The 269569-nt window shown below is 39.1% G+C and overlaps 3 protein-coding genes across 5 annotated transcripts; 2 read left to right on the forward strand and 1 right to left on the reverse strand.

Moving 5' to 3' along the window:
- The first annotated feature begins 2752 nt into the window (after positions 1–2752).
- kiaa1549la (KIAA1549-like a) lies at positions 2753–138361 on the forward strand. Of its 3 annotated transcripts, none has more exons than XM_041796567.1 (24): positions 2753–3212; positions 39743–40441; positions 45251–46072; positions 46435–46550; positions 49515–49737; positions 56116–56249; positions 56962–57130; positions 80464–80523; positions 85523–85683; positions 87086–87257; positions 89663–89823; positions 102519–102554; positions 116190–116383; positions 121167–121312; positions 123476–123600; positions 127244–127464; positions 130831–130963; positions 131848–132086; positions 132657–132825; positions 134543–134640; positions 136290–136435; positions 136529–136683; positions 136792–136866; positions 137391–138361. In XM_041796567.1, exons 1-23 carry the CDS (start codon positions 2966–2968, stop codon positions 136819–136821), a joined length of 4656 nt encoding a protein of 1551 aa, XP_041652501.1. In that variant the 5' UTR covers positions 2753–2965; the 3' UTR covers positions 136822–136866; positions 137391–138361. The 3 variants fall into 3 exon arrangements, with proteins under 3 accessions (XP_041652501.1, XP_041652502.1, XP_041652504.1); XM_041796568.1 differs by having other exon boundaries at positions 132660–132825; XM_041796570.1 differs by lacking the exon at positions 102519–102554.
- Positions 138362–151572: 13211 nt separating this feature from the next.
- spon1b (spondin 1b) lies at positions 151573–197364 on the forward strand. The gene is made up of 16 exons (XM_041795288.1): positions 151573–152396; positions 153818–153924; positions 157649–157782; positions 158140–158213; positions 161680–161802; positions 162171–162319; positions 181114–181178; positions 185503–185704; positions 186493–186633; positions 186738–186813; positions 188715–188897; positions 190237–190407; positions 191749–191916; positions 192117–192275; positions 195773–196030; positions 196117–197364. Exons 1-16 carry the CDS (start codon positions 152177–152179, stop codon positions 196278–196280), a joined length of 2394 nt encoding a protein of 797 aa, XP_041651222.1. The 5' UTR covers positions 151573–152176; the 3' UTR covers positions 196281–197364.
- A 21699-nt stretch (positions 197365–219063) lies between these two features.
- syt9b (synaptotagmin IXb) lies at positions 219064–260420 on the reverse strand. Its single transcript, XM_041795802.1, has 8 exons — positions 259831–260420; positions 240403–240578; positions 239024–239241; positions 238280–238820; positions 226969–227089; positions 226638–226809; positions 226417–226546; positions 219064–219627 (listed from the first exon to the last, which is right to left on the reverse strand). The coding sequence occupies exons 1-8, from the start codon at positions 259976–259978 to the stop codon at positions 219550–219552; spliced, it is 1584 nt and encodes a 527-aa protein (XP_041651736.1). The 5' UTR covers positions 259979–260420; the 3' UTR covers positions 219064–219549.
- Between the last annotated feature and the right edge of the window lie 9149 nt (positions 260421–269569).

Genomic DNA, 269569 nt, shown 5'->3' on the forward strand with positions numbered 1-269569 from the left:
AAATAGTAAAGAACATTATTATTTCTTGATTAATATGTCAAATTATAGTTACTTGCATTCCTGAACAGAAAAATGAGTTTTAGTGGTTGAATGTTATGCTTGATTAATTTCCGACTTCTCAGAGAAGCCCAGTGAGCCGGCTCAAATTTGGGTATAAAAGGTGATTTCAGTTTGAAATTCCTCATTCCTGTTCAAAATGGTAAAACGTGGAGAGCTCACTGAAAATGAAAGAGTCCGCATTAATGTACTTCATGATACTGGGTGGTCTCTGAGACAGGTGGTCTAATAAATTTACTAAGGACTTTAATATTGTAGGAATATTGTGCTTATTGAGACAAAAGGCAGAAGTTAATTTGTGAAATATAATGTTTTTCCAATAAGTTGCAACCGTCCCTGATCCATGTTGCAACTGTCCCCAGGTTTGGGGTCAGTTGCAACATCTGAATTCCTCTATTCCTCTTCTGAATACAGGGATCTTATAAGTGCCTTCAGTGACTGGAGACACAAAAACTGCCTCCTACTCAACACCACAAAGACAAAGGAAATGATCATAGATTTCCGGAGATCCAAACCCCCTCTTCAGCCAGTGAACACTTGTGGCGTGGACATCAAGGTGGTGACATCGTATAAATAAATCGTATAAATATTTAGGTGTACACCTGGATAATAAGTTGGACTGGTCTAAAAACGCAGACTTCATCTACAAAAAGGGGCAGAGCTGCCTTTTTTGCTCAGAAGACTCCGATCAATTGACATCTGCAGTAAGATGGTGCAGATGTTTTATCAGTCTGTGGTGGCAAGTGTTCTGTTTAATGCTACAGTCTACTGGGGAGGCAGTGTAAAACACAAGGATGCAAGGCGTCTGGACAAACTGGTGAAAAAAGCTGGCTCTGTGGTAGGAATCAAGTTGAACTCATTGGAGGATGAGGTGGAGAGATGCACAGTGAAGAAGGTGGAGGCCATCCTGAAGAACATGGATCATCCACTTCATATCTCTCTTAATGAGCAAAGAAACAACGGTGGTGGATGGCTCCTCTGTCTTCGCTGCAGGACAGAAAGATATAGAAGATCTTTCATACCATCACCAATAAGACTATAGACTCCAGACAAATGAATTTCCCTTCGGGGATAAATAAAGTTATTGTATTTAATGTATTATTGTATTATGTATGTAACTGAAACAAAATACACATGTATTTTGCTTTGCATGTTGCGCATGGTATGCAGCTAGCTTATGTGCATGCTATGTCATTCTAATGTTACGTACTGTATTTTTGTTGTTTGCATAGGATCTGGAGCGGGCTGGGCAATTTACAGGAATTTCTGTGTTTCATGTAATCTTGCCAGGTATGCATTATTATATTTGTAAATATACATTTGTTCGGCCCTTTTGAATGACTCCCTGTGGGAGAGGATCTGGAGCAGGCTGGGCAATGTACAGGAGTTTCTGTGTTTCATGTAATCTTGCCAGTCAATAAACGCGTCAGTGAGAGATCCAGTGTTGCAGTCTCCTTCCATCCATCAAAAACACAATGCAGAGATATTTCCACCGGTTACATATAGTCATCATTAAATGGTATTGGGTAATTAGCAGACACATGTAAGTTCAATAAGTAAACATTCGGTGTGCCTAGTCCAAATAGTGTCTGAGTAACTGAGAGTAATGTCAAAAGTGTTGCACCTGTCCCCAGTCTCCCCTTATTGTGCCATTTGAATAACCTACCCTCTCATAATTTTTGGTTTAGGCCTATTTTGATGCATATATCAGTGACACAGCCTAACACAATTTGTCGGATGTTCTATCCACAACAGGATTTCAGCACCAATGCATTACCGTAGCTATATCAGCAAAGTAGGACATGGACTTCAGACGGCTGTATTGAAAAGTGGCTTCCATCCTGTTCTGTAAATGTTTAAATGCAGTGTTTCCGTCCTCAGTTTCCACCAGGGGCCGACTGCGTCCTGCTGAACATTAATCTGCTCTACATCTTACAGCAGAGCAGCAGTGGCGTCACTGCCAGCCCTTATTTTTGTTGTGCAAATTATTATGCATAGTCGTCGTGAACAGCCTATCACTGAAGTTGGAAAACTCAAGTAGCCTACTGTCTCGCTTCCCTCTTTTTTTATGCCTCCCTGTCTTCAGTTATGATGTTATTTTGTAGGTTCCTATTAAAGTCAAATACCTGTTATCTTTAAGCGTTAAGACATTAAACCATGGAGGATCGTTTTACCTGTTCAGAGCTGCGTCGTGCACTACAGACATATAGAGATACCCGCACGAACTGTTGTCAAGTTAGAGACCGTAAGGCAACACTGTACCGGAAATAAGGCAAAGCCAAAGCCATATTGGCAAAAGTGCTTGAATAAACTGCATTTCATTTTAAGAATGTAGTCTGGGGTGGGGTCTAGGCACGTCATCCGAGCTCTCGTTCTCGCATTCCCTCTCTTTCCTGACATTTCAAATGAAGGGAAACGAAAAAAAGAAATTTAAGCTAAAAAAACAGACATATCTAAAATCTGTTCGACCCAAACACAATAGAGGCTATTAAGGCTATATAGTCATTCTAGCCTACTCGACCGGCTAATATGTCTAACCACTACACAACTCATACGTATCTTTAGATTAATTAGCTGATGAACGCAAAGTCAATGAATTGCAACTCCAGACGGTTTGAACTATTTTACTTTGAAAGGCACAGGCACATTTCCGCTATTCTGTTTTGGTATTGACGACATGGTGATCGCTCTGTGCTCACAATAGGGACATCACTTGAAACAGAAAAATACACGGTCAGATGTGGAAAGAAAAACATAAAATTATCTTCGTTTCCTCAACGATTTCCGGGCCCTCCAGCAGGCTCATGGAGAGCGGAGCCCTGCTTCTCCGTACCGGTGGCAAGATAATCGGATGCCTTTTACAGCAGCGCCGTTAGATGGTTTCTATTCGGGATTAATTAGTTAACCAATGGCTCCTCAACATGCGCTTTCCTCTAACAGCCGCAGCATTGGCCCCGAGGATAAAGGGTTGAGTAATAAAGGACAACCTCGCACTTTCCCTCCGACAGCATGGATCTTATCTCCCGTAATGGTGGCCTCCTGTCCTTCGAGAAACGTGAAAAAGATGGGCCCACTAGAATGGATGCTGTTTCGGTGGTGTGTGACCATCAGCGCTATGCTGATGCTGATGATGCAGGGCTCCACGGCGACTGAAGGTAAGAGGCGGATATTAGGCCTATCTCCAAATCAACGTAAGTGTTCATCCTTTATGATCACAGAGGTCTATAAACCATGAATTTAACAGCAGACGCTCATGTTTAATTTTTCACATTTCTAGTCTTAAGCTGATAACATAGTTATTACTGCAGTTGTTCATGTGGCAGTAAAGGAACAGCTCGCATTGTAGAGAAGGCTATGTTATGAAACAGTGTAACAGATTGGCTAGAGGCGACTTCAGGCGACAAATGAGCTAAAAATAACAGCTTGGACGAAAAAAAAACGGCTGTCATTTTTAATGCGTCTGGAGCAGCTGTCACGTTCTGTGAAGTCTTTGATTTGCGCATCGCAGTAACTGATTGAAATTTTAATTGTGATGTATGTCTTTTGTATTTTTTTCGTGCAGGCTATTTAAATCAACCGTGTGCTCGCTTACAGGCCCTAACTGATGTCACGTTCAGTAGCACGCAGCCTGAGACAGCATTGCGCCGCGCCGCTCAACCAAAACACACGCGACAGTCTCATTACAATAATGTGAAAACTTTTTCTTTTCATTCACGGATTTTGGGATTGTTAAAAAAGGGGACACACACATAGATTATTTCTATCTATCTATCTATCTATCTATCTATCTATCTATCTATCTATCTGTGTATGGATAGAAATGCATTTTGAATATGTAAACAGAGTGTAAAATGGCTATACAAAATTAATACTCTTATACAAAATGGAATATACAGTGAACACGTATTTAATCCCACCCGTTCTCCATAATTCCTTGTTCATTTATTTATTCATGTATTCATTTTAGAAAGTTAAACTTTCAAATATTCTAGATTCATCTCATAAATGAAACATTTCAAGACTTTTTTATTTGAATTTTGATGATAGCAGCTTACAGTTTACGAAAATAAAAAAATACACTATCTCAGAATATTATAATATTGTGGAAAAGTCCAATTCCTAACTTTTAATTTTAGAGCACTTCATGCTTCCTTCTGCAGAGAAATTTATGGAGATTCTGATTTACTTTCATCCTTTTCCAGCTGGACTTGGCAGCTTTCAACCCAGCATTAGCTGTTCGGCACAGCCATTCAAGAGTTCATTTAGCTTCATTCAGGGATTTTTTCAACACCGCATTAGCTGTTCGGCACAGCCGTTCAAGAATTCATTTAGCTTCTTTCAGGGTGTTTGTCAGCTCAGCATTAGCAGTTCGGCCGTTCAGCAAATCAGCATTCACAGTGCAGTTTCTTCAGAAATTGCATTCTCTAGTTTAGAATGAGATGCATTAGAATATGTTGTACTTCTACAGAGCTTTATTCCATTTTGTTATAAGATGATGTGCTGCAGTGACATTACTGTCTTATACTGTGAAACTCTTTTGTCTGCAATATTTCCTGTTTGACAGACAATGTTGACCAGTCATGGTTTACTTGATCTGAAGTTTCTTATCAGTTTGCTAAAAAGCTGAAATTTGAAATGAAAATGAAATAGGGATGTAACAATGCGCCAGTTTAACAATGGTACTGCGGGTATTGACCCTGTTGACAAACACTGGACCTCAGCAAATATTCTGGCATGAGCTGATATCAGTAGTAAAGTTTGTCTGTTGTGTTGTATCACTTTAATGCAAACATATGGAACTGCTAAATTAAAAAAGATTTTTTTTACCTGATCGTCAAACACAAAAAAGTGTTGGCATAGTAGGAGTCTTATACCAAGAAAAGTGATGAAAAAACTTTGGTATTGTATCTACATCATTTACATTGTTATTCTAAGCATTTGAACCAATAGATGTCCTTATTGTCACAATCAGCGCATAACTGAAATAATGTATAATTTCATTTGGGTGTGGGGTGATACCATGTCATGTAGAGGGAAGGGATTTGATTGATTGATTGATTGATTGATTGATTAAAGGGGGAACAATACATATTAATCAACATTTAAAAAAAATGTAAATATGCCAGATTGTAGCCCAAGGCTGATTTCCATCTGCAGACCCCCTGGCAGGTTGATGCAAGAAATGAAACATATACACATACTATTTACACACAGGACACAACCGTGAACAAGGACAAAACTGTGACTACAGGATCATGTTAGTACAAACAAACAACGATAACACATTTAATGAGCCAGACTTTATCTGTATTGCACATACCCTTGTATTCCACTGAGTCCAATTGGACCTACCCCTATATTGCACCAATTTATATTGCACAGATTCCTGTATTGCACCGATTAATATTGCACATATCCCTATATTGCACGGATCCATATTGCACATAGCCCTGTACTACAATGATTTATATTGCACATATCCCTGTATTGTACCGATTCATATTGCACTACGTCCAATTGATGTAGGTCACTCAGTTGGAGGCAAACCAAGTGAGCCCACTGGCCTTTTACTTCAAACAGAAGGCTATACAGCCTGGGGTCTAAATATAATCAACAGCCTATGCCAAGTCTCATCCGTTTTATTCCCATTTATCCCCAGCCCTTCACTGTGACTGTCATATGATCAGTTTCCATTGCAAACATTTTCTAAGCAGTATTTCTCCTATTGAACTTTGAATTTGTCCTTATCAAAAGTTGATTGTATGATTTTATTTTATGCTTGAGATAAATAAAAATGAAATCAAATCAATTTTCACATGCAAATATTATTTAATGTAGACATCAAACATTGAAAGGCCCACCTTTATCTATTTCTGAACTGTTTCAACAGCTTTCAATGCCTGATGTGTATTAATTTTGCAATAAGTAAGACCTCAACAACTGTGCCAGTGAAGCGCAAGAAAATGAAAAGGAATAAAACCCAAACATTATTCATACTCCTGCTGATTTACAAATTAATTCATATACACATACATAAGTATTTGTCCACGTTCATCCAGATCTCAGAAGATGAGAGAGTAAAAAAATATAAAATAAAATAAATAAAGTATTATTTTATCATTCATGGCTTGGAGTGTAGTTTGTGCAACCCTATTTGAACATATCCTTGCTTACACATACACACACATATTCATACCAGCACATGCTGATATATTCACAGGCGGATACCTAAACACAAACACATGTATACATAAACATATAAACATAAAGATACACACACATGTGTAACTACCTACCTACCTACACATATCTACATACATACATGCATTATATTTTTAAATTATATGACTATTTATTATTTTTTCCCATCTTGACTGAAAACATGGCTGAGGTTTCTGATGTTGTGAGATCTTTTCCATATTATAAATGTCTTTTAAGACCCTGTAAAGTGAAAATGAATCTGTATTTAGGTTTGTTATTTGACAGGGTACTGTGTTTTGAACTCCTAAACCAAATTTCAGTCAGATAACACATCTCTAAGTTTATAAAATTAAACTTCAAAATTATGAAAAATGAGGCAGTAAAATCTGCTCCAGGATGGTGCGGGTGTGTCTATTGATTGAGCTGAAGCCACGCCCACTCATGAGAAATACGACCCTCTCAAATTTAAAAAATGCTACAATCTGACTGTTGGCATTATGATCAGAGTGCAGCTGCCTGGTACTGTGCCAGAGAAGAGACAAAGTCTGTTTTCTGTCTGAAATCTCACTGTTATGATACTCTAAATGACCCGTAAGCCACTGTAGTTGATAGATTTGGCAAATTTACCTCATAAAGAACAAAAAAACAGCATTTAACTGCCTTAACTTTCAATAAAGGCAGTGGCATCAGCTAATAACAGACAGTAGTGAGATGAACTGCTCTGTGTTGTTTGTATTGTAATCTCGTGTTAAAGGGGTAAGGCCATTCCCTACTGTGGGCTTGTGACATCATGAGCCCACATATTAGACCTGCTCAAATTAAACCAAGACAGGAAAGAGTTGACAAACTTTCTAACAGTCTAACTCAAGAATCCAGTCACATGTAGATCTCAGTGTTGTCACATGTTCACAACAACCATATTCCAACATATCCAGTGTGTTAAGACAAAAACTTTGGATTTCACTTAACAGGGTCTTTAACTGATTCTTTCCATTTAGTTATTTGTGCAGTTGTTGATTTCAACCAGTTTCTAGTTATCTGTTTCATTGCTGTTATTCTTGGTATTCTATACAATGTGAAGTGCACTGATGCAGCTTGTGGTTGGTGTATGTTCTCTGTAAAATATTGCAGATAATTGTGATTATGTTTCAACTTTTTTGACTGAAAGCCAAAGTAATCACAAAAAATCTGCCAACCTACATGTTGTCGATGAAGAATTTTCTCAATATTTGTTTTTAAACATTTTTTATTAGAACATTAATATTAACAGGATGTCTCATTGCATTTATGTCTCAATCTTATGGAGAAAACAGCAGGACCACAACAACATGATGTTGTAAAAGACAAGATAAAATAGACTTACTTTGCTATCCGCTGTAGTGAGGAACACAACAGACAGGAAAGGCATACTAGTTTAGAACAGTATGTTTCATCTTGTATCTGTGTTAATTGTTACCCTGGTGACAGCATCCCTGCAGTTGCTGTGGCAACACAGCAGTAGAAGTAGTCCTGCCTTCAAGCTAAATAGAGCTGGTGAATTATTGTTACCTCAAAGAGATTGAGTTTCTGCCTCCATTTCTTCCATCTGGCTGGACTTGAATTTTGATTATGCTTTGATACGTTGACATTGAAAAATTTTTGTGGTTGATTGATGGAGGTATAAATAAGAGTGCTCTGGGGACTAGCATTTGATAGTTTCTGTGTAAATTCAAAGACATCAGGTTGTCAAATGTTGTATTTTGTACTTGCTTAAAGTATAAACTTCTGCCCTTCCAAAAAAAACTAAGGCCCTTTGTTTTAAACAGAGACTTTTTCAAACACAGAGGTGGGAAAATAAATTTATCAAGACTTTCTACACTGTGAAGACATTTAAACACATATACACATGCACACATACATGCACTTCTTTATGTTTGCATCAGGCCATATTAGTGGGAATGTTTATTATTTAAGTCAAGAAATTTGCTTTCTTTTTTTGTTTGTTTGTTTTTTGATGAGGAACAAAAAACTGTCTCTCCTGGAGGTGGGAATCCCAGCATGCATGGCTACAGCCAGTTAGGATCAGTTCCTCAGACATTAAAGTTATGAGGTGTCAATTTGCTGAACCAAGCTCTTTAGGTGTTAACAAGCAGATTCATTAAATTGCAACATCTCAAATGATATGATAGTTAATGTTGAAGCATTGTCGGCAGAAATAGTCTGAATCTTTTTCATCTTATCACCTATTGCTCTTTATCTTCAGGTGTTTGTAATCAGGTCAATGATGGAAACAAGCAGTGTTGAGAGGAACAGGCTTTAGATTTATCTGTTAGAGTACTCAGATTACATTTTTATTATAGAAAGTGGAAGCCAGAGTTTTGCTATTCAAGTAATCCATTATTAGAATAGAATAGAATAGAATAGAACAGATGTTTTGCCACTGTACAAGTATAGGACAGTACCAGTATTCTAGGTTTTTTGTGCTTTGCTCTTATAGTCAGTTCTTCGAACACTATAAAAGCATAAATAGTATTAAAATCTGTAAGTACAGTGGTGTGAAAAAGTACTTTCCCCCTTTCTGATTCCTGAGTTTTTTGCTGATTTATCACACTTAAATGTTTCGGATCATCAAACCAATTTTTATATTTCACAAAGACAACCCAAATAAACAGAGAATGCAGTGTTTGAATGATTATCTAATTTTTTAAGGGGGGGGGGGGGGGTCCATACCTATCTGGCCCTGTGTGAAAAGGTAATTGCCCCCTGAACCTAATAACTTGTTGTACCACCCTTGGCAGCAATAACTGAAATCAAGCATTTGCGATAACAGGTAATGAGTGTTTCTCATCACTGTGGAGGAATTTTGACCAACTTTTCTTCACAGAATTGCTTTATCTTAGCCATATTTGAGCGTTTTCCAGCATGAACTGCCATTTAAGGTCACACCACAGCATCCCAGCTGGATTTAAGTCCGGACCTTGACTTGGCCACTCCAAAACCTTAATTTAGTTTTTCTTGAGCCATTGAGAGGTGGACTTGCAGGTGTATTTCAGGTTGTTGTTCTGCTGTATAACCCAAGAGCACTTGAGCTTGAGGACACATACTGATGGCCGGACGTACCCCTTCAGGATTTTCTGGTAGACAGCAGAATTCATTGTTCCATCAATCACAGCAAGTGGTCCAGGTCCTGAAGTAGCAAAGCAGCCCCAGACCACCACACTGACACCACCATGTTTGACTGTTGGCATGATGTTCTTTTTATCAAATGCTGTGTTATTTTTACGCCAGATGTAACGGGACTCAAACCTTCCAAAAATGTCAACTTTTGTCTCGTCAGTCCACAGAATATTTCTCCAAAAGTCTTGGGGATCATCAAGATGTTTCTTGGAAAATGTGAGACAAGCCTTTGTGCTCTTTTTGGTCAGCAGTGGTTTTGGCCTTGAACTCTCCCATGGGTGCCATTTTTGCCCAGTGTCTTTCTTATGGTTGAGTCATGAACCCTGACCTTAACTGAGGCCAGTGAGGCCTACAGGTCTTCGGATGCCGTTCTAGGTTCTTTTGTGACCTACTGGATGAGTCGTGGTTGCACTCTCAAAGTGATTTTGGTTGGCTGACCACTCCTGGGAAGGTTCATCACTGTTCCTTGTTTTCTCCATTTGTGGATAATGGCTCTGACTGTGGTTTGCTGGAGTCCCAAAGCCTTGGAAATGGCTTTTCCAGACTGATAGATTCCAATCACTTTGTTTTTTTCATTTGTTCTTGAATTTCTTTGGCTCGTGGCATGATGCATTTCTTTTTGAGATCTTGTAGCCTACTTCATTTTGTCTGACAGTGTCTATTTAACAGATTTTTTTAATTCAACAAATCTGGCGGTAATCAGGCCTGGGTGTGGCCAGTGAAATTGAACTCAGCTTTCCAAAAACTGTGGTTATTCACAGTTAACTCATGATTTAACAAGGGGGGCAATTTCTTTTTACACAGGGCCAGAGAGGTTTGGATCTTTCAAACTGCATATTCCATTTACTTGGGTCTTTGTGAAATATAAAAATTGGTTTGATGGTCTGAAATATTTAAGTGTGATAAATCAGCAAAATACTCAGGCGTCAGAAAGGGGGCAAATACTTTTTCACACCACTGTTAAAAATGTAAAAAACACAGGAGAACAGTTTAATAGAAAAAGCTCCAAAATAGTTATATTCCAAAATACACATGAAGTGTTAACTATACAAAAAACTACTTCTAAATTTATGACGTGAAAAATGTGAATGAATTTTTTTTGTACTTGCTATTGCACAAGATGTATTATTCTGCCAGTCTGAGATTTTTTAACATTCATTATATCAGAAGATTTCTGCATTATTGCACAAGGAAAAAAGTTTTACTTTTTTCATCCCTTACTGAAAGAAAACTGCGCTATTGACTATTTCACTTTATCTTCACAAAAAGAAAAATCCCTGAAGCATCTGCGATTTCTGTTTCTCTACTCATTGGAACCCATCTGCATACCAGCAGAAGTTAAATTCATCTGTGTCTGAATGCATGTATTACTAGGTGATTGAACTAGTGAAATGGCCGAGAGGATGGCATTACACTGTGGAATTAGTGATTTTTTTTTTTTTGGGATGAAAGGTACAACATCATAAATGAAGGTTCAAAACCTTTTGTATTAAGTATAATTCTGTATAGCTTTGCAGTGTTTCTTGTCTGATTGTGAACATATTTAAGAACTGTTAGAGGTTATTATGTATGTTATTTGTTATAGGTCTGCAAAGTTATGATTAATGGGCCCTAAACTTGGCTCTGGAATGGTAGTTGTTTTGAAACACACAAAAGCAGATGTTATGCTGGTTGTATGCCATTTTTACAACCATTATGCAGAATAAGTGGTTAAGGGGTTTAAATTAGGGTTATGCAAAAGTCCTGTAATATGTCTCTTTTCACACAGACACTGCATGAACATTGTTCAATTTTCTGATTACTCATGGTGATATCAGATCGACTTTTAGTGTAGAAAAAATTAAACTCATAGATTGTTGTTTGCGTATAATAGCACACAGGTGGTAAAATAACATACTTCATGCCACATGACTAAGATCTTATTACCTGTGATATGACCATTGTGCATGCATAATCAGGATTAAAAAATGCTAAACTGTTCAGCTGTAGCATGAGCCCAGTTACAAGGGAGTGAGTTTCTATCCACTGAATTACAAACTAAAACATGGATTGTCAAATGTAAAGCAAGTGGCAGAAACAACATGTGCCTCAATGCCATATGCAACTTATATATAACAATCACAGAGAAAAATAGTTGCTAGTGTTACCTTATTTTTAACTTGACGACATATTCTCTTCTTTCCCTTAAAGACAGGCAGACACGCTGAGCCCTGCCCATCTGTTGCTTTTTATATTTCCCTTTAAAGTTTAATTGTCTTGAATTTTTGTGGATCCTGGGGTAATCAAATATCATTTTTAGATGTCTGTTGCATTTTGCAAAGCACATGAAATGAAATGTGCAGAAGTTGTAAGATTTTTTACTTTTACGTTAAAGAGGGGGTATTATACTTTTCCGATTTTTAAAACATAAATATAGTCACAATGTTGGGTGTCCATACTCCACTTATGCAAATTTTCAAACCGCAAGATAAACATATGTGGCAGTCAAGTGGCAACCTCTGGTCCTGAAAAATGAAGCCAATGCAAAAGTGCAAAAGATTGCTATACTGCGAGTGTCCACTTGAGGCTGGCTGCAGAAACACCGGAAGTCCCATCTGCACACATGTTAAACAGCCGGTTTTGTCTTTCTCTCTGACATGAGAGAAAGACAAGATGGCACTGTTGTGTGTGGCTGGCTGTCTACTGCTCTTTGTTGTTTTAGTGCTTTTGTTGTTTCTGTCAATTGTCACTAATAATGCCAACTCTGCTAGTCTATGATCGCCAGGCTCTCTTAAATATCCGCCTCACTAGTGAGAAAATATTAAAGTTTAACCTGGAGGGACGTGAATCCTCCCCACCCCCCTCCTTTCGGGAATACCTGCTGACCTCCTCCGCGCTCCAGTTCCTTATGTTCGGAGGAGATGCAGGGGGAAGCGCGGTGGGCTGTTGTTGAAAATTAAGGCATGTCACGCCGTTTCTCCTGCTTTTATCCTCCACTCTCCTGTGGATTACAGCACCAATCCTTGGCGTTCTGCCCATGGACAGCATCCAGCTGTTGCATACACCTGGCTGGTACCTGTCGCAGGGTCAAAGGAGGAGATCCGGACGCCTCGCCTGGTCTTCCAGCGCTCCCAGAGAAGCGGAGCGAATCACCGCAACCTGCGGCTGCTGGGTCAGGCATCCCAGACGGCTAACAACACGGCTCCTACCAGGATTGCCCTGGTGAATGCCAGATCGCTGGTGAACAAGACATTTATTCTAAAAGAATTCTTCTCTTCTTGTAAATTGGATTTTATGTGCGTGACGAAAACCTGGCTCGGTGTTGGTGAGTCAAGAGCTTTTACCGAACTTTTAATGGATGACTGCTCTTATTTTAACTCTCCAAGGGCGACTGGACATAGAGGAGGAGTAGCGACTGTTTATAAAAACAGTTTTTATTGCCGGCAGCTATCTCCAGGCTCTTACTCCAGCTTCAAAGTGAACATGTTTGAAATGGGTTGATCTAACCCAGTCCTGTGTGCCGTGATTTACCGACCACCTAAATATAACAAGGATTTTATTTGTGACTTTTCTGACTTCTTAGCTGGAATCATGACAAACTATGACAGGGTTTTAATCATTGGTGATTTTAATATTCACGTCTGTTGTCTGACCAAGCCCCTGGCTAGAGACTTCCTTGATCTTATTTACTCTTTTAATTTTGAGCAGTATGTGTCTGGTCCCACGCAGCAACATGGACACACCTTGGACCTAGTTTTGTCTTGTGGTCTACCTGTCTTTAATATTGAAGTGTGTGATGCAGTTTTCTCTGATCACTGTCCTGTGGTTTTTGAAATTTCCGCCTTCCGTGAAAAGCCTGAGTTATGTGCTCCTGCGCGTAAGCGCCGCATTATTAACCCTTCCACTGCTGTTCATTTTGCTACTGCTTTTAATGATGCTGGTGTTTCTTACACTGAAAACCTTTTGTGTCTTCAAACTGTGGAGCTGACCTCCCTTTTTAACTCTTCCTGTCAAAGCATTTTAGATTCTGTTGCTCCACTTAAAATGAGGAGGTTTAAACCTAAAAACGAACCCTGGCTTAATGACAGAACTCGTGCTGCCAGACAAGAGTGCAGGAGAGCTGAGAGAAGGTGGAAAAAAAGACAAACTCCAAGTATCTTATGAAATGTTTCAGGAGAACCTAAAAAGATATCAGAAAATTGTAAGTCAAGAGCGGACACAGTACTTCTCTGGTGTGATTTTAAATAGCTGCCACAACCCCTGTGTACTTTTTAACACCATTAGTTTGGTTTTAAATGCCCCACAACCCCTGTATCTTGATGTCTCCTCGGAAAAATGTGACAGATTTCTCAACTTTTTCCTAGATAAAATTTACTCCATTAGGACACAAATCTGTCTCCCTCTGCTTGACCCTTCTGTCTCTGTCATCTGCTCTGATGTTTTTGACCAGTTTGAGCCAGTGTCACTCTTTTCACTTAAAAGGATAATTGACCACCTTAAACCCGCAGCCTGCCCCATAGATATTGTCCCTCCTCGCCTTTTAAAAGAGGTTTTTGGAACCATTGGTCCCAACATTCAGGCAATTATTAACAGTAGCCTTTTATCTGGTGTTGTTCCCTCTCATTTTAAACATGCTGTGGTGTACCCTCCCTTAAAAAAGCCAAACTTGGACACTTCAGTCTTGTCTAATTTTAGACCTATTTCTAAACTTCCCTTCCTCTCTAAAATATTTGAGAAAGTTGTTTTTAGTGAACTGCAAACATTTTTAGACAGAAACAACATCCTTGAGGTTTTTCAATCTGGTTTTAAAGCACTGAAACAGCACTGAAACAGCACTTTTAAAGGTTTTTAATGACATTTTATTGATTACTGATTCTGGTAATTCAGCTCTTCTTATGCTTTTAGATCTCTCTGCGGCTTTTGACACTGTGGATCATAGCATTTTAATTTCACGTCTTGAGCACTGGGTGGGGATCAAAGGTATTGCCCTAGAGTGGTTTAGGTCCTACCTGGCTGACAGGAGCTTCTCTGTCAGCCTTGGTGATGCCACCTCCTCCTCAGCTCCTCTTCCATGTGGTGTGCCCCAAGGCTCCATACTTGGCCCAGTTCTATTTTCTTTATATATGCTCCCCTTGGGGTCTATTTAAAAAAAATATGACATTTCATTTCATTTCTACGCTGATTATACGCAGCTTTATTTACCCTTGAAAACCAGAGCTTCCAACGCCTTGGGCCCACTACTGGACTGTCTCAGAGACATTAAAGCCTAGATGGCTCTCAATTTTCTTAAACTAAATGAAGACAAGACTGAAGTCATTGGGCCAGATCCACAAAGAATGGATTGCTCCTGCTAATAGCGCCGTTATTTGCGCAGAATTAGCTCACGCAATCTGCCCTGTTTTAGCGCCTTAAAAGAATTTGCTCTAATCATATGCAGGTGCTAACACGCCCACACAGTTTGGCAGCTGAGCACTATTTGCGCCTCTGATTGCAATAAGCCGCATGGCATCTAGTAGCACAAGGTTCATGCGGCCTGGCAACCGGTATCTGCAGATGATTTCATTGTCACTTAGATCAAAAAGTGATACTCTCCTCCGATAAATCCTTTCTTGTGCGCGCCTGCCATCTCCCTGCCACGGTGCCTTCGCCTGGCTACAATCACTGCTGCCATGATTACCGCAGAGTCCTGGCATGACAGCCCTTATATAGGCTATGCTCCACAGTTACCACCAATTGAGAGCAATTTGCAATCATTTTGAGCAAGAGAGAGAGTGAGAGAGGGAGAAAGAGATATTGCGCAGATTTAATACACGGGTCTCACTGGCGGTAAATAGCACCACATTACTGTCTGTGGCAATTAGCGCTGGTCTTTGAGGATTAGGTGGTATTTGCAATGAGGCTCATTTGCAGAGGAAGGGGGCAATTTTGCGCTGAATTTATGATTATTCCCTAGTTTACATGCATGCAAATTGGACCGGCGCAGTGAGGAGTGGCAGTGCAGTTTGGGTTCAGTTTGTGTGCATTTCACCCTTTGCGTATGCTTTGAGGATTGCACGCTATTTTTTTTCTGTCATTTGCACAGGTTTAGTGGTCAAGTCCTTTTTATCTTTTAATGATTTTGAGAAGGTTATGCATGCTTTTATCACAACTCGTCTAGATTATTGTAATGCACTTTATTTTGGTGCCAGTCAAACCTCTCTTAATTGTTAACAGCTTGTTCAAAATGCTGCAGCTCGTGTTTTAACTGGTCCACGCAAATTTGACCACATTTCCCCCATTTTAGCATCTCTTCACTGGCTTCCTGTGCTTTTTAGGATTGATTTTAAAATTTTAAGTCTCTTAACGGGCTGGCTCCTCCCTATCATTCTGACCTTTTAAAACCCCATATTTTATCTCGGACTCCCAGATCCTCTGATCAGTGTCTTCTGACCGTCCCAAGGTCAAGGTTGAAGCTCAGGGGTGACCGAGCCTTCTCAGTAGCTGCACCAAAGCTCTGGAACGCTCTTCCTCTTCATGTTCAGCTGTCCCCCTCTCTGCCTATCTTTAAATCAAACTTAAAAACGCACTTTTACTCCCTGGCTTTCGCCTCTACTTAAGATTGTGGCTTTTAATCCCTTCTGTTTTAATTGATCCATTTATGTCCTCCAGTTTTTACTTCTGTCCTGTGTCTGTGTTTTATTGTTTGTTTTATTGTTTTTAATTTTTACTGTACAGCACTTTGGTCAGCATTTTGTTGTTTTTAAATGTGCTTTATAAATAAATTTGGATTTGGATTTGGACTAGAAATAAACTGTTTTACAGCCTGGTTCAAAACACGAAACGTGTGTCATTAGCAAGTGTCTTATTGTGCTCCCACTGTATGGGGGGTGAATTTTTTTGTACCACGATTGTTTGGATTATATTTAGGATAAAAGCTGATTGGTGTGTCTAATTTGATTGAAAGATAGCTTTGGCAGGCAGAGGCTCTGTTTCTGTCAACTTAGTGGGTGGGCCATTAGGTTGATCCAAAGAGAAGAGACAGCAGCGAAAACAAAGCATTTCAGACGGAGGTTAAAATAAGGGTTTTTCAGGATGCCAGTGTGAGAAACATATGGAGTTTTTTGAGCTGTAAACCATGTAAAGCTATTACGTGGGTACCAGAAAAATGGTGTAAAGCCTTGAAAAAAGGCATAATACCCCCTCTTTAACAACATTTATTATTTCTTTTTAATCCACAGCATTTGTTCTTTGATGCACAAATGATTGATTTCTCTATTACTTAACTCTACAGTATGGTTCTGTAAGTAAAAACCATGTTCAGTTCTTCACAGCTGATTTCTTTACGTGTCATAGTATTTTTTCCTGTAAGGCAGGATAAGATAAGATAAGCTCTACTTAAAGTCCCTGAAGGGAAATTTTTTTGGACGCCATCCCTCAGTTACAAATGAATAAATCCACAGACATCATGTGAAACGCATAACAGACATCCTGTAACAGCAGCAATACAGTTTAACAGTTTTCGACAGCTTTCCTGTAGAGCACACAAGTTCGAAACCACCCTGATTCTGTGGACAGTATGGTTTGTTAGAGATCTTTGACAACACACCACCACCAGAACTACTCACTGTCCAGAGCCCACAGTGTCAAAGCAATGTCCTTGAATGTTGGAGCCAGATGCTGCTATAGAAAGAGTAGGTGCCAAGAAAATGTTGTGCTAAAGGGGAAAAGCAAAGCAAACATGAACCCTTTCATGATATTTTATTTTTTGAGATGCCTCTGTATGTAACTTTATGTTCACCTTATCAAAAAGGCTGTTTTATTGTTTCACGAATGCTGGATTAACATATAATTGTAAGTTTAATTCATCATATCAACAGCAAATATGGCTTTATCTGTTATTAGGTGATTCTACCAGGTACAACAGTAAAGTGACACTAATTGGATCTATGAAATGTTCATTCAGCTTTTGATGATGAAATTTATGCCTCTTGTACTATACACTGTCAGAAACACTATGTATGCACAAACTACAATATGTTACAACATTATCATTACAACAATATAAGCACTACAATAAAGATAAAGGTAGATGGAAGATACTTATCTGTTTTAAAAGTAATCATTTGCAAGGAATTTATGGAATTTCAGTGGATTGTGGAATGCATGCCCTCTTCATTCCCCTGGAAAACAATAAAGTACACAGTATTGGACTTTACCTTCCTCTCAATTTTCCATGGTCTTTGGTGGCTAAGGTTTTATTGTCACTAGTTTACTGGTAGCTGGTTGGCTTGGTTTCTTGAATGATCATGTTGATGTTAGTACATTTTGTACAATGCCAGTAGAGGATTTAAAGGGAGAGATTTAAATTTTGGAATAAGCACTGCCAAAATAGTTGGTGGTCACTGGTGAATTGTGCCACTTGTCTTTGAGCCTGGTAACTTCATCGTTAAGCACAACATTCAGCTCCTTCAAGGCATATTTCGACAACTGTTCTAGTTTTTATTCGACAACTGTTCTAGTTTTATTAAAAATTTCAGAAATAGGTAACTTAGACATAGAATGTTAAAAAAATGCACATTTAGCCTTTTCAAGAATTAATTCAAATCTTTATAACCCATTTGTACATTTACTTTGAAACCTAATTGACCTTTTAAAGATTGCCTATGCTCTGGATTTTTTTCAGGATGATGCACCTTATACATGTAATTCACACTTTTGACAGTGACCTTCAGGGGTGGAGCTAGGTGTTGCCAACATAAGGGGCTTAGCCCAAGACTAGGATGGTCTGAAGGCATTCTCCCGGTCAGATTTTTCCTACTTTACAGACACTATTTTAATTTATTTTAAGCCTTTTATATTCATGGAATGCACATATTTTGTTTTGGAGAACTTAATATGCCTATTAACAACAATTTATATGATATTAAAATGTTTAGGAAATATCTTATCTCATAATAAACACATAAGTCTTGAGTATACATCTGTAACCTTATTAGGATTTTTTTTTTTTTTTAATTTCCAAAGGCAAACAGCAAACAGAATTTAAAATGGACTATCTGATTTATTTCTTTCTGGCTCACTATGCTCTCTCTTCCACCTCTAATCTTTAATTCTCTTCCTTTCTCTCTCAGCTCCTCTTTTTTCCTCCTGGATGGAAGTTTTCTCCAATAAAAGAAGAAAATATAAAAACAAGTAATTTTTAGATTTATGACCATTATATTACCATAAAAAGAACAACTTCAAATAGGCTTTAGCTTGGTACGAATGGGGTACAGTATGGATGGCCTAGTGTGAGTGCGCCCTGGGTCATATCGACTCTTGGCACCCGTGCTATCTTTTCTCTATCAATGCTCTTCACTTTTATCTGATCAACAGTTTCATCTTCTGCCTCTCTTTGTCTTCAACTGATTTTAAAACCATTAGTGACTTCACTTCCTCTTTTTCCTTTCCTCTCTCTTTCTCTTTTCACTTTGAGTTTTGCTTCATGTTTTCTTGATTCCTCAAATCTGAATTCAACCTCAGCCTTTTCTGTAATCATTTTCCTCTTCTTCTCTTTTGGCTTGTCACACATTTCCTCCCATTTTCTTTTCCAAACTTCTGTTGTTTCTCTCCTTCCTGGAGAATCTTCTTCTGTGAGAGTTTTTTCCTGTCCTTCCCTCATCTTTTCTTTATAACTTTCCTTCACCTAACACATTTATTTATTTTCATCCTTTCCTTAACTCTGAAATTTAAAACTACAAAAAAGTAAACTACATTGTAGCTGTAGTTAGCTGAGCACAGCTTTTTCGCTAGACTTTTTTGTCCCCAGTCAAAATGACCAACAGTCCTCAAGAATTCTGGCCATTTAGAGCAACTGCCGGACATTTGCTTTAACATTATTTTGCTGCATTAACAGCAGCAAAATGCATAAATCTGATATTCTGTGATACATTGATACATACAAGTCTGCGCTAAATGGGAGAGAGGACACATTTTTATTTCCAGACCTGACCCAAAACCGAGACAGTAGAAACCAAGCCAACAGTAAACCTGAGAAATTATTACCCTGTTATTACAGACTGGTAGACATGAACACATGATTAGACCCTAGAAATGACTGCACAAAGACTTTTTCTTATTTTTTTTTGTGTAAGTGTTTTAAAGTATCAAAATGAAAGCTGCACGCTTTTCCTTACACACGCAGTCAGTTACACAATATACGCCCACGTTAAACTCATAAACAACAACCGTTAGCTTCACATTAGCACCATTAGCCTGTTAGCCCATTCTCAGCTACCATAACTCAGCAGCCTACAACAGCCAAATACCATCCTCCACCAACTCTGCTTACTCTGCTCAACCAGCTCTGTTAACTGGACACCGTGTTAGAACTCTACATTTCTTATGAAAAATGAGTCTTACCGTCAGTTGTCCAATATCAGTCCTCATGATGATATAACTGTAACCTCTGCTAAAGCAGTAAATCCAACCATCCTGGTTTATTTGGACTAGTACCAAAAAGACAAAAGCTCCACAGCAGATAGTCCGGTCCAGTCCTCCTATCATTGATGGCTTATCAAAGACTACTTCTGCTAATTAGCCAGGACATCCCGAGCATTAACAATCGGCTACGGGGAAGAGAGACAGAGCCTTCGTTATCAAGTGGTCCATGCCGTTCTGCAGGATGTGATTCTGTGTTGACTACAATCCAACTTTATCTGAGGATTGGTCGTATGTAGTTTATTGAAGTCCACTACAACTCTGCTCGGCATAGGCCTCTCTCTCTCTGCTGCTGCATCTGTGTTTATGATTCTCAGCTATACAGTTCCCTTTGTTTCAGCCTCTTCATTACTTGCAGCGGTGACTAACTCAAAATCCCTCCATACCGCTGATGATACTAAGCCTTTGGTTAACCAGGAAAACCTCACTTAGATTAAAATTCTGCTTTGTGAGAAAGTTCTGGTCAAACTTTCCCTGCATAGTCTCCAGAGTACTTAGCACGCTCAGAGAGTTAGACTTGGTTTGACCTCATTGCGCATACATAATTAGCCATGTGCTTGCCGTATGAGGAGACAAACAACCCCAGCAGGACAATAGGTGTAGTAAGATTAGTCTACTTTTAGTTTATATTAAAGCATTCTCACAACATATCTTCTAGGTTACACAAAATAAAACATGCAAGTATTTAGTATTTACTTATCTGGTCATTGGCATGTTTTCTGCCGGACATTTTGACCGGTTATATTTTTATCTGCCGGACTTCCGCCCTTTTTACCAGCCAATGACAGGCAAATGCTGGCTAACAGAAACTCAGGCGTGGCTGGTAGATTTACTTCAGATGTGTGTGGGTGTTGGGGGTCTCCCCCAAAAGTCTTTTAGCTTCAAAAGTTTGATAACCTATAGTGAGGTGTGTCTTGCACTAGTTTTTACTAAAGAGGAGTGGCTAAATTAACTGTGAATTGAGAAAAAATTCTTAAGTTAACTGTTTCCCCATGATTGGAGTCAATAAGGTCAGACTAAATCACCCTAACACAAAATCAAACCATCTTCTGAAGTCTAAAAGCCATATAATATTTTTCTGTATAAGATCCCAGATAAGTTAGAAACCAAATCCACTCAGACTTTCATAATAGCCAATATTTTAAAGAGTAAAAAAGGTATTGTTTCCTATCTGATTTTAACCAGCCTACAGTCAGCTCACACTTCAACGGAAACATAGTAAAGGGTCTAGGCTAAACCATGAGTAGAAGTGTAGTCCTTTCTCATTTAGATCTTCTTTTATTCTACATGATTCATCTGACTTAAGTGTTTTAAACAGCTTAATCAAATGTTAAAGTAGGGTATATGCTAAGAATTTTGTTCAAAATGACAATTGAGTTGCCCAAGGTGAGCAGCATCACTGAGCAGACTCACAGGATCAAATCACTGTTTATCATAAATGTTCATAACTTAGAAGGAAACTTTAAGAAAGGAGTGTTGTCAGAAACGTGGAGGATGTATATTTATTTTCTCAGTTATAGCTCCATAATATAAGTGAATCATGTGATGGACGTGTCTGTGTTTTTAGCTTTAATCTGAGTGGTGCGTCTGTGACTGAAATGGCAAAGACACAAGCAGACACACAACAATAATGAGCCAAGCTAAGGCTAAATAAATGCATGTATGTTGGCTGTCTACCAAATCAAACTGTCCTGTATTTTTTTACCATCTGTTTGTTTCTTTTAATTTTGATGATTATGGCTCACAGCTAATGAAAATCCAAAAATTGGTACCTCAGAAAATTAGAATATTACTTAAAACCAATTTAAAAACATAATAATTTTTAACACCCAAATATTAGACTCCTGAAAAGTCTGAACATGTACAGCACTCAATACCTGGTAGGGCTCCTTTTGCATAAACTACTATAGCAATGTGGCGTGGCATTTAATGTCATTCTGTGACAACTAAATTTATAAATAAGACCTTATTGACAGGATTGGCACACTCAAATGACAAAATGTTTCATTTTCTAGCAAAGTAGTTTGTTTTGCTCTGCAGGTTAGCATAATTTGACTAAAATTTGTTATGAAACAAGCTAAAGCCTTTGTTTTTAAAAACCATTAACAGATTCCAACTAAATTTAAAGAGCCTACTTTTAATGAATCTGTATATTCTTACAGTAAAATTTATCAGTATAATCAAGTAAGTACTTATTGTGTCCCCAAGAAAAATAACACTTCTATGAAGAATTAGTTATTTTGTACACAAAATAAAGAAAGGAGAGATGAAAAACAAAAATGATGTATAGATAAATAAATAAATGGTAGAATGGATTGAAGGAATAACATAGGCCTTACTGTTAGAATTTCTGAGTGTTTTCACCTCCACTGGCTAGCCACCTGTTCTGGCTGAGAGCAGCATATGCGACTCTGCCACAAGACCTATTTCAGCCACTAGGAAAGATGAACCTCTGCTGAGAACAAATATGGACAGGATATATGGTTACAGGGTGGACTGAAGAGGGTTAACACTCAATCAGATAGGAATTAGCTGTGCTGACCATTTTCACTGTTTTGCTACCCATATTTTGTGTCTTCTTTGTAGTTCTTCCCTTGTTTTAGTTTGTGCATTTTGGTTTGATTTTGGCGAGATGTCACATTGCGGCCATATTTGTGGGAGGTGTGGGGTTCAAATGCCCATTGAGGATAGACATGATAAATGTGTCCTGTGTCTGGGGGAAAATCACGACTCTATGGCAAGAGAAACCCTTCCTCTTGCATGAACTGTTTTATATTGCCAGCACACTCACTCGAGGCTCAGTGCTGTGTCTTTGGGGTGAAGTAGAAAGAGGTGGCTCCACCCACTGGGCCCCAGCTTGAAAAACACCTCAGGGGGGCGGAGCCTGGGTGTGGTTCCAGGAACCCCCTTCCTGTTTCCCCCACTCAGATCGATTTTGCCTGATATAGACATTGAGGCTGAGAGGGAGGAGGAAGATGAGGAGGCAGATGTGGATGTGCTGGGACACTTTGTGGATGACCTCCAGACATGGCAGGAGGAGGCTGCCCAAGCTGAACGTGAAAAGGCAGAGAGGAGCAGCGAACATCGCCTCTTCAGAGAGCTGATTGGAAGGGCTGCCCGGGCATTGGGGGTAGAGACTACAATGGACAAGGCACCAGCACTGTCATGCTTTGATGAGGGGGAGGCACAGCTGGCACAGTTTCTAGTGCTTCTCCTCTCAGATGTGGAGGGGCTAATGCAGGCTGAGTTCTCAAAACCTGCGGACCCGCTAAAATTCTCCACCTCAAGTAGACTGTTGTCTGCTATGCAGGATCGAGAGAAGGTTGGCTGTGCAGCCCTACCACAACTGGACCAGCCGATGGCAGCCCTGTTTTTTCCTTCAAGCTCGGTGCTAGGGAAACCAACAGTGATGTGCAAGTTCACAATTAAAATGAACTAGTTCAAACTTCAGTTCACATTGTGTATTTGAACTAGTTTAAAGCTCAGTTCACACACCTTAAATTGAACTAGTTCTAAGTTCATTTCACATGACTTAAATTTGACTAGTTCAAGTTCATTTCCCATTTTCTTTTGTTTTCTGGCTGCAATATATTAGTCTTATACAGTAGTCTATATCTACAAGTGATTGGAGTCTACAATTCTACCATCACTAGCCCCAGTATTAACATTTCCCAGACTGAGTTACAGTATGCTACAAGAGATTCATACACAGATGTTTAGGACTGAACTTATTTATGGTATTTTAGAAAGTTCTCTAATTCACCCGCAACTTCACATAACACCGACAGGCTTCAGGATTCAAGTCCTGTTTTGATGCTTTCTCTCTCCCTCTCTATTCCAAGTGTGCACGTTATACATTTAATTCTGTTATTAAAAATACAGCGCACTGATGTCTTGATTGCAGCATATTTTTCAAAATGTGTCAGCATCCTGAATAATTTAATAAGACTTATGTTAAATTTATGATATTGAGCCCAATAAAATAGAAACACACTATTGCCACAGACAGTGACTGAGACTAAATAGGTCAAAGTTCATCGTTATACAGTAAGAATTCAACAGGTCACAAAAGCAGCTTTATCCCTTAAAATGTGTTCTTCAGGTCAGTGGATGGTCTTTAAAGGTCAGATTTTTATGGTGGATGAACTCACAAACAAAAATATGGTTGAAAAAATTAAAAGTGAACACCCTCTGAAAAACTGATCCTATTCCTATAATGTAAAAGTCCAGCTTTCAGACATCATCGGATCTTTATGTGAATAATGTATTATTGGGGAGCTGGTGGCCTAGTGGTTAAAGGCGCTCCCCATGTACCGAGGTGGCCCGGGTTCGAATTTGGCCTGAGGCCCTCTACCGCATGTCTCTCCCCTACTCTTGACCCTGTTTCCAACTTTATCCACTGTCCTCCTCTATCTAATAAAGGCACAAAAATAAATCTTAAAAAAAGAAAATGTATTATTCTTGCTAGAATGTGAATTATTACATTTATTCATAAAGTAGAGGATGTTAAAATGATTAAGTCTTCCTTTTACTTTAATGCCAAATCGGGAAATAAAAATAAATTTCAATTTAAGAAATAAAGTGTTAAAACCCCAAATATGGCATAATCTAATGTAATTATTTAACTTCCTTTCCGTTTAACTTTAATAAATTTAAATATCCATCATAACTCTATTGCCCTTTGTAAATATATTTTCTTTAGAGAATCTGTTAATATCTATTTTTAACATACAAGTAGTTAATTTAAAGGACCCATGTTCTTTCCTCATTTCTTTACTACTTAGGCTCTCACAAAAAGCGAAATTGATCAAAAAATGCAATATTTCTTATTAGAGTACTTGATTAATTGACAGATGAATCGATAGAGTACTCGATCACAAAAAGAATCTATTACTGCAGCCCTACATGTTAAACTTGAAAGCTAAAAAGAACTAAAAAACTTGAAACTTAATATACAATAATAAACAGGCCAACTCAAAACAGATTTTTTCAAACACAGATTATTTATTGTAAATATTTATCATGAAATATTTACTAATTTGCTAATAATGTAACATATGAAAAGACTGCATAGTTTAACATCTTCGATGAAAACAAACACTATATGTTTGTTTTCCTCAGTAATATCTTACTAAGTTTGTCTCTGCATTTTGCTGACTTTTATTGCCCAAAGGCAAAGAAGTTTCTTGAATACTTAAATAACAATACATGCATCTTTATAGCAGACATAATACCTTAGACATATCAAACTCTTTTTTTAAAATATTTTTTTAATTAAACAAAAGGCAGTCTGAAGCTTTAGCAAAACCTCTCTGAGATGCTTATACTAAACATTAAAGTGCACATTATATTAGGAAAATTATTAACATCAAGTTCAACTTTGTTTTCTCCTAACAGAAATAAAACCCACAACACTTAAAACTAAGTGGTAGTCTAACTAAAGATACATGACATTTTCACATTACTCATGTTAAACTTAAGCTGCCATCTCTCAAGATTTTGAGACCATAGAATTTACTTTACATCATTCTAAAAAATATATACGTCCCTTTGTATTTTGGAAACAAAAGGTGCAAAAGTGTTGGGTAGTAATTAGTCAATCAAATTAAAATTAAGTTTCTCCCTCACCTTGCTACTATTTAGATAAACATTTCCAAAATAAATAAATAAATTAATAAATTAAAAAACACAGGAGAAATATTCTTCCTAAGCTATTTTTAGATGTTTAATATCCATTAAAATTAGAAATAGCAATTAAAAACTGAAGGAAAAAACAAGCAAATCACTCTCCAATCTCATAAAACTACACCTCTGTCAACCAGAGTACAGACATTTAGTTTCTTACAGCCCTGCAAGAAGTCACAGCACTTGATACTGCTAGCCAAAAAAAATTATATATTTTTGCTGGCATTCAAAATCAGTTGTTTCTCAAAATTATCATCACCGAGTCTGTTTCTCCTAGGTCTAAATATTTGACCCCCAATGCTGAAAAGTCTCTCCACTGGAGCACTTGATGGGAGGGCAGTGTTGTACTTAATGAAAAGTTTTTTTAGCTTAGGCAGCAGCATGAACTCAGCAAACCCAGCTGTGGTAGGTGCATCCAAATAAGTGTCAACTTCAGTTTTTCTGATATTTCAGGGGTTATGGTGAAACCTGAAAAAAGAAGCTGCAGGGTCTTTCTTATGAGTGTTATCTCTGGGCTGGTACTGATCTGAGGTTTTTGCTTCTGAGTCCTCAGAATTAACAGTATGATATTCCCATTTCAACATCATTCTGTACTGAAGGTGTTTCTCCTCATCTTCCACCCAGTCCAGCTTGAACATGAGCAGCAGCATAGCTGACAATAAATGTTCTTTTTCTCAAGGAAGCCTCCCAGTCTTGTTTTTTGTGAATGCATGATGCTCTGTATGAGGGGTTGGCAAGCCTTCAAGCCTTGTGTAGCAGTGGGCTTTGTGGAGTCATGCAACAGGCTGTCCATATCATTTTGCAACTGCACAATTGTTGGAGCCAGGGACCCAAGAAAGATGTTCTTGTCCCCCTGGAGGATGTTTAATGCAGATGCCAAAGGTCTCATGACATCCACAAACTTGTGTATGAAGTCAATTTCTTCCAGGGAGAATCGACGAAAGCCAAATTCATCACAGACAGTGTGCGGGATAAGTCTGTCATATGCAGGAACAGCAGAATCATCAGGCTCATCATTTTCTGCTCTAGGAGTTAAAGTTGCTATGCGAGACAGCCTTTGCATTGCAAAGAACACAGAGTTCCAGCATGTGTCATTTGGTAACACAAAGCTGATACCAAGCTTTTCCATCACAAAACCAGATGCTTTTGGGCTCCATTTAACTCTGTTCCACGGAGCAGATGCTTTAGCAAAAACTGCTCTTAACAGTGTTTTGCATTTTCTTTCTGTTACCTTTTGTGTGTCCTTTGCCACTAGATTTAGAGTATGAGCCATGCACCTCCTGTGAGGAGGAAGGCAAGGATCCTCCAAAGCTGAAAGAGTATGCAGCTCCATTACATCCTTTTCCTCTGAACTCTACCCTGCAGCAGCATCATCATCATCAGGAGCAGTGGATCCTGATGCATGTGCTTCCTCAGCTGCTTCATACTTAGCAGCTGGTTCTGGGTCATGCTGCAACAGCCTCTCCAAAACAGTTGAAAGCTTTAACAAAGTTTGCAGCGTTGTCTGTCACAGTGCACACAATCTTGTTTTGAATTTTGAATTCATTATACACAGCTGACAAGGCTTTTGCTAAAACAGCATGTGTGCGAGCTCCTCTCATGCGTCTGCAGGCAAGAACTGCAGAGCTTCTCTGTGACACATCCTCCTTGTTTAGCCAGTGAATTGTGATGCCGCTATACGTCTTGTTTACAGCAGACCAACAGTCTGCTGTTGTGCATACAGCTCAACTTCGGAAAGTTTAGCTTTAAGTTGGCAAATACTGTCACTGAATGCCTTGTTCAACAGAGTTTGTACCAGCTTTCTTGAAGGCACACGCGCGAGTGGCTGCAAGCCTGTGATTAGCCAGACAAACGCTGGCTTCTCTACCTTGTTTAAAGGCTGCAGCTCCTTAACAATGTAGTCCAGTACAAGCTTCAACAGCTGGTCCTTTACAGAATGAAGTTGTGGTCTGTGCGGAGCACTGCAGCTGAAGATTCATGCAGGCATATTGCTTTTGGACAACTTTTTCATAAAGTCATTAATACACTGCAGATAATTACCCAAAGCAGCCGCGTGTTTCAGTTTGATGTGCCGTTTCAAATTTGAAGTTGAAGTCACTGACGCTCAGACTTGTTTCTTTAAGGCCGGTGGGCATAACTTGCACAAGAATGTTATGTTTTTTCCATTAGGATCTGAGTTGGTTTGATCGTAGAATTCTTTTAGATGTTCATAATTACTGGCTCCTGTCATACTGGAGGCTCGACTGCCGATGTCACATGCTACTGCGTTAGTCACATTAGCCATATCTGGCGCTGCATGCCGTAAATCGGACTTGGCTGCTGTAAATAACTTCGGCTACCGGAAATCACACTAATGCCTTTGTAAAACAAAGACCTCGGCAATTCCCGGTACCATTTGGAATATGAGCGCTCTCTTTGCTTACCGAGTGAACTGTGCTCACGTCTTAGTTCATGAATTGAAAATTGAACTGTACAGCTTACCGTTCAACAAGAAAATGAGCGCTTTCATTGAACACAGTCACTTAAACACGTTTGGACAAAACTCGTTCAGGCACAACGCTGGAAACCAAGTCACCCAATTAAAAGCTGTAGGATGTTGGCTGCATCTCTGGCAAAGGTGCACAGGGCGATGGCAGTTTAGACACAGCTGACAAACACTGGGTCGATATTGGCACTGTATCAGCGGCAGCTGACACGGGAGCTGGGAGCTGGTTATGACATGCACACTGTCTCAGCACTACAGCTTGTTTCATCAGTTTTAGTACAACTGATGAAGGAGCAGGCGGCAGCGGCAGGGAAGGGCATAACGTCTCGGTGGGAGATGCAAGCTTCGGTTGTCCCAGTCTGCGTTGCAGCCTGAGGACCAAAGTTACCTTTTAAGCTGCCTGTTGATCCCACTGCCATGTTCAGCCCTGGAGCCCAGGTGATGTTGCAGCATGCCCAGGAGGCACGTCGTTGTGCCCATGAAGTTTCCGGTGCACTGGTTAGGTGTCACAGGTGGTGTGGCGCTGGACAGCTAGCCCCCCTAGTGGCACAGGGGCCAAACTGGGGACCTGAGGGCCACCTTGGATGCACAACATGGCAACGGCTGAGGCAAGGGCAAGCTGAACGAGGGGACCCAGGTCAGAAATCGACCTAAGCCCCCACCCCAGTCCTGACGCCAGTCAGGCTGGAGCACGCCTGGCAGCTTGGACAGCACTGGGTGAGAGCCCCTTGGTAGTTTTGACTATGACCCAGGGGTATCGTATTCAGTTTGCTCGTTGCCCAGTGACCTCGAAAACACCAATGGTCTTCACGGTGGTGGATCCACAACACAAGGCCATCCCAAAAAGGGATGGGAATCTTCATCCCATTTTAGATCTGAGAGGACTGAACAAATTTCTCAGACATCTGCTATGCAGGATGCTGACAGTCCCAAGGGTGAGACAGTCCGTCTGCAGAGGAGATTGGTTTGTCAACATCAATCTGAAGGATGCCTACTTCCAGATTCCGATCTGGGAAGGGCATTGGCAGTTCCTCAGGTTCACCTTCAATGGCAGAATGAATTCAAAGTCCTGCCTTTTGGGATATCCCTTGCTCCACACACCTTTACCAGGTGCATGGAAGCAGCTCTGTCGCCAATGCGAATGAATTACCTGGACGACTGGCTTCTATGTGTGCATTCAGAGGAGCAGTGTCCGGCTCCCCTGTCCCTGCTCCTGGATCATTTACAGTGCCTAGGCCTGCATCTCAACTGGGACAAGAGCAGGCTGGTACCATCACAGAGGATGCAGTTCCTGGGCCTAACATTGGACTCCCAGGCTGCGTTGTTGACCCTGATTACGGAGATACAGGTTTCTCTAATGAGCTGTCTGTCCCAGTTCAAGCTTGGGGCCAGAGTCAAATGGAGGCTGTGTCTCCACCTTCTTGGGCTCATGGCCTCACCAGTCCAGGCTGTGCCATTAGCCCTCTTGCATGTGTGCCCAGAACAGAGATATCTCCTGGGGTTAGGGTTGAGCCCCAGGAGCAATGTACATGCCACCATGCTCGTCACCAAACAGTTAAGGCTGGCCTTACATTGGTGGGAGAGCAGGGCAAATATCTGCAAGGGCAGCATGCTGGGGCCAGTGACACATTGCTACCTGTTGGAAACGGATGCTTCACTGACAGGTTGGGGGGCAGTGCACAGGAGGCGTGGTGTCAGTGGTCGCTGGAACCATCTCGGCCCAGGCCCGCATATCAACCTCCTGGAGTTAAAGGCGGTCCATCTGGCCATTCGCCATTTCCTCCCAGACCTTCAAGGGCAACACATGCTAATAAGAACAGACAGTGTGACTGTGACTGAAGCTGTACACTTTTCCTCCTTCATACTCCTCCCAGCCCTCCTGCAGAGAGTGTGGATGGAGGAGATGAGAGTCATCCTGGCCCCACATTGGCCTTACATGACTTGGTCTGCTGACATCCGTCACTGTTGGACGGGACTCAATGGGCGCTTCCAGTGCAGCAGGACTTGCTGTCACAGGCTCAGGGGACTGTGTTCCATCCCTTTCCCCAGGGCCTGAGATTTTGGGCCTGGCCCCTGAGAGGATCAAGCTGTTAGCGTTGGAGCTGTCTCAGGAGGTGGTCCATACACTCCAGGGAGCTCGTGCCTCATCAACAAGGATGCTGTATGGGCACAGGTGTAGGGTATTTATGGCATGGTGTAGGGAACATCAAACTGACCCTCTAGCATTCTCTGCCCCTGAGATCCTACAGTTCTTGCAGGGGCTCTAGGAGGCAGGAAAGTCGCCCTCCACCTCAGGGGGATGTTTACAGCTATCAAGGCGGCTCATGTGGCACCAGTTATCTGATGAAGTGGGCCGTCTTGTGTCCCAATTCCTAAAAGGGGCCAGAAGACAGGTTGGACATCCTTGTAGGCCTTCTCTCCCTCCCTGGGACTTAGAGCTGGTCCTACAGGCCCTGGGACGGAGACCATTCAAGCCATTGGACTCCGTGGACTTGAAGTGGCTGTCCCTTAGGACTGCCCTACTGCTGGCACTGGTGACTGCCAGAAGGGTTGGAAAGCTACAGGCTCCCTCTGTTCATGGAGATCTGTGCAGATTTCTGCCTGAAGGGGCAGTGGTGGTCTTGCAGCCAAATCCAGCATTCCGACCCAAGGTCCTCACAGACACTCACATGAACAACAGGTGGAACTCTGGTCTCTCTGCTCAGGGCAGGATGAGAATGGTGAGTGCACACTGCTATGCCCGGTCAGGGCACTGAAGGTGTATGTGCACTGGACACAGGCTCACAGGAAAACAGATCAGTTGTTTGTCTGTTATAAACCAGAGCATCTTGGTCAACCGCTGTCGAAAGCCCGTCTTTCCCACTGGATTGTAGAGGCTATTCAGCAGGCATATGTGGACACAGGAACACCTGGTCCCACAGGGGTGTGAGCTCACTCCACCCGGGGCATGGCTGTGTCTTGGGCGTTGTTGTGTGGTGCATCTCTGAGTGAGATCTGTGCTGCTGCCACGTGGTCTGTCCCCTCTACATTTGCCCGGTTCTATCAAATTAATGTGGCCACAACCACATCCTTCAGTGAACGGGTGCTTGGTGGAGCCCAGAAACAGCGACATTGGCCATTTTTATGTTCCTTGTCCATCAGCCTGGCATGGCTGATTGGAGTGGCCCTTCACCCCTTTAGCCTAACCCTAGCGTTTTGCTGGGTGGGCTAGCCCTGGTAGCGTCTGGCGTCTTGGCTGTACATAGCAGTAATTTCTTCTAGATGTCCTGCTAATTTAGGGGTGTGTACATAGTGTATATAGTGGTTGGTTGTATATAGTTCACTGTCATACACGTTGGTGATTCCTTTGAGAGCACATCCATATGGATTTTGTGTATTTTTCTTTAGAGCACTCCTGGTGGCGGCAACGTGTCATTTGAAGGATACACAGTTCACCTCATGTAATGAGGCTGGGGCTGCTCTATCCCCTTGCGGGGTGTCTTACAGAGGCATACATATAGAATATCTAATGGAGTGGAGCGATAACCTCGATACAATAGAGAACATTCGGTTACAGAATGTAACCATGGTTCCCTGACTGAAGAGACTTTCTCTCCAGCTTGAGGCGGCTCAGGGATTCCTTCCATCAAAATTTTAATCAATGACAGCGAGGAGCACAGATGCTTTTATGCTGTCATTAGCCACCATAGGTGGATTGTCTTAAAGCTAATTATCCACCTGACCAGTGGGTCATATGGAATATGTTACATATGGAATATGTAACAGAGTGGAGAGATAGTCTCTTCACTCAGAGAACCATGGTTACATTCTGTAACCGAAGGTTCTTTGTCCATGTCAGTAGTCCTTCCTGAGTTGTTTCTGTGCTTCCCAGTGTTTTCTAGAGTTTTCATTGTGCCCTTTGTTTGGCCATTTTTGAGCGCTTTTTTACAGTGGCCCTGAAGGCAAACAGGATTAATATTTCAAAAATGCAAAATAAATTTCACAAAACACAAATACATTTCACAAAACACGAATATATTTCACAAAACACAAATACATTTCACAAAACACGAATATATTTTACAAAACACAAAAATATTTCACAAAACACAAATACATTTCAATATATTTCACAAAACACAAATATATTTCACAAAACAAAAATACATTTCACAAAACACAAATACATTTCAATATATTTCACAAAACACAAATATATTTCACAAAACAAAAATACATTTCACAGAACACAAATACATTTCAATATATGATATGATATGATGACACTGTTTATCATAACATAATTTAGTAGCCCATCATAATACTACCAGCCACCCTGGTTAGCTCATATCTACATATCTACATACCTGTTGTGTTTTTGCACTCCTTGGACAAGTCTGTGTGTTTGTGACTGAGGATGTTGGAGACACCTGCCCTCTTAAAGGGGTGGCCAGGGTGGCTGGTGCAACCCCTAAAATGTGATTGTGGCCACCCCTGACACCACTCCATAATTTTTGCAACGTCACTGGCTTAGATGCCTTGAAGCTTCTGGCATCCGTGTTGTTGTATTAGATATGAAATAGCCAATCAGCCAATGAAATGAATGTGTTAAGCCAATCCACGGGGGGCTTCCATATTGAACTTTGGATCCTAACAGCCTGCTTACTAAGCTTGACTTCCTGTCAGCTTGCTAGCTAGCATTCTGGTCGACAGAAACGTAGCCTTTGCCTGCCGAGCTTTCTGTCAATCAAATGAGACATGCCAATCAGTCCGCAGTGAGGTTTTTCCAAAATATTATCTAAACCATTGGGGTACAAAAAAATTCACATCCTGTACAGTGAAGACATTAGCTAATGAGACAGGTGTTTTTTGTTTTTTTTTTGATCCAGGCTGTAACCCAATTTATTTCGAGTGTGAAAACTGGCTTTTTAACAGAAGATCAGACGGGACTTCTGGTGTTCCTGCAGCCAGCCTCAAGTGGACACTCGCTGTACTGCAGTTTTTTGCATTTCCACATTGGCTTCATTTTTCAGGACCAGAGGTTGCCACTTGATGCGGACACAGGAGCTAGGGGGTGGCTACATGGGCTTAAGCCGCAGATGTTTTCATAAAAGCCCCTTCTGTTAAGTTGTTGATTGTGTGTGAACTGGGGATGAAGTGAATGGTCTTGTCAACAAATTGAAATCTTTGGTAGATGAGGAGGCTGCAGTAGCTTAACCAGCTGTTGAAGTTACACATTTATTTAGCCTAAGCCCACTGCTTGTTGTTGTTGTGTCTGCTTGTGTCTTTGCTGTTTCAGTCACACATGCACCACTCTGATTAAAGCTAAAAACACAAACAAGTCTGTCACATGATTTAGTTAGTTTATGGAGCTATAACTGAGAAATATGCATCCTTCACATTTCTGACAACACTCCTTTTTTTAAAGTGGGGGAAACAAAACAGCCTGCCCCCCAAAACAAAAAAAAACAGAAAAAGATAACTTAATTGTCATTTTGAACAAAATTTTGGGTTAAAGCTGTGTTTAAAACACTTTAGTCAGATAAATCATGTAGAATAAAAAAAGATCTAAAAGAGAGAAGATTAAACTTCTACTCAAAATTTAGCCTGGGTAGACCCTTTACTATAGCCCTGTGCACAAAAAGATAAATTCAGGAGTATCAGCGTTTCATCCACACGGAAACGGCATTTGGGAGGCTGTAAACACTACTTTCCGCAACCGGGTCCCAGAGTGGACAGATCTGTAAATGTTCACAGTTTCGTCTCTGTCTGGACAGCCAACTGCATCTTTCTTGAAATGATTACGTCATACATAGCATAACCCACTTAAGCTGTATGCACGGGTCAACCAAAACAACAGTGACAGATTACAGGGTTGTGTTCATGCTGCAGAAGCTACTGAGCTTGTTATGGCTTTTACAATAAAGTCTGAGGCTCCTTTACCACCACCACGAACAAAAAATGGTCAAGGAGAACGATATAATAAGGCAGGGTAAACTGTAAACTGAATTGCCCTTCGGGGATTAATAAAGTCGTCTGAATCTGAATCTGAATCTGATACACCAGATGTTCTTAGATCCATCGTTGAGAACAACCAGAAAGGCAACCAGGAGAAAGTTTTGGGGTTGTTTTCTGTAATCTTCTTCTGGTTTTGGTGCATTTTCGTGGCAGCGTTACAGCGCCACAGCGTTTTCAGTCATTTTCTGTGGTTCTTTAACCTGGTGAACCTCTCATACCCAGCGTTTGGGAAAGGGCAGAGGCATAGAAAAAAAAAAACTCGGAGGGTGATTGGATGAACTGTCGGTCTGACACATCTTTACGGGCCAATCAGAGCGGCGAAACATGACGTAGCCGCTACCGAGGAGTAAACTCCATAGAGAACTGCATAACGCGAACCATGGCAACTGTAGACATGTCAGTACATGACTTTTGTCATTTTTGAAAAGAAAACAACTCAGTGTTGTTTTTTGTTCTTATTTGAACGAAGAAATGCTGTCAAGTTCTGACAAAACTGAGCATCATCCACGCTAATGTCTTCTGCCATATCTGCACCAGCCTCTTGTTGCTGCTTGTTTACGTCACGACTCCGCCACGCCTGAAAGTATTGCCCCTCATTGCTGATTGGTCCTGTCACTTTCTAACCGGGCCCAAATGGTTCAGATGGGAGCTTTGCAAGATGGATTCGCACTTAGAAACATGGATACGGGGGTATCCATCTGCTTTGTAAGGTTAGTGGTTCTGTGCTTACGTGGGCATTCCCTGAAATGATCCCTTGTAATAAAACTTTTTAAAGACTAAACGGAAATCTATCGTTTTCGTCTCCATGTGGACAAGGCCTATATATCTGTTGAAGTATGAGCTGACTAGACTAGAGTGGTTAAAATCAGATAGGACACACTACCTTTTTTACTCTTTAAAATTTTTGGTATTATGAAAGTCTGAGTAGATTTGGTTTCTAATTTATTCAAGAGTACCTGGGTGCCGCTGAGGACCTCCGCTGAGGACCTCCACTTCACACCAGAAGTTAGAAAAAATTGCCGCCATATCACGTCTTCCATTAGTCACTTGAACTTCAAGTGTTCTTCATTGTTTTCTCCGTGTATCGCCATATTAATAGAGGCAAGTCTGTCACATAAGGAAATACTATGTCTATTGGCAATAAATCTTATAACCCTACCATTGGAAAGCCTGTTTATTAACCTTTTAAATGGTGCCAGAGTTGTGATGGACATGTACTTGCAGGATGAGCTGCAGACTCAGTATGTTGGTTGGGCTCATAAAAAATTTAACCAATCCTCTCTGTCAATGTCAAACAACATATTTTGCTGTTACTATTAACTCTTGTTTTGAGCACTGGGTACCCCCAGGTGCTGACAGTCAGGTGCCTGATTGGCACCTGTCAGCACCGGTGAGCAGTGGCCCTGCTACAGTGGTCAGTCTGCATCTGTTCCAAGAATTGGCATGACTCATTTGACTGATCTGGCCCGTGCGATAGAAAACTACAAGCTGGTGTCTTACAAAACCAAGGCAACCATGTGGCATTTTTTGGAGTAAACCCTAGTACCATCTCCAAACTGAAGGTCAAGTTCCATATAACAGGGGATGTCAGAGACAGGCTGAGAAGTGGGTGTCCCAAGAAGATGACACCCCAAGAAGACTGTTTCTTCCCCCTGTCAGCTCTCTACCAGGTCTCATAGGGCTACCAGCACAAATGGGTCTACCATTACTGCCCTTTACTGTCAGGCTCATTAGCGGTGTCAGCAACACATACACTGGAACCTCAGCATGTGGAGGAACATTGTGTTCAAGTCCAGATTCTGCCTACAGCAGTCTGATCATAGGGTCAAAGTGTGAAGAAGAGGTGGAGAACACTATGCTAATTGCAGTATTGATAGAGTAACATCTTTTGGTGGGGGCAGTGTGATGGTGCAGGGCAACATTGCCCTCACTGGAAAATCAAGGCTTCTCATTATTGAGGTGATGAAATAATCTACACAGGTGTTTTTTACCTTGAAGTGAGTAACCATTGTTGTGTTGCCTGTATTAGGAGCACTCGTACAAAGACATTACTGTAATTTTTAAAAGAAGTTTTTAAACTTCAATGAAAAAGCATTTTAACTGATTTGTTTTATAGTGATATTTATCTTACATCTCATATTCCAGACACTGAGTTGCCCTTAGATCATCAAACAAACAGAAAAACAATTAAACCCATGGTTAACCAGTGATCAATCAGATTTATTAATAGAAAGAAACAAAGCTTAGTCCTTGGACAGACAGTCTGGGGATAATTCACATTGATCCACATTCAGACAGCAGAGAAATGTCAAAATGGATGGGACATTATTGGTAAGGAAAGCCAGATCAGATGTTTTCTAAACTTAGTTCTTTAACTCACTTTTCTTCAAAATTCTTGAAAATAACAACTTTGTCAAAAAAAAAGTGTATTTTCACAGTAATAAATGAAACTTCCCTATGTTCTGTGAGAAGAGAGTTATGTAACATGGAACAAATTGCAGCAGCTGAGTTTACTGAAAATACTGAAGTTTAATGGGCTTTTTAAAGAAACTTTTGTGTTTTTCAACTTTAACTTTCATTTAGAAGAGTGGGGTATTACACCCAGAAATACACAGTGATCATCATCATCCTTGTACAATTTATAAATAAAAGTAATTTGGTACAAGAAAATACAATAGCATTAATTAAACAGAGAAATATAGAAAAATGCTCATTAGATAATCATAAATGGATATTGCCAGGAGTATATACACTGCATGGCCAAAAAAAAGTCGCCTCCTGGATTTAACTAAGCAAATGGGTATGAGCCTCCTATTGGATAATTACTGCATGGGTGATTATCTTTCAGCTGGCAACAAGTTATTTAACCCCAGCTGATGCAATGAGTAACTTCTTATTTCTTAAATGATGGATTTTTTCTTCCCTAATGGCACGGGCATATTCCAAGGTGACAATGCCAGGATTCATCGGGCTCAAATTGTGAAAGAGTGGTTCAGGGAGCATGAGACATCATTTTCACACATGGATTGGCCACCACAGAGTCCAGACCTTAACCCCATTGAGAATCTTTGGGATGTGCTGGCGAAGGCTTTGCGCAGTGGTCAGACTCTCCCATCAACAATATTAAAATTAATGCAACACTGGATGGAAATAAATCTTGTGACATTGCAGAAGCTTATCGAAACAATGCCACAGCGAATGCGTGCTGTAATCAAAGCTAAAGGCGGTCCAATGAAATATTAGAGTGTGTGACCTTTTTTTTTGGTGGCAACTTTTTTTTTTGGCCAGGCAGTGAATATTTATAATTAATATTTCAATATTGTAAATTCAACATCAGTGGGTCCTAAAAACTTTAAAATCTGTAAAAATCGTCTTGTTATAAGGACAGTATATTGTTGCCTGACCTGTTTAGATTACCTGCAGTTAAATTCTCTTTATAAAGTAACCCTTTAGTGTGCAAACATGCAGCACTCATTAAATGGTACCTGCATCTTATATTGGATCATTAAATTTATAAACATTACAGCAGCCTATATATCAGTCATTGGTCGTATAGATGTTGCTAAAAAAAAATGTCTGGCCCACAGGACGTCTCATTGGAGCAAATCCAGCCCCCCCAGCTTAACACCCCTGTTTTGCTGCAGTTCAGTATGATTCGGATGAAAAAAATACTGAAAATAGAGCCAATTGTATTTTTATCTTAATAACAAAATAAAAAACCCATGTAATACAACTGATTTGATGCAGAAATACAAATTAACTGCTTAAATTCTTGATGGGACCTTGGGCCAAATACATTTGCTATGATATTGTACCTGAAAACATGAAACCCTAAGAACAGGAGAATACATGAACTTCAGAAAATGATAAAGAAAAGCAATTCGATTGCGCAAAAAAAAAAAAAAAAAAAAAATTAAAAACAGAGAGTCTTTATTGTCATATCTTTCGGAGGAGACGTCAGAATTACATTTGTTTTTTTATTCTCTGTCTAAGGTCGATGCAGTTTGTCCAGCTTGCTGTAACAAACTATTCACTAATACTTAACCTAAAAGATGCTGGTTATAATGCAGATGATCTTACACTGAATGGAGTTAAGTTTGTTATTAGTGGTGCACTGCACACTGTGCTGCTTTTGTTAAATCACATTCATATTGTGGTCATCAAAGAAGTTGAGGTGAGCGATATTAGGGGTGGGGCCTCACATTGCTCTTTGCCTGGGGCGTCCAAGTCACTAAAACTGCCCCTGCACACACTCACACACACACTTCCCAAAACCCACCAACACGTTTACCACCCCACCCAAACTTAACCACCCCACAAACCTATAGTCTCCCTTACCCAGCAGTGAGGCCTGCTGTGTGTATCCTGATCCTGCTGTATTCTCTTACTCACCGCAGAATACAGTCAGAGTAGTAATGAAGTCATGCTATGGCTGTGGCTCCTTGTCCAAGCTGAGATCTTCTTTAAGTAATACCGCGACAAAGATGGCAGAGTTGTTACCTATTTCCTCGGGAATCCCCACAATTCTGATGTTGTTACGGCGTGATCTAGCCTCCAAATACTCGCATTTAATTAAATTTTAATTTCTTGCTTGCAGCTCCGATTGTAGATAAATCCTCACCGAGAGCAACATGTAGTTCAGTCTTGAAAAAAATCCACTATTTTCTTACGTATCTCAGAGAGGAGCTCAAGTTTCAGGGCTGAGGTATTAGCTTGAGGCGGGGCAGAAGAGCACTCTAAATAGGGAGGGGGGTAACATGGGGGCGAGCGCAACCGGAGGACAAGGCCAGAGCACAGTTTGAGTAGCCTGAAGCCACCTCTGCCTCTATTTGACATTTTTAAGTTTCACTAAGAAATACAATTGTTACAATATGCGATCAAAGAACACAGTTTGACGCACACATCTTGCTCCATAGCTAGCTCAATAAGAAGTCCAGAAACATAATTTTAAACCTCCAAACCCTTTGTCTATAAATGTTTCATTAAGTCTACCTTTTATTTTCATTTTTACCATTTTCATTTTTTTCCTCTTTTGTAACTAATCTATTTAATTTTTTGTTTTATTTTATTAATTGCTTTTTATTACATTAATTGTTTGGACCTTATGCTCAGTATAAATCCCTTGTTTGATCATTTTAATACCCTTTTATCAAGAAGTCATCTGTTTTTTATTGCTTTGTATTTTCTAAATGTCTTCTGTAGTTGACTCGACATCATTGTAAATGCAGGTTGCAACCTCTTGAGATATCTTGAGCATAGACAGAGGTCAATTGATTGAAGGCAATCTCAATGCAGAGAGTTACTGAGATGAGATTCTGCAACTATTGGCAGTCCCATATCTCCACAGTCTGGGACGAACTCTATCCTCTATGAGGACAATGCTCCTGCAAGACCTGAGGAGGGCAGCGCCTGGGCACTAAACACTAACTGTGTTCTGTTAGTGGAATAAATGTTAATAAGATTACAGATGTGAGTTGTCTGAATGAACTGTAATAATGATGTTGGACTATGTTGCTTTTGCCACCTTCATTGGTTTCTTTAGTGCCTATTTTACATTATGTCTTTCCTCTTGAGCTGGTGGATGTGTGTTTGCATTTATTTGTCTAAAAGCAAATATCAAAAGGATGATTTTTAACTGTTTTTCTGCCCCAAAATCCTAAATCTTAAATGTTTTTCTTTCTTTTTCATCTACCTGTCCCTCCATCCTTCTCCTGTTTCTTACAGTTGGGGGAGGTCACCATGACTTGATGAGACATGCTCCTTCTCCCTCTAACCTCTCAGCCAGCCTGCAGAATGAAGAGAGAACTAGGAATAAAGACAAAGACGTGATAAATGGAACTGATGGTGATCCTGCAGCCGTGCCATCTTGGCCTGTAGGTAAAATGCTTGCTAAGGACAAAACAGTGGTTATTGCAGAAACAGAGGCAATAGTACAGGCTAAAGCAGGTAGGAACAGCTCTACAAGGTCTGAAATTATTACAGGCACTGGCATCTTGGCTGAAGTCAAAGCTGGAAATAGACTTTTGGAAAGGGGGGGATCTGACCTGAAAACCATGTCCAGTGACCCAGCTCCCTGGTTGGGGCTGAAGAGGCTACAAACACACAGAGAGGGTCAAGAAGAGCTGGCACCTTTCTCATCAGTCCCCACTATTCGGCCAGAGACAGTGGTGCTCCAGAAACCAGCATTAAGAAAACCTTTTGGACTGCTGTCTAAAGCTGCTTGGACAAAAAGCTCCTCCTCATCATTATCCAGGGCCTCCTCCTCACTCTCCTCTACAACCAAAGCTCCCTCTCTGCAATCCTCCTTCACTGCTCCATCCTCTTCAGCCAGTGACAGAGAAAGTCAAACAGTAGGACCAGTTGGTGGGTCTCTGGATTTAGCCAACAGCAACTCCTCCAACAGCAACATCAGCACCAGTTATGGTATGTGTCAGGAATGATCTTTGTTGTCATTTATGATCATAGTTTTTACCTTCAACAGTTGACATCAGTAGAATGTTTTAAAAGCAACAACTGGCAAGTGCTATGCACATGCCTGGTAGTCTTTTTTTCTCTTTCAATGTGGAATCTGTTTCATTTAAGGATCATATTTTAACAAACATCCTGAATAAAACAAAAACAAAGAAAACAAAAGAAAGCAAAGGAAAACATTAGGACACGAATACAGCAATGCAATTTCTCTTTAAGATCAGTTCTACCATCTTGCCATCATTGTCATCATCACAGTGTTATTTTGACAGACACTTTTAATTTAAGTCTTGTCCTAGTTTTAAGATTAAAATGTTCATTAGTTTTAGTCACATTATTTTTGACTATCTATACCTTTTACGGTTTTAGTTTAGTTTTAGTTGAGGAAAACTCAAACATTTTTATCCAGTTGTAGTTTATAGAAAGTGATTACATTTTAGTCTTTACCTTTAGTCAAAACGTGTTCCCAGATGCCCCTTCAACTGTATTGGGTACCATACCATGCTAGTGTGTCTACTATGCACTGCCAAACCTGGGACCCATGCTTTCTACCAATGAGAGGCAGAAGAGCTACGTACATATGCATCGTGTTTAGATAGATTTACCCACAGTGGGAAAACATGGATTTTGAATGTTCAATGAAAACTTTATACATTAAGTCTTTTTTTAGTCTCCCTGATAAAAACTAAACTAATTATAGTCTCTCATGGAAGAAAAGTGGTGGACTAAAATTGTAGTCATAGTCAACGAGATTGACATTGCCTCATCATCAATGTAATCTTCCTCCCCTTCATCTTTATTTTGGTCATTTTAGAGTTGTGCATCTTCTCTTGTCCCCAGTCACATTTATCATGTCAATGATTTGATTTGATTTGAATTAATTTGGCACAACAATGCATCAATGCATGCGTCAAGATAGGTTGTTTCATCACTTTTTCATATTACTGCTCATGGTTACCTTTTCATGAAAAGGGAACAAAGGAAGATTTACACTGTGTGTTTTCCAACCAAAACAATAGTAGAGATGTACGATACTGGATTTTTGTTGCTATCCAATATAGCAGTATTTACAAAACGATTTTAACTAATATCGGCACTGATACTAAAATGAAGTCTAGATCTAAGACATCACTCCTTAAAACACACAATTTAAAGCTTGTGGATGAAAAAATTAGCATATTTTTAGCCAAATTCCCTTTGTAAGCCAGTATCTGCTGATATTAATATCATGCTGATAATATTGTGCATCACTTGCTTACAATTTCAGAAAACAGGGGGAAGCATTAATAAATAATTCACATAATAATTTACTGAGTTAACAGGAACTGTGTAGTATAAACTCTGTGTTCATTTGCAGTATAGATCTAAGGACTCAAAATCCTAAACTTATATTAAATGTATCAGTGATCAAAATGCCCTTCAATATGGTCAAGCCAATATTAATTTGCCTACAGTTATGTAGAGCTCTATGAACGGGTTATGACGGAGATGCAAACAAGCCACTTGATATTTCTCAAAGCCAAGGAAAGATCCTCGAACTACCGTTTATATCATTGACTGTCATCTGTTAGAAGACTGTTCCAGTGTAAAGGATCCTCAAGATATTTCTCAGGACTGAGCCCTTTAAACAGAGAATTTCCAAGGATGCACATATGTATCATCTGCTCACATGAATTATGTGTGTGTGTCTAAAAAAATGGTTCAAAGATCATTTCAGGCCCAAAGCTACTACCTGTTAGTGACGTCATCCTCTTTTCCATGCCATAAGGAAAACCATGGCCTGCAATAAATGTATTTAAAAAGACATTTCTGTTAAATATTGTAACAGCAGCAATAAACAGTACATGCATGCAAGTAAATTACATCTTGAATTTCTTTTTTTTTTTTTTAAGGTTTATTTTGGGCATTTTTGTGCCTTTATTTGATAGAGGAGGATAGCGGATAGAGTCGGAAACAGGGACGAGAGCGAGGGAGAGACATGCAGTGAAGGGCCTCAGGCTGGTTTCAAACCAAGGCTGTCCGCATACATGGGGCACGCCTTAACTACTCAGCCACCTGCGCCCCCATTCTTCAACTTCTAAACAAATTTCTAAAATATCACTGCACCCATATTTTCAATGGTTCTAAGGAGTAAGTGCTGTTAGTCACACAAAGGTAATGGGATATGACATTTTTCACAGTTATCACACTGACGTCAAATTAACACATCGATTTTGATTGATTAATAAGACAACCTATTGCAGGGGTGTCAAACTCAGAGATAAATCTTGAAATCATGAGTTTAGAAGGTCAAAAGATGGGATTTAAAAGCCAGCTAGGAGCTACAAAGGTCAAAATATGAGATAAAATTCTGTATAATTAGTTGAAAAGGTCCAAATATGACTGAAAATTTTAAATAGTGAATCTGAAAGGTCAAAGCATAAGAAGTCAAATTTATGAGTTGAAAATGTCAAAGTATGACATAAAAAACCAAATCACAAGTTAAAGTCGTAATTGTGGTGTGCAAGGTTGAAAATATGGAAAGAAAGCACTCATTTCTTTTCCCACTTTTCTAACTTTTTCAATTTAGTTTTACCTTTTTCTTTTTTATATTTTTATAACTTAACAAGGATATTTTAAATCACCAACAGACACAGACAAGCAAAGTTACCTTTATACAGTGAGGAGCTGCACAGCCTTCATCCAAAAACGCTGATCTAATCTGCATACTTCCCTGTTTAAAAGTTTAATACTGTGTTTCTACTTTAAAACATTGTGAAAAGGGCTGATGCCCCTCAAAAGCATGTTCTTTTATTACAAACTTTCTTGATGTCACTAACAGAAACATCTGTGTGCACTCGCGTGCTATGTAAACGTATCTGTGAAGAATCGCAGCGTAACTTTGGAGACTACAAACAGAGAGACAGAAAGAGGAGGCTGACAGACAGCACAGTCAGACTGAGGGCTGAGGTAGGCCTACAGCTTACAGAATGTCTGTGGGGGGATAAGGGGGGTGCCAGGTGTCAGTAGAGTAACAGATCAGGTACAATACATTATGAATTCACTCTCAATGTGGAAAACAGAGTAAAATATATATAAAAATATACACCACAAAGTATCATTTATATATAGATTTAAATACATAACCAATTACTGTACACACATGGTTATACAGTAAATCTACTGATATTGCAGTCCTGCTCATATTATTTATGTGATTAATTGTGAATAAGTAATCACAAATCCGTAATGAATTCGATTTTTTTTTGTAATTGCTCGACAGGGCTAGTGGGAATAGTTGATGCCTTTAGGGGCATACAATGTCACTTTAAAAAAAAAAACCAACTTCTCCATTTTGGTTGAAATACGGATAATAGTTTATGCATTGTTCAAGGCATGGCTAACATTACCCCAAGCCTGCGCTATGTGGCTGTAGTTTGTCAGGGGACTTAAGTCCCAACTCACCTTTTAAGGTCAGCAGCAGGAATGGCTAGGCCTCTGGAATGGACATACACAGTCCAGCATACAAGTTTAACTGGCCTCTGCACAATGTTAACATTATTTAAAAAAGAAATAAAGGGTTTACATTTTGAAATAGTCAGCATTTTACTTAAATAGTCTAATGTTGCCTTAATGTTGAGAATTTAGGTTGGAAATTGGTTCAAAAATACTGTTTATTCAGCATAAATTTACTTTCTTTACATTACTTTAGGATGGACAATTGCTTTATTCTCAATGTGCCCCCAGTGACACTGGGATCCAGAGAGCTTTTCCCATTCCCCCATGGGTAGCCTTACTATGGCACCTCTTTGTCACAAATACACAAAACCAACAAAATTAATCTATAGACATGGTGCTAAATGCAAAAACAATTCTATAAAACATAATATATCATAATTTGGCTTATGGTAGGTCCTGCCTTTGATTAAATCTACAGGCAATGTAGGTATGCACTGATTATGAACTGTCACTGCATCAATACAGAATTGTACACGTCCATGTCATGATGCATTGTGGGAAAGATTATTTTCAATACCTCAAATTTCTGCCCTCATTCTCCTCTATTTCATGACATCAATGTTTTCCCACCTTGTGTCATTTTATCTGTCACAGTAAAGGGTGACCTCATTAACAAGTTCTCTTTGTATTAAATATTAATTTTTTGCTTCCAACTCAGTAATGAACTAAGTTACTATTGCATTGCTGTTTCAACTGTATCACATCAGACCAGTACATATTAAAGTCACTCTACAAAATGTTTCTGTGTACTTATGTGATGGGAGAATCAGAGGCCATCTTGTTATGTGGATGTCTTTTAGCCTAGGCAAACGAGTTACTATCCGCCTTATTTTGAAGTAAAATCACTTTTCTTTTTATGCAGGTCACTTCATTTGAAATCAAGTGAAATAAGGAAGAAGGGCTTTACATTTTGTGGTTAGAACACTCCATATTTTTTGACACTACTCCAGTTTATATTGCTCAACTCCACTGTCAAAATTCAAGATATATAGTTGCATTTACAGTTATTTCTTAAAGAGTAACAATTTTCTGAAAAATGGACACTGCTGGCTTGGCATAACTAAAACAAGAATAAATTATACTTGGTAGTTATTACAGCTGTTCATTGGTCAACATTCTAGTGTGTGTGTTTAAACTCAAGAGAAAGGGCCATCTTGTAAAAGGGTGTGGATATGATATATAAGTATTTTATTATGTGACCCCCCCCCCCCCAAAAAAAAAAAAAACTTAAATTATTCTTTTGTTTTTTGTTTTCCTCCCTTACAGAGGAGTCAGTGAGCAGCCTGCCAGCCTGGGATCTCCCCACTGTTCCAGAGTCGCTTCTGTCGACTGTGGGTGACCATGATGTAACCCTTCCTGCCAATGTTACCAGCCCTTTTTCCACCCACAAATGGAACACCACTTTGCCCATGCGCACAAGAAACACCTCACGGCTCATGACCACATCAACCAAAACCATAAACACATCTGTATTACCCAGCACCACCTCAACTTTACAGTTATCAACCACTGCAAAAGTGCAAACAACATCAGGATCTGCCACAGTTTCACACCTGAACACTGTGCTCAATGATGGTCTTCAGCCAACAACAGTTACCACAGTGACACCCTCAATGACCACTCTTACTGTGACCACCACTGAGATGATAAAGCAAGCAGTGACCACTGAAAGTGCTGTAACAAAACCACCATATACCACTGCTGCTACTGTAAGACAGCAAACGACAAGCTTAAAAAATGTCACAAAAGTCACTACACTGCCTACAACGCCTTCAACCACAACTGCAACCATGGCTGCAACCACAACTGCTACAACTACCACCACGACCCCAGTACCCCCCACCACCACCACCACAACAACCATGGCTTCTACAACCCCTACTACAACCACTACAACTACTTCACCCACAACTACTGCCACCACTACTACCACCACCACAACGACAACAAAAGCACCTGCCACCACTGAGGTCATCCTGATCCAAACAACCCTACCTTCAACTACGAAAACAGAAACTCCATTCGGAACCAGCTCAGAAGAAAGTCCTCTTCCATGCAACTTAACTAAGAAGTACTGGGTCAAAACAGGTTTGAGCTTTACTCACTTTGAAAGAAAGAAGAATCGGATAAATCAGATAACAATGCAAAAATACTGGAAACTGTAGTTTTTTTTTAACTAGATTCATCAGCTATAGTTTGATTTAAGAATAGGCTTTAAGGCTCAGCGTTAGCTTTGAAAAGTAGCCAAGTAGAACTGCAAACAGATGTCATTGTCCAGGTTTCTGTGTCCTCTGGCAAGTTATTGAATGCCTGACCTCTGTTGGGTTGTAACTAATCAGTATGTCAGGATTTAAGGCAATATTTTTGTCAAAGAATGGTGAAAAATGTCTTGGGCTCTTTTGGAGCATATTGCTCATAGTCACTGCACTCAAATCTTTAATCTTTCACAGTTCTGTCAATCGAGCGACCAGAGAACCGCCTGGACCCTATCCTGAAACAGAACCTTTTTAAGGGACTCAGCCATGCTCTACAGAGGGCTCTGAATGACTCCACTGCCTATGCACAGGTCAGTATCAGTGTTACCCATGGGTTCAGGTTGTAGCAACAGGTAGGCTATTTGGCTTAAAAAGTAACTAGCTAAACTAGATTGTAAACAGGGGTGACAGAAGGTGGAGTCAGTCATCTCATAACCAGAGTGTTGCAGGGTTGATCCCCATCTTCTACAGCCACGTAACAAAATGTCCATGGGAAAGATGATTATTCCCAAATTCCTCCTCCTGCTTTGTCCTTTCGGTGTAAATGTGTATGGATGTTTACGAATGGGATAAGCTTATTCTGATGGCCATACTATGTGCCAGCCCTCGCCATCAGTCCATGAATGTAGAGAGAATGATCAACTGTAACGTGTGGTGTAAAAAGGGTTTTGAATAGATAGACAAAGGAGAGCGCTATAGTGTTAGACAAGCTCAAGTCCATTAAACATTTTATCAAAAATGGACTTTCACTTTTTCAGTCATCTGATTACTCAAAGGGTCACTTACCCAAAAACATCCATTCACTCCGGTACACTGATGGGGACGACTGCTATTTGTAGAGAAGCCATTAGTATTATTTCAAAATTTAGAAAAAAAAAAAAAAGAAAGAAACAAACGCGGAGGAGGTGCCGATCCTTGTCAGCTAAACCACAATCAGGGAGCCATTATTACCTCAAGGAGGATATATCAGCTGAGTAAGTCCAGCACTGTCAAGCAGAATGCTATTTGAAAAATTTTAAGAAAATCTACTTTTCATGAATGAAATGTCTAAGTGCTTCAAAAAAGGAACTTTTCAGGAGAGCGGCACATTTAACTTAACTACAGCTTATTTATTGTGCAGTACGTCTGATCAGTATGCCAGTTCATAAATCTTTACTTTCTGCACTTATCTTGCAGTCATGAACAAGCTACTCAGTTTTACTATTGGAATACTTTGTCTAGGCATTAAGCAACAGCTTCCATCAATTCACAACATGTTGATGCCACAGTGGCTGTGTGATGGTGTGGGTTAACTTATAGCGTTAAGCAAAGGTAGCCCTTCAATCAAAGGAGTGTGATACATGATGTATATAATCACGGTAAAATGCTAAAATCTGATTATTTTGTTTTAATTATTTGTATTTTTTTTATTTGCCAGACCAGACTTTTACCTGCATTTTACACCCTTATGAAAACAAGTTTCTATCTTGTCTGCCATTAAACTGACCGCCAAGTGCTTTCCATCTTATGCTAACAGAATCTGAATGCTACATTGTAAAATTTGTGCCATTCTACATAGCAGCTGTGGCTCAGCTGTTGGGTTGGTCATTTTCTAATCAGTTGTTTGATGGTTGATGCCCCTCTGCTCCCGACTTGTTTTTTCTTCTCAATTTCTACAGAAGGACTCGTCAAAAAGATTTACGAAACAAAAGAGAGAAATTATAGTATACATCATAGTTATTCATAACAGTTGTGTCTAAATGTAGATAAGCAATTGAATAGTTTCCCAAGCTTGCACAGAAGATAATGTTCAAACTTATTCTCAAACCTGTAGATGAAAATACATTTTTAATTAATTTTTCATTTTCTTAGCAGTACACTCAAGTTATCATTCTGCTGTTCTGCCCTGTCTGAACTGGTTTTGTCTCTGCACCACTTTTCCAATCTCTATTTTGTTTTCTTCTTCTGACAAACTGGATCTTCTTCTGTCTGTCAGTATCTTTTTTCACTGTGAGGATATTTTTTTAACCTAATGTTTATCTCACAATTTTGGCTTCCTTTACTCAATTTCCCCTATCTGATTGCCTCTCTGGTCAGTAGATTTCTGGCAACCTGCTTGTCACATCTGTTGGTCTGCACACCATGTCTACCTGCCTCTCTGTCTCTCCACCTGCACTCTTTTAATCCCTCTGTCTGTTTACTGTCCTCATCTGCTTTGTCTATTTTTATCCACTTTTTTGTGAGCTTACAGAGGAAGTGACTCAGGGTCTCTAAGCTTCTATCCACTTTCATCAATGTGCTGCCAGACACACAGACAGATACAATCACAACAAAAAAAGCTAACTTCCCAGATCATGTTGATCTACCAGAGATGTAGACACAGATTTTAGTGTATTTTAGATTAAAGGGCATTCACCATAGTTAGGTGTCTAAGAAATATGGAATAACAGCCAAATATATAGCTATCAAGACAAAAAAAAAATTGGTACTTTATAACATTGCTGCCTTTCTTGGCCAGGACACTCTTGTAAATGAGATTGTAAATGAGGTTTTCCTGGTTAAATAAAATTAAATAAATAAATACAATTTCTTATATGCCTTTGGTCTTCTTCAAAAAGATATTAGTTAGAAACAAACAACCAAAGAAAATTAATAATTATTAACAAAAATAAATTTTAAATTTTAAATATATTATTTTGATATATTTTATAGACAAATGTAAATGACGTGTAAGATCATTAAAGTTTGCATGTATATATATTCACACACACAGTTTGTATAACAGCACTTACCATGCTCATTTTTGCTGCCTCTTTTAAGCCTGCATGCGTTAAACTCCGCTCATCAATGTCTTTTTTTCCCTCCTTCTCGTCACCAATAATAAAACCTGAGCTAAACAAACCAGACCAAGCTGGAGGTTCAGGGAAGAAAAAGCCTTTGATTGTCAGGTCACCGAGGGAGGACGCTGTCATCGAGGTCCAGACCTTGGTGTCAGTTAAGCACAGCTGTCTCTTTAATCGCCTCTGGTTTACCTTCTAGCTCCTTGTTTGGCGTCTCCTTTGTTTTTCTTTAACTTGGAACATAAACAACATCTCCAGGATTTTGGGTTGTCTAAAGTGGTACCATAACAGTACTGGGGTATATCTGTTGGTTAAAAGACTTAGGAAAAGGCTGCTTCTGTGTATCTTGGCTTTCTTTTTTTTTAATCTAATAATGGTATTGCCTTATTTTGGATATGTGTAAACAACCATAGAAACAGGCTTCATTTTTTTCTTTTCTCTGTGTCTCTATCACAGGTGGAACATGATGACTCTAGTCCCCACAATGTGACATTGGGTTACTTTGTGACCAGCGGTAAAACTGTCTACATTTCCTCCTTGGTGGTTGAGGCACTGAATATGTATGGTTTCGACAAGCTACTGATAGACATCAGGCAGCACTGCCCATTGGTAAAGGCAGTTCTGGTTCCTGTTGCAACCTGGGTGCCTTCTCCAAGTACTCATTTGCAGCTGAAAACAGGTAATGAAACCTGATGGAAAATTACATAGGCCATTTAGTTACATTACAGAAGCCAACAAAAACAGGTCAGATGATGTTCAGTGTTGAGCTGTAATGTGTAAGGGTAGAGATGTTTGAAATGTGCCAAGAGGATAGAGAGCAATCGAGAGCAGAAGGAGAGCAGAGATTGAAAAAGATGGAAAATGCAATTAGGAAACAGAGACACAGGGGAAGCATAGAGCAGAGACAAAATTAGAACATTTTGATTACATGTCTGCTCTCCTTTACTCTTCCCTGATACCTTAATTGCACACAAATTTGCAAAAGGCAAATTGATACTCATTAAAAAGAAATCACCTAGTTTATGTGTGAGTGCAAACATACACACACACAGACACAAATACAATGCAGGGGGATGTACTGTTCTCCTGTATTTCACTGGTGCAATTGATAGTGATCAAAAATTAGTTTTTCACTTGTATTTATTTTAGATAAAGGTCATAATCCTGGTTGCCTGTCTCACAGCTAATGTTTTTTTTACATCTATGTATGAATATAGCTTATAGCAACATCTAGCTAAAAATATTTATTTTGTTATTTATTTTGTTTTATTTTATTGTACATACAAAAATATAGGAAGAAAAAAGAAAGAATAAATCAAGGAACACAATACATGCAGTGCATGATAATTTGTAAATAAACTACAGAAATGTGTGGGAGAAGCCAAAGAATCCCAAATGCTCTTGCTTATTGGCCTTCCTAATAAAGCTAAAATTGGAATAAGCTACAAATACCAATAATAAACCAAAACCCATAAAGGTTATGTTACATTTATATACATGCTCCTCCAGAAGTATTGGGACAGTGAGGCCAGTTCCTTTATTTTTGCTGTAGACTGAAAAAAAATAAGGTTGGACGTCAAGAGATGAATATTAGACAAGAGCTCAACAGTTCAGCTCTTATTTCCAGGTATTTACATCTGAATTTGACACACAACTTAGAAGGTAGCATCTTTTTTATTATTCCTCACGTGTTTCATGTGAGAAAAAGTACAGGGACATGTGACTAACAGGCAGTGTTGGGCACATTGCTTTAAAAAAGTAATTAGTTATAGTTACTAGTTACTTCTCCCAAAAAGTAACTGAGTTAGTTAACTGAATTACTCCACTGTAAAAGTAACTATTTATCAGGGAAAGTAGCTATTGTGTTACTTTTTTTTTTTTTTTTAGTTTAAATATGCCTAAGAATTTGTTTTGTTTTTCTAAGCATGTTTCACAAGCCAGTTGCATAGAGCAGGGGTTCTCAAGTGAGACACTGAGAGAGGGTCTCCAGATGCCTTAAAAAACCAAAAACATTTTTTAAATGACACTGTTGCCACTTACATCAATTTTGTCATATTTTAACCCATTTTCATAATTTTTCCCCACCAATTTTAACACATTTTTGCAAGCTAAAATCCATTTTGTATCAATTTTAAACCCTTTCCACCATTATTTCTGCCTGTTTTTGCCACTTCTAAACCAAATCTTGCCACTCTCTGCCTATTGCGGGTTCTGTTCCAGAGTTTAAATCTTGCAGTGCTCTAAAAATGTATTTCTTTTTACCTGGCCAGGAAACATATAGGACTTGATAATTTGCTTTAATTTGTGATCAAAATGAAATATTCATTTCAGTCCATTACAGTTCACACTAAACAGTCATTTTGATAGATTGATTATTTGCTCTGACATCACACTGATAGTTCTGTCAGCTGCCCTTAAAATAGAAAATCGCTCTGCAGTCCCATGAGCGAAGGAATCCCAACATAAAAGTGTAATCGATAGCTAAAGTTCTGCTGTGGCTACCAGAAAAACTCTGAAATTAGAGACCTCAGAGTCACCTGGCTCTGCCCAATGTGGTGCTGATCCTGCACCTGCAGCACAAACAGCGCCAGCGTGATGACTCTTTATCCACTGGTGAAGACTCCCTCTACCTGTCATCTACTCCCGCCCGCGCATGCGCGGATTCTGGCTGGATGCTGATTCACTGAAAGCATCCAGCATAACAAACACTGCGTATATTTCCTGGCCTGAGTGATTGAATTCATGATCAGTGCATAAAAGTTACCAGCAAAAAACAAAAAACAAAAAAACAGGTAAAAAGAAATATAATTTTAGAACATTGCAAGGCTTGAACCCAGGATTACATGAATGAAAGTCTGTGATACTGCCACTCAGCCACTTGATCAACACAACCACCAATGGCGGAATAATGTGATTTAGATGTCAACATTGGTCCGTGCCATTTAGCTTCGTGTAAGACCGACAAACTTTCTCTTCCCCTGTTACTTATATAAATAGAAATGTTACAGACCACTCTGTGGATCTTATTGCTAAGATCACCCAGCTCATACAGCGTCATAATGGGGATTTCTGTTAAATACAACACAATGAACCCCTGTCTTGAGGTGATGGTAATTCAACCCCTGCTGTGATATAATTTTGGAGATAAGATAGTCATTATTTTCTTCACTCTTTCAGTGAAAATATGAATAATAACAATAACAGTATAATATGATAACATTTCTCCTTTCACGCTGACGTTATATAGAGCCGTTACTGCCTCCTGTGTGATGTCGATGTGATGAGAAAGACAGCCTTGCCTGTGAGCCTGCGCTGAGGGCAACAGACCCAGCCTTTACACTTACAGATCTAAGTACATGCTTACAGATCTGAATTCAAATCGTGCGCGGTACATGTGTTTCAAAAGTCACGTGTGTATTACAGCCAGTTAAGGGGCAGATTCTGAACCAAAATGAACTCAGTCCAAAATTACAAATTGGTCTACATATTTTTCCAGATTAGTGCACACATCTGTGGATCTTTGTACAAATTTTAGGGTTGTCCTGATCAGATTTTTGGCCTCCGATCCCGATCCGATTTTTTAATATTGAATATCGGCTGATTCCGAGTCCCGAACCCATACTCATAATTACCATACAGATTCAAAACAATAATCCTTATTAAAATGTAGCAGCTTATTCTGAGATGTAAACCAAAACATTAACACTGGAATAAAACCCAAATACAAGGCACTCTTGTTATTTCAGTGCAGTTTCTAAAGTGCGACTACACTTTGTCCCCCTCACTTTAATTTCTCAGAGATTCAGCAGTGACATGGGGCAAACATCAGAGCTCTAAATGTCTGTAGTGAAGTTAATGGCAGTGAAGTTGCCTTTCTCTAGTATGCTATTACATTGTTGTACAACTCTGGTAAAGCAGTGTCAGTATTGTAATGTCGAGACGGCAGGGCATTGCGTGGGTCCAAATTCTCCACCAAGGAGTCAGGCTGGTTGTCCAACACAATGAATTCGACCGCCTTTTCTGTTATCTTTTTTACCTTATCCATCTCTTGAGGGTACTTGTCTGTTCTCAGAGAGATTGTTGCTTCAGTGAAGATGCCTGTTGCTCTTGTAAAGTCCCTGTATTCCGCTGCATGTTTTAAATGGAGATGATGGATCAAATTTGTAGTGTTAAACGCAGCTCTGCTGCTACTACCTCGTGATACGGTCGTGTTACAGATGCTGCAAGTGGTCGTTGGACTGTTTTCGATCTCAAGTTTGAAGTTTTTCCACACCGCTGACATTTTTAACACATGAAAGCTAACCTCTGCTTTGTTGTTACTGGTGCATTTAAGGCCTGTTGTAAATTATGCTCCATTTATGGCAACTGACGTAAATGATCGGCTGGGCTGATTTGATCAAACTGCCGATTGCCAATCAATTAAAAATGCTTAGTATCGGCCCCGATCAGATACATGTGATCGGGATCGGGACATCTCTGACAAATTTGCAAAAATTAGCACACATTTGCAAATCTTTACACAGATTTGCAGATCTGTACACGCATTTGTGGATTTGTGCACACATTTGCAGATCTGTACACGCATTTGTGGATTTGTGCACAGATCTTTGTACACATTTGCAAATACTTTTGCAACAATAATAGCTCCATCAGCTTACTGCTCCACCAGCAGGCCTTGTATACAAGCATTTACACAAGAAACCCTTTCCCCCCTAATTATCACATAGTCATGCTAAAGTGGGTTGGCAGAGGAGGGAAAACATCTTTCCCAACATGAAATCATACAAGGTTGTTTTATTCTTTATTTCATACAGAAATGTGGCCCAGCTCGGGTAAAACAATGCAATGCTAAAGCTATATCTGAGGTATTCGGAGCAGTGGATGCAATCATTAAAAGGGGTTTCAGTACAACTAAACCCCACCCATAGTGTAACTGAATGTATGGCTCTAGTTACCACAGTGAAGGCAGCCATTACCGCCAGCATTCAGTCCAAGCAAACCCAACTCAGTATGGTATGGCTCTGAAAGTAGCGTCACTCAGTCAGTCAGTCAGTTACTCAGTCAGTCAGACATAGATGTAGCCATATGGCTGAGCTCAGCGGTCAGCCAAAAAGGGAAGAGTGATGCCACTTTCTGCACTTGAAACATATGTACTCAACAGCATGAGTGGTGTTCTTTTTTAAAGAAATGTTACTTTTCTGTCTCTGATAGTTGTGTCTCCACAGATAGCTGAGGATAGTTAAGGCTTTTTAGAAACTTTTCTAGCTTTCACTTAGGAGATCAATTCCATGGGACCAATTACCAAAGTCTTACAGACTTCATCTGACACATGGTGGTAACATGATCATGTCATCATTGTAAGGCCTCCATGTTTACCTGCCTCCTTCAGAGCTACACCCATCTCTCTCTGATGACATCACTATCACATCCACCTCTTGACTGTTTTGAAATAGTTAAATAACTAAAGAAGCTATATAAAAGACTTGGTGTCTTTTAGTATGTAAAAAATGCACATACACAGTAATAAATAATAGTTTTGAGGCATTTATGTGGGGGGGGGGGGGGGTGTTCTCATAATGACATTTGAATGCATGGGTGTAGCACAGTTGGAATACACCACAAAATCACCACGACACTATGGCTCTCTTTGGATCTCTTTCACTGAATGAGTCTGCAATGATACAACATGTGACAGGGACTGCATCAGTTCACATCCTTCTGTCCTCTCAGAACACTGTCTCTCTCGGCTCCAAATGCAGACTGAGTACAACAAAACATTTATACAATTTATATTGAACATGAATAAGATGAACAGCATGGTCAACATGATCAAGCATGAATTGAAATGATCATATAGTGGTTATATATATTTTTTCCCAATCATACCTGCAATGATACAACATGTAATGGGGACTGCATCAGTTCACATCTGTCTCTCCTCTCAGAATACTGTAAAGGATGCATAAATAACAAAGTTGAACAAATGACAAAAATAAAAAAAAATGCCGTCTCACATGTCTAATTCATCACAGAGTAAGCACATTAACCTTGTGTGCACTCAAACACACACATACACAACATTAGACAAGTGAAAATACACTTTACATTCATTTTATACAAATCACAGAGAAAAACTACATTTCCCATAATACCTTGCGGCCCAGTGCGAATACAGTTGAAAACAATGCAGCACTAACTTCTGAGGTAATGTAAAAACGCTTTAGTACAGACTTGTGCTTTTATGCATTTTACATAACTCTTCAAAATATCATTACAATGCTGCGTTTTAAATGCTAGGACAACTTTTAGAAGCTAATTCACTCCATCAACGTACCTGTCTCTCTCAGCTCCAAATGCAGACTGAGAGAGAACCTCTAATGCGCATGTACCACAACACAGCAGGGGTTGTTCACTGTCCAAAACACTCAACATGTTCTCATGAAAATAAAAGTAAATAAAATATTACTCCTTTGTTAATACTGGAAACAGTCTCACAACAACGTTATGATTGACCTAATATAATCATTGAGTTTTAACTAAAATTTTAAAAGTTTGATAAGTCTGTATACCCCTCTCCTCACTGTCAGCAACTGGAACATACCAACTCACTTTTTGAACAGGGGCTTAAAGCTAGCTGGAATACCAAAACACACTATTACATTCTCCCCTCCTCAATTACAGCAAACTTTAAGACCAAGTGAGAACTCCTTACTTTATAGGGGGAACCTTGACCGAAGTCGTCCAGTAGGGCAGCCAAAACACTTAACAGGTAGAAATATGCCCTTATACATATATAATACCAAAACATACTATTATATAGGCATGATGCTCTTGGTTGACAGCAATTTTCCATACATTACATTGATTACAAATGAAAAGCAACACAGGTCACACAATAACTAAAAACTGAAGTGAAATCTAAAAATATGTGCTCAGGTAACTCACACCTCAGCTTTCTCTAATATGGGCTCAGCCCCCAGGCTTTGTTGATTTACAGTATTTGATAGTCAATACTTTTTTCTTTTTAACAATTGTTAATCCTTCTCCATCTCTTTAGTTTTAAGGTTCGTTGGCCCAACGGACAACATCTTCTCCTGCAGTTTTGTCCAAACTTTGGAGCAGAGACTGGAAAATGCCTTTGAAGAAGCTCAAGATAAAGTGCTGGAGACCTACAACAAGCTCACTGTGGAGGTACTAAATAGAAAGAGGCAGTGAAAGTGCAAACCCAGATGGCCAAATAAGTCATTTTTATATTTCTGTTTATCAGACTTATGTGAATAACATAGCTCTAATGAAGAATCTGTCAATTTATTGCATCAAAAAAATGTGCCAACTACAGTGAGGCCACACTTTTGCTCTTTGAAAGACCAAGGGCTTTTCTCCTTATTAACACTAGAAACACAGACAATTGCATTTCATTTAGAATGGATATTGTGTGGTGGTGTAGATGATGGATAGAGGTTTGATAACCATGATTCTCCTTTGCATGTTGTATCTCTACTGAGGTTGAAATAATCTTTTATGAATGCAGGATGAACCTGTACACTTCACCTAATTATCAAAGCAGGGGTCAGCAAGCAGAGAGTGATACTGCATCCAGATACTTCATAATGTAAATAATTATGATAAACTTTCACTAAGAAATATGATGTCTTCAATCAGTATCCTCCAAAAGATGTTCGAAAGTGTCGTGATATCTCGGTTATCCATTCCTTAGGGGCCTCAGACAGTTAGCATGACACTACCACAAACATTGTCTTTATATGTGAATTATTAAAGTGCTCCCAGTGCCTGTTTGTTTCTCTTATAAAACAATTAGTGAAAAAAACATATTCAAATAGTGGGCCTGTGATTTAGCCCATTGACATAAAAATGAAAAGAATGTTTTTATGTCTGTCCCCAGATTCAGAATGTGTTCCAAGAACCAGGATCTCCATCAGTCTCTCTTGTCTATGTGGTGAAGAACCAGGATACAGTCCTTAATGGGACAATATCCAGTGGCCTCCTTAAGCAACTGACGGCAGAGCTGGTGGGATACTTTCTTTTCTACCCACCGCTGGTCATCGCTGAACGTAAGTTGAACCAAATTGCACCTTGGGTTCCTAAGAGAAAAGTTTTGATATGACATTAATGATAACAAAGTGGCTGGAAGTACATACCCATGTCAAAGGGGTATTTGGATTGTTTTGAAGTTGGATTTTTTTAAGGTTACTTTACCTAAGTTATCACAGTAGCTTCCAGAAATGTCACTCTGCATTTTCCCTCTAAGAATAACGAAAAAACAGTTTTGGTGCAAAAGTAGGCTATGTTGATAGACTTCAAAGCGTTTTACCTCCCTCTATTGTGTGATCCAACTTTCAGTTATGTATTCTTCTGCCTTAAAGGTCAGATATTTTACCCCTGTAAGACAAGTTTATATTGGTCTCAGAGGTCCCCAAAACATGTCTGTGAAGTTTGTTTCTGAAAAAAAACAAAACAAAAAAAAAACACTCCAGTATTTGATTTTTGCATGTCTAAAAAAACCCCTCTGTTTCAGCCCTGCTCAGAATGAGCTGTTTCTGTGTCTGTGGAGTTAAATGTTTATAAGCTGTCTGACACTGCCCCTGACTACGCCCCTCTCATGAAATGGATGTTGCTCTCCTGATCCTTCTTTCAGCAGCCAGCTGAGTTGAGGATCAGGAGAGGAGGGCAGAACTTTCTTCTTAGCGATCCTGGGGGCGCTGCTAACTCCCATGACATCATGAGGGGAAAATCTGAGAACGGCTTGTTTCAGCACACATTTTCTGGGGGGGGGGGGGGCAGGCCAGGGCTACATATTTTTTTTCAGGAAAGCCTGAAAAAGTGTATTTTGCATAATATGTCCCCTTTAAAGTCAATATGACCGCTTGAAATGGCGAAGAATGCTCACGTTTTGGAAGACTTTATCAAAAAAGGGAATAGGCCCAAGAGGCTTTTTTTGTATAGCACCTTAAGCTAAATATACTCACATACATAAAAATGATTTTGGTTTTACCAATTTTTACCAGTGCTGTTAATTTAGGGCAGCTGTGGCATAAAACTTACTTTGGGTGGTAGTCTAATAAATGTGTTAAGCACTGTATATATAATTCATTAGACCACCCTAACCCTAACCAAAGTAAGGTTTATGCCAAAGCTTCCCTAAATTAACAGCATTGGTATTACCAAAATCATTTTTTTATGTTTCTGCAATGTTAATACACCAATACGTAAAAGCTCTTTAACCAAAATGATATTTTCAATGCTAAAATATAATTATTATTGATTATTATTGATTATTATTATTTACTGAAAAAAAAAATAGTAAAGCACATTATTATTTCTTGATTAATATGTCAAATTATAGTTATTTACTTGCATTCCTGAACAGAAAAATGAGTTTTAGTGGTTGAATGTTATGCTTGATTAATTTCTGACTTCTCAGAGAAGCCCAGTGAGCCGGCTCAAATTTGGGTGAATTCAGTTTGAAATTCCTCATTCCTGTTCCAAATGGTAAAACATGGAGAGCTCACTGAAAATGAAAGAGTCCGCATTAAAGCACTTCATGATGCTGGATGGTCTTTAGGACAAATATGACAGGTGGTCTAATAAATTTGTTAAGCACTATATCAGGGATGTCCCAATCCTGATCACATGTATCGGATCGGGGCCGGTACTAAGCATTTTTAATTGATCGGTGATCTGCAATTTGATCTGATCAGCCCAGCCGATCAATTCACGTCAGTTGCCGTAAATGGAGCATAATTTACAACAGGCCTTAAATGCACCAGTAACAACAAAGCAGCTCTAGCAACATTAGCTTTCATGTGTTAACATGACTATTGACGATTGTTAGTAGTTTACCTGGTGAGACTAGTGATGTCACTTCCGCTTGCACTCTTATTGCTGGGCAACTGTCCCAGTCTTCAACTTTTCAATGCTCCATTTCTCCTCCTCTGATTGGTGCCCCGTTAGCAGCCATTATTAGCTGGACCAGTATGGATTGTGATTTTATACACCTGATTACGGCGCAACACTGGGATCTGAGTTGTTTTGTTTTGTTTTTTAACAATTATGGTTTATGTCAAAATAGCAGTGGCCATGACACCTGTGGAGACCGTTATTACCTGCCTGTGGATCTCCTGTGTTTTCCTTGGGGCCTTTCATGACCACCCTCAGTTGTTGTGACCACAGTGGATGTGTTTGATCCTCATACCAGCTCTACTTCATGTTGTCACATACTGCTTTTAAACACCGCTCTCTGATGCTGCAGACTCTGTGTTGGTACACATGAATAGCCACGCTATTCATAGCCTTCAACGTCAATTAGTACTTTTCTCTCCGAACTCATAACTTATCAACCCCACACTGCTGTGTTATGCTCTGACAGCATAGGATCATCTGATTATGCCCTCTAAATGCTGTTTTTGGCAACAGTTGCTGTTGTTGTCTCAAGAACCTTTGAAAAGAAGGCAGTTGTAGACTATTTGTTATATATTTGAAAAAAGACCCTCTGCAATAAGCACAATATGAAGTAACATTAAGCAAAGTTACAGTATCAAGGAAAAACAAGTTTGCCAGGCAGAAACCTCTAATGGGGGGTGTAAGGTTATGGAAGGAGATGCAGCCGTAAAAAAATGAAGCAGTAAGATAAATTGATGGCTGTCCTAGCCACAAGTCCATCTTAGTCTTGATCCATTCTATATTGATAAAAAAAACAGTGAAAAGTTTGAAGTACTAATTATGTATAATAAAAGACTAATCATTCAAATTTTAGCATTAACAGCTTAAGGCAGCCTTACACCTAACGACTTTTTCTCCGATTTGAGAGTCCCAGACAAAATTCCAAAGTCGGAGTAAAATCATGGGAGTCTTGCTAAAGTCACAGCTCGTTCTCATTGTCTCAGTCGTTTGGTGAAAGGTGGTCATAAGACTCAATTTTAGCAGTTTTAAGGCAGTCTTTCTTCACTCTTGCTGTTACAGTAATATCAAACATGCTTGATATTGTCGTAAGTCTTAAGTCTGGTTGTATGCAAATTCTGTTTCTCAGTGACACGACCATCGTCCACGACCAATGGGAGCACATTTATTCACTTCATGCTTCAAAATATGAAGATGGGCGTAGATCATTCTAGAGCCACTGAATGACTGCTCATAACTCAAGTAATTGAAAAACTTTTGTGCTCAGACCTCTGCACCTGTGTGTTTGTGTGCCTTTGTCTGTCAGTTCATTCCAGGCTTACATGACAGGTACGGTAAACCTCCACTGGGGTTTTCAAAGTAAAAGCCTGATCAGTTGTTTTCTGTGGTGAGACGACTCATTTTAATTTTATTCTGAAGTGTTTCTGGGGTAGTTCCTTAGTTGGAGTATAGGGGATGATAACTCAAATGAGATCTACATCTCCTTCTACATCTTGTTCTCTGTTCAAAAACTATTGTTGTGAATTTCCAACAGCTGCATGATGGGAAATAATCTCAAAAGAAATCCTATTCTAGTCTTGTAGTTTGTGACCACCAGACTTTGCAAAATCTCAGTCTGAGACTGAAAACTCAATGGTTTGCTGACAAATTGTCTTTAAATGGAGAGGGTCTCAGATGTTACTCTTTTTAGAGTCTTTTAAGAGTTTTTGCAAATTCCTCTGGTGTAAGGCTGGCATTAGATGCTAATGTAATGGAGAGGACATTTAATATTAAAATACATTAAATATTAAAATACATGAGGACATTTAATATTAAAATACATGAGGTCCAGCTCTGTTTTATTTGTATTTATATTTCTGATGTTTTGTGAATCAAATGTGTCGTGAGGTCTGCTGAATTTCTAATTGCCTTCAGAATACAAGTTAAATTTGAAAAAGGAACATAACTTTTTCAGCTCAGACAGACATATTCACCAATTGAAAACTTAAGTCCATGGACTTCATATACAGTATGACTTGCTTGAGCTGTGTTTTGTATTTTTCTGCTGCAAAGGCTTTTAAGGCCCTTAGAGAGATTTTTAAAGGACAAACAGCTGTGAAGATCTTCTAAACCATGCCTTATGCAATCTGTTGTCCATGCCTGAATGTGTGAATTTTAGTTTAATGAGAAAGGATCAGTATCTATTTTTAGGGTCTTTGGAACAGTCCTTAAAATGGCGGCTCAGATCTGGGATCTGGCTCCAGGCTGGAGACACTCATACAATACCAAACATCACATGATGTCATGGGCATCACACCTGCTAAAGATAGAAAATGAGGATGAATATTCTCCCTAAATTTCTAGTTTTGTTTACATGTGTTCCTGTTTTAAATAAATCATTTTTTAAAATTTGAACCATCAGCCTTTCTTCCTCAAGAAGGAATGAAAATAACTTAAAATCAATAAAATCATGCTACAGAGGTCTCATGCACAGTGTGTTATGGTACTTCTGAATTTTATGTACAACTAGCTTGGCAACTAGTATTCAGAACGTTGTTGTATTGGATGAGAACAAGCACTAGCACTAGAGGCCTGAAAACCACCTCTGGCAACCAGGAGCCAAACTCCCAGGCAGCTGGGATCAAAAGTGGGCAGATGAACTTAACACCTACTTTTGTAGGTTTGAGGAGATATCTGCCCCTCCCTCAGCTGTGTCAGCCCTGCAACAGCCCCCCTCTTTGATCTCCCATCACTCTGCCCAAGTCCCCGCCACACCTCCCCCCCCACAGTATTCAGTTCACTACCACCACCTTCACCCCCCACTATTCCTTCTAGCCCCCCATCTGCACCCCAAGACACACAGCCCCCCTTCTCCAACTTGTCCCTCACACCTCTCCAGGTGAGGAACCAGCTGAGGAGGATAAAGACCAGGGAGGCTGCAGGACCGGACGGCCTCAGTTCCAAGTTCCTCAGGTCCTGCTCAGACCAGCTGAGTGGGATCATTGGACATCTGTTCAACCTAAGCCTGAAACTGGGAAGGGTGCCACGCCTCTGGAAGATGTCCTGCGTGGTACCAGTGCAAAAGACCCTGCATCCCACAGACCCTAGCTGCTACAGGCCGGTGGCCTTAAAATCCCACCTCATGAAGGCCCTGGAGCAGCTGGTCCTTGACCACCTGCGCCCCCTGGTGAGCTCGTCCATAGACCCACTGTAGTTTGCGTACCAGCCTTGCATCGGAGTGGACAACGCCATCATCTTCCTCCTCCATCGAGCTCTGTCTCACCTGGAGTCACCTGGGAGCTCTGTTCGGGTCTTCTTCCTGGACCTCAGCAGTGCATTCAACACTATCAGGCCGGACATCCTGAGGGACGAGCTGGAGCTTTCTGGAGTGGACCAACACCTCACATGCTGGATTGTGGACTACCTCACCAACCGCCCACAGTATGTGAGGACCTGGGACTGTGTGTCAGAGACTGTCCTCTGCAGTGTAGGGTCCCCCAGGGAACAGTGCTGGTGCTGTTCCTCTTCACCCTCTATACTGCTGACTTTTTCCACCTGCCACCTGCAGAAGTTCTCTGAAGACTCTGCCATTGTCGGCCTCATCACAGATGGGGACAACTGGTCGTACAGAGGACTCATCCAGGACTTTGTGGACTAGTGCCAGCGAAACCATCTCCAGATTAGGGAGCTGGTTGTGGACTTTTGTCGGTGCCCCCCACCCCCAAAAAAAAACAAACAAACAAACAAAAAAAACCATGCGATCGCTAATTAGTGGTATACCAGGTAAAAAATACAAAACCAAGACGATCTCACCTAAATCCAGGATGCATAATCCTACAGGGAAAACTCTTTTTCTTCTCCCCGACTCCCTGAGGGCATCTTTGCTGCAGCTCATTTAAGTGTTTATTGGCTTCATCCATCAACTCCTCTAATTCTGTAAGGTTGAATTTCATTTTGAGTGTTTGGCTCTCATGCTGCAAACCCTGAAACGCAAAAAACCCTCATTTAAATAGGCGTGTCTCCAACCTACGCAGACCAACCCCAAACGCAAAATTCTAGATTGCGCACACAAATCAGTACAAGCAAATTAGGATCTTAGTAGATCTGGCCCTTAATGTGTAGTAAGAGGACTTAACCATCTTTTCATTCTTCAGATCATAGAAGAGCAACAGATTTAATCTCAAACATTTTTTTTCTTCATAAATAAAGGGGACCCACAGTCTAATAATGCTTGTAGCTTATATTATGATACTCTACAGAGCTTCTTCTCTCACAGTCTCATCTGTCTGCCCCTCTGCTCCCCTGTCACACATCAGCCTCTGCTGCTCTGTCCCCTCCTCCTCCTCCTCTGAATGATGTAGCTGTACATTCACCATGCATCAGACCATCTCCTATAGGGACTGCAGTCTTTGACACTTTTGCAGCATCTTGATTGACTTTTTTTTTAAATTTGGCATTCCAGTCGATGTTTTTAGTAAGTTTCATTTTCTTCGAATACTTTCACTTTCAAGCTGGAGCTGAGTGGGGGTGGGAGAGGGGGTAAACGGACCTTTAGGAGATGTGATCAGACCAGTCAACAGTCAATATAAAGGGTCGGCGCAGCTGTAGTGCCGGTTCATAGCAGATTAACCGGCCCACCGGGAAATGCCTGATATGCCAGATAGCAAGTCCATCCCTGCTTGCAGAGTTTGAGCGTCTCCGTTGTAAACAATCCAGCATGGTTAGGGGGCGGCTCTCTGCATTAGCGGTGTGCTTGGCCAGTGAGTGGTATGGACTATTTAAGACTCTACGAACTCCTGGTAACTCAGTTTGTGTTGACAGTAAGAGCAAATAACTTCAGTTTTATCTGGCATGATCTGAAAGCTGAACCCACCATTCAAAAGTCTCTGTCCTGTATCCATTAATGCTCGCTTGCTCTGCATCACAACAACGCCGCTTTCTGATCTGGCAAACTATGGGATGGGTAGAGGGTCACACACAGTGCACATGCGTCAATTGTGCAACAAAAAAAGTAATTTGAAAAAAAGTAATTTGAGTTAACATGATATTAGCGCGTTAACTTTGACAGCCCTAGTATGTACATATGTGTATATTGGTATACATGTGTGTCTCCCTATTTCCCGTTCGTAATACATTCAACATGTACACAACAGCTGTAAATAGTATTTATAATTATTTTGATTTGTAAGTTACATTTCTATATTTCCTATTTTGTATTTATTCATTTGTGTACTTTGTTTACTCCACTCTTGCTACTGTAATTTGGAATTTCCCCTTGCGGGACTAATAAAGGAATATCCTATCTTATCTTATCTGTCATGTGTGAGGTGGAATTGAACCTAGTTGCGGAGACGGGAAGGTTTTAAAAGGTTTATTTTTAACACAGGAGGGGGGGGATCTTCGTGGGTGAAAGTGCTGGTAACGAGCTGCTGGTGAGCGGTGAGTGAGGCACTGGAAAAAGGAGGAGAGGTCAGGGACGTCATTAGGCCGTTTTTTGGGGGGGGCTGAAGCCCCCCTGAAAACGTTCCTCAGCCCCCCTAAAAATAATTACAGTAAAAACAGAGACAAAATTAATTTAGGAATGCACCACAGCGCTATGTTACTCACTGCTTAATGTTTAGAGGAGAGATACTCAGCCCATGACTCCCCAGTCGCCAGTGGCTCTTTAGTGCCAAATCTAAATGAAAACTTTAATTTTCTTTTAGTCCATGTATTATTATCGTCTGGTGTGCACGATGGAGGAACGTGCATAAGAGAGAGCAGAGGAAGTCCACTGGTGCTGCGTATCTCAGTATGATCATTCATTCAGGTGTGCTGTACTGTGTTCAGACTGCAGCTTCGTCTGCTCTTGTTTTAACAAGTTTCTTTAGTTGCTTTCTGCCCATGCTCTCCCACACTGGTATTTTATGATGATCATTGTGATATGTGTCAACAGTGACCCACAAACAAACACAGATCACATGCTGAGATAACATAATATCATGTGAAACCTGTCCAAATGTGGGTGTTTTACTTGATCTTTAATGTATTGCTGATAATAGGCCTAAATACTGTCAAAAGAGCAGAAACAGGACACCAAAGCTACAGAATGAGGTGAGATGCAACAATGTGTCTAAAAAAAAATAGAAAACATGTCTTTAAAGTTAAACAGAGCAACAGAACTGCACTTAATGTCCCAAATGGCCAACCATAATTCATCAGCTGAAAAACATCTCAGAGCTCAAACTAATATTTTAACAAGTCCTTATACCAGGTGGAACTTGCATGAATAAAAAATATATGCTCATTATCAGTAACATAGCCTATCCTTTCCTCTAAAACTATAAAAGAATTTTTATGTGACCTATTGCATCCTATTAATAACAGAATAATCCAAAAGTTTGCTGTTTCATTTTATTTCAGCTATGGATCATCTGATCTATGGATCTTCTTACATCCCCTGTTTTGGAATGTGGCTCTGGCTAAAGTATTTTAAGACATTATGGCTCTTGGGTAGAATAAGGTTGAGTTCCCCTGGTATAGACTGTCTTCAGACACAGAGAAATATCAGTGGCAGGCAGAAATAAGCTAGTTTTATTTGGAAAGCATGACCAGCCTGAAAGAAGAAAGAGAGGATTTATATAACCAAAAATTTATAAATATTATACACCACAATTATATTTTACTAAATGCATTAATGGATATGTTTTCCAACATCTTTCCATGAACTCACTCCAGCATATAGACCTTTAAATACCAACTCATAAACTCACTCAGGCTGTTATTAGAAAAAAGGAAGACCTCCTCAAGGTTCAGGAAAGGACAGACTTCCAAGGAAAAGAGAGTGAGCCTGATTATAGGTCCTGATAAATGCTCTACAACTAAAAATTTATGAATTAATTAAGCATTTTAGGGTGTGGGGAAAAAAAATTGGTGCACCCCATATGCCAAGCATTACCTAAAATCCTAGGGGCTAAGCCCCCCCACCCCCCAACGTTTTTCAATCCTAGTGACGGCCCTGTTTGAGGTCCAGTGTTTTCAGTTTTCACAGTCAGTGATGGCATATGGCATAAGGTTAAACCAAGGATTTATTCCTCCTCCATACAGTCGCTAGAAAAAGTATGTGAACCCTTTGAGATTTCTTGGATTTCTGCATAAATTGGCCATCAAATGTGTTCCAATCTTCATCTAATTCACAACAATAGACAAACACAGTCTGCTTAAACTAATACTGCGCAAAAAATGATATGTTTTCATGTTTTTATTGAACAAAACATGTAAACATTCACACGTTTCCTGTAGTTGCGGATCAGACCTGCACAACTGTCAGGAGGAATTTTGGACCATTCCTCATTACAAAACTGTTTCAGTTCAGCAATATTATTTGGATGTCTGGTGTGCATCGCTCTCTTGAGGTCATGCCACAGCATCTCAATTGAGTTGAGGTCAGGACTCTGACTGGGCCACTCCAGAAGGCGTATTTTCTTCTGTTGAAGCCATTCTGTTGTTGATTTACTTCTATGCTTTGGGTCATCGTCCTGTTGCATCACCCATCCTCTGTTGAGCTTCAATTGGTGGACAAATGGTCTTAAGTTTAAAATGTATTGATAAAATTTGGAATTAATTTTTCCGTTAGCGACAGCAGTCCGTCCAGGCCCTGAGGCAGCAAAGCAGCCCCAAACCATGATGACCCCTCCACCATATTTCACAGCTGGGATGAGGTTTTGATGTTGGTATGCTGTGCCTTTTTTTCTCCACACATAGCGTTGTGTGTTCCTTCCAAACAACTCAATTTTGGTTTCATATATGGACAAGAATATTTTGCCAGTAGTGCTGTGGAACATCCAGGTGCTCTTTTGCAAACTTCAAATGTGCAACAATGTGTTTTTTGGACAGCAGTGGCTTCCTCCGTGGTGTCCTCCCATGAACTCCATTCTTGTTTAATGTTTTACTTAGTGTAGATTTGTCAACACAAATGTAAGCATGTACCAGAGATTTCTGTAAGTCTTTAGCTGACACTCTAGGAGTCTTCTTCACCTCATTGAGCATTCTGCGCTGTGCTCTTGCAGTCATCTTTACAGGACGACCATGCCTGGGGAGAGTAGCAACAGTGCTGAATCTTCTCCATTTGTAGACAGTCTGTCTTACTGTGGACACATGAACATCAAGGCTTTTAGAGATACTTTTGTAACCCTTTCCAGCTTCATGCAAGTCAACAATTCTCGTAGGTCTTCTGAGAGCTTTTTTGTGCCAGGCATAGTTCACATCAGGCAATGCTTCTTGAGAACAGCAAATTCAACACTGGTGTGTGTTTTTTATAGGGCAGGACAACTTTAACCAACACATCCAATCTCATCACATTGATTGGACTCCAGGTTGGCTGACTTCTGGCTCCAATTAGCTCTTGGAGGAGTCATTAGCCTAGGGGTTCACATACTTTTTCTACCCTGCACTGTGAATGTTTACATGTTTTGTTCAATAAAAACATGAAAACATATCATTTTTTGTGCGGTATAAGTTTAAGCAGACTGTGTTTGTCTATTGTTGTGAATTAGATGAAGATCGGAACACATTTGATGACCAATTTATGCAGAAATCCAAGAAATCTCTACTTTTTCTAGCGACTATATGTCTTTGACAAACTGTCATTCATACTGTGGCTGAAACGGGCACACAGTTGGCAGTGACCAAAATGACGTTCATTAAGACAAACGCTAAGCATATTTAGAAACCTCGAAATTAAATGACACACAAGAATTTCCAAACTAAATGCAATGACCAAAACACACAGGAAATTGCACAAACACACTGAAAATAGAAAAATACAGTGCAAAAAGCTGAATCAACTGAATTAACATCTAGTGTGCCACAAATGCAGAAACAATACAACACCCACACAACTCAGTGCAACTTCAGAAGAAAGACACTGCAGTAGGCTTCCATGTCTATCAGGGTTTTATGTGGAACAAGAGGAAAAGTGTATGCTATTTGACTTTGTATTGTTTACTGTAGTGTTTCTTAATATGCCTTGTGTTTGGCGTAATGGATGTTATTTCGGTCATAAGGCACATATACTAATATAAAAGGGCTCTCTCCTTCAACATATGGCCAATGGACAAAGTAGGTTATGTGTCTTGTTCACCATAAAAAAAACAGATACACTCTCAGAGGTTATATCAGGCAATTCTGTTCAATCAGCAACTATTTAAATCCGTGGTAGAAGACATGTCAGCTGACAGCATAACTGCTTTTATCTCAATTTTCCTCAGTATATTTGATATCCATTTATTTGAGTTATTGATGAGTTATTTTCTTGTTTGCCATACATGAAAAAATAAACAATTAAATTGTCCACAGATACTCCTTTTTAGTTATCTTGCTGTAAGCTTACTAATTATTCAGAGGGAATAAAGGATTGGATAGGATTTGTTACCCTTTGTACTCTTTTTGTTGCTTTTACTTTTTTGTGACATATTTAGAAGAAAAACTTGATTAAAGTGAAGTCACCAATTACCATAAAACCTCAACACTTGCTGTTTGTGTTAAGAATTGAAACATGAAATAGTCTCATGTAATGTGAATGTGCTTGTATAAAGAGGAAACAAGAGGACAGGCAAACAGTGTGCAGAGTATCTCACTGATATTAACAGATACTGCTCTAATGCCATGGACTTGAGCTTAACACAACTCTTGGCAGACAGCCAGCTTGTAGGAGTTAGGTGAGGACAGATTACGAAATGGGCAGATGGAATATAAGGAAAATAGGTTGATGCATGGAATCAACACGTAAAGAGGCCAAAATACTTGGGTAGCATTCAAATTGCAGGCCAAAGGGACCTGATTCTCATATTTTTGTCACTATGTGACTCAGACATCATATATTCAGTTTGATTAGCTCAAATCACAAGGAATCTGAGCTTTTCAAATTAGATTTGGGCAATTTTCATGTGTAGATCCACTCAAGTGAATGGAGGAATGGCATCTGATATGTTTTTTTTAATATGAATCATCTAAAAAAAAAACTATATTTGCACAAAAAAATGGAAATGGAGCATTAAAGCCTGTCATGTGAATGCAGCTGTAAAAAGTAATAATGGGCATATAGAGGCAGCAGCAGTCGTTTCAATGTGTTCTTTCTGTCTATGGTTCAGTTAGAAAATACCAGGTTATTAGGGAAATAATGACTGCAGTGCAGAGTTTCTAAATCTGTCTTTACATGTTTACAGAACCACAAGTTCCATGTTTTAACAAACTAGTCCGAGGGTTTTCATCTGATTGACTCCAGAATGTTTTGGCACATGCTAGACAACCTGGAGATCTAAAGTTGTGCAAACTGTGAGATTTTACCATAGGTCAGGGCCGTGACAGGAACCCAAACTTAAACTCAGAGGTGGAGAGTAACTAATTACATTTACTTAAGTTACTGTAGTTGAGTAGCTTTTTTGTGTACTTCTTTTTTGAGTACTTTTCAAAATCACAACTTTTACTTTTACTTAAGTACATTTTGAGGGAAGTATTGTACTTCACGACATTTTAAAAAGTATTGAGTAAAAAATTTAACAGCTAAAACGAGGATGTTCTACCTTTCTGCCAACAAGAAAATGGCCAGAAGTTTGACTTTCACAGCACATGATGGTCAGTAGCGAGTAGTGATATGTTGGTCGTGAATGGCTCTATTATACCCCTTTCCCACTGGCTGAAAAACCCGTTTAAACACGTTAACTGTCGGCAGTGGGAAAGGCTCTAATCTGCATTCAGACCCGGGCTGACTGACCCCGCAATGGACACGGGTTTTTATCGGCTCGCCTCCGATCGGCTACAGTGGGAACATCACACCCAGGTGAACACGGGATGACTTTAGCATCGCGTGCCTACGTTTATATTAATAAAAGTAATACGTTTAGATTTCTTGCCTGTTGTGATCTCATAGATCCTCTTTGTCGTTGTTGCACAGAAACTTTATTCTGTCTGCTGCGCGTTTAAGCCTGATGTGCTGGAGGAGGCAGGAGTTTAAAGGCAGAAGTTTAATAGCACAGCAGCACAGTTTAGTGGCACATATAAAAACAAAAATGCCCATGTCATAATGAACATATCCGCAGAGAATTTTTTTCCCCAAGGACAGATGAAGCTCATTCAGTCTGATAAAATCTCATGGATTATCTCATAAAGCGCCTGCATCCTGTCCGTGCGCAGCTGGAAAGAGAGATCCTTTTCAAACGATATAATCTATTAACATTTCATTAATTTATTTATTGCATTATTTGCCTCTTAGAAATCTGATCTAGACATCACATCAATCCTCTCTTTTTGTTTGTTGTTACACAGAAACTTCCGCCTGTCAGCTGCGTGCTGCTGCTGAAGGAGAGTGGTGTTAAGGCAGAGGTTTCGCAGCACAGCAGCGCAGTTTAATGGCACAAAGTAAACACAAAAATGCTTTTCTGGCTCACTCTTGTCATAATCTGCTGAAAGCTATTATTTTTTCGTGAACCAGTCAGGCTTCTACAGCCTAGGATTTCTCATGGTTTATCACATGAAGTGCAGCGCTTCCCAGCTGGAACGCAGCTGGAGAATGGGAGAGTTTTCTAAATGGTTGTTTCTATTTCCCTTCATCATATGTCTGCTCCTTGGAAATGACTATATATTCATTTTTAGTTTTCACCCTTAAATCTCAGTCTGAAAACTCTGCCGTCTCCTCCATCAGCTGTTAAGCCAGATGACTGCTGATGGAGGAGACAGGAGTTTGGCAGGCTAAAGTTTCTGTTTTAAATCATTAAAAAGATTGATGTTTGTCTAATATTTCCAAGAAGCAGATAGATGTGAAAATTTGAAATAGAAACATTGTTAGGAAAAGGTTCTCCTTAACTTTATTTGACTGCGCTCATAAGTAGGAAGCGGTGCGCTTTACTGGATAATCCATGAGAAATTCAAGGCTGTAGGAGCTGAATATGTCAGTGGAACATTAATCATTCTCAGCAGATATCTTTGTTATAGAAAGACTGAGCTAGAAAAGCAATGTGATGACATCAGCTTGACGCCCCAGAGGTAAAAAAAACAGCCACGCAGCTCGTCTGCTGGCGATCAGACCCAGGTCTGCTGGCAATGGGAAAGGAGTCACTTGACGATTGTTAGCAGGTTTACCTGCGTTTAAAAAACCCGCTTTTACATGCTAATTTTAGTGGGAAAGCAGTATTACAGTGGGGTGAAGTATTTGCCCCCTTTCTGATGCCTGACATGTTTATCACACTTAAATGTTTGGGATCATGACACCAATTTTTATATTTCACAAAGACAAGCCAAGTAAATAGAAAATGCAGTGTCTGAATGATTATTTAATTTTTTAAGGGGGGGGGTTCCAAACTTATCTGGCCCTGTGTGAAAATGTAATTGCCCCCTGAACCTAATAACTGGTTGTGCCACCCTTGGCAGCAATAACTGAAATCAGGCATTTGCGCTAACTGCTGATGAGTCTTCCACATCACTGTGGAGGAATTTTGACCCACGCTTCTTTGCAGAATTGTTTTAATTCAGCCATATGTGTCGGCTTTTTAGTGTGAGCAACGGGAGCCTGCACACCTTTGAAAGCTCCACCCATCCCCCTCCTCTGCCCCTCCCTCCCACACAAAAAAAGCACAGAATAAAGGGAGGATATTTCCTCCTCACCGTTCTGCCACAGCCAACACCTTGAAGACACTTCCACATTACCATGAGCACTGTGGTTGACTCCATATGTATGGGTAGCTGCATGTGTTTGTGTGTATGACTTTAATCAATCAGATGCAATAACAGAAAAGCTGGTGGGGAGGGGATGATGTTGCTCAGTGCTCCGTGACCATTCAGTCTCCATTCACAGAGAGAAATAGAGGAATAAATGTAGCTATGTACATTTCAGCAACCAGTAACATTAAATTCCTTATAAATAAGGGCATGTTCTAGGTTGTGTAACAGCTTTTTTTTTAACAAAAAATTTCACAAAATTTAGTCAGTCTTTGAGTTTTATGGTTTATTTTTTGTCCCCATGCTCCATTTAGAGTTTGGTTTATTTGGGAAATATTCTGACAAAGCAGTAGCCTAAATATATTTTTCTGGTATTGTTATTGGTTATATTTTAATGGAAATCACAGAAGACTACTTGCACCGTTTTTTATGTTTAATGTAAAACATAATGACTGACAGCTTTCATTATATCAAAAATATATAGAACTGGTGCTTGATTATCTAAAAAATATAGTTTTAAATCAAGCATTATGCAATAAGACTAGGTAAAAACCTAGTATATGGCTGACCGCTACTATCTGGGATGCCTGTTGAAATGCCTGACTGGCAGAGTGATTTTGTCATTATTGTTATTTTTTGAGCCAATTTTTTGTGGCTTCTTGAATATACATAGCTACATGCTGTCCTCTCTCTCTCTGCCTTGCCTCTTAATAAAGCTCTTCTCTGTGTATGTATGAAACTCTACAGAGACATGTAAGACTTCACTGATAGAGACAGTGTCACTTGAGATTAAATGTTTGTTTTTTTTGTCAGATATGAAGTCTTTCATGGTAGTAAGTTTATAATAAAAATTAAATCACTAACTGTTATTGAAGTGTTTATTCTAAAATAAAATAAAAACTGCAGCAGGTTTCATGAACATTAGCAATGTTGTATCTTTAATTCATTGATACAGTGATTTATGTTGTTTACTTTTAGTTAAAAGGCTAAAATGGGTTTTCTCAGTTAAAAGCATTTAAGTTAACCTGTTTCAACTATTGGACAGTTACTTCTACTGACCACTAGGTGGCGGTACGCATCTGTTAATCTTTTGAAACTACAGTTCTATCTGCCGTAAAGCAGTGTCGAAAGGTGACGTAAATATCTCTGAGAATGTAACAGAAATGAATGAGGGACAACAAGAAAAATACGCCACGCAGTGCTGCTGTAATGCTTCATTGTTCAGAAGTAAAGTAAAGAAAAAGACAAGAGCGATGTCCGGTCATCCTTTTTAGAAGTTACAGCTAAGTTCCCACATTTTTAGTGCCGAAACCCGGGAACAGCGGCTTTGGAAAAGACGTACCGATAGCTGTAACTAGCTTAGCTGCAACGAAGGAACCGAAGGAAATGGCGGAGAATCTGCAAAGACTGAAACAAAGACGCAGAGTCATACGAGCCTCTACTACGAAGCTGCTGCGGACTATTGAGGAGGAAATAAGTAAGGAAAATACTAACTGTGATCGTCTGTGTGAGCTACTGGCCGTGCGGTCTGTCAAGGAAGAGAATCTCCGAGAATTAGAGAAGGAAATTGAACCGGAGATACATATGGACGAGCTGGAAGAGGACATTGTTAAAACAGTGGATTATCAGGACACAGTTAACCTCTGGAAGAGCCGCGCAAAACGGATTATTGAAAGAGAGGAGGCAAATGCTGGAGGTCGAAGCTCGCCTCGTCAAAGTGATGTGAGTACACACTCAAACGGAGTGATGAACAGAACCTCAGTAAAGTTACCCAAGCTGTATATCAACAAATATGACGGCGAAATAACAAAATGGCAAGAGTTTTGGGATCAGTTTGAGACAGCAATTCATGAAAACAGAGAGCTGAACAAAACGGAAAAGTTTACATATCTTAAGTCATATCTTGTGGGTCCTGCAGCAAGAGCCCTCAGTGGGCTGAAGATTACAGACAGTAACTATGATGCAGCTATCCATATGTTGCAGGAAAGGTTTGGAAGAAAAGACCTTGTTGTAAATGCACACATGTCTAAACTGCTCAGCCTAACTCCAGTCAAAAGGTCTACAGACATTGTTGCTTTGAGACAGCTGTATGATGAGTGTGAGGTCCAGATCAGAGGTTTGGAGTCCCTGGGGGTGGTATCGGACACATATGGAGGGCTGTTGTGCCCAATATTACTCCAGATGATCCCAGACGAACTAGCTCTTGCATACACACGTGAAAGAAGTTCAGAACACGAGCTAAATGTTCCCGATCTCATCTCTTTCTTACAAAGAGAGGTTGAAAGCAGAGAACGTGCTATGCACTTAACCAAAGCAGTAAACCTTAATAAAGACCCCCAGCCCACTCATCAGCCCAGATATAAGTCCAACTCAGGCAGTGATAAATACAGAAAGCCAAACTTACCATCAGCTGCAGCGCTTCACACAAGCAGTTCAAATGCTTCATCAGCCTGTGTACTCTGTGATAGCACAAGTCACAAATCAGAACTGTGCACAAACAACACCCTCAACGTAAGAAAAGAAAAACTGATGAAAATGGGAAGATGTTTTGTGTGCTTTGGGCAAAGGCATATTGCTAAATTCTGCAGTACGAAGGAATTTCATGCAGCACATGTGGACGGAGACACCATCCCTCTATGTGTGACAAAGACGAACAAACCGAACCATCAAGCAGTGGTCCTGAGACTACCGACGCCCTCATCTCATCAGTGGCTCCTCAACCCATAAAGAAAGACTCAGCAAAGCAGCAGACAGTTCTCCTACAAACTGTTACAGCATGGGCTGAGGGAACAAAGGGGAGGAGGAAGGTGCGCTGTCTGATGGATGGAGGAAGCCAGCGGAGCTTCGTACTGGAGAGACAGGTAAAGGCACTAGGACTACCAACACTGAAAAGAGAAACTCTTAAGCTCCACACCTTTGGTAGTGACACTGCAGTGGCAACTGAACGTAATGTTGTGAAGCTAATGCTACAAAATCTGAACAACAAAATGCAAGGCCTTGAAATCGAAGCTATTGAAACGCCACAAGTGAGCTCAGCCATCATGCAAGTCCCTGGAGAACAGATCCAGCAGCAGTTGGAGAGAAAAGGGCTGTCTTCGGCTGATGTCACAGGCAACAGTGATGAAGAGCTGGAGCTGTCTGTGCTGATAGGTGCCGACTTCTACTGGAAAATCGTGTCTGGCAAGGTAGAAAGACTATCAGATTCTCGTTGCTGTAGAAACACTGTTTGGCTGGACAGTTCAAGGACCAGTGTCTATGTCGAGCATGAGTGAAGCTTCGTGCATGAAGGTCTGCATCGAGGAAAGTACACAAGTTTCAGACCAGCTACGTGCATTCTGGGAAATAGAGTCACTTGGCATCTCCAGCACTGCAAGCCAAGACAACGTAAGTGACATTGAAGCACAACAGAACTTCGACAGGTCAGTCAAGTACAAAGGCGGGCGATATGAAGTGGAGTTACCGTGGAGACAAGATGCACCAGAACTCCCAAACAATTTCAGAATCGCTCAAAAAAGATTTGAAGGACTAAAAAGAAAACTAAGGGCTGACGTGACACTGTTCAAGAGATACAATGATGTGATTGAAGACTATCTTCAGCATGGAATATGTGAAGGCATCCCAGAGTCGAGGCAAACAGAAAGGGGTGAGGGCAGTAATGCAGAGTACTATTTACCTCATCATGCTGTTATAAGAGAAGACAAAGCAACGACCAAGCTGCGAATTGTTTTCGACGCTTCTTCTCATGAGGACAGCTGTCCATCTCTTAATGATTGTCTGCTTACGGGACCCAATCTCAACCAAGACCTCTTGAACATTTTAGTAAGATTCAGGGTGCATCCCATTGCTTTCATGGCAGATATTACCAAGGCCTTTCTGCAAATTTCTATTGCAGAGAAAGACAGAGATGCACTGAGGTTCATGTGGCTGACAGGACCTCCTGATGCTGAGGACACCCAACCACGCATACTGAGAATGACTCGTGTGGTTTTCGGGGTGTCATCAAGTCCTTTCCTGCTGGCAGCCACAATCAGGAACCACCTGGAAAAATACCAAGTAAGTCATCCACAAGCAGTTAACCTGTTAAAGGACTCCCTGTATGTTGATGATTTTATTGCCAGCTCAGACAATGTTGATGAAGCTTATGCTTTAACCAAAGCTGCAAGGGAGATTTTATCTGCTGCCAGCATGAATTTCTGTAAGTGGACCACAAACTCCTCCGAACTGAAAGCCAGGTGGCTACAGGAGAACTTTGACGTCACTCTGGAACCGGAGGCACATGGCTGTGTGTTAAAGGTGCTTGGTCTGGTATGGAGACCAGACTCTGATGACTTCGTTTTCGACCACAGACATCTGATGGCCATCTTCAGATCAAAGGAGAACACAAAGAGAAGTGTTCTGCGTCAGCTAAGATATTTGACCCCATGGGTTTCCTGACACCCTTTACTATCAGAGTCAAGTGTCTGTTTCAGGATATGTGGCAGAGGGGCATCAGCTGGGACGAGGAACTGCCAGACGACCTCTCCAAAAGGTGGCGGAATTGGTGCATGGAGCTGCTGCAGCTGCATCAGATCGTCATTCCCAGATGGTATGGAACTGACAAAGAGTTTAAGGCACAAATTCTTCATGTGTTCAGCGATGCAAGTGAGAGAGCTTATGGTGCAGTAGCATACCTCCAAGGACAGACTACAGGAGGTGAGACTGTGACAAGATTGGTAATGTCCAAGGCGAGAGTAGCACCCATTAAGAAGCTCACACTACCCAGACTTGAGTTAATGGGGGCTTTGGTTGCAGCAAGACTAGCCAACAACTTGCTAAAGGCAATGGACATGCAGCCAAACCAGGTCAGAATGTGGTCAGATTCCATGATAGTCATCCAGTGGATTCGCAGCCCACCACAGAAATGGAAGCAATTTGTTGCTAACCGAGTTATGGAGATACAGTCCCTGACCATGCCAGAAACCTGGTCGCACTGTAGTGGCAAGCTTAACCCAGCTGATCTCACCACTAGAGGTCAGTCAGCATCAAGCCTGAAAGAAGAGGAGCTCTGGTGGTCAGGACCACTCCTTTTGACCTTAGAAGGGCAGCCAGAGTCACTCACTGACAAGCCTCCTGAAGAAGAAATAAAGGCTGAACTGAGAGCAAGCCAAGTGACAGTCCAATTAAATAACACAGAAACAACAGATCCAGACCCATTACTAACCCTGGACAACTACAGCAATCTTAAGACTGTATTCAGAGTTACAGCCTGGGTCAAACGATTTCTCCACAACACAAGCTCTAGTGAGAAAAGAAAAGGAGAGCTGACGACTAATGAGCTGGATGAGGCAGAAAGATATTGGATTTGGAAGATACAAGGTCAAGGGTTCCAGAAGGAGATACTTGCACTCAAGGCAGGTAAAGAGATTCAAAGGGACTCAAAAATCGCAGACTTGAAGCCATTCCTTGATGAAAAGGGACTTGTCTGTGTCGGAGGAAGGCTGCAACATTCAGACTTGAGCTTCAGTGAGCAGCATCCATGGATTTTGCCGACAAATCACAGACTCTCAGACATGCTGATCATACAGACACACAAGCAAGTGATGCACTCAGGAATGAGAGACACCTTGGTGCAACTCAGAGAAAAATATTGGATTCCTCGTGCCCGACAAATGGTGAAAAGAATCCTCAACGCTTGTAATATCTGCAAGAGGTTCAGAGTAAAGGCTGTGCAGCAGACTACAGCACCCTTACCAAGAGACCGGATCACAGAATCACCTCCCTTTGAAACAGTTGGAGTTGACTTTGCAGGTCCTCTTTATGTCAAGAACAAGAGTGCAGTGGACAAGGCCTACATTGCATTGTTCACCTGTGCTGTGACTCGTGCAGTGCACCTAGAATTGGTGTCGGACATGTCAACAGAGAAATTTCTCCTGGCCTTCAAAAGGTTTACATCTAGACGGGGCCTCTGCAGAGTTATCTACTCAGATAATGCAAGGACTTTCAAGCGAGCTGATCAAGACCTCAGAGCACTTTGGGAGGCTATCAAGGAGCCTGAGCTTCTCAAGTACTTCTCAGAGAAAGGCATCACATGGAAGTACATCGCAGAACGAGCAGCCTGGTGGGGGGGGTTTTGGGAGAGGCTTGTACGATCAGTTAAAACCTGTTTGAAAAGGGTGATGGGAAAGGCTTCACTGAGCTTTGAAGAGCTAGCATCTCTGCTAGCAGAAGTGGAAGCAACAATCAATTCTAGACCTCTCACCTTTGTTTACAATGAGCTTGAAGAGCCGCAGCCTCTCACACCAGCTCACTTCCTAATCGGCAAACGACTCTCATCTTTGCCACCCAAGACCTTTCAGACTGCCAGCCAACTTGCCAGCTCAAGCCGTGAGGAACTAAACCGGAGGTGGAAGTATCGCCAGCGCCTTCTCGACAACTACTGGACTCGCTGGAAAAGGGAGTACCTGTTGGAGCTTAAATCTGCTCACACCCGAAGGTCTTCACATTCCACACCTCTAAAGACTGGTGATCTGGTGCTTATTGGAGATGACAAGATGCCGCACCAGATTTGGAGAACTGGTGTGATCACGGAACTGTTCCTGGGTCGAGATGGACTTGTGAGGTCTTGTGCTGTGCGCACATCAGACAGGACAATCTTGAGAAGACCAGTTCAACTGCTATATCCTTTAGAGATTTTATGAACAGAGTTCATGGGGGGGAGGATGTTGTATCTTTAATTCATTGATACAATGATTTATGTTGTTTACTTTTAGTTAAAAGGCTAAAATGGGTTTTCTCAGTTAAAAGCATTTAAGTTAATCTGTTTCAACTATTGGACAGTTACTTCTACTGACCACTAGGTGGCGGTACGCATCTGTTAATCTTTTGAAACTACAGTTCTATCTGCCGTAAAGCAGTGTCGAAAGGTGACGTAAATATCTCTGAGAATGTAACAGAAATGAATGAGGGACAACAAGAAAAATACGCCACGCAGTGCTGCTGTAATGCTTCATTGTTCAGAAGTAAAGTAAAGAAAAAGACAAGAGCGATGTCCGGTCATCCTTTTTAGAAGTTACAGCTAAGTTCCCACAAGCAATTCTCCTCAGACAGGTGTGTAAGGGTCTTTAGGTGTGTAAAATTAAGCTGAATTTCTACTTTAGTGTTTCTATCCTTTTTTATACCTGTTAATTATCATTAAACAGCACATTTATCATATTCCCTTTTTGTTCCCCAGAAACATATAGTATTAAAGGAATATTTACCAAATATTTTTTTTCAACATACCACACATCCCTGGCTCATGCGGGCAACACACACACACACAGCTGGAGCACACACACACAGCGCTGATGAGCTGATCCTCCATGGTCAGAGAGGAGCTTTAAGAGGAGAAAGTTCTGCTGTTTACCATCCAGTATTCTGAAACTTTTTCCCTAAACAGATAGAAGCCTGAAGTCTACACTACCAACATGTCAGCGTGCGTTTCCGTGTAGGTGTGTGCGTGAGCGTCACATTTGTGTGTGTCACTCATGCAGCATGAAAACAGGCGAGAATGGGAGAAGAGCAGCTGATGCTACTGCTGTGCTCTGGATACAACAACAACAGCGGTCCAGGTTGGAGTAAACAGCAGTTGTCTTACAGCAACATCCAAGCTAACAGCTAATAGCTGAGAACATAGACAAGCCCACCGCCATGATCGGAAAGCCATGCCTTAACAGACCGGGAGTAGAGAGAGAACATTTTTTCTGTCACAGAAAGCTTTTAGTATTACTCTCTGCGCTTGTTTGGATGAGACATGACGTCTGGTTCAGACAAAAGCTCTGCTACAGCTCAGTCCCAGCCTGGGGACACAACACGACAAGAGCAAGTCAAAAAAGCTCTCCTCTGCATGAGACAAGCTGTCAGTGTGGTTCTGTTCTCAGGATTTAACAACAGCGGTCCAGGTTGGAGTAAACAGCAGCAGTCCTACTGCGACATCCAAGCTAACAGTTAACGGTGGAGTAAATGGGACAAGCCCACTGTCATGATTGGAAAGCCATTCTGAAACAGACCAGGAGTGGAGAGAGAACAATTTTTCTTTCACAGAAAGCTTTCAGTGTTGCTCTCTGCCCTTGTTTGGATTTAGACACATTGTCTGGTTCACACAAAAGCGCTGCTGCGGCTCAGTCCCAGCTAATGGTTAGCACATATGTGTGAAACACATATGTTTCATTGAAGGATGTCTCACTGGTGATGGCAAGCATTTCAGTATCTTGCCAATTTGACAAGAAGTATGTGCAACTCTTATACCAAACATCTGATTGCCTTGAATTTTCACATGTTGGATCAAGATCTGCCCCTCTATATATTCAAAGGTTTATTTTATTGTTTTGATACAACACCGCTACTAGCAACTGGAAGTGACACAACTGGGCCATTTCTTTATTGGCGAACAACTTGTTGTTATGGCATTTGACAGGAAGTCACTGTAACTCACTGTAAGAAAGCTGAGGCATCTCTAACATAAAATATCCTGCTTTTTCTGATATTATATGCTAGGTATAACAAATTGATCAAGTTAAGAGGGCTGTAAGCTAGAGTAAGTTGAAGGGTGCTGTTATAAAGGGAGCAAGCTTGATTACACCCTGGATGAAGCCAATAGCGTCAAATAGGGACATAAAAGCAACATTTAAGCTATACTTTTTAATGTCTACATGGATTAAAGAGTTGGTTACAATATTTGTTTTATGTATACTACTTACTAATACTATCTAATAAAAAGTCAGAATTGGTTATGCTTGGTTGGTTAACTTTGAAGTGTTTGGAATTGTAACATTATCTACTTCTTTCTTTTTTTCAGCTCTTGAATACCAAAATCTTAACACATCAATGGCTACCAGAAACTATTGGGTGAAAACAGGTAATTTTTCTTTTACATGTACACACACACACACCCACCCCCCCCCCACGCACACACGCACACATACACACACTAAGCTGGAGGGGAGGGGTGCAAACAGACCTTTAGGAGACATGATTGGGCCAGTTAAATATTATAAAAGAAACAACCAATGGGCCACTGCTCCTGCTCTATGGGCCAGTGCCGAAAAAAAGGTTAATCTTTCTGCTCATCGAAAAAACGCCTGGTATGCCAGATTACCAGTCCAGGTTTTCACACTGATAAACCCTGCAATGTGGAGTGGGAATCTTTATTAATTTATCCCATTCAGACGCACCCACACACTAACCTTACACACCAGATAGACTGTTTCATACAGGCCCAGAGTGGCTAATCTGGAGAACCGGGAAAATTCATGGTGCTCTGGGCTGCTTTCAGGGCCAGTTGGGCTGTTGTACTAGCTAGGATGCACACAGGCAGGAGCAATTATTGTTTGAGTTATGTTTCCCCTGACAACTGCCCCGCGCCTAGGTTGGAGTTGGCAAAAAATTTGGGCCAACAAAGTAAAAATTTAAGAAGCTCCCATGTCTTAATATGCACATTTATTTTGTTATTATTAACTCAAAGCTCGATGTAAAAGTGCCAGGTGGAGATGACACATTTAAGCTTGCAGAACCAGGTGTTCAACACATAACGCAGCATAAACTGTGCAAACCAGGTTTATGAATCAAATCAATGAATTGTATGACCTATTAAACGATGTATATAGAAGTGCATAACACAAAAGCTCTGTGCAAATAGTAACTGTGTTACAAGAACTAAGTGTTAAACATCACTGCTTCAGCCTCGAAACCAGTTTACTGCTGAGAAAAGAAGAGCCATCACCACTAACAAGCACAAGCCATGACAGTGGACAGGTAGGATCAGGTAGGATCAGTCACTGTAAAAAAGAGAACAGCACTGACCAGTTCAAAGTAAAAGGTGCCTAGAAAAACACCCTAATGATTCAGTGACATGTAAGCAAAACTGACTTTACTAACATATGATTGGAAAAAAGTGTTTTTTTAAATGAAGGTAAGACTTTTAAAATAACAAAAGACTTGTACAGCTATAAAACCTGTTATTGGAAATGAATGAGTAGCATACAAGCATACAGTTTTTAAACTTGTTTTTCATATCAGTTGCAGTGCCAGGCCTCAGTATAGAACTCAGTGTAATTGTTGCTGTCAGTAACACACAAGGCCCAAGCTAGCTGTTGCCCTACAGTGTGTGAACAATTTCTCATGATAAAATTGCTAAAGGTACCCTTTAATGCTTTAAAAAATGATTAATAGCCTAATTGAACATTAATATAATTGATATTCTCAATCTGGAACTAAATAACTGGTGAAAAGCTGTGAACCTAAGTGGGCTGGTCTGAGCCATAAAACTCCAGGGCTGGTTTCATATATCTATTGCATGCGATATATTTCACATTTCTCCAGGAAACCTCCCATACAAACCATTTGGGAAGGGCAGGACTTTTCGAAAATGAAGGTGATGGGATGAACTTTCTGTCTGTCACATTCATTGTGGGCCAAGACAAAATAAGGTAGTTAGTAGCCTGCTGAGCTTTGGTTGTAACTGAAGCTTGGCAGACAGGCGGTGTCACAATTACAATTGATGGAGCTTATTGATAGATAATACTCATGCCGAGGCTGGTCAGGAGAAGTGCAAAAACATCTTGTCTGCTTTTGGTGTGGTTTTGGTGTTTGTGGTGTTGCACTTGTTTCTACAAAGAAATGCAGCCTAGTTCTGAAAAATAACTGCTATTATACTGTTGCTACTTCCAGCTTATTGCAACATAGGCAGTCATTGCTATCGGCTTTCAGTGCAATAAAACTACGCCTTGTAAAGAAACATTGTAAAGCTACCGCCTTGTTCTCCTTAAATGAAGCTGATGGGTTTGGCCTATTTTCAGACCTGGACCAGTCTTTAAAGATTCAAGCTTTGCAAGATAGTTTTGCCTAATGACATGAGGAATCTGTCCGATCCTTCTGCTTTGCAAGGTTACCCATACACATTCACATGCCACTGATGCCACAGTGGGAGAAGTTTGTGGTCAAGTGTCATGCCCAAGGGCACATCAACATGACAAGAGCTGGGGAGTTAATTCTCAGCCTTATGATAAAGAGACAACTGACTCTACCTTCTGAGTCACAGCTACCCCGATAGTGTAGATTTAGCCAAACAGATTCTGTTAGATAGTGCTCTTAAAACTGAGAATGAAGTCCCTAGGCACACACTCCTTGTTAATTGTTTGTCCTATTCGTAATATTCGTAATACTCCACCTTGTCCCTGGCTCACTGAGGTCATCAGAACCCAAAGGGCAGGGCTCAGAGTGGCAGAGAGAAAATGGCGTAAATCCAAACAAACCACTGACTTGAGTGCTTATCAGCAAAAACTGTCCTGTTTTACCTCTGCTCTAAAATCTGCTAAGAAGGCGTTCTATCAATCAAAGATCTGTGCTGCCACTGATGCACGCAAACTCTTCTCTGCTTTTAACTCGCTCTTCTCTCCTTCAAACCCACAACCCTCCAGTATGTTGACTCCAGACATGTTCGCCTCCTACTTCACTGACAAGGTTTCTGCCATCAGCAACCAATTCTCTGAGCCTGTCCAACTCAGTTTTCTGCCACCAGCTAGTGATGCATCACTTAGCTCATTCTCTCCACTAAGTGAGAGCGAGGTCACCAGGCTTCTGCTTGACTCTAAGCCCACAACCTGTCCCCTCGATCCGATACCATCACATCTCTTGCAGGCGATTGAGCCCACAATCAGCCCTGCTGTGAGTTGTATCATTAACTCCTCTCTGTCCACAGGTGTTTTCCCAGCTGCTTTCAAGCAAGCGCGGTTACACCACTGCTCAAAAACCCACTCTCAACCCAGCCCTGGTTGAAAATTACAGGCCGGTCTCACTTCTCCCATTCCTATCAAAAAGACTGGAGCGCACAGTCTTCAACCAGCTCTCAGAACACTTGCAGAACAATGATCTACTTGATCAGAATCAGTCTGGCTTTAGGCGGGGCCACTCTACTGAAACTGCACTTTTGTCGGTAACGGAATCACTTCGCTTGGCCAGAGCAGCTGGTCAGTCCTCAGTTCTCTTACTGCTGGATCTGTCTGCTGCCTTTGACACAGTAAACCACCAAATCCTCCTCTCCACACTCTCTTCACTTGGTATCTCAGGATCTGCCCTACAGTGGTTTAAGTCCTACCTCACAGGAGATCTTTTAGAGTATCATGGAAGGGAGGAGTGTCTAAACTGCATGGCTTATCAACAGGGGTGCCTCAAGGGTCTGTGCTTGGTCCCCTACTTTTCTCAATATACACCACCTCACTTGGTGCAATCATCCGCTCCCATGGCTTTTCTTATCACTGCTATGCAGGCGACACACAGCTATTCCTGTCCTTTCCACCAGATGACACAACTGTCTCAGCTCGGATCTCATCCTGCCTTGCTGATATTTCTAAATGGATGAGGGAACGTCACCTTCAGCTCAACCTGCCCAAAACTGAGCTCATTATCATCCCAGCCAGTCCCACTATGGAACCGCAGATCAGTATCCAGCTTGGATCAAATAATCTCTTGCCCACTAAGTCAGCCCGGAATCTGGGTGTCATGATTGATGACCAGCTAACCTTCAAGCTCCATGTGGCCTCGATTGCTCGGTCCTGCCGTTTCGCCCTCTACAACATCAAGAGGATCAGACCCTACTTGACAGAGCATGCTACACAACTCCTAGTACAGGCTCTTATAATATCACGTATTGACTACTGTAACTCATTACTGGCAGGCCTACCTGCATGCACAGTTATACCTCTGCAGTTGATCCAGAACGCAGCCCAGAATCCCAGTAACATCACCCAAAAAGATGTGTTCATGACACAAAATACAAACTTGGCAGAAAAGGAAAGGAATTTGTGTTTGGTAGATTATTTCTGTGTTATAACGATGGTTCTCGACAATAAATCTCATACCGTTGGAAAACCTTTTCATTTCCCTTTATATGGTGCCACATTTGTAAGGAAGTTTTTTTTTTTGTTTTTTTTTTTTTTTTTTTTTTTGGATGAGCAGCAGAGCTGAGTATGTGGTCTGTGCCCATGAAAAATTTACCATATCTCTGCTAGTGTCAAACAGCTTATTTTGCTGTTGCATTTGCCTCTCGTTTTGGGCTTCTGGTACTCCAGGTGCTGAGGCCTGATTGGCACTAGTTATGTTCAGTGATAAGTCCAGATTTTGCCTATGGCAGTTGAATCATAGGGTGAGAGTGTAAAGGAGATGCAGAGAATGCTATGCTGGTTGTAGCACCAATAGAGTAACAGCTTCTGGTGAAGGCAGTGTGATGGTGTGGGGCGGCGTGTCCCTCACTGGTAAGATGAGGCTTGTCATCATTGAAGGTAATCTCAATGTAGAGAGATAATGAGATGATTCTGCAACCAGAGACAATCCCTTATCTCCACAGTCTGGGGCCGAACTCTATCGTCCAAGGTGGCATCACTTGCCCCCACAGAACGGGGTTTATCAGAAAAGACTACCTCCAGAATTTAGAAGTGGAGAGGATGGAATGGCCTGCTAGCAGTCCTGACCTCAACCACACTGAACACTTGTGGGGTGTGCTGTTGTTTGTACCAGAGTGACCAAAACAACCACATTAGCTGACATGTGACAAATGCTGGTTGAAGAATGGGATACCATCCTGCAGCAGTGTGTGACCAGGCTGGTGACCAATAGGAGGAGGTGCCAGGCTGTTGTGGCTGTGTGGTTCTTCAAAGGCTAATGAGGGTCCTGTTTGTTAAATTAATCCATTATTAAATTGCCAGTATATCTTATTTCTTCAAATATTAATGATCTAATCTACCAAACAATTCCAAACAAGCTTCAATGGTAGAATAAGCCATATGCCCTTCCTTACCTGACTGGCTATCCCTTTACATATCATTATTTACCCTAAGTTTTAATCTTTTCTCTCCTTACAGTTATTCAGGATGTGGATAGCTCCTCCTTGGAAGCCAACTATCAGAATTTTGCTAGTCTGATGGAGCAGCGACTGGCTGAGCTCTTTCTGTTGGCTGGCAGACAGGGTTCCCAAACCGTCCGATCTCGGCGAGCCACCACTGTAGGGGCTTATACGGTGCAGGTGGGTGGTACTTTGAATTTTGTGACTAGTTACTTTTATTATCTGTGGTGTTGATGGCATATCCTTTAGAATTACCATTATGCAATTTCAAGGGGTATCTCTTACTTTATCATTTTTCAGTTTATGGCCAATTAATGCCTGCTTTGTTTACATAAACAATTCTTTGAAATAAGGTTTGTGTTTGCATGCACAAAATGATGATCACAATACCAAAATGCTGTCTCTTTTCTCTGTTATGATCATATTGCAAGTGATAATCAGTCAGGCCAGATTTTTTTTCTGATACTATTGAGTGTACAATTTGGAGCCTAATGATGAATATGCCATATGTTTTGCAGATAACTTTCCTTTCAAATCCTCTCATGATATGAATATGTGCAACAGTTTTTTTCCCAAGTAAATAATCTTCATAATAATGACATCTTTAAACCTGTTGCTGTGCAGTTAAAAGTGAGTTCTTCACCAGTTCTTAAACAATGTGTAGGAGTTGTACTAAAGTGTATTTACCCATTAAAACAGGGGATTGCATTTACACAAAACTGAATATACTGAATATACCATTGTTATGTAGACCATTAAGATCTGCCTGATCTATGCACATTCAGTCCTTAATGGTTAATTCATTAGTTGACATGTCACAGTCATGTCATCTGTTTCTTTACTAAATAGGCCCCAAAGGGTCACTGTTATTTCTTAGAGTGCATATTTTGTCTACATTGTATTATTTCTTTCATTGTTGGACAATATTATTGTCATCACTGGAGAAGCCTACTACTGTTATGCTCTCAGTGAGTATGCTGTAACCCTTATATATTATGGCAAAATTTTGCCCTTTTTGGACATCCAGAATTTTCGAATTTAAGTATCTTGATACTTGTGAACAGGGAAAAGTTAAAGAAATTATTTTGTTGGAATGTTGATAAAAGCCTCAAATGTTTTAAAGAATTCCAAGTAAATTCTTACAGAGAACTCCTCCTGAGCTCTTTAAAACATTACATCTAGAGGGGATTCAACAAACAAGGGAATTTAAAAGTGAGGCAATTTTAATTTGTGAAAAATAATCAAATTGTTCCAATTAGAACTTAATGTGAAAATTTATTCTACTTGGTGGTAAGATTAACATGTTTAAGAAAACAACTGTTCATTGAGTAGAATATTCCGATATTACAAGTAGAGACTTCAATATAGAATGAAAGAAAATTAAGATATTTATAAAAATATCTTTTCCATGTGTCAATAACTTTCATCAAATGTTTTTTGCTCAAAGAGGTTGAGCTTATGCAGAATTTGAAGAGGTCTTGTACTTTAAGTAGTACATATATTGTCAATATATGGCTGTAGGGAAATTAGTTATTTGTATCGAATCTGATTCTAGATTAAAAGTATTCATTTACAATTCCAGATGGTGAGCATACGTAGAACGCCTGGTCCCAAGAACCCAGCTGAGATGACATACTATGCCCAGCTACATGGGGCACCTATTGCTGGAACAACTGCTGCTAAGACCCTAACCAGTCTGGACTCTCAGACCATGGCTCTGACGCTGGGATACTTTGTGCAAGTGCAGGCTGAACGTAAGCTTGTTAACTTGCTGACATTGTTTGTGTGCATGAGAAATTCTAGAACAGTTAATAGTTAATATTTTCACCAGGAAAATAAGGTAGCTGTTCATTTCATCCCTCTGACTAATCCCTTGTTCATACTGCATTTTCAAGGTGAGCTATTCAAGCCCAGTGATGTTTGGCCTTCAGTATAAATGTCATTGTTTCACAGTGTCACAGAATGTCACTTTTTCCTTACATTTATATAACAATATTATGATAAATCTGGAATATATGGAAGGTTCACTCCTTGAATTCAGTCACAGGAAAAAAGACCTTTTGTGTTAGTCCACTGTGCTTCATCAAGTCCAGAGTCAACACTATCAGCCATTTACCAGATTTTAGAGACTTTATATTTCCATCTGTGCAGAAGCTATATGGAGATACGGATTTCCTTTTCCAGCAAGACGTGGCACCTGCCCACAGTGAAACCAAAACTACCAGATACTGTATACAAAAAAGGGGAGCAATGACTTGCCTGTATACTTGTCAGTAAAAGTCTATAATAGGGAAGGAGGTGGCCCCTAGTGTGTAAATCCTAAAGGACCTTTTGGATTTACACACAAGTTTGCCACCTCCTTCCCGGGCCTCAATGAGGAGATTGACTTCTCCCCCTTTCTGTAACATTTTTTAAGACTTTGTGTATCTGGTAATGTTTAATGTTTAGTGTTGCATTGAGTCTCTTACCTTCACTGTTTTTTCATATGTCTCTTATGTGAAGTGATCGGGTATACTGACATGATGCTCTATCTATGGTCAGTCAGTCATGTCGGACCCTATTGTTGCTTTTTGGTTGTTTTTTGATGATGCAATGTTATGATGGTAATCCCTACAGTATTTTGAACTGTTATTGACTTTTATTCCAGTTCTATTCAGTTTTTCAAAAATAATTATAGTGTGCTAAACTTTAGTGACCTTGTTGTCATGTTTTCTTTAGCCCATACTTAAAATGTTTTGAGGTGACCTTCCTTACTTATGAATATAGCCCTTCTTGCTGTATTTATTATGAGCTATTTATAGTACTACAGAAATGCAAGTTCCAGGCTTCATGACGACTGTTGCCATTTGACTTATGTTTTTATATTGTGTTGACCTCGGTCACGTGATTGTGTCACATGATGCTCCTGTTGCACTTAAACATGTGTTTTTTATCTGCTCATTATGACCTGATGAAGACTCATTGGGGTCGAAACGCGTAGACATCCCTGTTTAATAAAAGATTTTTACATCAGAGTACCTCGGATCTTCAGTTTTGACTGCCATCCATATTATGGCCCTTTATTGAAAGGTATACAGGCAAATCATTGCTCCCCTTTTTTGCATACGTTTTCTCGTCCATTTCCTGAAGAGCACCTGATTCTTACGACACAGCGTTGGATACTTTGACCCCATGTAGCACTCACCCACCCCCCTTTTTTCTACTACCAGATGCTGGTTTGCTGACGATGGTACTACTGTGTTTGATTGGCCGTCCCATTTACCTGACCTGAACCTCAAAAAGAATCTCTGGGAAATTTCCAGAGGAAGATGACACATCAGACTTGATATCCATACAGATGAGCTGAAGGCTGCTATCAAAACAGCCTGGGCATCATAAAACCCCAGCAGTGCCACATACTGACTGGCTCCATGTCATGTTGCATAGATGCAGTAATTTCTGTAAAAGGAGCTCCAACCAAGTACTAAGTGCATGAATGAGCATAATTTTCCAGAAAGTTGACATTTCTGTATTATAAATCTTTTTTTTTGGATGGATACTTTGTGACTTTTTTTACATTTTTGAAATTATTTTCACTTTGTTTGAGATGAATCTAGAATATATGGAAGTTCACTTCCATCAAAGAAATAAACAACTTTTTCATGGTATTATAATAGTTTTTGAGATGCACCTGTACTTTTAGTGTCTGGCAGTTGTTTACCTTGTGAAGAGAAATAACACAGGTGGTAGTTTTACACAGCTTTTCCAAACATCTTAGTATATCTTGGATGCTTTCATTATTTTACTTTGCACACAGAAACAAAATGATTTCACAAAACAAAAACTACCAGGGTCAAAATTATAACTCCCTTTAGAAATGATCTTTTTGTTGAGCCATAGCACAAACCACTGATGTGCAATTATGTGCTTATTTAGAAAATCATCAAACTTCTATCAAATGTGATTAAGTAATCTCCACAATTAGTGCTGACCCACTGACCTCTTCTATTGTAACTGTTTACTTCAGTGAATCAACACATACAAATTTTCTGAAATTTTTCAAAATCTGTGTTAAATTCAAATGGTCACCTGTTGATTTTTTACTAAACTAACAATGCAAATTTCTGGTTAATGTTTCTTTTATTTCCATTATTTTTATGTATCTTTCTATTTATTACAGCTGTGGTAAAGATTCCCCCTAGCAACTTGTGGATCATGGCTGTTCTGACACCCCTCTTCTTGTTTGTGGTGGTCATCGGCATGGTGGTCTTTATATTATGCAAGAGGAATAGAGTCATCTTTAAAACTGGAGCCTTCAGGACCTTCAAAACCCGCTCCAAGGTTTGACTGTCATTTATTATTGGCTATTCTTCCCCTGCATTTGTTCACTGCATGTTAGTTCCCTTTATTATTCATCTTCTAATGATTTGCGGTACAGGCTTGGAATGGTTTATCATAAGACATTATTGTAAAGACAAAAAGTCCCTTGTAAGATGTAGTCATAAGAGTATGTTTTAAAAATGACACAACTAAAATGCTAATTATTTTATTAAAAGACATTGATATGATTTAAGAGCAATTTCATAACTGTAAACAAACTCCTTGTGACCATTTATAGATATTTAAGTTTGCTTTAACATTTGATGTACAGTATATGTAAGAATGGACCGCATACAGACCAAAAGTGCCTTTTAATAACGAGAGACAAAATTCAGAGTGAGCAATATGGTTTATTACAGTCAGTGTGGCGTTTAGGACACTTTTTTTTTTTTTTAAGATTTATTTTGGGCATTTTTGTGCCTTTAATTGATAGAGGAGGACAGTGAATAGATTTGGAAACTGGGACGAGAGCGGGGGAGAGACATGCGGTAAAGGGCCTCAGGCCAGATTCGAACTTGGGCTTCCGCGTACATGGGGTGCACCTTAAACCACTAGGCCACCAGCGCCCCAGGACACTTTTTACTCAGTTTGAGACCACTATTTATTTATGAACATTGTGTAAATACAGCTCAAGACATAGTATTGTGTTTGTACACCAAAACTGATACTGAAATCAAAGTTTGTTACATTTACTTTACGTTTTGGTATACTAGCCAGGTTGGCAACCAATTGCATTTTCTCTAGCATCATACATTAGACTGTAACAGCCATCTCTAATCAGCCTAAAATAATTTTTTTCACAGCTTCATTTCAGTTTTTAATGCCTGATTGAGTGGCATTTCCATCACAGGAAACAAGTTATATCTTATGGTACTAGATATCAAAATTAAGTTAAATGTTCACCTTTGTTGTTCACCTTACAAACTACATAACCTTTTAACAAATAAGCTATGGGAACAATCATCTCAGAAATAGTCTTCTTAACCTAATTGTAAGGTAAGATTTTTGTAAGCATTAAATCATATGCATAAATGCACATATCCCAACATCATTATTATAGAATTTACAGCCCAGTTTCTTTAGGAACTGTATTCACTTGTTCTCCTTTATCTTAAACTTATTTTGAGGTTTATTTACAAACAACTTTGATCTGCTCAACTTCAGGTATATTGCCTCCTGTTGCACCAGCACCACCTCCACCACTCACTGACACACACACACACACACACACACACACACATCTACCTCCACCCATAATGCCTCTTCTCCTCCCTTCTCTCTTCACCTGCATGTGTAATCTCTTACCATTCTAAAGCAGTTTGTTTGATAAGTTACTTTATTAACAGCTCACAGGGGTGTGCCAAGATCTCTTACCACAAGATTTCCTGTCGAGGTGATAACTGAACTCGCGAGATCAACATTGCACAGACATCAGGAGCAGCAGCTGTCACGACATAAAATTTCATCAAACTAGAAATATTAAAGTTTACATAGATGCCCTTGACACTTTAAAATTATTGGTGTGGCAGCTAGTGAAGACACCAAGCTGCTCGATGACCCACTTCAATCACCTCTCCCCATGGTTAGTGGGTGCATAAGGCTTGGGAAGGCTAAGCTTTTTCTACATTTCTGCTGTCAAGTCTGTGAAATCATAAAATTGCTTGGTAATTTTCCTGATTTCCAGGAAAGTACTGACTGTGTGTGACTGTTAGTCTGCTGAAGCTTATAGTTAGGCAGGTTCATTAAACACTAATCATATCCACATAGCCTTTCACAACCTGACTTGTGCGCAAAGCATCATAAATGTAAACATCTCACCAATCACAGAGAATCAAGTGCTATTTATAAGGTTACAGCTAGCAGCAAGTTTTAATTTCAGCTAACAAAATTGACTAACATATTTAAGGCAAAATATAAAAACAGGCATGACCAAGAAATCCCCAGCAGCAGACGTGGCACTAACAACTGTTGATATACCTGCAATGAATTACTGCACAACTGCACAGTGAGCTTAGAGCTGAGATGAGGAGTAAACATCAGTGAGCAGGATACTATAACTGGTAATACTAGTCCTGAAGGGACAGACATGAGAGGAAAAGACAGTGGTCTATTTCATGTCAAAGTGTTGCATATAGCTAAGCCAAAATGATGTTTTAATTATTAATTTTGCCACAGCACCTGGACATGGACTCCTCATTTCCCCTGCCTTTCATTAATTTTTTGATTAATTTACCATTTTATTAAGAGAGAAAAACAACCTTTCAGCAGATCATTTAGTGATGCCTGCAGTGCAAGAATTTTGCCATGTGAGCTGTGCAGGCCTGTGGTTTTACACTTTCTGCAGTCTGATTTGGCACAGTTATGATTGATGTAAGTCCCACAGCTACTAATGTGGACATTTGTGCTGTGAATTGTGTAAGGAGTCAGAATCATTTAAATGTGTTTTTTTGGGCCCATATGTGTCTTGGTTGGTCAGTAGTATTGAATCAGAACAGAGAAGATGGGATAAAGCCGAGCACACCAGCTGATTTCATGTCTGACCATGGGTGTAGCACAGGGTACTGATTATCTGGGCCCACAGTAGGGAGGGAACCTTGAGAAGCCTGCGATGAAAAGTGTGGGGTTTTTTTTAATTTTTCTTAGTAATAAGTATCGTTATTGAATCAAAAACAACTTAATGAATTGGTCAGCAGCCTGAAATTTATATCAAATAGAGTGAAATGAAATACTGGGGGGCCCTTGCTCCTCCCTTAAAAATGTCCAAATAGTATAGTCCAGCACTGCGAAATAATGCAAGTAAATTAAATATAACCATAGTAAAAATATTCCTCATATATCAGGAAGTTATGGTTTAGAAATAAATGTAAATGCATAGATATTTGTAAAAATTATCCAACATTTATTGCTTGGCTTGCCGGTAAAGGGGGCCTTCTGAAATATTCTTTCTGGGGGCCCAAAATCCCTAGCTACGCCACTGTATCTGACTTAATGACTGACTTAAAGTTGTACCCTGTGCACCAGTCAGACTCAAGCTGTTCCTATACGTTGTGCAAGGATGTATCTTTCATGCAAGGATGAGTAAGTGCAAGTTTAAAACATCAGACTAAACCAATACAGTAGGAGCGGAAACACACTAATAGTCATAAAATGTAGGCTACATGTAGCATACAGTGACAGCATGGCTAGTTAACAAATTTATAAATGAAAAGGCATGAAGATGAAGGAGACAGAGTCATCTGTGATCAGACCATAGACCTGGAAGTTGACTCTCAGCCAGCTGATAGAAAAGCTTCATTATAGCAGACAAGCTTCGAGTGAATAACAGAAAAATATCTCCTAAATATGCTACAGGATATATCAGGTTGCAAACATGGAGCTGTCCATGCCCTGCAGGTACTGATTTTCTCAGTGTGTTTCAACTTTTCTCCCTCAGTAGGCTGTTTCATAATCATCCATTTAAAGCAAACAATGATCAATGTTACAATGTTACAATGTCATTTAGCAGACGCTTTTCTCCAAAGCGACGTACATTTGAGAGCAAGAACAATGTGATCAAAATATATTAATTAAACATGGGTTGGTATTTTGATTAAAAAGACTCCATAATTGAAGACAGTGGAACAGGGCAGGCACAAGGGGCATTTTGAACCCCTCACGCCCTGGTTTATGGGAAGGATTTGTTTTTTTTGTCTTTACAAAAAACTATGACTTCTTTTTTTTGGTTTGAGTTTTTTCAAATCTTCTAAACTTCAAGTTAAAATAGGAGGAAAGTGTGTCACTTGGCAGCTCCCGTCTCTTAGCAAAGGTTCAACTGAATGCACATGATAAGACCAGGTGTGTGCTTGTTTTTAAAACAGGTATGGTCACTGATCAGACATTAGCCTTCCCAAGTCCCAGCCCCATCCACCACCTATGCAGCTCCCATTCATCATAACAGTGTGAAATGATTAAATGCTCCCACTAAAAACCTGTGGAATCTCTGTGGAGAGTACAGTGATTATGTAGCTCACTTACAGTTGAAACCAGAAGTTTACATACACTATATAAAAAGGCACATAAACTTTTTTTTCTCACTGTCTAACATTAAATCAGATTAAACTTCTCCTGTTTTTGGTCAATTAGGATTACCAAAATTATTTCTATTTGCTAAATGCCAGAATAATGAGAGAGATCATTTTTTAGACAATTTTTTATTATTTTCTTGAGAGTCAGAAGTTTACATACACTAAGATTACTATGCCTTTAAACAATCTGGGAAAGCCCAGATAATGATGTCATGTCTTTGGAAGCCTCTGATAGGTTTATTGACAACATTTGAGTTAATTAGAGGCACACCTGTGGATGTATTTTAAGGCACACCTGAAACACACTGCTTCTTTGTGTAACATCATGGGAAAATCAAAAGAAATCAGCCAAGATATCAGGAAGAGAATTGTGGACTTGCACAAGTCTGGTTCATCCTTGGGTGCAATTTCCAGATGCCTGAAGGTGCCACGTTCATCTGTTTAAACAATTATATGCAAGTATAAACACCATGGGAATGTCCAGCCATCATACCACTCAGGAAGGAGACGGGTTCTGTGTCTCAGAGATGAACGTGCTTTGGTCCGAAAAGTGCATCTCAACCCAAGAACAAAAGCAAAAGACCTTGTGAAGATGCTGGCTGAAGCTGGTAAGAGTGTGTCATTATCAACAGTCAAACGAGTCCTGTACCGACATGGGCTGAAAGGCCATTCTCCCAGGAAGAAGCCATTACTCCAAAAGAAACATAAAAAAGCCAGATTACCGTTTGCAAATGCACACAGGGACAAAGACCTTAATTTCTGGAGACATGTTCTGTGGTCTGACGAAACTAAAATTGAACTTTTTGGCCATAATGACCATCATTACATTTGGAGAAAAAAGGGGGAAGCTTGCAATTCTGAGAACACCATCCCAACTGTGAAACATGGTGGTGGCAGCATCATGTTGTGGGGTTGTTTTGCTGCAGGAGGGACTGGTGAACTTCATAAAATAAATGTTATCATGAGAAAAGAACATTATGTGGAAATACTGAAGCAACATCTCAAGACATCAGCCAGGAAGTTAAAGCTTGGGCGCAAATGGGTTTTCCAAATGGACAATGACCCTAAGCATACTGCCAAACTGGTTACAAAGTGGCTTAAGGATAACAAAGTCAATGTTTTGGAGTGGCCATAACAAAGCCCTGATCTCAATCCCATTGAAAATTTATGGGCAGAGCTGAAAAGGCATGTGTGAGCAAGGTGGCCTACAAACTTGGCTCAGTTACACCAGTTCTGCCAGGAGGAATGGGCCAAAATTCCTGAAAACTATTGTGAGAAGCTTGTGGAAGCATATCCAAAACATTTGACCCAAGTCATACAGTTTAAAGGCAATGCTACCAAATACTAATGAAATGTATGTAAACTTCTGACTCTCAAGAAAATAATAAAAAATTTTATAAAAAAATGATCTCTCTCATTATTCTGGCCTTTAGCAAATAGAAATAATTTTGGTAATCCTAATTGACCAAAAACAGGAAAAGTTTAATCTGATTTAATGTTAAACGATGAGAAAAAAAGTTTATGTGCCTTTTTATATAGTGTATGTAAACGTCTGGTTTCAACTGTATGCTCGCAGACTCGCTCATCTGTTACTTTGTAACTTTGATTTAAAGGCTGCTTTAATGTGTCTCTTTCCCATCTCACAGTGTTTGTCAGACATTCATATATCAGCTGTTGACTGCATGTAATATCAGTCAGACACTTCTCAAACATTGAACTGCTTGCTGCTGTATAGGCTACTTTAGTAGTGCACTGTAGAGCGCATTGCAAACCTAATATATGTGCCCTACTTGCTGTCTGACAGCAGTCAGAGCAGAGACACACACTTACTCATTAAAAATCCAAACTATGTGTCTTAGCACACTAGATATAGAATAAGGTGTCTGTAAATATATGAAAAAACTGAGATCTATGTGTTTCTGAGGTTTTTATTTAGACCAGTAGAAAGTTGTCCCTTTCCTGGCTCGGCTTTATTTGAGCAGGGCAAATATAGAAGCCCATGACATCACCGTTCTTGATGGGGAATGACCCCGCCCCTGATAACACTACAATGATATAAAATCACTGAGCAGTTTATCTCAGTACAGTCTGTCATTAGCTGCTGTCTTCATTAAAAGTTAACAGCCAGTTACGTGCTGTGTTTTTGTTCATTGTGAGTAAAATTTCCCAAATCTATCAGCCATGGTGGCTAATAGATTTTGAGGTCAATAAAAGTATCATAATTTGTACCCGCTGCGCTTTTCTTCCTCTCCTCATCTTTAAGCTGTTTTTAAAAGCCTCCGGATGCAAAAGCAGAGAGGGTCGATGACATTACAGATGCCAATGCATTATAAAGACTATTCACAAACCTGTAGAAGTATAACACAAAACTACAAATGTGTTTTTAGGCACTCTGCTGTGACTCTGTTGTAACATCCAATCCTGTTTTTACATGAGCTAGTCGTTGGTTACTCCTCTGGCACACACGAGTCAGGATTTTACACAAATAACACTGCACTGGCTTTTTTTAAGAACTAATGTCACAGCACTATTCATAAATCATAATAATGATATATTGTTCTAATAAACAGGAGATTCTTGCCTGTTTTTTTGGTTTTGCTTTTCATTTTGCATTTTTTCCCTCTTTTTTGTGTTATGTTTAATATATCACAGGTTGGTACAACTATCATTGATGGTTTTTACACTTGATTTAACAAAGCATTGACTGATTGATTCAAATGTATGTTTCGAACATGTAAATGAGGTATTAGCTGCACTAAAATTAGTAAAAGAAAAATAATAAGTGAGGGACATCTAGAATTATAATTGTGGCGCTTTTCTTAATTTATTGATGATCTGAACCCGTACCAAACCGTGACCCCAAAACCTAACCAAATCGTGACCTCTGTGAACCATTACACCCCTACTTTACAGGGACTTTAATATACATGGTCATCTGTGCATCATGGTGAACACTGTCTAACATCAAATGAGAGAAAAAGACTGCAAAACATCAAATAATCAATTTCTATAAATTACAGTTAATGTGTTACTTGTTGAAATCTCTTATAAATGTTTTGAATATGGATGTTCTTAAAGAGGCTGAAAAATAGCTTAATTTAACTGATCCAGCTTCTTATATTTGAGTCTGTTTTAAACAGTTTTTAAAGTACTTTCAAAATACTCTGAATGTTTTTATTATAATTGTAGCAATGAGTGAATAGTGTGGTAAATTAGAGATGTGGCACACTATTAAAATGCATGGAGATTTGATTTGTAGAGCTGTTAAAATGCACAGTTTGGGTCAGTTAGACAAGATAAACTGTATCTAAGCACTGATAGCCTATTCAGTACAAGAGGATTTATTTAAATATTTCTGAATAAACCTGAATTTGTGACCTCTAGCTGTATTTAAGACATTTTTTTCCACCAATGTATTTTGTGCCAAAATGAAAAAAAAAAAACAAAAAAAAAAAACAAAACGGTGTCAAATCTCATATCTCCTGTCTCATATCATGGACTCATCTCGACTTGTCTTGCAGACTCTTGTCGCACCAGATGCTTGTTGCGGGCTTGTCATGACCCAGGACAGTGTTCAGTTTTCTGACTACTGATGTTGATATCATTCGGATTTTAATGTAGGTAAATCATGAAAAAAGAAGACTTTTTGTGGTTTTGGTTTTCATCCAATGACTGAAGTGGCTGCATGACATGCTTCAAGGCATGTCACTAACGTTGCAGGTCCTGAGATGTGACGATTGTGCATGCTCACATTACCGTTGCAGTTGCTTTACAATATATAGTTCAGCTCTGATATGTACTACCAAAAATAAATTTAAGTATATCAGCAAAAATATAGGGTTTTCATCCATTGCAATTTTACTGGTTTAACACAAATGTAGTTTGTCTATACTTGGTTCACACAAATAAATAACCTAAAAATTTTGACAGTTTAATTGAGGAACCAATACAGGAATGAAACATTTTGGTCAGAAAAAGAAAACAAAGTAATATTATTGGTATAAGAAGGGATTTTGACGACATTGGCAAATATTTTTGAATAATTGTCTGTGTTCTTTTGTCATCTCAAACAGCAATTCAAGTATGTTGTTTTTTAGAGAATTACAATACAATACAATACAATACAATACATGAACTTTATTTATCCCCGAAAGGAAATTCACTCATCTGGGATTCTCATCTGTTTACTGTAGAATTATAAAGTCTAATAGCTGATGTATGAAAGATTTCCTAAATCTTTCTGTACTGCAGCACAGGGATAGGAGCCGTCCACCACCGTTGTTTCTTTGCTCACTGAGGGAGATATGAAGTGAATGATCCATGTTTCTCAGAATGGCCTCCACCTTGCTCAGTGCACGTCTCTCCACCTCATCCTCCAATGAGTTCAATTTGATTCCAACCACGGAGCCAGCTTTTTTAACCAATTTGTTCAGACGCCTAGCATCCTTGTATTTTACACTGCCTCCCCAGCAGACTGCAGCATAAAACAGAACACTTGCCACCACAGACTGATAAAACATCTGCAGCATCTTATTGCAGATGTCTATTGATCGGAGTCTTCTCAGGCAAAAGAGGCGGCTCTGCCCCTTTTTGTAGATGAAGTCTATGTTTTTAGACCAGTCCAACTTACTATCCAGGTGTACACCTAAATATTTGTAGGATGTCACCGCCTCGATGTCCTCGCCACAAGTGTTCACTGGCAGAAGAGCGGGTTTGGATCTGCAGAAATCTATGATCATTTCCTTTGTCTTTGAGGTCTTTGTCTTTGAATTGGCCTCTTCTTTACCAAATTTTTAACTGACACACACTAGACTCAACGTAAACTTTTTTATAAAATGTGTCTCACCTCCAAGAAAACACTGCCACTTTGTTTCCTGTGTTCTGATGTATTTCTAGGCAATTATTCATAATGAGTCTCATAGTTTTGCATAAGCATACTGTATTTAACTAAATAGAATTTAGCCACAGTTGAGCAATGGTAAGCAACTTTAAAAGCCTGGTCAATAGTCCATGTTGCTATGCAATACTTCTTGGGAGCTGAGAAACACTGAGCAGCAGCTGATTATTCTGCAATTATGCAAAGATGAAAAAGAGAGCACTGGGGAAGATGGAATACAAGGTTGCTGAGTTCAGGCAGAGGACTCAGGAATTTTTTGCAGTCTTTCAACCTCTAAGAAAGGCATGAATGAGTAAATGCATGTCTGATATTTTTGGATGCGGACAAGTAGATTTTATCACTGTCTGCAGCCATCCATCCCACTCTAAAGTACACATAAAATGCCTTTAGACATTACTTAGAGACCGGTTGTCCAGCAGATAGAGTGTGTGGTTTCGATGTGTAGATACATTTTTTAGCAGGCGCACATGTGCAACACATATAGGCCTCTGCATGGGGTTCCGGGCTATGTGGACCTATAGGGTTTTCAAAGTAGTAGTAAAAGTCAGGCTGGATCTGTTAACATGTTTGTGCAAATGCACACATTTTTGGGTCAGCAAAGCATTTGTGCATGTGTGTACAAACTACTTAGGCATTTGTGAGTCTGTTAATTTATTTACAAATCTATGTATGCCTTTGTAGATCTTTTTACACATTTGAAAATCTTTTGCAACAATAATATCTCCACATACAACAGATCTGATTCAAGTTTTGCAGGCTTCACCTTTTAGTTTTCTTATAGCCAAAAGGCCTGTAGTCCCTGTTAATTATGTATGCTTCTGGATTAATAGGTTAAAAAGCAACAGATGGGGCAAAGTTTACTACTTGCAATTAACATTTTGGTCCTTACACTATTGTTTATGGTTGATTCTAACACAAATGCATGTAACATTTGGAAAAGTATATGGAAATTCTTTCCTAAAGCCCCATTCCTACATTTGACCATGTAATCCCAAGGACAAACAAGGGACTGGGAGTGTTAATGTCTTCTGCTGAAACTAGGTAAACAGCTCAGCCAACAACTCGTGACAGTCAGTATCATTAGTATGCTATAAATCCACAAGGGCTTATAGTTCGAGTACTTCCACCATTTAGTATAGAAATGAAGAAGGAGGAGAGGTGAAATCTCCACAAGATCTTCAACCAACCACAGTTGATTTTGCATCAAACCTCGAAAATCACAACCTGAATAACTTGGAGCCTATACCAGGACATTCAACCACTTAGTGGTTTAATAGGGCCAGAAAGCCGTCTTAAACACAGGTCTGCATAGGAATTGGCGGTACTAAAGTAATACTGTATCCTGGGGTATCAAAAAATAGCAACAGTGTTGTTTTAATTATCATCATGAAGACAGTGCTGCGTAATGAGCACACTTTTGTGATGAAAGCCTTGAGAGTATGTGTTCATTTCCATCTACAGCACCACTCCCTGTGTGTGAAGATGCTTTAAAAGTGATGACAGAACTCCTGTTAATGATGACAGACAAACAGCAAATGCGCACAAAAATGTTGAAACATATCTCAACCAGCTTTTGTTTTATAGGTGTTTGATGTTTACTTTAGGTGCTGAAGAAGTCTGTAACGTTTGTATACTTCCTCTAATGTGAAACCACAGCTGCTGAGCTCACCGTTGAAGCAAAACACAGAAATAAATAACAATAAAGGCCTATTCTCATCTGTTTCACAGCATAGGTATCATAACTGCATATTCCTAGAACCTCTATGATAACAGCTGATTTTCATTTCTCATATCATAGTAAGGAGGAAGAGGGGAGGGAAGAGGGTTGGAAGGAGCGCATGTACTGTATGTGTCATAGACGCAGTAATAGAATTTAGGGATTGTATGACGACACTAAAGAACAAATATCACCCAATCCTAGTTCTGCACATGACACAGATGTTTGTTTCACAACACTCACAAGTGGTATTCTCATAATCTGATATTGAGCCATAAAATATTATACACCTGTGTGTTAAAGAAGTTTTTGAACTTACATTTCACCAGTGGTTCCCAAACTTTTTCTGTCGGGCTCCCCTTTAGTGGATGAAAATATTTTCAGCCCCCCTCCCTTCCCCTCACAGTAAGTGTGACATGTAAAAACAACAACATGTAAAAATATCTAAACCCACAACAAACACTCTGTCAGGCATGATTTTTTTTTTTTTTAGAATTTACCACAACTTCTACCATAAAAATTTGGAGAAATAACAACAACCATTTCCTTGAACAGAGTTTTAAAAATCTTATTCTCTGGAGATGAACATTTCCCTGAAAATAAAAACTTAGTGAACATCATTTAAGATTTACACTTCAGTCCTGCAGTCATTTCAGTGACTACTGTGGGCTTATTTGGTGCTACACATCTGCTACAGTCTTGGGGACAGCTGTGAGACTGCCACTTTCAGGTTATTTTCAATGTCCAGCTTTGATTTGGTTTTGTCTTGATTGAGGGGACAGCAGAAAAACCCAGCTCACACAAGTAGGATGTTGTAAAAGGGAGGAGTGTGGCAAGGGTTCTTCTGTCAAACAGTGGGTGCTTCTTTTCCACTCCAATCCCAAATGCAGACATTGTCTTGGACTTGAACTGCAACCACATTGTTGAATCTGAGGTGACATCAAAGAACTGTGTCTCCTCAACAGTGCTGAAGTCATCAGTTGATGTTGCTTAGCTTTTCCCTGCTGTGCTCCCCCCTGTCATGACAACATGCCCCCTGGGGGGCCCACAGCCCATGGCCCACTGTGGGAACCACTGCATTTCATTAGGATGTTTTTCTTTTCGGTTTTGTTAAAAAATCAACACAGCATTGTAATGCCATCCTTTTCATCTTAATCTGGTGGCTACACTCGTGCACTGACACCTTACCTTTACCAAATGCTGGCACGCAGATATATGCCAACATAACAGATAGGAGTACAACAAACAGTACCGTACAATACAGATGGGATTTCCTTTCTTTATATCTTTTTTCATTGTGACAAACTTTAAAGGGATATAGGGCAGTTTTGTTGGTAACAGATTACTTTTAGGAAAAAAAGGAATTTAATAGATTACTTGAATTGCAACACTAACATCTCATATTTCTGGTTAAAACAAAGGTAATCTTAGTACTCTTATGGGCTACATTGTAACGTGTTAGTCCCATCTCATCTGTGTTAGTCCCAGCACTGACAATGATAGCATTAAAAATAAATCACTGTTTGAATTTAACAACTTGTTATAATTAACTTTGTACATGTTTGTTTCCCTGTGCATCTGTGTTTTTACATACATTACATACATTTCATACATTTACACCATGGAAGTATACAAACAAAGCCATGTAGGTTTATTAATGTCAAGTATGCATATGCACTGCATGTTTTCATACAAGCCACACTCAGATAACAGGTATATATATATATTTTTACCAACCCTTTTACTCTTAATGTACATTTATCATGTCTGTAGGCAAAACAGACTTGTTGATTATTGGTCCTGGTCAATTAAATGTTCAGCTTCATCCTTTAAAACATTTTCTGGTCAATGTGCTGTTTCTTCACTTTTTTAAGCAATTTCATCCTTTTTTCAGATTTTCACCCTGGTCTCAGCTTAGTACAGATCTGTGTTATTATCTGAACCCCTGCTTTAATCCTTTCTTTCTTTCCCTGTTTAGACCTCATATCGAAGGGAGGGCAGTTACCACCACCAGGTATCCACTTAGATTATTGATTAATCAAGACAATTTATAATTGAAAACATTAGTAAGTGCTGCTTTGTGTGCTGCTTCTTACTGACTGTGTAGATTAATTTATGTACCACTCTCTTGTTGGCTGCATCTATCTGTTTCGGCTGCCTGTTGCTGTTCTTTGATAATTATTTTGCTTTTGGCTGATGTGTTGACATGAATCATTCTACCATTCTCATTGGCTTTGGGAAAGAATAAAAAGGATGGGAAAAAGGAGTGAGGAAACACTTCATAGAGGAGTTTCTATGCTTGTGTGAATAACAGACTTTAATCTGTTGATCTACTCCCTGTGTTTTTATGTGTGTATATGAGTATTGGTGCATGATCAGCTCCAAACTTACTAAGCTATCAATCATGTTTCAAGACAGGCTAATTCTGGTGATAGTTTTTTTATTTACACAAGATGTCTATGTTTTCCCAAGAATTACAGAGTGATTCTGTTGACTTGCTCAGATGCTGCAAGTCTGCTGTGCTGCTAAATATTATTAAAATGGCTGTCATTCCCCCCTCGGCCTTCTTGTACAGACACAAACATCTTTGATACAGTAGCTGTGCTCACTGTTGAGAACAAAAAAAGGAAAAGGAAACCAAATGTTCAACTGTAGGTGTTAGGCAGTAGTAAAATGCAGTCATTGCTATTTTTAAGGACTGAAGCTGTTTTCTTCTATTTTGCTGTGCACTGCCTCAAACCGAACTGCCCCGAGAGTTTTTTTTCTTTTAAACTGGTGTAGAGTTATCTTACTAAGCACCTCTGTCTTTTGTGCAATGCTGTATGTCTACTGTAAAAATCTGTTGTGTAATATTGTTCTCTAATATACCCACTCTTTGGAATTATCATTTGTGTCAACTCTTCCACTATCCACCCCACTAAAGCTCGATTTTATCAGTAAAGCGACAGAAAGAATTTTTTTTCACCATATGTGCCTCATCAAGCACACATGGTGCTTGATGAGGTGTGTTACATCAGACTAAATTCTAACAAGGGGAATCTTCTACCCAAAATCAAGGAAAAAATAAGTTTGGAGAATTTATTAATAGAGCAGTTTTGTGCTTGCAGTCATGTGGAGACATGGTATCTATAAGGGAAAGAAATAGTTGGACCCTATGTCACATCTTTCTTTCTCTTCTCATCTGCTCTCTCTATCTGTCACCATTAAAAATGAATGTGTAAAAGACTTAAGGTTAAAACTTAAGGTTTGAGGCATACCACTTGTCTGACTACAACCAAAGTCTGCATTTGAGCTGTTGGCACAAAATAAATGGCATTTTGTTAAGTCATCTTGCTGTCACTGGACAGGTGATTTAAGAGGGTCAGGAAGAAATGAATAAGAGAGATGAATATGTGATAGTATGCAAGTGGCAAAAGAACAGACATTCAACAGCTGCAGTGAACTTAAATATGATAAAGGTCAGTCAGTCTGACTTTTCAAGGTTGAAGCCAATGACACAGCCATCTGGAAAATCCATGCAATTTTAATGCATGACAACCATTACCCACAAGCCACTGGATGACCCATCTTTTGCAGTCAATGTGTAATGGTTGTCTGGTTGTCCTTTTAGTTCAGCAACCCAAATACCATGCACATGCAGGAGGTGGGGCAAAGCATGCTTAAGCATCTGCTCTTTTGCCCCAACCTCCAAATAGCCCCTTATTGCATTTTTTTTTCATGTAATTTTAATTTAATTCTTTATTTCATTCCTTTCTTGTGTTCATTTATTATTATTTTTATTATTATTGTTGTTAAATAATATTTGCACCTGCAGTGTGTCCAATCCAAAGCAAAACTCTAAAAGTCTTGTGCCTTCTTGCCTTTCAAAACTAAAATTGAAAATAATTTTTTCAAAACAATTGTTTTTTGAACAAACTTTCCTCATTTGATGCTCCAAAGTCAAAATCAGGTCTGAGTACAGGCGGGTCTGTTTGAAGTACAATTATTCATTTAAATTCTCAAACATCTACCTAACACCTCGCTTACGGTCATGGAGGTTAGTAAATAGAAAGTCCATTAATTCCTGTTGAAGTCTCTGGTGTCAATGGCACCTGCGAAACTCCTCCCCTCTGTAATATTTTCTTCTGGAATGTGCTTCGAGTACATTGAAAAAAAAATGAACTTTTGCAGGAGATTTTGAAGAGACGTTATGACAGTGTGCTAGCTGATCAAGCTGCTAACTATATAACAGGCTATAACGACTCATATTTACTAGTTTGGTTTGGAATAAGGTCGGATGGACCACTTTGATATAAAATACATCATGATATATCAGTCAGTATGGAGTACAACAAGATTGTTACAGATATATTTCAACGTTGAAGTGAACAGGAAGGGATGATTAGATATCAAACAGGGGTAATTAACTTAGATACAAACATTTGAATGACATGTTAGCTAAACATGTTAGCTAAGCTTAGCTGGTTTGGCTGTTAACATTTCTGCTGCTTCCTGTTTCCTGAAACAGACTTTATCCTTTCCCCAATGGCTATAGGTAGTAATCAGCTTTTTATCCATTCATAAAAAGTGCACTTTCCCGCACTGGACACTGGGAGGCATCGTCTATCATACAGGCATCGGTCACATATGTATGTGGCAGAGGTGTGGACTCGAGTCACGCGACTTGGACTCAAGTCACAATTTTGATGACTTTGGACTCGACTTGACAATATCATCAAAGACTTGCAACTCAACTTGGACTTTGACATCAGTGACTTGGGACTTGACTCAGACTTTAGTCCGATGACTTGAAAATGCTTGATATTTTCAGTGAGTGTGTTGAGTAAAATGCGCCCCCATTCAAAGTATTCAACTAACCCGCGGCTCTCGAGCTGCATGTGGCTCTTTAGTGACCAGTTGTGGCTCTTTTAAGGCTTCCTATAAAAAACCCTCCCAAAATCCTCTATAAATATAAGTCCACACAAAGAAGACAGACTTTAACTGCCAAATTCAAATGAAAACTTGCTTACCGTTGGATGCGTGCTGGACAGAGGAATGTGCATAAAAGAGCACAGAGGAAGTCCGCTGATGGCATGTCTCTTCATTAAGTTAATTCTTGGAAGTGTGCTGTCTTATGTTCAAGGTGAAGCTTCTAATGCCCTTGTTTTAACACATTTCTTCAGTTACTCCCTGCCGATGCTCTCCCATATTCATATTTGATGATGACTTTTGCCATGCGCATCATCATCAACGAGCCAAACACACATGGATCACATTTTGAAATAATGTAAAATTGAGTAAAACTTGTCCAAACGTGGGTGTTTTATTTGATCTTAAATGTACTAATGATAAATACTGTCAAAAGGGCCGAAACAGAAAAATGAAAGCAACAAACTGGCAGGACAGAACGATTTGTGAGGGGGAGCAGCAGGTGTGAGGCAGGGCCCTCCCCCTTTAGCTAAAAGCAATAATAATGAGAGGAAAAAAATAGAAAGCATAACTTTAAGTTAACAGAGTCACAGAACTACAATAAATGTCAAAATATTAAATATAAATACCCAAACAGACACCCATGATTCATCAGCTCTTTTTTTTTTTTTGTTTATTCACTAGGAGGCAGACATTGTGTTCACATAACTTGAGGTCTTGTAACTTAACACATAACACATAACTTGAGGTTAAGAACTGGTTATAAGACCTTAAACCTAATGCTGACCAGTCAAACATGTTCACTTACAAACACATACAAACTCTATATATCCACCTACACACCTATACATATACACACACTCAATGCACAGACACACACACACACGCTCACATTAGATGAGTTAAAATGACTGTACAACGTCTTCAGAAGTTCATTTGTTGGTGGACCGCTTAGCACCGATTATATCCTGAATGCTATGTCAGCACTCTTTTTCTGTGTCATGAAGTTCTGTCACACTGGTCTTATTTTATTTAAGAAAATGAAACATTTCAAAATGTATTCATTGTATTTGTCAAATTTAATAACTTGTTACATTGTTAAAATGGCATTTTATTTGGTAAACAGTGCTTATGACTTGTAAGGACTCGAAAATGCCTATGACTTCGGACTTGACTTGACTTGTCTTGTCTTTACTTGAGACTTGACTTCGAATAGCACATCTTTACTTGAGACTTGACTCGAGACTTGAGATTAAAGACTTGAGACTTACTTAAGACTTGCAAAACAATGACTTTCACCTCTGGTATGTGGAAATGAGGGTTGTGGTTATGTATCAGACTGCCTTGACGCATTAAAGCTGACCTTGTTTAGATTTGGAGCGTCAAATGGAGAAGAAAAAAAGAGGAACCCACTTACCACAGCAGCTTTCTTCCCTGCTTTCCTCCCATTTGGTGACAAAGGAAAGATGGGAACATAATGCATAATGTTAAGTTACCTGGGCACAGAGATGCAGGGAAAAACAAAAAAGCAAGGCTGGGCAGAGGATGGACCATTCCTTCCACAGTCCATGGGATGGACAGGCGACAAATGAGTTGTGTAGCTCCACGACAGATGGCGACCTCTAGTGGACTCATTTTTAAATGTCCACTCCAACTTAACAGATGCATGTACAGAGCAGTGATGGTTATAAAACACACAGATCCATTTGGAACATACATAGAGCATAAATGAGCCTTAATGGAAAACGAGTGAAGGACATCGAGGGATCCCAGCAGAGATTCTCCACTGTACCCTCCACATTCATCATCAGTGATGATCAAACCAGGAGTGGAAAGTAATTAAAGAGGTAGTGAACACTGAGGTAATTTACTGAACTATAATAAAACACATCAATGTTGGTGTTATAGCTGAAATTTGCACCAAACTGATAAAAAAAATCTGGATTTTACAGCTTTTAATTAGCTCAAAAGGACATCTGCCTTGAAAAATCTTTTCTGAAAAGGTGGGGCTTATGTGACATAGAAACCGACCATCGGTTTCTACATCACAAACTCTAAATAAAAGGTAGAACTTTACCGCCTCTAACTGACTTTACCATTCAGAGACCACTCCCATCCTCTCCTGCACTGCTTCGGCTCTGAGCGCTCCAGCTATAGTAACATCGCTGCTGGAGCAAACGACCCGAACAGGTCAGAACCACCATGGTCCGCCACCACACTTTAGCCTGTGTCAGGGGAGTCTGGAGGGAAAAACTCCTCCACTTTAAAAGATCGCTATGAGGCAGCAGTGCTGTGGGACTCTGTCTGTGTCTCTCTCTGACAAGTGGACATCACTGTCATTCCCGCCTCATCTGGAAAACCCTGTCCCTTACCCCTCCCTCCTGAAAATGAAAGAGTCCACATTAAAACACTTCATGATGCTGGAGGGTCTCTGAGACAGGTAGTCTAATAAATTTGTTAAGCACTGTATATATATATACATTTGAGTATATTTGTGTATGTGTGTATATATATATATACAGTTGAAACCAGAAGTTTACATACACTATATAAAAAGGCACATAAACTTTTTTTTTCTCACCGTTTAACATTAAATCAGATTAAACTTTTCCCGTTTTTGGTCTATTAGGATTACCAAAATTATTTCTATTTTTCTAAATGCCAGAATAATGAGAAAAGAATTTTTTTAGACATTTTTTAGTACTTTCTTCAAAGTCAGAAGTTTACATACACTAAGATTACTATGCCTTTAAACAATTTGGGAAAGCCCAGATGATGATGTCATTTCTTTGGAAGACTCTGATAGGTTTATTGACAACATTTGAGTTAATTAGAATGAATGGGAATGTCCAGCCATCATACCGCTCAGGAAGGAGACGGGTTCTGTGTCTCAGAGATGAACGTGCTTTGGTCCGAAAAGTGCATCTCAACCCAAGAACAAAAGCAAAAGACCTTGTGAAGATGCTGGCTGAAGCTGGTAAGAGTGTGTCATTATCAACAGTCAAACGAGTCCTGTACCGACATGAGCTGAAAGGCCATTCTCCCAGGAAGAAGCCATTACTCCAAAAGAAACATAAAAAAGCCAGATTACCGTTTGCAAATGCACACAGGGACAAAGACCTTAATTTCTGGAGACATGTTCTGTGGTCTGATGAGACTAAAATTGAACTTTTTGGCCATAATGACCATCATTACATTTGGAGAAAAAAGGGGGAAGCTTGCAATTCTGAGAACACCATCCCAACTGTGAAACATGGGGGTGGCAGCATCATGTTGTGGGGTTGTTTTGCTGCAGGAGGGACTGGTGAACTTCACAAAATAGATGGCATCATGAGGAAAGAACATTATGTGGAAATACTGAAGCAACATCTCAAGACATCAGCCAGGAAGTTAAAGCTTGGGTGCAAATGGGTTTTCCAAATGGACAATGACCCTAAGCATACTGCCAAACTGGTTACAAAGTGGCTTAAGGATAACAAAGTCAATGTTTTGGAGTGGCCATAACAAAGCCCTGATCTCAATCCCATTGAAAATTTATGGGCAGAGCTGAAAAGGCATGTGTGAGCAAGGCAGCCTACAAACTTGGCTCAGTTATACCAGTTCTGCCAGAAGGAATGGGCCAAAATTCCTGAAAACTATTGTGATAAGCTTGTGAAAGCATATCCAAAATGTTTGACCCAAGTCATACAGTTTAAAGGCAATGCTACCAAATACTAATGAAATGTATGTAAACTTCTGACTCTCAAGAAAATAATAAAAAATTTTATAAAAAAAATGATCTCTCTCATTATTCTGGCATTTAGCAAATAGAAATAATTTTGGTAATCCTAATTGACCAAAAACAGGAAAAGTTTAATCTGATTTAATGTTAAACGGTGAGAAAAAAAAAGTATATGTGCCTTTTTATATAGTGTATGTAAACTTCTGGTTTCAACTGTACATTCCAATAATAATAATATCCATGTCCATGGATGCACTGGTGGGTGAGGAGGAAAACTTTGTATTCAATCTGGAGTGGGACAGGGAGCCAGTGGAGTGATTTGAGGATGGGGGTGATGTGATTGTGCTTTTGCACCCTCATCAGGATCCTGGCCGCGCTGTTCTGAATGTATTGAAGCCTATTTAGGCTCTGGCCAGGGATCCCGATGAGGAGTGCGTTGCAGTAATCCAGCCTGGAGGAGACAAAAGCGTGGATGAGCTTTTCTGCATCGGAGAGAGTGAGAGTGGGTCGGAGTTTGGCAATGTTCCGGAGGTCGAAGAAGGATGTCTTGCAGAGGTGGTTGATGTGCATCTCGAAAGAGAGATGGGTATCCATTCTGACACCGAAGTTGGTGACTGTTTTGGAGAGGGGTATGTTTTGTCCGGAGAAGGAGATGCTGGTTATGGAGGATGAGCAGACCTGGTGTGGAGTACCAATCAGGATGGCTTCAGTCTTTGAGCAGTTTAACTGGAGGAAGTTAAGCTTCATCCATGCTTCTATCTCCTCCAGGCAGGTGGTCAGGGTGGATAGTGGCAGAGGTGCAGAAGGGGTGGGGTTAGTTTTTAGGTAAAGCTGTGTGTCATCAGCATAGCAGTGGAATGAGATTCTGTGCCTGCTGATGACATGGCCAAGGGGAAGCATATAGAGGGTGAAGAGAGTGGGGCCCAACACTGACCCTTGAGGGACACTGCAGGTGACGCTGTGGGTGTGGGATTTGGCCTGTCCTAGAGCAACATATTCAGTTCTGTCAGTGAGGTATGATGTGAACCAGTTGAGGGCTATGTCTGTGAGACCAATGGTGGAGTGCAGACGGTGAAGGAGGATGTTGTGGTCCACAGTGTCAAATGCCGCTGTAAGGTCCAGGAGAATGAGGAGGGATGGGGAACCAGTGTCAGCTGTCATCAGGAAGTCGTTGGTGACCCTGACTAGAGCCGTTTCTGTGCTGTGTTCAGGGCGGAAACCAGACTGAAATTTTTCAAACAGACTATTGTTTTTTAGGTGATGATGGAGTTGAATGGAAACTGCCTTTCTAAAATCTCACCTGCCCCCTGGGTGAGCATACCCTTATTTGAGCACTACTGATCTATGTCATATTTTAACCCACCTCCCTGTGGATCTTTAATTTTGTGATAAGTTCTCTCTGTTTGCTCTTTTTTTAATCTATGAGCTAACAGTTTGGATGATTTGCTGCAGGTTTCAAGTGCTGGAGGTATTCCGTGTCCCCCTTCAGGGTGTGTCATTCGTGCATGTTTTTAGTGATTGCATTTTTATTTTATGGCAGCAAAAAAAAAAAAAAAAAACTTTAAAACAGGAATATGACTACATATCCAAGAACACAAAGTGATGCCTCCAGGCCTATTTTATTGTATAGATAAAAGTCCAAGTCCCCCAAAGCTATGTATACTATAATACACGAGGAAAAAACAGCAAATCCTTATATTTTAAAAATCAGAAACAGCAAACATTTAAAGTTTTGTTTTGAAAATGACTGAATGTTTCATCTATTCCATGACTTTTATCATTCCCTTATTCCTGTTCCAAATGGTAAAACGTGGAGAGCTCACTGAAAATGAAAGAGTCTGCATTAAAGCACTTCATGATGCTGGATGGTCTCTGAGACAAATATGACAGGTGGTCTAATAAATTTGTTAAGCTTTGAACTTCTTCTTGAGGCCAAAGACCAAATTAACGCTTAATTTAACAGATTTTACAGAGTACAATCTGTGCATATTCAATCAGCATATTCATGACAGGGTTAAAGAACAGATCCCTATCCATTCTGTCTTTTGTGTGTGCATTTGTAGTCCGTGTATTACTTTCACAGCACTCATCCACAGCCTCAGCCACGTGTGATGGAACTAGATGATGGCACAGCTGTGTGTAGTACTCATAAATTATTCACAACACCATCAGCTGAATGCCCATGCTGCATAACCTCACATGCACTCAGAATTTAGCATGCATCAACAAATACATTAGGCAGCCTATTTTAGAGCTGCCCAAAATAGAAAAGGGAAGGCAAAATTCAGGGTTTCTTCTCTTTTGTTGTGTAACCTAAAACGGCGTTCCTCCATTTCTTTCTCTGTTCTGCAGATTAAAAGTATTTTATAAAGAACTGGATGCTTAAATAGAAACCCATCTTCTGCTTTCTTTTTGTTTCTTTACATCATAACCCTTGAATTTAATATGCTATTTTTTATGGCACTTTGTGTTGCATTTACTGTGCGGGTGGTGTGTAGGTTGCAGAGCCTATGATTTTTTTTTAATATTTCCAGTGTGCATGTTAAATGATTAGTACAGCCACACATCCTATGTGTGCCTTGCAGCTTGGGCATGGCTCATAAGCTAAAGCATAACCAACAAACTAAATAATAAGGAAGATCTCTCTTTTTTTACTTTGAGCTGAGAAAATTTTAACTCAACAGTTTAAGGATTTTCTCAATTGACATTGACATTAGGTCAGTCAGGCACAAAAATAACAAAACCCTTTCCTCCTAATGGTTTGAAGGCTACATTGTAAGTCTGCCTACTCCATCTCTCTGAGCCTTTATAGCCAGCAATGCATGTCACCAGGTTGCTTAATGTAGATGTAATTAATATATCATAAAACTCTATGGATCAACTATATTCAATCTCTGTGCATTTGGCTGCTGTTGTGTGTTTGATCCTCAAATACAATAGCCACACTTTACAATGTTTTTATTGTAACTAGGCATTGCCTTTAAATTCAAGACAATTGATAGTTTTAAGATAAGATAGTTCTTTGATCATTACTGTAGGCTGTAAGTGACAATGAACTGTTGTGTCATACTTTTTTCTTAATAGTTTATTTTTGAGTTTTCAAATATTACATACATAGAACAGTAAAGAACAGAGAACACCCCACCCCTCACCCCAGGCTCCAAAATAAATGAATAAGATAGGTAAACAGATATAACAGGGATTTCTCATACTTATTCTTGGAATATCAATACATAATTCAAATCAAAACACTGGAAGGTAGCACCTTCTACAAAATCTATAAAAGGGCTCCAGGTCAGAGCAAAGTTCTTGTGTTTCCTACCTATTTTATATCTGAGCCTTTCTAGAGGTAAAAAGGAAAACACCTCTCACACCCACTGCACAAACGATGGAGATTTTGTTGGACTTCCAATTGACAAGAATATGTCTACGAGTAATCAATGATGCGAACGCCACTGCATTCGCCTGCAAATTTGTGAGGTTACAATTTGGGGGCGTTGTCCCAAAAATGGCTATATGAAAATCAGGTGTTATCTTCTGCTTACACATATGAGAGAATACCTTAAAAATATGTTCCCAATAGCTGTTAAGAGAAGGACAGCTCCAAAACATATGTCCAAGTGAGGCTGGTCTAAAGTTACATCTTGGACACCCAGGGTCAGCTGTGGAGAATATTCTAGCTATTTTTTCTGCTGAGTAGTGCAAGCGGTGGAGCACCTTAAATTGAATCAGCCCATGCCATACACACAGCAAAGAAGTAGGTATACGGATTAGACATTTTTCCCATGCCTCCTGAAAAAGCTCCACTCCCAAATCCCTTTCCCATGCAGTCTTTGTCTTATCCCAGGATATCTGCCTCAGTCCCTGTATCAACGCATAAATTATGGATATACGTTTCTTGCCAAAGGGTTCTAGCTCTAGAATCACATCTAATTGACTGAGGTGGTGGGTTTGGGAATGATAGAAACAATTTCTTTGTGAGACTACGTATCTGAAGATACCTAAAGATATGTGATCTGGGTATGTCATGGGGCTCTATTTTCGTGGCGCAGGGTGGCGCAGGGTGCACCCCCCAAAGTGGTAATTTCGTCCGGCGCACCACCGTGCGCAGGCAATTTGGCAATTTGGTAGACCGGGCTGCGCCGAGATGGGTGTGGTGGTGCACCAGGGGGAGGTGTCGACAGATTCAGCTTGGCGCTGTGACAATTTCGTGCCAAAACACTGCGCGGAAGGTGCGCTGAAAGCCCGCCAGCTCAAACCTGGTCTATTCTCAGCACAGGCGAAGCGCGCCCGGTGTAGTGGTAATTTGGCTGACAGGCGTGCAGTGCACACACGTCACCAAAACCTCACAGGCAGGTTTCCAGAGTGTCAGGCACATTTCAATGCAATAAACAATCACAGCAACCACTATTTAATGTAACCGCCTGAACCAGCATATACATTTGTATCTATATTAATTGTCCCGTCACATCTGATGTCAGATCAAAGATGTTTGTCACGCATAATTGAAACTCAACCTGATGGCAGCTGGGAGTGATAAAAACTAACGAGTTCACATCTCTCAGCCAACCACAAACAGCCACGGCATCTGATACAGAGTATATATTCAGCTTCTCTAATCTCATGAAATTCAAAAGAAAAGAAAAAAGAGAGAGACGCTCGCTGAATAAATGTAAGTCAGTCGGTGTCTGAAGGATTTACCTGTGATTGCCCATATTTCTCTGTTTTAATCTTTATTCTTAACGTGATCTAAAAAGATGGAGTACATTATTGCAAGGAGGACGAGGAGGAGATACCGGGAGAGAATATATCACCAAAGGTTCTCCTATTTGGCGATGACAGAGCAGGAATGCAGGTGGATCACAAGCATGATGCCTGGATTAGCCTGCTGCTGTGTTTGATGTAATTGTCACTTAATTTTGTACTCCTATTCATGACACAGGAACAGATTACATCTGTCCCGCGAGATGGTCCACACGGTGACGCGCATCGTGGCTTCTGATGTGCAGCCCGATGGCCACTGTGTGCCTTCTTTGCTCTGACAGCTTTTTTTTGGCCCTTGTCCTTACATCATTGAACCGTTTTTTTACATTGGGCAGCGGTTCTCAGAATATCTGGGCAAACTTGATTAACAATATTAGTAACTTCCTCCCAGGCAGTTGTTGCATCATCAGCCTGTGGAGGTCTGTTAGCATTACAATATATTCTGGTACTGCGAGCTTGGACCTCCCGGACCAGCACATCAGTTTCCTCCTGGGAGAAGTTTGGCCGTCTGGAGCTGCTGCTGCTGCTGTCTTCGTCCATGGTGGTGGCGAGGTGAAATTGGCACTGCGCCTTGCCCGCAACGCATTTAAAGGCAAGGAGAGGAGTTCATTTGATTGGTGAAGATAACACTCGGCTGTGTTAAACCCACTCATGCCTTCTCTCCTCCCTCTTTGCCACTTGCGCTGGTGGGAGGGACGGAGGCGTGGGTGTGCCGCGTTGCGCCAGACTGTGCCTTGCACGAAAAATGCCCTAGACACACCCTGTTGGCGCGACGCAGGGCAGGTGCGCCGCACCTGGTCTACGAAAATAGAGCCCATGATCTTCTGTAAAGGTTTCAAATGAAGAAAATGTGTCATTCGTGAAAAGACCACAAAAAAAAAAAAAAAAAAAACAGACCATTTCTATGCCAAAGTTGAAATGCATTATCCATCACGGAGGATGCGACAAAAGGGTTTTTTGCCACCGGAAAAAATCCACTGGTCTGTTTCAACCCAAAGTGCCTCCGGAACTGCAGCCATATTTTCAGTGAAGCTTTAACCACTTGGTTTGTCACATTTATATTTTGAGTACATGGTAAAGGTGAGGTAAGAATTGGCATCGGTTTGGACAAAAGTTCCATTTGCACCCAGTCTAAACCCTCTTTGTTTTCGTAGGTAAATTTCCAATACAAAAATTTTACAATATTTGCGGCCCAATAGTTAAATATAAAGTTAAGCAAGCCCAACCCCCCTGCCTCCTTGGGAACCTCCAGATACATTTTCTTCGTTCTGGGATTTGAACTATTCCAAATAAATGAAGAGATTAGTTCATCTAATTGTTTCAAAGTTGACTTGGGTATAAATATGGGGACCATTTGAAATAAGTAGAGGAACCTGGGCAGAACTGTCATCTTACCTATATTAATGCGGTCTACCAGCGAGATTGGTAGTGCCGACCATTTTCTAAAACCTTGTATCGTTTGCTCCAGAAGGGTCTTAAAGTTATGATCATACAACTTATCCATAGAATGCGTACCCGGATATGCGACCAAAATCGTCCAAGATTGTTAATAGTTTTGGTTTAGATTCCTTTGAGCGGGATATATATAGCAACAGGTCATCAGCATATAGCGACACCTTGTGGAGCCTACCCCCCTGAGATGCCGCTAACATTATTATTTGCATGTAGAGCAATTGCAAGTGGTTCTATTGCCAAATCGAATAAATAGGGAGAGAGGCTACAGCCTTGCTGGCAGCCTCTGTGAAGCTGGAAATAGTCAGAGGTCTTATTAGTCCTTACTGTAGCTGTTGGTGAATCATATAATATTCTGATCCACGACAGAAAAGACGGGCGGGACGGTATAAAATCAGTTTGATCTGGATCCACCACCTCAGAAATTACAGTTTCAACATGTGTAGCTAGAATTTTTGTGAGGATTTTATAATCACAATTCAACAAGCTCACTGGACAGTGTCATACTTTTTTAAGAACTGAAGGTACTTTGCGTCTAAAAAGTGATGCTTGTTTTTATTCCTCATTATTTTTTAAATACCTCAATCCAATAGTAAAATTTAACATAACAAAAAATACATAAATTACATTTCCATTAGTTCATTTTGGGAAATAATTTCTTAGTGACCTTCTCAAATGGTCAGATGAAAGTTTTAGCTCCAGACTTCAGCTCCAGAATGGGGTAATGTACAAGTTGCCATAGCTTGACCTTGTAAACACTAAGGATCTAATGACTCTTGGCATGTGTTATTATTTTCCTACCAGCCGGTCCAGGGCTTTGACTACGCCAAGAAGCACATGTGTCGAACAGGTGATGAGTCCATTTCTGTTAACAAGGACACTCTAGTGCTCGGGCTGCCTGTGCGAGATGCTCCATTGTCACTTTCCTTGGATAAGAAGGTTCATCAGGATGGGACTGCTAATAAGAGGCCTCCATCTGCTGACATACACAAAGGAGGGTAAGCGACAGTCACTTGTCAGTTTGGGGGTTTGTTGAAATGCACTTTTACTTTTGTTTTTTATTTATTTTTTGATTGATAATGTAGCTTGATAAAAAAATAGAGAGAGACATTGCCCTTATGTCATTATGTGAAATCCAAACGATTATTAACAAACCATACAAACCATTTCTTTTCAAGCATTCTGAAAAGAATAGTACAAAAGAGACAAAGAGGTGCATACAGTGGCAAGAAAAGTATGTAGGGGAGAGTGGGGGGATTTGTGCTGGGGGAAGTAGTGCCACTCCTTGTTTATAGAAAACCATAGAAGAAATTGGTCATGTGACCACACATTTTATAAGAGCCATCCATTTTACTCATCCTGCATAAAAGGGAGACACATGGCATGAAAGATAAGCACATTTTAGCTCAAAAAAATGTTTTTGCCTTTCAAAGTAAAATTTCTATGATCAAGGTTTTTTGATTGTCGTGTCTGAACAATTATAGACAAGTTTGAAAACATTTCACACATGTTTTAGTGCTTTATTAGGCTACACAATGAGTCTATACAGTTATCATGATGTTAGCTCTAAACTGCTGGATCATGCTAGTTTTTCCAAAATAGTGGGGCTGGGGTGATTTGTGCCAAAGGGCCTGGGTTAAGTTGTGCCAGAGGCACACCCATAAACCCAGACCCAAAGACACATCCAAACCCTGACACCCACACAACTAGACCCAAATACCCACAAATCCAGACCCACACATGCAGACCCACACACCCAGAGACAGAAATCCCAGACCAACAGACCTAGACCCTAACCCACATACCCTCTCACCCAGACCCACACACCTACACACCCACCCTAACAAATCCACACAACCACACACCAAGACCTATACACCTAGAACCCAGCGAAGAATGCCCAGAACAGCTGGAGAAGTTAGAAGATGGCATGCCTCATCAGTGTTTGATTAACCTGCCATTTGTTTAATTTAGCTAACACTGATTTCAGTTTTGAGTTTGCACTGATATGAAAGAGCAGTTTTATTCAGTTTTTAAGTGGCTTAAGTCACAATGTGATGTTCAGAAATTGGCCTAAGTCACTTTATTGAATGATTCACAAATATCATATATTGTGTATTTAAGTTTTTTGTGTTTTCCCAAAAACTAGAAAATATGACTTATGCCATTAGTTAATAGGTGATGATATCTAAATAAAACTTAAATGAGTAATTTTGTATTGAATTTGTCTTGCTTTTATATAGCGTTACAGTTTTTGAAATTAAAATGTTCTGTTTTACTGCAATAATCTTCAATAACCACTGGCACAATTTACCCCATCATATTCTCCCCAAAGGCACAACTTACCCTGCACCGGGGACAAGTTGTGCCAAGAGACCACTTTTTTCTGAAAGCTATATTTCTTAAACAGTTTATTTCAGATCCAAAGTTATTGTTCCCAGGGATGCACCACATCCTGAAATACATGTACGTACTTAAGTAGGAGGCATTACTGTCATGGTCTCACTTTAAAGTCACTTTGAGTAAAAACTGGCACAGCTCACCCCACTCTCCCCTAAACCCTTTGAAATTTTTTAGTTTTCTGCATTAAACAGTCATCAAATGTGATCTGATCTGCATATAAGTAAGAAGTTTAGACAAGCACAATGTGCCTAACCAAATTCTACACACATTATTATACTGTATAATATTTTAACACAGCCATTAAACATTTACAGTGCTTCTTGAAAAAGTAAGTGAACACTGGATTTAATAACTGATTAAACCTCCTTTGGCAGTAATAACCTTGACCAAGCATTTCTGGTAGCTGCTAATCAGACCTGCACAGTGTTCAGGAGGAATTTTGGACCATTCTTCCTGACAGAACTTCTTCAGCTCACCCATATTCTTAGGATGTCTGGTGTGAGTGGCTCTCTTGAGGTCATTACACAGCATCTCTATTTGATTCAGGTCTGATGGGCCTCTCCAAAAGGTGGATAGTCTTTTTTTAAACCATGCTGTAGTAGATTTACCTCAGTGTTTAGGGTCATTGTCCTGCTGCATCACCAAACTTCTTCTTATCTTTAGCTGGCAGACAGCCATCCTGACATTATCCTGTAGGGAAACCTTGATAAATTTGGAATTCATTGTCCTCTCAATGATGGTTAGCAGCCTAGGCCCTGAGGCAGCAAAGCAGCCCCAAACCATGATACTTCTTCCACCGTAGTTCTCTTTGAGGATGATGTTCTCATGTTGGTATGCACTAGCCTTTTTATGCCATAGATAGGAGATTTTACCATTAGGCAAAGGTAGGCAATTGCCCAAGGGCCTCGTCCATATGGGGGGGGGGGCCTCAAGAATTTTCCTTGTTTTGTTTTTTTGGTTTGTTTTTTTGTTTGTTTTTTTTTTACAATTATAGCTCTCTTGTGTTTTTGACACTCCCCAGGACAAATAAAATTATTCATAGTTTACCATTTAGAGATTTAGAGCAGGAAAAGAGAGAGAGCGAGAGAGAGAGAGAGAGACATAGCTTCCATATCAGCTGTGGCACAGTGCCTTGTGCGCGTGAAATTGTATTTTAGCAATGTTTTGAAGTGAAACTTGCTGTGTTATTAACTGGCAAACATATGCATAGCTAGAATAGAATCAGTTATGAATGAAAATTTGTGCCCCCCCCCAGAGTTGTCTTAATGCTCCCCCATTGAATTTAGTCTGGCACCTACTCTGAATCTTACACTATAATAAATCTGTAATGCCAAACTAATTTCGACTTATTCTGTTTACATATGATTTAATTTTATGTCATCAAGAAGTGAAATTATGGTTTTGATCACTTAAGTTTGAACAGGACGTGGTTTAAAAATCCTGTGGCATATTTAACTCCAGCTCTCATTAAATGGTAAATATTCTTCTCTTCACGGTTAAATGACTTAATAACTGAACATTCAATCCTAATCTGGACACAGGCTGTCCTATGACATGAGAAGTCGGCATGTTTGTTCTTGGCATGCTAAAATGCATCCAAAATACGCACACAGATGCCCCAGTTCATCACGCATGCAGGGATGTCGGGGGGTTCAGATAGAGTGAAGAAGAACGACTCTAGGGGCTCAGACATGCATTAAAAGTCAAGTTTTCATTCAACAGGTGAGGGTTTGCAGCTCTGTAAACAGTAAAAGCGAGACAGTGCGATAAATTTCTGCAGGATCCTCGTCTCCGTCTCTCTCTCTTTCACTCCTTTCTCTCACTCGTCTCCTCTCCAGTCTCTGCACTGATCCCAGGTCAGGTGAATAATCTCAGGGTCAGATCAAATAATGTGGACGACAGGTTGCTGTTTTAAATCCATAAACAATCACACTGAATGTATATTTATAATGAATATTTCAATATTGTAAATTCAACATCAGTGGGTCCTAAAAACGTTAAAATCTGTAAAAATTGTCATGTTACAAGGACAGTATATTGTTGCCTGACCTGTTTAGATTATCTGCAGTTAAATTCTCTTTCTAAAGTAGCTAATTAACCCTTTAGTGTGCAAACATGCAGCACTCATTAAATGGTACCTGCATCTAATATTGGATCATTAAATTTATAAACATTACAGCAGCCTATATCAGTCGTGGTAATAGATGTTGGTATAGATGTTGCTAAAAAAAAAAAAACGTCTGGCCCCCAAGACGTCTCATTGGAGCAAATCTGGCAAATCCGGCCCCCTGAGCTTGACACCCCTGTTTTGCTGCAGTTCAGTATGATTCAGATGAAAAAAATACTGAAAATAGAGCCAATTGTATTTTTACCTTAACAACAAAATAAAAACCTATGTAATACAACTGTTTTGATGCAAAAATACAAATTAACTGCATTAAGTTCTTGATGGGACCTTGGGCCAGATACATTTACTATGACATTGTACCTGAAAACATGAAACCCTAAAAACAGGAGAATACATGAACTCCAGAAAATGATAAAGAAAAGCAATTAGTTTGTGAAAAAAACATTTAAGAACAGAGAGTCTTTATTGTCATATCTTTTTGGAGAAGACGTTAGAATTACGTTTGTTTTTTTATTCTCTGTCTAAGGTCGATGCAGTTTGTCCAGCTTGCTGTAACAAACTATTCACTAATACTTAACTTAACAGATGTTGGTTATAATGCAGATGATCTTACACTGAATGGAGTTAAGTTTGCTATTAGTGGTGCACTGCACACTGTGCTGCTTTTGTTAAATCACATTCATATGGTGGTCATCAAAGAAGTTGAGGTGAGCGATATTAGGGGTGGGGCCTCACATTGATCTAAACATTGTCACTAAAACTGCCCCTGTCCCTGTGACCACAGTATGCCAGCATCTGCCTGCACTCCAACTTTTATTTTTCAGTGGAGATAACACTGCAATCATGGAGGTTATTTATCTCTTTGTATCTCTGGTCACTTGCAGCGTATACAGACGCTATCTGTGACTTGTAGCCTGGGGGAATGGTACAGAGGGAGTGGATATTGTTCACTTCTTGATTTAAACAGAAATATCTTTACCATAGTTCGGTAGAAAACAATAAACAACTGCAGATGGGTTGCTGACTCAGTTAAGAACCCTTCCTTAAGCACTGAGAGTGTGCCTGCAAAAACTTCTTATAAAATGAATATGAATTATTTATTTTCTAAATTCATACAGAGTGTAAATGTATAGCATTTTGCCTCGTAGAACTGTAAGATGATACACTCTGTATGAACTGAGACTAACTTGTCCTTTCCTCTCCCTCCTTTACTTCCTTGTCTCTTGATATTGTTGCCATGGATACAAAAGGCGGTTGCCAAGCGATGACAATGGTTCCATGTCAAGCAATGGTTCTGGGAAGCTGAACACCAGTAAGAGCTCATCAGCCCGAAGACCACCAACCAGCAACAGCATCAAGAATGCCAAGGAGGAGCTTCTCAAGAGGAGCACAAATGGTGAGGAGATGCTGACAAGGAGGGGCCAAGGAGGAATTATACAGGGGCGTAGATAAAATGTAGAGGACAGAGAGAATGAAGGAGTGACGAGGGAAAGGACTAAATATGGAAAGATGCTTAAAAGAAAAAATGGTTTATTTTTGCACCAGAGGGAAAAACATTCTCTCCATACATATGTGCCCTCTAAGAATTATGATAAGGAAAAAAAGCACAAATAAACAACAACACTAAGATGGGAAAATAAATTTAAAATTCTAACACACCCTACACCCGTAAGGAATTACATACCCCCATTCTTCTTGCAGACTTCTTGATCAGTCAGTCTCAATTACTCTCAATATGCTGCATTTTTTGTTAGTTTTCATGAGAAGCATTGCATCACTTGTGGACTTCCTTTGTCTGAAAAACCCTATATGCGGTTTTTATATTCAGGAATGGTGCAGCCAGGACCCACTGATTGTGCTCAACTCTATCACAACTCAAGGCTGAGATCACACAGATTAAAGGTCACATATTTTACCCTTTTAAGACAAGTTTATATTGGTCTCAGAGGTCCCGCAAACATGCCTGTGAAGTTTGTTGCAGAGAAAACACTCCACTATGGTATTTTTGCTTGCCTCTCTTTCAGCCCTGCTCAGAACAAGTTGTTTCTGTGTCTGTGGCTTTAAATGTCAATGAGCTGTGTGACTCTGCCCCTGACCCAGCTACTCTCAGGAAATGGATGTGGCTTAAAGGATATGGCTCTCCTGAACCTCCGCTCAGCAGCCAGCTGAGCGGAGGTTCAGGAGAGGAGGGCAGAACTTTCTTCCAAGCGGGAAGAACAAACAGAACCTGGGGGCGGTGCTAAATCCCCACATGGCATCATGAAGGGAAAATCTGAAAACGGCTAGTTTCAGTATACATTTTCTGAAAGGTGGTGGTGGTGGTGGTGGGGGGGTGTTGTTCTAATTCGTGGGTGGATTGTGGACAGGCCAGGGAGGCCAGGGGTACATACTTAAGTAGGAAAAGCCTGAAAAGTGCATTTTGCACATTTTGTGACCTTTAGAATGAACTTGTTCACATAATGTTTTAGAATTCTAAATTGTGAACAAGTTCTTTTACATGTATGACAGTTTTAACAGGAACACTCGAGAGCATCTAGCAAACAGTTTTTTTCTCTTTACAGGGCCATCTGTGCTGGACAAAACTTTGGCATAAAAACAAAACTATATCAGACTTAGGCAAACAGTGCATGGCAACTCCAGGTCCACCCTGAATCAAAGTAGTCGTTTACTGTTGCCATAGTGAAGAACAATTTCATTGTTGTTCACGACAAGTTTAATTTACTTTATGAGCAAAATATGATAATGTCCAAGTACAGCTCTCCCAGCTAATCACTCTTGCACACGCTTGTACATAGCCATTATGTACAAGCACTCACAACAACTAACTCTTTCCCCATAACTCCCACAAAGTCATGCTGAAGCAGATTTGGCAGATGATCAAAAACACATTTTCTGTCACAGAAAGCTCAGTGTTGCCATCTCTGCTTTTTTTAATAAAGAAATGTTGTCCAGTTCTCACAAAAATGCTGCTGTTGCTAATTCTGAGCTAATCACTCTACTAGCAGCCACTGTGTACAAGCATTCACTCAACAAGTAACCCCTTCCCACCTAACTGTCACACTCATGGTAAAGAAGTTCGGCAGAAGACCAAAAAAAAAAAGTTTTACTTTTAGGGTTGTTTTTATTCCTCATTTCATACAGAAACATGCTCCAGTTCTAGTAAAACAGAAGCAGTGCAAAAGCAACATCAGACGTATTTACTGCACTGGAGGGAGCACTGACGGCTTTCAGTACAACTAAACCCTGCCCGTAGCACAACTCTGTATACATGGAAAGTATTGTCATTCAGTCATTCAGTCAGTCAGTCAGTCAGTCAGTCAGTCAGTCAGTCAGCCCTACACAAACCATGTGTAGGGCTGACCACCAAGGTCAGCCAAAAGCATGAAACACAATCTTAATGTAAATTAATGGAGAGAGAAGCTATGAACTGTGAATAAAATTGGTGAAGAGATTTGAAACAGTAAGAATTTGTGATGGGCTGTGTGAGAGGTATTACAGCTTACTAAATTGACTTTATATGTTATTTTTGCTGATCTGTTTGCCTTCCTTTGCTTTCCAGATCCATACGAGGACCATTCAGGCTCTTTGCGTCTTATCACAATTAAACCAATGACAGCCCAGCCAACCTACTCTTACCCATCCTCCTCATCCCACAGTCAAGACTCTGTTGCTCTCAATGGGGAGGTAAAACTGCACACAACTATTTAAGTCAACTCTATGGACTCAGTGAAGTTGCAATTTGAAAAGACAGATGGGGAGATTCAGTCGAGGCTTGAACCAGAGCAGAAGTGGTTGAGAAGGGTAGAAAAGTTTAATTTAACTTGAGAGTTCAATTTTAAAGGAATTCTACCATGAATCAGGCTAACAGATGATGATGATGATCGATGATGATGATGATGATGATGATTATTATTATTATTATTATTATTAAATTAGATGGGTATGGATAGACATTTAAAACATAACTTAACTGTGTTCAGATATATTGGTGCAATATAAGTTGGGGAGTGGAATCTGCACTTTCCTACCTGGAGCTTGCTTAAACAGAGCCTGGGCCTGTGTTTGAACTGCCAGCATTACTGTCAACAATGCAATTACTGTCACACTGTCATAACTGTATGCACACAGTTTCTTTGAAATTCACTCTTGTCCACTTAATCATTTATACTGCACTTTATGTTTGTATTTCACTAATGTTAGATGCTCTTTGGTTGTACTGTAATGATGAAGCAACCTAGCGCCATATTTGTAACATCTGAAATTTTGTGGGCTAGTTATATACATTTGCAGTAGTAACAATTGTACCTAGAAAAAGACAAAAAAGACTTAATTAATGTACAAGTTTTTCACTCTGCTTTTCGAAATGCTTCATAAACACAGGTCAGGAATACACAAAAATGCATGCACAAACACTGTCCTGTAGTAATGCACTGAAACAGATTGCTTTGGTGTTTTAACTGCACACCCTGTGTAAGTCTCTTATAGCATTGTCGCCCAAAGTTTGAGGCCCAGGCTTTAGCTTTCCCTGTAGCTTTTTACTGTCTGACATGCTATCAGTCCTTACCCTGCCGTTGAGGATGGATGGTCTGAAGGAGGTCCAGGGTCTTTCATCAGTGGAGAATATCTGTTCGTTTGTTGGTTTGGTTTGTTGCTGTTCCTCCCTTTTGCAGCTTTCCACGGCTGTGTCCTTCCAGTTCCAGGGGTTGAGGAGGCACTTTGCCTGGGAGGGAGTGCAGGCCAGCCAGTCTTATCACATATCTTAGCTCGCTGTTTTCTACCTGTTAAATGTCCTCCCATTACCCAGGGACATGATTTGTTCTTTGGCTTTGCTTCAAGGTGGTTCCAGGGAGGACTACTACTTGTAGACCTATTACTAGGGGTGTGAATCTCTCCTTCTCAAGACGATTCGATTTGAATATCAATTCACAGACTACGATTCGATTTACTGACGATTCGTTAAAATACAGAACGATTAAGTCCTATGCAGTACAATCTGATTATAGAATGAAAATAACTTTTTCTTTAACAAAGAATTGCAAAAATTAAGATAATTTCATAATAATCTAAGTGTATTTGATCTTATTTATAAAACAGACTAAATGCCAGGTCTCCTGTGCTAACATTCTGAAATTATGTTTAAGAAAGTTTTCATCACACCCAGGTGCCCAGGTGTCTTTGAAATTAAATTGGGAGATAGATTTAATATAAATATTAAATTATATAAAATGAGTTTTTACTGGTACATGCTCGCCCCTCTGTACTTGTAACTTCCTCGGCATTAGCATCCCAATAACTGTACAAACTAAATATCAAATTTTCACAAGAAGCACAAATTAAAATGAATTTAAAGTCACAAGGAGATTTGGATAGACAGAGCTCTGTGTGTCTGCTAGTACAGGAGAACAAGGGGTTGAAATAATGTTGAAAACAGTCAAATTAAAACAGCTTTGCATACATTTTTTCCTTTCATAATTCCTCTTAATGTGAGTATTCAGTCTACGTGTCGCAGAACAATTGTTATTTCCTTTCTCTGTATATCTGACCGTTCTTGATTGTTTTCATTCTTGAATTAATTCACTGGAGAACAGCTGATCTCCAGCTCAGTGAAGTCCTCTCTGTTTAATATCGTATCAGTGGGCTCAGATGTATTGATTATGTCACCAAACCAATCACTACCAACAACACGTTATGGTTGTAAACCCTGTGAATAAAGGGACTGTTGTTACAGTGTTGACTGAAGACTTCTCAGAGTTTTAACTCAGGAGAGTGTTTATGTTCCGGTCTGTTTGTGCTACGTTTAGCGTTAGCATTTTAGCTAAACTTTAGCTCCGCAGTCTCAACAGGTGAGAGTAATGAGCTGCTGTAGTTCTTAATCACTTTTCTCCAAAGCGTACAGACGGGTAGACATTTCAAAAGTTATCCTTCCTTCATATAAAGTCCATGACTTTTTCCTGAGGTGCAGAACTGTAACTGAAAGACGTTTAGGCAACGACCAGTGAAACACATCCAGCTACCTAGTGAGCACCAATGGCGAACAGAACTATCATTTAGAGGTAAAAGGTCACCACAGGTCATGCAAGATTACAGACGCTAAGCCAGAGCATGGCAGAACAGGCTATGAGAACAAACAGGAGAGCCTCAGGGAACCGATCACTGGCATTAAAATTGGTCCAAAGACCGTTTCTTGCTGCATTTTTCCAGGGCTTTGTGGACCGATCTACTCAGACCGCTGACGTCAAAATCGGTTAACCAATCCATACTGGATTATCTTTACACCACTACTTAATACACAGAACAGAGCCTACCTGTTTCATGGTAGCTTTGTCTGTGCTTGTTAGCCGTGTGTTAGCCAGCTTCTGTCCACTGATTTCAGCCAATGTAAAGTGGTTTCATTCTCACTTCGTCCATTTACATCCACATTAACTTCTAGGCAGTGAATTTTAGTCTCTAGCGTGGTAGTTTTCTGTAGAAGTTTGTGTTTTGACAGGCCACAGTCAAGTAGCACAGAGGAGGTCATCAAACATTGAAAAATCGCTAAACCTCCTTTGTCTTTCAATGAGTAAATCTCCTGTGATGAAAAATGTCAAAGACCCCCTGTCTGCAACTTATGTCCAAAATAAAAAAAGATATCATCAAAAGAATGTGAGCAAGGCATCTGAAAGTGCTTCAACTTGTCACATTCACCTATGGGATACTTTGCCAACACTGGCATCAGTTTTAATTAAATACCATTGTACAAATGAGTACACAAGTGATCGTTGCCATTCTGGAGCCATTTGAGGTTCAGTTTAATGACAAAGAACACCTAGACATGGACTCCAAAGAGATCGGACCACCAACCCTTCAACTGAAAGATAATCTGCTCTACCACTCATCAGCTTAGTCTTATTTTGTTAGCTTATGGTTTATCAGATGCTCAGTTTAAAATAATTACAAAAACAGAAAAAAAAAATCATACAGCCTAATTTTTACCTACATGAAAATAGCTAGTAGTCCAAAAAATGTCGCGCTTTCTATAGTCAAATTTTCTCCCTTTATCACTTTCCTGTAATCTAGGCACCTCTTATTCTTACAATTATTACCCTAGGGCTAACACAGTACACAGGGTGATTGTAAATTCTTCATAAATCTTTAACACATATCTGAAAAAATCCCTGGGGTCCTTCTATTTTTCAAGGTAATCTTTAATGCACTTGTAAAAACTTGTATCTGTCTGAGCACTAAACTTTAAAGAAAAGCCCCATAATTAAAATCATACAAGCTTGGCAGTGTCAAAGGAGCTAGGAAAATATAAAAATTTTAATAAAACTTCTTGAAATGTTTGCAGGCAAATCATGGTGGGTTGAAACAGAAATCAGACATCGAAAACTACAGGAACAAACTGCGTCAGAAAGCTCGAAGGAAGGGGTACGGTGAGTTCTCCCTGTCTGAGAGTGGCAGTCATGGTTACAGCCATCGTGATACTCGACAGAGTCGGCATGATAATGGGATCAAGGAGCCAATGACTGCAGAAGAGAAGAGGGCCTCCTTTGCGGGATGTCACAAGAGGTATGATCTTTGAGGAGGTTACAGAGATAGAAACCATCTCATTTTCAAGTTTTTATCCGTCTGTTCCTAAGTTCATGAGCCGTACAATATGGAATTTTTTTAAACTGTTGACTATGGAGTTATATTTGTTCTTCAATTCTGAGTGAGGATTGGGAAACTTTGAGCGCAGAAAAATGTATTGTGCAAGTGTGCTAATCATATTTTGAGGGAAAATTCCAATTGAGCAAAGAACTTCAGGTTCTTTCAGGGGGCAGTGCACTCACTCAAAATCTGCCCATTATGTCCACACTCACCTTCCCCTGTATGCTTGCTCAAGTTGTGCACAGTGTTACAAATGTGTCAAAAAGTCAAACAATCAGGAAACTCAGGGGAGGGGCATTAAACTCTGATTGGCTGCTAACTAAAGCATTTTTTCTGAGCACTTCCAAGGCGCAGACTACTTACATGTGGCTGTGGTGTAACATGGACTGTAGAAAGAATTAAACAACGCCTGTGTGACGTCAGCTGTCTTTTTACAATAGGCAGACTCAAACAGCTTTTGAAGTCAATCCGCGATGGCTTTCATATTTGAATCGCAAACCGAACTTAGATCAACCTAACAGCCCACCCACTAAGCTCGACCTCCTGTCTGCTAGCTAGCTAGCTTTCTGGTTGATAAAAAACGTAGCTTCTGCCAGTGAGGCTATCTGTCAATCAAATGAGATGCACCAATCAGTACGCAGTGAGGTTTTTCCTCAATCAAACCAATTGTGGTACAAAAAATTCACCACCCTGTACAGTGAGAGCACACAAAGACATTAGCTAAACAGACATGTTTGGTTTTTTAAACCAGGCTGTAAACCAGTTTATTTCTTGTGTAGAATTTTTTGCACTTTTGCACAAAAACATCCACCCCTTGCCCCATAGTTGGTTTGATCCAAAGACACTGCATGAGATCCTCTCAGCAGGTTACACAGACATGTAGGTAGCTGTGTTTCACTTGTTGCTGAAGAGTTTATTAGAGCATCGGCTCTTTTTTAAGAAACGTGTTAACATGATATGTGATGAGTTATACTGGCTATTTAAAGAGTTTATTCATCCTGTGGTTTAGCCCTGTTCTCGCCATCTAACACAAGTTCTGACGTGCTTTAACGTAGCATCCTCTAATATTGAAAAGGAGAGTTTAGAGCTGCACGAATCTTAAAAGTAAAGAGGCTGACTTCACTATCACGACTGACTTTCATAAAAGGCGTCTTGACTACAATCATCTACTCCGGACCATCTACATAAACTCCAAATCAGTAAATACTTTTCTAAATACCGCAAATCAGTAAAAACTCAACTCCGGCTCCAACTCAGCCAATGGAATGGCATTGAGCTCTGCCCCCCTGCTGACGTTGAGCTCCAACTCAGCCAATGGAATGGCATTGAGCTCCGCCCCCCTGCTGACGTTGAGCTCCAACTCAGCCAATGGAATGGTGTTGAGCTCCGCCCCCCAAGCTCAACTCAGCCAATGAAATGCCGACATCAAGCGGCATTGAGCTCCACCCCGATCTGCACACTGCAGTCAGGGCTAACTGAGTATACAGGGGAAGCTGAGCATGGACATAATGGGCAGATTTTGAGAGAGAGACAGTTTGAGCAAGCTATGGTCTGTGAGCACACAAAGAGTTTGTGAGAGAGCATAGTTTCTTTTCTCAATTTGAGGTTTTCCTTAAAATACTATTAGTGTAACTTTGCAAAGCAGATGGATTTGCCCGTTTCTGTGTTTCTCACTGGCAACCCATCTTGCAAAGCCCCCATCTAAACAGACTGGGCCCGGTAAGAGAGTGACTGCATCAACTATTTTCAGGCGTGGCAGAGTTGTGACGTAAACAAGCAGCAACAAGAGGCTGGTGCAATTATGGCGGAAGAGATTAGCGTGGATGCGTCAGTTTTATCAGAACTTGATGACATTTCTTCGTTAAAAGAACAAAGAACAGCACTGGGCTCTTTTCTTTTTTAAAACGACAAAAGTCGAGTATTGACATGTCTACAGTGGCCATGGTTTGTGTAGTGTTGTAGTATTTGAGACCCAGTCTTGGTCTTGAGACCACATTTTGAAGGTCTTGGTCTTGTCTCGGACTTGAGAGCATTTTTACTCGGTCTTGTCTCGGTCTCAGACTGGGATTTTGCATCAAGACCAGCACTAATCTGCTATTCTTCGACTTCATTAATGTGATAATAAAGAGAAGCACTTGCTAAAACAACAAATAGCTTCAATTCATGTGTAACTTTCAGTTGAAGTATTACTGATTATTTAATGTTGTAATTTGACTTAGAACAGCTGCTGTGGGGAGCTGGTGGCCTATTGGTTAAAGGCGCTCCCCATGTATGCAGGCAGCCCAGGGTTCAAATCCAGCCTGAGGCCCTTTACCACATGTCTCTACCCCACTCTTGACCCTGTTTCTGACTCTATCCACTGTCCTCCTCTATCTAATAAAGGCACAAAAATGCCCAAAAAATGAATCTTAAAAAAAAAAAGAACAGCTGCCATTAGCTCCCTGATTGTTCTACCTTCTTGGAAATCTTTTCAAGTGCCTTATGTGTCAGACACCTGCAAAAACTCAGACATCAGTCCATCTTATTTCTGGTCAGAAATACCTCTGAACACTTATTTTAGGCCTCATTCACCTGACAAAGATTCTTCAAATAATTCTGGACTTTTCAGTGGCTTTTAAATACATACAAGGATTTAATTTTAACAAGAAGTTAAAAGAAATTAAGATTTGAGATTCATGCTGTGCATGTTGTGCTTTGGCAGACACCTTGTTCTTATCTGTCAGTTTTATTAACAAGAAAACTTAAATTAATGGGAGAACTCTCTTTAACCATTCAGCCTTGGCATGCTTTTTAAAAATTGATTTTCATGGTCTTGTTCTTGGTCTTGTCTCGGTCTCGGCTCGTCTTGGTCTCAGTCTTGACTTGGTCTCGATTCCCAAAAGTCTTGGTCTTGTCTTGGTCTCGATGCACTCTGGTCTTGGATAGTGTGGTCTTGAGTACAACAGTAGGTTTGTGTTACGCAGTTCTCTATGGAGTTTACTCCTCTGTAGCAGCGCACACCTACGACGTCACGTGTTTTGTTGCTCTGATTGGCCGGTAAAGTAAATGTGACTGACAGACCGTTCATCCAGTCACTCTCTGAGTTTTTTTTTTCCCATCTGGCATTTCAGGTTATGATTAGTGTGCTTGCACAAAATATTCTTCTGCGCTCAAAGTTTCCCATTGCTCGCTCAGAATTGAGGCACAAATATAACTCCTGACCTAAGAGGGGTCAGTTGCTGTTTAGCACTGAGCTTGCAGTGTAGTGAAATTTGTTTTTGTTTTGTTTTTTCACATATCCATCAGATACTCCCAACCCCGGGAACCCACCTATTGGAGCAGGCAGTCTTTGAGCAGCCCAAGCCCAGTGGAGACTGAAATGGACCTGCTTGTGTTGAGAGAAAGATCAAGGAGGGGCATCCGTAACAATGGTTACGATGTGAGTCACTGGACATGTCATAAACTATCTGAAGAAGGCTAAGTCTAATTTCTCTCTTTCTTCCTTTTTTTTTTTTTTTTTTTTTTTTTTTTTTGTTATCTTTTAATTTGGCCCTTACTTAGGGAAGTGGAACAGTGAAAAATGTGCCAGAATCAAGAAAAGTAAATCAACATACCTTAGTAATAAGAACAAATACCACTATAACTTTGAAGTTTAAATTGAAACTGAATTGCAAAGAGAAAGAGAGGGAGATTGATTATTGAAGATAGTCAGAAAATTTAATTTTTAAGAATTTTTAATCCTGTAATTTATCTGGCACTCATATTCAATAATGACTGGATAATGAAATGAGTGGATACTTTTTCTAATGAAAGTGCAACCCTAGCTGAATGACTGCATCAGCAACCACTTGAAACCACTTCCTTCAATATTTCCTCCTTTTTTTCAAGGTCAAGTTAAATATATGTAATCAGCCTTTTATTTTGTTTTGAATGTTTTTTTTAATTTAGGGGTACAGTTTGTTGTGTATCTGGATTCCATTTTAGTGAATTGGTGGGTGTGTTGTCTTCTAGATAATATCAATGCTTATAGACTGAATAACTGAGCTCGATACCAAATTTAAACTACAAAACATACTATTACATACTACATAACATTTCATGACTGATGTAGTCACACTTCAGAAAAGTCTGCCTATGACTAGAATGGTAAAGTGTAGACTCAACTACTTAAAAAGAAGGTTTTTTTCTACACATTCTCTCATGCATGTGAACATAAATTTGACATTTTTACAGTGGGTGTGAAGAAGTGTGATTTGAACTGACAGCAATATGTGATTTAGTGTCCATGCTTTATATCATTGTAAATTGTGCATAATTTTGCAGGGTGAACCTGAACAGTTTGAGGAGACCAACGTGGACCACCTTATGAGCTCTCTGGGTTACGGAGGTGGATCTACTGGCACTGGAACAGGAAGTTTAGGGGTAAAAGCTCACCGTGGATCTGACTCCTCCACACTCAGCTCTCAACCATCCATTGATGAGGTCCGCACACAGATGCATATGTTACTAGGCAACACCTTCAGCCTGGCATCTCAGGACCATGACCCTCCTTCTCATACCAAGTACGATTTCTGCTGATATTTTTAACACAAACCTGAAATATAAGAATTGTATTAGGAAGACCAAAGTGAGGTGCCTCATGCATTATTTGAAATACCAGTGTATGAGTGCACACACCACATTCCAAGCAATGTGTCACAAAGTATGATACACATTTCTTAATATGTGTACTTTATATACAGTGCACTGGAGACAACAAGGAAACTGAAAAGTGTAGGTACAGTGCTGTGAAAAAGTATTTGCCCCCTCTCTGATTCCTGATGTTTTTTGCATATTAATCACACTTACATGTTGCGGATCATCAAACCATTTTTTATATCTCACAAAGACAGCCCAAGTAAATACAAAATGCAGATTCAAAATTATGATTTTATTTATTAAGGGGAAAAACACCAAACCTATCCATCCCTGTATGAAAAAGTAACACCCTCCTTGTTAAATCGTGAGTTAACTGAGATTCACCACAGTTCTTGGAAAGCTGAGTTCAATTTCACTGGCCAAAACCTAGGTTTCACAGCACTGCATCTTTATGTTGACTCTTAGACCTTCTGTAACATTATTCTTTCCATCAGCAGCCATCACCATCACCACCACCATGCCCACAGAGCCTACAATCCCTCCCACACCAGCCACTACAGTGATGGTGTGACCAGTGCCCCGGGGACAATGAACCATCCCTGTGGGGGAAGGCAGAGAAGCGCAGGCTATGAGGATATGCACCAATGTAGCCTACCTAAACCAGTAAGCATTTTGAAATAAGTTTGTTGATTCACCCTTATTTGAAAAACATGTTTCTACCTGCTTCTTAGGCCTCTGCTTCATCCCAATATTGTGTAATAATGTCAAATTTCATGAGGTTCTCATGGCACTGAAAAACTATTTTAGAATAGAATTTGATCCTACACCAAGTTGGAATAATAAATCATAAATCAAATTTATTTGATTGGATAGAAATGCCTCTTCTTTTAGTAGGTGGCATTAGTATTTTTTTTAAATCCAAAAGCCAAGATGGGAATAAGTGGTAACTTGCATTCCAATGTAGTGCTGAAAACAAGCAGATTTAGAAACAATATTTGAATCCTCCACTGAAGTCAATACCACAGTACAATTGTAAATTTAATTTGGAAATGTATTAGATATATTTACAGGAAAGCTCAGAAATGCATACCAGTCGAAATAAAGCAAGCAGTAGTATTTATTCATCTTTGTTTTTGACTGAATAGTTAAAATGAATGTAAACTAATTAAATTATATTCAGGTACCAGCCAATTTATGTTAGAAAGTTCAGTTACACCTAAAAAATCAATAACAATGTTTTTTCTAATTTATGAACCTTGAAAAATTGTATTATATTTTAAATATTGTATATTGTACATCTTTGAAAATAAAAAAAACTTACCTTGAGGAAGCGAAAAACCAAGGTAATAATTGTTTGTGATTTTTCATTTTTTTCTATTTTTTACTTTTGTGTTTTAGATTTCAGTATAGTTTTAATTAGATTTTATTGTGAGTTTGTTATTTTAGTTTTTATTTTGCAAAAATGGTTTGTTTTAGTTCAGTTTCTATTAGTTTTAGTGTTAGTTTTAGTTATTGGGATGGGATTCTTGTCAGGGCAAGACCCAAAAGGACCTGAAAGGTACATAATCATACAATGAAATAATCTAACTTTTCATTTTATTTATTTATTTAATATTTAAATATAATTCAAGATCTAAAATGAACCATTGTGTATGCGCTTCTTAATTGAATCAGGCCATTTTACACTCCCAGGGCTTGATTGTGCATGTTAGTTAGTCTGCTGCTGTCAAAGACTAAAACTAAGCAGACTGATTCCCTACCTTTATTATATTTCATTGCAGTTAGTTTGCTAAGTGAGGCTTTCAGTTTTTTTTATTTTAAAAGCCTATTTTAGTTTTTATTTAGTTACAGTGACTATTTGAATCAAAAAATCACTCCCATAACTTTTAGTGGGGAAAAGATAAACGGATCTGAATCAATAACTGATCCTGACATTAAAAACCTGAATTCATGGGTATGTGGAGCCTAGTGTAACACATCCAGTTTTTGGCCAACCTTAACATTAGGATTTGCTTTACTGAGGCTATTATAACTCTTTCTGTGCTAGCTCAGCATCTTCAGTCTCATGAGACCAATACCTTTCCACGAGCATTACGTTAGTGGTAGGTACATAGGAGCATCGCCAAAAGATCTTATAGTTTTACTCCTCAGAGTACAAGCCTTGTGGACAAAATATGACAGAAGGAAAACATTCAGAATGCCTGCTCCTGTGCTTCACACTGTTTGACTGACTTACAGCAAGGGAACAGTTGTCTGAGGTCAGTGATAAGCATAGAAGGGGGGCACTGGTGATTAGAATAAGCTGTTCACTTGAACTTGGAGTCAAGGGTAATGAAGGGAAATAGATTATATTTGTAATTTACATTTTTTCTTTGTGCAGGGTTTCCGTTTCACACAGCTTCCTGATATGGGCATTGGGTCACCGCCACCACTGATCCCCTCAAGACCGGGACCACCAGCTGGGACCTCACTAAGACGGTACCACAACCACACTCAGGCACTTATTCAGACAACTGACAACACTTAAATTTAAAAATCTGTAAAAAAAAAAAAAAAAAAAAAAAACCTGCAAAAACAGGAATATACAAATGATTAAACAAGAGACTATCTCCAAATACTGAAAAAATAATGTATTGGATGGAATGGGAGAGTAACTTGGGGGTGGCAGTAGCTCAGTCGATAAAGACTTAGGCTGAGATTTGGAGGGTTGTTGGTACAAGTCCTGGTCAGACCATATCTGGACTTTGGCCTGGTAGCCTTAACTCATGTGATGAGCACAAAACTCCTGCTTCAGGTGTCATTTGTGACAAGACCTTTGTTTCCAAGACAGGAAATTGCCAATATGTGCTGCGCCATAGAGGCCCGATATGACGCATATTTAAGTTGATACAGTTTTGAAAAAATAAAGTAAAATAAGTGAATGCAAAAAGAGCTACATGTTTTACGGATAAAATATACAAAACTATCTCAATGTAGCATCTGAAAAAAAATTAGTCTAATGATAAAAAAGTGTCCTTTATTTCAAATTTCTGGCACAGCTGCAGAGAGCCACTTGGGAAGGGCAAAAGAGCCGGGTTCCCAACCCCAAATGGTAAACTTTTTTTTACAATATTCTAAATATAAATTTTGTTTTTTATTAGCTGTAAGCCATGATGATCAAAATTAAAAGAAATAAACACTTAGAATATGTAAGTCTGTGTGTAATGGATATGTATAATATTAGTTTCCCTCTTTTCATTGAATTTTTTAAAATAAATTCGACTTTTTAATGATATTCTAATTTATGTTATTATGTGTTTGATTTACATTTTACACAGTGTACCATGGTTTTTAGAATTGGGGTTGAATTCATTTAAATACAAACAGGACTGTACAATAAATCTACATGTAATGCAAGCCTACCACAGATTATTAAGATATGCAATTAATCAGGATTACTTAATCAAAAAGCCTGTTATTTATTATTTTTTTACATACTCAAATAAAATGAAGTACTTTTACAGTGAGAGTTGAAGTTATGTACTGTAAAAGTCTCTTGTACAAAGAATAATTTAGGGAAATACAGTGACAAATTCAGCTCTAAAAATAGGGTGTAAATAGATAACTATTACATGGTTAAGTCACTGACATTACAAGGGTTACATCAAATGTTGAATTTGATCAGTATGAGCTCCAAAAAAACATCAATTTGAAAGTTTTAGCAGGGGTTTCCCACTCTATCATCTCTCCTATACAAAAGAAGGTCACAAAAAACTCAGCAGATGTTCTGTGGCACTACAAAGAAATCGTAATAAAATTGGAAAGAAATTTTTTAGAGCTGGAAGCTGTACATTTGAAAAAAGGATGTCTGGGTGCATCGGATAAACCAATTGTTGTTCACAAAGCTGATATTGGGAGTCTCACTTCTTCTTGATTATAATTGGTCAGTGAGAAGACGTGACACTGATGTGCACATGATCAACTTAGATTATAAGTACAGCAACAACTGTACTTAGGACGGACAAAATGTGTACTTTTAACTACTTTGATTTTTGTATGAAATAAATGCTGCCAACTCTAAAAAATGTTGTTATTCAATACATGCCCTTGCTGTATGTTAATCACTCTTGTATGTTAATTGTCTCCAGCTCCACTCCTGATGTCAGTCTTAAGCCTAGAGTATCAGAGGCCACAGACATGCAGGCCCAGCAGCTCAATGCTGCCCCATTCCTGCCACTGTCCAGGACCCCATTCCCAGCTGTGACTGTTGACCAGTCGATCACAAACTACTCAGGTATGACAGGGATGGGATTTGTTAAAAGCAGAAGCTATTACCATGTGATCACTTAATGTATTTAACAAATCAATTTTCACATCTTGTTGACAGGAAACCCAATAACAGCAGTCTATGCTATATCAGCCAACCGCTCGGGTTACTCAGACTACTTTGTCATGTCACCACCATCCTCGTACCGTAGTCCATCCTGGATGTCCTATCCACCTGAGCCTGACGATCTGCCTAGGCAGTGGAATGAAACACCAGTGAGTGACACAGCTCCTGTATAATTTATTATAAAACATTATAGGCTGCAGAAACATGTAACAGTATTTTTTCCAAACTGTAAAGAAGTCCCTGTCTTCTATTTTCAGAACTCACGTCATCTTGAAACCATTTGTTGAAGTCGTCTGCCTGACAATAAGCGGACACTGAGAAGCCATAGCTTGGTAGGCCAAATAACCATGCTTATTTAGTGAGCAGAAAATTTGTAAGCGTTTCATCTTTTTGCAGGTTTGTTGTTCTATTTATAGTCACTTTTCATTCCTCTTGGCTACATGTGTTATATACTTCAAGAGAAAAATATTGTAACACAACTAGACTAACATAAAACTATTTTGATGACATTTCAAAGATTGGATTTTAACAAATGAAATGTGCATTATCAGCCTTTATTGGGATACAAAAGTAAAGACTGCTTACATTAAGTAATTGACATATTACCTGATTAGGCTCAATATCTATAAAACTAATTTCAGTCTTGGTGTTGCATTTTAAGAAAACTCAGCAGGGCAAATGTACTTGTTTAAAACTAAATAAGCTGTTAATATTACTTAAAACCAGCCTGTAGGCGTTTGTTTGAATTAGTTTTTTATGCTTAGTATGTATGCTTTGTTTTTGTGAAAGAAAACTGACCATAATACTGCATAATCATTACAGAAAAGTCATATTTATCTACTTTTTCACTCTTCAGGTGTCGCTTTTGATGAGCAGGAGACCTTTCCTCACCAAAATGCTCTGGACCGTATTCCTATGTATCCCACCATTCCTATCCATTTTTGTTTCATCCCCAACTCTTATTTCCTCTGCCCTGAACTACAGTATTTTTACCCCCTCTACCCTTTTGAGTTGCAGGTCTAAGCAGTCCTTACCAACCAGAGACCATCTGCCCCAAAGCCCCTTTTCTCTTATTTTATTTTATTTATTTATTTTTTATTTTTTTTTACCTGTGCAAGTGCTCAGCCATCTTTTTCTTCTCAATTTTTGTGAACTTTTCAGCTCCTGGAGTCCCTTGCTTCACTGGCTTCTACTGCCATTCTTTCACTATTCCATGTACGCAGCGACAACTTTTACAGCCAGAGGCTCCTCACACTGCTGAATCGAACTAGTCTTCTGATCATCAAACTGGGCTGTGCCTCCCTAAGTAATAACAGTGTGCAGTATAGATGAAAAAAGTGAGAACAGTGCAGCTTAACATGCAATGGGACAAGACAGGCTTTTCTACAAGTTCTCAGCAATTGTTGTGAAATAACAGCCATCTGCACAGCACACAATGGCACACAGGGCTGTGTTACCAGTACAACATTGCCCCAGCAATGGCCAGTATTCTACTTCTTCTCTGAAACTGACTGGACCATCCTGGACTTTCCACTGAGGTCCATCATAAAGCCAGGAATGCTGGAATGACTAAAAACTGTGCTTTTTTGATGATTCCCCAATTCCTATGTAAACCTTCTGCAGTTGGTTATTATGTATTTTAAAATTGAGTAAGAAAAAAAACAAACAAACAAAAAAAAAAAGATGGGGAAAAAGCATTAAACTTGCACAGTTTTACTTTTGGATATTTGTGTAATTTTGTCTTTTACTTTTGTGCATTATTAATGGTTTTCTTGTATTAAAAAGATTGTGAGTGTTTACCAGTCACTCACTTAATGTCAAGGCAAAAATGGCCATATATATATATATATATATATATATATACATATATATATATATATATATAATTATATATATATTGAAATCAGCAGCTTAGTTGTGTGTGATTATGATAGCATTTCTGTTACTTTTAAAATAATAACTTTAATATTTTTTCTTCATCACATTCAGCAATGGTAATGAAAATGTTTCACTTTGTTCTGTCAATCATCTGATTATGAACTTAACCATTGTGCAGACCAATGTCAAAGATACATTTTATTGAAATCCTTCTGAAGGACAGTTTTGTTTAGAGTGTTATTTTTTTTTAAACACAAGATTTAAAAAGTATCTGTACAAACTTGGATTTGAAATTATTTCTGTTATAATTTGACTTCGGTCTGTGGCAATTTTGTGAACCTGTATCCTTAAAAAACAGTTCTTACTTTAAAGTTGTCTACTGTGTTCTTCTGTATAAGGAGGTTTACTCTGGTTTAATTTGATCTTGACAGAGAGGCATAGTTATTTGGGCACAATCCAAATTTCACCCCCTTTACCAAATGATGTTTTAGAGATGTTGTTTGATTGCGCATCCCCTTGCAGATGCCAAAATTACCTGAATGCTTTGAAAACAGAAGGAGCTTAACAAAAAACTGCCCTCATATTTCAGGGGAATATCTCAAACTATGAAAGTACTCATGCAAATAATATAAAATCCAAAAGTAGTGGATGGGGGTGGATTTGGATTAAACCACAGTCTCCAAGCTATAGGATTGTTGCAATCAAGAAACTTGCCAGGCTCAGTGAGCCAAAACATGACAATTATATGTAAAATTGTATATAAATATCAAATGATTTAATGAAAAGAATTATGCAAGCACTGTGGGTGGGAAACTTCACTTGACATTTTCATAGCCTTTGTTCTTCCCTTTTCTTTTACTGTCTTTTTAATGGATGACATTTTTTAATCTCAGTGATTCTCTTAAAGATGGACACATTTTGATCTCATTTATATATGTGACATCATTATTCATAACAGCCCATAACAGAAAAACAACATATTAATATGATAAAAGGTCATGTCTCAATGCAGAAAAAGCACTAAACGCACTTGTTGAGCAGAGACTAAAATTATATATATATATATCTATATCTATATAGATATATATAGGTATAGATATATCTATACCTATATATATCTATATAAATATACACACACTGCCTGGACAAAAAAAAAGTTGCCACCAAAAAAAACAGGTCACACACTCTAATACTTCGTTGAACCGCCTTTAGCTTTGATTACAGCACCCATTAGCTGTGGCATTGTGTCGATAAGCTTCTGCAATGTCACAAGATTTATTTCCATCCAGTGTTGCATTAATCTTTCACCAAGATCTTGTATTGATGATGAGAGAGTCTGACCACTGCGCAAAGCCTTCTCCAGTACATCCCAAAGATTCTAAATGGGGTTAAGTTCTGGACTCTGTGGTGGCCAATCCATTTGTGAAAATGATGTCTCATGCTCCCTGAACCCCTCTTTCACAATTTGAGCCCGATGAATCCTGGCATTGTCATCTTGGAATATGCCCGTGCCATTAGGGAAGAAAAAAATCCATTGATGGAATAATCTGGTCATTCTGTATATTCAGGTAGTCAGCTGACCTCATTCTTTGGGCACATAATGTTGCTGAACCTAGACCTGACCAACTGCAGCAACCCCAGATCATAGTACTGCCCCCACAGGCTTGTACAGTAGGCACTAGGCATGATGGGTGCATCACTTCACCTGCCTCTCTTCTTACCCTGATGTGCCCATCACTCTGGAACAGGGTAGATCTGGACTCATCAGACCACATGACCTTCTTCCATTCCTCCAGAGTCCAATCTTTATGCTCCCTAGCAAACTGAAGCAGTTTTTTTCCGGTTAGCCTTACTGATTAGTGGTTTTCTTGAGGCTACACAGCTGTTCAGTCCCAATCCCTTGTGTTCCCTTTGCATTGTGCATGTGGAAATGCTCTTACTTTCACCATTAAACATACCCCTGAGTTCTCCTGTTGTTTTTCTTCAATTTGATTTGGCCAAACGTTTAAGTGATCGCTGATCACAATCATTCAGAATTGTTTTCCGACCACATTTCTTCCTGGAAGACGATGGTTCCCCACTATCCTTCCAGTTTTTAGTAATGCGTTGGACAGTTCTAAACCCAATTTTAGTAGTTTCTGCAATCTCCTTAGATGTTTTCTCTGCTTGATGCATGCCAATGATTTGACCCTTCTTATACAGACTAACATCTTTTCCACAACCACAGGATGTGTCTTTCGACATGGTTGTTTGAGAAATGAGAAGTTACTCATTGCATCAGCTGGAGTTAAATAACTTGTTGCCAGTTGAAAGATAATCGCCCATGCAGTAATTATCCAATGGAAGGCTCGTACCTATTTGCTTAGTTAAATCCAGGTGGCAACATTTTTTTTTGGCCAGGCAGTGTGTATATATATATATATATATATATATATATATATATATATATATATATATATATATATATATATATATATATGAGTGTGTGTGTGTTTTTAATTATGCTATGTATTTATTTAACTATAATATAAATGAGAAAAGATGATCTCTGGTGAGGAACTTCTAAAACATGATGCATCGGGTGCCAAGGCTCATCAAGAAGTACAGTATGAAACCTTTGAAATATTTCTTTGTAAAAAGCCCAGCTGTATGCAAGAAAGCCAGAGTTGCTGTTCAGTCCACAAGCTCATCCGACAGTCAAAGCTTTGCCTTTGTCAGCTAAAAATTGCATTAGGGTAACCCTAATATTTGCTTGGACAACAAAGACACACAGGACATCTTTACAGATGTATAAAATGTTTAATTTTAACAAGCTTACTATTGGAAATCACAGTGACACGCTGATTTCTTACAGTTTTGTCATTACTTGAAGTGTTTCCACTTTTTGAATCATAAGTATTTGCAAAAGAAATTGGAGATATGGGATGAGCGCTTTGGATCATTCTAAGAGCACTTTAGGCTATTGTGTTTTATTAACAACACCATCAGTTTCAACAAAGAGCTACAGAAATCATGACATTTTCAAATTCTAGCCAGTGAATGAACCCAGATGAAGAAAATGCAGCTCCACTTTTGTTAATCATTTCATTTGACTACATTTTTAATAGATGGGAGGGTGGGATTTGTTTTAAATTCTTGGGAGACTTGATGCTATGCTTCATGTTAATGTACAATGTCTTTGCTTTACACGGGTAGTGGCGAGACGCGCCTTTATTGACAATGGACACTGAGATGGACTGGCTATCAGTAGATTTTTTTCTGCTGTTTGAGCAATGCTATGATGTTTCATTATAGCAATGTTAATGATGTCACACTACTGTCACTAGGGTGTTGTGAAATTGAAGTTATGAAAACAATGAATGCTGTTGGATATAGTTATACTGAGAACTTTCTGGTGAATTTAAACAATAAAGAATAATGACTTACTATTGGCTTGCATGTTTTTGTGAGGTGTCCAAACTTATTTAATATATATTTTTGATACACTGAATGCTGGATTGATATATTAACTTTATTTTTACTTACAGTGCTGTGGAAAGTAATTTCTCCCTGAACCTAATAACTGAACCTAAAGACAACTGAACAACTAAACCTAAAATATAAGAATTGTATTAGGAAGATCAAAGTGAGGTGCCTCATGCATTATTTGAAATACCAGTGTATGAGTGCACACACCACATTCCAATCAATGTGTCACAAAGTATGGCACACATTTCTTAAGATGTGTACTTTATATACAGTGCACTGGAGACAACAAGGAAACTGAAAGGTGCAGGTATAGTGCTGTGAAAAAGTATTTGCCCCTCTCTGATTCCTGTTTTTTTTTTTTTTTTTTTTTGCATATTAATCACACATGTTTCGGATCATCACAAAGATCACAAATATCTCACAAAGACAACCCAAGTAAATACAAAATGCAGATTTAAATGATGATTGAATTTATTAAGGGGAAAAAAAAATCCAAACCTATCTGGCACTGTGGGAAAAAGTAATTGCCCCCTGAACCTGGTTGTGCCACCCTTGGCAGCAATAACTGAAATCAAGCAAAAAGGGGAGAGATGTACCGTGTGCTCTCATTGTGTGGTAAACTCCAGATTAAAGCCAGGTGCTCTTGAAGAGTGACGCGTTTGGTCCAAAAAAGGGAGAAGCCACCAGGGCTATCTTCAGGCACACTTGCTAGAGTCAAGGATTTGGGTAAAAAGCCTTTAATGTTTCAGGGCATATCTAATAAAAACAATAAAACCACAAGATGAAGACCGGACAGGATCTTCATCAGGGCGTGAACCTGAAATCAAGCAATTGTGATAACTGTCTTTCTCATCACTGTGGAGGAGTTTTGGCCCACTTTTCTTCACAGAAATGTTTTAACTCAGCCATATTGGAGGGTTTTCCAGCATGAACTGCCTATTTAAGGTCACATCACAGCATCCCAACTGGATTTAAGTCTGGACTTTGACTTTGCCACTCCAGAACCTTAATTTTTTGTTTGTTTTGAGCCATTCAGAGGTGGACTTGCTGGTATGTTTCAGGTCGTTGTCCTGCCACAGAACCCAAGAGCGCTTGAGCTTGAGGGCACAAACTGATGGCCGGACGTTGGCCTTCAGGATTTTCTGGTAGACAGCAGAATTCATTGTTCCATCAAGCACAGCAAGTGGTCCAGGTCCTGAAGCAGCAAAGCAGCCCCAGACCATCACACTGCCACCACCATGTTTGACAGTTAGCATGATGTTGTTGTTTTTATCAAATGCTGTGTTATTTTTACACCCGATGTAACAGGCCACTCACCTTCCCAACTTTTGTCTCGTCAGTCCACAGAATATTCATCAAAAGTCTTGAGGATCATCAAGATGTTTCTTGGCAAATGTGAGACGAGCCTTTGTGTTCTTTTTTGTCAGCAGTGGTTTTGGCCTTGGAACTCTCCCATGGATGCCATTTTTTTCCAGCATCTTTCTTATGGTTGAGTCATGAACACTGACCTTAACTGAGGCCAGTAAGGCCTGCAGTTCTTGGGATGATGTTCTGGGTTCTTTTGGATACGTTCACACTGCAGTTAAAAGTGCCCTGAATCAGATTGTTTTGGCTAACATGTGACTCGTATCTGATTTTTTTCTAACATTGTAAACAGCGCAAGTTACATTATATCTGACCTTTTCAAATCAGAATCAGGCCACTTTCGTATGTGGTTCTGAAACAGATCTGTATCTGATCTTTTGGAAGTTGACTGCAGTGTGAACAGGCAAACAAAAAAATCAGATCTGAGAAAAGATCAGAATTGAGCATTAAAGCTGCAGTAAGGGGCGCAGGTGGCCTAGTGGTTTAAGGCGCGCCCCATGTACACTGACGAATCTGTTCAAATCTGGCCTCTGGCCCTATACCGCATGTTTCTCCACCACTCTGATCCCTGTTTCTGACTCTATCCATTGTCCTCATCTATCAAATAAAGGCACTAAAATATCCAAAAATAAATCTTAGAAAAAAAAGCTGCAGTAAGCAGTTTATTTTTAGTGCCATATGCTCACAAAAACAACACAAACCACCAGGGTCTTGTTATTAAAATCATCTGACAGAATAACACACTTCTGCAACACCTCTTCGTGCTGTACTTTCACTTGAGGAATACCAGCAAGGGATGATGCTCCAGCCAATAAGGAGGCTAGCACCAGCCAGTCATGGCACAGGTTAGAGGGAGTGCTCCTACTGGCCACTGTAGTAGGTGCGCTTCTGCCTCACAGCTCAGTGAGAAGTTGATACAATGGTGGAGTTACCAGCGGTGTTAGGTCCTATGTAGAATTTGTTCATGCTGAGATTAAGTGTTTTCTTGTCTGTGATCTGGCCATTGATTTCAGTGAAAAAGAGGAACAAAATCACTCCATGAGTGCTTTGCCACCGTCAGTATTCAATTCAGCGGACATGCACATTCACAAGGAGGTTTGTGAGAAGAGGGGCGGAGCTACGGAGCTCAAACACGGAGGAGCGCGGGGGGGGGGGGGTAGAGTTGGTTCTACACGGTCCTCATAGAATGTTACATACTTGAGCTTTAAGGCCTGCAGTGTGAACGTAGCCTTAGTGACCTCCTGGATGAGCCATCGTTGCACTCCTGGAGTCATTTTGGTTGGCCGACCACTCCTGTGAAAGTTCACCACTGTTCCCAGTTTTCTCCATTTGTGGATAATGGCTCTGACCATGGTTCGTTGTAGTCCCAAAGCCTTGGAAATGGCTTTGTCACCTTTTCCAGACTGATGGATTTCGATCACTTTGTTTCTCATTTGTTCTTGAATTTCTTTGGATCGTGGCATGATGCGTTTCTTTTTGAGATCTTGTAGCCTACTTCACTTAGCCTGATAGCTTCAGCTTAGTGAATCAAGAAATCACTTCAATAGTGATTTCTTGATTCAACAAATCTGGTGGTAATCAGGCCAGGGTGTGGCCAGTGAAACTGAACTCAGCTGTGGTTAATCACAGCTAATTCATGATTTAACAAGGAGGGGCTATTACTTTTTCACCTAGGCCCAGATAGGTTTGGATTTTTTTCCCCCTTAATAAATAAAATGATCATTATGAAACTGCATTTTGTTTCTACTTGGGTTGTCTTTGTGAGATATTAAAATTGGTTTGATGATCTGAAACAGTGTAATAAATATGCAAAAAAAAAAAAAATCAAAAATCATCCATCCATTTTCTATACCTACAGCCAATTTAGAGTGATCAATTAACCCTAATAAACATGTTTTTGGTGGTGGGAGGAAGCCAGAGTGCCTGGAGAGAGCCCATGTGAGCACAGGAGAACATGCCAACTCTGCACAGAGGGGCCCTGTTTGGGTGAACCAGTAATGAACCACAGCAACCTTCTTGCTGTGAGGCAACAGTGCTAACCAATGTGCCGCCATGCTGCCCCAAAATCAGGAATCAGAAAGGGGCAAATACCTTTTCACAGCACTGTGAGTGCTTTACATGTAAAATGTTCTTGTCTTAAAACCACCAGAGGGAGGCAGTTAACAATGTTACAGCAATTTTAACAAGGCTGTTTTCAATTTGAAAGGTTGCTGAGTTGTTTTTGTCTATATCTCAGTCAAGGGTGAGATCTAGATGTCAACCAAATTACAGTGCAGAGTATTTCCAGATGTGATCTGTCATCCTGAACCAAGGCAGTTAATTAAACCACCTCTAGCTCTGAAAGCTGCTTTCTGTTAGGAAGTAGACATATGGACAAAAAGCCAGATAGAGGGGAGCAAATACATTTGGTGCAAGTTTGTTTGGTAAAGCCTTTAAATGGATGGATGGATAGCTCAGTGTTTCGCATGTATCATGGGATTGTTTTGTTTCTTGTTTAATAATTGACATCAATTGCCTGCATGATATCAGTGTTTGTGCACTGTTGTCAAACAGCGTCTTGTATGCCTGCCACACTTTGGTAAGCCGTTGCATGCACATCTTACTGACATCTGTTTTATGTCTTTTACAGTTTTTCTCAGTCACTTTGGTACATTTCTCAGATCAGAATTGAAATTCTCAAAACTACTTGTTCAATCTTCACATCATTGTGTCACTTGTGCACATCAAAAAAAAAGCAGTTTCTCATTTCTTTGAAAAAGTTGCAAATGCTTTGGTACATCCATGCAAATGATTATGTACAATTCTCTGCTGTTTCCAACATTATCAACTGCTTATGTCACATTGATCAAAATGTATTATAATGGGTCTCTGTTGAATAGTCTCACCCCCCACAACATTTAGGCATTAGTTCATCGGATAAGTCTTTACATGCAAAATGGTTGAACAAGTTGTGATAATATGTCAAACATATTTCTATACATTTCCATTAGACTTTTTTTTTCTAAATCTGTCCTGAATTGGTAAATTGCTCCCAGGTGAATCTTGACTTTCTCTAACAAAGGGAAATATGTGAAGCAGAAGCTTGATAAGACACTCTAAAAGATTCTTTCCATGCTGCATTGAAAGCGAAGATATTCGTTGTGATGTGGATGACAATTTGTGGCACAACAGACAGGAACATCAGGAGGTGTGGTAGGAAGACTGCACTGTAATTCCTACAGCACTGCATGTACAGTTTTCCCTAATGAGAATGTCCTATGTTCACATTTCTACTTTTGTTTTTGTTTTGTTTTGTTTTTTTCTTTGTGCTATGCAGTGCTGTCTTTTCCTTTCTGTATCGCAATGACATGGTCTATCAACAAATTACAGTAAAAACAGTAAAAGTGTAAATGTGAATCTTGTCCAGTCTTTTACTATCAATTTCCCACATACACTAAGGCACTGATCATCAACTGGTGGCCTGGGGGCCAAATCAGGCCCCCCAAAGCTTCCTGTCTGGCCCCTAGAAGATCATTAAATTCAGAAAAGGAGGAAAAGAAAATCTTTTGGCTTTAAATGTTGGCAGCTGTTAAATCCACCCCAAAAGCAATTAATATTCAAATAGTTTTAGAATGAATCATTTGTGAGCCATTATTAGTAAATATTTAAAAGGCAATGAGATAAAACTGGCAAAATGGCCAGATAAAGTGGTGAAAAGGGGTTGAAGAGTAGCAAAAATGGATGATAAGTGTCAAACTAAGTTGTGGAGAGGCACAAAGGGACAAAAAATTGCTGGAAAAGTGGTGAAAAGAGGTTGAAATGTGGCAAACCATTAGTATAACAGGAAAAAAGGGGCATAAAAGCTTATTAAAATGTGGCAAAATGGTGAAAAAAGTAATGAAAAGTGGCAAAAATAGACAAAAAGTGGCAAAAATGGATAAAGGAGGGACAAAGCAGGCAATAAAAATGGTTTAAAGGAGTTAAAGAATGGCAAACAATTGGGTTAAAGAGTGATAAAATAGCAAAAAGTGGCAAAAATTAGTTTAAAGTGGCACAAAGTGTTGCGGAAATGGTAGAATTAAGCAGTGAAGTGGTGAAAAGTGTGAAACATACTCATGTTTGGTCCTTACTGTTAAGGGCCCATTCTTTCCAGCCAATTTTGTGGGCATGCTTGTCTCCTTGTGGTCTACAGCATTATAGATTGGGATAGATCTCACTGGTAATGCCTAAAATGTCCTGTGATTTGAAAGAAAATACAAATACTACTAAAACAAAATGTTAATCAGAACAAAATATTGATTTACAGTTTTTCTCTATCACTTTGGTGCATTTCTCACATCACTAATAACATTTGCACAACAGTTAGTTCAACCTCCACACCATTTAGTCATTTGTGCACATCATAGTAGCAGTTTCTCATTTCTTCCAACAAATTGCAAATGCTTTTGGACATGCATCAACTGCTTTCATACAACTTTCTGCTGTTTTATAACATTATAATTTGCTTATGTCATGTCAGTCAAAATGAACTATACTTGTGAATGCTGAATACTCATTCCTATAAAACTAATAGTCCTCATTTCGTTGCTTGAGTCATTACATACAAAAATGTTGAAACAGTTGTCAAAACCTGTCAAGCAAATTTAATTTTTTTTTTTTATCTTTTTTTTCCTGAAAATGACTCCTAGATTGAACAACTGCTCTCAGGTGAACTTCAGCTTTCACTGATGAGAAGGGATGTGTCAAGCATTAGTTGCAACCAAGGATAAGCCACTTCTCCACGGTCACTCAGAGCTGAATCCCATGAACACCAACTTTACATGCACCACAAAAAATTAGAATATCATGAAAAAGTTCAAAATTTTTTGTCACTCTTTTCTGAAGGTGAAACCCATATATTATATAGACTTGTTACACATAGAGTGAAATATTTCAAGCCCTTATTTCTTGAAATGTTGATGATTATGGCTTACAGATAAGAAAACCCAAAATTCAGTGTCTCAAAAAATTAGAATATTGCATAAGATCAATAAAAAAAAGGATATTTTAAACAGAAATGTCAGGTTTCTGAAAAGTATGTCCATTTCTATGCCTTCAACACTCAGTTGGACCTCCTTTTGCATGAATTACTGCATCAATGCGGCGTGGCATGGAGGCGATCAGCCTGTGGCACTGCTCAGTTGTAATGGAAGCCCAGGTTGCTTTAATAGCGGCCTTCAGGTCATCTGCATTGTTGGGTCTGGTGTCTCTCATCTTCCTCTTGACAATACCTCATAGATTCTCTATGGGGTTCAGGTCAGGCCAGTTTGCTTGCAAATCAAGCACAGTAACACCATAGTCATTGAACCAGCTTTTGGTACCTTTGACAGTGTGGGCAGGTGCCAAGTCCTGCTGGAAAATGAAATCAGCATCTACGTACAGCTTGTCAGCAGAAGGAAGCATGAAGTGCTCTAAAATGTCCTGGTAGATGGCTGCGTTGACTGTGGACTTCAGAAAACACAGTGGAGCAACACCAGCAGATGCCATGGCAGCCCAAATCATCACTGACCATGGAAACTTCACACTGGACTTCAAGCAATGTGGATTCAAGGTCCCAGAGTCTGGAGGAAGAGTGGAGAGGCACAGAATCCACATTCTGTTTCTGTTTCACGGGTTTCACTTTCATAAAAGTGACAAAAAATATTGAACTTTTTCATGATATTCTAATTTTTTGAGATGCACTAGTATATGAACCAAGCAGGACATAGCGTGTACCATTTCTACAATACTGTGACACAGAAATGGAAGGTCGGCCTCGTGGAGGAGGGGTGAGGATGCGGGGAGGAAGGGGAAGGGGACAAAACTGGGGAAGAGGAAGAAGAGGCCAAGTACACAGGCGGATTCCTGATGAAATCAGGGCTTCAATTGTGGATCATGTTGTCAATCATGGCCCCACAGTTGCTAAGGGTGGTTGAAGGGTGCAGCCAAATGTTGGGAGAACCACTGTAAATTCAATTATTCAAACATTTTGTCGGGAGAACAGGTGTGTATAATGGACAGTAATTCAGCACTAAACAATCTGCACTGCACTGCACTACTGTCATTGTGCCATACATGAAGCTTGTAGTGGGACAAGAACTTGTCACTTTTTACAGTTTACATTTAGACTTACAGCCTTACTGCAGCACAGATTTAGTGTATTGTAGTGTACCGTAGTGTTACAGTAAAGATTTGCCATATTTACTGTAATTTCACTTTGCACCACATAGGATTGCAAGACAACCTTGCAGAGGTGGAAAAGGGCCCCTTTTTACTCCACAACAGGAGGAAGCCATTTGTGCAATGGTGATTGCAAACAATGCCATAAGGTTGAGAGGGATACAAAGGGCTGTTATAAAGGATGAAAACATCTTCGGGAATATTGAATCCGTTTCAATCACGACAATTGACAGAGTGCTCAGCAGAAATAAAATGCGCATAAAACAATCTTACAAAGGGCCATTTGAACGGAACAGCGACAGAGTGAAGGAGATCCGTCACCAGTATGTAAAGGTAAAACATGTATGTGTTCTATGCATACTGTAATGTTCAGTGCTAAATAAGGGTGTGTTTTTTCTTTTGTACAATGCTGTGAACAAATTAGAATTGCAAAGAGCATATGCAGTAAAAATGTGAAACATACATATTCAGTGTCTTGTACTCAGTTACCTCACTAAATACAGTAATGTATAACTTTACTGTAGTTTTCACATGGCTGTGTAAATAGTATATAGTGCTGTTTTGTGCATTTTCAGATACTGTCACCAAGATCCTACTTTTTTGCACTGGAAAACACTTACAGAGTAAACTGTCATAATGAAAACATGTCAAAGCCATTTGACTATCTTGTTCGTAAACAATGGTGTCAGGACTTTTCATCTTGATGACATTGACACTTTCATCGACATGAACACTTGCTTTTGAGGAATGAACTATCCATTTTGAGCAAGTGACACGCTTTTGCAGGTTATCAACTTGGTTTTGCAGTTTGTACTAATTGTTTTGAGAAATGCATTAACTGTTGTGCAAATGTAAATAGTGATGTGAGAAATGCACCAAAGTGACTGAGAAAAACTGTAATTTTTCTTTATTTGGAAGTTTGGCCCCCTGCGCTAAGGTGTAACTTACAATTTACAATAATTGTCATCTAAACTTTATCCATAGTTTACATCAGAACATCTCTCCAGAGTACACTGTTATATTGACAACATGACCAAGCAATTTGACTGTCTTATCTGTACACAATGACTTGTCATTCTGATGGCACTGACATGTTCATTAGTAAGAAAAAAGTCTAAACCTGGATTTGGATTAAAAATCCAAACCTGGGCAGGTGCTGAGCCGAAAAAGAGACCGACAGAAAACAGACAGACGTCTCGCACACTGCAGGGGCTCCAAAAATATAATTATTTATTGCACCAACGTGACGTTTTGAGCAGAGTAGCTCTTCATCAGACTAATAACGTCACGTTGGTGCAATAAATAATTATATTTTTGGAGCCCTGCAGTATGTCTTGCAGACGTCTTTCTGTTCAGACATGTTCATTGACACAGATATTTACTTTTGAGAGATGAAATAAGGATTTTGAACAAGAGACTGGCTTTTGCATGTAATCTATGGTGTTTTGCTATTTGTATGAATTGTTCTGAGAAATGCACTTACTGTTATGCAAATGTTGAGGATGATTCGAGAAATGTACCAAAGTGACTGAGAAAAACTGTACTGTGCTGATGCTTGCTTTCCGTCATCAGACAAACTGTATGTTTTTGTAAGGTCCTCTCTGAATCCTTTTATTGGTGTGTTCCTCATGCTGCTTCTTGTTTGTGTTTCATGTTTTGTGAAACTTTTATTTCCATCTTAGCATTTATTTAGATTTGTGTTGTATGTATCCTGCATGCTGTTTGTGTTGTTTATAAACATTTGCTTATGCTTATATATTTTTTAGTCATTCGTATTAATAGGCATTTGTTGCACAGTTTTTGTTTTGTTTGTTTTTCTTCCCTTACACTTTTTTGTATTATTTTGATCTTTTTAGGGAGCCAAATGTGACATCTGGGACTGCAGATGGAGACTAGCAGAAAAGTTTATATATATACAGTATGAAGATAGATAGATGCAAGGAATTTTAGGAGGTCATGCATTAAAGTTAAGGAAAGTTGTAGCACCAACTCAGACAAAATCAAGGAAGATCCCACCAAATTTTCATTAACTTTTATGACCTAATGACAAGTGCATTGATGAGGAATTTAACTTTATTAAGCAGATCAGGACGTATTTAAGTTACAAAGGTAATCTGGCGACACCCTCAGGCCAAATAGACTTGCTCAAATAGAGAAAAAAGTACCTCCATCAAGTACACATGCTGTCCATGCCGAAAAATCACCAATTGATTCACATGACCTGGACCAAATTAAATGTATGAAGTGCTTGATATGTGCCGCCTAGTTTGACGGATAAGTTGACAGAAAAAAAAAATTCAACGCCGAGAACCGTAGGCCATTTGTCCACAGTGACATCCACACAGCCACAAAGGGCGGGTATGAGACTGTGTGCTGGTATTTAACCGCGGATCGCCAGACTGGAACTTCCCTCGGTGTACTTCAAGGAGACAGCGGCGTGCCCAATAGCCTTATTCAACACTCACTCTGCTGGTTCTTTATGAACACAACACAGTGGAAACGGCAGCGCCTGCTGTCTTCTTCTCCTAGTCATCCGCTTCAACTTCGTGAACACCAGTATAGTTTTCCACAGTGCAGGATAATGGACTCATTTCCTCTTCCCTACCTTATACCGAGAGTGACGCTGTTATAGTTTGGTTGGTGTTCAGGATTTGATTTCCAGGATCGGGCTGACTCGCTGTCCGCAGTTTCACCTTTTCTTTGTGGTTTTACTTTAACTGAACTAACTGTGAGAAAGCACTTTTGGGCTCTGAGATGGGACTGTTTATAAATCTTCTGCAGTACTCGTTCCTCTCGAGTTTTGTGTGCTACGCCGTGGTTTTCGTTGAGGAGTCCTCTGGAGGCAGGTCGGACGGATACTGCGGGCGGATCCTTCGGGCGCAGACTCAGGGAACCAGAAGGGATGGCCACCATGAATTTAGGCTCAGAGTGGAAGGCGACCCGGAAACCTACCAGCCTGGTCACAAGTACAGAGGTAGTTTTTCAGTCATAAGTGCATCAAGTGGATGTGCAACCGTTATTCAAAAACAGGACCTTTGGACTCTATTTTTCCCCCCAGAGTGGTAGTTCAGCCCTTACTATTTACATTGGTAGTGGGTAAAAAATTAAAATTTTTAATCGCGATTTATCGCATCCTTTTCAATCACATTTAGAAATTCCACTGTTTCGAACTTCAGAATGTGTTTGTGTTGTTTTGGATTTTATTTCTACTGTTTTTGAACTAAGATTGGTTGACTTTGGATACAGACCTGCATTTATAGGTAGCTCGGAGACAACATGAACGTGTTATGGATTAAATAGGAAAAAAGGGGGGCAGTAAAAGGGTAGTTATTTGAATGCACAATGTGCAGATGACGTTTGACTTGTCCACTGACCTGTCTGAGTTTTTTAAAGTAAAATGAGACTTTAGGGAGAAGTGGTGGACTAAATACATCACTGTTGCTACTAGGAGATACTGCAGTGGCTTAACCAAGTGTTCTGAAAGGGACAGGAAACAGGTGACCAATAACAATTTAAAAAAAAAAAAAAGTGTCCCAATTGTAGACCTTAATCAAGATTAATGTAATGAATCTTAAAACCCCGAATCACTGGTAATGGACAGAGTTTTATGATATTGATAACAATAATGATAATAAAAGAGAAGCTGCATCCATCAGGAAACTGAGCAGCCAGTCTCCCTCTTCTAGATCCTCCAGGTAGCTAATGACAGTTACTTGACATGATGGTTGACCTTCATTTACTCCTCCTGCAAGTTAGAAGACACACATACAAACCTTGTGAAAAAGAGACGGCTTGCGCGGAAGATCACACTGTGAGATTCTTATTGAGAAAAACTAGCTGTTTTTCAACTGAGATGATAAAAATCTCAACTTATATAATGGTAACAATGGCCTTCCATTTTATTGTCCTGAGGGGCTTCCGACACATTGATCCCTGTTAAAATCCATCTGTTAATATTACTTTTGGTGGGATGTGGTATGTCATGATCTCTTACTTATTTTTTTAACTATGAGAGACCTGTGAAAGAGGCACCCAAAAGGGAAAAAATCCCAAGCTACATCAAAAATGAAGTGGCATTAGGTCTAATTTTGGAAAAACAAGCAATTTCTGAACATGGCTTGTAAGAAATGCAAGGTGTAGACACAAGAGTAAGCTGGATAAAATGCTCAGTTTTTTGACTTGTCCCCCTTATGGCTTTCTTCTGTGTGTGTATTATTCTAGTGTGAGTTTCTACCTCTCTACAGCCATCACTCAGTAAAATGCTACCTACATGTGTATTTTCCTTGCATCATCCAGGAGTCCTTCTACTTACTACTACTACATCATTTATAATTGTGTTTCAGTGTAGAGCCTCTCTTTTCTGTCTCTTTATAAAAAACAATCTATCTCCTCTAGTGCTCCTCCTGGCAACCAGCCCTGCTTATTTTAGAGGCTTCACCCTCATCGCATTAAAGGAGGGCCGAGAGGGCATCACAGATGATGACTACACAGGCCAATTCCAGGTAAATATGAGTAGATCTGCAGAAGAAAGAAAAGATTACAGCATAGTTGAAAAATATGAAATACAAAGCACATTCTGGTTATGGGTTTTAATATATCTTTAATATATCCCTGGATTAATGTGCTGGAGAAGAAAAGCAAATTTGAATTGTGCAGCTCTGCTGTTTAAAAGCTAGTTAGTAATAGAGCAGCAGATACTTTCTCAACTAAAATAGAACAGAAGTGAAAATAGGGGACGACAGAGGAAAGAGATAAACAGAGTGAGGAGAGATTTGTGAGATGTTTGGTCCAGCAGTTATACAGCTCACACTGTGCATTACAGAGTCATGAACCACAGTCCCTCAGTTAATCTCCTGCTTCATGTAAACAGGAACACATATTTGTACCTGTGTTTTCACATGCTGATCCTTGTCAGATTCATAAACAGAGCAGGAAGTTGTGTTTATACAGAAAATAGTTTGACAGAAAGAGATAGGATTTCTTAATAGCTCCAGCACCCCCTTTATCAAGATTTTTAGCACTGCTACTTTTCCTGCATGTATATTGAACAATGAGTGTGAGTCAACCTTAACTAAACTATTTAAATTTGATTGCTGATAAAATCTACAGTTATCAATATACAGAATAGATTAGCAGATCAAGCATAACCTTGCTAAGATTAGAGAATTCTGCCTTATGTGGGCATCTGCATTTCCAATATAGATGCAAAACCTGACTTTATGAGGTATTTCTTTTCCCACCTTAAAGTAGGAAAAAGCAATGGCATGCAGCTATGATTTCAGTTTTGCTTTTTGTAATCACATACAAGTACTAGCATGCAGGAAACGCTGTATACATTCTTGCCCCCAGTTTCACATTATTCAAATTATTGAGAGTAGGCAGCAGCAACATGTGCTGTACAAGTAAGTAAACATAGATGATCACCATGCATGATATAAGATTTCAAACATGATGTAATTCACATCATATTTTGGCAGTGCTGCACTGTGTTGGCCTAAGCCAAATACTCAGATCAGAAGACATATTTACACTGAAAATTTCAACAGATTTTATCACAATGCAAATGCCTTCAGTTTATTGTGACTTTTTTAAGTTGAGAGGGATTTTCTGTTTTTGTTCTGTTAAAGGAGGGCTGGTGAACTATGGACTGGTGGTCTTTATGTTTACTTGCATTGTCATCGGTTGGTAAGGGCTATATCTGCAGCTCAAATTGCACAGTCATGCTGGGGGTAGCAATGCCACCTCCCGACAGGAAGGTTAATGACACAACAGACAGTTTGTTACATGGTCTTGAATAAGACTAGAGACCAGGGAATTTGTTCGAGCAAAAAACAGTGTGAATGCCTGTATTCATAGAAAGTAGTTACCTTGATAAATGTGACTATTAATAACTTTCCCCATTTATGCTAGTTTAGATAGGGGTTTTTTATGGATATGACATCAATCCATCACACCTAGCTTCTTTTATATAGGTGTCGATGCAATAGTTTGTAATATGACAAAGAATTTTTGGACTACAATTCCTTATTAAGCTATGTTGCTCATTTTGTAATGTCATGATCATAATATGCAAGAGAAGAAGGGCCAAATGAGTCCAGTTGTGGTTGCTCTTATAGCTGTACTCTCTTCTTCCTCTCTGGTATGAGGTTGTTTTTGGCAGCTGCCCTGGAATGTGCCTGCCTGCTGTTTCACTAAAACACAACTGAGAGCCGCTGTCCTTTTTTTTTTTTTTCTTTAGCAATCATGGTAAACTGACTTCATTTATCTGGTGCCTTCCTAGTCTAACTAACTCTTAAAGCTCTTTACACTGGGCATCATCCTCACACAAAGACTGAAGGTATACATCACAGAAACACTGACAAGCCTTCAATACCTTCCCCAAATGGCCTCTTCCTTGTCTGATGTAAAAGAACAAGTCTTTAAGTGTGCTTTTGTGTGTGGAAGTATCACGGTCCCCCTGAGCCTGTTGTCATGGTCTGCTTGGAAATGTATATTTGTGCTGATATGTACAGATTGAACATGTGGGTATACGTGACAGTCTGCATGTGTGTTTTTCCCAGTCTTTCTTGTGTGAGTGTGGGACCAGGCTCGTATTTATCTTGGCCAGAAAAATGTTATTGCTCTGGGAGACAAGCAGGACTTGTTTGGATAAGTGGAGAGATGAGCAGACATGAGACATTATCTTTTGTTTTGTTTTTTTCTTTTTTCAAATCAGCACTGATTAGCCTGGGATCTTACTTTTGGTTGGGATATACCCTTTAGAATTACAATACAAGAAATATGTTAGACTAAATATAACTTTAAACCACTTAGCAGTCCTGGCAAAATTAGTCAAACGCCTATCAAGGCATACCCAAAATAAACAATTTCATAGGAAATACAATGGACCAGTGAGAGAAACCGCAGAAAATTTAAATTGTATAACAGTAGTCTATGGATCTTTATGGCTATAATCATGTTTTTGGACTAAATATTTGTGAAGTTTATGAAAACATGTTCCCTCACCTGCTTTCTCTCAGCAAGATGACAGCTTATAAATATTATGTTTCATTTTTACCAAGTTTGTCCTGTTAAATGCTACTAGACTCAATATTACATACTGCATCAGTGTTTTGTGTCTCATCATGTGAGGTTTTTAAGGGGGACTGACAAAGAAAGAAAACACAGTGACATGCCAGCCTTTGCAAAGAAAATGAACAATCTCTGGCCAGCTTCTTTACACTCCCTCTCTGTCTTTGTCTGTCTCAGGCATACTCTCCTACCTCTGGTGCACTAAAGTGGCTTGAAATGTTAATGTGCCTGTCTTTGAAGTTTCTTGATTTTAATAGAGGTCATGACTAGAATGTCACAGTTTCATACATCTTGTCCAAATAACACTACTTACACTACATATCATTTGACTACAATGCCCTTAAACAGTGTCTTAACTTGTAAAAGTATATTTAGAAAAAGAATGAAATACAAAGCATATTAAACATTTCACTTGAGCTTCCACAGTGTTCAATTTGTACATCCCTGTTTTGTGTTATGTCTTGATTCAAATTTCTTAGAAAAACCTTTCGGTCCTCTCTGGGGGCCAAGCATCGGATTTGCTTGTGTTGATATTGGACTTGACAGTCTTTACTTAGAGCCTGGTGTCAAAAACTCAAGTTTTGTTATTATTTTTTTATGAAAAGGCTTGTCATTTGAGTAACTTCATTTTTAGTGTTTGCAATTGAGCTTGATTAAAACTGGACATAATTATTTACTTGGAGCCTGTTTAAGAACTTAGAGCTGAACTTTGGTCTTAACTTTGAACCAAGACTGTCTTGAACACAGGCAGGCATTATTAGTTTGACTTTTCATGCTAAAAAAGTAGAAATCCATGATGTTGAATCTGGATTGTAAGGGCCCTATTGTACACACAGCACAAAGCATGTTGGTGTACTGTGTAGTTGTCTTTTCTGTTATCCTCCTGACACAGTGGTCCACCTCTCCCCTCATTCTCCTCGCCATGCACTGCTGTTTACTCTATCATAGGATACAATAACTGCCCTTCAAACCCAACTTCTCTCCAGCAGTTGACTATCCCCCTCCCACTGTGCAGCTGATTCACCTGTTGTCAATAAAACACTCATTTATCACTGCTAGAAGAACAATCATGAAGAAGTCTGAAGGCTTCCCTTGCATCCCCTCAATTTATTTTTCAGTTTAAATAACTCAATCTTGCTTTCCTTTTATTTCTAGATCATTGATGAAGAGGACACACAATTCATGACTAACTGTGCTCCTGCAGTGACAGAGAGTACACCTCGTAGACGTACAAGAATACAGGTGTTTTGGACAGCACCATCTACTGGATCTGGCTGTGTCATACTAAAGTGAGTCTTTTTTTATATAGATAGTACTAGGAAAGGGCCTTATTTTACAGCAAAATATTTAGCTGAAAACCCCCCTAATAACTTTCCTGACTGTAGTTTAAATTGCATAGATGAGAGGAGGAAGAGGAAGTTTAATCGCTGTACACCTCTTGCTAGAAAAGTGCATTTTGGTAATATGCTCATGAACTGTTTTCTTTTACGTGATAATTACATTAGGAAAAAAATTAGGCTTTCATTTGCACTAGAATAAGCAGCCAAAGCAGTCAAACTGAACAAAGCTTAAAGAAAGGTGTTCTCTCAAACTTGAAGTAATTTGCATTTCTGCCCTTTTCATTATGCCTATCCCCTTGTCTCCAGGGCGAGCATTGTCCAGAAGAGAATCATTTATTTCCAGGAAGAAGGCTCCCTCACTATTCGACTGTGTGAAAAAGGTAATGAGAACAGTCCAACAACCCCTATAGGTCACCTATCTGTGCATCTTTTATGCAAAGAAAGGACAGATGCATCTAATTACCAGACTGGTGGACTTGAAAGACTTTTTAAGTGTGTATAATGATTGTTTCATATTGGGGACCTCAAATATTCCAATATTTAATTTATATTTTTGGCATAGGATTAGACACATATATGTCCTTCACAGTTATGACAAATGATGAGTCCCCCAGATCATTCTACTTACAGACAAATAGGTTTTTGATTCAGGATAAAAAGGATTGATGGGTTTGTATTTTTTGTCTGTGAGACAAGTAGTTCAAGTATGTGGTTTATAATTCTCAGTAAGGCCGGCCACACACTAGACTATTTTTTAATCTGAAATGATTTTAAAACCGTGAGAGACCACAGACTTCAGGACAATTTCCAAAGATTTTTCATCCTTAATCCTCTGAACGCACACACTAGATGACTCAGCCAGACTGTCAGATCACTGGAGACCACACACCTGCCGACCTGCCTACGACCTCACGTGATCACGTGACTTCAGAGAAAAAAACAAAACACGGATGTCTGTCGATACCGTCTTGCTGTCTCTCCACAGCAGGCTGTCTTGGCATGTGTTACAGGTGCAACAACAATCATAAAACAGGGGAAAGATTCAGGACGAAATCCTGGCTTGAATTAAGGTACAGTGGTGTTCATGGTTGTGAGCGGTGAAAGTACGAATGATTCATCTGGTGACAATACCGGTGTGCTTGCTCTCATTGGTTGTTGTGGGTACTCCGTCAGCCGCACTACGACCTAGAATCATAAATATCAAACATGTTTGTTATTTACAATTCAGGGTCTGGGAGGCTATGATGCGATTTGGAGCAGTAAATGAATTGTGTTGACACATGAAAACTACTCAGACAAATAGTCGTTTATGTCGAGCCTCCAGACCCCCATATGCAAGGCAAATAAGCTATTATTTTTTCAGTTTGCTTACTCTTCTAGCTATGATTAAGATGTAAGTAAAATTCTCTGCTGAATAGTTTGATGTGATGTATACTATACTTATGCCCTTGACCCTTGTATGCAAAACAATGATGGACAGAGGCCAGTATTTCTGATTTTTGCATGAACACTGCTATGTTATTTGAAGACTGCTTTTTTCAGTCGTCTAGTTTTCTGTTTTCCAACCTTTTACAAAGTTTTTGTCACTAGTGACCTGATCACCCTCCTTATTACTTCCTTAAAATGTTACTGGCCTCTCAAGAGAAGCTGCTGGAGTCCTGTTCTGTGTGTTTATTTTATTTGTTTTCTAAATTTTGCAGTCTTACCTTTTTGCCACTGTATTGGTGGAAGCAAGACAAAAATGTGCTTGATTGGCCAGTTTTATGGTTATCAGTTTTACTATTTTCATAACAATTCACATTTAAAACAGGATACAATTCAGTAACCCTTCAGATTAAAGCTTGCATTTCCTGCCAGATGTAAGATCCATTTTGACAATCTAAGGTAACCTCATAGTTAATGCATAGGTGATTTTCTACAGTTAAAAAAAACAATACAAAACAAAAAACATTTGACTGACAAATTGAGTCTTGCTTTTCTGTGCAGTTTTCAAGCTCTCACTTCAGATCAATAAAAGCATGAAAATGATACATGTCTGTCTGTGCAGCCCCTCCCTCAACTGCATTTTCTTATTGTGTGGAGGCTGAGATTACACTTTAGTTTTCTGTAGATATTGGCAAAATAATTGCACATAGGAAGAAGAGTTGTGTTTAACTGCTGGGGGTGAAGTAATCATAATAAACTACAGAAAACAAAAGAAAATGCCAGTGAAAGTAATACCTGCACAGTAAGCCTTAAATTATTTTTTTCCAATATGCTACACCCTGCACAGGCATAGGAGTATGGGCTTAATGAATAAACAAATTGATGAAATACACAATGCTGAAACCTACTGTTTGTTTGTACAATAGAAAGTGCCATTGTGATTTAGAGCTTTTTTTCTCTTCTTGATTACTTTCTATACTATGAACATAGCTACAACTAAAGTGATGAAATGGAAAGCTTTGCTTCTTACTGATTAAAACTGGGGTGGCTCAAGGGGATAGGTAGGCATAGAGACTTTTTCAGGGCAGCAAAAATAAAAAACTGATTTAAACACAAGATATCAAATACTGCTGCTTAGCCATTTTAACTAACTTTAATTAACTGTATCTACTAGTGACAATTTAAAATTGAAACCACAATATGAAGCCATAAAAGATTATCGTCTTTGTAATACACAATTGTTATATGGTAACTGTTGCATGATTTGATAAACCTTGCGGAAAGGTTTTAAATAAATGATCAAAAATAAAAAAATATGGTTTATTTTTTATCAGTCCAGAACAGGCATGTTTCAATAGTGAATAGTGTTTTTAGACTGGGTGGGCACAAAATGGAATAAAACGTAAGAGACCTGACTCTCCTTGCAATAGTTCAATAACTATTTACAACTGGGTTAGTCAACTCTTTAAAATACAATCATCAGTGTATTTTATTTTTATACTTTTCATGGGATAAGTTTTTGTCCTGTCCATTCACATTAGAAGCCTAACTTGTTTATAATGTTTCCTGCAGAGTGATAAAACCTCTAAGCTGTTCAGAGATTTTCCATGGTCTCACACACATATTTTGGTACTTTGGAATGGTTTTCAATAAAATTAATCAAAGACATCTGATCATCCTGTCAGACAAAACAGCATGACTAGGGATTGGTATGAGCTAATACTGATGGCAAATGCTCCATCATAACCTCTGCCACCAGTGTGCCAATGTGGAGTGAATGGAGTGAAAGGATATGAATGGGTATATGTGGCCTGGGGTGTAAAGCCGCTCTGAGTAGTCAGATGAATAGAAAAGTGCTATAAAAGTTTAAGTCCATTGGCCATTGCCATTTAACTACTGTATATAGTTCACCAAGTTTAGAGAATTAGTTTGTTATGCATCAATAATCAAAATAACTTTGATCATTGAAGGATGAAGGAGAAAGACAGGGGAAACAGGCACATATGGATAAGTGAGAGTTGGAAACTTGCAAATATACAAGAAATGGATTGATAAGAAGAAAATTTGATCATTAGTCCAAACAAACCAAATTTACCAGTGACGTATTACCCATGTACTTGCCATAGTCTTCCTGTGAAATCACCTCTGAGCTTGAGTGTTCGGGCAGAAAGGCCCAAACTTAACAAGTGGGAGGGCCTGGAAAGAGCACAAAAAATGGCAGGAAATTATTGACAGCTGATTGGTGTACATGCTGATGACTGATGACCTGTAGGTGCAGAGAGTAGCAGGGAGCAAGCTGAGGGTGATAAGTAGGTTGTGTAACATTTTGGAGAGACAGGAACTGAACTAACACAAGAGTTGGTAATGTGGTAGAGTGTTTAGAATTTATGATAAACTCATGTTAATGTCATCTTTCCCTAGAGCGCATTTTTGAGGAGGGCACAGGAGCTCCAGCTATGGAATGCTGTGCTTGTGGAACAGCCAAGTATAGGCTCACCTTCTATGGCAACTGGTCTGAGAAAGTACATCCAAAGGACTTCCCAAGTGAGTCAACAAAAACAGAATGTGTTGCAGTTTATCCCTGTGAAATGAAAATGAAACTGTTTTCAGGAACAACACTGCTGCTTCCAAGTAAAGTGAATATTGAACTGGCAGGATAGGAGTAAGCAAGAAAAGGAAAACATGTTCATAAAGCATCTGAGTAAATCAGTTGAACAGTATTGGATAAAACAGCAAATTAGTCTGATACAGGGCTCATTTTTTTTCCTTCGAAACACTGAATACAGACAACAGGCAACCAGCAAGCTATTCAGTCAATCAGCTAGTGTTCAGCTGATTTATGCCTATAAATGGATTTGTGAGAATTGTTATCACTCGAACCTAAATTCCTCTCTGTGTCTTTTGTCTTCAAGGAAGAGCCAACCACTGGTCAGCTCTGATTGGTGCATCTCACTCTAGAGGTTACGTGCTATGGGAATACGGTGGCTATGCAAGTGAGGGTGTCCGTCAGGTTGCCGAGTTTGGCTCCCCTATTAAGATGGAGGAAGAGATTCGACAGAGGGTAGGGTTCTCGTGATATGAGCCTTTTGCAGTTTCCGTATTTTTGATAAAACAGCAATAGTTCCATGTATTTATGTACTTTGACCATCATATTAGCCAGCGACCAAATACTGGTAGCAAAGAAATTGATAAATGTCTACATTTTGTTTTTGAAAACTAGTTTCAAACAACTAATTATATTCTTACAACACAAGCAAAACTGATAATACTGTTGTCCTTTCACAGTTTTGTAATGATGTCCACACTCATCTGGATGTGTGATATAAATCAATAAGTCATCAGCATATAAAGGCGCTTTACCTTTAATTGTTAGCACCACATACTAACCACACATAGAATTGGTTTGATGATCAAGGCAAGTAAGAGAGGGACAGAGGACACCCTTGTCTTGTCCCCTTACCAAGCTGAAATGGTTTGTACATAACTGTCAGAACTTAAGCTTCAGGGAAGTGGTAAGTAATTTTAATATATTTCATGAATGTCTCACCCAATTTCAAATTGTTAGCCTCATAGCGTAATTGCCAAAGTTATTATTTGGCTTGATTGAGATTTCTGTCTAACTATACTCTTGTAACGCTGGAATTAGGATTCATTGTGCCTCATTGCCTATATCCTCAGCCAATCAGAGTGTTTGTTGCAGTCCATAATCTCTATGTGCCTAAAACATCTATAAATTATTACCTATTAAGTCACTTTTATTTGTTATGTAGTCCATTTTGTGGCTTTTACTTTTTTAAGAAACTTGTTCATGCATCTGGTAGAACTTACTGTTACAGTATAAATGAGATATCCTATGTGTGCCAAGATATGCTTTTTTTCTGAAAACCTCAAAATATGACTTGGGGAATTATGCTATGAGGCTAACGATATGTTTCAGTGTGTTAAAAAGATATTCCTATTAGGTTCTATTGAATACCATACAAAATACAAATACCATACAAATGAAAGAAGATGGATCTTTTGAGAAAGCTCAATTACATTAAATTTTAAAGTCCACATTTACCATTGACAGGAAACAATGTGAATCATCACCACCAAGCGGTCCGGCTCAGTTCGATGCGGAACGGCATGTATTTTTTTGCGTTTCCATAGAGCAAAAGTAGGAAAGGGTCCCAAAAGGGTCGCTGGTCTATCTGTAGTGGATTTGAAACTAAATTAATGCTAAAGTTTTGTGAATATGAAGCTTTAGATCAGTTGATTTTCTGTATTGTAGATAGTTATTCATCTACTTATAACTTTAGGTAACTTGTAAAAACATAGCATAAGCTGTGGTTGAACGTGCTCATAAAACTTCGGGCTGCAGCCTATTTTAAAATGAGATCAGCGCACCCAGGATTTCTGGTTTAATCTAGTTTGATTTTAACGCTAGCTGAACTTTTACTTTATTTTTAACATGGTGAATTCTCACAGTACAGCTCTAAACTTTAATATTGTGTTGTATAAACTGTTCTAGACTAGGTATATTCTCATATTACCATACCGTTACGACTCAAAGCATTTCTGTATTCCATCAGCTGAGGATTTTAACTGACAGCGGTTAACATAATTAAGATGTAGTCATTCTTTAAAAAAGCAATTTCAGCTGAAACAAAGCCGTTTACTGCATATTCCCTACTGATTTCTGTCACTAATCCTCTCTACAACTCTGTGGCTGGACCAGCAGACTCACACTGACTGTGATGTCACATTTATAGCCTTTACAACCACCCACCAAGTGAGGGTGTTTGTGGAAACACAAACTATTTTGGGGTTTAGCGTACTAGACCATACCAAACCATACCAAACCATACTGAATCAAACCAGATCCCCTGATGGAAAAACAGCTATAGATGGTAGCCAGTTCTTGGTTTTGTAGTAATCTTTCTTTTTCTAGTCCCTCACTCAGAATCTCCATCTATGGGATAATAAATTTGTTCTGGAATTGTTTATGTAGGTCAAAGGCAGGCCATCTAGGCTAGGGGTTTCTGATTGAGCTTTGAATTGCCTTATAATTTCCTTTTGTGGTATTTCATGATCAAGATTGTTATTTTTCATTTCTTCTGAAGGTTGTAACTGATACATTTACAAAAACATCTGCACATTTTTCTTTTATGCCTACTTGTTTTTCTTTACTTGTACAAGTTAGGATGGAAACTTTCAAAATGATGATTTTTCTCATCAGACCTGAATATAATGTCACCATCTACAGTGCCGTGAAAAAGTATATGCTCCCTTTCTGATTCCTGTTTTTTTGTATATTTATCACACTTAACTGTTTCAGACCATCAAACCAATTTTAATACCTCACAAAGACAACCCAAGTAAATACAAAATGCAGTTTCTAATGATGATTTTATTTATTATGGGAAAAAGAAAAAATCCAAACCTATCGCCCCCCCCCCCCCCCCCGTTAAATCATGAGTCACTGGCCACACCCAGGCCTGATTACCGCCAGATTTGTTGAATCAAGAAATCACTTAAATAGAAACTGTCAGACAAAGTGAAGTAGGCTACAAGATCTCAAAAAGAAACGCATCATGCCACGATAGCACGTCCGGCCACCAGTTCGTGTCTTCAAGCTCAAGCGCTCTTGGGCTACGCAGCAGGACAACGACCCGAAACATACCAGCAAGTCCATTTCTGCATGGCTCAAAAAAACAAAACAAAACAAACAAACAAACAAAAACAAAAAATTAAGACTCTCCAATTTGGCTGAGTTAAAACAATTCTGCAAGGAAAAGTGGGCCGAAATTCCTTCACAGCAATGGAAAAGACACATCATCACCAGTTTTCGCAAACTCTTGATTTCAGTTATTGCTGCCAAGGGTGGCACAACCAGCTATTAGGTTCAGGGGCAATTACTTTTTCACATAGGTCTAGATAGGTTTGGATTTTTTTTACCTTTAATAAATAAAATCATCATTTAAAAACTGCATTTTGTATTTACTTAGGTTGTTGTTGTGAGATATGAAAATTGGTTTGATGATCCAAAACATTTAAGTGTGATAAACATGCAAAAAACTCAGGAATCAGAGAGGGGGCAAATACTTTATGACGGCACAGTAACTTCTTTTGTTGAATCAACAATTGAAAAAAAATGATTGGTTCTTATCGGTTTATCAGCCATCAGGAGTAGGAAATTATCAGTTATTAGTATCGGTTAAAAAAAATACTTATCATGCATCACAACTGACCTTAACTGAGGCCAGTGAGGCCTGCAGTCCTTTGGGTTTCATTCTGGGTTTTTTTGTGACCTCCTGGATGAGTCGTTGTTGGACTCTTGGGGTAATTTTGGTTGGCCGACCACTCCTGGTTGCCCAGATCTGCATTTCCATTTCATATCATAAAGGAAATAAATTAGCAGGAAATATGCCTACCTGCAGACCTCTACTTGTCGCAGAATATTTATTATTTAGCTGCTAGTTGTGTTTGCTGGCAGTGCTGTTTATATGCGTGATAGAGAGATGGCAAAAGTGGTTTTGTGTCTGTTTGTGTCCTGCAAACAGGACAGTAGATCAGGTTTCAACCTCAGTGTGTGAAACCTTTCCAAGAAGGTCCATTGGCCTGTTAGACTCAACTATTTTAAGATCAGCAGCTTTGCTATAAGGTGTTCATTCAAAAAACAGGAAACAAACCATAGTAAAATTTACTATTATCTTAAAATGACAGGCCACTAATTCTCAATGAAATTCCCTGTCTTTTCTCACCCACACTCAGACTTTTGAAGTTGTGGCTGAATTTTAAAAACAAATATTCCATTGTTGAAAAATTTTTACTTTCTCATGGTTTAAGAAATAAACTGCAGCCCATATGCTCTCAACTCTGGTGTCTGAGGTAAGACTGGATGAATATCAATGGGACTCTGACATGGGTCAGTAATCCTGGTCTTAGCTGAGAATCCCAACCATCCAGAGAAGCAATCAGCTGTGGTGATGTGTGGATAAAGCCTTAAGATCAACCTCTTTACCTCAGTTTTGGCCTGAGCTTTGCATTTAACATGGATCTCATCAAAGCAAATAGCAGACTGGCTGGCAAAGAGTAAGAAAGAGGCATACCAACAGGGAAGACAGGTATTGTTTTATATCTTACTTTGATACTCACAAACCCAAACGCTCACAAACACACTTGCTATGGAGATGGAGGCACAAAGACACAAACTGGTTGAACTTTTAGTTGCCTGTTATCTCCAGCCGAACTGCCACTCTCTATTTCCTTTAGTACTTCCCTGAATAGAGAATGGAAAGTACCTCACTGCCTCCTTTTTCCCCTGAAGGTTTTCAGATATGCAGAACAAGTGGTGACATGCAGGAAGATCTGTGGTTTAAAAACATCCTTCAGCACTTCTCAAGCATCACATGGGGCTTGGAGTCTTTGCTGAGAGGGTCCTGTGGCTGAACTTGAGTGACACAAATAGGTCAGATACAAAATAGAAATAAAATGTAAATGGGCCTTTGGTTTAAGGATGATTGAGACCAGCACCTTTAGCAAAGAAGCGATGTTTTTGACCCTGAACATGCTGACAGCCAAACTATTATAACCAATGTCCATGCCATGCTTGGGACAGTCGTTTACTTCCAGCTCCTCTAATTAGTCATCAAAGTATGGGCAAGATTTTAGTCACTTGGTTGGTTACTTTTCTTGTGCTGCGACAGGCCTGTTTTGAATGCTTCCACTGAATATTTTCTTGGGAGTCCTTAAAGACCCTGTAAAGTGAAATCCAGTTTTTGTCTTAACACACTGGATATGTTAGGATATGGTTGCTGTACACATAAAAACGCTGAGATCTACATGTGACAGATTTCTGGATTTAGACTGTTAGAAAGTTTTTCACCCCTTTCCTGGCTTGATTTCATGTGGGCCGGGCCAGTATGTAGGTTCATGTTGTCACAAGACCACAGTAGGAATGACCACGCCCCTCTAACACTACAATATAAAAATCACAGAGCAGTTCATCTCAGTACAGTCTGTTGTTAGCTGATGTCACTGTCTTTATTGAAAGTTTGCAGTCAGTTATATGCTGTTTTTTTTGTTCTGTTTTTTTTTTTTTTTTTTTTTTTTTTTTAAATTCGGTTTTCATTGACCAGTTCCGCAATTCCGTCAATGCGGAAATCATAGGGCCCTAGACTCTTTGTCTCAGATCACTCGTCTTTTCGTCTACTCTCTGTCTTTCTAATGATTGTATATCCGGGTCCAGGTCCTGTATCAGATCCAGACCCGGACCGCAGTCTGCCAGTTAGTGACCCCTGATTTAAAGTATCATAACAGAGAGGTTTGAGCCAGAAAACAGACTTTGTCTCTTCTGTGGCAGAGAGCCAGATAGCTGCACTCTGATCATAAGGTCAACATTCAGATTGCAACATTTTTTTTTTAATCTGAGAGGATCCTATTTCTTCTGAGGGGGCGTGGCTTCAGCTCATTCAATAGACACGCCCACACCATCCTGGAGCAGGGTGTACTGCCTCATTTTTCATGATTTTGAAGCCCAATTTTATAAACCTAGAGATGTTTTATTTGACTAAAATTTGATTTAGGGGTTCATAACACAGTCAGTGACCTGTCATACAGCAAACCTAAATACAGATTCATTTTCACTTTACAGGATCTTTAAAATTCAGCTTTGTCTGTTATTTCACTGCTTGCTTCAAAAAGCTGCCTTTTGCTATCATTCTTCCATCCTTATACTTCCATATACTACAACAGAGTCTGAGCAGAGCACTTAAAGGGATACTTCAACATTTTGGCAAACTCGCCCATTGCCATAATTCCTATAGTCTTAGTAATAGGTTTGCTACCTTTAGTTGTTTGTGCAAGCTATGTTTAGATCGGCACTGCCGAGTTCAGACCTGCTGTGCCAACTCAATGTAAGCAGACGGTATTTCCATCTTTCCCTCATCAAACTCATCAAATACAAAATCCAATAACTCCAAAATGCTCTTGTGGACAAGTAAAGGAGACAAGGAAGGCAGGAATAAAAACCTTAAGGGACACATCTGCAAATTGTCTTCTAAACTTTGCTGTGGACTGCAGGCCACATTTCCCCTAGTTTAGTGGTTCCCAACCTTTTTCAACTCAGGGCCCACTTTTAAGTCTCAAAAATTTTCATGGCCCACCCCCATAAATACGAGGCCATATAATGTGTTCTCAGAGCACTTTTTTTATTGAAGATTGAACACCTATAACATGTTGCAACACCTTCAGTAGAACAGTTTTCAAGGAGCTGTCCACCCACAAACACACACACATCAATCATTCAAGGAGCTGTCTGTAACAGGCTAATTAACAAATAATTCATAAATAACAGTATCCTTCAACAATGGAAAAATGCATTCTCATATATAAAAATTTGACATCCTATCAGATCCAAACAAAATCCAAATATCAAAAGAAGCCTATTAAATCGATAGGCTTACAAATTAACACAATCCTGATATAAAGATGATGTAAATTCTGCTCAGGTCTAGCCAGATGAAACTTCAAGCAACGGAATAACATCAAAGAAAAGAAATTAAAACATTGCACTCTTACTTATGGCTTTTTCCTTTTAAAATAAAAACTGCAGTGGATCATATTAAGATGTCATGGTGTTGGTGTTTGACACGCAATGTTGCAGAATACAACCAAAACCCAAATATCAAAACAAGCCAAAACACATTTTATTCTAATTGGATTTCCCTCCTACTCCCGACTCCCTGCATATAAAGAGTGCATGCGTCCGCGCTATATAGGCAACGTCTGCTGGCTCATATAGGGGCTTCCATCCCAGACGCATTTCCACAGCTCATTAACAAAAAATTACACATTGTGTTTTTATATTAAATCATAAGCTTACAAAAAACCATTGTAGCCTACAGATAGTGCAAAATTCAGCAAGAAATGTCTTGGCAGAATAAAAATATTTACATACAAGAAAAAGCAACAATTGCAACGAAACAAAATTAAAACTTTTATTAAGCTGCAGTGGATCAGTCCAACAACAGGCCAACAATATGTTGACTCACCTAATGAGACGGCTGGTGTTGCATGGCAGCAACCAGATGCTTGATGTCTGGCACAATGGATGAAAGTTTTAGTCAAAGATCTGGCTCAACTTTCAGTTTGTTTCTGTACTTGGTTTTTAATGCCACAAGTGCAGAAAATCCCATCTCACAGAGGTAGATTATTGGGAAAGGCATCAGGAATCTCACAGCTCTGTTGGCCAGATCAGGATACTCAGAAGCAACATGAAGCCAAAAGTTTGTCAGGTGCTTCAGTGAGAAGACCAGCTTCAGCGTGGTGTCACAAGAGAGATCTACGAGACTATCTTGCTCTTTTACGCTCAGGGCAGCGAGGGCCTCATCACTGTGGCTGGCAAATGGGTTTTCTATCCAGTTACACTGCACATCTGGGATGGTGAAGTATGCGTGCAGCTGGGTCCTCAAACCTTGCAGGTGCTCTCTGACAGCATTGCTCATGGTGATGGGAAGCTGACTCTGTTCCTTTGTCAGAAAATCGGCCAGATTTTCAACCGAGTCATACACACGTGGACAAAATTGTTGGTACCCCTCTGTTAATGAAAGAAAAACCCACAATGGTCACAGAAATAACTTGTATCTGACAAAAGTAATAATAAATAAAAATTCAATGAAAATTAACCAATGAAAATCAGACATTGCTTTTGAACTGTGGTTCAACAGAATTATTTTAAAAAACAAACTCATGAAACAGGCCTGGACAAAAATGATGTGACCATAGGGACATGTTCAACCAAGGTGTGTCCTCTAATTAGCATCACAGGTGTCTACAAACTTGTAATCAGTCAGGCAGCCTATTTAAAGGGTGACAAGTAGTCACTGTGCTGTTTGGTGACATGGTGTGTACCACACTAAACATGGACCAGAGGAAGCGAAGGAGAGAGTTGTCTCAGGAGATTAGAAAGAAAATTATAGACAAGCATGTTAAAGGTAAAGGCTATAAGACCATCTCCAAGCAGCTTGATGTTCCTGTACTACAGTTGCACATATTATACAGAAATTTAAGATCCACGGGACTGTAGCCAACCTCCCTGGATGTGGCCGCATCAGGAAAATTGATGACAAATCGAAGAGACGGATAATACAAATGGTAACAAAAGGGCCCAGAACAACCTCCAAAGACATTAAAGGTGAGCTCCAAGGTCAAGGTACATCAGTGTCAGATTGCACCATCCGTCGTTGTTTGAGCCAAAGTGGACTTCATGGGATACGACCAAAGGAGGACACCACTGTTGAAAACAAATCATAAAAAAGCGAGACTGGAATTTGCCAAACTGCATGTTGACAAGCCACAAAGCTTCTGGGAGAATGTCCTATGACAGACAAGACAAAACTGGAACTTTTTGGCAAGGCACATCAGCTCTATGTTCACAGATGCAAAAATGAAGCATACCAAGAAAAGAACACTGTCCCTACTGTGAAACATGGAGGAGGCTCTGTTATGTTCTGGGGCTGCTTTGCTGCATCTGGCACAGGGTGTCTTGAATCTGTGCAGGGTACAATGAAATCTCAAGACTATCAAGGTATTCTAGAGAGAAATGTGCTGCCCAGTGTCAGAAAGCTTGGCCTCAGTCGCAGGTCATGGGTCTTGCAACAGGATAATGACCCAAAACACACAGCTTAAAACACCCAAGAATGGCTATGAGCAAAACATTGGACTATTCTGAAGTGGCCTTCTATGAGCCCTGATCTAAATCCTATTGAACATCTGTGGAAGGAGCTGAAACATGCTGTCTGGAGAAGGCACCCTTCAAACCTGAGACAACTGGAGCAGTTTGCTCATGAGGAGTTGGCCAAAATACCTGCTGAGAGGTACAGAAGTCTCATTGAAAGTTACAGAAATCGTTTTATTGCAGTGATTGCCTCGAAAGGTTGTGCAACAAAAAAATTAAGTTATGGGTACCATCATTTTTGTCCAGGCCTGTTTCATGAGTTTGTTTTTTAAAATAATTCTGTTGAACCACAATTCAAAAGCAATGTCTGATTTTCATTGGTTAATCTTTATTGAAATTTTATTTATTATTACTTTTGTCAGATTCAAGTTATTTCTGTGACCATTGTGGGTTTTTCTTTCATTAACAGAGGGTACCAACAATTTTGTCCACGTGTGTAGTTTGACTGGTCGACACGCTTAGCCCACAGCACCAGTGTTTTTTTTATGGTTGCACCCACTTTATTCTGGACATTGAACATGTTCACTGCTGTCCCTTGAAGAGCGAGGTTAAGTCCATTTAAGTGGCTGAAAATATCAGTCAGGTAACCCAACTTAGCCAACCACTCAAAATCACTGCAGCGATGTGTGACTTCAGACTTTGTGTTGAGAAAAAACACACGCACTTCATTGCGTAACTCAAACAGCCACTGCACTTTGGTGTGTAATAGCAGCTAGTGATGATCATTACCCATCTCTACACATAACACCACAAATAAACATGTTTGCAGTGGACAGCTCTTGATGAAGTTGACTGTTTGACCACCTCATCTAAAACAGTCTTCAGCATTTTCACATTTTCGCATATTGGTGTGCGGTTTTCTCGCCTTGGCTATGAGTTGGGAGACCCAAAAGGACGCTTACACAGCCTTAGTGTTCTTGCTGCTCATACACTCGATTACCTTCTTTTTACTTTGATATTCCCTGAGCTTGTTCTCAAAAAAAATGCAGTGGCTTGATCACATACTATCCATGTTTTGTCTCTAGGTGACAGTGCAGTTTACATGGCTTCAAGGCTTCATTTGACAATGTCTCAGAGCACAGGATGCACAGCAGTAATGGTTCAGCTTCTGTGCCTGTCCAAAAAAATCCCAGCGCTAAGTACTCAGCGCTGTACTTTCTCCGACCTCTTCTGTTTTGTTTGACGGCGGGGAGATCGCCCTTATTCACCATCAGTCTCTTGCCTATCTTTCCTTTTAATTCTCCCTGTTGCTAGCCAGCTGTCCATCTTTATACTCCAGTTTCAGCCATCAGCATCAAACATAAACAAGTCAAGTGCAATGCAGTCCCGCTGCAAAGTGGTCCGGCCGATAACAAAAAAAGTTCCTATCTCTCATTTGCTTGTCACATGTCAAATACTTGAAGGAAAAACAAAACAAAATAATGAAAAGAATATATGAACATTTTTAATATCCTTTTAACATTTAAAACATCATTCTGTATATACATGTATTTATCTCAGGTCGAAATATCAAAGTTACATACCTTATACTCAAAAACTCTGCGTTTAATAACCACAAGAAATTCCAACCCATTAGAGAGCATTTTTATTGCACACCACAGATTTTAGCCTGTTTGTTAATGAGCTGTGTAAACAGAGACCAAACTTGATGAGGTCTTGGTTGTGAAAGCAACTGTACTCATGGGAACCTTCAGCGCAGCAGATTTTTTTAAGTATAAATCTTTGAAAAAAAGTCACCAAGTTTTTTGTTTTCAGGGAATTGTTTAACTGTAGAGAGTCAGATTTTCAAAACTCTGTTTAAAATGTTGCTTTCTACAAAAAAATACAGTTTATGTTGCAGTAAATAAAAAAACAGGACTTTTTTTTTCTTTTTTTAAGTAAAAACTCTGACTGGCAGTATGTTTGTTTGTTTGTTTGTTTGTATCTCTTTTAGCCCACTTGGGCTATTCTTCCAAGAGTCCATAGCATAAAAAACATTACAAAAAATATAATAAAAACACATTACAGTATAACTCAAACATAATACAATATAGAACAAACACAAACCCTAAAAACATACATACAACACATAGATGACATTATACACACAAACAAAACTTATACCCATAAAAATTACATAAAAGCTATACCCTCAAATCACAATCCTACAGTTGCAATAAAAAAAGTTTAAATACTCCTTAAAAGAACACCCCTAATGTTTTGTTTAAATTTTTTTTCTGGTAAGTTCCTAATGAGATCAGGTAAACCATTCCATAACTTCACAGCCTGAAAACAAAACATCCTTTTACCAATTACAAGTCTAGTCCTGGGTGAAACATAATCACTTATGCTAGCGGCTCTTGTGTTGACTAAATGTCTGTCTTTCACCTGCTGGAACGTGCTTATCAACAGTCTTGGCTTCTTTTTAACATGTAAGTTATGAAATAACTTACTTCTACTAACTAAACTTATTTCTCCTACTCCAGCATTACCCCAAACAGCAGCACAATAATTCACCTGACTTGCAATTAAAGCGTGGGTCACTTGTCTTAATATTTTTGTGGGTAAATATTTAGCTATTCTACCAACCATAACAGCAGTCTGAACCAGCTTCTTACATAGATTAGATATATGTGGTGTCCAAGACAGATGACTATCAAGTTGAACACCTAACAGTCTAGTCTCATCTATTTGTTCTATCCTTATACCATCTGTTGTAAGCTGTAAACAGGGCAGATTTTGCCTCTTCTTCACAGAACCTAAAAGCATTACTTTTGTTTTCTTTATATTCAGTACCAGTTTGTTCATGTCAACCCAATTCTTAATTGTTTCCAGGTCTTGCTGCAGTGATGTCTGTATGTCTACACATGAATACCTTGGTACATACACAGTAGTATCATCCGCAAAAATCGTCATTTTTGATCAGCTAGAGCATATGAAATATCATTTGTATATAGCAGATAAAGGAGAGGCCCAAGACAACTGCCTTGAGGAATGCCACACTGTATATTCAGAGGAGAGGAATAAGATCCATTTATAAAAAACGATTGTGTTCTTTCATTTAAATAAGCATGAATCCAGTCAAGAGCAGTTTGTTGGAACCCATAATGAAGGAGCTTTTTTAATAACATACTATGATCTACCAAATCAAATGCTGCACTAAAATCCAGAAATAGTTACACCAACATATTTTCCCAGATCAACTTGTTCTAGCCATTGATCTGTCATCTCAATGAGAGCAGTCTCAGTGGAATGGTCCTTATGGTATGCATGCTGATTGGCAGAGAATAAATCATTAGTTTCCATATATGACCAAATCTGAGCACTGATTATGCTTTCCAGTATTTTACTCAGTGCAGGTAAAAGACTAATGGGCCGACTGTTCTCAGGGGAGAGAGGTTCTTTACTATTCTTTGGAATAGGACATACCTTAGCTTTCTTCCACACTCTAGGGAAATGACCAGTGTCAATTGACCAATACAAATACCTCAAGGGGGCAGCAATCTGGGGTGCAGCATATCTCAATAATCTGTTGTCTATTAAATCATAGCCTGCAGCTTTCCCATCTGGAAGTGACTCTTGCAATTTCATAACCTCCTCAGTTGTTACAAAGGAAAGGGAAAAAGAGCACATTTTATTTAACATGATGTTGTTATCAATCAGGTCATTGAGTGTTTCTTTAGAACTGGAAGAATCTGTCATTTTTCTTAGTCTGTTAATTTTGTTTTCAAAATAAGCAGCATAATGATTGGCAACATCGACAGGCTTTGTGATCACTCTTCCATTCTCCTCCACAAATGATGGATACTGTGCAACATTTGTTCCCAACAATCCTCTGACTGTATTCCATGTCTTTTTAGAGTAATTTCCACACTCCGTGAATGCTTTTTTATAAAAAGAGGCCTTCTTACTGCGATTTAATTTCAATGCATAATTGCGTAATTTTCTATAGATCTGTTGTTCAGATTCTAAATTTGATTTTAAAAATGTAGCTTTTGCCTCATTTCTTTCCGTAAATACTTTGTTAAGTTCATCATCTATCCATGGAGCAGAACAAGCTTTGACAGTCCGTTTCCTAATTGGAGCATGCCGATTCATCACTTCAGTTAAGAGTTCAGTAAAGCATTCAGAAGCATAATCTAAATTGTCCTGTAGATATATTAATTCCCAGGGACATGCAGCTAAATCCCTCTTAAATTCCTCACCATTAAATCTTTTAAAACTCCTCTTTACTATTATTCTAGGTGGTCTCTTTGGAATCTTTGATATCTTAGTTATGGATACAATATTGTGGTCTGACCAACCAACAGGAAACACACACGCACTTGAACACTGTTGTGGTACATTAGTAAAAATCAGATCAATGCATGTCTCAGTACGTATGCCATTCCTTATAGAACATCTTGTTGGATTCCTGACCATCTATTTCATATTACACCCCTCTGTAAATCTCAGTAATTTAGTTTTGTTGCTATTCTTGTTATCAAACCAATTTATATTCAGATCACCCATAAAGAACACTTCCTTATTGTCATTAGTTGCATTATCTAGACTAGTAAATAAGTCATCTAAATAGTTCACATTTGAACAAGGGGGTCGATATGCACATCCAATTATTAGAGGTTTTTGATAAGGTAGATGTATCTGTACCCATACAGCCTCAAGGTGATTCATTGTTAGATCATCTCTCTTTTTAAAAGGCAGATGATTTTGAATATACATTGCCACATCTCCGCCATTTCGATTCCTATCCTTTCTTATAAAATTATATCCATCCACATGGACTTGCCCATCAGTGATAGAACTATCTAGATGTGACTCAGTGATAGCTAGGACATGAATATCATTGATTTTCAACATGTTACAGATCTCATTCATTTTATTTGGTAAACTACAAACATTTATGTGTGCAATATGTAATCCTTTCTTAGGTAGCATTAAATTAACAGTACCGATTTGAATAGTTGAATTTGCCATAGTTTAAAACCTGCATCAGATATCCATCCACATCAGAATAACCAGGGAGTTGTTTTGGGGTCACGATACAGTTGATTATTTATGTACAATTTGTCTGTCACTAAAGTGACGCGATCATTTCAAAGTCTGTGTTCTTTCATTATGGGATAAAGTACCTTCCTCCTGTTAATAATTTCATGGGGAAATTGGTCATTTACTCCAAACTTTGTACCTTTAAGTTGTTTTCCTCGACTTTTCACAAGCTCCTTGTGTTTCAAATGTTCAAAATTGGCAACAATGGCTCTTGGTCTGTCTTTCAATACTTTACCCATCCTGTGGACTCGGGAAAAGTTGACGTCTTTTACCACTTCACCTAGCAGTTTCAGCTGTTCAGTCATAAAGGTCTTCACAACAGTTTCACAATCAACACTGTCCTTCTCTGCAATTCCTGAGAAAACCAAGTTGTTCCTCATAGAACGACACTGTTGATCAAGCAGGGGTTCTGACAGGCGCTTGTTCTCCTTTTCAAGCACATTCACCCTGCTCTCCATATCCTGCACAGATTTCTTGAGGTTCCTGTTGTCACTCAGCAGTTCATCAATTTGCCATTGACTGTATTCAAGGCTAGCTTTAAGTTGATTCAAGTCTTTCATCATAACCTTCAACACATTCAGTTTAGCAAGTCTATCATTAATTGACTTCAGGAGCCTGGTCTCAACCTCCATGATCCCATCAACTTCATCCTCATCACTTACTTCTTCAGAGGGTGGTCTTTTAGGAGTTGATTTGGTGGCATCAGCTGCAACACCTTGCCACTTTTGCTCAGCTTTCTTCTTTCTCCTTCCAGTAAGATTACTTAATGAGCTTGCTCATTTCCATCTGGGCAAGTTGATATCTCTCCTCAATAAATTGCTCAAGGGATTCTATTGTTTCATTTGAATCCAGCTTGTCACAGTAAGGAGTATTCACAGGTCTTGTTCAGGACCAGGCCTGACCAGGCCTCACCATACACCATCAGCCCAGGCCTCGTGCAATCAATCAAAAATCTCCAAGTGTAAAACTCATCCACAGCAGTTGATCAACTGAGATGAACAGAAATCTTATTCACACAGGTTGATATAACTGTCAGCGTGAGAGGAGCTGCACAGGAACATGTGTTTAAAATATTTTGTAGTTTGTTCACTTGCAAAGTTGACCAATCACAGCTTTCAAAAGAATGTCATACCTAGCAACAGGCTGAGCTAAAGCCTTGCACACACAAGATTTTCAGCCTGAACATCCCCTCTTTAACTCTTAAGTTTATTTGATAGATTCATCAGAGTTACCAGCCTCAGAAACATCAAATTAACAGCCCCTGAGATTACAGCCCACAAAAATGGTTCACAGAGTTCAAGTAGAAAACACATCTCAACATCAACTGTTCAGAGGAGACTGTGTAAATCAAGCCTTCATGGTTGAATTGCTGCAAAGACGCTACTGCTGAGGAAGTACGACAGGAAGAAAGAATTGCTGGGGCCAAGAAACACGAGGAATGGACAGTAGACCAATGGAAATCTGTATTTAGGTCTGATGAGTCCAAATGTGAGATTTTTGGTTCTACCTGCAATGTCTTTGTGAGATGCCGAAAAGGTGAGCGGCTGCTTTCTATACGTGTGGTTCCCTTGTGAAGCATAGAAAAGGAGGTGTGGGTTGCCCTGATGGTGGCACTGTTGGTGATTTATGTGTAATTTATGTGTAATTTGAGTGTTTATAGTGCACCAACAATGTAATAATAATAATAGGCCCAACTTATACAAACATTATCTAGAGAAAATAAATGAAATAAAATATGTTGAGTAATTTCCAATGACCATAAAAGGAAGGATACACATTATTTTCACCTTAAGGTTAAGGTTAACTGTCAACATATGTGAAGTAGAATAATTTCAACACTGAGTTTCGGGGTATTTCAATCCCACTGTGCGGTGTGAGATGCTGTGTCCCTCTGAGAGTCATTGAAACTTAAACTTATTCACTGATAAAAGGCAGACAGGTGCCCCGAAGCTGTACAGGACTGTGTGTTGGTGGTTTGCGTTAATCAGCGAAATCCTGGCTCCGATCTAAGTGTTAAAAGACTCTACAAAAGCACACACAACGGCGCCTGGATCTTTTCCCGGAATTCCCAGAAGAAGGTTGCACATTCACGCTGAAATGACAGACTGACTGCAGAGGACAGGAAGGATTAGATTTTTAAACATGACAGCAGCAGGATGATTGGTCAAGAATAGTTGAGGCAGATTAGGTTAGTTTACAATTTAAGTGAGTAAATGTTCATGACCAGCTGATTACAGAGCAGGAAAAAAGGGTTATGATCAAAGAATGAAAGGATGAATTAAAAAGTCTTCCTGCTTAAACTTGTGCTAAACTTCATTTTACACCCACTCCCTACATTATGTACTTATCAAAGGTACTTCTGACAAACTGTGCCCCCAAATGTGTGCTGGTCTTAAAATAAGTTTAGTTCCACAACTCAGTGTTGATTACAGTGGGTTAGTTATAGGTCAGAGGGCTGGTTAATCGTAAGCTTTGGGGTGGGGTGGGGTGGGGTGGGGTTAGCCAGAGGACCAGAGGATTCTTGCCACTACCTCCTTATTTCCTGCATAACCTTAGGGAAATTCCTGCGAGAGCCAATGCCATCCAACACCAAGCTCTTCGTGTGAACCTAATGTGCTCTCACTAATACAGGCACCAACATGTAGTTCAAGTTTGCGTTGACTATAATCCTCAAAAGATATTAAGCATGTAGTAACAAAGGATTCCAGCAGTAAAAGCAAAAAACCTTTTCTGTCTCTGATATGAGGACACAGGACATTGAAAACCTGCTCTAAATTATCTGTTGAAACATTTAGATAGAACCCAAGTGCAGAACACAAAAATGATTTAATAATCAAGAGTACAAAAATCCCAAAACAATGTCCAAAACACAAACCAAGTCAAAAGGAAAGATCCAAACAGAATAAACCACTGGACCAATCACTGTAAACACAATCACCAAGAGACATGCACTGACACTGAAGGGAAGCAACACAGCTAACACAGAAACTAAATAGACTTAAAAGGATCTGACACAGATGTGACAAGACACAAGTCAAACTGGTCAGGGCAATCTAGTGAAAGGTAAGAGAAGAAGTCAAACACAAGGGATGAAAACTACAAAAATAAAGGAAACACTGAATTCAATAAGAGAAAAATATAAACACAGAAAAGCACAAGAAAGGAAATATGACAAAATAACACATGGAGTACTAAAAATTAAAATGTAGGAATAAATATAAATAAATATTTCTGGGGCCATTGCAACTGTTTTTGCTTGTGAGCATTGGTTAGGGGTGGCTGAATAGTAGTTTTATGCGCGACTGCAAGCCTCTGGAGGATCCTACAGCTTGAGGTTCATGGGACTCCAGAGGCACCAGCAGCTTCAAATACCTGTTTGCTACTTTGTAATGGCATTTTAGCGGCTGCTTTCTTAATCTGATGAATTTGTCTGGCAGAAACCTTCCTCATTATGCCTTTATCTGCATGAACCTGTCTGTGCTCTGATCAGCCACAAATATCTTCACTGTACAGTGATCACGCTTAATTTTTTCATGAAATATCTGATGTTTTCATACCTTGTGCTACTTGATGCTTTTGGCAGCAGAGAGCTCCTTTTTCTTTCCCATTTTGGTTTCAACCTGTGGCCTGCTTAATAATGTGGAACATCCTTCTTAAGTAGTTTTCCTTTAATTGGGCTCACCTGGCAAACTATCACAGGTGTCTGAGATTGATTTCAATGATCCAAAGAGCCCTGAGACACAATATCATCCATGAGTTTCATTGAAAAACAAAAAATTGAATGTTTATGACACTAAAATCCAATTTGCATAATAATTTGGAACGCGGTGTAGACTTGCGTCAAGGCACACCAGTACCACACTGTTTGAAAACCACTGTGAAAACCAACATTTTTTAATGTTAATGTGAATTTTATCAGTGAATGTGACTTGAATCCACTGTTTTGCACTGACTTCCATGTCGCCTATGTGGGGGATTTACTACTGAATCGAAGGAAAATGTGGTCGGCAAACTTACTCTCCTCTCTTTCTAGATGCACTACTCACCTCATCAGCCAGATCAATGACTTTAGAAAAAAAGCTCTCAACACCACTGAATAAACAAAACCTTACTTTCTCAGGAAATGCTCTCACTCCTACTTACTAGGAGAACATCAAATTTAAGTACTTAGCTCTCTCTTAAAAGTTATTTTAATATCTTTAAACTTTTATAGTCTGTGTAGGTTCTTATTTATTCAGGTCATGGTAATCCAAAGCTTGATAGAAAAGGAGGCGTCAGCACTCAAAAATATCCTTCTAGGTACTTCTATTTAGGCAAGGCACAGCGGACGCGTTTCGACTCGTGGTCTTCTTTGGCCAAGAAGAAGACCACAAGTTGAAACGCGTCTGTTATGCCTTGCCCAAATAAAACTACCTAAAAGGACATTTTTGACTGCTGATGCCTCCTTTTTTGATAAGTTTTTTTTATTGTGCACCTTGAGGAGTTTATTGTTTAGAGGGTGCTCCTTTTCTCGCTTTCTCTAATCCAAAACTTGATCCAAAGGAACAACCGGACTTTGCTGAGGTTCTTGATGTTTTGCCTCTCCTTCAAATGGCTTTCATTTCTTATCTTGATGTGTGACTTACAAAAAGGAAGCTTCAAAAATCAAAATGAAGCAAACCGATTATTATTTTTAAATACACATCTGTTTGTATAGCTTGGCGTTTTAGGTCTAACTGAACATTTTAGTACTGTAACTGATCAGTGCACTGTGTCTTTGGACTACAAATACCTCACTGGGGACTTAGTTCAAACTGAAGAGGTTTTTAGAGGAGGGTTGAAACAACTTCAATAACCTTAACCAAGTCCAGCTGCCCCTTTGAATCAAGATTTGAAAACTTTCATAGATGTCATAACTCCTGACTCATTTTGAAAAAAAAAAAATATGTTAACAGGCCAGTGATTTGAAAGTGAATCTGACAAAGCCTTAAGCCTTTCAAAGATGAAATACACATTAGTGTCCTGCATAAGAATACTGTGAAAATGTAAACTTGGCCTTTTTCTCCTTTATTCTTTACCTGATATGCATTAAGTCTCTTTTTGTTATTATCTCCTTCTCTTTACAGGGAGATGAAGTACTGACTGTCATTAAGACTAAGGCTCAGTGGCCAGCATGGCAGCCCCTCAACCTGTAAGTAACTCTCTCTGCTTCTCTAAGGGGAAAGACACTTCTGTGAAACATGATGTGAATTTAGAGGAAATAAATATGAAACAATGATAAAAGGTTTCTAGTGATTTTAACACTCTATCTCACAGGTGTCAGACTCAAGGCCCGGGGGCCAAATCCGGCCCGTGGTGCTGTTATACCCAGTCCACCAGATCATATGATATTTTTATTGTAACTGGCCCACCAGTATGAGGTCTGCAGATTTCCTCCAGTATGAAAATGTAAACTTAACGTTGATGTTTTATAATATCCTTGTTGAGTCATAAAAATAAGAAAAAGTAAACATTCAAAAAAAAAAAAAGATAAAATGTCAGGAACATTGAGTGAAAATGAGTGTCTTCTCTATGTTTTCAATTTTGCATCTCACAGTTATGAATTAAACTTATGATTTTGACGTTTTATCTCTTTTTTTACCTTTTAGATGAATAATTTCATATTTTAAATTCTTTTAGACCTTTTAAGGTCATGATTTTGACTTTTATCTTGTGTTTTGACCTTTTCAACTCCTGACTCTAACTATTATCTCATTTTTTTACCTTAAAAACTGAGGAATTTTATCTTAGTTTTATGACCTTTTAAAGTTCTGATTTTGACTTTTATCTCACCTTTTGACCTTTTTCAACTCCTAAACTTTAACTTTTATCTCTTTTTTTTAACCTTAAAAACTCAGGATTTTAAATTTTATCTTAGTTTCATGACCTTTTAAAGTTGTGATTTTGACTTTTATCTAACATTTTGACCTTTTTCAACTCCTAACTTTAACTTTTATCTCATTTTTTTACCTTAAAAACACATGATTTTAAATTTTGTTTATATTTTGACATTTGAAACTCATGATTTTGAATTTTATCTCAGTTTTTTACTTTTAAAATTCATGGTTTAAATAATCTATCTCATATTTTTCCTTTTTAAACTTTAAATGTCATGTTTTAACTTTTAAACTAAAAAGTTTGACTTTCTATCTTAGATTTTGAATTTTTAACTTATCATGCTCACCTTTTAATCGCAAAAACATTATCATCAGTCACACGTTTTTTTCCCTCCATAATTCATTTTTGGTGAAAATAAGGTTAACATTTTATGGTTAAATATCCACCCTGTTAGGCCCTCAGGTTAGCCCCAAGTTCAGAATCCAGGCCCTGCTGTGATTGAGTTTGACATGCCTGCTCTATCTGATACTGAGCTTTATGTGAGACTGAAAAAAGGAAACTAATTACAAGCATCAACTAGAGAGACTTTGTTTTTATTTTTTACATTTGTAATTTTTTGTCATGAATCATGAATTTTTGGATGAATCTGTTAGCATCCCAGTTGTTAATAAAGATTGGCTTTTTTTGTCCATCTAAACATGTTAGGGCTGCAACTGATTACTGCAATGTGTCTTCGACTACAAATACTTTGAGATAACATTGCTTCAGGCACAGGCAATTTATCAGCTGGGTACTGTCATTCTTTGCTGTTGCTTTGTTCCAACACCAGTTTAAGTACCTGCTATATGACAATGTTTATTTTTCTGCACAAGTATTAAGAGTCTGACCCTCTTCAAACAAAATGGTATGGTGTCTGGATTTTTTTTTTATCCCAAATAAAGTTTGCCTCTTGTGTCTCTGAATAAATGCCAGTGTTTTTAATAAGGGAATGATCCTATCATATGTTATGTTGTAGGAATGCTTCAGAGAATATAACTTCAGTCCCCCATTCAAATATTTCATACAGAATCCTGTGAGTTTTTGTTTTCATGACTGCAATGGGGAAAGGGAACATGAGCCAGCCAGCTGGAGGTGCGATTGCCTGTTACAAGGATTGAGAGCTTGTGCTCTTATTTTTCTGATTCATAACGTGCCAAAAACCCTAAATTTGTACTCTTAGCTTCACTTTGTGCTCAGATTGTGTGCTGCCTCACTATAGCACAGTGTTTTAAGATACACCCTAAATTACTTGGTGCCTCAATAGAAAATGGAGGTTCTCAACTGGTGGGTCGGGACCCGAAAAGATACAACATGTCAGAGCTGTTTTCAGTGGGTTGCAAACATGTGCCTGGGAAAGGAAATCATGACAAAAGTCAGATGTATGGAAGCCCTGAGCAGAAATACATTCATACATTTATTTTACTCTATTTTGGTTGTTTTATCAAGATCTTGACTTATTGATCGAGATGTAACAGTATTGTTAGTTTTGCGGTGCTGTGGTGACAGAAGTGTCTCAGTACTGGGCATTGCTAAGAACCTCACGATTCAATTCGTTTTCGATTCTTTAGGTTGCGATTCAATTCAGTATCAATTCAATATTGATTTAAATGCTTTGATGTTGATTCAGTAAGAAGTAGAAATACACAAATCACTTGTTAACAATTTTTAATAATTATTTTCATGCCCATGTGAACATATTTGGTAGGTCACCTCAATTTTTTTGGCAATAAAACATCTGAAAATAAAAATTTGCACAATAATAACTTATTTGTGCATAAGGAGTACAAAAGTAAAAAAGATTCCAGTTCTGTATAAACACTGAAAAAGTAAAGTGCATGTAAACTTTAATAATATTTCTTTCCTCTTGGAAATTGTGATAAACCTCACATAACATGGTTATGTTTGGTTGTTGTTTGGTCGAGTGTGGCCTCCGTCCATACAACGCGAATTACACGCACAGTGACCCCCACTGGCCAGGAGGTGAATCGATTCAGAGGATTTGCTGAATCGATATTGAATTGAGGGGGGAAATATTGCGATGCATCGATTAATCGATATTTTTACCCACCCCTACTCAGCACCGTCATGGATATGTGTTGCTTTCAAACAATAGGTCTTCAAGGCAGAAAGTGTAGTTTATTTAGTGGATCAGAGTAAGAAAAGTGACAACTACAGTTACCATCAGCCCTTGCATACCCATCATCCTTTGCGCTCCACTGGCAGGCTTAATCTAACAGCACAAAAATACCGGATGCTACAAGTAGCAAGAAGCAACAGGGGAACTGAGTGACAAGCTGAAGCTTCTCTAGTGCTTTTCTAGTCATCTGACTACTCAGTGTTTTTCCACTGCAGATCACTCCCTACCTCTTCACACCTTTTCACTCCATATTCACACACTGATTACAGAGTTTAACAGAGATGAAAGAGTATTAGCAAATCACATTCATACACATCCATACACATTTACACGCCACCAAGGAAGCCATGGGTGCAAATTGGGGTTAAGTGTCTTCCCCAAGGATGCATCGACGTGCAGGAGCCAGGATCAAACCCACAGCCCTCCAATTGCAGGATAACCAACATTACCTAGTAAGACACTGTCACCCAGATGGAGATGGAAGCTCCGGCGACTTTTTAAAATGATAAACAATATGCAGACACTTCCAGACACACTTAATGTGGAATACAAACAGGATTAGGAGCCACTTGGCAAATCATCACCCCAAAAAGATTCACAAAGATGCAAGGAGCAGAATCCAGCCAGGCCAGACTCCTAAAGAAGCACAATCCCACCTCCACACAACAGTGTGTGGGCTCGACAGATCACAAGTTATATCGGTGAATATATCGCCAAAGGCCAACAGCTACTTATTTTCAGTGTCGGACAATGAAGGTTTTAGAAGGTTAGTAAACATACTGGAGCCAAAGTATAATATATTTTAAGCCTAATGCACACCTGGAAGTGTTTGTTCATTGCTGACGTTACCTTTTTGTCCCCAAGTCTTTGTTTGTTGTTCAGGGTTTTTTGATACTGCAGTAGATACTGTATAGTGGACTTGTTACTTATCGTTTTTTTCCCAACCATGACACCTTAAAATTTTTTGACTGTCCGCAGATATTCTTTCTTCTGTAATTTCAGGTGAATAGAAATGAGTTCTGTATTTAGTGACACACCAGACAAAATGTACTCTTAATATGATAATAGACCACCAGTACAACAATATAATGTAAATTTTCACTGGCTGTTAGCTGTGCTATGTTCCAAGAAACACATAAAGATGCAGCCGCTTTGCACTCTTGTGCTGATGTGAATTTATACAAACTAATGACGTAGCGCTCGTATGAAGATATCACGTTTGCTATTTTTTGTTTGTGATGATCGGAATTTTCTGCGTAGCTGACATTAAAGGTCACATATTATGCAAAAAACACTTTTTCAGGCTTTTCTAGCAAAAGCATGTACCCCTCCCCTCTCCCCAAGAACCAGAAATCCATTGAATTGAATGAAATGAATCATATAAAAGTGTTTAACAGTATGTGTTGTTGTTTTTCCCCATTTTTTTCTCCTTGACCCTTGTCAATGTCCAACCCCTCATTAGGCGAGCACCACCATCGGCAGAGTTTTCTGTGGACAAGACCCGTCACCTGATGTCATTTCTTACCATGCTTGGGCCAAGTCCAGATTGGAATGTGGGGCTGTCAGGAGAGGACCTCTGTACCAAGGAGTGTGGCTGGGTGCAGAGGCTTGTGACAGACCTCATCCCCTGGGATGCAGGCACTGACAACGGTGTCACTTATGAGGTAATGGGTTTTGTTTTCAATAATTTATCCATGATGGTGCAGTCGAAGTAGAACTGGTTTTAGAGGAAGTGCTTACACAATTGAGAACTCTGTGGTCCTCAGAAACGGGAGATGTGAGGAAAATGTGTGGTTGGCTCTGCAGGATAAGAATATAGGAGGCTGGCCAGTTTTGAAATCAGCAAACTGGGATTGTCACAACCTACCACTAAAGGAGTTAGTGGCAGAGTAGTGGCATTGGGCTCTTGCCTGCAGCCTGCAGTCACTGCCATTTGATCACGGGCTGTCATCACAATAAGCTGTTATAATAAACTGATGACTGTGTTGGTAAATAGCACTACGTTAAATTAGGACTTATCAGCAGTCATTTATGATCATTTATAGGACTCCATTCTACTTTATGGAATAATGGCTATAATCTCACAGTCTTCAAGTTTTTTCAACATGTTTAGTGACAAATCCTTCTGAGAGGAAGAGCAGGAAAGCCACATCCATTTCCTGAAAGGGGTGGAGTCAGACAGCTCATTTACATTTAAAGCCACAGAAACAGCTTGTTCTGAGCAGGGCTGCAACAGAGGGGTTTTTAGACATACAAAAATCTTATACTGGAGTGTTTTTCAGCAACAGACTTCACAGGCATGTTTTGGGGAACTCTGAGACCAATATTAACTTGTCTTTAAAGAGTAAAATATGTCCCCTTTAAGATCATGATTACAGCAGCTTAAACTTTGTATTATCCAGAACTAAATACCTTTCTAGTTCACAAATGGTCTTTGGTTTTCCTCTGTCAGTCGCCAAACAGGCCCATCATTCCTCAGGAGAAGATTCGCCCTCTGACCAGTTTGGACCACCCTCAGAGCCCATTCTTTGACCCTGAGGGTGGGGCAATTACCCCTGTGGCCAGAGTAGTTTTGGAACGCATTGCAAGAAAGGTACAATGTAATACATAGCTTGTGTGTGTGTGTGTGTGTGTGTTTATTGTATGTTTGTGCATGTGTGTGTTGTAAGTGTCCACCTTTTTTCTATGTGTATGCAGGGAGAGCAGTGCAATAAGGTGCCAGACTCAATTGATGACATTGTTGCTGATATTGGACAGGAAGGGAATGAAGAAGGTATTGTAAATGACACAAACCCCTTCTTGATTTCTTGAGTTCTTGATTAACCCTTAAAGAAAATGTTTTAGAGTTCTGTTTCTCCCAAAAGCTTGATGGTTCTCAAATTATAATTCAGAACCTGTTTGTTACTACGTGGTGTTGTATTACTCCATGGTCTTGAACTAACTTCTACCCTATTTATCTCTCTGGCTCAGTCTCAATGTCCACACTCTCACCCTCACTGACTTTGAGGCATGTTCCCACCAAGTCTGTGAGGCCTTAGGGCTTGTCCCATTGTCAAATGGTCAAGTCGAGAGGGATCTCTCGCAGACTTTTTTAGCCCTTCATGCACCCTTTCCATAAGTGGGCATGTCTGCAGACATAGCATTAGGGAATTACCCATAGTTCATAGCACTGTGACGTATGACAGGGATGCCCTGGGGAAGCCTGCCTGTGAACCCTGTAAAAACAATGTGAAAAGAGCGAAAATGTAAACAGATAAAAAAAGAGGGTGCAAAAAAGATTTGTAAGTATATAATATAGTATATAAAATAGCCTTTATCCATCGAAGAAATAGACCTATAGGTGAGGCATGTTTTTATCTCTGCAAGGGAAGCAATAACCGTAAAATTAACATTCCAAATACTGCAATCGTAGTTAACATGACACCATGCTGTCAGGGCTGTCCCCGTTCCTACTTATACCACTTGAGCCCTTGTCGTCTCATACACTCAATCACTTTCCAGCTCTAGTCAATTAGGTCCTTAAGGGCTCAGGGTTTGGAGATTGAGATTCAGACCCTTTTGCAACACATTCACTTTCACTGTATGTTACAGCCCCAGTGGTTGTATGAGTGTTATATACTTTATGTGTTAATGAAAATGATCCAGCTGTTCTGGAAACATAGGCAGCATGTTGACTAGCATGCCTGTTGCAGCATGACTACAATCTGTATGGTCAACCAGCTACAAATTCTGTGATGGTTTAAGAAAATTTAATGCATCTGACTATATGGAATATTTAAAGAATAATTCAAAGTAACATCCAATCCAATCCAATCCAAATTTATTTATAAAGCACATTAAAGAGATCCTATTATGCAATTTCGCAAATGTGATTAAGCTAATCAGTATGTGAAATAATTAGCACATTTTTGAAGGTGATACTTAAGCTCCATTCATAGAGCATTGGAGTATTCCATGAAAGTGGCTAGATGGTCAAGCCTGGCTCACTTTATCAAGTCTCATTCATTACAGTAAGAACTCCAAACCATCACCAATCGGTGTGAAATGTTGCAAGCTAAGTTACAGCAACACCACTAAAGTGACTTGCTACATCTAAGCTATTTTCATTTGTTATCCACAACAGTGAACCAGTTTTAGAAATTTATTTATTTTATATCGGTGCTAATTTTGTATGTTTAGTTAAACTGCTCTGTACCAGAAGAACTTTTAATTTTAGATGGAAATGTAAATTGTGGTTTAGGCACTCTTGAAAAAGATCATCAGTCTCAGCAGTGTTTTCCTGTTTAAAAAGGGTAGACGGATAGAAGAGAAATGTGTGGTTCAGGATTCAAACTGAATTATTTCTGATAGCCTAAAGAATGTTTGGAATGTGATTGATTTTAGATTTTATCGTCAGTGTTAAATTGTAAGTATAGTGAAAGTGTATTATTTTGGTCATGCTATTTTATGTATTAATTTATTTTTATAATCCCAAGCCTTAATCTCAGCCCTCTGATGCACCATAGCTAAAATGTTTACCATGCTGAAGTGGGAATGAGAGATAAATAGAAACTGGAAAAGGTAAGTGTAGCTGGTAATAATGACAGTGCCATCTTAGCCAATCAGTTAAATAATCTTGGACAAACCTCAGTTTTTGAACAAATCTCACAAATATCCTTTGAATTTCACTTTAAGATGACACACCAGAGACATGTATCTACTCAGCTTGGTCCCCCTGGTCAGTTTGTAGCAGTGCCACATGTGAAAAAGGACGCAGGATGAGGCAGAGGATGCTAAAGGCCCAACTTGACCTCAGTGTACCATGTCCACACACTCAAGATTTTCAGCCCTGCATGGGACCAGGATGCAGTACAGAAGGTAAAAACAAATTACTCTGAAAATAGAAATGTTGCCAGAGAGATCCATGATTAACTCCACTGTAGTTTAACTGTTAGTGGTTCTACCAGGTAAAGGTAAACTTATTGCCAGATTCTAATATCCTCATCTATGTTGAATATTCAATTGAGACTGAGCTTTCTCAGCCAGGTTTTTCTTATACATAAACGTTATTAGTCAAGGAATACTATTAGTTATTTGGCCCATCTGGGAATACATTTGTCACCCAGAAATGTTTTCATCATTGTGCTCTTAAATTTTATTTCTCCATTCAAAGCAAAACCTTATGAATACCTAGAGCTAGTTATTTGTTACAAGAAGTTCATAATATTAAGTCAAGTTGATTCAAAGTGATGGCTAGTTGTTTAACAGTCTCAAAAATGCAAGCAATCCTTTATTCTGCATCTAGTATAATAACATTGTTTTGGCCATTAAACTTGGCTAGGATGTCCAAACAGAATTAATTCTAATTTAGGGATCTTCGTCCACAACTGTGGCTAATCAAGTACCAGTAAGTACCAATTGTTGTGTTGTCTATTTATACCAAAAGGGCACTGATTATTATGGGACAAGATATGTTAGACACTGAGGATTGATAGGTAATACTGGACAAAACTTTGTCACCTCGTCAGTGTTTATAGCCCCACCTTATGGCAGTTTGTAAAACAGTCTTTTGTTATAAAATTCATAATAACAAAATTCAGCAAAGCTTTTACAGTGCCTCTAAAATGATGCATGCTAATTGACACAGTTTCAGCTGTTAGTGGTGCTAGAGGATTTGGGGATATTTTTGTTGCAGCTTACAATTATTACGTACCTCTTGGGCAGGCTATGGATGCAGGAAAAGCTGGTAGGCTGAAGCAAATGTGGCTGCAACAAGTGTAAAAAATCATTCTGCTGCAGTTTCTACAGAAACTGCCCAATTTAGTTTTAATATGATCTTTTTTTTTCCTATATTTACATGATTTTCTGATACTGCATTTCGAATTTAAAAAAGAACCACCAAAACAATGTGCTTATTGTCTTGATGCGTATCTGTTAGTCGACAGGTTATATCTTAAAAAGCCTAAATATTGGTCTATGTAATTTGCAAACAAATCCTAAATTTGTCATTCTCAGTATGCTTTTTTTCTGACTAAATATGACCTTTTAGAGTTTTGTTGGTTTAGATGGATAGGACAGCTGATGACAGACATAATTGAAAGAGAACTGGGCCCAATGCTGAACTTCCCTCCATATATAGAAAAGAGGAAAAATCTAATATTATTAAAAATGTAATAGTTGTTTTACCTGCAAATTAATTTCCCTTTCTCCTGAACAGAGCCATCGGCGTGTATGATGTCAGAGTGGATCAGCTGGTCATCCTGCAGTGTGTCCTGTGGGATGGGGATGAGATCTCGGGAGCGTTATGTCAAACAATATCCTGAGGATGGCTCACTTTGTCAGCTCAACACTGAGGAGACAGAGAAGTGTGTGGTTAATGATGAATGCTGTGAGTTCTTCCCTATTTAATGCTCTTTAGATTTTTGATAAAGGTGAAAAAGTTAAACCAATTTTTATTTTATTTTCGTAAATGACTGCATGATAAAGTCAAACTAAAGGCCGGCTCAGACTACACAAATTCAGCCAGATTTTGGCCCAACTGCAAGTGTCAGCTCATCGTTGCACCGGGCCTGATTTTGAGCATCAGGAACCACAGATGGTCTTGTGGTATGACATAATTACAAACGCATCCAAGAGGCCCCACAACCACGACTCAACTAGCATGTTATAAATGTTCTCACATTGTCGTCTAGTCTGACACCCTGACCAGACAGTCACAACGATGTGAATCCTGATGCCTACCAACAGGACAGCGTTTGCTCTTTATTTTCTTCACGTTATCACATGCATACCTTAACTTCTATGTGAAGGAGAGCTGGTCCATGTTGTCCTCCTCTTGATACATCCATAATTGTTAGCCGTATCCATACTTGTTTGACGTGTGAGCAGTGATGGTGTCAGTATACGATGAACGGTTGGGATCACACTTGTAGTGTGGCCAGTCTGTTGGTCAGGGCAGGACAAGATTTTTGTTGCATAGTCTGACATGGAGCTGTTGTGCATGACCAAAAAGAATTGTGTAGGTTAAACTGGCCTTGGCTGAAGCCCTGGATTCAGTACTTTTCTTTGACATGTTATTCTGGAAGCAGTTTTTGAGTTATTGTTCCCTTTAATATTTTTTCACCAATGAAGCAAAGGGTATTTGGTATTGTCCTTTAAACTATATCATTGTATTTTTTTAAATTTATGTAAACGCATGGAGATCTTTTAATATGAATCACCATTAGGGATTTTTTTAAGGTTCAAGAAAGTGGAACAGGGGTAATTTCTTGAAGCTTATGTTCTTACATTTCTGTTACTAAGGGATTTTTTAAATGTCGTATTTTTCTTTGAACCCATCAGTAGTGAAAATGATCAAGTGCATCAACACTATTGCTCTTTTGAGGTAATTGTAATTATGTTTTTTTTTTTGTTTGTTTTGCTGCAAATACCTTACTTGGACAGAAACATTCCTGTGAGTTCATTTTTATGCAAAATTACTTCCAGTTTCACTTAACTTATGTGTTTCCTGCTTTAATTCTGGAATATTAGTATACTGTTTGGTTCCATTCATATATTGCCTCCACAATGTAAACATTATTATGATGTGCGCATGAAGAAATAGGACAGTTGTAGTGATAAACATTTTTAACAATGAAATTTCAAGTCAAGCTAAGACTGGATCTCTCTGTGGTAGAAATACTGAAACACAGCATTCTTTAAATTGTGCCCTGATATGTTGTTTCCACAGCACCCAGTAGCTGTGTGGTGACTGAGTGGGGCGAGTGGGAACCCTGCAGTGTCACCTGTGGGTTGGGTATGAGGAGGCGTGAGCGTATGGTGAAAATGCCACCTATAGACGGATCAATGTGTAAGACAGAGGTGGCTGAAGTGGAGAAATGCATGATGCCAGAATGCCGTAAGTGTCAAACATGTTTTCTTTCATCAAATGCAATTTGGCTGTGCATACTACACATTATTATACACTTATTATTCACATATTGTTACATGTGTTCCTATGCCATTTTGTATGAACTGATTCTACTCTGAAAGGTAGACTGATCAGCTAAATATGGCACTCGAGGATGAGGTTAGGCTTATGTGTGTATTTGTTTGCAGATACCATTCCTTGCATGCTGTCGCCCTGGTCTGACTGGAGTGCATGTAGTGTGACCTGTGGACGAGGCATACGAACACGTCAGAGGATGATGAAGTCTGATCCTGCCAAGTGCAACGAGGAGCTAGAGCAAATAGAGAAGTGCATGCTACCTGAGTGCCGTAAGTAACCTACATACAGGACTTCTGCTTGAAATTACATTGCTCATAATATATTTAAAAATTTTATTAAGGATACCATGACTCTACAGTCTGTGCCTGGTAGTGCTCAAAAAGGCATGCTCTAAAGCCCCATATTTGTATTTTTTCTGTTTTATTTTTATTTAGTAAATTGAATTTTTGCATCTACAAATGTGGATGGTAGCTGAAGAAATGTTGTCTCTATTTCATGAGTGGCTTGACACAACAAATGCAACAGTTGTAGCCCATGTCCTGGATACATCTGTGTGTGGTGGCTCTAGAAGCACTGACTCCAGCTGCAGTCCACTCCTTGTGAAGCTCCCCCAAATTCTTGAATGGGCTTTAATTCACAATCATCTCAAGGCTCTGGTTATCCCTGTTACTTGTGCACCTTTTTCCCCACCTTTTTTCCTTTCTTTTAACTTTCCATTTATGTGCTTGGATACAGCACTTTGTGAACAGCCAGCTTCTTAAGCAATGGCCTTTTGGTTCTTACCCTCCTTGTGCAGGATGTCAGTGATTGTCTTCTGGACATCTGTCAAGTCAGCAGTCAAAAAGAAAGAAAACACAAGAAATGAACAAGAAACAACAAGAAATAAACACTCAAAATATATCAATCTATTTGTAATTAATCTGTATAATATACAAGTTTCTCTTTTTGAATTGAATTATTGAAATAAATCAACTTGATGATATTGTAATTCACTGAGATGCACCTGAGTGTCTTCTCTCTGCAGTCATGACAACATTGTATCTCTCTTTCTTTCACATATAGGTGCACACACACTCACATCTCTGCTCTCCCCACCACTTGCTTTACCACCTGCACTGCAGCACTCAGCTGGTCGCAAACAGAACTATGCGTCTCGATGACCTTTGAGATATGTAAAATGGACCCTGCTTAGCCAGGCAATCCGTGATATCTGAAATGTGTGTGCTTTTAAAGGTGCAGTGTGTAATATTTAGCCTAGTAGCATTTAGCTGAACAAACTTGGTAAAATAAAGCAAAAAATTTCTAAGACGGTCTATCTAAATAAGTGTTTAGTCATCTAAATTCCAAAATAGCTATTTTGAAAAAAACAACTCAGAATAAACCTTTAATTCATACATAGGGAGGGTCCCCTCCATGGATGCCGCCATCTTGGATTTTTACATGTTTCCATGGTAACATAGAGGAAAAAGGGATAAATAGTTATTGTCTTGTATTCACATTACAGATATACATTAAATTCAACTGGTTGCCACAGTTTCCCACAGAGAAATGCAATCTAGAACCCAATTCTAGATGTTGATATTCAGTTTTAAACACTGCACCTTTAAAGAGTAGGCAAGTAAGTAATCTCTCTTTTAAAGATTTTTTTTTTTTTTAATTCGTTTTGGTTAATAGTTCAAAACTTTGGACACACAGTGATTGGACTCTCACCTCAGCTTGTCCCTAAAGCACTATCTTTTCTTTCATTCCCATATTTTTTACTTACTTTTTACTTACTTCTTCCACTCTTACAGTAAATCATGTTGATATTTAAATCATCTAGCCTTCATTATCACAAGTTTTGTTTACAGCCAAGACAAAAACATTTCTAGAATTTAGCTCAAAAGAGTTGTGCAGGAATGAGTCCTAAAATGCAGAAGTGAGCTAGAATTTTACCACTTCCTGTACCCTCGCCTGGACATCTGAAATTTTGACAGAGTATTAGGTTATATGTCTGAAATAAGGTCTGTTGTGATCTCAAGCTCAAGAGATTGTAATTGTTTTTTCTACAACTAAAAATACATCTAATAATGCCCCACTCTTGAATTTCAAGATATCTTTTTGCTGTTGCTAAAGGAAGCTAACTGCAGCGTCTGTCAGGACCATTATACATTATCACACCAAGTGTAGCAACTGAGCCTGCCTCACTAATTCAAAAGATCAGAACACTATATTAAAAATAGAAAAATAATGTTTTTAGGGGCAAATATATGAGGAGAAAGTTGAAATCAAATTTGAAAGGTCAAAACATGAGATCAAATTTGAAATCATAAGTTTAATAGTCAAAATATGACTTAACGTTTTAAATTGTGAGTCTGATAGGTCAAAATATGGGATTAAAAAGCCAAAATTAGGAGTGGAAAATGTCAAAATATGAGCTAGAAATAAGCTTTTGACTAATAATTCAAAATGATCACTTAAAAAGTTAAAAAAATATGACTTAAATTTAAAATTAGGAGTCTAAAAGGTCAAAATAAGATTTAAAAAGTAAAAATAATTAATTTGAAATGTCAAAATATCAGAAAAAATTGAAATCACGAATTTAAAAGTCAAAATATGGGATTAAGAAGCCAAAATTAGGAGTTGGAAATATCAAAATACGAGCTAGAATTAAAAATGATGACTTTAAAATGTCAAAATATGACTTAAAATTTAAAATTGGAAATGTAAAAAATGAAAATGTGATATATAAAGTCCAAATTATGAGTTGAAAAGGTCAAAGTATGAGATGAAAAGTCAAAATCATAAGTTTGAGATGCAAAATTGAAAATATGAAATAAAAACACAAATTCATTTCTTTCCCCACATTCCTCACTTTTTATGAAATTTTTCTTACTCTTTACTTTTTCAGATTTATGGTTTAACGAGGATATTTTAAATAACCAAGTTGAAGTTTACATTTTTATACAGGAAGAAATCTGCAGACCTCATACTAGTGGGCCAGTAATAATACAAATATGATATGATCTTGTGGGATATTATTTTTCCACAGGCCGGATTTGGCCCCCAGACCTTGAGTTTGACACCCCTGGGGTGCAGGATCCAAAAGCAAATTAGAGGACTAGGCGAGAAGACCAGAAAGCTCCCATATTTTATTAGCACTTAAAACATATTGACATTTCGGGCCTACATGTTTTTTTTTTCAGACTTGAGAGTGTGTCTGAGAGTAGCCATCTTAAATACGTGAACATACACATGTGACTTAACACAGCTGAAGTCCATCAGTATCTAATTAGGTATCCCAACATGACATTTTTCAATTCAAATAAAAAATTACATATACATCGAGGGATCATAAGAGGAGTAAGGCATACCCAAGAAATAGTATGTGTAAACATCTACATGAAATGTACCTGCAAGTCAGAACAATAAAAGTATAAATCCAGAAAAAACTGGAATCAGTGCATTTTCCCCAGAATACAAACATATTTAGATATATGCGACATTAATATATACAAAATAAGCAGATCTACATATGATTCTAAACCATATGTGGACTGAAATGGAGTCCGACCAGTGGTGGAAAAACGCTTTGAGTAGCACTATATAAGCTCTAGTCAATTTGACATAGTCTTTGCTGCATCCCTTCTGTGATTACATTTCATGTGACTTGTTCTAACGTTGTTTAGAGGAAGTATCACATATTAATGCATTATGTATTCTGCATAAGATGACCCACAGCTTTCATGATTATTTCTTGTTCTCAAACTTCTTTTTACCCTTCCAGCTATTGACTGCATGGTATCTGAGTGGTCTGAGTGGTCAGAATGCAACAAGTCCTGTGGAAAAGGACACGCCATCCGGACACGTATGGTCAAACTGGAGCCCCAGTTTGGTGGTAATGCTTGTCCAGAGACAGTCCAAAGGAAGAAATGCAAGATCAGGAAGTGCCGAACAAAAATAAGGGAAGAGAAAGGAGGAGGAGAAGGAAAGAGAAGGAGAAGTGGTAAACGGGGAAGAGATGAAGCTGTTGAGGATCAGCTAGGTTAGTTAAAATAATTTTTATTAAATATTATTATTATTGAAGCAGATATGAGACCACAATTTAGATGCATTCTGTTTTTTCAATAGGTTGTAGACTACAGCCATGGACAAGCTGGACAGACTGCACCAAACCATGTGGAGGAGGAATCCAGGAACGCTTCATGATGGTGAAGAAAAGAGGTAAAGGTACATTGATGGCAAGCTGCAATGACCGAAAGGAGATCCGTGCCTGTAATGTGTATCCCTGCTAGTTGCACTTCTGAGTAAAGAGAGGAGTAGAGGTTAAGTTTCTGTGTCCAATGAAAGGCTTATTTGAGGATTTTTTTGATAATAAAACAGACTACTGAAACATTGCTGTCTAGCATGTTTGCATATTTTGTCTGTGTTTTTTGTCATCCTTGGGGCTTCAAAGAGAGTGTTGATTTAACTCCCCATACTCTCCTTTCACAAGAATCTGCATTTATTTTCTGAGAATGAAATACCCGCTGCCACCTGGGATGTGACTTCTTTTTCTGGTTGTGCTGAAGAAAAAATTGAATAAATGTTTAATTATATCAAGATAAGTCTTTGTATGCCCTCCTGCTGTTTTTCATCATTATTTACACCATGCAAAGATCTGCCTTTTAAATACCATCTCTGCAATTAGGTCACTTATTCAAGTGGACAAATTTTCGACACCCTGCTACACAGTGGACAAAATAACCAGCAGTCAGACTAACTTTCTCTGTCACACAAGCTAAAAGCTCCAAGTTAAAGATTGGCTTGCAGATATAAATATTATAACCCCCTTTTGCTTTTGTAGGTTTAATATTAGAAAACATTACATTTGGAACTATAGACTTTCACATGGCACAGGGACCCTGTGAAAAAAACCTTGGTATACACGTAAAATTGCCACTACTAGTATTAAAAACCACTCTTTCTTATAAAATAGAATAAATGTTTTATCCTATTAAGATTAGCATTTGTTGTACCTTCCTGTTTTTTGTTTTAGTGTTTCACTGTCAGATGTGTTGCACATGTACTGTGCAGCACTGGTGTGCAGATGTGTAGTGACAAAGGTTCTATGGAAAACTTTCCAGATGTGTCTATGGCATAAGAGTTGTTGGACAGCACAACTAACAGTTGTCACTTACTGGAAAACTGTCACAGTACACTTTTTCCACATATTTTTACTGTGCTTGTTTTTGCCTTGTGATTGAAGAGGGATATTTTTTGTTACTCAGCAGATGTTTCAGTTATTTCTGGTATGATTTGTTCAAAGAAGTTTTACTTTAATCTGTTTTTATTTTATTGCCTCTATTTTACTGTTTTCTAAGAAATTATGCTTCCATTAAACATGTTAATGTGAAAATGATGGCTTCTGGATCCCTGTTTTGCACTTACCACTGCTTTATCATGGTTTACATACCGCATGTTGGGGTACCATTCTGATACAGTTCTGATTGTAATCAGAAGTAAAGAAAAAAACACATCGCAATAATTTTGGTCTGTAGGACCCAAAAGAAGGGGAAGGCAAAACTGAAAAAACACATTTTTTTATTTATTTAACCTTTATTTAACCAGGAGAAAACCTCATTGAGATTAAAAACCTCTTTTTAAAGAGTGTCCTGGCCGAGACAGCACCAGTAAAGAGAGTTCTTGAAAGACTTAAAATCAGTCATACATAAACAGCACAATACAAGATATGTAGTCCATATGCAGCAAAAGTATACACACACAAGAATTTAAGCAGCAGCTATTTATCAGAATCAGCCATAATTAAGGATTGATCAAAGCATCTGCATCCAGATGTGTCTGCCGCCAAGTCTTTCAACTGTCACATGTTTTGAAGATCACAGCTCTAAGTCAGGTGAAAGGCTGCAGTTTGAGATATCTATATAAAGTATCAGTCAACTGAAATTAAGTTTGCTTCTGACTGGCCGTACGGCAATATCAGTTTGTAGCCCAGGGTCTGCAGAGGAACTTACACTTTTACTCCACAAGATGGAGCTAGAAGAATGGACTATTTGCTGTATAACCCAAAGGAAATCTCTGAAAAACAGGGAGCAAAATCTATAGAACTGATTCCAGCACAATTGTTACCACATAAAAACTAAAGCAGTCTGCACTTTTTTCTAATTTCTCTACAGCTTTCCTTTACTACCAAAAGGCAACCTTCTATTAGCTCTGAATGTTGGGTCTAACTTTTGAGTTCTTTACTGTGCTATTTTCTTACTAATCTAATGAACTTTTGAACCAGCAGTCTAACTTCTCTGCTAATGGTACATTTCGTAATCTTTTTAATTGACCACTACAACTGGCAATGGAGAGCAAAGTGGTAAGAAGTAAGGCCCACATATCATGAGAAAATCCCCATGAATTATAAATGCTAAATAAAGTGCAATGCCTTTCTCTACTTATGATCAATATTGAATGTTTGCAGCAGTTGGGTTTTGTGCTTGTTTTAGCTCATATGATAAGTCATGCTTTGAGCTTTGTCATTTCAGACATCCTTTTCAGGGGAAAAGGATAGGGTTTTCTAGATGAGGCAGGAGTGACAGTGATGTTCCCTTGCCAGAGTCCCGCAGCTGCTTTTTCAGAAGATTTTTCAAATCAGATGTCCTTTTGAGTTAATTAAAGCCCTAAAAAATGCAGACTTTTATCAGTTTGGTGCAAATGTTAGAAAAACACCAGCATTTATGTGTTTTATCAGTTTAGTCAGATACTTCAGTGCACAGCTAAAAAAAAGTGTTCACTACCTCTTTATACCCCAACAGTTTGGGACATCAGTGCCTGCACCACCTCTGCACTCTGATATCTCTCCAGAACTGCATCTCCAAAGGTCCTGTGTAGGATATTTTCATATACCACATTTCATAGAGATTCAAAATCAGTGTGCTTTACAGAAGATGGAAAAAAACAAGCAGCACAAAATAAACATTTAAAAATACTCTTACCACCCCCACACACAATGGCCTCTTTCAGTGTGGTTGTTTGGTCTTCTTGTACTAAAGAAATGTAGTCCAGTTCTGATAAAACTGCCTCTACCATAGCTACAATCAAGCTAGTCACTGACACTGGCAGCAGCCAGTGTCAGTGTTATCACTCCTTATCGCAGTTGCCAGGGGCTCAATGGCAAGGTCGAACAACAGAGGGGAGAGCGGGCACCCCTGTCTCATCCCCGTATTTCAGTAAAAGTATTGAGACACCAAATTATTTGTGTAAACAGCTGCCCGCGGTGACTTATAAAGCACTTTTATCCATGAGCAAAAGGAGGTACCAAATCCAAACTTTTCTAGTACTTTAAAAAGATAATTATATTCTTTCCTGTCAAAGGCTTTATGGGCGTCCAGGGCTATCAAGACTTCAGCAGCGTTTGATGTTTTTGAGGAATACATTATGTTATACAGACAACGCAAGTTACCATAAAGCTGTCGGCCAGAAATAAATCCAGATTGATCTGGATGGACTAACTTGTGCATGACAGTATCTAATCTTATTGCTAACACTTTTGTTAAAATCTTGTAGTCCACCCCCAGAAGGCTTATAGGCCTATAACTTTCACATTTTAAAGAGTCTTTCCCTTTCTTGGGGATCAATGAAATTGTTGCCTCTGTCATTGTAGGTGGTAGAGAACCTTGCTGTAAAGCCTCAGTATACACCTCACCTTGCAGTGGGGAGAGCTTTGCTGAAAACTTTTTGTTGAACTTGATGGGAAACCCATCTGGGCCCGGGTGTTACACTGAACCAAACAAAGGACTCACATGCAAGACTTGACACTCAGAGGCAAATTCAAAGTCAGTTTAATCAGAAAAAGGTCGGTACACAGAAATCCAAAAACGACAGGCGAGAAAACTAGGTCAAAATACAAAAACTGGGTCAAGATCTAACTAGGTATCACGAAGAATGCGAGTAAGCTATCATGGAGGAAAAGACAAACTGGCAGGGAAGGGAAGGACTGGAGAAGACTACGTACTCAGGGGAAAGGGAGACAATAACACACAGGTGAAACACGAGGTAATCACAGACGCGGGTGACAGGTAGGGATGGGCAGGAAGTGGCAATTTGACACGAGACACAAAGGTGATTAACAAAATAAAACAGGAAGCACAAGACAAAAAACACAAGGACGAATGAACTCTAAAATAAGATACTAAATAAAACCTATAGACATGACACCGGGGCTTTACCACTTTTGATTCTATTAATTGCTCTCTGTATTTCCTGAGCTGAGATAGCTTTATCTAGAGCCTGAATATCCTCCCTTTCCAGAGTTGGTAGTGTTATTTTGTCCAAAAAAGTTTTGTTTTTTCCTTTTCTGCCCCCTGTGACCTATATAATTGCTTATAAAAAGCTTTAAATTCATTGTTAATTTCCTGTTGGTCGGTTGTTACGTTAACCTCCGCCATCTCAGTCTCTGAAATAAAGACTTCTGCTTCTGCCTGTCTCAGCTGGTGGGATAGTAATCTGTTTGCACGCTCTCCAAATTCATAGTATTTAGATCTTGATTTCAGATAGAGTTCCTCTGCCTTATCTGTAGACAGGGTATCAAATTTAGTTTGCCATCTCAGTCTTTCCTTGTATAAATCAGCTGTGGGTTTAACTGAATGTTTTTTATCTATTTCGTTGATTAACTTAGTTAATTCTTCCAAGTGGTGTGCCTTCCTTCTGTTCATACCTGCTGTAAATGCAATTGTCTGCCCTCTAAGGTATGCTTTCATAGATTCCCATAGGATACCTCTATTGGTGTCAGGTGTATTGTTAAATTCCAAAAGAGATCTATTTGATTAGCCAAAAATGACACAAACTCCTCATTTGAAAGCAACAAGGGGTTCATCCTCCACCTGCGTTTAGCAAATATATTATCTGGGAAGCACAAAGACATAACCACTGCACTATGATCTGAGATAACAATTTTCCGAAATCACAGGAACTGACCGGTGGAATTAGCCTCTCATCTAATAAGAAAAAGTCAATCCTTGAATATGATTGGTGTGAAGGTGAGAAAAAAGAATATAGCCTGGAGGAAGGGTTTTTAAAACGCCAAGGATCTATTATCCCTTAAGTTTGGAGGAAAGAGTTAATATGCTGTGCTGAGTTTGACATGGATCTGCTTGTAGGACTTGAGCGGTCAAGAGTGGGATCTAGCACACAATTGAAGTCACCCCCCAGAATTAGTTGATACTTATTTATTTCTGGTAACATAGCAAAGAAGTCCCTGAAGAACTCAACGCTGTCCCAATTCAGTGCATAAACATTTGCCAAAATAACTTTAACAACTTTCCCTGTACAATTATAAACTGGCCATTTCTATCTGCTATTACTTTAGATTTAGTGAATTGAACATTTCTATGTATAAGTATAGCTGTGCCTCTGCTCTTCCCATTAAAATTTGAATGATAGACTTGTTGAAAAACACCCCTCTTAAGCTTAGCATGATCATTATTTTTTAAGTGTGTCTCCTGTAAAAAAGCCACTTCGGCTTTCAGGTTTGTAAGATGGGCAAAGATTTTATTGTGTTTTACTGGGTTATTAGAGCCTCGGACATTCCAGCTTGGAAATATAGTTTTTGGTTGGTTAACTAATCCTGATCTTGACAAGTAAACCTGGGTACCTTATTGAGCCATATAGTGCCTATTTTGACCCCCTGCAATAAAGTCCTATTATGATCCAAGAGTTTTCCAAACTTAAATGAACATTGCCAAAACACAAAAAGAACCATATACAAAACAAAAACCCCAGGCCAGTCTTCCCCACCCCCTTGCATACCCCTCCCCAACTGAGGGGCTGCTGGATCTCCCAACAGCATTGCAGCACCAAGCATACAAAAAAAAACAACTTACTAATGAGTCTGAGCCTCATCCTGAATTGCTATGTAACACTATACTTCTGCAGTTTTTTTCCTATCTTGCCTCTGTAGCTACATAACTGCAGCATTAAATTACTTTTCACTGAGAAAAGTAGCACAGACATGAAAAAAGTATCAAAAAGAAAAAAAAAGAACATTACCATTCCTCTCATCATAGCATAGCTATAAATTTAGTCCGGATAATGGGTGCCTTAAAATAAATTGAATAAATTCAAAGCAGGTGTTCCCCTTTTTTTAAACCTGAGAGTATGGGAATAATAATGATATATTGTTACCTTGTCACAGTTTGCCAGTCCAGTGAGGTGTGAAATTGAGATCGTACTGGAATTGGAAAAAAAGAGTAGCCAAGTCACGCAGACGTGGGCCATGTCCATTTACTTCACTATGTTAGACAGTGCATACTCCTTTGCTGTCACGGGGTCCTTGAAGCTTCGACGGGTGCCGTTCACGGTTATCCGAAGCTCAGCTGGGTACCACAGTCCCGCCTGTACGCCCTCACAGCCGCGTAGGATGCCTCTCACCTCTGCGAAGGCTGCGCGCTGCTCCATCACCGCTTGTGTGTTGTCTGGAAGGATGCGGATCTTACCTCCCTCAGCCGTTGTCACTTACTTCAGAGCCCTTGCTTTCCCCAGTATCTTCTTACGTTCCTGGAAGTAATGGCATCTGATAATCCAGGCCCCGAGGGGAGACCTTCCTGCTTCTTCCGTAATGACCGATGCGCCCGGTCCAGAATCCAGACTGGGAGCCATTTTCAGCAGCCGGGCCATAAATTGTACAGGGCGTTCGCCGTCCTCGCGTCCTTCTTTAATGCCAGTGATTCGCAGGTTACAACTGCCGTGAGCGGGCCTCCTGATCGTCGTTGCGTGCTTTCAGGACGCTTTTTCATTGTTGATATGTCTTTCTCAAGGCGCGTGATGGAGTCTGAATGCTCGTTCGTAGCCGTTTCAAGCGAGGCAACTTGCTTTCCCAACGTAATATTGCCGGCTTTTGCTGCTTCAGTAGCCTGTTGCAGCTCTTGCCTCAGCTGGTCGATCATGGTATTCTGACTGTCAGCCTTCTCTTCAGTTTTTGCAAGTAGTTCATGCTTCAGTTGCTCGATCGCTTGGAGAATAACAGACTCCCCCATCTGTCCGACAGGTACGCTAGCAGGCAAGCTAGTGGGCGAGCCAGCGGGTGCGTTAGCGGGCGCGCTAGCAGGTGAGCTAGAGTTAGCGTCATCGCGCTTTTTCATGCCCATGCTCCACCTCTCTTGGCTCAAAAGCGGCTACAGACTTTCCCTGGTTTACTCTACCTCCTGAGGCACATGGCGCTCATAGAGCTTTGGAGAAATATTTATTTTGACGGCAGCAATTCAGGTGAGTAGCTCAGTAAGGAAACGTCCTCACATGCTTCACCGGAACCTGTGTTACCTTATTTTGAACTTTAGGTAGATTTAGGAGGCCCATACCTGAAGATCTGAGGGATAAGCAGGTCATAAAGATATTGGGGCGGTACTTTTAAGAGGATTATAATCAAGTTATACTTTTAAATCAATGCTGTACAGAAAAGGAAGCCAATGAGGAATGTGTGATGTTCTCTGTTTTCTTTCACTGTAAACTAGGGTGACCAGAAGACTGAATTTATCCGGGACAGTCCCGTTTCCAAGGCTTTGTGTCCTGACAAAAATCAGTAAAATGCCAATATGTATGGAGCTAAATCCTTTTCAAAAGTTTTGTTCATTCAAAAAAAAATGAATTGAAAAAATTACATTTAAAACTGAAAGTCTATGGTATGATCATGAATTTAAAAAAAAAGCAACTTAACTGAAACTAAAAATAAGCATAAAGGTAGTTTTTTCCAATTCAAATATACTTTTGATTCAGCTTTGTAATTATTATTATTATTATTTTTTTTGTAATTTAAATTTTTATTGAATTTTTGAACAACTTTAAACAACTTAAAACAATGCAGCATTCTGATTCATGTATTGCACTAGACATAAAAAAGTGACATCCATTCACAAAAAGAAAATGAAGCCCAGGACATGCATGATTATCCTATCATCTACTGTCATTTCAGTTCCACATGTTGCCAAAAATGACCCAATTTCTCAGCAGTCTTCCCCCCAGCTTTCAGTCCTCCAAGCATGTGTTCATAGGATGAAATCTTTACCATTTCATCAGTCCATTCCTTTGCTGTGGGGCATCTTGGTTTTTCCAATTCTGTAATATATGTGTTGCAGCTATGTTAAACCCAATCTTAAGAATACTGAACTTATCATTAGACACCCTAAGCACCATCTTCCTGTCCCCAAGAAGACAGAGCCTTGGATGTATGGGCAGTGTAACACCAAGCCAACCTCCTAGAATCTCCAGTCTTTATTCTTAACGGGTGCACCAAAGTACACTCCCAGATCATGTGTAAATATGTACTCAATTCTCTTTTGCACTTCCAACATCATTGTCATCAGTAATTCCCATTCTCTGAAGTCTAGTCGGCGTCCAATGACATCTATGCATTATTTTATATTGAATAAGTTTCCCTCTTGCTTCTCTTTATGTTTTTTTCCTGCAGTTGATATGATATCTAACCACTCATCATCCTCCAGATTAACTGATAGGTCCCTCTGCCATATTAATCTGAGACTGTTGCAGCTGTCTCCTGTGCGGTGCTTAAACATCTTATAAAACACTGAGGCTTTATGACTTTTCTGAGATAATTTCAGATACTGGCTTAAAATGTCACTTTGTTGTTCATTGGTCTTAAACATACTACCTACTCAATGCCTTATTTGTGAGTATTTCCAAATGTTTGTTTTACTAACAAGTCCATATGTCTTTTGAAGATCCTGATAGGATATAAAAATCCCTTTATCATACAAATCACTAATAGTGTTTAACCCACCATATTGCCAGTCTCTCCAATACACAGCTCTTTTCAAAATGCGTATTTTAGGATTGTTCCAGAGTGAGAAGTATAACTGGTCAAAATGTGACATTTTACAAGGTTTATGTATTGACGTCCAAACGTTCCATGAGTAGGACATTACTGGGTTTAGATTCTTGCTTTCTATATGTTGGGATAGAACTGTGATAGGGCAGTATGGTGCTGCAATATACCTCTCAATAGATATCCAGTCTAGATCAGGGTCCGTTTTAAACCAGTGCTTGGCTAATCTGGACATTTCAAAAGATAAGTTGTATGCCTTGACGTCTGGCAAACCCAGCCCACCTCTGTCCCTACCTGTGCACAGTTTAGTATATTTAATTTGAGGTTTTCTTTCTGTCCCATAAGAAATCTTTTACCAGCTTATTATAATGTTTGTAAATTGATTCGGGAATTTTCAAGGGTATCATCATGGAAAGATAATTAAATTGAGGAGCTAAAACCATTTTGACTACGTTTATCTTTCCCCATAAGGACAGTTTTAAAGTACCCCATTTGTCCAAATTATTCTTTATTTTATCCAACAATGGCTCATAATACATGGAAATAATTGTGTCTAAATTCAAACTAAGTTTGATCCCAAGATATTTCGTTCCGACTGGCGTCCATTTGAACTTAAATTGGGACACCATGTTTGCATCACATGAGTTTGTCAGTGGCATAGCCTCGGATTTATTGCAGTTAATTTTGTAGCCAGACAGCTCAGAGAATAAGTGAATGTTGCGCATTATGTGAGGTAAAGAGGTTTAAGGATTACTTATCAGTTATAAAATGTCATCTGCGTAGAGCATTAATTTATGTTCCTTTCCCGCTCCCATCAGCCCTTGAGTTTGCTCTGATCATGACTGCCAGAGGTTCCAGGAAAATTGCAAACAAAAGTGGGGATAGTGGGCAACCCTGACGAGGTAGATGGTAGATGTTAAAAAAAGGGGAGGTGATACCATTTGTGATGACTGCCGCCTTGGGATTTTTATATATAGTACCGACCCATGACTTAAAAACTGGACCAAATCCGAAAAATGATAAAGCAGCACTAAGGAACCCCCAATCCACCCTATCAAAGGCCTTTTCGGTGTCCAAAGACATGGCAGTGACTGGTGTATTATTTGAAGAATTCAACCAGATCAAGTGTAGCAGTCTCCTTAAATTATCAGCCGAGGACCTTCCCTTTATGAAACCCACTCGGTTTGCATTGATAATTGATGGTAAAACTCTTCCCAATTGTGTAGCTAAAATTTTTGTTAATATTTTACAGTCTACATTGATTAAAATAATTGGCCTATAATTAGCGGGGTCCTGCGTATCCTTGTCCTTTTTTGGGATAAGCGATATTAAAGGTTCATTAAATGTATGAGGCATAGATTCCAAACTGAATGCTTCTGAATAAACATTAGTCAGTATGGGGGCCAGTATATTCACAAATTTCTTGTAATATTCGACAGGAAAGTTATCTGCACCGGGAGACTTTACTGATTTTATTGAAGCAATGGCTTGTTTGACTTCATCCTCCATAATAGGTGCATCTAAAGATTATGCTTGCTGTTCAGATAGTTTTGGTAACTTAATATTAGAAAAGAACTGATCTAATTTTCCCTGTTCCATGAAACTTCTGAAATAACTCATTTATGTCTTTAGATGTTGATACTAGGACATCCCCTTTTTCATAACTGATATCACGCTATTTTTTGTCTGCTGTTTTAATTGCCGTGCCAGTAGTTTACCTGCTTTATCACCCCCTTCATAAAAGTTTGTTCTCAAATGAAATAATGCATATTCTGCTTTCCTGTTGAATTTATTATTTAATTTAAACTTTAGATTACATAAGTATTTATATAAATCCTCTGAATATTGTACTGCTAAAACCTTCTTCAAGTCAGTAATTTCAGTTTCTAGCTTGTTTTTTTTCTTTCAAATTTTCGTTTTTCCTTTTAGATACTTGTGCTATTTATTTTCCTCTTATAAAAGCCTTGGAAGCCTCCCATACCGAGCTTAATTTCTGTGTGGACCCCACATTTGCTTTGTAATTATTTTATTAAAAATTTAAATTTACTCTTAAATATATTTTTCTCATTTGAGGTGTTGTTTTTTCAGTCGCAGGTTTAATGTTTTCAGATTTAAATATTTTTGTTCCACACTCATATCTTCTTTTTTTTTGGTTTCAGATTTTGTTTTTTTACTTTCAGATTGTATTTTTCCAGGTTCAAACTTTTGGCCCTGCTCTGGCGTGGGAGGTGTGGCCTCAACTAAGAAGGGTTTGGAATTGTGAGTGACAGCATAACAAAGAAGGCTCAGAGCCTACCCCAATTATGGTGCCTTCAGGAAACTTGGGTACTTTGCGAGATATGACAACACTTTCTATACACTGAATTCAGCTGTAAATAAAAGCACGCTGATTACAAAGTTAGCTTTACAAGCTTAATTGGACAACTCTTGGCAATTATTTATCTATAAAAACATTAAGATATGTCAGATTGTTAGTTTATCAGAAACAGTGTGTGGTGGTTTTGGTTTTCCTGGGTTTTATTTTGGTTTTATTTTGATAACTTCCTGTTCCAGTGTCGTGGTTTGAGTGTCTAACTTCACTGTGCTTTCTCTGAGGCTCCCCCTCCCCCATGCGGATGCTGAGGGTGATTGGCTGCACGTGACTCTGTAATCAGCGCTTCTTCAAATCTGCCGTTCAGCCTCACCTCAGTGCCAGAGTATCCCAAGCCTCTTGCGAGATTTATTGAGTAACTTTTGTATTTTTCCTGTGCCTTACAAGACTAACCTTTTTGTGTCCTCCTTTTTCCAGTGCCTCACTCTCTGCCTCGCACCAGCCCAAACACAGCGCACTCTCAGTCACTGAATTCCCTCACTTACCTGGACTCCTGGATTCCCCCTTTCCCCCTGCACTATTACCATCACTGTTCAATAAAAGCCTTAAAACTTCGTCTAGTCTGGTCTGCCTTCTGACTCCAAAATCCACATCCACCACACAGTGTTTCCCACTTCCATATTGGACTGTGAACACAGCGCAACCTTATGGATTAGAATGGCATCTTTCTCACTGGGGTATTTCTTACCTGCACGTAAGAAATGCTATCTTTAGAAGTGCTACAGAAAGGAAAGAATTCTAAATATCATATATACCTGCGAGACTACTCCTGCTCTGGTCCCTAAATCCCCCTTCTAATCCACTGTCTAGATCCCAAGCAGCAAGCACCTGCAGTCCCCACGGGATGAGAGGCCTGTAGAGGAGAAGAAGGGGGGTCACCAACAGTCGTGCGGTAGTGCTTCAGCCTATCATGATAAACCACTTGAGGCCCATCCATGGAGTCCAGGGGGTTACGATATGGTAAGTCAATGCAGCCTCTCCCCCAGAAGCCAATGGGGCCCTTCCAGTGTGGTGCCAGCTTTGTGTGGTTCTCTGTGGGGTTGTTCAGCCACACCAAGTTCTCCGCCTGGTGGGTGTGGTGGCAAACGTCAGCATAATAATACAATTTTTATCTCTCATGGGCACAGTTGAGTCTGGCAGCAGCAAACCAACCACCAACCAGACCAACCACCATTAATGACACATACTGCGGTAGAGATCAGAGGCCCGTACGACGAAGCTGTATTAACAAGCCCTGGATATCTCTCCACTAGCTGGATTGACTTATAAAGACATTTGCAATCCGGATCAGCTATACGACGAAGCTGGTTATCAACTCGCTAATTGCAGCCAGGGTTTTCCAATCTGGGCGCCAGAGATCTTAGGGGGGGTGCGAGGCTTTGTCTGCTCTGAGGCTGCCAAAAGTAGGTTTGCAAATATTGACTAAAACCATGATAAAGCAGTTATAAAGTAGTTCATACAAAGTTCTTTTGTTAAGAAAAGTATGCATGGACCTTTTTTTTAGGGTTTTATCAGTGGAACAGTTAAAATCTATGTTGATTTTTGGCAGCAATGTGTCACTTTTTCTTCTCTCTTGGGTCCTAGGGGGGCTCCGCTTTTCTGAGGAGCGTGTAGGGGGGGCTCCAAGGAAAAATGGTTGGGAAACACTGAGCTAGAACACATGCTTCCCTTCCATGCATAAGGTAAAAGGGAGTGAGCCAGCTGCTGGCATGTTTGGAGGTGTTATGCAAAAGCAACCTAGTTCACATTATTGTGACACTCACCACCATGAGAAAGCAATATCTTAACCTGCTGGTCTATCAGAGTTCTGACATTCCACCATTCCATCAGATTTTGTTTTATAAGCAGTTGTACATTTCTTAATCCCCAACATCCGACAAGGACCCTGAATCACTTCTGCCTGAAATTGACGACCCTGGTGGCTGTGCAGCATCCCTGGAATGCCATGCACCAACACATAGTCTTAAAAAAGACAGTGTGCCACAGTTTGAGCAGTCAGGCTGTTACGAGTGTACACATTAACAAATCTAGTGAAGTAATCCTCAACTACCATAATGTACCTATTTCCACGACATGTCACAGGCAGTTCCAAAAGATCAGCAACCACTCGTTACAGTGGGTGGCCAACCTGAGCTTAGCATAGTGACGTACGCTGGGGAAGCCCCAGCGTACGTGGCTATATTTGGGCGTGCAGCAACACACCCCGACTCCCCAGCATAGTGGTCTACGCTGGACCGTGCAGTAGCAATCGCTGACCCATACGCTGGTGCTTTGCACCAGCGTATGGGTCTAAGCTATTAAACCCTGACTTGTTCAGTTTAGGCGTTTAAATCCAACTGGTTAGGTTTAGGCGTTTAAATCCAACTGGTTAGGTTTAGGCATTAAAACCCGACTTGTTAGATTTAGGGTCAGCCTGTCGGCAAGCGGATAGAGCTGAAATTTCGTCGCGGGTATAAATGTCACACCCCAGCATAGAGGTCCGCCGGCTCGGGCAATATACATCACGCCCCAGCGGAGAGGTTTCACCCCAGCGTAGAGGTTTTGTCCCAGCGTAGAGGTCTCCAACCGAACGCCCCAGCGTAGAGGTTTGCCTGAGGGCTGCAGCCAGATGCCTCTCGTTCAAACTGAAGCTTCTTCTGCCCTCGTTTTAACTTTTTTTCAGTCACTTCCTGCCGATGCTCTCCTACAGTCGTATTTTATGATGATCATTGCGATACGTGTTATCATCAGGTGAGCTTCACACACAGGGATCACATGTTGACATGACTTAATATCACATGAAACTTTTTTATTTGGTCTTTAATGCACTACTACTAATAAATACTGTCAGAAGAGCAGAATCAGGAGACCAAAGTGCTGCAGGTGTAATTCAGGGCTGGTTTTGGTCACTTCCAGGCCCAGGGCAAGACCAATATGAGGCCCCTCCCCCTTTAGCTAAAAGCATAAATAATGAGTGGAAAGAAATTAGAAAGCATCCCTTCAAGTTAAACAGAGCCACAGAACTACAGTAAATGTCCAAGTGTGAGATTAAAATACCCAAATAGCCAACCATAATTCTTAAGCTCTTAGAAAACCATCACAGAGCTCAAACTAATATTTTAACAGGTCATTAGACCACGTGAAACTTGCATAAATAAATATTATATGCTCAGTATCAGTAACATATCTTTATACTGACAATATAAAGACATCTTTAGGTGGCCTATTGCATCCCATTTGACTACACAACAAACCACCAATTCACTGTTTCATTTTATTTTCACCATGGATCTGTGGTAGTTTTCGTGTTTCTGTTTTATTTTTGACATTTCCCGTTCCTCTTTGGTGGTTATTAGTGCTAACTTCACTGTGTTTCTTCTGAGGCTGCTCCTTCACTCCTGTGGCGCTGAGGATGATTGGACACACCTGTCTCTGATTAGTAATCAAGCTCCCTTGAAGAAGCCTGCAGAGACTCACCTCAGTGCCAGAGAATTGCCAACTTGTCCTCGTGGTAACATTGGTCCTCCAGTGTTCTGGGTTGCCAGGTCTGTGTGACAAAACCAGCCCAATGGCCAATAAAAACTAGCCCTAAACCAGCCCAGTGACCGATAAAACTAGCCTAATGCTGAAATTCAAAATAATACAGTTAAAACCTCTGCCATACTGCATATTTTACTTGAGTGCCTGCAGACATTCTGCTTTTCTGTGGGTAGTGTGTATGTCTGTGCCATGTTTTATGTTTTCCTGCCTCTCTGAAGGTTGTTTTAGTTGTACTTGAGTGTAAATAGAGTAGTTTCTCTGCTACAGATATTAAATACTCATACACTAGACACGGGTGCAACTACCTACTTTCTGAGGGGTATGCGGATACATCACAGCCCCCCCACCAGCTTAAAGCTATGAGAAGCTTTTCAAAGAGCTGATGATTTATGGGTGTCTGGGTATTTATATTTCATATTTGGACATTTACTGTAGTTCTGTGACTCTGTTAACTTAAAGGGATGCTTTCTATTTTTTTCTCTAATTTTTGATACTTTTAGCTAAAGAGGGAGGGTCCCCATGTTTTTTCTTTGCCCTGGACCTCCAAATGGCTTAAACCGGTCCTGCCTCACACCTGCAGCTCCCCCTCACAGATCGTTCTGTCCTGCCAGTTTGTTGCATTCATTTGTCTGTTTCTGCCCTATTGACAGTATTTATTATTGGTACGTTTAAGATCAAATAAAATACCCACGTTTGGACAAGTTTTACTCAGTTTTACATTATTCTAAGATGTGATCCGTGTGTGTTTGGCTCGTTGATGATGATACCTGCAACCATTGGGGCTAAGCCCCCCTGTGTTTCAGTCCTAGTGACATCCCTGGAATAACCAGTCATGTAAATACTGTTATACTTGTGCCAATTCTTAAGTTTAAAGTTGTTGGACATTTCGGAACCCTGTGGGTTAAGCTTTATCAGTTAAGTCTGCCAGCTCCAGTTGGGAAGTGAAAGAGGTGGAGAGTTTGAGCTGGGAACAGTGCTTTGATGTACTAGTAGCCCTTTGGTCAGAAAATATCGGCATGCTTTTGGAAGAAGGTGGTAAAGTCAAGATGTTTTAATAGATACATAATTATGCTGATTAAATAAAAATCATTCTTACATTTTATAGAAAGTCATTTGTGAATTAACATTTTATATAAAAAAAATTCCCAGAGGAGGAAACATGAATGAATCCCACTGCTTAATGACTGAAAGACAAAAATAGATCTGCATCTTGATGCCATTAGCTTGCCTGAGTCATTACCCTATCTGTGTATGCAAGTGAGCATGTTTTTGTACATCATAGATGTTGTTCACTGGAACACCATCAGTGGTAATGTGGTTGCAGACTAAAGGATCAGATTTTGCTGCTCTCGTCTAAGTGCTTCCTACTAGATTACTCCCCTTCTCTTTCATTTTGTGTTAACTGAAGTCACATAGTCACAGTAAAAATATAAAGTCCAACAAAAAGGGGATGCAATTTTATGGAGATCTTATTGTTGCAAAACTATTTGCAAATGTGTGCAGAGATCTGTACACAAATCCACAAACGTGTGTAAAGATCTGCAAATGCATGCACAGATCTGCAAATGTGTGTACAGATCTGCAAATGTCTGCAAACATTTGCAAATCTGTAAAAAGATTTGCAAATTTGAACAAAGATCTGCAAATACAAGCACAAATCTGCAAATGAGTAGATTAACTTGTATGGACTTTGTTTATTTTGGTTCAAAACACTATTAATCTTGACAGCTATTTTTAATTTTAGTCTTAGTCTTTTGATGACATGTCTTAGTTTTAGTCACATTTAAGTCATTTCTACCCTTTATAATTTTTTTCTAGTTTTAGTCGGCGAAAACTCCAAAACATTTTAGTACAGTTTTAGTCCATAAAAAGTCCTCACTTCTTTACTTTTAGTCCAAGCCTTTATTATCTTGCCTAAATCTGGTACCAAATGATGTAGTGTGTTCAATGCACCCTGCTAAACCTGGGGTCCCTGCTTTCTACAGCTGAGAGGCAGAAGAGATAAAGCTGCATTCTTTGTTGACATATTTACCCACAGTGGAGAAATATCATGGATTTTTAATTTCTGACGAAAACTACGTTACATTTTAGTCTAGTGTTAAACATCTTAACAAAAACTAAACTTACTTTCTGTCAGTTTTAGTCATCAAAGATCTATTTTTGGCTAGTCTTAGTCTAGTTTTTGTCATTGGAAAAAAAGGGGTGTGGACAAACATTTTTAGTCAAAAGCCAACGAAATTAACACTGGTTCAGAAAACCCTCTTTTTGAAAGGTTTCATGTACCAAATAGACTCAGATGCAGAAATGAGCTGACACAGTAGTAGTTCAAAAGTTCTCTTGGTCCTTTACTTTCAAAACTGGGTAGATGACAAAAGGCAGTCTGGTGAAACAATCCAACTCAAATACATAGGCCAAGGTTAACTAAGGAGATCCAAAAACTAACATAAGGCTTGAGGGCAAAGAATTTACTGAGATAACAGAGATAATCTAGCAACTGAGGAGGGGAAACAAAGGAGTATATATAGAGGCTGGCTAGCGAGCTGATTAAAGGCAGGTGAGTACTGAGAGCAGCTGCTGGTAATCAGGGAGCTGAGACACACCTGACGGCAGGCACTGAAATGACAGGATAGTTTAGATTTCAAAATAAAACAGGAAATGCAAAAAACTACTGAAAGAAATGCAATCTAACTGGATGTTACACTTTTGCTTTAAGTTGTCAAAATACTCACATGCAATCAGTTATTGGTAAAGTCTGCCTCTCAATCGGATGTCATACGCACAGGACTTTTGCAACACTTCTGCCACGCACAATCTGCAAATGTGTACTCAGATCTGTAAGCGTAAGCACTGGGTTTGTTGCCCTCAGTGCAGGCTCACAGGCAAGGCTGCCCTCCTCTAGCGGTTCAGACCTATAAAAGCACTATAGAACATCAACATGAAAGTAGAATAATTATCGTATTATACTGTTAATGTTCATATTTTCACCGTCTCACAATTAAAACGCTTAGCAACAACGGATCGTAGATTTCCATGACAACAGCTAAGAGTTGTAATTAAGGGTAGAATTTCACCTAAAACTGATGTGTGTTTAATGTGCATGTATGCATTACTTGTGGTCCTGTGTAACATGTACTGCATGTTGTGTAAGACTTCAGCCTGATACTGGAGCACTAGTTAAGGTGGACCCCCTGATTAAGGCCAGGTATTTCACACACTGCCCATGATAATACATTTTGATCAACATGACATAAGCAACTTAAAGGATTTAAAGTTTGCAAAAAGGGCGTGGCCATGGCAGCTCATCAAATTTGGAAGTTTTACTATGTCATAAAAGTGGCCTGCTTAAATTAGCTGGCAGCTCACAAGACATTGACCTTACACATACTTGAAGATCAAAAGTCCACATGGAAAGACGTAGAACTGGAAAAAATGAAATGACTTAAGCTGGTGGTCATGACTTATTGGCTCGGTGGTGCCCCCTGAAAATGTTCCAAAAATCAGCCCCGTCCCCCCGTTTTAGCTATTTGGTATGCATATGTATCATGCCAGGATATACATAAAAGCAATCTGGATCCATATTATAAAATCTACAGGAAGTCTGCTATTTTGAATTTTTGTAGATATTGTTCAAAGTAATAATTTTCAAAAGGTCATTCTAGCATGAGCTCCTTTAAAGAATTCTTCCAGTCAACTTCATCTTTGGCGTGACGATGAAGTGTCATAAAGCTGGTCTTCATAAAAGAAAATCCATTTATTAGTTGGCCATATCCTGCTTAAATTAGCCCAGGCAGTTCCTGAGACATTGATCTTACACATGTTTGAAAGTCAAAAGTCTATTTATTGTTCAAAATTCCTGGCAGATCCTCAGATTTTGTCCTTACTGAAATGTACAATACGATATGATATGAAATGAAATTTGTCTGGGACTCCAAGTGCTGCACACTGCAATAATCATAATAATAAATCAAAACAATAAGCACGACAATCCTTCTATATACACAAGATCCACAAGTACATGGATTAGCACATACCAATGAAGAAGCATGTACCAATGAGAACCAACACTCCACATATATTGCACACACCCGTATATTGCACAAGACAGGATAGAAATATGTATATATTTTAAAAAGCAGTAATGCAGTAATGTAAAGTTACAATGAGGAAAAAAGATGAATATGAAAGGTAAAGGAGAACACATCATTAAGTTATTGCACAAACCCTTAAAGGGATACTTTAACATTTTGGCAAATTCGTCCATTGCCATAATCCCTATAGTCTTAGTAATAGCTTCGTTACCTTCAGTTGTCAGTGCAAGCTGTTTTAAATGCAAAGCCTGAACTACACTCCAGGCATGGCTGCTGCACTGTGTCACTCTGCCCAGTGGTTTACTCAAGAAATAGTTCAGAGTATTTGCTTCATGCGTCGTAATGTTACATAATTATACATTATTATTAGCGTGGTGAATGTGCAGGTCACAACTTGTCCACGAGAGCGTTTTGGAGTTGTTGGATTGTGTATTTGATGAGTTTGATGAGGGAAAGCCGGAATACTGTCTGCTTACATTAAGTTGGCACAGCAGGTCCAAACTCGGCAGCGGCCGATCTAAAAACAGCTTGCACCGACAACTGAAGGTAACGAAGCTATTACTAAGACTATAGGGATTATGGCAATGGATGAATTTGCCAAAATGTTGAAGTATCCCTTTAATCCTCAAGAAACATTATTCAAATTTTTAATAGAGGTGGGCACAAATGAGTTTTTAAACTGGTTTAGTTTACATTTTGGGACTCTGTATTGCCTACCGGATGGTAAGAGTTCATACTCAGGTATAAGAAGGATCAGACAAAAGTTGCTATGCTTGCCTTGGGACAGTTGTAAAGGTCAAGAGTCTTTACTTACAAAGTCATGGTCATGAACATTTTTCATCCCCCATGAAACAGGAAGTAGGGCTTAAAAGACTTTTTTTTTCTCCAAAAATCTTGAGATAATTGATCTGATTATTGTGGGTATGGCTTTTTAGCCCTTGCAGCAGGTTGCTACGGTGTCCTTTGTAATATGATGAACTTTTTACAGAATATGGCAATGTTGGACCCCTCTAAATGGTCATAAATATATGACAAAGTATAGGAAAACATCTCCTTTCAAAGAAAAAAAAAAAAGCTAGCTCGTCCCAGTGTAATTATGAATTGTTGTAACTTGCTGATTTGAATATCAGATTCAGGCAAAATTTATGCGGAGGTTTAAAACATCAAATTGTATAGTTCTCAATTAAAAAAGCAAATTATTTTTGAGTTATATCTACCTATCTTTTCTTATGTCAAAAGCTTTAAAACAGTTTGGCTGAACTCTGAGGTTCCTTGATTAAATTAATGCTGTATGTCGCTCGTGACAGCTACAATGATAAACACAAATGTAATGCAGCTGAGTTAGTTTCAGGGTTTAAACATACCTGAAAGACACATACCAACCAAAGCTGTGCGGTTATACGCTTCTTAGACCCACTCAAAGCAGGCTAATATCACTTACCCTCACAAATTTGAATTGAGTCCCTCTTTGATCATATATTTATGCCAACAATGCATACTTGTTATGATGCCATCAATTGGTAGTAAACATTACTCCATTCATGATTTCTCTCAGTGACCCAACAATAAATTTTAACACTGTATGTTCACTTAATGTTGTCTCTAAAAGACAGAAATTGATGGCTGTTTCTCAGTTCAGTTTCAGACAGACATCACTGGAGCTGGCTGTTGTTTACAACTAGGCCACAACCCCAAATGCACCAAGCTCCGACATGCACGAAGGTGCAAGGCTGCTTGCAGCCCTCGTTGGTTTTGAAATCACAAGGCAGCAGAGCTGCAACTTTGTTATGAAAGAAGTCCATTAACCATTATGCACATTAGTAGCAACTGGACATCCCCCCCACCCCCACACACACACCTCACCCCACCCTCACCAATGTCTGTCTTGAGAGAGTGTAGTGCATTGCAGAAAGTGCCTATGTGGTAATAGTGTTTGGTGTGTGTGTGTGTTTTGCCTATCTCATACTCGTAAACAGTAAAACAATAATGTCTATGGAAATATTTATTAACATCTGAAAAAACAATTTAAACAATTTAACTTAGGTTTACTATGGAGCTATTATTGTTGCTGACGTAGTTGCAAATATGTAAATAGATCCATAAGTGGATATAAAGATTTGTATATACATCCACAAATACATGAAAAGATCCACAAATGCGTAAACTGATCTGCAAATGTGTAGAGTAATCTGTGAATATAAACATGATGATTCATGGCTGAGAAGTCAGTGTTTTGCTTCAGTTGCTCTAGATCCTTATAGATGTTAAGAAAATTATGTACACATTTAAAAATTGCCCAACATATGTGTACAGATTTTGTGTAAATATATGTGTAAGCCTTTGTTAAACTACTTGAACATTTGTTGATCCATTTTATTCATTTGAGTAAATTCATCCTCAAGTTCTGCATCAAAAATAGCTCCACAGTTTACAGTTTGATTAGTAGATTACAACAGAAGGTTTTTAAAATGACCCAGAAAATGTATGCATGCATTATACCATCAAACACATAAACAAGTTTTTTGTGACAGTGTCTGATACAAATATATAAACAATACTAAAATCAATCCCAATTCTGTTAAATACTGGCTCATGACAACCACCACAGGGTGTGGTCTAAATTCAAGGGGAAAAATATTACTGTTGGTTTTGCTGATGTGTGCTTCAGAACAAAGTCTACCCTTTTATTCGGTTCATGGGAAAAAAGACAGAATCCAAATGACAAAGCTGATTGTGAAAATCTGTGAGTATGATCATTGTTTGTTGTGTAAAATTAACTCACGTGTATTAAATTAATTGAAAGCATGTATTTAACACAAAATTTTATTAAAACATTTCTGACATAAACATAGCTAGTATTGTACACCTGTAATTATGTTGCATTTATCAATCAAATTTCCTTTGTAATTTATAGTGTTGAATGCACTATATATAAATGCAATTCTCTAAATGCATTTAACACATGTAATTCTACTTTGCCTTGAATAAAATATCTTGTGGGAGACAGTTTTTTCAATAGTTTGATCAATTCAGATGGAATACTTAGATTTAAATTAGAAAGAATACATGACACTCTCACTTCCTGACCGTCCTCTCCAGCTCACAGTCAGCAGATCATACTATTTTCCACACCCAGAGCAAGCTATGATTCATGACTAAAAGACATTATCCTGACTACTATCTGCAGCTAACAAATGCAGGAATACAAAAGGTTGCTGATTGCGTGGATCCACAAAGTTATACTGAAAATCACTTGTCATCATTACTGCACAACACAATTACATTAAATTGTTGCAGATGTGTCTAAAATGAGGGAAGGGGAGGAAAGAGGTATATCAAAAAAAGTGAAGACAAAAGTTGAAGGAGTAAGTACACTTCATTTTTATCTTGAAAATACAATAAGTATGCAGATGGCCTAGTGGTTAGGTTGGGCCCCATGTACGTGGGTGGCCCAGGTTCAAGTCTGGCCCGTTACTCTTCAACCACATGTCTCTCCCTATTTCTATCCATGGTCAAACTAAAGGCATTAAAAGCCCCAAATAAATCTTTTTAAAAAAGTACAATAAGGTGTCATGTGCTTTGATCAGTCCCTGTTGCCCTTTCAGGAGTCAATAAGCCACTCCTCAGCCGTTCAAGAGTCCCTCTGACTTAGAAAAGTTGCCTGCCTTGCCCTCTGTCTTGCCAAATTAAAACCTCTGCTCTCTATTACCTCTATTTAGATTATCAGCCGATGTTTTGTGAGCAACCAATGCACTGTATCAGACTGAGGTCTCCTGCTCTGCAATTGTCCAGCACTCAGGCTGAGATCCCTTATTCTTATTTTGACCACCTGAGCCATTACCCTGGAAATGCCAGTGTCCTGCCAAAAAACAGTGTAGATATCATTCTTGAAATTAGAAGGAAAAGACTGGCACTAAGAATACATAGAAGTCACAATAAAAAACAGATTGATGTTTTGTAAAATCCTCACTTATTTGCATTTCCCTTAATCTGACCACACCCTGTTTAAAAAATATGACAATTAACATGCATTAATAACAAAACTTCATGAAACTTGTCACCGCAATCTAAGAGCAAATAATTTAATTTTAAATCTTTTCAGGAGGTGGTTTGTGAGATACTCAACAGCAGAATATGCCTAAAAAATTCTTATTTTGAAGTCATCTCTTGCTGACGCAGTGTTACGCAATACTTTACCTGTGCATGTGAATTCAAAATATTCATCATCACAGCAAAACAAATGTTAATAAAGCTATGATTTGTACATCTTAAAATGACATCTCTAACTAACTATACTGTATCAGAGCTGAACACTTACATGAATCACACTTTTTATATATATACACACATATATATACATAAATGTGTGCATTAGTCCACAAACTTGTAGTTTCTAAAAAAAGCAATACTTTTAAATACATTTAACTTGTTAATACTGTCAGTAGCAACTCAAAATGACAAATCAAAATACTGTTTTCTTGGCTGGAATGTAATTAAGTTTTGTGAAGACATTGAGGGGTTGGAAGCCTTTATGCACAATTCCTTGTTACTTATTCAATCTATTGATACAAGATTGCGTAATGTTTCAGCTGATGTGAAGCTGTGGTCACCTGCAAGTTACACATTGCATGTTTTAACATGCAAGGTAAACTCTCCAAATGTCCATCAACTATCATTCTGAGACTCTGCATGTGTCTCCCTTTCTCTCTTTGAGCTTGTTTGAGTGTTGAGGTGTGTTTGGTTGTAGTCATGTACATGAGCAGTCATGGTGATGGGGGTGTCTTCAGGGAATTGGTAGATCCTCCTTGGCTTCCACTTCCCACTGCTCCTTGTCCAACCCACTGGGTTATAGATATAGGAAGATGATAAAGGAAGAGAGATAATGAAAACTGGGTTAATGTCAAACATATGGAATCAAGACTTTGTGCACTGTAAAAGGAGACATATAAAAGTAAACATATTTAAAGCCCTTGTATGAAGGAAACTCCCTGAACTTGAAGGACAAAGTTCCCTTATGGGAGAAATGGTATAATGATACCAACTATGGTTAATTCTGTAAGTGGCATGGCAAGGCTGTGTAAAGCTCTCAAGATGTCTCAAGACTTTTGAGTGTATTACTGCATCATTAAACAAGAGCACTTAGTGCCTACAAGGCACTTATGCTTTTAATGTCGGTCTATCTAGCTGATCCTCCTTACCCATTTAAATTTCCCATTTCTAGGGCAGCTTACTATTTTCCACCACCCCATAAGATAGCCTTGCTTCCCCGTACATACACCTGTTCATTGCTCTATTAAACAGTTTTTATTTATATGGCACGATAACAAAAGTTTCCAAAGAAAAACTACACCACACTCTTTGTTATATAATTTAAGACAACCTTTGAGACATTTGAGACAACCAATATAAAACCACCATGAGCAAGCTGCAAGCAATACTGGCCTGAAAATCTTCCTTCCATCTAGCAGACTTCTAGGCCAGATATTGTGCCTTGAGTAAGGACGACATATGAAAGTTGAAGGATATAGTCTGATTAAATAAAACTATTAAATTCCCTCCAATGGTGCTAAATGCAAGGTTGATGCCATCAGGGGCAGCTTAATCCTCAGATGAGGTGTCTCTCACATGTTCAAGCCAATGCGAAATAATTTAAGTCTCGTCTAAACTTAGAGGCATAAAAAATTGTATTAAGCAAAGTCTATGTCCTTAAGGCAATCTTCCAATTACATAACTAATCTGTTTGATTTGGCTTCACTTGAAAGACATAGTTGACTATCATCTACATCAGTGGTTCCCAAACTTTTTGCCCGTGACCCCCAAAATAACTAAGCCAGAGACCAGGAACCCCCAACTGTCCTGGAGGTGTACGATGTTGCGCAAGCATCATGTAGAAATTTACATTCAAGGAGTTTTGGGGGACATTATAAGCACAAATCTTTCTCTATAGCTACGGTTTTATTTTAAATTGAACTTATTCAAATGATATTTCTTACAACAATGGGTGAAATATACCGACTTAAATTACTTTAAATATCTCTTTGTATTTTTGGCCAGAATCCTGTGGCCCCTCGTTAGCGTCTGTTTACCCCAGGGGTCCTGACCCCCACTTTGGGAACAAGCAGCAATGAACACCTGTCAGTTGGGTGTTAACAAACCCGTGTTGTTGTGTGCTGCAGCACAGCAGAGACCATGTAGATCCTCCCAGGAATGTCATAAAGTAAACAAAAATAGCACAGGTGGTATACATGAAGGAAGGAAGGAAGGAAGGAAGGAAGGAAGGAAGGAAGATGCTGATATGTAGAAGTGATCAGTATTTATCATGTAAAATTCAAAGAAGATGGGACACGTTGCATAAGAGGTGCTTCTGGCATCTGACAGTAGGCTACAGCAAAACTAGGAAATTTACATATAAATGTGTAGAGGGGTAGACCCTGATCATACTTGAGAAATTTGAAACAAATCAGATGTTTCAGTGTAGCATGAGACAAACTCCCTGTGCCACATTGCGATTTATCAAAATGTCACCATTGGCAGTAAGGCTCCCATGCAGGGTGCTACAGCATGGCAGAGACTCCATCGGTCATTTTATTTGTTGACTTACTTATTTAAAATTCAATGAAGTAATACATAGATATGCCAACATTAACTGGTTAGGTGTGTGCATAACACTTTTTCTTTCTATGTCAGGCAGCACGCGACTTGTTTATGTTTATGCGACTTGATTGTTACTTCGTACGACTACTTTGATGTAATTTAGATTGAATATGTTTATATCTTTAATTTAGCCCACTTATTATTAAAGCAACCTTTACATTTTGTATTAATGCATTCTCATACTTAAGGTGAACTTAAGGTGAACTTAAATAGATTATCTAGAAATAGAGAAATAGAATTAAATGCTAAAATAATTACTTGGATGTAAAATATCCTGAGCTTTGATTTAGCATTTGTTTCTTAGCTTAAATAATTAAATTATTAGGTAAACTGAATAATACATTAAAAATGTTGTAAGTGATTACATTTAAGTTTGACGAGGTAAAAATGCATATCTGATCTGAATTTAGGAATTAATGTTGGATAAGATTTTCATTTCATAGATTGAGTGTTTCCAACAGGTTTATTTTTGTCTCCAACAAATTATGGGAAATTAACTTGTCCATTCTCACTTTTGTTCAGGTTTCCAACTTGTTCTGTTGTTGAATGAAGATTTTCAATGAAGTTGAAGAAATCAAAGAACTGAGTTGTCCTACGTTGTGTAACAAAGTTCAGACAAACATGCAGTAAACCCCTATGAACTTGAGTCTGTCCCCAGCTCAGCTGGCCACCGCAAGTATAACCTTCTAAACTGATGCTGTTAGAAACAGCTCAAACACCAAATTTAAGTTTTGTTTAAGTTAAAGTACTTGATTCCAGGACCTAGGCTCAAGTTTGACTTGAGTCAGAGGATTGACAAGAGACGGGCATTGATAACGTGATATTATACACCACATTACACCATCAGTGCATAGTCCACAACCAATCAATATAAATATCTTCTGCTGCAGTGTGTACTGGCAGAGTATGGCAAAAAACCTCCTTCCAGGCTCTCAGCTCTTTAGTATAGTGCACATACACCTCTGAGAAACATTAGCAAAATCTCAGGCGAATACAAGAGAAAAGGCTTTCATTATTACTGTTAAGCACCTGTTTTTTAAAATCAGAGGTCATTTCTGAGATGTGGCACTTAATGCTACTGTCACAAATTGATTTAGTGGGCTTATCCTGCCTTTACAACTCAATATGATGCTGTTGTATTCTTTATATTTAAAGAACTTCATTTTTCTCTTTATTGCAAAAGTTGGCTAACATGTGTTTAACCTTTAGTTTACTTTTTCTCATGCTACACCTTCTCTGAAGTCCTGAGGCATCCTCCACTTGTCTTTTCTCAAGTTAGACTATGTCTGGGCTGGAGTACTGAGAATACCCAAGGCTCAGTGCGACACTTGCCCCTGTCATCATTATTATCTGTCTGAACCAAACAGTCCATGGTTTGAACTTTCAACAAATCAAATCATTGCAATAAATGTGCCTACAGAGCAGCCAAGGATTTGTGACACTGCTTCCTTTGGGACAGTTTCCCTTAGCTTAAGTGGAAACATTTAATCAAGTATCAATGAAGACTTCCATGATGCACAAATTTCACCTTCCAAAACTGCTCAGCTTTGGCAGTGCTGTTGTTTGTTGTCATAGTACAACTTTCACATATTGGTATCCCTTTGCTGAGGTTCTGTCATGTCGCCGGAATACTCCCTGATCAAGGCATTGGGCAAAAATGGCACCCATGGGAGAGTTCCAAGGCCAAAACCACTGCTGACCAAAAAGAGCACAAAGGCTTGTCTCACATTTTCCAAGAAAAATCTTGATGATCCCCAAGACATATGGAGAAATATTCTGTGGACTGACGAGACAAAAGTTGAACTTTTTGGAAGGTTTGAGTCCCGTTACATCGGGCGTAAAAATAACACAGCATTTGATAAAAAGAACGTCATGCCAAACAATTTACTGAATGGGATAGGATAACTTCCAGATTCATTTGGCAGGGGAAAAAACCCCGGGTAAGGTTTAAAACTCTCCAACTTTCCAAAGACGAAGGAGGTATGGCACTACCAAATATGAAAGACTATTTTTATTCAGCCCAGATAAGACCATTATTAAATCTTTGTAATAAAGGCTACAATTCTAGATGGAAATAGAACTTTCATTGACTAAAGACCAACCAATCCAGGCAGTGTTAGCAAATCACGATTTAGGAAAAATTATAGACAATGTACAAAACCTCTGGATAAAATTTTAGCTGAACATGTGAAATGACCTTGAACTTCCCCTAAATAAAGAATTGCAAAAAAAAAAAAAAGAACACCATGCCAACTGTCAAACGTGGTGGTGTCAGTGTGATGGTCTGGGGCTGCTTTGCTGCTTCAGGACCTGGACCACTTGCTGTGATTGATGGAACAATGAATTCTGCTGTCTACCAGAAAATACTGAAGGCAAACGTCCGGCTGTCAGTATGTGCCCTCAAGTTCAAGTGCTCTTGGGTTATACAGCAGGACAACAACCCAAAATACACCTGCAAGTCCACCTCTCAATGGCTCAAGAAAAACTAAATTAAGGTTCTAGGGTGGCCCAGTCAGGGTCCGGACTTAGATCCAACTGAGATGCTGTGGTGTGACCTTAAACGGCAGTTCATGCTGGAAAACCCTCCAATATGGCTGAGTTAAAGCAATTCTGTGAAGAAGAGTGGGTCACAATTCCTCCACTGTGATGAGAAACACTCATCACCCATTATCGCAAATGCTTGATTTCAGTTATTGGTGCCAAGGGTGGCACAACAAGTTATTAGGCTCAGGGGGCAAATACTTTTTTACACAGAGCCAGAGAGGTTTGGATTTTTTCCCCTTTAAAAAAATTAGATAATCATTCAAACACTGCATTTTCTATTTACTTGGGTTGTCTCTGTGAAATATAAAAATTGGTTTGATGATCCGAAACATTTAAGTGTGATAAATATGCAAAAAACTCAGGAATCAGAAAGGGGGCAAATACTTTTTCACACCACTGTATGTTACCATGGAGATCTAACAAAGCTAAAACACAGAGCCAAGCTCTGACCTTAGGCTATACTGTACCTGGCTAGCCCATTAATCCTTCATCCCTCTACACCCCCTTCCATGGGGATCTTTTCAAGACACACAAATAAGCCATTAGCCTCGTTCTCAGCCCCAGCTATTGCTAATGGTCTCATATCATACATAGTTACTGGAAAGTGTCTGAAAGTACTTCTCTGAAAGTGGTGTGTGTATGTGTGTGCATGTGTGCATGCATGCCTGTTAAATCTACGCAAATATCCCTAGGGAAGGCAAGAGGGCTTTTCTAGTTTCACCACTGTGGGTATTATATTCACTGGCCCTCTGCAAACTATGTATGCTGTTGGTAGATGCAGTGTGAGTGACACTGCTTCATTTACTTCTTAAGCTTAATGCAGTTCTTTAAAATGAACAGAGAGAATTGGAACACCAAGTGTTAGGGTGCAACTAAATAAAGAACCTGGTTTTATGATTTATAACCAACATGCTCACTGAAACCCAGCTGAACCATTTGTTTCCTTTTCATCATTTCTTATGCACACATTGGTACAAACATACATAAGGAACACACCAGTTAAACTGTAATTCATCTTCTTTGCAACATAAGGAAAACTTATTCCAGTAGACTTGAATATGTGTTTATTTTATTTGTTTTATTTTCGGCAGAGATCTGTCAACACCAGTCTGGTCTGCTCAACAGTTAGGGAGTGTCGCTGCTAGTGCTGTGCTCATGGTGATTAATGCTGATCTTTAATAGGGTCTTTATCTTAAGGTTTGTGTTAGTGTCTGTTTAAATAGGCCACAACAGAGGGTACAGTCTAGACCTGCCCTCTGTGTAAAGCGTCTTGAGATAACTTTGGTTTTGAATTGGCGCTATAAAAAGACTGACAGATTGATTGATTGGTTGACTGATTGATTGGTTGATTGATTGACTGATTGATTGATTGACTGACTAACTGATTTTTGAATGTCCTCACAAAACCTGACCTGGTGTTGTACCAAATTACAAGAGAATACTTACAAAATAAAAAGAATCTTTTTGAAGACCAGGGATAGATACCAGGTTAAACAATGCTTTCAAATTGTCATATATGCTACTTAATCAATGCAAACGTTCAATTTAATGTAAAAATGTAATATTTTGTAATATTTACTGTTTTAAGAATGTATTACTATACCATATAAAATGGTGGTGTTCTGGTGTTTTATTAATTAGAAAGAGATATGTTTTTACCAATACTGCACTTTATTTAGTCACAGAAATTGGTTTTTAACAGATCCAAGATCATGTGCTTTTGATCTTACATGGATCTGATACAGATGACATGCAAATTGACATGCATCAAAAGGGTCAATGGAACTGTTTATATAAGACAGCATCAGTCTGTTTGTAGAGACTACACAAAGTTTGTTTCAAAGCTTCACTGGTAGATGGGAGAAAAGATCATCAGACAAAGTTTTCGTTTATTGTTGCACAACTTGTGTGTGAAAGGACACGGTCCCTAATTCTTGCTCCTTGTGTGAATTTTCTACTCTGTCTTTCTCATAATTACTTTCAAAAGTTTTTAAAATAATCAACCCTAAACTATTGGGAAGCATCTAGTTATGCTGCTCTGTCTGACAAAATGATCCGACATCTTTAAATGGTTTTGTTTAACACCTTTATGAAATACTTGAAGTGAACAAAAATGGGAAAGCTCTGACCTGTGGAAAATTGAAAATACTGTGGTAAATGTACAAAATATCAAGCCACCTGATGGTGAACTGCTACTAAACATTTTATTAAAAAGGTAAATCATGAGTTATTAGGTTTCTAAACACAACTAAACTTAACTTGAGTCATCATTTCATTAACAGGAATCTACTTCAGAGCAGTAGCTTTGGGAAGCACTGCACAAGGTAAAATGAAGTTCCCCATGACAGGGGTATGGTAGCCTGGTAGCCATACTTCTGTCCCAGCAAAGAGCTGTTATAATCTTAAAATACAAAAAGTGTGGCAGCACACACCTCTATGAGAGGGTGCCAGTGTGCAATTGGTTTCCGTGGGTATGTCAGCATCTCATTCCAGTGGTCTCGTCCCAGAGTCTCAGCCTCACTTCCAACTTTGCAAACTCCAATCACTTCATTATGTCCAACCCTGCAGGATGAAAAGAACATTTTATGGAGACACAAAATGCAATGTCAATTACGGCAAAGATGAGACTGATAAATCAGGGTTTCTTACTCACCGGTCATAGTCCATGACGGCTATGAGCAGACTGATCTGGTCAATGTTCTCAGGAGGCACATCAAACACAATGGCTTCATTATACACTGGGTTCAGAGTGTTACGTTTGGTTGACGTCTTCCTTTTTTTTAACCTCCGGCCATCACACATGAGAGACACCTTAACATATGGATCTAGAGAAAAGTACCATATGAGATACTAAAATATTTTAGCATGTAAAAGCCATCACCAAAAACTAAACTGAAAACCATCAATGAAGAACCTCAGTTCCTCATGAAAATTACAAATCAGAACTGCTCAGTGAACACATTGTATTGTCAGTACACAGACACCTGAAGCTCCAGTGATGTCCATGGCTTTGAGATTTCTAGCTTTGATCATGGTAATGGTGAGCCTGCCAGCGGTGGGGAGATAGCACAATGAAAACATCAATTCTCCCAGGTCCACATTGTCCTGTAAAAAACAACAAAATATGTGTGAACTTTATATTTGCAGAACTGAAACATAAACACTTTCTTCAGTTTAAGGTGAATCAGAAAAAATCTGCATAAAACACAGGAGTGATACACTCTTTTGCATCCTTTTAATGATATGAAGCTAAATATTTCATTCTATATCAAAGCAACCCTTTTCTGTTACAGCTAATCAAATATCAACACTTTGGAAAATATATGTATGTTCTTTCTTCGCTTCCCGCAGGACCTTTCAGTGCAGAGTTTGCATGTTCTCCCCGTGCATGTGTGGGTTCTCTCTGGGTACTCTGGCTTCCTCCCACCACCAAAGATATGTTTGTTAGGTAAGCCCTGTGATTGGCTGGACCAGTCCAGGGTGTACCCCGCCTCTCGCCCAATGCCAGCTGGGATAGGCTCCATCTGACTGAAACAGCCTATAGGTTACACTGTGAGAGTCTCTCTTAGACAAATTTAAATCACAGCAATAATGCTATAAGTGATCACTGAAGGAAGGTTGCTTCAACTAGTCAGAAATTGCACATGCTTATAAAAGTTGTAGCCGACAGCTAATGAATGAATCACTATGTTTTATCATAATGCTTAGTGCCATTTGCTGATCCTACATTGAAAAATCCTGCAATATTTACAAGATTTGTGAAAAGACTGAATTGTTTTTAAAAAAGACTGGTGCAAAAAAAGGTAAACAAAAACTAACATGGTGTCATTGTTTCTGACTTAGAGGTGGAATATATTTCTACTACTATATCATTCAAGTCTATGCCTAAACACAAACACATGCAGGGTCTACATCTCAAAATAATAAGCATTTAAGTGAAATCTCCAGTGAAAACCAAAGAAAAAAAGATGTGGTATCTTGTTTCAGCAAGATGCAGCAAAAACATGCTTTATCAGAACATTACAAACATCAGGATTTGTAGGTTACATCTCCCCTCTTCTCCTGCTTGTGCATCCCTGCCTTCACATCTTGTCTAACGTCATACACGTCAACCTCTTCTCCCAATTAACACCTCTGAAAATAACGTGTGATGCTGTGAGAATAAGTGGCTTGCATATTAGACACTAGCACTCAGGGTTTCTTACGGAGGAAACTCTGTTTTATGGTTTTCACTTTAACACACTGGGCTGTCAAGAGGCCACATGTTAAGGAAACAGGAATTTCCATTACCTTCTTTTTTTCTCAGGGTATTTGTTACTCTCCATTATAAGTCCTTAAAACTGCCTATGATATGGTATGTTTTGAAAATTATTAGAAGTAAAACAGACTTCATACACATCACCTACATCTCTCCTGTTCCCAAAAATAACTTGTAGGAAACAGTTTAAAAAAACAAAAACTTTTAACTTAACTAAAAATCTATTTGACAAGGAAAGCCTCATAGAGATTAAAAATCTTGTTTACAAGAGCTGTATGGGCGAGGTGGGCAGCAGCACAATTGCAAGTAAGAGAGGCACTAAAGAAACCCAGATTATCCAGCCCTGAGTCATGAAGCAGAAAATCACCATCAAGCATCTGCTACCTGCATCACACGGGAAATTTTAGATTAAAATCTTTAGGGATGCTTGACTCCTAAAGACATGTAGATGTTTTTGCATGTGTTCAGCTCATTTACCAAAACCCTGATGTAACAACAGGTGAATCTTCCTACATGCACTGTTTGTTAATTTTACAACGACGGGGGTTCCAAACAAAAATAAAATATATTTTTCCGTAATCATACATAGTTGCCATCATTGTTAGCTTAAGCTGCCAAAGATCACCTCTTTACCTTATGGAACGAATTACCAATACTCCTTAAAAAAACTACCTGTGGTAAAAGTGAAAAACAGGCCAATGCCAACATTATTGCAGACAATTTTCAAATGGCATTTCTGCCCATTTTTTCACTGTGCTCAACTACATCTAATTGAAATCTGTTTTAATTTTTACTGAAATTATAAAATCAGGCTCACTGTCACTAAGAGGACGTTACTCTCCTTACCAATATTAAACAAGATAATGGCTAACTAACATAGTAACGGGCCGAGGCTTAAATCGCCTGAATGAAGAGAGGCTAATATCTGTAGATGGTGTTTAGCTTCTAATTATTTAAGTTTACACATTTACTTGGCTTGTTCTGGTCAGCAGATCACTACTCCCTTTCATGCTGAGTCCATATATGTTTGAATAACACTTACAGTGTCAAAACCCTTTGAACCCTTAGAAATGATCTAGTTTTCTGTATTTGTTGCTCATCAGATGTGAGCGCTGTGGAGTGTCAGGATGCTCCTTGGCAAATTTCAGGTATATAGTGATGGGAAAGCGGTGGCTTCCTTCATGGTGTCCTGCCATGGACACCATACCTGTTCAATCAGTCATTTATGTATGGTAGACTTATGAATAGAGATGATGACTTGTTCCTCTAGGGTTAAAGGTTAAAGACATATAATTATGATTTGTGTGGTATTAGGTTAAACACATTGTGTTTGTCTGTATTTGTAACTTAGATGCAGATCAGATCACATTTGATGACCAATTAATGCAGAAAACTGAACCATTTCAAAGGTATCATATACTTTTTCTTGCCACTCTGTTCATGGCATAGAGCTTGTACAGCACTTCTCTAGTTGTCTGACTACTCAAAGTACTTTTTACACCACACAAACACATTCACAGACTGTGTACAGTGTGTCTGTCAGTATTAACTAATCTTATTCATACACAATATCACACACACAGTAGTACAAGTCAGCCAAAAGATGCCTAAACATCTGGCTAGAGGTGTGACTGACAGAGGCACAGAAAGATTCAAAATCTGTTTGATTAGAAAAATAGTTCAGTAAATAGAAGAAAAAAAACTTGTAGGAAAAGGTATACAAAACAAGAGATGAAAATATCAGTCAAAAATTCAGAGAAAAGGTCAGATCTTAATGACTACTAGGAAAAAATGGGAATTAGGTTGAAACCCTGACACAGAATTGCAGACTTATGAGAGCAGAGAAACTAAATACTCTACTTTAACTGCCATTAAACAATTACTAGCTTTGGTGTGCAAATGTTTGTACCTGTTTAGTGGAATTTTTAACATAGAAAAAAAAAACATTTAGGATGCCATTTCAATGGAAAACACTGAATTCTAGGAACATCAAAAGTTGAGCAACTTGATGATAACAGTGAAGAACATCTCTGTTATTTCTGCTTTGTACATGTAAAACAGAGCCCACTGATGATGTGTATTTGTGTATTTATGATATACAGCTTAACAAATTGAAAAAAAAAAAAAACACAAACCTTTCAGCTGTTCAGAGGTCTTAAGAGATCAATCTCATCTCACACACACTCATGCAGTACAGTAACGATTTCAGTCAACACTCTTATAAGCACTCATATAAAGCTGCGGTCAGGATTATGGTCACTTGTGCTCAGCCAATGAAATTAAACCGGTTCTCTTAAGTGCCCCTATAAGTAGAGAATGAGTATGGACAGTTTATCTTCTCTGTTGAAATATTGCCACCTTCTTTCCCCCAAGAGGAGTTAAAGCTCCAACCTTCTTCTCTGTGTCTTAATATATCACAGCCTAATTAGTTATTTTTTTCTCTGTCTCACACCTTAAACCCCCTTTTGTCCTCTTTGTGTTTCATCTTTGTGTGACTGTCATTTTGTGAAAAACATGAGACTATACTGTCTCTGCCTGTCAGACAGGATAAGTATGTTGTATGCTGTGTGAACCCAACCCGTTGGTTGGGTAAAATACAAACTGTAAAATATAAAGATGCTGATAAAAATCAGTATTTTTAAAACAATGTTCTTGTGTGCTGATAGTTATTAAAGAGACAATGCCTGACCAGATGGCAATTTTCAGATTTTTATTCAAATCTGAATACTGACACCTGAACCAGCAACAGTGAAGTCTTTGTTATAGACACCATACCTCTATGGTATGGTAAAATCCCTCTTAAATCTATGTTACTTGATAAAAACAAGCAAACACTGTAACATCATGTTTACATGTATATTGCAAACATGTAAGTTTTTAAGCTGTTAAACTGTTTTCCTAGTAAAGGCACTTGGATCTTCTATTACCTGAACAAGTCAATGCAGGGTTCCAATGCAGTGGAGCACAATGGTAAAGTGTAAAGCAATGAATAGCAAATATGACATGGGACTGTCATTTCTATATGCTTGGGGCTGCAGTATACCTTTTTTATAGGTGCCATCCTGTGGTGTGCAGAAGAGTAGCCACTGAAAATCCAGTTGTACAACTGCATTCAGTGCTGTGTAAAAAAAAGCTGAATCAAAAGGGTCCATAAGATGTTCTTTCCTTACTTAAACTGTGCTAAATTTGGACTGCGTCTCAATTTTCCCAGTTTGTTGACTAGTTGACTATTTTCTGTTCATTTGACTGCAAATTAGTTGGGGAATTTAGTCTAGGGACAACTCCTGTTCCAAATGATTATCTCATTCGATATCTTCTCCAGCCTCCACCTTGTTTCATATACTGTAGTTATGTATCACACTCACTCTACCTCCTGAGCCACAGTCATTCGTGTATCTGTAAAGTACATCATGCTCTTAATTAGATCATGCTTAAACAACTCTGCATCTTATGTTTATAGAATGTAACTGAAGAGTTTTTTTTTTCATTTGACCCCTGATAAATCTCACCTTTTAAATCACCTTTCACATTCATATTTGGAACTTGCTTGAGTTAAAAACAAAAAGTTTCTCGGTATTAGCCAGTGAGCCTTTATCATCTTCTTTATATACACAATATAAGGCCTTTGCTCACAAAAGCAAGTTGAAGTTGAAGAGCAATAACCTCTCGATTTGGCAGAGTTGAATAGCTTTGCATTTGGCAGATCTTGACAGTAGTAACTACACTGTAAAAAGAAAATTGTCCTCTATTGACTCTGACAGAATCAGTTTAGAGGCTAAAAGGTCCTTCGCTGCTGCTCTGAATAAACAAAAGCAACACAACCAACAAAATACCACAAAGTTAAAAGAAGTACAGTACAAATATCGAGTTTGTTGTCAATTTGACTTTCTATCCTCTCTTTTATAAACTGCTCAGTAAATTTTGCTTAGTAGGTCACAGATATTTGCCATCCTTAAGGCTTCCCTTTTATCTTACACATTATATGTCATAAATTCATAATCACATAATCCTGAAATGTAAAAAGCAGTATAGGTCATTAGGCAAATAAGGTATGGTAGCATATAAACAATGGTGAATGCACATGCTATTCCAACTACTTGACAAGACAGTTCTACACACAGTTTTAAAAAGGGGTTTCTTTTCTTTCTTTTTAAATGTTTCCCAATTTCTGTAATATTTTCAGGATCACAACTGCCTCAGTTAACAATAATGATAATAGAGAGTATCAAATATTCAAGGAAAGGAAAGGGCAGTAAGGGTTAGTGTTTGTTGTTACCATTTGTCATTGATAAGAAATGGGTCTCCCCTTTGGTGATTTAAACAAGTGCACACACTCTGTACACATACTGACTCCATTTATCAAGATCCCCATTAAAGGCCAACCAGACAGCAGTCAATAATATTGACTTGGCCTGCAGTGGCTTCAAGTTGCAATGTCGGTAAGATCTTTATTGTCCTTCACTGCAAAAAAACTCAGCTGAATTGGGAAGTAACAGGCATGCCACAACATGACAATTGAACAGACGCCAACTAAATCAACCAGGCTGATTGTTCATAACCACGATATACTCTCTAAAAGAAGACATTAGAGAAAAGGATAGCATGTAATCCACAAAGCACATGCAAAGAGGGAATCAATACAAATTGCCCTGCCAAGCAGACGCTGTCCTGGTAATGCCTGCCCTGCATCATTTGCAGGAAGCCCAGGCAAACTCAGGAATATTTAAAAAAATTCAAATCTAAGTTTCTCCTTTCCTATGCAATTGGACCCTGATGAAAAGAGCAACAAATTCGAAAAAGGAAGTGCTGTAACTGTGCTGTAATTGCCACAGGCAGTAACAGTGGTTCATTTGATGCACCTTTTGGCGCAATTTAAATTTTTCAATCCAAGTTTTTTCTTTCAATAAACTACAATTGAAAAAGTCATCACTCTATCTCTCTCTCTCTCTCTCTCTCTCTCTCTCTCTCTCTCTCTCTCTCTCTCTCGCTTGCTCCACTTAAGCTGGGGTCAGGATGTGCATTTTTTTTGTCTGTTCCAATGATTACTATGTCTGATTGGTTAGCCACAGAATCATACATTTGTGCAGTGACTTGAATGACAAGCCCTGGGATAGGCTGGCGACCAGTCCAGGGTGTACCCTGCCTCTCATCCAATGACAGCTGGGATAGGCTCAAGCCCCCATGAATGGGATAAGCAGAGTAGAAAATGGATGGTTGGATAAACTTGAAAGGCAGGTATGACAAAGGTACTTGATCAATAATTGCAACCATTGTGATGACATTAATAGGGCCCGGGTGAGACTACAACTGGAAAGAAGGCTAAACTGTATTTATTAAATATCATGATGAATGAATGTATTAAAAATCTTAAAGGGCATGTGCCAAATGTGTCTGTGTGTCATAAACTTTTGTTGTTGATACATTTGATACTGATTTTACATCCAGTTTTTACAAATTCCCTTGCTCGTGTGGTGCCGTAAGTCAAAAACATTTTACTGCAAAGACTGATTATATAGTTCATGTGCCCAAGCAGGGCATGAGGCTAGCAATCTGCCAGTAGGTAAGATGAATGCACATGGATGGGATACTGGACCAGTTAAAGATCTCTCTGTAATCCCAAGAGAGGTAGCCTAGTACTTGTATGAAATGGTAAAAGAAAGGAAATTAGAACATGTTCAACCTTTTTACATTTTTAGAGCTCACTTACTGAGGAACATTATTTGGACATGAACACAAGTGGGATTAAAGTAACAGACACTAGAATGCTGTTTTTTTCTGCCTCATTTACCAGAGCATGTCAGATTGTTATACTGTTAACATACATCTGCTGAGACTAGATCTACATTAGAAAATTATAAGACAATCTTCTGATGTATTTGGCCATATGAATTCAGTATTTGGGGATTTACATGTGTTCTCAGCAAAAGCTAAGAATTCAAGGAAACTTAAAGCAACTTTTTCTGTTTTTAACAAACAGAACTTGATTCACTGTATTAATGGCAAACACACCAATGATGATCAATCTCTCTAGTTTTCGATAATCACTTTACATAAACATCTCAGTTATTCTGTCATCTTACAGAATCTTTACAAAGAATGACTGTGGCCACAAAACAAATGTTTGTCAAAAATCATGATACGATTGCCTATAGGCAATCCTATAATCACATGAAATCCTCTCTTTGAAAAATGTGTAGAAAATGCCACTTTTTAGATGGCTGATTTCAGTCTGTGTTGTGTAAATTACTTATTAATTAATTAAAGACTAATTTAGAAAGTGCACTCTACAGATGTAAACTCAGGAGACAGGACAGCAATAGATCACAAGTTGGATATCTCTGAGGATGCTCTAACCTATTTAAACTGACCTTATTTAGTTGGTAAAACAAACAGCAAAACAACACCAGTCTGCCTTTCTTTGTGTGTGTGAGTGTGTGTGAGTGTGCTGTGTTGTGTTGTGTGTTTTAAGGTGGCTGATCTTTGATTGTAGTCAGCTTTGCAAAAACAGGCCAGAATTAGTCGAGTGCTGACCCAGCTAACCATATTTCACTGTCTTTGAATGTAATAACATGACGAAAAGTGTTATTGGTGTTTGCTAGAGTGTCTCATAAGACAAGCAAGGAGAGTGGACACAGCATTTCTGCACCTGGTGAGCACCTGTGAAACACTCAGAAAAAGACAAATAGTACCTTCAAAGAAGGAAAAGGAAACTTGTCGAACTGAGTCAGTAACTTCATTCAAGGTGCAAAATGGCATTCTGGGAAAACTCTGCAGATGTAAATATGTTGTAGTACAATTAGAAAACAAAATCTTAAAGGGATCAAGGTCTGTTTACTTGAAACAAAAAAAATGCCTTCTGTTGCCTTCTGAGACAAGTAGACATTTTGGCTTTCCATGAAATCTCTGCAGGTTTTTGGAAACTAGTGAAATATTTTGGTAGACAAAGGTACAGTGATGGCACACTGCTGGCTTATATATAAAAATGTGTTTATCAACCATCAAAGTACATCTGAATAACTACTTTGGATTTTTTATCTACCCCAGCTGAACCTTTTAACAGTCTTTCACATTTCAGTCTTACAGTGTTTAACAACAACTAAAAAGAGTTAACTGAATCAGGAATAGTGATTTCACTGATTAGCAATCCATCTCTGTTGTATTTCTAACAATGGGTGGATATTCTCTACCTGAGTGGGTAGCATCCATGATGGTGCCAAGATGTGTAATGTCCAAAGGCATTCGGTGAAATCTTTGCAAATTAATGGATGATTGTCAAATATTTTGCCACAATGACAAAGCAAATTTAAGGAGATGGAGTCTGCTGTGCATCACCAGGTGATGGTTGCGTGTAATCAACTAAGGAAAGTACAGCTAAAACAACTGTTTTGGGTTTTTAACTTTTAAAACAGATTTTCTGTTCAGTATTACAGTAACTGGTTAATGGATGATTGTCAAAAGATTAGAGTACAATGACTAGACATACTTAAAGTTATGGATCACTGTTTAAGAAAAGTAGAGCTGGAACCACTGTATGGGTTTTTTCAAGTTAACTTTTTGTGACAGTCTTTCACTGTTCAGTGTTAAAGTGTGGAACAAAGCTGAAAGGTGGAACTGGGAAATGCTCTTCCTCTGTGTTCAGTACACCATCCATACCAGGATAGCAATAGCCACCACAGTTGGGACTTTTCTAACTGAGTTGGTAACATCCCTTACTGTGTAGTGCAAAGGCATTTTGAGAAGTCTCTGGAGATTAACCCTGCAAAGCAGATGGATATGCCAGTTTCTGTGTTTCTCACAGGTGAATCCCTCTTGCAAAGCTCCTGTCTGAGCTGTTTGGGCCTGGTTAGAAAGTGACAGGACCAATCAGTGACGAGGGGAAGTACTTTCGGGCGCGGCAGAGTCATGACGTTAGTAAGCAGCAACAAGAGGCCGGTGCAATTATGGCGGAAGAGCTTAGCGAGGATGCTGCTAAAGCGTCAGTTTTATCAGAACTTCATGACATTTCTTTGTTAAAAGAAGAACAAAGAAGAGCATTATGTTGTTTTCTTTTCAAAAACAACAAAAGTAAGCATGGCATGGATCACTTGCACACCTGTGAAGGCACCACTAATACTGAGAGGTATTCACAGGTTTAGGAGCAACATCTGCTCCCACCCAGAGACTACGATTTCTAGGTACGTCCCTGCTTATTTCGTCAAGACAGTGCTAAGGGACACTCCACTTCACAGAAAAAGAGCTGCTGATAATAGACTGGCTTGCATGCATTCTAGATCTTTCTCCCATTAAAATTATATGGTGCATCATGATGTGCAAACTATGACAATGGAAGTTACACTTTTTGGCAACTTAACATGTAGGTCAAGCAATTACAGGAAATAATTCCACTTTCAATTGCTCCTAAAATTACTGTACCCATAAAGTGTTATTAGAATAGGTGGTGTAGCACAGTGGTTTTCATAATGGTTCATCTATTTAAAAAGCATGTGCATATTCCAATAACTCTATGAAATGGAAATCTTATTATGGACAAATAGTATGTACTATATAAGCATTTGTTATGACTTCTGTTGAATCTTTTTAAGTGCAAGATGTAATAACCCCTTATGAGCCCGCATGTATGCTGAGATCCTCAGGCAGGGGTCTTTAAGTTGTCCCAGATGCCCAGTTGAAATCTAAAGGGGACAGGGCTTTTTCAGTCAGGGCACCAAGGCTCTGGAACTGCCTGCCTGAGGAGATCAGACTGGCTGAGTCAGTGACTACTTTTAAATCTCTTCTTAAGACATACTTTTATCGAAGAGCCTTTCCTGATTTTTCTTGAATTTTAACTGGTCTTATTTACCTAATTTTATTTGAGTTTCATGTGTCTTGATCTTTTTACCTGTATCCACTTTGCTGCCTGATTACTGGTATTTTATTTGCATTTTAATTTCTTTTTCTTGTGAAGCACCTTGTAACTCCATTTTGAAAAGTTCTCTATAAATAAAGATTATTATTATTATTATTATGTAAAAGATGGACTGGAAGCATAAAAACAAGAGCAACCTATGTTAATTTCTGTTTAGATTTAAATAGAAGGTGTTTGGACATAAATCTCTGGAAAAAAATGGAGGAAGCACCAGTGTTTGTTATATCTTGAATTACATTTATATATTGAATGGAAAATTCAACTATTCAAATGTACAATGGGTACAATTATAGCCTTGGTGATTATTCCAGTCTTTAGATTTTATGTAGTCTTGAAAATATTTTCTGCGTTGAGTTATGTACAGTGAATGAAATCTTGAGCATAGCATACAATAAGTTATAATTTACCTCATCATGTATCATGGACTTACCAGTGCAGATCATGTTTGTCCCCACTGTATACAGTCAAAGGAACAGTTTTCCCATAAAAGAAAAAGGATACTTTCAAGCCTTATCGGTGATCTTCACTTGAAAAAACAGGACAACCTAGAGGATTTCCTTTGCAGGGGATCTTGCCTACTCACTGAGCTACACAGTGTACCAACGCTGTAGATGTATCCAAGTGAATAATGCCATGCAGACGGTGTCGCTGTATCTCTATAATCCCAGTCTAATGTCAGAGTGGATCTGGGTCACTACCCTCAAGTGTTCCCCACTGCTTTCATTAAACATTAACTGTGTCTAAGTATATTTCTATGTCTCTGCCTCCTGAAACCTCAGATGAGTTCCACTTGGTGGGTCAATGAGATACAAGTTCACTGAAATATTTTCTCATTTCTTTTGTTGTTGCAACAGGGTTTTAGAGTTTTCTCTGAATCTGTGAGTTAGGAGGCAGTGGTTGTTTAAGCAGATTTTCAAGAACAAAGAATGACATGTCACTTAGGCCTTTATGAAAAACGTCTGTTCAAAAAACTTCATTAGTGTCTCACCTACCGCTGATAATGCAAAATCTGTGATGTAAAATCTCACTCAGTAACATTACAAGAAAAAATGTAAGTATTTTTTATCAGTGTGTTGTAATGAAAACAACACTCTGTCAGTTAGGGATCAACTTTAAAAATCTGGCAACTCACCGAGGTGACATATTGTATATCCCGGCATAGTTTTGTCTCCCGTGGAAAGTCAGCAAGATCCAAGAAGTTTTCCACCACCACTTGGCCAATTAAATCATGGCGAGAGAACCTGTCAAAGTCATAGACGCTAAAATGCAGTTTGCGTGTAGACAGCTCAGCATATGCCACAGGAAAAAGAAACACCTCATCGAACACAGGATTAAGTGTCTTGCGGTGCACCTTTGTCTGGTGCTTATTTTTGCGGTCAGGCAACAGGTAGATCTTGACATATGGGTCAGAGGTTCCAGTAAAGTCCTTAGCTGGAAGGTCCTGAGCCTTGTGGATTTTCACTATCAGCTGCTCAAGGTCAAAGTCAAACTTCAGGACAAAATGCAGACGTCCACAGCTGTCGGAATGACGACCATCTTCAGCATCCACAGAGCGCTGCTTGTACAGTTCTGGTTTGAGTCTGCCTAAACCAGACAGAGATTCCTGACGCTGGAATTGGGCAGGATTGAAGTCCGGATTGGACAGGTTCATCTGACGACGAATGGAGTTGTGCCTGCCATGAAGTAAGAATTTGACATGTACGATAATTTAAACAATTCTCTCTGACTTATACTTGTTACAATGTGGGAAACTTCAACAGATCTCTGAGCTTAGAGCTCTAGATGTGTATAGCAGTGTATTTTTCTGTTTTCATTTATGTTCAGCATGCTAAAGCAAAAAGCTAGGCAATAGTTCTGAAGATAAATCTTTACTGACCGTACAGAGGAAGTAGGCTCAGTAATTTGTCTTTGAACTCTGTCCCGGGCCAAAGTGTGGACCTGGTTTTTCTCCACCTTAGCCTGAGTCTCCAAAGGGATATCAGGCGATGTGTGGCTAATCTTCAGGGCTGACTCCGGGACAGTCGTAGATGGGGGTGGCCCAATGGGTTCCTTCACACAACCATCTTCACTATACTCCCTTTCCTCCCCATCCACCTAAATAGCAGATACCAGTATAAATGGTGTCAGTGACATGTAAATTAAAAAAGGAAAATGAAACAAAAAAATTGCAATCCTTTCTTTTTAAAAACTTAACTATCTTACATTAAAATATACATTAAAATAACTAAATCCATAGCTCCAACTGATGATCAGGTGTCCATAGTAAATGACCTATATTCAACCACAGTTACACACCTTGACTTTGTACTGTAGGAAATACGTTCCTTTGAAATACTTTATCTGAGACTTATCATTCAGTGTCCTGAGGTAGACTAAGTGAAACACAATGGGCAAAGTTTGCCTGCAAGATTGGCTGATTTAGTAGCTGAAGCCTTTTGGTTACTTCTTCAACTTAAACTTCTCTGTTTCTGTGGATATCATAAATGGTGTTGCTTAAGTAAAAATGTTGATCAACAGTGGGTTTGAATTTTTTTTTCAGTGAAGCCCAATGATTTTCTTTTTTACTTAAAGAGGTAGTAAACACTTTTATCAGCTGTAAACTGAATTATCTGACTGTACTTTGATGAAACACATCAAAGCTGGTGTTATTTTTGACATTTGCCGGAACTGATAAAAAAACTGCATTTTATTGCTTGAAGTAATTCAAAGGGACAACTGCTTTCACACCTGCTGAAATCATTTCTGAATAAGCACGGTCTATGTGGTGTGAAAGGCACCATCATTACGTTTCTAGGTCACAAACTTTACATGAAAGGTAAAAGTATATTACCCTCCCTCCTCTCAGTACAGACTCTACTCCTTCTTGTCAATATGAGCACCAAATCAAAAACAAGAGATTTATTAATTAAACAGATACTGTCAGTTACAAGCAGCATAACAAGTTATGTGTATGGATTGAAAAAAATAATTAATTCAAAAAACAGCCTCTTTCAGGTGGGAACTTTGAGCTTATCACTTTGACTACATCCACTTTTGTATTCTTTCTAAGGTAATGCCATTTCCTTGAATCTTTTAAAAATAATCCTCATACTAAAAGAAATTTTGGTTTGTGTGGATATGCATGGGTTTTGCATTGGCCACATCTCTATAGTTCACTGTAAACTATCTAACAATAATCTTATTTACTTTGTTCAAAATCTTAACCAAAAAGAAATTTGACAGTACCTCTCACTATGAATCTATGATCCCACTCACCTCTGTAAGGACGGGCTGTTGGTCTCCTCCCAGGAAGTGAGCCCCTTTGAGGACATCTGGGAGAAATCGACCACTCAGTGGCACCCAGCACAACTTCCATGACACAAAAACTGAGACGCTGAAGAGGGCCAGACCACAGGTAGTCACCAGCAGGGACAACAGGCTCACAGATACATCTAGAGATGTAGAGAGGAGTGCCAAAGAGGATCTCAGTGAACAGAGCTTTGCCAATGGGAAATGTTGGTACAAACAGACTAGAATCAGTAACATCCAACATAAGCCCCCCAGAGAAAATAAGGCAGTTGTTAACATACTGAACATACTTTATTTTTGCTTTGTAATACAAAGCAAAATGCCTAAAAGAAAAGCACTGCAGAAAGCTGACCGGACAAGTTTAAACTCATTTGCACCTTGTTTTATCAAACATTTCACTTGTTACTGTTCCTTATTTCCCTTTTACTCCATAACAAGTTCCTTTTTATAAGGTTTAAGTTCATTTTATCATCTTTAAACTACCCAGAGTTGCTTTTTTCTCTCAACATAACAGCAGGTCAGTATCCAGCTTTGTCAAGCTTTAAACACTGCTGGATCTGTACTTTCTGTCGGTGTGTATAATAAACATTACACTATTTGTATCAAAATATATCTGCATGATTATTAGATACACCGATAGTAGGCTTTGGTGATCATTTTTGTTTTATCTCTTTTTGTGCAACAGCATACAGTGGAAGGATGAGAAAGTATATAGTTGCATTCAAAATTATTCAACCCCTAGCAAATTAGGCTTATTGTGAAAATGTATGGACTTTCTGCTGTTTGCAATGATCAAATCAAACAAAACCAATCGAAATAGCTCAACACAACAAATGGTTTCCCCTAATCCAACTGAAAACTTGAAATGACTTCTCTAGTCTCAAAATTATTCAAATCTCTCACAACAGCTCAAACATGTAAAACCAGTGTTGTTTCAGGCTCACCTGACGCAGCTAATCAAGGGCTTTATTGGTTGCACCAGGTTTGCCTGAGCTAGTGCACATGAAATACCTACAAGGGGTTTGTTGAGTGTCATGTTGACTGATAGAAATATGGCAAAGTCAAAAGACTGCTCCAAAAAGTTAAAATAAGAGATCAATGCTCTCCACAAATAAGAACAGGATACTAAAAGACAGCAAGGGCGCTGGATGTTCCTAGAGACACTGTTGTAAGCATAGTAGACAAGTCCAGAGTTACAGGAACAGTGGTTCCTGGATGAGGCAGAAAAAAAAGCTATATCTGGCCATATATCTGACTGCAACCAGATATCTAAGAAGGCAGGTTGTGAAAAACCTTTGAGTGACTGCAAAAGACCTCTAGAAAAACGGCCACAGGGACTGAGGTTTTAGTCAGTGCAGTAAGGTGTGTACTGAATGTAGACAGTTTCCATGCCAGGACTCCAAGATATACATCACTACTGAACCAAAAGCACAAGAAAAGTCGACCCCAGTATGCTCAAAATCATAGAAATAAGCCATAGAGGTTAGGAGATCCTGTTCTGTGGAGCGATGAAACAAAACTTCAGCTTTTCAGCACAATGGATCAGCGGTATGTCTGGAGGAAGAAGAATGAAGCATATACTGCAAAGAACACTGTGACCACAGTTAAGCATGGTGGTGGCTCAGTGATGCTCTGGGGCTGCTCTGCATCCTCTTCTACTGGAAACCTGTAGCATGTGGAAGGCAAGATGGAGCCATTGAAGTATCTGGAAATCCTAGGAGGAAATGTCATGCTGACTGTGTGGAAACTTTGGCATCATTGTACCTTCCAACAGGGCAGTGATCCCCAGTATATCTCAAATTCCACCAAAGCTTGGCTGCAGAAAAGGTCCTGGAAGATTCTACAATGGCAATCACAGTCACCTGACTTGAACCCCTTAGAAAATCTCTGGTGGGATTTGAAGAAGGTGGTTGCAGCATGCAGAACCAAGTAGATTACTGAACTGAGGGCCATTGCACATGAGGAATAGACTAAGATTCCTCAGAAAGAAGCCAGAAGCTGGTGTCTGGCTATGCATCTTGTTTGCAGGTCATAGAAGCAAAAGGGTGCTCTAAAGATGCTTGCCATGAAAGGGTTGAATAACTTTGTGACTGGAGAAGTTGCATTTTCAGTTGATTTTTGGGGAAACTACTTTAAGCATTACTTATGTTGAGCTATTTCAATTTCTTTTGTTTAATTTGTTTATTGCAAAATGCAGAAAGTCTGTAAATTTTCACAATAAACCTGGTTTGCAATGGGGGTGAATTATTTTGATTGCAACTGTATATCTGAACAAGGTTGCATGAGAGCTTGGTAAAGTCTTTGGATAGTCAACTCAAGCAGGGATCACCTTTGGATGAAGCAGCAGTGTGAGGCAGCTCCAAGCATTTTCTCTTCAGACTGGCAGGCTATTCTGCGCTAGGTTTAAAGCAGAGCTGCTCACATTTTAAGGTTAGTTGCACAAGCTCATGTATTGTGGTGCTTTGCCAAAAAAGCCAGTTGGAGAGTGAGAATACTTCTTTCAGAGCTTTTTAGTTTGTGTTGTTGAGAGTAAAAGTTTTGGCCTTATCTATCATGGTTGAAATCCACAGAATGGAAACAGTACAGTGTTCATAAGTTTAGCTGCAAAGGAGAGAGAGAAAGCGAGAAACTTAACAAGGACAATCGTACAAATTTTGGTGCTGTAAGCTGCTTATATTAGCTCATTTTGCTGTTATTAAGTTTGATTAAAGACATCACCAGATCAGTTGAACGTACCCTGATTATTCCTTATCAGTTTTGATGTCATATGCAATGCACAAACACAAACGATTTACCTACTTTTATTTTTAAAAAACTTAGGCAGGGCATGTGTGGCATGTATCTTCTACAGTTAACTTTTTACCTGTGATACTGCGTGTTGCATTTTTTTAGTTGTTGTGCACTTACAATGCTCACTCTCTGAAAAACAGTATTTGTTCAGTAGCAGGCACTTAGCAATTTAAAGTTATAGCGACCCAATTTTTTTTATACATTTATGTTAGGTGAACTTAATTTTCTCAACTGGGGGCATTTTTAGAATGGAAAGGATCAGGGGCTAAGCCCCACAAACATAAAATTGAGCCTATTTTAACCCACGTGTGCATGCTAAAATGTGGTTTTGTCCCTTTTTGTCTCTTTAAATGCCATTTGTCTTTAACCTCTCTTCTCAGGCTAAGTTAAGAAATAAAATACAAAGTATCATGAACCACAAAGACTCTCAAAGAATAATCTCTGCACCATACATAGGTGTCTGTTTCTCTCTCTAGAGAAGCAAACACAGGTGAGGAGGAGAGGTCATGTTCCCGTATGAGCAAAACCCATTGGCAGAACTAGGCCATTTTCCGTGGGGTGGCCATGATGGGGCCAGTTGTAATTTTGGGGTGGCCAATAAATCTCTAATAAATATGAACCTGAAAATGTGTCCAACTGTTGTGAAAGCACATATCGTTCTTCACTCTTCTCAATGAGCAGCGGTGCTGCTGTGGGCCCCTCCACCATCCCAAAACACTCAATGGTGCCCCAGTCCTCATTTAGCAGTCCCTCCCAGCTGCAGTCAGAGCAAGAGATGCTCATTCCTCTGCATCCACTGCAAATAAATCACACCTTGAAGCCACATTGACAGTTTTTTTTTTTGTGTTGTCTCTTTTTGGTCTATTTAGATTATTATTGTAGGATTTAAACAAAGGAAATGTGAAAAATGTTTTGGTTGAAAATGTTCATGTTTTACCGTGACTTACCTAAGTGAACCAAAAGGTTTAAAACCAAACCAAACTTAAGAAAACTAGACTAAAAGATTTTAAAAAATACAAATATTTAATTAAATCAAATATTTTAAAAAAATCCAAAAAAACACAAACAAACAAAAAGAAAAACTTAGTATCTCTGCCACAGTGTCTCTTTTGGGTCGCTTTTGCTGGTCCCACACCTGAATAAAGATGAAGGGTTGGAATTGTGATTCTAAAGAAACAAGAATAACAGATTAAACATATTTAGGGTGTTTTTACTCACTTTTGTCTCTCCCACACCTAAGGCATCCATTACAATTACAACTAGAAAAGCACTTAGAGCGTAGACCTCCACCATCAGCCCAATCTCCCAATAGTGAAGAATCCTTTAAAAACCTTCCTGGATCCAGACGGTGATCCGGATGACTCCCAAAATCTAATTCGCCGATTACTCCCTCCCCGGTGGGGTGGAGACACGGTGAGGCAAAGCATTGGCTTCACTACGTGTGGACTGTCATGGCGGAAGCACGCATGGTCTCACCGGACGACTGGATGTCATGGCAGAGGGTGAATATTCCTCTATTCCTCCCAGTATTGTGAGTATTCTCTCCAAGGTTGCCAGGTCTGTGTGACAAAACCAGCCCAATGGCCAATAAAAACTAGCCCCAAACTAAGCCCAATGATGAAATTCAAAATAATACAGTAAAACCTCAGCCACACTGCATATATTGCCTGATTACCCGCAGACATTCTGCTTCTCTGTGGGTGGCGTGTATCTCTGTGTGGCATGTTCCATGTTTTCCTGCCTCCCTGCTGGTTGTTTTAGTTGTACTTGAGTGTAAATAGAGTAGTTTGTTCTGCTACAAAAAATTAAATACTCATACACAAGACATAAAAAATGGGTCTGCTTAACCCACGGACAAAAAATCTACCCGCAGCAGTACGTTAAAAGTAGCCCAATTCCACTTGAAAACCATGGACCTGACAACCCTGATTCTCACCACAATTCACTGTCTTTCTCTCTGTTACGCTCCATCTCGTCTCCTTGACCGGGCGTGTGTCTTTCAAAGTCTATAAACTCCAAAACTTTGTGTAAGTTACTCATGTTCGCCTGGTGTAAAGTGGCAACAGCACAGACCTCTGCCATTAGCCCTATCTCCTAATAGTACAAAATCCTTTAAAAAAATTCCTGGATCCAGATGGTTGATCCGGATCAGTCCTAAAATCTAATCAGTTCTTCAAATCTAATCAGCTCTTCCTTATGCCATTTCTGACATTTCCTGAAAATTTCCTGAAAATCAGTCCATGACTTTTTGTGTTATGTTGCTGACAAACAAAGAAACAAACAAACAAACGCACCAGATCACATAACCTCCTTGGCGGAGGTAATGACATGGCCAAATATGCAAATTGGGTGATGGCGCCATATTGACTTCTAGTGACTTTTAGGACAGCCATTAGCTACTTTTCTTACTGAGGAGTTGACAACACCGTTTCTTCTCACCCTTTATTCTGTGCTCCTTTGTGCGGGAGGTCACACATCTCTACAGGAGATGTGCAAAATCATCTTCTCTGCAAAGACAAGCTTTCGGTGTGGCTCTTTGCTCTGGTTTTTAAAAGAAACATGGTCCAGTTCTGCTGCTTCCTATAGCTACATCCAAGCTAACAGCTACTGCAGCAGAAAGCCCTGGATTCACTCGACAACCCCAGTGTAATGATCGCAAATCCATGCCAAAGCAGACCAAAAGTAGAGCGAAAACACCTTTTCTGTCATGGAAAGCTTTCAGTGTTGCTCTCTGCATTTGTTTTAGTAAAGAAATGTTGTCCAGTTTTGACAAAAGTGCCACTGTGGCTAATTCCAAGCTAATTGCTCCACTTGCAGCCATTTTATACAAACATTCACACAACAAGTAACCCTTTCCCTATTATCACACAGTCATGCTGAAGCAGGTCGCCAGGGGAGCAAAAACATCTTTCCCAACATGAAAAGCATTCAGGATTGTTTTTATTCTCTAGTTCATACAGAAACTTGGTCCAGTTCTAGTAAAACGGACACAATGCTAAAGCTATTGCCAAAGTATTCACGGCAGTTAAGGCAGCCATTACTGATGGCTTTCTGTTAGGGGTGGGCGATATGGAAAAAAATCATATCACAATTTTTTTATGGCCAGATCACGATTTCAATTTATCACGATTTTTTGTTCCATTTTTAAGACACATTTTAAGTTACTAACCATATATAGCAACATTTTTCTCTGTATAATTTTTCAAATACTGTGTCAGCAAGTCAGCTTGTTCCCCTTTTCTTCTGCACCATCCTGCTGGCCAATGCATTAAATCTGTTAACATTTTTAAAACTATTTTATTGCAAAATTTCATATTTGGCTCCATCAGGTAAGGGGTCTGCAGATCTTCTCCCACAATATATTTAAGTTTCAAACATTTATTTTCCTGCATTCTGATTTATTTTTCTGGAACCAATTTCTGCATTTTCTGCACCACTTTAGAATCATTTTGTGTCTGTCCTCTTTTGTGTCTCCTTCATTGTTTATTAGGTACATTTTAACATCTTGATATTCATTTTAAAGTATGTGGACTTTAAAAAGAATTCCTACAGCTGAAGCTTTAAACAAGCAGCCTGTTCATATGCATTTTTATATCACATTTTACTTCAGCCTAGTTTACAGACTGCCAAAGAAAGAAAATATAAATATAACACAGAATTTGATGAATTTTTGAGAGATGTGGTTATGCAGTAAAGTAGTGACTGTATGTTATTTTGGTTTTGTTTAAAGAGGGGTCCTAATAGCTTTGATTCACAGATCGCTGATACATTCTATTTCTACACGATCTCAGATCGTCCCTACTTTCCATATGACTAAACCCTGCCCAGAGCGCAACTCTGTATGGTGTGGCTAAAAGTATGTCATAGCTATATCTAAGTTTTTTACCGCACTAGAGGCAGCCATTACCGATGACTTTCAGTACAACTACACCCAGCTCATAGCACAACTCTGTACAGTGCATCTGGAAAGTATTCATAGCGCTTCACTTTTTCCACATTTCTTTATGTTACACCCTCATTCCAAAATGGAATCAATTGGTTTTTTTTCCCTCAAAATTCTAACACAACACCCCATAATGACAATGTGAAAATTTTTTTTTTTGAGATTTTTGCAAATTTATTAAAAATAAAAAACTAAGACATCACATGTACATAAGTATTCACAGCCTTTGCTCAATACTTTGTTGATGCACCTTTGGCAGCAATTACAGCCTCAAGTCTTTTTGAGTATGATACCACAAGCTTGGCACACCTATCTTTGGGCAGTTTTGCCCATTCCTCTTTGCAGCACCTCTCAAGCTCCATCAGGTTGGATGGAGAGCATCAGTGCACAGCCATTTTCAGATCTCTCCAGAGATGTTCGATCAGATTCAAGTCTGGGCTCTGGCTGGGCCACTCAAGGACATTCACAGAGTTGTCCTGAAGTCACTCCTTTGATATCTTGGCTGTGTGCTTAGGGTCGCTGTCCTGCTGAAAGATGAACCGTCGCCCCAGTCTGAGGTCAAAAGCGCTCTGGAGCAGGTTTTCATCCAGGATGTCTCTGTACTGCATTCATCTTTCCCTCGATCCTGACCAGTCTCCCAGTTCCTGCCGCTGAAAAACATCCCCACATGATGCTGCCACCACCATGCTTCACTGTAGGGATGGTATTGGCCAGGTGATGAGCGGTGCCTGGTGTCCTCCAAACATGACGCCTGGCATTCACGCCAAAGAGTTCAATCTTTGTCTTATCAGACCAGACAATTTTGTTTCTCATGGTCTGAGAGTCCTTCAGGTGCCTTTTGGCAAACTCCAGGCGGGCTGCTGTGTGCCTTTTACTAAGGAGTGGCCTGCGTCTGGCCACTCTACCATACAGGCCTGATTGGTGGATTGCTGCAGAGACTGTTGACCTTCTGGAAGGTTCTCCCCTCTCGACAGAGGACCACTGGAGCTCTGATAGAGTGACCATTGGGTTCTTGGTCACTTCTCTGACTAAGGCTCTTCGCCCCTGATCGCTCAGTTTAGACGGGCAGCCAGCTCTAGAAAGAGTCCTGGTGGTTCTGAACTTCTTCCATTTACAGATGGAGGCCACTGTGCTCACTGGGACCTTCAAAGCAGCAGAAATTTGTCTGTACCCTTCCCTGATTTGTACCTCAAGACAATCCTGTCTCGGAGGTCTACAGACCATTCTTTTGACTTCATGCTTGGTTTGTGCTCTGACATGCACTGTCACCTGTGGGACCTTAAATAGATAGGTGTGTGCCTTTCTAAATCATGTCCAATCAACTGAATTTACCACAGATGGACTCCAATTAAGCTGTAGGAACATCTCAAGGATGATCAGTGGAAACAGGATGCACCTGAGCTCAATTCTGAGCTTCGTGGTAAAGGCTGTGGATACTTATGTACATGTGATGTCAGTTTTTTATTTTCAACAAGTTAGCAAAAATTTCAAAAAAACATTTTTCACATTGTCATTATGGGGGGTTGTGTTAGAATTTTGAGGGAAAAAAATGAATTGATTCCATTTTGGAATGAGGCTGTAAAATAACGAAATGTGGAAAAAGTGAAGCGCTATGAATACTTTCCAGATGCACTGTATGTATGGCTCTGAAATAGAGATGGGTGATACCAATGTTTTTTAAATTGATACGATACCGATACTTTTTGATGTAATTTTATCAACACTGATACAGATACCGATACGATACTTTTGAAGACAGAATCAAATATTTGACTTGCAAACTTTCAAAAGTTACACATTTCAGGCAGTTAAAAAGGCAGGTCATTCAGAAATTAGTTTAGGGGGAAAATTCAATTAAATCAAAATGTTTAAGCAGTTAAAAAAATAAATTAATAAAGTATAATCATAGCGCAAACTTGTATATAGAATTAAAATATCCACAACATAACCAACTTCTTTTCTTTTTTAAAATTCAGATAGCAGGGCTATATTAGCCATCCATACCCACTAATTTGAAACAAAAATGTAAGAAATACAAGTCATCACAGATTTCCATAGAAATATTTATCTTGTTATGTTTGTATAATTTGGTCTTTATACATTTTATGGTATTGGCATGTGGTCTCAGTATTTTTTCTCTGTTTTCTTACAATTTAGAAATTTACTTAGGGACCACACTGAGTGAGAAAGACAGCCAGGTTCACATCACAGACTATAAAATGACTTCATATGCGAGAGAGTGGAGTTGCTGAAATCTATTACTCATTAATGATTGGTCCCCAAAGTCACATGGTACGGCAGGGTCAACATGTCCGATTGGTCCTTAAAGCCATGTGACAAGACGAGCAGGTAAGGCATGTTTGATTGGTCTCCAAATTCATGTGACACGGACTGGCAGTAAAGCCAAAACAGTCTGGAAGAGAGAGAGGCAGGGAGGCAGGGAGGCACTCGGCGGAAAAGTGGTGGTGAGATGTATTTCATAGTACTCATTTGGTATCGATACTTTGCTAAAGGGATCGATACCAAATGAGTACTTAGTAAATATCAATATATCGATACTTTAGTATCAATACTCCCACCACTACTGTGAAAGTAGTGTCACTCAGTCAGACACATACAGACCAATGTGTACAGCTGACCTCGGTGGTCAGCCAAAAACATCCAGGGCTTCTTTTTTGATAGGGTGTTGCTTTTACCTGGTTACCACTTACTGGACACTGGTTTGAACCAGCAACCAGCAACCAGCCTTTTCACAATTAAGTTGACAACATATGCTGAAACTTATGGAAGCAAAGAAGATGGATGGTCCAGGACACCTTTGAGAGAAAGAATGGGAAATTTACATCAAGAAAAAAAACAAATGGTGAAAAAGAAGACCTCAGTCTCAACTACAACTCCTGGCTAGCTTAAAAGCTAACAACAACTACCAGTAACTGCCATGGAACACTGCCTGATCAACAGGAGACTGCTGAATGCTACCTACTGAGATAGCATGGGGCAGAGCGTACAAACACAGCAGCCTGGCGCTCCATCACTAGCAGCAAAACAAAGCCCTACACTTACACCAGAACTGACAGCGCGTTCACAGAGTTTACAACTTTCCCGACGGAGACTCAGAGACTGAAAGGAGAAGGATGCGGAGCAGCATGTCACCTACAGCCAGTGGGGAGGAGGAAGAGACTGTGTTGTGCAAGAAGGCGGAAGTGGGGCAAACAAGCCGGGCTGCAGGCTAGGCTAAGGGCAGCCCCACACAAACCTCTCTAGGTGCCTGCTCCCTCGCCAGCAGGATGGACGACATGAGGCTGCGGATTTCTAACCACCACTTGGACGACTGTGTTTGCTGCTACAGAGGAGACTGCTGAATGTAATTTTGTTTTATTTTTACAATGCAGTGACAATAAACGACTATCTATCCAAATTGGCAGCCCAGCCCTTACTTGTTTACTTTAAGTTGACTTTACTTGAAATAATACAAAATGGTTTCACCCTGCAATTTAGCACAACGTAATAATAAGTACATATACTTGGCTACAGTTAATTCATGTGAGTCTGGATAGCTGTCTGGGTTTACGTTGACTAGGGTGGGGCTTGAAAAAAGGTGTCGCAAGAACAGGCCTACAAAAAGTGTAAATTATTTCAAATGCTCTTGAGCTCAGAGCTGGACTGAATTTCTATGTGTCAGTGAAATGGGCTGCTGTATATTTAATGCACCATGGCAGGAATAGTTGGAGTTTAAAACTACTGCTTGCTGTGACTTGCCAGAATTATTCAGATTACATTGAGCAGGCCAAAGAAAAATTGTATGGAATGAAAGGTGTTCAAGTGCTGTATATCTGAACAAGTTAGGCTGGATTGGTGGTTCCTCACAGTTTGATCTGATCTAATTTCCCTTTGTTTCCCATGTGTCTCACCTTGAGCTTAATTCTTGTTATTCCTTCTCTAGTGTTAAAACATCAAATCTCTCCAGACTACCATACTCACCTACTTATAGTCATAGACAAAAATATTTGCACCCCTGGAATTTTTCCAGAAAATACACCATTTCTCCCAGAAATTGTTGCAATTACAAATGTTTTTTGGTATACATGTGTTCATTGCCTTTATGTGCATTGGAACAACACAAATAATCAGAACAAAAAAGACAAAATTGACATAATTTTACACAAAACTCAAAAAATGGGCCGGACAAAATTATTGGCATCCTCAACTTAATATTTGGTGACACACCCTTGAAAAAAAATAACTGAAACCAATGTCTTCCTTTAACCATCAACAAGCTTCTTACACCTCTCAACTGGAATTTTGGACCACTCTTCTTTTGCAAACTGCTCCAGGTCTCTAAGATTAGAAGGGTGCTTCTTGCAACAGCAATTTTAAGATCTCTCCATAGGTGTTCAATGGGATTTAGATCCAGACTCATTGCTGGCCACTTCAGAACTCTCCGGCGCTTTGTCTCCAACCATTTCTTAGTGCTTTTTGAGGTATGTTTCGGGCTGTTGTCCTGCTGGAACACCCATGACCTCTGATGCAGACCCAGCTTTCTGACACTAGGCCCTACATTGTGGCCCAAAATTTTTTGATAGTCTCAGATTTCATGATTCCTTGCACACAGTCAAGGCACCCAGTGCCAGAGGCAGGAAAATAACCCCAAAACATTCTTGAACCTCCACCATGTTTGACTCTAGGTATTGTGTTCTTTTCTTTGTAGGTTTCTCTGCTGGTCAGTGAATGTCATTCTGAATTCAAAGCCTGGAGGAGCCTGAGCACCACACTGCTCCTCTTGTCTGCTATCCATCAGACATCTCAAAGCCTTCAAAGAACTGTTTAAATACACAACCAGATATCTGGAAGTCAACACTCACAGGCACTTGCCTGTGAACAGAGAACAGGGAACAGAGACAGAAATCATGACTCCTGATCTAACTGTTGGACTCAGCTTCTTAGCAACTGGCTTCCATTGCCCAGCTTTCACCAAAACATTTCTTTGCAGCATTTTGTCCACAGCTCCTCCTTCAATTCCTATTTTTGGTTTATCAGGATACAGTTTTCTTTATAAACACTTCTTCAGAAATTACAACTACTGTGGTACAGATTTCGGTAATGAAGCAGGTAGAACACAGCCGGCTTTCTTGTGTGCAGCTCTAGCACACCAGCTGGGATGAACTCAAAGCAGGGGAGATGAAATCGTGTGATTGTGTTTTTGTCCAGACACAGTACAGGGCTTGTGTTCTCAGCAGGCACAGAAAGAGAGCGTGTAATTAAAATGAGCAAATTTCTCCTATATTTAATGTAAATATGTCACATTCAAAATTAAGCTTTTCTGTGTTTAAATGAAATAAAAGCTATACATATGTGTTTCTTTCTAAGAAAAAAACATGTTTCCAAATACTGGAATAAAAATGTAAATGCTGATAAAGACTGTTGCCCCCTCATCATTTTGGATTGCAAAGTATCAAGAAGAAAATTGAATGAAGTTCTTCAATTATAAACCCCTCTTATAAAACTTTTTGTAAAGCCACAGGATGTCTTCTTTTTCATTTCATAACACAGGCTGCAATCAAGGAAACGGGCTAAACCCACTACAGCTACTACAGTTCATTAGACTCAGGAGCTTCAATAATCAATGAGCTCCCTCCTCTCTAAAGGGAGTCTACAATTATAATTTGTCCCAAAAAATAATAATAATAATAATAGAGAGAAGGTTAAAGCGGGTTGTTATTCTAATATGTATGAGGCTTGTGCATCTACCTTGAACCTACCGATATAGGTTATTTAATACTTTAAAATAGTAAAGGGATCAAGGTGATCATTTTCCATAGAGAAGTCAGTCTAGAGGATAAGGTGAAGAATGACTCCCTCTGAAACCAATAAAAAGACACATGCAATTCTCATAAATGCATTCGATAAACTGTTGAGGAAAAAAAAAAGAAGAAAAGAAAAAAGAAAAACTCTTGGACAGAAATACCACAAAGCCCATCATCAAGTGATTGGTAAAATTTTCATCAGACAATCCAAAATAATTTTTCTTAGAACTGAGCAGATTCACAAATGGCAGTTTCTATTGAATTAGACAGGGTCGTCTTAAGATGAAGTGTTGTGTAGAGAAAAAGTACTATTGCTTTCTTGATTGGGAAGTGGGGTAATCCATCAATGCCACTAATGAAGGCTGAGCTTACTTGAATTAGCTTCGACTTTCATTTAAGATTCAACCCACTCCACATGACTCAGCTGTATCTATCAATCAGTCTTTATTTATTAAGCATAAATTCATAACAAATCAATAGTGTGGATGCTCAGCATCCCCACTAATATCAAGACAATATCAAGATGTCTAGACATTCCCCAAAGAGGGCAGGTCTAGATTGGGGCACTAGGTAAGATTGTGATTCTGCACCCCCCCTCCTAGCACTTTATCATCACCTCAGAGAAAAATTATGTAATGTTGGTGTAGCAGTGGCTTCTGCAACAGAGAGTTGTTTTCATATGTTGCCCAGTAAAATGTTAAACCTGACAACATGATTTAAATATTCTTCAAAGACAGAGGACTTCATTAGGCCAATTAGGGCACTGCCTAAACCTCAAAAGGGGACTAAGCGATTGAGAGGTAGAGAGAGAGATATCTAGAGAGAAAAAGAGGGAGATTCTAAGGCTATCTACATATTGGACCGTATTTAAAATGTTCAAGGGTCATGCCTGCACCCCTTGGAGGGTGCAGTGCCCCTGAAAATCGCCTAAATTGCCTATGCCCAGGACCAGCTCTGTCATAGGCTGTGTCCGAAATCACTACCTATTCACCATAGTGCACTATATAGTGAATACGCCATTTTGTAGTGGTGTCTGAATTCTGAGTATTGTTATTCACTATATAGTGTACTCGCTCTCTCACAATGCATTGTGAAAAGTAGTGAACAACCAATGGTCACTAACCAGGAATATTTACCATCATGCATCGCGGACTGGTTGCTGCTCTCAAACATGACAAACAAACGAGAGGACAAAGTATTCAATCTGTAAGAAAATGTTAAGGATTCAAAACGGAGTAACAACCCCCCCCCCCCCCCCATGAGGATCAAAAGACATGAGTACATCATCTTTACGCAAAAATAAGTGATAATACACACAAAAACATGTAGTATTTTAGCACTTCGACACAAAACTTATTATCTATTAGTATTTTTTTGGGGGGAAAATATGTGACGTTTGGTATCAGTTTTCAGTGAAATTCTACCATTAATTTTGATCCTCAGCCATTGTCATGGAAATTTATAAGCCGTTGTTGCTAAACGTTTTAATTGTGAGACAGCAATCATGTCATTTCCTACGGCTGGAGTAGTGTCAAAAATCATTTTTGTGTTTGCAGTTGAGTCTACTATATAGTCCACTATATGCTGCTCAATATATAGTGGATAGGGGGTAGGGAATGAGTGTGTGGTTTCGGACACAGCCGTACTCTTTTGTATGATTAGGGATGCACAATACTGGTTTTTGCTGATATCCAATATGCTGATATTTCTAAATTGCTTTTTTTTTTTAGAAATATTGAGACAGATATAGATGACCTAAAACCTCAGTCCATAAGGCACACTTTAAAGTTTAAGAGATAAACAAAGAAAATATTTTCAGTCCTTAAAATACACTTTAAAGTTTTAGAACTAGGATAAACAAAGAAAGAGACTTCAGCTGCATGATGTCGGTTTCTTGGCCCTTCCAAAAACTTCACAAATTAATTTGTACAAATGTTTTCACAGCTCATGTAGGATGTAGGATATTGTAAATATTGGCAGAAATGTTCATGTCTGCCAATACCAAATATGGACGTCAATGGCACTGATACTGTCATGTCATGCATCCCTGGTTATAATATTAACAAAGACTCATGAGTACAGCACTAAACATTTAGCGTAGCTACAGTAGCAAGGAAAAACTCCTTTTACCAGGTGGAAACTAGCAGAACCAGACTCATGTAGACTGGCTGTAATATTCACAACCATCTGCTGAAGCTGTGTTTGGGATATGAGAGAGGTAGAAAGAGAGAGACAGAGTAAAGTCAAACAGGGCAAAAACAGTGAATAAGGTACATTTATGGCTGTACTTGACATAAATACACCTTAATCTGATTTTCTTCTGTATGGCTAAAAAGCCAGTAATGATGGTAGCAATACGTGTAGTATTTGCAGTGATGACATGTGGATAATAGACTTAACATAGCGTGAACACATTAGCAGCAGCAGCCCATTAGATGATAGAAGTTGAAGTTGAGCTGACTCATTTATTTTCAAAACATTCATAAAAGACTGTATAAAAAGTTGTGAGAGCTCTGACAGTTGAGATCATTTGTTTTCACCTAAAATTCTCAAAATATAAAACATGCTATATGGGTTACCTACATATACCCTTATAATTGAAAATTTTGTTTTTATCTGCGAGAGAAAATCATTACTTTGATGAGCCCTAGGACTAGGGACAGTTACGACCTTACTGTGCCTGACTTCAGTATATGGGGGGTTGAAAGGACGAAACTCAACAAAGAAAGCTTGTGCCACCTTGTCAAGCCAATATTTCACATCAAGTACAAACAGCCCAGATTAAATGTTAATTAGCCTACATCTTTTCACTGCTGTTTTGCGCAAACTGTGAATTAAAGAAATATGAGAGTATGGTCTTAAACTAAATGGAAAAACAGTCACAGATGGAGTAAAATTCCCTTTAAATGTGGCAGAGATTCAGGGTCTTGCAGATATTGAAGTATCATTTAGGTGAACTGTTACAAACAAAGTCAGTTTATCAGTAAGTTTTATTTGATTGTTTTCTGGGTTTTTTTTTTTTCAGAATTTGTTCATATACACCACTCAAACACCCACAGACACCCACACACACATTTGACCTGTTTTAACTGCTTCCACTTGCAGGAAGGAAATACATGTCAACTCACTAATTGCTAAATTATTTTGCGTCCTGTGATTTCATATTCCCTGCACACTCTCTCTCTCCATCTGTCAGTCAAAGCTCATTCATTTTTCACTCTGCTTTCCATTATCATCAAGAGAAGAAGGCTTTCCCTGAAACACATTCTGAGTTCTGCAGATTGCTGAAGATAGACTAAGAAGAGGTAAAATATATAAGAACTTAGAACATAGATAGATAGATAGATAGATAGATAGATAGATAGATAGATAGATAGATAGATAGACAAAAACACTTAGGAAAATGTTGTGCAGACATAACACTTGCAAAAACAAACCCCACAAAATAGTCACAACAATAAAAGCTAAGCCAGCAAATAAATCTTTTCTGATATTTGGAAAGGAAGATATACAATTCTGGCCTCTGTATTTCTGTCTTCAGAGTGGAATGCCTGCTAATTTCAGACAAAGGGCCCCATCCTACATTGATTGTAAACTCTTTTGTGTACTTAGTCCTTCCTCTGAGGTGCTGGACAATGAAGACGAGTCAATAACCTCCACAGCTAAGTCAGCAGAAAGTCAATCAGGCGATGAGGGGAAAGGGTATGGTTATGATTTTAAGAGGAGGCACAGGAATGTTTTAAAAAACAACTTTTATAGGGAAATAATGTTAAATACATATACCTCTGGGGATGTATGCACAGGAGAGTCATGAGTGTTGTGGTTTGAGTGTTGAGTTTCAAGGAAAGTCGAGAAGACAAAAGCCATTATCATTATTGAGCTCATTTATGAATATTACTAAAGACTTGAAGACAACTAAACTAATTTGATGTTGCCTGGCAACAATGTCGAGAAAATGCAATCAAGGGTACAATGAAATCTAAGCTATTTCCCTGAGCATTTAATTAATCCTGCATCTTAGAGACAAAGAGATACAAGTGCTTTTCCATGAATGGGACCTCTGTTAGTTTCCTCCACTTTACAGTGTTTGTAACATGTTTTCTGGAACCGAGAAAGCTTGGTCTATGCATGCTGTCAGCTTCAAGTTCAACATTTCAGATGTTGCATTATCTTATATTTCAAGTTGTTAGTATGACAATAGCATAAAGAACAAATCTATGAAAACAAATATTTGAATTGCTTCATCTAAATCCAAACAAAGTCACTCCATGTCTTCTCACCATGCACCTTTATGGATAACTGTGTTACTAATATCCATAAAGGTGCATGTCTGCTCAACATGCACCTTTATGGATATAAGTAACACAGTTATTCGATTACAGATTCTACTTACAGACATAGAATCTGTATGTTGCTACCATGATCGACCTTGTTAAGCCTAATCATGGGGCATTTTCATATCACATGATGTCATTATTTCAGAAATGATGTTAGCTGTTATTGAGAATAAAACTTTCATCTTAAACATTAGCTGACATGACCAAAACAAACAGAACATTAACTGGGACTTTTGAGGAATGTAACGGTCCTCTGACATGACTGCAGTAGCAGAGCCCATGAACGAGGATTTGCACCAATATGGCCTTGTCTGTGAAGGGTCATAGCTCAGGCACTACATTCTTTGAAACCATCAACTGATATTCCATCTTTAATTGCAGCACAAATTAAGTATAGATTTTATAACAAAGTCATCAGAGTAAACACCACCATGTAACTCTCAGATTGATTTTTTGCTTGTTGTGCCTTTACCAAATCCAGCAATTACTTGTGAATTACTCTTTTTTTAAAGATACAGTGTTGGGCTTTTTTATTTCTTTATTAGAGAGGAAGTGGATAAAGTTGGAAACAGATCCCTGACTGGGGAGATACGCGGGAAAGGAGCCACATGCTGGACTTGAACTCGGGCCACCCATGTACATAAGGCACAACCTAACCACTAGGCCATTTGCGCCTTGCTTCCCTAAAAATACATTAACTGTGGCTCAGAGTCGTTGGGTAGAGTCAGTTGTCTCTCAACCAGGAGGCTGTGTGTTTGATTGCTCACAATGCTGTGCCAGTGGCATATAAATGTATATCAATGAGATTAGCTACTGATGGCCACCCTAAATAGCCTGTGTCAGCAGTGTGTGAATGTGGCATGAATGCAAAAGCACGTAGTCAGATGACTACAAAATAAATAGCATAAATGGTAAATGATAAATAGCTCAAACTTGCCTTTCTGAAGAAGTCATGATCTTTATAAATGCTGGTTTTTCAGACAATACACAGCAATGGTGTGTAAAATACATTTACAGCTGGAGCCCACTCTTCTCTCTCACATTTGATTTTCAAGTAAAAACTAGAGCAAGTGTTGTTTTGAAAAAGTGTTCCCACTTGGAGAAGATTTGGCTATACTACATGCAAATATGCAGTGATATCAAATGGAATCTAAAATGGTTGGAAACCACCTGGTGCACATTCTTTGGAACTAAAGATAGATGCAGACCTCATGTATAACTCTGGCTTAACTGTGAACCACCTGTATATATTTCTTAGCAGGGAAGACTGTCTGCAAAAGTCAAAATCACAAAACTTTTAATGTGAGCAAAAAGTATCACAGCTCATGCCTCTAATAATCTGTTTTATGACTTAGAGCTGTAGCTGTGATGGATGAGACTGTGTGTGTGTGTGTGTGTGTGTGTGTGTGTGTATGTGTGTGTGTGTTTGCATTTAGAGCGGTCTAATACATGAGGAAGTGGGTCACAGCTCCTCAGGGGAACTACTCTGGTAGCCTGAACTTCCTCTTCATCATACATGTTTAATAATGGATTGTAACATGTTTAAAAGCAGGGGCCCAGCATCATCTGCTATGAACAAAAACCAACATACATGTAAACATTCTCACACACAAACATATACACAAGTAGGAGGAGGGGGCACATGTATGCTCACTGTGCATGCATATGATACACTGGGAATGAAATCTTCTAGGCTACATGCTCTGATGCATGCTATCCTATAGCACAGTCAATATGACATGCATGCACACATGAGTACTGGCTGCTTTTGCAGAATCTTCTTTGGGGACAAACCATTTTCTGCAAAGACCCATGCTTTGAGGCAATGAAATATCTGTCAAAATTGTAATGGAATTTCTCAAGTGTTTCATGGTTTGCCAGAATGTTAAAGACAAATTTCTAAAGCAAAAATCTGAGTTTCAAATGTAAGTATTGATAGAAAAATGAATATAATTACTTCAGGCTGGGAGCTGATAACTGATCCTCTGTGTTTTACTGATCCATGTCAGAAAAGTGCTCTGAACTATTGGGAATTAAGGGTGGGGCAGTCTCTCTTTCTCTCTCTCTCTCTTTCTTACCAGCCTTTCAGAGTGAAAGAAAACCATATGAATAGCCTCACTGTTCCTCTGATTAAGAATGAGTAAATATACTCTCAAGCAGTTACTGACAAATAGACTACAAATACAGTGGTCTGGAATGGTCATATTTCTGATGTCATTACTGATGAAAGCAACAAGTTCATGTATCCTTCAGCTCACGGTGAATAAACTAAAAACATAGTGATGTGTGATTATTAAACGTTTTCTCTGGAACTCTTTTATTTTTGGAAAGATTGGATTACACAATAAAAAGAATGCCGGTTGCTTCCGTGCAACTTAGGGTACATTTTGGTGGCTTCTGAAACTTAAAGGGAAGTTTATAAAACATTTCACCATTTTAAACCATAATGCATTCACTATAGAAGAGAAGAGTTGATAGGCGCCCATTAAAAATCCTTTACTTTAAACTTGTCGTTACTGACCTGGGTCTGTATAACGCGGTCTGGCAAGGTCCCTGAAGTAGTAAATGAAATCCAGGCAGTTTTCGTCCTGCACTTCCCCCTTCGAGCACAGGTCAGACAGCAGTTCCAGCGCCTTTTGACAAATCTCATCCTCTCTTTCTGCAGGCATTGCCCTCCAGCATCCTTCTGAATAGTCGGCCACTTCGGCTGATCCTTTTCCAGATCACACGCAGCCTTACACGATCCCTCTCAGCCTCAAATAGCGCAAAGACGCACGAGAATCACAATGTATTCACCACTGGACAGCTCCGGTGCGCCCCACGGTCCAAGAAAATCAAGTGTGATGCGAATTTACTGGAGTTTAGATGAATTTTAAGAAAAAGCAAAATGTCTTTATCCGAGAGTGAGGAAGTTTTCAGAGATCGTTCATCGCATGGTTTTGTTGTTCACGGAAGACATATCATTATATATTTTTTTATTCCTTCCCCTCCTTTACGTCTTTTCTTTCAGTCTCTGTAGGAAACTCCTCAATCTCCTGTCCGCTTCTTAGCGATGCTGCTGAATCACTAGCAAGCCCTCAGGCTTCAGCAGCGCTGGTCGAGGTCTTTGGATGAATGCACGGCTTTCACTCCGCTCAATTATTTCCTAGTACACTGAGATACTGAGAGACAGACAGGAAGCACTGCCTCCATCAGCCCTCCTCCACCACCGCCCTGCTGGCAGCATCCTTGTAAGTCTTTTGAAGAAAAGACAGTAGAGACCTCTATGTGCCTCATCTGGTCCTTATCACTGCGAAAATGTCAAGCAATCCCTTGATGTTCCTTTCTCCTTTGCCATTTAAGTCAGTAATCTGATTACTTAGCTGTGTAAACACATGAGTTATTAAGCAATTGAGCTGGTGTTTAAAGTCAGGCATGCTTGACCTTAGATCCAAGAAATGAAGGGAATAACACAAGATAAAGGTCTCATTAACGTTCTGGCAAATGAGCTAACAAAGGGTTCCTTCAGTTATTTCTCTTCTCTAATTTGTTTTTAACCCACAGAGAGAACCTCGATACATATCAAGCAGCTTAAAATGTTAATTTAAGCCGTCTCTGTCTGCATTTCAGCTTACACTGCATTGACACGCATTTTTTTTAACCATAAATGTTTGTGGAGGGAATATGCTCATAAATTAAAGGAACTATAAGGAAGGTGCATGATATCACCAGCTTGTCATTAAAGCTTGCCTTTCACACGTTTGTACGCAGGGCCAGCGTCAGCCATTTTGGCTCCCTTGGGAGATGATGATTTGTTGATGTCCAGCACCTTATCCTCACTTTGGAGAAAGTTAGGAAATTGTACTCACGAAGTCCTATCCTCTGTTTTGTTGTCCTGTCCTGTAAAGAGCATGCCATGTTAACAATAGCCTGTGCTCCACTGTGCAAATGAGACCGCTCACTCAAAGACAGCAAGGACTCTTTTTGTTCCTCTGCAACAACGTTTCTTTTTCAAAGTTCTCCCACCAACCTGAACTAGATCTTGTCCAAACCTGCTGATGTTTGACTCTGAATAACAACAGCATCAGTAAACATGTACATTAATTAACATAAATCTGTCTTATGATTTCATACTGGACACCAATGTACACCTGAGGCATAAGTACACTGATGCCCCATCTAAATAAAGTCTGAAATAGATGGACTAATTTTGTCTGTGATAAAACAGATTTCTCTCACAGTGATGCAGAAATAGTTTTCCTGGGCTTTGCCAAAGAAAGTTGGGTAGAAGACTTCTCATGGTTTAGGTGACTGAGTCATTTAAATGATTGGATTGACTGAGTGATTTGAAGAGGAGAGGTGAATTTGAAATTTCTTTTTGAAATGTGACCTCACAAGATCTGTAAGGATGATAATCATCTTTCTGCATTAAATAATAGGGAAAAATACATAATAACATCATCTCCCTTCTTCCCTCCTAGTCAACCACTACACTACTTTGATGTTTCTCCATGTACAAAACCAAAAGGGATCAACAACTAGGACATATTGCTGTTAGGAAGTGCTAATTGTAACTTTGCATCATGAAGTTAAAAAAATAATGATTCAAATGAACCCTTCTGTTCTCAGCTACAGTGAAATTAAAAGCTCTGATGTCATTTACAGCTTTGAAAAATCATATGAATATTACCTAATTACCACAGGTGTTCTTAAAGTTACTATTGAGATGACAGCTCTGATGTTTTTATTAAACTTTAAACCATTTTCCTTTGTGTGTGTTTCTGTTACGTATGTCAGCGTGAAATAATCTGTTTTCCATTGTACATTTCAATTGCAAGATAAAGTGACCAATCACATACAGTATCAGTAGGCTTTGGGTATGGAGGTAAATACTCCATGTTGAATACAACAAAGAGGCCTGACCTTATACATGTTAATGACACACCACCTCCACTGGATGGTTTATTAGGACGACATATATGTCGTCCTAATAAACCATCCAGTGGAGGTGGTGTGTCATTAACATGGATGGTTTATTAGGATGACATATTTGTCTCTGAATGGATATCATCATAAATGCACAGCTAACAATCCACTGTAAATCATTTAACTTTTTGCCTCAAATCTGCTTAGCACTGCATTGCAAAACCCAAACAGCATTTAGATTCCCTTACTTCCTGAAATGCATCATTTGTAACTGAACCAATCAGGCTAGACCTGACAAAAGCGTGGCTTTGACTTTTTACAAATCTTAATTGTGGTGTTTTTTTATTTCTGCAAACTTTATTTTCCTTAATTGTGAGTAAACCACATTAAAATGAATTCCTGCCACTGAAGTGAGTACAACCAACCCTGTAAGAAACATTTTACTGTTGATCTTTGAGATGTTTAGGATGAAGAAAGAGTTTATTAATTGCAGATATAAACTCCATACAGAAAAGGAAATCAGCAACAGAACCGGTTCTTGTGTTGATTTAAAACAGTCAGTTACAGATATGTAAAGTTGATGACTGTATTGTGATTTTTTTTTGCCTCTTCTCTGCTAATCCTGTTGTGAAAGCTACAAGAGCCATGTTTTGCAAAGGAATAGTCAATCATGTTGCAACTGCTTCTTTTTACAATAAATAATTAATTAAAACAAATCTAGGCAGGAAAGAGAAATAAATCCACAGAACAATGTGTTGTTTATATCTCCAGTTAAACAACAAAAACAAAATACATTTGTCTGTTCATCTCTGTTCACTCAAGTTTATTTGGACAAATCAATGTGCCACTGTGGGGGTGTGAGTAGGTATGTGTATTGGGCATGTGTGTGTTGGTTGGGAAAGATTTTGACTTAATGTTGGTTGTAAGGATTCAGCCAAGCTCAGAGCCAGCCCAGCTGCCTCAAATGAACAAAGGGCATCTGTTCAAAATCCACACTGATAGCTCTGTTTTTTTAAAGGTTGTGAGACAACTTCACTCACACACATTCAAAGCCATAAACCACTAAACCACTCTAAGGTGTAAGGATGTATAAGCATCATTGCATTACAATGGTTTGTTATCTACTGGCCAACATGAGTTGATTTAGTAGTGCCTTTGCAGCTGCATCACTATTTTCTTTAGTCATGCTGTGAAAATGAATATAAAGAAATGCTAAAAGAGATAATCACAGTTTAAAGGGGCAGTATTTAGCCTAATAATGTTAAGTGAAACAAATGTGTTAAGATTAAATCATTTACAAGTAGGCTTATCTGAATTAATCACTTACATAGACTCAAATTGTTTATTCAATTTATACATATTTATACATAGGAAGTGCCCCCCCCCCCCAAAAAAAATAGCTAAATAACTTGCATTGAAGAAAGCTAAGCCCCCCTCGGACCCACTCAGGAAAAGTACACATCATCAAGAAAGGCTAATTTCAAGAAAAAAAAATATTCATAAGAAAATAAAATGTATGACTTTAAAGAGGAAGTGAACACTTTAAAATTTTTTTCAACTGTAGACTGAAGTATCTGACTGAACTATGATAAAACACATCAATGTTGGTGTTATAGCTGAAATTTGCACCAAACTGATAAAAATCTGGATTTTACAGCTTTTTTTATGGACATCTGCCTTGAAAAATCTTTTCTGAAAAGGTGGGCCTTAAACTCTGTATAAAAGGTACAGCATTACCGCCTCTAACTGGCTTTACCATTCAGAGACCACTCCCATCCTCTCCTTCCTGCACCTGCATTGTCTCGGCTCTGAGAGCTCCGGCTTTAGTAAAACTGCTGCTGGAGCCAATGGACCGAACAGGTAGTGCTCAGAGCCACCACGGTCCACCACAACACTATAGCCTGCGTCAGGGGGATTCTAGAGGGGAAAACTCCTCCACTTTAAAAGATCGCTATGAGGCAGCAGTGCTGTGGGACTCTGTCTGTGTCTCTCTCTGACAAGGGGACATCACTGTCATTCCCGCCTCATCTGAAAAGCCCCGTCCTTTTCCCCTCCCTCTCAGAACCAAACTGTTCACTTTTTGAATTATGGAGGTGGGTGGAGTTAGTTCTGAGCCAGGGTTTCACTTACACTCTAAAAGCGGTAAATGTCCCTGAACCCCGGATAAAATTTTTTAAGATTATAAAGCCCAAAAGTCAAAATCTGACCACTGTTTTCAGTTTGGTTTCTCATCAGTTTTTGACTTTACACTGTTTTAAAATTAGGATTTAAAAAACTTCTAAGTTTTGAGTTTCAAATGTCACTTTAAGACTTTTTAAGTTCTGAAACTTTGATTTTTTTTTTTCCTGTAAATTTCTGACTTTTGAAACTCTGAAATGTTGTAAATATAAGACTTTATAATCTCAAAAATGTGGATTTTATTCCAAACAAAATTTGATCTTTTTGATTAGAAATCTACAGATTCTCCTTATTGTAATGTTGGTTGGACCCTATTGTACATTAGGTTTGTAATCATGATTTTATTTTATTTTAATTTTTTAAATGAACATCTAATTTTGACAATGTCAGAGCAGAACGCCCCCCCACCCCACCCCCCTTAGGGGTCCCCGGACCCCAGGTTGGGAACCACTGAAATAGAAGATATGCATTTTTGGTACCCAAAGATATCAGTAGAAGTGACCATTGCCTTACATAATCTGACTGTTAGATGTTTCTAATACAAAAGATTTTTTTCACACTGTTCCTTTCAGCTGCACTATCAGACAACTAAATTTTTTTTTTTTTTTACTATATTTTTGGGGTTCCTCTGTCCATGGTCTGTCACATTTTTTTAGATAGGCTGTGGTAAAGTCTGTTTTTAAATCATATTTATGAGCCATTCAGACTTTGTTCAGCAGAGCCATTTGAATTTAGTTATAATGGTGTTGAATAGATGTTTGTGCATGGCTCTGTTCATGATGAAAAATGTGAAGCTATACATAAAGTAAATAAAAAAATGAATTTAATTTCAATTTGTGTCATTTCCTAAATGTCTTAAATTGAGAAGTTGTGTAACTGGGTTAACTTTTAAAACAAGTGAAAAAAAAATCTTGTTCCTTTGCTGGGATTCCATGCAAACCATTGTTGAAGCTTGTTACCAGATTACCAGATATTCTTGCCCATATAAATATATATGTTTCTCCTCCAGTCTGGCACACCCATGAATATTTTTTTTGTATTATAGCCTGGAGTGACTCCATAATGTGATCTGTGAAAGACTTGAATTCAATTTTTCTATTAGCCCTCCCTTGGCTCATCCAAGACATCTGCTGTAAATCTCACCTGATAGTATTATCTGCATCTGTTCAGGCAAAGTCTTCCTCTCTAGTCATTCTCCTGAGCAAAGCTCTCCATCATATTGCAGGTTTAAGGCTTCACATCATGTCATGCTGTTTTCATTAACAGTAATGTACATAACACACAATCCATTTGTTTTTATTTGTTTATTAGAATTTTGAAAATCCTTTCGTGTTGAATACAAATATTGGATATGGATTGATTTGACATTTTTTGTTAATACTTAGTTTATGCATGAGCTTCCTTGCTCCTGTGTCTCCTTCCTTGTTTGGACAAACGAGGGGCGTCTGTAGGTGGAGCCTGGCATGGTGGAGATGAAGAACAGCATAGGGGGATGCAGATTCCCAACATTTATTTGTTTATTTATTCACTATGTTTTTCTGCTCCAAGGCAGGCTCAATTAATCTTGCTGTTTAGGGACATTGACACTTTATATCATCTGGCCAGGGGGCATTAAATCACAAAGATGGCAATTACTCAAAAGATTTCAAATTCCTTTATTAACAGAGGTAAGATTTCCCTAAAAAATGTTATTTTAATTATATGTCTTTATACTAAAGCAAGCAACCTAGCAACAGAAGTAATGAATCTTGCCGTAATACACACTGCCTGTCCAAATGTAAGCTTCACACTCTAACATTTTGTCAGACTGCCTTTAGCTTTGATTACGGCACACATTCGCTGTGGCATCATTTCAATAAGCTTCTACAATGTCACAAAATTTATTTCTGTCCAGAGTTGCATTAATTTTTCCCCAAGATCTTGTATTGATGATGGGAGAGTCCGACCACTGCGCAATGTCTTCTCCAGCACATCCCAAAGATTCTCAATGGGGTTAAGTTCTGGACTCTGTGGTGGCCAATCAATGTGTAAAAACCTCGTTTTGTGGTCCCTGAACCACTCACAATGTAAGCCTGATGAATCCTGGCATTTTCATCTTAGAATGTGTCCATGCCAACAGGGAAGAAAAAATCCATTGATGGAATAACCTGGTCATTCAGTTTATTCATGTAGTCAGTTGACCTCATTCTTTGAGCACATAATGTTGCTGAACCTAGACCTGACCAACTGCAGCAACCACAGATCATAGCACTGTCCCCACAGTAGGGTAGGCACTAGGCATGATGGGTGCATCACTTCATCTGCCTCACTTCTTAGCCTGATGTCCATTACTCTGGAACAGGGTAAATCTGGACTCATCAGACCACATGACCTTCTTCCATTGATCCAGAGTTTAATCTTTATGCTCCCTAGCAAATTAAAGCCTTTTTTGCGATTATCCTCACTGATAAGTGGTTTTCTTAAGGCTACACAGCTGTTTAGTCCCTCTTCCTTGATCTCCCTTGTGTGTGTGGAAATGCTCTCACTTTCACTATTAAACATAGCTGTGAGCTCTTGTCATTTTTTAAAAATTTTAATTTCAATAAACGTTTAAGTGATCACCGATCATGATCATTCAAGAATTTTTCCAGCCACATTTCTTCCTAAAAGAGTGATGCTACTTTCAGAGCCATATACATACAGAGTTGGGTTTGCTTGTATTGAAAGCCGTCGGTAATGGCTGCCTCCACTGTGGTAAACAGAGTTGCGCTATCAGAGGTGTCAAGTAACAAAGTAAAAATACTTAATTACTTTACTTAAGTAGAAATTTTGGGTATCTATACTTTAATGAAGTAATTATTTTTCAGACAACTTTTTACTTCTACTCCTTACATTTTCACACAATTATCTGTACTTTCTACTCCTTACATTTAAAAAATAGCCTTGTTACTCCCATTTCATTTCAGCTTGTTTTTATTCCGGCTTGTCATCATTCAAAGAAACACACACAAAAAACCAAAGCCTATCCAGATAAATTGTGCCATCTGGATAGAGTGAATTTGAATTTGGTTGGATGAGAAGTATAACGTAATACCATTCCGACACCCTATTTGTTTGTAAGTGATCCATCGCACCTGCACACATGACACAAATCATGTCATACTCCAGCAAGGAAATAGCAGACGTATGTAGCCTAATACAAAGATGTCCATGGCAGAGACTCAAGAGAACTGGAGCGAAATGTCCCAACCAAGCGCCAGCGAGGAGGTTGGTGGCCAGGAAGACCATTACTTATAGGCAGCTAGTCATCATATCTTCCACTCCATGAAACACATGTTAATGCTCAGTAGTACACATATATGGTTCTTGAATGTATTTGCATTGTACTAAAATGCGTTCATTTTCAATTGGCATAAATGAGGCTGAAACAGGTGCATCCCAAATTTTTCAACATTAACATTTTAATATAACATTAAAGTCATTGTGGCCTTTAGAAAAATGTTTTTTTGGGGAGGTAGGGTGTTGCATTATAGGCCCCTGTGGCACGGCCTAAGCTTTTGTCCTTAATGGCATTTTTCCCCCTTACATTACTTTTACTTTTATTCACCTAATGTAGTAACGAAACATGAGAAGGACTTCCATTTTGTCCATTGACTTCCAGTTGTAGTGCTAAATCGTCTGATAGCTGTTTAGAAGGGCTAGTTTTGGGGCTGTTATTTTGTACCAGATTTTAGTGAGCTGGTTTTAATTCCAAGAATAGTTTATCATGGTGCCTTGTTAACGTTTAAAAATAACACATTTAATATGTTGAAATAAAGAATAACAGAAAATTTGAGAAACGGGATTTTCTCATTCAAAGCTAGTATGGCAGATATGCCTGGAGAATTGTTCGTGCAAAATGTAGTTCAGCCGTAAACAGCTGCATTTGTGCTCTTTTCACTTAACCTGTTACTGGAGAAGAGAGGAGCCTCAATCAAAGGCAAGGATGACAGGTAATTAGGTCATCTTTGCTAGCTGATGTTTACTATTATTAGAATAATTGATTTTTATTGTTATCAATATCGTCATTATATGTCCAGCTGTCATCAGTTTACCCCGCCATGCGTATTGTGCTATGCATAGAATACATTGACATGACATGCATATTATATTTTAATTCTATTAACTACAATAAATATTGATCTTTGAGCTTGATTTGTTAGCTTGCATCTACATATCTGTCAGTACTTTAAGTGCTAAAATATTTGTGGTCTCTTTGGCAGATGGAGGATGTTGTGATGCTTCACTGTTAATGTCAGTGATGTACAAAGATGGCCAGACTTAGTTGGAACTCTGATGGACCACAGCCACACAGCTGGAGAAAGATGTTTTTCTGACTTTACAAGTCTTCAGTCACAGAGGCAGTGGTCTGATGATGTTCTCAGCACACAGAGGATATCAAGTGTTTGCTTGCATATGAGGAGCCTCACCATGAGGCTAAAGATGTTTAAAATAATCTCAGTGAATGTACCTGTCCACTTAACATATACAATATGACATCAGCACCTGCTTTTTCCTCTGCCATGTCAGAAGACATATGGGCTATGGCAGGTAGTACAATACATGTATTACTGTGTCTGCTATATTTCATTTTCTCAGTTTTCAACGTTTGATAATGCTCTTCAAAGATTTCTCAAGGCTTAGCCTCATGTGAAAAGGGCAACAGTATGTAGTACTCAATGGCTCACCACAGGACGAAATAACTTCAGAAACAAGTACAAGTACCAAAAGAATGTTTGTAAATCTAACCACCTGTGGTAAAACACAAGATGATAGCTACCAACCATTTTAGTTTAATATTCCTTATAGTGGCTATAAATCTTTTTATAATGGAGGTGCACCAGAGATCACATTAGTAAATGATTATTGTGGTGGGCTTGTCTGGTATATCCAGGGCCTGCTAGCACAGTAGTGGTTAGTTTGGATGTAGCTGTAGGAACATCACTTTACTATGAACTGGACCACATTTCTTGTTAAAACCAAAGCAGAGACACAGAACGTGTGTCTTGGCAGAGAACTTTTGCGCATCTCCTGCAGTGATATGTCCCCTCCCCGCACAAAGGAGCACAGAATAAAGGAAGGATATTTTCTCCTCACCATTCTGCCAACAATAATAGTGCTGTGGTTATTTTGATGTGTCTGTAAGGGCATGGGTTTCT

Source organism: Cheilinus undulatus, linkage group 9 (assembly GCF_018320785.1).
Source record: "Cheilinus undulatus linkage group 9, ASM1832078v1, whole genome shotgun sequence".
In the NCBI taxonomy this organism is placed as follows: Eukaryota; Metazoa; Chordata; class Actinopteri; order Labriformes; family Labridae; genus Cheilinus; species Cheilinus undulatus.

What these genes read in the sequence shown, in the direction of transcription:
- kiaa1549la (XM_041796567.1), top strand. Translation starts at nt 2,966, where the DNA reads ATGGCTCCTCAACATGCGCTTTCCTCTAACAGCCGCAGCATTGGCCCC. An exon ending in TGTGCAAGTGCAGGCTGAAC is followed by an intron (nt 87,258 to 89,662) that starts GTAAGCTTGTTA and finishes TATTTATTACAG; the next exon opens with CTGTGGTAAAGATTCCCCCT. An exon ending in GCTGACATACACAAAGGAGG is followed by an intron (nt 116,384 to 121,166) that starts GTAAGCGACAGT and finishes TGGATACAAAAG; the next exon opens with GCGGTTGCCAAGCGATGACA.
- spon1b (XM_041795288.1), top strand. Translation starts at nt 152,177, where the DNA reads ATGGGACTGTTTATAAATCTTCTGCAGTACTCGTTCCTCTCGAGTTTT. An exon ending in GCATGGCAGCCCCTCAACCT is followed by an intron (nt 181,179 to 185,502) that starts GTAAGTAACTCT and finishes ACCCCTCATTAG; the next exon opens with GCGAGCACCACCATCGGCAG. An exon ending in TGTGGTTAATGATGAATGCT is followed by an intron (nt 190,408 to 191,748) that starts GTGAGTTCTTCC and finishes TTGTTTCCACAG; the next exon opens with CACCCAGTAGCTGTGTGGTG.
- syt9b (XM_041795802.1), bottom strand. Translation starts at nt 259,978, where the DNA reads ATGCCTGCAGAAAGAGAGGATGAGATTTGTCAAAAGGCGCTGGAACTG. An exon ending in GGACATCACTGGAGCTTCAG is followed by an intron (nt 226,810 to 226,968) that starts GTGTCTGTGTAC and finishes ACTTTTCTCTAG; the next exon opens with ATCCATATGTTAAGGTGTCT. An exon ending in GCCGTCATGGACTATGACCG is followed by an intron (nt 226,547 to 226,637) that starts GTGAGTAAGAAA and finishes TTCATCCTGCAG; the next exon opens with GGTTGGACATAATGAAGTGA.